The following is a 288,358-nucleotide window of genomic DNA, read 5'->3' on the forward strand; positions in this document are numbered from 1 at the left end:
AAATCCCACAGGCCAGTCTGATTATAATGCTTCCGTTGCACTCAATAACCTCACTGAAAAAATTCTGAATTCTCTTTCACAGTTTGATTCTGCCACGTACCTCCCATATTAAAATCCGAAGGAATTTGAGAAGCCTCTAATGGAGAAAGAGTGTGAGTGAGTATAAATATCCCCGGCTGTACAGTAGTCTCTCCTAATGTTTCTCCAATACTTTGATTCGTCTGTAAGTGAATTTAAAAACCAAACGGTTACTTCAGCCCAAATTCCTTTGCCTTCACTTGTTCTTCGTTATCCTTCTCTTCCTCCTAATAAGCTCAAGCAAAAAGGGGCAAAGTTGAGTAGAAAAGATCTCTTTCACACCGTTTGACCTATAGCAAAAACACATCTGGCTGGTTTCTACTTTCCAAAGTCACAAGAGAGAGTGGTAGTAAGTGAATACTGAATCTGAAATAAAAAGGAGAAGAGAGATGGTGCATGATGTCCAGTGACAGAAGCACCAGCCTCATTTGTAAAAATCAGCCAGACCAATTAACTGCTGAAACTGAAAAAAAAAAAAAAAAAAGAAAGAAAGAAAGAAAGAAATAGGAAAAAAGGAATCGTAAATGTAGAAAACTGTAAAAAATATAAGAAGTACAAAGGGCAGAGTCAGGTTAAACATAGCCCATTTGACTGAGTAAATTAAACTTTGTTCAGTATTGTTATCAAAAACAATAACCCAGGGAAATAAACTTGCTATTTTTGCTGAGGTTAATTTGTATATTAGAAAAGGAAAAGTCGTTTGGGGTTTTCCCAACTAATTATTGATATAGGTTTTTGGCACCAGTCAGAATATATGTTCAATAGAGTTTTTGACTTTTAGAAGTTCACAATCTAAAGTTAAATATAGTCACACTTCCACATATATACAATGGACTATTACTCAGCCATAAAAAAAGAATGAAATAATACCATTTGCAGCAACATGGGTGGACCTGGAGATTACCAAACTAAGTGAAGTAAGTCAGAGAAAGACAAGTATCATGATATTGCTTATATACAGAATCTAAAAAAAAACAAAAGACAAATGAACTTTTTTACAAAACAGAAACAAGACTCACAGACTTAGAGAATGAACTTATGGTTACCAGGGTGGAAGGGTGGGGGGAAGGGGTAGATTGGGAGTTTGGGATTGACGTATCACATTGCTATACTTCAAATAGATAACCAGGGACTTCCCTGGTGGTGCAGTGGTTAAGAATCCACCTGCCAATGCAGGTGACATGGATTCGAGCCCTGGTCTGGGAAGATCCCACATGCTGCGGAGCAACTAAGCCCATGCACCACAACTACAGAGCCAGCACTCTAGAGCCCATGAGCCACAACTATTGAGCGCACGTGCCACAACTACTGAAGCCCACACACTTAGAGCCCGTGCTCCACAGCAAGAGAAGCTACTGCAATGAGAAGCCCGTGCACCACAACAAAGACCCAACGCAGCCAAAATAAAGTAAATAAATTTATTTTTTTTAATTTTAAAAAATAGATAACCAACAAGGACCTACTGTAAAAAAATAATAATAAAAATATAAAATAATAAAAAAGTAAAAAAATAAACATTTGTAGCTGGAAATAAATAAATAAATATAGTCACACTTCTGACTTTACAGGATCAAAAAGACCAATTCTTCCTAGCAAACTGCCATTACAGAGAGTAGGTGACTGACATTAAAAAGCAGGGAGGGCTTCCCTGGTGGCGCAGTGGTTGAGAGTCCACCTGCCGATGCAGGGGACGCGGGTTCGTGCCCCAGTCTGGGAAGATCCTGCGTGCTGCGGAGTGGCTGGGCCCGTGAGCCATGGCCGCTGAGCCTGAACATCCGGAGCCTGTGCTCCGCAACGGGAGAGGCCACAGCAGTGAGAGGCCCGCGTACCGCCAAAAAAAAAAAAAAAAAAGCAGGGAATGTTAGGGAAGGTGGGAGGGAGGGAGACGCAAGAGGGAAGAGATATGGGAACATATGTATATGTAAAACTGATTCACTTTGTTATAAAGCAGAAACTAACACACCATTGTAAAGCAATTATACTCCAATAAAGATGTAAAAAAAAAAAAGCAGGGAATGTATTCACAAAAAATAATTACCAGTTTCATAAGCACTATGGATTGTAAGCCATAGGAAAGTCTTTTAAGGTTTTAAGAATTTATATCCCCATATTAAAAATGTATGAACTCAACACCAGTGAAGTTATACTACCTGCCATTGTGAGTCATTGCTTGTGTTTAACCTCAGGCAGGACACAGCTGGAATGTCAAGTTTCTCAATGGCTGTGTTGCTTAAGACAGATGAATCACCTAATGGCAGTTTTATTAATTCAATTATTTAGCAAACATTTTTGGAACACATACAATGTGCTAGAGACAGTCTTAGCAATGGGTTCAAAGATGAGGAAGAATATAATCACTGCCCTAAAGAGCTCATGGTCTAGTGCAGTGGTTTCCAAAACTTTTTGATCAAGCATCCCTTTCAGCTTAAAAAAATTTTTCTGAGCACATAGCTCTGATATATGTATATGTATTTATTTATTCACAGATGCTATACATATACTGATGTAGACTTTAAAATATGTCAAAATAGAAAATTTTAAAGGATGAGAAATAATTATAAATAGAAGCACTGAATATAAAATTGTATCCATTATTACCTCATTTACCAAAATATTAAATTCCAAATGGATTAAACACTCAAGCGTAAAAAATAAAATATTAAAAATCCTTTAGGGGGGCTTCCCTGGTGGTGCAGTGGTTGAGAGTCCGCCTGCCGAGGCAGGGGACGCGGGTTCGTGCCCGGGTCTGGGAGGATCCCACATGCCACGGAACGGCTGGGCCCTTGAGCCATGGCCGCTGAGCCTGCGCGTCTGGAGCCTGTGCTCCGCAACGGGAGAGGCCACAGCAGTGAGAGGCCCGCGTACCGCAAAAAAAAAAAAAAAAAAAAAATCCTTTAGGAAAATTTTGGAGACTACAGCAAAGAAGTAGGGGAGACCTTAAACGAAAGTGGGAACCAAGAAATTTTTATAAAAAAGAAGAAATGGTCATATTTGACTTGTTTTAAAAAAACATTTTTTTGGTATGGAAAAAAGATACATAAGCAATGTCAATGATAATAGATTTGGGGGTAAATTTGCAACTCGGTGGGCAGATAGTAACATTCAAAAATTGATTACAAATTGGAAGTTCCCTAGCTGTCCAGTGGTTAGGACTTGGTGCTTTCACTGCCATGGCCCAGGTTCAATCCCTGGTCGGGGAACTAAGATCCCACAAGACACTAGGCCAAAAAAAAAAAAAATTGATTACAAGTTGTCAAGAAGGGCGTAAATAACCCTATGGAAATTGGGTTAAGAATATAAATTGGTGTTTAATCAAGAGAAAATCCATATGGCCAATAAACAAGAAAAGACATTTAAATTCACTTGTAATAAGGGAATGCAAATTAATATAACAATGGGAATAATCACTTGACGCTGATCAGACTAACAAAAATCAAAATGACACAAATTTGCTGGTGGGGATACTGGGTAGGAAGAGGACTCTCAGGTAATGCTGTGAAAATGTAAATTATTACAGCGTTTTAGAACGCAATCTAGAAAAATCTATTATTAAAAATAATTCATATTTGATACAGCAGTTCATTTCTCAAGAATCTAAACCACAGAAACAAAAAGCACCGGTATATAAAGACAGTAAGGACAAAGATGTTTATTGCAGCATTGTTCATGTTGGAACAACAACAAAAAAAAACCCTGAAACAACACCAACAACATCCAACATCAAATGAATGCATATCAATAGTGGAATGTTTTAGTAAATGATGGTATAGCTAAAAAACGTGGACCATTATGAAAACTATATTAGAAAGTCATTAAGAAAAGGAAATTAGAGCTCTAGGAAGAGACACAATGTTTAGTGATAAAAGTAAGATGCTTAAAATTATATGTCGTATGATCTGATTTTTGAAAACAATAACAAATATCCTACACATGTTTATATATCTTTACATGTTATTGTGTGAGCATGGAAAATATAGAGAGAGATATAATCTAGGTTTTCATCATATATTACATGAATAAACAGCGTAGGATCTGGGGGACTAGGAGCCCACCACACCAAGAAAAGCCAAAAATAAATAAAGTAACTTTGGGAATTCCCTGGAGGTTCAGTGGTTAGGACTCTGCGCTTTCACTGCAGGGGGCCCGAGTTAGATCCCTGGTCCTAGGAAAATAGGTTCCCACAAGCCACGCGACACGGCCAAAAAATTAAAAAATAATAAGGTAACTTTACTAGGGGGTTGTAAATGTAGTTTTATATATAATGCATAAATTTGCATTAAGTAAAATCATATATGTAATAAAGTGTATCTATGTGTTAGGTTAAAAGGCAAAAGGGTATTTAGCAGTTCCAAGGAGCTATTGTACTTTTGTAAGTATGAGAGTGACAAAATGGGGGTCACCAAACAGTCTGAGGAAGATACATAGGAGGCGGGAGGCTGGTGGGGCAACCAGTGAGCCCTACTTAGTGCCTCAGTGTCTGTAGGACCTAATTCAAAAAAGCTACATGGTGCCGTATGGTTCAGACAAATCTGAGTTTGACTACTTGCTGGCTGTATGACTAGTAGTCACTTTGCTGCTGAGGACCTCACTCTCTTCTAAAAAACAGAGATCATGGCACCTGCCTTCCAAGATTGCTGTGGACATTAGTTAAAATAGTGTAAGTGAGAGCACCCAGACCAGTATCTAGAAGATGTTCCATAAATGTACATTTAGTCCCATGTCTCTCTGTAAAAAATCTGCTATCTAGAGAAGATCTGATAAAAGCTAATTTATAATGATAAAATTCAAGAGTGCTTGAATACTGGGGGGAAAAAAAAGAAATGTCACTGGTTACCTTTAGAGAATTTGAAGGAACCAACTCATTTTTCTGAAAACTGCTAAATAAAGAGAGAATCAAACCAAGCATTAAATTTGCCTTTCTTAAATGTACTACACTTCAGTGTAACAAAATTGTTGACATGAGATTATTCTGAAAACTGGTAGCTATTAAGAAATAAGCATCAACCTGCTTTCCTTTACAAACATGCCTCAAGGTAACCAATTAGCTAACAAATGAAAAGGGATGATAACACATCCCTTTGTGTTACTGTTTTGCAAACCATAATCAGATCAGGGATCTAGGCAGTGATCATCAATAGCTGTTAATGTTACACAAAGAAGCACGTGAACATTATGTAGCTTCTGATGTAAGAATACACCACCACATATGAAGTATTCTTGCCAAAAAATTGAGCCTAAATCAGATCAAGCCTTTATATCTAATCAGCAGTTTACAGAAAATAAAAGGAGACAAAGGAATTGTTAAATGTCGCCATAGGAATGCAATCAGCAGAGTCGTGAATGTGGGAAATTTCTATGGGACAAAATTCTCAGTTTCTTCACTAAAACAAAACAAGAAATAGTGGGGTGTGGGGGGCGCGTTCTATGTAGATTAAAACAGATTTCAGAGACTATCCACAAAATGTAATGCGTGGCTTTGTTTAACATTCCAATTCAAAGAAACCAACAATAAAAAAAATAAAAAATAAATGAGACAACCAGGTAAATGTACACACTGAATTGATGACATTAAGAAATAATTATTAATGTTTCAAGCCTGATAATAGTATAGATATGTTTTTCAAAAGACTCCTTCCTGGCTCTTTCACTGCCAGGGGCCCAGGTTCAACCCCTGGTCAGGGAGCTAAGATTCCGCAAGCCACATGGCGTGGCCAAAAAAAAAAAATAAAAAACAAACAAAAATAAAATAAAAAGACTCCTTATCTTTTAGGGATACACACAGAAATATTTATGTTTGAAATGACATGCCTGAGATTAGCTTCAAGAGAATCAAAGAGTTTGCTTGTATGAGGCCTTGTGGTTTATTCCCTGGCATCACCTCTAAACAAGAAACAACAAAAAGAGTCAAAGAAGCCAAGAAAGAGCATAGGTGAAACCAGTAGGAATAGGTGGCTGGTTGTTGAAGCTGTGTGATGGATATATGAGGATTCATTGTACTGTGCTTTTTACTTTTGTGTACGTTTAACATTTTCCAGAATTACAATTTTTTTTAAATAAATTTATTTATTTATTTTTGGCTGCGTTGGGTCTTCGTTTCTGTGCGTGGGCTTTCTCTAGTTGCAGTGGGCAGGGGCTACTCTTTGTTGCGGTGCATGGGCTTCTCATTGCAGTGGCTTCTCTTGTTGTGGAGCACAGGCTCTAGGTACACGGGCTTCAGTAGTTGTGGCATATGGGCTTCAGTAGTTGTGGCTTGTGGGCTCTAGAGCGCAGGCTCTGTAGTTGTGGCACACGGGCTTAGTTGCTCTGCAGCATGTGGGATCTTCCCGGACCAGGGCTCGAACCCGTGTCCCCTGCATTGGCAGGTGGATTCTTAACCATTGCCCCACCAGGGAAGTCCTTGCAGGCGGACTCTTAACCACTGCGCCACCAGAGAAGTCCCCAGAATCACAGTTTTAAAAACAAAACCATTTAAAAACATAAATAAGAGCTCTGTGGGTCAGTGTCTATCCCAAAATCTGGTTTACAGAAGGAAATATCACAATCTCTGGAACACAGTGACCTTTTGACCTATTTGGATATACATCTTTAAGGATTTACTGTACATCAGATCGCTTTGTACACTGATCTGAGAAGAATAGTTTCAAGGCTTAGAACTACCAAATTTATCCAATAGTACATGATTAAATCACAATAGCTTAACAAATTCTTCATTGGACACCGTGGTAAAACACATTCATTTATACTGAGATTTACATGACTGAAGCAGATTTAAACATTATTCTCTCTTAACAATACCTGCCTTGAAGCCAATAGCCCTGAACTATTAGGCATTAACCAGCATCTTCTGACTGTCCCCTAATGTGAGATCATGTTGGCCCACCAGTTAGCTCTGACCAGTAGTCCTGCAGCTTCATCTCTCCTAGACACATCCAGCCTCCCTTTGTCTTAAAGTGTCCCTCACATGGGTACTTCACTGTCCTACCCAGTGGTCTTTTACCAGCTAGGTTTTCCTAGATTCTAACTCAGGACCTCTTGAGGCCCATTTCAGTGTGATGTATTTTTTATAGACAGGCAATCAGAGCTGTCAAAAATCAGAGCTAGAGAAAGGGTCTCGATTTCCAAGGAAAGTATTGTGTAAGGCTTGCAGCTTATTCAACCTGTCTCACCAAATACGGCTGTCCTTAAACCTAATATGAGAAACAGACTGATGGACATATTTGGACATTTGTCTGTCCCTTACTTTACTAATATCAGGGTCACAATCATATGAACTGACTGTTTGTCCTTCGTGGTTATTATTAATTGGGCCCTTGTGATAAGGCATGCATTGCCCTTAGTATTTTATAAATGTTACACAATCAGTCTTCAGGGCTACCCTTTGAGGGTGACTATTTTCCCCACTGTCAGGAGATTGAGGTCAGGAAATTGAGACCTGCAGAGACTTACAGTTGGTAAGTGCAGAGGCGTATTTGAATATAGGTCTGTCGGACTTAGAAGCCCACAGTCTTTCTACAATAGAATTCTGCCTCACTATCAACCAAAATGAACAAGTGGGAATCTAACCTCTTGTTAAATCTCTGCGAGGAAACTGGCCCACAGCTGGCCTTGGTCACCTTTCTATTGCCTAATATACACTTAATAATGATAAATCTCTTTGCCTAAATAACAGCATTATAATCGTTTAATTTCCTGTTAGGAATCTGGAGGCATATAAAGGTCAAGGGACTTTTTCAAGCCTGTATGTTGAATAAGAGAGAACTCTGCTGTTTTTGTCTTCCCTATATAATAAATACTTCAACTAGCAGATGAAATTTCAGTTATTCTGGATTCTGCCAAGAAAGCTAAGCCATTAATTTGGGTAAAGAATTCCAGGATCAGAAACACTAAAAAGAAAAGTCTATTGTCTTCTAAAATCCCCAAATGGATTGCCCTGTAACCTTCTACATTTTAAGAATTAGCTATACAGAGCAACCACCTAAGTTTCTGGGAAGGAGCCTGGGTGTATGTATTTATTTTTTATTTTGTAATTTATTTAATTTTATTATACAACTTAACACATATTAAATATGCAAAAGTTATTGAAATACAGAAAAGAATACAGAAAAGTAAAACCATAATTCTACCACCCAGAGAGGAACACTATTGACATTTTGTTATATATATCCTTCCAAAGAGTTTTCTATGCATATTACAATATATTCATATTTGCTTTTTAAATCAATATGGAATCATATTTTATACATTTTTAATTAATCATGGCTCTCTATGGGTATAAGTATTTTTAAACAAATTCCAAAGTGAAATTTAAGAACCACTGATCTTATGGAGTCAGAAATTGTATTAGTTATCTATTGCTTCCTAACAAATTACTCCAAAACATAGCAACTTAACACAGTAATAATCATTTATTATCTCATAGTTTCTGTGCATGAAGAATCCATGTGTGGCTTAGCTGGATGTTTCTGGCTCAGGGTCTCTCTCAAAGCTGCAATCAAGGTGTCAGTGGGGCTGCAATCATTTCCAGGCTCAAGTGGGAGAGAATCTTTTTCCAAGTTCACTCATACGGCTGTTAGCAGGATTCAGTTTCTTATAGGCTGATGTACAGATGGTCAGAGGCCTCCCTCAGTTTTTTGCCATGTGGACCTCTCCATAGGACAGTTCACATCACGGTGGATGGCTTCTCAGAGTGAATGAAGGAGAGACCGGGAGAGAGCAAGCAAGATGGAAGCTACAATCTTTTTGTAACCTAATCTTGGAAGTGACGTCCCATCTTTCTTACTGTAGTCTATTCATTAGAAGGGAGTCATTAGGTCCAATCCACCCTAGAGGAGAGGAAATTACACAAGAGCATGAATACCAGGCAGAGATCTTTGGGGGCCATATTAGAGGCTGCCTATCACAGGGATATAAACAAAGAATTAAAAAACAAGGCAGCAATATATGTGCACCAGGAGAGGTTAGATTCAATGATATCCCAGGAGCAACTAGTACACCCAATATCTAGATTTTGATTTCTAAATACCATTCCAGGACTCCTTGAAGAAATGCAGAAATGGCTGACTCTAATGCTGGGGCAAGAAAAGTACAAGATCAGCCTGGAGTCTCTTGTAGTTCAAGAAAAAAGATGATGATCAAAAAGCAAAAAAGGGGCTTCCCTGGTGGCGTGGTTGGGAGTCTGCCTGCCGAGGCAGGGGGACGCGGGTTCATGCCCCGGTCCGGGAGGATCCCACATGCCGCGGAGCTGCTGGGCCCGTGAGCCGTGGCCGCTGGGCCTGCGCGTCCGGAGCCTGTGCTCCGCGACGGGGGAGGCCACGACAGTGGGAGGCCCGCGTACCACAAAAAAAAAAAAAAAAAAAAGCAAAAAAGGAAGGACTTCCCTGGCGGTCCAGTGGTTAAGACTCCGTACTCCCAATGCAGGAGCAGTTCGATTCCTGGTTGGGGAACTAAGATCCCACATAACGCACAGCACAGCAATAAATAAATAAGAAAAAATAAAATTTAAAAAAGCAAAAACGGCACATGAGCCAACCTAAGAGAGCTTCCAATGGTCAAGCTAGAACAATTTGAGCAAAAAAATAAAAATCATATATAGAATATAAAATGAAGTATAAAATAAATATACATGCATATTTATAAACAAATTATTGAATACAAATAAATAAATGGGGGGTGGGGAGAGAGTGAATCTTCTTTACAGAAGAATTCCAAATAATTTGTATAGATATTCTACTCCAGAGGGTGAAGCTTAATCTCTTACTCTCCTTCAGAGTGGGCTGGATTTAGTGACTTGCTTCCAGAGAATAGGGAAAGAGGGGAAAAATGCCACTTTACAGTGGAGAAGCTAGCAAACACTACCATGGTCCAGGTGATTGGGGTTAACATCAGCAGTAATTAAGTCATCATGTACCCCTGATATGATGTGCTGAGAAGGGCATTCCACCCATATGGTATTTTTCCCAAAATTTATAATTCTAGTCTAATCATGAGAAAAAACATCTGACAAATTCAAATTGAGGAACACTATACAAAATACCTGACCAGACTCCTCAAGACTGTCGTGGTCACATCAAGGTTATGATAAACAAGGAAAGACTGAGAAACTCTGACAGACCAGAGCAGTAGTCTAAAAAGACATGATGACTAAATGCAGTGTGGCACCTTGGATTGAATTCTGGAACAGAAAAAGGATTAGTAAAAACTGAGTTAAGTCTGGAATTTGTACCGGTGTTGGCTCCTTAGTTTTATAAATGTATTATGATAATGTAAGACGTTAGCATTAGGGGAAACTGGGTGAGGAGTACACAGGAACTTTTTGTACTCTTTGCAAACTTTTCTGTAAATCTAAAGTTATTCCAAAATAAAGTTTATTAAAAACAAAAAGTAAAGCATCCTACTTATAATTTTTTTTTTTTTTTTTTTTTTTTTGCGGTACGCGGGCCTCTCACTGTTGTGGCCTCTCCCGTTGCGGAACACAGGCTCCGGACGCGCAGGCTCCGGACGCGCAGGCTCAGCGGCCATGGCTCACGGGCCCAGCCGCTCCGCGGCATGTGGGATCTTCCCGGACCGGGACACGAACCCATGTCCCCTGCATCAGCAGGTGGACTCTCAACCAATGCGCCACCAGGGAAGACCCCTACTTATAATTTTAAAAGTGTGATGACTGGAAGATTTCCCCCTAGGTTAGCTTCTGGCTGAGCTCATTTCAAACTCTCTTTCTCTTCCACCAGCTAAATACTTCTAGTGCTAGGTGCCACGGGACACATCCATTTGTGAGATGGAATAAAGCACGGCTAGGAGTATTCCTGGAAGCCATTCCAACACCAGGAGAGTCAGCAATAACTTAGGGAAGTGGCTCAAATTCATCTCAACTCTTTTTCCCTCATCCAGATTCCCCAAATGCCCACGGCCACTCCAGGGTACCTAGGATGAAGGGAAATGTGAAGGAAAGGAAATTGGAACGGAAAAAAGCCTTAACCAATCCCTGTTGAGGAGAGCTTTAAGACATCTTCCTTTTAAAAAGAGTCGAAAGCTACATGTGATAAGGTGAACTCGGTGCTAGGGGCCCACCTTGGGTCTTGGAAAGACCTGTTGCAAGTCCTGGGGCCCGGGCAGAAGCTTCATTAGCTTAGCAGAGCTCCACCCTGGGAAGATCTCAGGAGAAACAGGTGAACTTTGTCAGAAATGCCGCCATGCTTTGCTCCGCCCCTTTAGCTCAGAAGATGCTGCTCTTTCATCCCAGCCCAAGCATTAACTCTTTCCGGATGTGCTGAGAACCCGGGGCAGGTGTAGGCAGGTCTTCCAGGCCCCTCCATGTCTCCATTATAACATTTGGTTATATAAATTAAGTTTGTTGTTAGCCTGTAGGCTCACTGAGGGCGTGGTTCAATGCTTTTTAAAATCTTTGTACCGTCTTAGTGGGCCCCAACAAGCCCTTGTTGAGTAAATGAATTAATGCTCTTGCTGAAGGAGGGAAGCCCTCGCCAGGGAGAGACTGGGGGTCCCAGGATAAGAACATCGGCGCTCCGCTGTCTGCAGACTGACCTCTGGGATCAATTACAATGGGAGGGTAAGAGATGCAGCTAATCAAGCCAATCAGCAACAGCCTCTTGAAAGGCCATACAGAAATAGGTTTCTCATTCTACCTGTGAATCTTTTATCAGCACTACACACGTTACCATGCTTAATATATTGTTAGCTATAAGTGTAATAATCATTTTCATGACAGAATGATTTGCAATCCAGAGTGTCCTAGGATATTCAGCTATTAAAAACCATGTGTCCCAGCTATTAAACAGATGCTGGAACTGAAGACTCAGTAAAGTAAAATCGTCATCCATCAGGCACTTTGTACAACCCCACACCCTCACTCTCTCTAAAGACACCGGGGATACAAAGTCTGTAAAAGGCAGCAGAAGATAAGCCGGGTGAGCACCAAGTCCCTACAGCGCGGGATGAAAAAGCTCCACACTGGTTAGCTTAACAAGGGCTTAAGATTCACAGCTTCTTTCAAGGTAATGCACACTTGCGGCTACACTCATCATGTGATTCTCCCTGCACGCCTAGAGCTTCAGGCTTACAAGGCACTTCCCAGGGCAGGGAAGTGAAAACGAAAAGCAAGGTGCACGAGCAAGCGCACGCCCCCAGCCGAGCCCCGCGCGTGCGCACACTGCGAAGGGCCGCTCCAGGCGCTTCCGGCGGTCGTCTAGCTTTCCGCTCCCGCTCTCAGTGCCCGCCTCAGGGCCGGAGGAAACCGCTGATTGGTCATCCTGGCCCGGGCTCGGGGCGGAGATCGGGTGATTGGCAGCAACGCCCCGGGTCAGCCAAGCTGGAAGCCGGAGTTGCTGCGAGGGGTGCGAGGCTGCCGCGCGGCTGAGGTAAAGTGGGGCTAGCGACTCTGGAAAGCGGTCGGCGTGGGGTCGAGGAGGCGCCCCCGGGCCAGACGGCGGTGGGAAACCCTGGTGACAGGGTAGGCGCTGAAGGAGCCGGGCTCGGGCTTGCGGGGAGGCCGGCGGGCTCCGCGGACCGGTTGGGTGTCTGCGCCGCTGCTGGAGGGAGGCGGAGAGGATCTGGGGCAGCCAGGGTGGCTGAGGACCCGGGTGGGGCGGGAGCTTAGGCGGAGCAGAGGGAATTTGGCCGACTTGCCCCGAAGGCTGGCACTCACCCACCCCGCCGCTGCGCCCCCCCGTCCCCGGGCTTCGGTCGGTCGTCCGGAGCCCGCAGTTGGCCCGCTGGCCGTCTGGAAGGCCCTTGGCTGCGGTTCCCGTGGGTGTTGCTCTTTCCCGGGACCGGCGGCCGGACTTGGCGGGCGCACCTCCCGGCCAGGCCTCGGGGATTCGGAGGGAGGAGCACGCCTACCGGGCGGCCGGGGAGATTCAACCAGCTTCCGCTGACCGGCGTTACCGTTGACTTTCCGCCGCTCAGGACTTTCCCAATGTCTTCCTGACCAGGACCAGGATTTGCATTAAGCCCCAAGGGGAAAAAACAAAAATCGACCTTTGGACATTTAAAAACACATTTTTTTATGGAAATCTGCAAACTCTACAGAGGTCGAGAGAATAGGGTAAAGAACTCGGTGTACCCATCACTCAATTTAACCAATTCAACAAGTATCATTAAATGGCCAGGCTTGCTCCCTCTCCCCGGGTTATTTTGAAGTGTATCCCAGACATATCTTTTAATCTCTTTTACATATTTCTCATGATCAGTAATCATACTTTTCCAGTCATTTGCTTTCTAGAGAGGTTGAGTAAAGTGAGGCACACTTGAAGGCGTAGACAGCGTTAATTTAGTTTGCGCTGCAAGAATGTGGGCAGTTCTCTGACGGTGCAGTTTCATTACCTGTTGCTCAGCTTTTCAAAATCACTGAAAACAAAGGTTTTCAAATAATCTAGTTTTGTCTGTAGCTTTACTGCTTTTGAGTAGCATTATGTATTGATTATTTATTAAAATCTTTTGTATTGATAATTTATATTTACCGAGGTTTTGATATGTATGAAGCACTGTGAAATTGTTTCCACCTATTCATTTAACTTTTACAACAGCTGTGTGAAGTAGGTATTATCCCATTTTACAGGTGAGGGGAAAAGAGGCTTAGAGAGGTTAAGCAATTTGCCTGCGATCACACTGATGTAAGGGGCAGGGGGCTGAAATTTAGGATGCTGACCCTGGTCACTGCAAAGTTCTTGCTCTTTTAACCACAATTGAATGTCCTAGGAATTGTGGAGTAAATTAACTGCTGTGGGAAATTCTGTTGAGCTACAAATCCATAATGGGGGGAGAAAAAAAAAACCCTGGGTATTTATGCGTACAGTAGTAAGCTAGGTATTTTTGTTTCTTGGAAACAATAAAAGGTTAATACAATTGAATTTAAAGTTATGAGCAAAGTATATAAGTATAGTTCAGTAAATAGAATTTAAAACATTTATTTTATAGAATATGTCCAGTTAAAGAGGAAGGGAAAAGGGAAAAAAAATATGTATCAATGAATAATCGCTACCTCTTTCGGCACTTAGCATATACTGGCAATGTATACTGGATACTTTAATCTGTATCCCTCATCTTTTCTATCTTATATTACTTCTTAGAGAGCATCTTCATCTTCATCCAAGTAGTTTTAGAGGAGTAAGGTCTAGAAAGAGACAGCTGGGCTTGTTCGGAGGACAGCAGAGAAGACCTGTTAAACTGGAGTTTAGGATTCCTACTGTAGGGGAGTAGTTCAAAAGTCTAGAAGTAAAGTTCGACTCACACATGGAGGAACTTGAATGCCAAGTTGAAGGAGTTTGAATTTGAGCAAAGAAGTGACATGATCAGTCTCATAAGAAGATAGTGAGCTGGCCCTGTCAAAAATGGCTTCACCTGAGATGTGAAGCAATTAGTGAATTAACCTGGTGGAAATAGAAGTTGGTAACTGGTGAATGTATGGATATAAGGAAAGGAGTGGAGAAAAAAAAAATACTCCGAAGGAGAGGAAGAGGGACTTCGCTGGAGGTCCAGTGGTTTAGACTCTGCACTCCCAATGCAGGGTACAGGGGTTCCATCCCTGGTCGGGAACTAAGTTCGTACATGCCCAGTAGTGCAGACAAATTAAAAAAAAAAGAGAGGGGAAGAGACAGCGTGGTACAGTGGTGCAGCAGGTTCTGAAGTGCTGATAAACTTCAGTTTCTACCCCTTTGTTTTCTTGGGCAGTCTTGGTGATGAGTGTTATTACTATATAGCTGCTTTTTGAAATGTTAACTACTCAGCTGTTCATCTGTTCTTTTATGTTTATTTACTGTTGATACAACTTACACAATTTAGATAAGCAACAAATAGTGATACTGTAATCTCACCATGTAATGATACAGAAGTGCATAAACATAAAGAAGAAAAGGTAGAGAATTCCCTCACCAGGCCTCAGACACAAGCAGTGTTAAGCTTTGGTATCTTTTCAAATCTTTTCTTTTGTGTACATGTGTACATAAAATATCTATTTCACCACTATTTCTATGCTTTGTTTTATTTTTTAAAAACAGAATCACATATGTGTCAGTCATTTAGATTTTTATCATGAAATCCTTTCATGTATAGCTTTTTGTTTTAGTGGCCATAAACTTAGAATAAGTATGTTGAATTTAACTATTTCCTTATTGATGGACATTTAGTTTGCCTCTAGAGTTTCTCTTTTACAACTGATACTTCAGTAACTACCCTTACTAGCTTTTAAAAACTAAACATCTTTCTTGAAACTAACACAACATTGTAAATTAACTATACTTCAATTAAAAGAAATAAAAAGTATTGTTAAAATTTGAAAAAAAGTGAACACCTTTACTTATGAAGGTATAATTTACTGAATTTTTCCATAAGGGAATTTTTTAATACACATAATATGTAGGGGACAGTAATTATTACACAACTTATCAAAATCACGTTTATAGTGAATTTTCATCAGTTTGCTTGGCCCAAGGAAGCACTTTTAGTTAGTGAAAAATATTATTGACTTCCAAGTAGTGTGAGTATTTTTTTTCTACTGATGTCCAGGACCACTTAAGATATTTGAGCAGTCTTTTCGAAAGATTGTTTTAAAATTGATGCCAGGATGCTTAATTCATTTGCATGGGAATACTTAAAATAATACTTAAAGGAAATTCCTATCTCATTCACAGGAGGGTTATATGTCAGAGATCCTCACATGAAAATGGCACATCTTTAGTTCAAAAGGAAATATAAAGCTACCTCTAACTTCTTTTATAGCATACGGAGAGAAAGTTAACTTCTAAAAATGTTACAGAAAATGTCCTTTAGAAGTTTAGTTTCATATCTATAGCCCATTAACTTGAAAGAATTTTCATCAAGTTTTAATTAGGTTATGTTCTTAGGTTTCTTATCTAAACAGCTTTTTCTTTTGTTTTTGAGAGATGTAGTACAGGTCATGAGATTTATTCATTTGTGGACTGAAAAAAGTTAAACTTATTATATGTCAGACTCTGTGCTAGGTACTGGGAATGTAGCAGTGTACTTAATTAGTATGAATAGTATAGAATATTAATTCAGAATATTGCCAGTAAATTGTACCCATAGGTTGAGTACTATGTCATTGTTTTATAGTGTGGTAAGTGTTCTGACTTAAAGTCTCAGCCCAGACTGACTTGAAGTATAGCAGTGGTCACTAGACTTGAATTTCAAGTTTAATTTCCAGAAAGGGTAGGGCTTTGACAACTTTTTTTTTTTTTTTTTGCGGTACGCGAGCGTCTCACTATTGTGACCTCTCCCGCTGTGGAGCAGAGGCTCCGGACGCGCAGGCTCAGTGGCCATGGCTCACGGGCCCAGCCGCGGCAGACCGGGGCATGAACCCGTGTCCCCTGCATCGGCAGGCGGACTCTCAACCACTGCGCCACCAGGGAAGCCCTGACAACTTTTTATTATAAGTGAGCATTAAAAAAAAAAAAAATCAAAAGTAACATTCATCTACTGTCCCCACATCCTAAAAGAAAAAGCATTTTAATACTAAAAACGTAAGAAGGACATATTCTCAAAATAAAGGACAGTAACTTTTTTTTTTAAACATTTTATTGGGGTATAATTGCTTTACCATGGTGTGTTAGTTTCTGCTTTATAACAAAGTGAATCAGTTATACATATACATATGTTCCCATATCTCTTCCCTCTTGCGTCTCCCTCCCTCCCACCCTCCCTATCCTACCCCTCCAGGCGGTCACAAAGCACCGAGCTGATCTCCCTGTGCTATATGGCTGCTTCCCAGGAGCTATCTACCTTATGTTTGGTAGTGTATATAAGTCCATGCCTCTCTCTCGCTTTGTCATAGCTCACCCTTCCCCCTCCCCATGTCCTCAAGTCCGTTCTCTAGTAGGTCTGTGTCTTCATTCCTGTCTTACCCCTAGGTTCTTCATGACATTTTTTTCCTTAAATTCCATAATATGTGTTAGCATACGGTATTTGTCTTTCTCTTTCTGACTTACTTCACTCTGTATGACAGACTCTAGGTCTATCCACCTCATTACAAATAGCTCAATTTCGTTTCTTTTTATGGCTGAGTAATATTCCATTGTATATATGTGCCACATCTTTATCCATTCATCTGATGATGGGCACTTAGATTGTTTCCATCTCTGGGCTATTGTAAATAGAGCTGCAATGAACATTTTGGTACATGGCTCTTTTTGAATTATGGTTTTCTCAGGGTATATGCCCAGTAGTGGGATTGCTGGGTCAAGGACAGTAACTTTAAATTGAATAAGTTTTTGTTTTTTACTTCATGGTCCTTATTTTTCTTTTGCATCATTGTTTGCAGCTAGAATGTAGACTGTCGTTTGGGATGAACTAATATGGCTTACCTGATCTCTTAGTTTTCTGAGAACAGGAAACCTTATTCCAATAATTTAGCCAACCAAATAACTAAGAATGTTCTGTTAATCTTTTTAGACTCCTCGGACCCCAGAATGAAATGGTCACACTCTTCTGTTACATTGTAAAGATAATTAAATGGCCATTTCCTTGAATAGTTCCACAAGACCTTATAAAAATAAGCCCCATGTACTGTTGTAGCTTTTAAAGTTTTTGGAATTTTAAGTTTAATGACAACTTTGGTATAACTGCTAACAGGTTTATTGTGAAACTCTTGCTAATAACTTTTTTATTATAAGTATCTCAAAAACATACACTGCGTTAGTTGAAACAATATTATGTTGTTTTATCTTTGATTTGATTGCTCTATACTTTAATTGGTCTACCTGCACACACATAGTCTCATAGTATTTGTGGCGGGAAAAGAAAGTCTGTTTTCACAGTTTATCTGTTTCTCCTTTACTCTTGGTTTTCTCTTCTACTGCCTTGCCAGCTACCCCACCATTCTACTTCTGCACGATATTTCTGTATGTCTGGTCTACGCTACAGTAGGCTCGACTATAAGCCTATACCGTCATCATATAATCCTAGAAGTTAAATTTTACAAACACACACACATATACATACATAAAGAACCTAGAAAACAAAGTGCAGCCTGATTCTTAGCTATCTTTTTTTTTTTTGCGGTACGCAGGCCTCTCACTGTTGTGGCCTCTCCTGTTGCGGAGCACAGGCTCCAGACGCGTAGGCTCAGAGGCCATGGCTCACGGGCCCAGCCGCTCTGCGGCATGTGGGATCCTCCCGGAGAGGGGCACGAACCCGTGTCCCCTGCATCGGCAGGCGGACTCTCAACCACTGCGCCACCAGGGATAGCTATCTTTTTTTAAAACCTGTTTTCTTGTGAAGTATAACACACACAAAGTGTAACACAGAAAGATGCACAGACATAAATATACAGCTCAGTAAATGATCACAAAGCAAATATCCATGCAGAGATCACCCAGTTTAAGAAATAGAAAATTGTCTGCGCTCCAGAGAGCCCCTTTATACTCCCTTCCAACTCTTAGCCACCCCATCCAAAGGTAACCACCATTGTAACTTCTTACACTATAGGTCTGTTTTGCCTTTTATGATTTTCTTCATGCCTTTAAGATCTATAATGATGTCCCTTTTTTCATTCCTGATACTGGCAAAGTGCCTTTTCTCTCCTCAGTAAATCTCATTAGAGGTCAATTCTTTTTATTAGTCTTTTCAAAGAACCAACTCTTGGCCTGGTTATACTTCTCTGCCTTAACAGTTCTCTGATGCTTTCAAATAGATGATTTTAAAAATATTGTCCCCTAGTTTACTTGTCCTCAGTGGGAGGAGGGTTTGTCTGAAATTACCTAGTTCACCTATAAATAGAAGTAAAATTCCTCTTAAGATGTCTGTTTGAAATTGAGACAGTATAGAAAAGGCACTGGCTTGGGACTTAGATGCCTTTCATTTAATATTCACATATTAACTGAGCAACTGTTGTATCCTATATGTTGTGCTACATGCTGGGGTCACTGTGATGAATAAGATAGAGTCTTTGCACTTAACGGTGACTGAAGTGCCGTGGAGGAGGTAAGCAGTTTAGGTACATTGTTTTAATACACTCTTTAATAATGTAATTTTAATTTTTATGTAATTTTAATTTTTAATTTTAATTTGAAATGTAATACATAATTTAATAATGTAAGAGAATACATACAGGAGGGCCCTAATCCTGGTTGATCAGGAAAACCCTCTTTATGACCAAATCATAAAGGACCTACTTTGGTATTGAGAATGGATAGAAAGGGATAGCAAAATCAGGGGAGGGGGTGGTGCAAATAGTGTAGTTAATAGATTTTTACAATAGTATAGACTTAGAAGAGCAGTAAGGGCAATGGAAATGGAATCTCATATATTTAGGAGGCAAAATAGAACTTGATTGTAGAAAATGAAAGAGAAAGAAGGAATAACTGACTAGGTGTGCCATTTTCTGAGGTAGGGAACATATAAGCAACAGATTTAGGAGGAAAGTTGAGGAGTTCAGTTTCAGATTTCTTTGGTTTAAAAGAAGATGGGAGAAACCAGAAGGTAGCATGTGATTGAATTTAACAGGGCCGAGGAAAGAGAATCCATGTAATACAGGATGGAGCTGATGTAATGAGACCTGTGGGTTGGGGGCGGGGGGGGGGGTAATAATCCTGAGCACTTAGTTGGAAGGAGGGACAAGAGAGAATGGGGGACAGACTTAGAGGGACAGAATAGGTGTGGATGCAGAGATGCTGTGTGTATGGCATGTGGTGTGGCAGGATGTTGAGGGATTTTCTGTCAGAAGACTTCTCTATTATTTAAAGTAGTAAGCTTGGTCATCTAATGAGAAATGATGGAGCAAGGGTTAGAGAGATTTGGGTAGCGTGGAGAATGCTTGAAATAGCTGCTCTGGAGAATGGAAGAGTGGGAAGAGCAGAAACTAAGATTTTCCTGAACGCTAGGCAGCAGTGAAGGCCCAGTTGAGACCAGAGGTAGTACATTTGTAGCAACATCAAAATGTGAGATATAGTCTTTTTTCTACAGCCCAATTGTAGGAAGTGTAGGCTTGTGGACTCATCAGGTTCTGGCTTGTAAAATAAACAAAACAGTAGAAAAAGGAGTTGAAAATACTAACAAAGCAGTGGTTCAAGTGATTTGGGGCTTCATGAGGTAGATGAAAGTGAAAGTGGAAAGGGATTGGTTAGGTTGACGGAAAGTGCAGGGGAGGAGACTGAAGGTCTCAGTATGGTCCAAGGAATGTCTGAGTGAAAGCTGCAAGGTGACATTTGGTTTTTGTAACTTCTATATTTTTTTTCTTTTTTTTTGGCTGCGCCAGGTCTTAGTTGTGGCATGTGGGCTTCTTAGTTGTGGCATGTGGGCTTCTTAGTTGTGGCGGCATGTGGACTCTCAGTTGCAGCATGCATACGGGATCTAGTTCCCCTACCCGGGATCGGGATCGAACCCAGGCCCCCTGCATTGGGAGCGTGGAGTCTTACCCTGTTGACCACCAGGGAAGTCCCTAGATTTTGTTTCTAAATGCAAATTAAAACATGTATTTTTGTAGCATTGTGTAAACAGTACAAACCATACAAAGAAAAATTTACTTCTACCCACTCTGGCCAGTTTTAATAGTTTGATGTATATCTTTTCATAAATGAAAAGGTTGAAGATTTTTTTTTTTTTTTACAGAAATGAAATCATACTTAGTATATTTCCCTTCCTGTAACATATATATACCATCAAGTCATTACATAGACTGTAACTCACTTTTAGTAGATGCATAAAGTTTGTAATATGCATATACAGTAATTTATTTAACAGGTGTTTTATTGGTGAACATTTAAAGTTGATCCTAGTTTTGTGAGTAGAAAAAGCACTGCAGAAAATACCTTTATACATATTCTTTATGTATAATGCTTTTATTTCTGCAAAAGAAATTCCTGAAAGTTGCATAACTTGGTCAAAGACTCTGTGTGTTTTTAAAACTTGTATTTGAAGCATAACTTACATTAAGAAAAGTATCTTGGTAAGCTTTCACAGAGTAAACACGTGCAAGTATCTGCGTATGTCAAGAAATAGAACACTGCCAGCACCCTCAGAAATCCCTCTCGGGCCTCCTGCCAGTCACGACCTCTGCCTCCAACAATTCAAAACAAGACAAAAAAGACAAAGTTTAAATTAAAAAAAAAATTCATAATCTCTGATGAGATTGCTTTCACTTTTACCTGTTTTAGATCTTTATGTAAGTAGACTCAAACAGTGCTCTGTTGGATGCATCATCTCTGTGAATATTATAATCACCTAGCACCAGCAAGAATATTTGTTTATTGGTGTACTAGTGCCAATGAGGCCAAAGTACAGAATTCCATTTAGGAAAGGACTTGGAGTAGAGAAGAAGACTCGGTTGAAGTCATAGCTGAGCGATAGGGAATGATTCAAGTGTCCTTAAGTCAACCCTCATGAGGGACAGAGGGTGGTAAAGCAGTGCTTCCTAAGGAGAGCTTTTTTTTTTTTTAAGTGAAGGTATAATTTACATACAGCAAAATTCACTCCTTTTGGCAGACATTTCTTTGAACACAGAGTCATGTAACCACCACCACAATCGAGATATAAACTACTTCCATTTTTCCAAAACCTCCCTTGTGCTTTGCTGTAGTTAATAACCCTGGTGACCACTGCTCTGTTTTGTTGTCACTTTAGTTTTGCCTTTGAGGGAGGGTTTTTCAAAGAGCTTAGAGCAGTAATTGATTGGAAAGAGCCTTGATACAAAGTAGGAGAGAATAAGCAAGCACAGGACCCTTTGAGAAGGCTTGGAAGCAGCATTCTAGAGGGACAGCCAAATTTCAGTTCAGCGAGGGAGGGGATGCTTACCTTCAAACAGGGTTCCAGAGAGCACAGTGGAGAAGTTTGGAGGAAAGGGTAACTGTAGGCGGCCACCGACTATGTGACCTCTCCTCTGTGTTTACTGTTTATCAGTAACAAGAACCATTCCCCTTATTGAAATTTCCCTTTTTTTTTGGTGACAACACCTCTCTCATTTTTCTATTACCTCTGATCATTTTTTTCCCAGTGACTCTTGTTTTCTCTGCTTGATGCACAAGTATTTCTTGAGGCTTCTATTCGGGCTTCATTTCTTACTCTGAGTATGAGTTAGCCCATTCACTCTTAGGTTGCATCTCCTTTTTCTAAGCCAGTGCTTCCTAATCTTTATCTCTGGCACAGACTCTTTGCTGGCAAGAATTTTTTTTTTTTTCTGGCAAGAATAATTTTTAAAAATAGTTTAAAAAAAAAAACGCAAAACTATCTGCTTAAAAAACGAGGGAAAGGGACTTCCCTGGCGGTCCACTGGTTAAGACTTCGCCTTCCAATGCAGGGGATGCGGTTTCCATCCCTGCTTGGGGAGCTAAGATCCCACATGCCTCAAGGCCAAAACACCAAAACATAGAACAGAAGCGGTATTGTAACAAATTCATTAAAGACTTTAAAACTGGTCCACATCAAAAGAAATCTTAAAAAAAAAAAAAAAAAGCGAGCGAAAGACACTTCTTAATGGAAGGTATCAAGATACCCCCAAAACCTGTGGAAAAGCTACTAAAATTGCTAAAATTAGAAAGACTGACAATACCAAGTATTGACCGTTGACAATACCAAGGATTATAGAACAACTAGAGCTCTTGTATATACCTGCTTGCGGGAGTGTAATTGGTACAACCACTTCAGAAAAATGTTAGTTTCTACAGATTTTTCAAAGATTTAGCTTTATCTCTATCTCTGTATAATCTGATGATCTAGCAGTTTTACTTCTGGGTATAGACTCAAGAGAAATTAGTTCTTTTTTCGTTTTTGACTGTGCCACACAGCATGTGGGATCTTAGTTCCCAGACCAGGGATGGAACCCACGCCCCCTGCAGTGGAAGCGTGGAGTCTTAACCACTGGACCGCCGGGGAAGTCCCAAGAGAAATTAGTTCTTCTTTTTAAAATTAATTAATTAATTAATTTTTGGCTGTGTTGGGTCTGCATTGCTATGCATGGACTTTCTCTAATTGTGGTGAGCGGGGGCTACTCTTCGTTGCATTGCGTGGGCTTCTCATTGTGGTGGCTTCTCTTGTTGTGGAGCACAGGCTCTAGGAGTGCGGGCTTCAGTAGTTGTGGCTTGTGGGCTCAGTAGTTGTGGTGCACGGGCTTAGTTACTCCACTTGTGGGATCTTCCTGGACCAGGGCTCGAACCTGTGTCCCCTGCATTGGCAGGTGGATTCTTAACCAGTGCACCACCAGGGAAGTCCAAGAAATTAGTTCTTATGTGTACCTTGCTATGTTATGTGCACGAATTGTTTCAGCAACTTTATTTATAGTAGCTAAAAAATGGAAACAACCCAAATGTTCATGAACAGTAATTTGGGTGATACAACACTGTAAATCAACTGTACGCCAATAAAGTAAAACAAAAAACAACCCAAAAAAGCCCCCAGTAAACTGGGCAAGTAAATTGTGGCATAGTACCACAACAAAATACTGAACATCAGTGAAAAAGAACTGTGATTCACAAATTATGTGGATAAATGTCACAGACAATGTTGAGTGACAGAAGTCAGACACAGAAGAGTACATGCAGCCTGCGAAAGTGATAGGCTGTAAAAGTTAGAGTAGTAGTTAGATAGGTGAGGCATGGATATCGACTGGGTAGAGGCCCAAGGGAGCTCTTGGGGTTCTTCAGATGTTTCACATCTTGATCTGGATGGAGGTTCCACAGGTTTATACATACATAAAAATTCATTAAGCTGGACATACTTAAAATTTGTGCACTTGCCTGTGTAAGTTATATCTCAGTTTTTTAAAAAAGTGATGGGTTTAGGGCTTCCCTGGTGGCGCAGTGGTTGAGAGTCCGCCTGCCGATGCAGGGGACACGGGTTCGTGCCCCAGTCCGGGAAGATCCCACATGCCGCGGAGCGGCTGGGCCCGTGAGCCATGGCCGCTGAGCCTGCGCGTCCGGAGCCTCTGCTCCGCAACGGGAGAGGCCACAACAGTGAGAGGCCTGTGTACCGCAAAAAAAAAAAAAAAAAAAAAAAAGTGATAGGTTTTCCAATTACATAAAACCATCCTTTTTCTCTGACCAGTTTTTTGTCAGTCATCTCCAGCTTATTTTTGGCCCTTTGCACTTTTTATTACCGTTACCTCTCAGAATATTCATTCTTACAGGCAATTATAGATGTTGGTAATATTTAAATATATGTCTCACCAAAGTTCTAGCCCCGGCCATTTCTTAGTTATCAATAAATTATATGTTCCTGTCAGCGCTTAGAACTCTTTCATTGCATACTTTGATCTGTCCTTAGGGCTGGGCTCTTTCTAGTTCATGTTTCACCCAGCATCTGGCGTATTTGTGACAACTTTATCCCCACCCCGCCCCAATTCTTTGTAATTCTTTATCAAGTTCTCCTCAAAGTGTAGACCACAAACGTTATTTCTGGTCCACAAAGGGGTAAGCCTATATCAGAATGTAAATCAAGTATATCACTAAGTACAAGGGTCTGCAACCCCTGAGCCGCGGACCGGTACTGGTCCACGGCCTGTTAGGAACCGGGCCGCACGACAGGAGGCGAGCGAGCGGAGCCTCATCTGCTTCTCCCCGTCGCTCGCATTACCGCCTGGACCATCGCCCCGCCCCGTCTGTGGAAAAACTGTCTTCCACGAAACCGGTCCCTGGTGCCAGAAAGGTTGGGGACCGCTGACTAAGTACTGCTTTTTTTTTTTTTTTTTTAAAGGCTTCCTTGACAAGGAAGCAGCACATTGATTTATAGTCTGGTGTAAACTTGTCGTGTTGGAGACCAACACTTCAGGTAAACTGGTTTATGCCACGTGAGCTCATAATTCTATCAGATATACAGTATATTGATGGGGAGGTAAAGAGGGTGAGTGGCAGGGGTTATAGTGCCAGTGAGTGTGGTTTTTTGTTATTTTTGACCTTCTGGCCTCTGAATTCCTGTTTTATGTTTCCGGAATTCCTTTATGATATTGGTGAGAACCAGAATCGGCTTGTAACTGTAGCCAGGTAGGTTCGTCCAAGCAAATGCCGCCAGTATGGACAGCAACTCAGGAGCCAGTGGGACAGGAAAGTGGGAACTGGTAGATTCTGTTCTGTCAGGGGTGGCAGTAACAGTTGCAGTGGTGTCTTCCAAGACCAGTTCTGCGGCAGTTTTGGATGTCTTTCCTGGCTGTGTAGCCTATAAGTTTCTTCTAAGATTGTTGTCTACTGGGTGTCTTTCCATAAATATATTTTCTACTTATGTCAGCCACAGTAGGTTTTTGTTGCTTCCAAGGTAGAACCCTGACTGGAAAAGAAATACTTAAAAAAATTTAAAAAATTGTACCATTAGTTTATTTAAAGGTGATCACAAGTAAATTTTTTTCTTTTTTTTTTATTTGTTTTATTTATTTTGGCTGTGTCGGGTCTTAGTTGAAAATTTTTTTCCTTAAGTAAACTTATACACACAAAGGTTTAAGATGTAGACTAAACTTACTTTGTGAGATGTGTTGTAGACAATAAAGATTCTAAATAATAATTATTTCACTTTAGTATTTACATTTTAACATTTCAGTGTGCTTTATGGACCATGTGCTACTATGTATGCCTGAAGTACTTGAAATGCAAATTTGGAGAGACTTTGCCATCTAAATGCTTGGCTGGATTAAACGCCTAATTAGGATGGTTTTTCAACAGGTTGGAAGCATGCAATCGGTGAGTGCTTGAAATTGTTTTTTAAAATCCAGACATTGAGAATTTTTTCTGAGAAAAATGAATCTTATGTATGGCCAACTTATGTAGTATTTAATTTGCTTACTATTTAAATCATGGAAGTGAATCTTTACCCAGTATCCTAAGTAAGGGATGGGTTGGTTACATCGAAAACTTAACCAATATTCATGTGACTGGTAAAAGCAATGCATTTGTTATTAGTGAGGAAAAGGCTTAAATGTATATAGAAATCATTGAATAAAATATGTTTGACTAATGCTTGACAACTCTGAATGTTGTAGAACTGTTAATATTGAATGCTCTTATAATGTGGTTTATCACACAGCTGTTTAAAAGGTAAGTCATGTCTCCTAAAATATAACAACTGTAGATACAAAGGAAAAAATTAGTGTAATATTGTTATTCTGTGCCAAAGATGTTCGGATCTTGACATTTTTAAAAGTATTTTCTACTAATACATAATTTTTTTTTCCAGTGTAAAGTTATTAGAGCAATACTTGTGCCAAGCATATTTTGTGGAATATTTGTTTCTCATTTTCACATTCAGTGTCATTGGTGACATGGAATTACATTGTATTCATTAAAGATATAGGCAGGTTACATAATTTGAATATGGGTATACTTTTTAATGCACTACTTTTACTTTTTTGTTTTTATTTTGTCTCTTTGAATCTTGCTAAGAGAAGGTTGAACGTTTTGTTGCCCCAGTCCCACAAAGTTCCATCTATTTTCTTTGGAGATAAAAAGCAAAGAACCAAATAACATTTACCCCGCCCCCCCTCCCGCTTTTTTTTAAAGATTTTTTTTTTTTTTTTTTTTTTGCGGTACGTGGGCCTCTCACTGTTGTGGCCTCTCCCGTTGTGGAGCACAGGCTCCGGACGCACAGGCTCAGCGGCCATGGCTCACGGGCCCAGCCGCTCCGTGGCATGTGGGATCCTCCTGGACCGGGGCGTGAACCCATGTCCCCTGCATCGGCAGGCGGACTCTCAACCACTGCGCCACCAGGGAAGCCCCTAAAGATTCTTTTTGATGTGGATCATTTTTAAAGTCTTTATTGAATTTGGTACAATACTGCTTCTATTTTATGTTTTGGTTTTTTGGCCGCGAGGCGTGTGGGATCTTATCTCCCCGACTGGGGATTGAACCCGCACCCCTTGCATTGGAAGAGAAAGTCTTAACCACTGGATTGCCAGAGACGTCCCTACCCTTTTTTATATTTACATAATTTTGAGTATTATCTTTCGGATAAACAATAGGAAAATGGTTTGTAAAGTTAATACTTTCATCTTTTTCAGTTACATCTTCTCATGTTTTGAACTTCACTTAATGCAGTATACCACCTTTCTCAATTGTTACTTACCATCATTTGGCTGCATAGGGTAGGTTAACATTTCAGTACTGACAGCAAAAGAATTTCTTTTCAGAAAGTTAGGAAGCTTTTGTTGCTAATGATTCCCCAAAAGTGAAACTTTACAGCTTATGATTCGTATTTATTTGCAATTTTAGTAGGAAGTGTAGTTGAGTGGAAAGATTGTAGGTCTTGGATTCAAACAAACCTGGGTATGAAATTTATCTCTGCCAGTTACTTTCTTCATCTACAAATTACAGGTAGGAAGAACTACTCCTGCACAATGAACCTGTGGATTTACACGGCAGTGTATGTAAAAGACCTATCACAGTGGCCTGTATGTAGTGTAGGTACATTCAATGACGGTTAATTTCCTACTGTTTTGCTCTGTCATCCCCCTGCCCCCGCCCCAAGTCAGGCAATGTGACCAGTGCTGATTGAGGCCAAAGTGCAGAATTTTGTTTCAGGAATAGATAACACACTTTATTTAGCTTAGTTTACTTATTTAGCTTTGTTCATTTTGAGCTGTAACATGGGTGCCTTTCATCAAAGAATGGACCAGGTAAGAGAGCATTAACTTGCTCCCAATATTATAATCACAACTGATTTCTACCAATAGATGGAAAGATCATTTTTTTATGTAACATATAATCATCACCTTTAATCAGTTAACTGAAAATCTATATAAAAATAAATTTTCTCCTAACATTAAACAATTTGACCCTTTGGAGTTATTTTCTATCTTAGTTTCTGGGATCTTTTAGCTTGCTGCTGAAGAGTAATCTGAATATAAAAAAAAACTTTTTAGTTCCATCTTTCAATGATAAATACATATTTCTCACTGCTTTGATATATAAATGAACTTGGTACTATATTTGAATGTATTCAAGAGCAGAAAATGTCTTCATTCTTTGCATATTTTATCTGCTTTAAAAAGAAAGTGCAGGTTTTGAGATCTGCGTTTTGTTTTTGCCATTAGGCCCAGCTGGTGATGATTAGCTCTTTGTATTTTACCGTACACATCAGCACCATCATAATAGCTATCACTGATCGGCTTACTATGCCCAGTCTTTTACATGTGTTTTGTGTGTTCACTAGGACAACACTTTTTTTTTTTTAACAGATGAGGAACCTGAGGTTCAGAGTGTTTAACTGACTTGTGCAAAGTTACCTGACTAATAAGTGGCAGAGCTGTAATATGAACCCAATTTTGATTCCAAAATCTTCTTTTTAGTGTACTTTGCTACCTCTTATAATAGAAGGGGAAGAAGACAGTATTTATTAAAGTCGTGTTATACTTAAATACCTTAACTCAGTTTTTTAAAAAAATTATTTATTTTACTTATTTTGGGCTGCGTTTGGTCTTCATTGCTGCGCATGGGCCTTCTCTAGTTGCAGCGAGCGGGGGCTACTCTTCGTTGTAGTGCACGGGCCTCTCGTTGCAGTGGCCTCTCGTTGCGGAGCACGGGCTCTAGGCGCGTGGACCTCAGTAGTTGTGGCATGTGGGCTCAGCAGTTGTGGCTTGCAGACTCCAGAGCTCAGGCTCAGTAGTTGTGGCGCACGGGCTTAGTTGCTCTGAGGCATGTGGGATCCTCCTGGACCAGGGCTCGAACCCGCGTCCCCTGCATTGGCAGGCGGACTCCTAACCACTGCACCACCAGGGAAGCCCCTCCCTTAACTCATTTAAGGCTCATAGGCTTATGAGGTAGATACTGTTCCCGTTTTATAGATGAGGAAAGGGAAACATAGAGGGATCAATAATTTGCCAGCTTTATACAGACAATAAATTGTAGAGCCTGCTTTTAAAACCAGGCCTATATGCTGCCGTGGTCTCTATGTTTTCTCTTCACTGCATTCCATTTGGCCTCAACATTTGTTTGAATTTAAAACTATATACAGTTGACCCTTGAATAGTGTGGGTTTCCACTGCTTGCATCCACTTAGATGCAGATTTTTTTCCGTAGTAAGTACTGTAGTACATGATACATGGTTGGTTGAATCCGCAGATGTGAAACCCTGGATACAGGAGGGCCAACTGTAAAGTTATATGTGGATTTTGTTGGGAAAGTGGGGGCAGTGTTTGGTGTCCCTAACCTGAGCATTGTTCAGGGGTCAGCTGTATTCACATTTGTCCAAACTTTCTCCTCATTCTATTATTACTATATTTATGCCCTTAAGTAAAAATGGTTTTAAACTAGAGAAAGCAAGCTATGAAACTAATGTGATTCTGGTTCATCTCAGTATTTTATGTTGAAAAGTTACAGCAAATATCTAATTTGTATTAGGAATATATTTCCAGTAATACTTAAGAATTGCAACCTTGTTTTCCTCTTCTGTTTTGGAGGAAGAATGTGAATGTGGCTAGGAGTTTAGATAAGGAAGAAGAGAACTGACGGAAGGGTTGTCTTCAGTTGGGGATTTCAAAATTGTTATAGAATTTCATCTTCCTATCTCCACCCCCTTCTCCCCAACACATACTTTTTATTTTCCTCTGGTTCCCTTGGAATTAAGAATTTATACTTTGTTGGGTCCTAGACTCCCTAAAAATTTGATTAATGGTATGGACCTTCTTCCTAGAAAAATGTTGTATATGTACATAATTTTGTGTATAATTTCAGGGATATGCGAAATTATATATCAGAATAAGAACCTTGGGTTAATATTACATAGTTTTTTTGAGAAAAATACATTTGATTAGAATTAAGTTTATATTTTTTCTTGCTAAATGGTGACTCTCAGATAGAAATATAGATTTAACTAGTCTCTAAGAAATGAATCACCACCGTATAAAGCTTGAGTGCAGTCATCATGGTGAGACAGATGACATTTTCAGATTCCAGCCTCACATTTCAGCACTTCGACAATAGCTTTTCACATTGTTAACAAAGAACAAATTGCTCTCCTGGTGTCATCCTCCTCCTTGCTGTCATCACTTACAAACTCTGTTGCCAGATGCTATGGACTGTCATTACTAGACTCAGACATGCAAACATGCATGCCCCACACAGATTCATTATTACATTATTTATCAGTACTTATAAATAAAGCAAAGCAGTTTTTTTGTTTAATAATAATAAATAGGGCTTCCCTGGTGGCGCAGTGGTTGAGAATCCGCCTGCCGATGCAGGGGACACGGGTTCGAGCCCTGGTCCGGGAGGATCCCACCTGCCGCGGAGCAACTAAGCCCGTGCGCCACAACTACTGAGCCTGCTCTCTAGAGCTCGTTAGCCACAACTACTGAAGCCCGCGCGCCTAGAGCCCGTGCTCTGCAACAAGAGAAGCCACTGCAGTGAGAAGCCTGCACACCGCAACGAAGACACAACACAGCCAAAAATAAATTAATTTAAAAAAATTACTGTTACTTAATTTTTTCTTAATGGAATTGAATGCTTGTTTTTTTTTATAAATGTATTTTACTTATTTTTGGCTACGTTGGGTCTTTGTTGCTGCGCGCGGGTTTTCTCTAGTTGGGCTGAGCGGGGGCTACTCTTCGTTGCGGTGCACGGGCTTCTCATTGCGGTGGCTTCTCTTGTTGTGGAGCACGGGCTCTAGGTATGTGGGCTTCAGTAGTTGTGGCACGCGGGCTCAGTAGTTGTGGCTCACGGGCTCTAGAGTGCAGGTTTAGTAGTTGTGGCGCACGGGCTTAGTTGCTCCGTGGCATGTGGGATCTTCCCGCACCAGGGCTCGAACCCATGACTCCTGCTTTGGCAGGAGGATTCTTAACCACTGCGTCACCAGGGAAGCCCAATTCTTATTTCTTAATGAAATCGAATTGTCTAGTAATGACAGTTTTCTCCCTGCCCTCTCTCTTAGATCTGAAAAGATATTACTGACAGTTCATCTTTAGAGGAAGCCTTTCCTTCTCCAAACAAGTGTACTGACAAGACATAGTTCAGCCACCAGTTAGGGTAGGAGATGCACTTGGGCCGTACAGCCTCCCAATGCACAGATGGTGACTTTCCATACCATCTGTTCATTATTTCTTCACAGCCATTTACAATTTCTCCCCCTCCATGAGGGCTGAATAGAAAAAATAAAGTTAAGACCTAGTTTTAGACTTCTTGGAAGTTAGCTGCTCCTTCCCCTTACTTTTTCTTCAATCCACTGAAGGTTATGGCTCCTCTTCTTTCTAAGTATCCCATTCATTAGCTTATAAAGACTCTTGCTTCATAATTTTTGGTGCTAAATGTTATGCAGTTCATAAGTAACAGAACAACATTATGTTAGTCCACTGTGTATACTTGAAAAAATAATCACATAAGGCAAGTTACTTTCCTTAACTTTGCATCAAAAGCCTAAATAGTCTACTAATTCCCTATAAATAAAAGCTGAAGCTTTGGCCACTTTCCCTTGTTGAAGGCACCTGGTATTCTTTCCTTCTGATATAAAGCAGATGGGAAGATAATAGTTGAAACTTAGCCCTGAAGCATGCATAGCAAGGAAGGCTAAAAGCTGGCAGAAATCTTAGTTTCTGACCTTGGCAAGTCCTTTTTGAACTTTTCTTCGTGAGCTTTTTTGTCCTCTTCATCTGCAGTTAAGATCTTTGCTTACTGGAGGGATGGAAGATTCACATTAGACTATGTAATTGTCACATTGTGATGTATAAATAGCATTCTCCTACATCATAGGAGAGTTTTGACTTATGGCTAAATAGAAGACACGAGAAATGATTGAGTGGTGTAGTTACTATTGCCCTATGGCTATTTTTTTAAAAGATCGATGCCAATTAACATGTATAAGGTAAAGAGTTTGCTTAAATACTGTTTTATTTTATTTTATTTTTTTACATCTTTATTGGAGCATAATTGCTTTACAACGGTGCGTTAGTTTCTGCTTTATAACAAAGTGAATCAACTGTACATATATCCCCATTTCTCTTCCCTCTTGCTTTTCTTGGCCTCCTATGTTGGGTTTGTAAGGCTGTGATTCTTCCCTTTTTCCTCTGGTCGGATGATTTTCCTCCTCTTGGTCCTCATGTGTTATTAACACTATTCATGTGATAATTCTCTGTATGATCATTGGTTTGAATGATTGCTTTCCTGAACTCCACGTAATTCTAAGCTTCACAGTAACTTTACCTCTTATATTCTTTGTTTAATATTCTTATTTCAGTATTGACGTCTTATCTTTCCACTGACCAGTTTTCCAACCTGTCCATCCATTTAATTTATATTTCTAAAGCAGGAGTTATAGTTTTTGTTGGTTATAGTAGCCAGTGTAGGTTATAGTACTTTCTGGAGCTCTCCCAGGTAAACAGTCAGTGAAACTTTGAACAATTTTTTAAATCCATTTAAAAAAATTGAAGTACAGTTAATTTACAATGTTGTGTGAGCTTCAGATGTACAGCAAAGTGATTCAGTTATACATTTATATGTATATGTCTGTTCTTTTTCAGATTCTTTTCTATTATAGGTTATTAAAAGACCTTGAATATAGTTCCCTGGGCTGTACAGTAGGTCCTTGTTATTTATCTGAAACTTTGACCATATTGATGATGAGAATTATATGAGCAGAGGCAGATGCCAGAGGTATTATATATACCCCATGATCCTCACTTTGATTCATACTGTTAACCTTAAATTGGATTTGATTGCTAAAATCTAAGAAGTCAGATTGCTTCTATGCTCGTTTTACAAGTTGTGCATGCTTTTAGAATGGTCTAAAGGTCTAGTTAGGGTTATGTGTTGGAGCCATGGCTGTTTACAGTAACATTGCTTGGTCCAACTGTTTACAGTAACATTGTTTGGTCATACTGTAATTCCATTCTTTAAATTAGAATGGGCATGGAGTGACTTTAAAAAGGGGTCAGTGTCCATTGCTCAGAATACATGCCAGCTGATTGGGTACTATTTATTTAATAGTTTTAGGATGCAATTGAATATCTCAGTTGAATGAATTAGTAAATAGTCATATCATTCTCATTCTTTTTTTTCCAAATTGCTTTTAATAGTATACCACCTCTCTTTACCTCTTCTGTCCAGGCTTTCAGGTATAGCACTCAAAACAGATGGATAGTTTTTCTCTTTAAGGAAAGAGCATATACTTGGGGAGAAGTTTCAAGGTACAATTCGTAATGCTTTAACATTCTGCCTGTGCATTTTTTGTTTGCTTTTTGCTTTGAGGTTTGTGTTTGTTTTTGCTTTAAGCATAGCATAATGTCCTCTGTGTATTATGATTTCATCTGAAAAATTCTGCTCATTAGGGTTATCACTAGCCTATTTAGTACTTTTGTATAAATTAGGAAAAGACACCTTTCCCCTGAGACAAGGCCTCACAAGTACAACTGGATTTTGGCCCCCACTCACCCTTGGCCAGGCCTTCTTGTGTAGCAAACAAAATGCAGCATCCTGCGTCGTACAAATTCAGATTCTGAACTTTGTACTGATTTGCATTTGTTTTGAAAGTCTATTGTAAGTAGCTTGTAGTTTTGAAAAACTTATAGATAAGATTCTAAAAACATAGCAGGGGAGATAAAATAGTTTCCTCTGCAGAGTAGGATGAAAACAGATGAGTTTTTACTCCTAATATAATTTTATTTTACAATTACTAGTAGTCCTTTTTTTTTCCTTCCTTTTGGCCATGCTGCACGGCTTGTGGGATCAGATCCCCAACCAGAGATTGAACCACCAGGGAACTTCCACTAGTTGTTCTTTTACATTTTTATATAATGCCTTACATTAAACTTTATTGCATTAGTAACAACCTGCTGTATATATTCTTTAATTTTTAATTGACAAGTATTAGCTCATTTCCCATAACATAGAGCTTTGTGATCCCATAATTAATGTGTCAGCATGTCATGCAATTAACTGTCCAGTGCTTTGTATTAACAGTTCTGTAAGTCTTGTAATTAAACTTTTGGTTTTTCCTACTTAGGTACTTTGGTCTGGGAAGCCATATGGTTCATCTCGAAGTATCGTAAGGAAAATTGGTACTAATTTATCTCTGATCCAGTGTCCAAGAGTTCAGTTTCAGGTACTGTACTTTATATATTTCAAATTTTATATTAATATGTGCATTGGTGATGTAAATAGGCCAGACAGCTTTAAAAGTACTTTTTGAACCTCTCCCCACTATTGATGCTGCTATCAATAAAATAAAAGAGGATAAAAACCACGGTAAAGTCTTTCTAAATTTAGTTCCTCTGTGAAGTGATTACTGAAGCTCTGTAAGACATTTATCCTTAAGAATACATACAGACTTAGAAGCATATAATACGCCCAGCAGTTGTTAATTCCCAGGTGACCTTGAGCATTGTCTTCGAGCACAAATCAGGAGTAGCTCAACTCTGCTTGGAGATAAGTTCCTATTTTCTTGATTTGGGTTTTTGTTCCTTACGGTTGTTTTAGTGTGAGACATGTTTCACATAGCTTTATTGTTTTTCAGTAATTCTCTACAGTAGTAATAAGAAAATCTTTTAGTTCAACGTTTAAGTATATAAAGTTCAGCAGATAATCTATACCAATTTTAAATAATAGATTAGCATGTGAAGTGTGGAAGGTAAGTTTAACTCATAATTCAGAAGGTCAGAAGTGCCCCTGCGAGCTTATTAGATGTCTTACTTATAAATCACTCCTCCTTGTAGAGAGTTAAAAATCTGTTTCTAAGTAAGTGGTAGAAATGACCATTTGTTCAGGTTCACTAACAAGGTAGGTCATTGCTACGCCCACTTGCGGATTGACTGGCAAGACCTTTGTGCGTCAATCTAGAGATTGACAGATTGGAACTTTGCAGAAGTAATTTTTATCAAATGATGGGCTTTTTAAAAAAAATCACAGTAGAGAAACGTATGATAGTAATTCTCTCAAGCACAATTTCTGAGAATTCAGTTCACTGAGACACCAATTGCTGATTGCTTTATTTGCCAGTTTTCTTCAAATAACTATTGTGTTAACTAAGACTTAGTAACTTTTCTTCTGATTGCTCCATTTATTCCATTAAAATTTTATCTGTCTGCTTAACCTTGTTGCAGGAGAACTTGCTTCAGCATTTGGGTTCACATAGCTAGAGATGTATGAAAGGACGTGGAGATAATCCAGCATTTTCTGGTAGCAACCCAAATCTGCCTTGACAGTCAGTGGGCCGAAGTACTAGGGCCAAGTTCATTTTCTTGGCAGGATTTTCTTTCTCAATGTTATTAGTCACTTAGAAGCATCTGAGCATAATAAGAGTTTTAGGTTTAGTACAGGAGCTGCATTTGAAAAGAGAAATTAACATAAAGGAGAGGAGTAAGGTAAGAGGAATGTTGGTGACCTACTTGAGAATGTAGTAGAAAACAGAAGACATTTGTTTATAGTGAGATTTTTTACTTCCAGACAGTTTTGCAGCATGCTGCGTCTTTTCAAATTCAGCATCAATCTTAAAGTGAGTGTTTTATCTGCTACTTATTTAGATATTTTAAATCTGCTATCATTCTTCTGTATCTTCTGTTTCTTTAATTTAATTTTTTTTACTACATCTATCAGAAATATAAAAAATGTAGAGTCTTCAAAAAATATAAGGGATGCCGTTTAAGAGTAATAAAATTGACAATTCATTTTTGCTATTTTTTTTTGGCTCATTTGGAGGTTTGATTGATATGGAATGTATTTGGACTGTCCAGGAGTCCAACATGAGTAAATACTGCTATAGAAAGTCTGGAACTGGGGAACCACCATGGGACCCAGGGAGGGAGAGAAAAGTTGAAATAGATTAAACTTGAGAATGAAGTGTTCATGGGTCAATTCAGAAGCAGGAGTTAGTAGTCAAAGCCAGTCCTTTGTTGTCCTGGGTGATTTCACTGTCTTTTGGAACTTAGTCTCATATTTTCTTTTCTTCCTCTGCTCCTGTAGACTTTCACTTCTATTCCTTTTCTTGTACCCAGCACTCAATAGGCATCACCTCAAGTTGGTCGCCCTCACAACAGTTTCACCTCCAAAATCTTAAGCCTCAGTGTGTTCCTTCTAAATCACACCATCTTTTCATTGTTGTCAGCTGACCCATATATCTGCAGACAAGGAAGACTCACATAAATGATGGGCAAGACAGGCATGTTACTTTGTGTTTTGAGGGTTAGACAAGATAATCCATGCAAAGCCCTGAATATTGTAACTGGTACATAATTAGTGCACAATAAAAGTATGCTAGTGGTGGGATTTTATTGTTATTGCCACCTTGCAGCAGAATAGCAGATTAACTTACTTGGTTGTCTAAGTGAACTCCCTGGTTTTACAGATTGGATTTTTTTTTTCTTTTGGCCGTGCCGCTTGGCATGCGAGCTCTTACTTCCCCGACCAGGGATCAAACCCGTGCCCCCTGCATTGGAAGCCTGGAGTCCTAACCACTGGACTGCCAGGGAATTCCCAAAACTTTTGCCTTTTTTTTTTAAACAAATTGGATTTCTGTGTATTTATAGGTTCACAAATCAGAACACAGATCAGCACATTTATTTACACCTTCATCCAGTTAATGGGCCCAATGAATATTGGGCTGGGAATAAAATGAGGTAATGAATGTTAAAAAAAAATCATATAAAAGCACTCAATGTTTATTTGCTCTGTTTGTTGGAATGGAGTTCAGAGGTTTTGATGTGTAGTGGTTCTCAATACTGGCTGCATAATTAAATCACCAGGAGCTTTAAAAAATAAAATATCCATGCTCAGGCCCCATCCTCCAAGGCCCCAGCCTCCTCGCAAAAACACTTACGGAATGTATAAAGAATATAAGGTGTCATCCAAGGCTTACTAAATCCGAATTTCATATATTCGATTTTTTTGTTCATTTGTTTTTTAAAACCTTTTCAGAAGCTTCTTATGTAGCGTAGAGTTTGAGGACTTCATTTACAGATTGTGTTTTAGTATTTTGCTAAAGAAAAGTTTACAGTAGTAACATAATTATCTGTTGGCAAATTATGAAAGTAATCACTAAAACACCTTTGGGGTCATTTTTATAAATTTCAAATTTTATGAGTTAAAGAAAAACATGGAACTTAAGTGTGGCTTATTGGGGTAATAAAATACTACACTTAGAAAAATCTTAGGCAAAAAAAAAGTGCTCTTGCATACCATCAGATAAGGGGAGGGTGGGCCCTGTGCTACAGTAGTTTGAATCCCTGCTCAGTAACTGGCAGAACTCTGGGAAATTTAACCTGGATTACCTTTTTTTCCTGTGGAAACCCTGCCCCAGGCTATTTTCTTAGATTGCTAGGAGTGATTGTTGGAATTGGTGGTGGAGGGAATGTTCTGTAACCAAACAAGTAATGAATAAGATTCTCACTGAAGTCCACACACTGTGACTAAAGGTGGAAGTAAAACAGCTGCCTGCCACCTGGCAGCCCATCTTTATTCAGCAAATCAACTTGAAATCCATGCATTATGTTAGGTGCTGTTGGTCAGTGGTGAAGCAAACAGACACGATCTCTACCCTTACTGGGATATGGTTCAGTGGGAGAGATATTAAGCAAGAAAATATGCTAATAAGCATAAAACTATAATTTGTACTAAGTGCAGTGAAGGAAAAATTGGTATAGCATGGGGAGACTAACAGTGGTGGTCTGGGAAGGCATCCCTGGAGGAATGACAAATAAGGATTAAAAAGAGCCAGCCCCTCAATGAGTTAGGGAGAGGGATGGATCTGAGGCAGTGTTGGCAGAGAGAACAATAAGTGCAGAGGTCCTGAGGCAAGACAGAGGTTACTGTTGAGCTAAGACAAGGCCCCTCTGTCAGGAGCTAGTGAGGTGGGAGACGTAGTGTGGTATCATGGTCTTTGATGTCTGAGCCATCTGTGGATAAGTACCTGGATTCATACTAAAATTCATTGTTAAACTTCATATTTTTCCCAGTTACTGTCTGGTAATCTGGACTATGCTAGTATGTGATGTCATACATGTGATGTCATACCATTTCTTGATATTTTTAGCTATAAAATGGCCCTTAAGGGTAACTGAATCCAGATATATATGCATTATGTTTTATAAATTTGGTAACATGGCATAGTAATTTGAAGCCCAACTCAGTAAATAACTGTTTGTGATGTTTTATTCATTCTCAGTAATTGACTTCTTACAGACTTGCTTTTCCATGGAGATACTGTTACTTACCTTCCTAGGTTATTTTGAGAGATACACACACACATTTCCTTCCCTCTTGTCTCTCTGGTCCTTTTTCTTCTCCCTATTCTCCCCTCACCTTCCTTCCCTCCCCCATTCTAGGTGTGTCATGAATAAGAAGGGTTAATAGATGCTCAGTTTTTTTTAAAGTGACCGCATTACTCAGCAATATTAGTGCCTGTCTCGGCTAGAATATTTAGTTTGGTGTTCTTTACTCAGGTATACCTCTTGGCCTATTGGTGTCACTGTATGTCACTATATTAAAATGCAGAAATTCTGCTTTTACTTTTTCTTACTATGACAGGAATTGGTAGAAAAAGAGGAATAATTAAATCTGTAATTAAAAATCTAGAAGTTATTTTACTGTGTTGCTTTTAAGAATACATGTTTTGCATTTGGCTGTAAACAAAAGGTGGTAAAATAGACTGAGTATATTTACTGTTACACCGTTTTCGGCAAGAAACTGAGAGAATCCTAGTTCCCGGTGCCAGTGTGTTTATTTTATGAAAAGTCACATGAGGACAAAGTGAGCTCTTCTAATATTTTATTCTAAGTATTTCAACTTTTGTACAAGCTTTATATTTTTCTTTTATGCGTTTTATTAAATAAATCAATTTCTTCAGTGTAGTTTTACATTATCAGAATATTTAAAATTACCTAAAATTCAGTAAAATTCTAGAAATATAATTGAATCTTGGATAATTTAAATTGTTTCAAATGTTGATTTGAATTTCTTAAGATCAGTAAAAATACAATGCTCTTACTGAATTTTGCTCTGAATGAAATGCTTTTCTTTCTGAAAGGAATTTGGATACTGATAAATCAATAAGCACTAATTTTATTTTAAATTTTATAATGCCCTTGATTTTGAAAAAAAAATTTTCTGTCGTTTTTTTTTCCCCCCCCTACTAACAATAGCTGTGGTAGGACAGGACCTTGCTGGAACCTTCAGTAAGTTGACCTTTTCTTTTTCAAACTTCCCATCCATCATCCATGCATGTCAGTAGTGGTGTCTAAATCATACCTCCAAGAATTCCATGCCCTCAGTCCCCTTGCCTACACTGACCTCACCTAAACTAGTACTTTACTAGGTGAACTGTACTTTCTGTTTCATTCTTATGCTACTGAGTGCCCATTTCGGCAACAACTGAAGTGGCCTTTTAAAAAAAGATTAGATTTTTTTCAGTTTTATTTTGTTTTTTGTATGAGTTTCCCCAGGGACTTTGTTAGGCTTCTTTTTTGGTGGCATAAATCACTGTTAAAATGTAAGTACGTGACTTAAATACTAAAACTACTTTGTTTTGTGGCGCAGGATGTCAATTAGAAATGATACAGGTATTATCAATTCTGGAATTGGTTCCTGACAGTATCATTAACATTTTCATCTCATTGAGTACATGTTATAGACATGGTATTATTTCAGTGATTAAATATAATCAATGCTCAGTAAGATTACAGACTAAGTCCATGGAATAATTTTTTTTTTAAAGTTTGTGCAAAAAGGAACATTTCATGTTTAATATGCGAAGTGTTACAGATGTAAAATTGAGAAATATTGTATGATCTTTACATTATAAAATAAAATACTTTGAAAGGCTGTCACAGAGTGGGTTTAACTTATATTTTTGAGTATTCTTAGAAAAGTATTTTGCTTCCTTTTATGAACAAAAATATCTGGGAAGAAAACAGCAATTTTTGTAGCTTTTATGGGAAGGTAAGAAGTCTTAAGGTCAAAACTAGATTTTTATTTATCTTAAATATACCTTTCTTCCTACCAACTAGTAAGTGTATTGGAACAAAATTTTATTTTCTAAACAAAGAGTTAGGTAACCAAATTGATCTTCATGAACTAGCACCTTAAGGAAGGGACCATTCAGGTTTTACCTTTATGATTTGTCACTTGTACAAAATAGCCCATTAAATACTGTATTTTCTAGGAGCTTCCACAGAGCTTGGGGGACCTTCCTGTTCCCTAATCTCCATGTAACCCACTTAGAATCTCCATTTTATAATGTTACGGGAGTATTAATATACCATTCTGTTCTTAGTAATGGATAGCAACAGAATATTGCCAGATTCGCAGGCTCTTGAGACCAGATGTGGTGCCTAGTTCGTTTATATTATTTAAGTTGTACAGGATACCAATTTACTGAAAACTATTTTTTATTGACTTATTTAGATAAATTTCTGAAACATATAAGGGAGAAGTAGAAAAATCTTCTTTTTGGTTTTTCTTTGATCATATCCCTTGACAATGTACTTGCTGAAGCTTATACTTTTTTTCTCTTCTGACCACAGTTACTCCACTGTGTGCCTTAAAACACTGGTTTTTTTTTTTTTTTTTTTTTGCGGTACGCGGGCCTCTCACTGTTGTGGCCTCTCCCATTGCGGAGCACAGGCTCTGGACGTGCAGGCTCAGCGGCCATGGCTCACGGGCCCAGCCGCTCCGCGGCATGTGGGACCTTCCCGGACCGGGGCACGAACCCGTGTCCCCTGCATCAGCAGGCGGACTCTCAACCACTGCGCTACCAGGGGAGCCCAGAACGCTGGTATTTTGAAAGCTTTTTCATCTTAATTCCGTTATTAGTTTTTTTGTTTTTGTTTTTGCCCAGTATTAAGTCCTTAAATCTCTACTCTTCTAATATACTTGTTTTCTTTCTTTCCTATACCCCCGTCCTTCCCCAAAGCCAGAATTTAAGGCATTTTAAATACTTGATATTCTTAGTATCTTGTTAAAATGTCAGTTTTCTAATACTACTCTATGAAGTTGATAATGTTAGGTAATTATGGTATCTGAATGCGTGCACATACCAGGAGCCAATATGTTTAGTTAAAATTTTATTCCTAATATTAAAGATATATTATTTAAAAATTAAAGATACATTATTTAAAAATTTTAACCATATTAGTATTATGTGTTTGTATGGTATATTTTACAGTTGAGGAACAAGTATTATTTAAGTGTAGCTTCCAAAAGCTTCATCTAGCAATGATAATAGTAAGAAGGTTCAAACAAAGCATGGGTTACTGTAGAAGCTTTCTGATAAATACATGTAAATCTCTTTGGCCTCTTAAACGTTTTTCTTCAATTAAAAAGTCTGCATTTTCTTTTTTATTTAAACCTTACTTCAACTTGTAGGAAGTATTACATTAATCTGATAACTATTATTCATTGGCCATCTGGCTCTGAGGCATTATTCTTATAACAAAACAAATTTAATTCAATTAAGTTATTTTTCCATTTTTTGAAGGTCAGTTTCAGAACTTGCACGCTTTTTCTTTGTTATATTTATTTCAGAATATTCTGTTCCTTCATCTAGGTGTTTAAGGTTAGCTAGAGAATTCTGTTCTGCTATTTGTATTTTTGGTTCTTTAATATAGTTAATACTTTAATTTAAAAATCAAGAGCTCTAATGATATTTGAAAATGTATTTTCATTATTGTAACAGTGTATCTATATAATATCCATTTAAAAATATTCCCAGATTTAGCACAAATTGGTCACTATACTTTTTACTAAATCTCTTCAGAAAAGAACTGATTTATAATGTTTAAATTCTAAAAATTTTCTTAATGTTTTAGGATGAATAGAGGTTTTTTTTTTTTTTAATGAGTCTCATTTGACCTGTAAAATAAAAATTGAATGAGTTAAATTATAATTCAGAGATTGCATGCACTATTAAACAACAGTATAACATAACTAAAGGTCTCTTTCATGGAGACCTTCAGTGGAAATGCTAGAAACTGTCCATGTGTTTGTAACACTAGAGCTGATGATTTTCCTTAGGTAAGAAAATGTTTTATTCTACCATTTTGGTGCTAGATGAAGAACTTTCCCTATTTGTAACTTACAGCTTACCAGCCCTACAACAGAATGGAGCCCCAGACAGCCAGGAGAGGATGCAGTGGTGTCTTTTGCTGATGTTGGATGGGTAGCCAAAGAAGAAGGAGAATGTTCAACAAGACGAAGGTTAGTCTGGATGGCTATCAGAGCTGAGATGCGGTATTTAGTATTTTAAGATGATACATGTACAGTATTTCCTTTTATTAGCCTAATTTGATCTCTAGTAACCCAGTTCTTTTTTTTTCTCTGAGTGGTCATCTTTTCTGTTCATTTTAAACACTCAGCTGGTATTTGTAAAGTTCTTAAGAGACCTGTAACTGTGTCCTAGTCCTTAAGAATTACAGAATTCCTTGCCCTCCGGAAGTTTACATTCTAAAATGAGAAATCAGAAAGACCTATCATAAATACGTTTAGATAAGTAAGTAATTCTAATGGTCTTATTGAGGCAGAGGAATCACCGTGGATCATATTAGGAAATTTGTATAGTCAAGATAGTTTTTTTTTTAATAGATCTTCATTGGAGTATAATTGCTTCACAATACTGTGTTATTAGTTTCTGTTGTACAGCAAAGTGAATCAGCCATATGCATACATACATCCCCATATCCCCTCCCTCTTGAGCCTCCCTCCCACCCTCCCTATCCCACCCCTCCAGGTCATCACAGAGCACCGAGCTGATCTCTCTGTGCTATGCGGCTGCTTCCCACTAGCTAACTATTTTACATTCGGTAGTATATATATGTTGATGCTACACTCACTTCACCCCAACTTCCCCTTTCCCACTCCGTGTCCTCAAGTCCATTCTCTACATCTACGTCTTTATTCCTGCCCTGCCACTAGGTTCATCAGTACCCTTTTTTTCCCTTAGATTCCATATATGTGTTAGCATACGGCATTTGTTTTTCCCTTTCTGACTTACTTCACTCTGTATGACAGACTCTAGGTCCATCCACCTCACTACAAATAACTCTGTTTCGTTTCTTTTTATGGCTGAGTAATATTCCATTGTATAAATGTGCCACATCTTCTTTATCCATTCGTCTGTCGATGGACATTTAGGTTGGTTTCATGTCCTGGCTTCAGGATGAGTTTTGATTCAAAGGAGACAGTATGCAAGAGTTACAGAAGTGCTTTCATTTATTTGATAGAGCCTGAGTAAATTATTGACTACTCTTCAATCTAATAAACACCTATTCAGCTTATTCAACTCTTCTTATTAGGCATCAAGGATACATAGATAAAATAAGACACAGTCCCAGCTTTCCAGGAATACTTGGAAATACTTGCTAGAGGAGATTACAAAACTAAATAAGAGTGATACTGGAAAGACTACTAAGTGAATACAGAAGGCCACTGTGGGATGAGAGGTTCAGCAAGGCTTCTCAGGGGGGTGGATGATAGAGCTGAGTGCTGAGGGGCAGTAGGAGCCACTGAGCTAGGAAGGCTGTATTCCAGGTAAAATGAATGTGATTAAAGGTACCAATCAGGAGGCCACATGGCATGTTCGGGAAACTCCAAATGGCTCCATGAGGCTAGAGAGTGGCAGGGAAGGGTAAGCTGTAGGAGAAGAATATGGAAAGTAGGTCGAGATTTAAAGGTCATACATGTTAGGCTAAGAAGTTTACACTTTTTCCTGAAAGCACTGTAGAGCGGTGGAAGAAATTTAAGCATCATAGTAATAATATCAAATTTGTATTTTAGTTAAATTTCCTTGTAAACAGTGTAAAGAATAGAAGGGAGCCAAGTCAGGAAATAGGCTAAATAAGAGATGATAAGAGTGTGACTAAATTAAGAAACCGACAGAAGGCATGGAGAAAAAGGACAAAATCAAGGGATACTCAGAAGAATGTTAAACTTTTTTAAGAACCTTTTTGGGTATTGGGGTTGAGAAAGGAAGAGTCTAGGATAACCCCCAGGTTTTTGGCTAGGATATGAGAATGGTGGAACAATTAATAAGAATATAGGAAAACAGATTTCTTTCTGGAGGGTGGGAGTAAGAGGTAGTCCAATGTGGAATATGCTGTGTTTGAGCTTCCTGTGGGACGTTGACATTGCTCTAGAGACAGTTTATGTAGCTAGATATTGATAAAGAATGCTTGCACTTCAACATGTGGATAGAATGGCTGGTACCCAGAGTACTCAAGGAGCATATATAAGACATGAAGAGCATTTGTATCCTGGATAAAGCTGGCATTTGGAAGTAAATCAGGAGAAAAAAAAGAAAGAGAAAGAAGGGACTCCCCTACCTGCCAGAAGTAGCTCAAGAGGCGGGAGGAGAACCATCAGAGAGTGTTGTCATGGAAGCAGAGGTAGGAGATCTTCAGGGAAGTAGAGTAAACTTCCATCAGTGTCAGATACTTAGAGGCTAGGTAAACCAAAAACCTAGCAAGTTTCCATTTTGTTTTGCATTTGAAAGATTATCATTGACTTTAGCTAGAGAGTAATTTCATTTGAGTGGTATTAGCTGAATAAAATAAGAATTAAGTAATCCAAGAGCAAAAAAGGAATTTGATTTGAATGACAAGTAGGAGTGAGGACATAGCAGTAGATGAACAGACCAGATTATTGCAGGATTAGCAGGTAAAGAGCCTTTTTTTTTTTTAAGTCTTTATTGAATTTGTTGCAATACTGCTACTGTTTTATGTTTTGGTTTTTTGGCCACAAGGCATGTGGGATCCTAGCTCCCTGACCAAGGATCGAACCCGCAACCCCTGCATTGGAAAAAAATATGGAATGCTTCACGAATTTGCGTGTCATCCTTCCGCAGGGGCCATGCTAATCTTCTCTGTATCGTTCCAATTTTAGTATATGAGCTGCCGAAGCGAGCACAGCCTTTATTTATTTTTTTTCTTTGATATGCGGGCCTCTCACTGTTGTGGCCTCTCCCGTTGCGGAGCACAGGCTCCGGACGCGCAGGCTTGGTGGCCGTGGGTCACGGACCTAGTCGCTTCGCGGCATGTGGGATCTTCCCGGACCGGGGTACAAACCCGTGTCCCCTGCATCTGCAGGCGGACTCTCAACCACTGCGCCATCAGGGAAGCCCTAGCCTTTCTTAAGATGTTTATTTTATTTTTTTGATTAAACTTCTTGAGATAATTGTAGATTCTTCACATGCAGTTACAAGAAAGAATACAGAAGCATTTCCTGTACCCTTTACCCAGTTTTCTCCAGTGGTGACATCCTGCAAAACATGGTACACTATCACACCTAGGATATTGACACTGGTTAAGTCAAGATGCAGAACATTTCCATACTACAGGAACCCCTCCTGTGGCCCTGTTATGGCCACACCCACTTCACTTCCATCTCTAACCCCTCCTTAATGGCAATCACTTATCTGTTCTCCATTTTCACAATTTTGTCATTTCAAGATAGTTATATAAATTGAATCATACAATATACAACCTTTTGGGACTGGCTTTTTTCACTAAGCATAATCTCTAGTGATTCATCCAGATTGCTGTGTGTATCAGCAGTTCCTTCCCTTTTAGTACTGAGTAGTATTCCTTGGTATGGATGGACCACATGTTTAACCATGCACCAGTTGATGGACATCTGGATTGATTCCAGTTCTTGGCTTTTATAGGTAAAGTTAATGTAAACGTGTACAGGATTTTGAGCCAGCATAGGTTTTCATTTCTCTGGAATAAATGCCCATGAGGGCAATTGTTGGTTTATATGAGTCGTAAGGTAGTTGCATGTTTAGTTTTAAAAAACTGACACACTATTTTCCAGAATGGCTGCATTATTTTACATTCCCACCAGCAGTGTATGGCTAATCCAGCTTCTCTGCTTCCTCACCAGCATTTGATGATGTTACTTTTTTCCTTTTTTTTTTTGGCCATTCTAATAGGTGTGTATTGTACACCTCATTTTAATTTGTGTTTCCTTATTGGCTAATAATGTTGAACATCGTTTCATATGTTTGCCATCTTCATATGCTTTTGAATAAAATGTCTCTTCACGTCTTTTGCCCATTTTCTAATTTGGTTTTCTTTTGCGAGTTCTTTATATATGCTAGGTATGAGTCATTTTTCAGAGGTGTGGGTTTGTAAACATTTTCTCCCAAATGTAGGGCAAATAGGACAAGTTAAATCTTATCTTTTCATCTATTTAACAGGGTCTTTCACAGAGCAAAAGTTTTATATTTTAATTCATTTGTTTTTCCCTTTTACGGATCATGCTTTTGGTGTCAGTGTAAGAACTCTGTGCCTATGTTAGATCCTTTGGATTTTTCTCCTGTTTTTGTTTTTTTCAAGTTTATAGTTTTATGTTTTACAATTAACTTTCTGATTGTTTGTCTGGTTTTGGTGTCAGAGTAATACTAGCTTCAAAAAATGAAGCTATCTATTTTCTGAAGAGATTGTATAGAACTGGTGTTAATTCTTTAAACATTTAGGAGAATTATCCAGTGAACCATCCGGACCTGTTGATTTCTTTTTGATGAGATTTATTTATTTGTCTGTCTGTCTATCTATCTATTTATACGTACAGAAAGGCATTTTATTTTAAACATAGCAGTGTGTACCTGTCAATCCCAAACTCCCAGTCTATCCCTTCCTCCCACCCTTCACCACTGATAACTGTAAGTTCATTCTCTAAGTCTGTGAGTCTGTTTCTGTTTTATAAGTTCATTTTAGATTCCGCATATAAGCGATATCATATGATATTAAGTGAAGTAAGCCAGACAGAGAAAGACAAATATCATATCTGTCTCTGTCTGAGTTACTTCACTTAGTATGATAATCTCCAGGTCCATCCATGTTGCTGCAAATGGCATTATTTTATTCTTTTTATGGTTGAGTAATATTCCATTGTGCATATGTACCACATCTTCTTTATCCATTCATCTGTCGATGGACATTTAGGTTGCTTCCATGTCTTGGCTATTGTAAACAGTGCCTGCAGTGAACACTGGGGTGCGTGTATGTTTTTCTCTGGTTATATGCCCAGGAGTGGGATTGCTGGATCTTATGGTAGCTCTATTTTTAGTTTTTTTAAGGAACCTCCATACTGTTCTCTATACTGGCTGTACCAATTTACATTTCCACCAACAGTGTAGGAGGGTTCCCTTTTCTCCACACCCTCTCCAGCATTTATTGTTTGCAGATTTTTTGATTGAGGGCCATTCTCACTGGAGTGAGGTGATATCTTACTGTAGTTTTGATTTGCCTTTCTCTAATAATTAGTGATGTTGAGCATCTTTTCATGTGCTTCTTGGCCATCTGTATGTCTTCTTTGGAGAAATGTCTTCTTAGGTCTTCTGCCCATTTTTTGATTGGGTTGGGTGTTTTTTTGTATTTTGAGCTACATGAGCTGCTTGTATACTTTGGATACTACTCCCTTTCTGGTTGCTTCGTTTGCAAATATTTTCTCCCATTGTGTGGGTTGTCTTTTTGTTTTGTTTATGGTTTTCTTTGCTGTACAAACACTTTTGAGTTCAATTAGGTTCCATTTGTTTATTTCTGTTTTTATTTCTGTTACTCTGGGAGACTGATTGAAAAAGATATTGCTGTGCAATTTATGTCAAAGGGTGTTGTGCCTATGTTTTCCTCTAAGAGTTTTATAGTGTCTGGCTTTACATTTAGGCCTTTAATCCATTTTGAGTTTATTTTTGTGTAGGGTGTGAAAGAATGTTCTAATTTCATTTTTTTACATTTAACTATCTGGTTTTCCCAGTACCATTTATTGAAGAGACTTTTCTCCGTTGTATAGTCTTGCCTCCTTTGTCATAGATTAATTGGCCATAGGTGGAATTGAGTTTTGGCGTGTTTTTAAAATTATGAGTTCAAGTTCCTTAATAGTTATGTGACTGTCTTACGAATTTCATATTGGAAGAGATGTAATAGTTTTGTATTTTTCAATTAATTGGTCCATTTCATCTAACTGGTTAGATTTATGTGTATAGAATTGTTTGTAGTATTTCCTTATTATGCTTTTGATAGCTACGTGGTCTTTAATAATATATCCCGTTTCATTCCTGATGTTAGTAATTTATGCCTTCTCTTTTTTAAATATTTGTCAATTTTATTAATCTTTTCAAAGAACAAGCTTTCTCTTTCATTGATTTTTCTTTTTTTGGTTTTCAATTTTATTGATTTCTGCTCCTATTATTTTCTTCCTTCTGCTTACTTTTGAGTTTATTTTGCTCTTTTTCTAGGTTCTTTGGGTGAGAGTTGATATTATTAATTTGAGACTTTCTCTTTATTTTGAATTTTATTTTATTTATATTTTATACAGCAGGTTCTTATTAGTTATCCATTTTATACATATTAGTGTATATATGTCAATCCCAATCTCCCAATTCATCACACCACCACCCCAGTCTGTTATTGAAGAGACTTTCCTCCATTGTATATCCTTGCCTCCTTTGTCGTAGATTAGTTGACCATAGGTGTGTGGGTTTATCTCTGGGCTTTCTATCCTGTGCCATTGATCTGTATTTCTGTTTTTGTGCCAGTACCATATTCTCTTGATTACTGTAGCTTTGTAGTATAGTCTGATGTCAGGGAGTCTGATTCCTCCAGCTCCCGTTTTTTTCCCTCAAGACCGCTTTGGCTATTCGGGGTCTTTTATGTCTCCATACACATTTTAAGGTTTTTTGTTGTAGTTCTGTAACAACATGCCATTGGTAATTTGATAGGGATTGCATTGAATCTGTAGATTGCTTTGGGTAGTATCGTCATTTTTGCAATGTTGATTCTTCCAATCCAAGAAAATGTTATATCTCTCTATCTGTATCATCTTTAATTTCTTTCATCAGTGTCTTATAGTTTTCTGCATACAGGTCTTTCGTCTCCCTAGGTAGGTTTATTCCTAGGCATTTTATTCTTTTTGTTGCAGTGGTAAATGGGAGTGTTTTCCCTTAATTTCTCTTTCAGGTTTTTCATCATTAGTGTATAGGAATGCAAGAGATTTCTGTGCATTAATTTTGTATCCTGCAACTTTACCACATTCATTCATTAGCTCTAGTAGTTTTCTGGTGGCATCGTTAGGATTCTCTATGTATAGTATCATGTCATCTGCAAACAGTGACAGTTTTACTTTTCTGATTTGGATTCCTTTTATTTCTTTTTCTTCTCTGATTGCTGTGGCTAGGACTTCCAAAACAATGTTGAATAATAGTGGTGAGAGTGGACATCCTTGTCTTATTCCTGATCTTAGAAGAAATGCTTTCAGTTTTTCACCATTGAGAATGATGTTTGCTGTTGTACATGGCCTTTATTATGTTGAGGTAGGTTCCCTCTATGCCCACTTTCTGGAGACTTTTTATCATAAATGGGTATTGAATTTTGTCAGAAGCTTTTTCTGCATTGAGATGGTCATATGGTTTTTATTCTTCAATTTGTTAATATGGTGTATCACATTGATTGATTTGCATGTATTGAAGAATCGTTGCATCCCTGGGATAAATCCCACTTGATCATGGTGTATGATCCTTTTAATGTGTTGTTGGATTCTGTTTGCTAGTATTTTGTTGAGGATTTTTGCATCTATATTCATCCGTGATATTGGTCTGTAATTTTCTTTTTTTGTAGTATCTTTGTCTGGTTTTGGTATCAGGGTGATGGTGGCCTCATAGAATGAGTTTGGGACTATTCCTTCCTCTGCAATTTTTTGGAAGAGTTTGAGAAGGATGGGTGTTAGCTCTCTAAATGTTTGAGAGAATTCACCTGTGAAGCCATCTGGTCCTGGGCTTTTGTTTGTTGGAAGATTTTTAATCACAGTTTCAATTTCATTACTTGTGATTTGTCTGTTCATATTTTCTGTTTCTTCTTGGTTCAGTCTTGGAAGGTTATACCTTTCTAAGAATTTGTCCATTTCTTCCAGGTTGTCCATTTTATTGGCATAGAGTTGCTTGTAGTAGTCTCTTAGGATGCTTTGTATTTCTGCTGTGTCTGTTGTAACTTCTCCTTTTTCATTCCTAATTTTATTGATTTGAGTCCTCTCCCTCCTTTTCTTGATGAGTCTGGCTAATGGTTTATCAATTTTGTTTATCTTCTCAAAGAACCAGCTTTTAGTTTTATTGATCTTTGCTATTGTTTTCTTTGTTTCTATTTCATTTATTTCTGCTCTCATCTTTATGATTTCTTTCCTTCTGCTAACTTTGGGTTTTGTTTGTTCTTCTTTCTCTATTTCCTTTACGTGTAAGGTTAGGTTGTTTGAGTTTTTTCTTGTTTCTTGAAGTAAGCTTGTATTGCTATAAACTTCCCTCTTAGAACTGCTTTTGCTGCGTCCCATAGGTTTTGGATTGTCGTGTTTTCATTATCATTTGTCTCTAGGTATTTTTTGATTTCTTCTTTGATTTCTTCAGTGATCTCTTGTTTTTTTAGTAACATATTGTTTACCCTCCATGTGTTTGTGTTTTTTTACATTTTTTCCCCTGTAATTGATTTCTAATCTCATAGCGTTGTGGTCAGAAAAGATGCTTGATATGATTTCAGTTTTCTTAAATTTACTGAGGCTTGATTTGTGACGCAAGATGTGATCTATCCTGGGGAATATTCCATGCGCACTTGAGGAGAAAGTGTAATCTGCTGTTTTTGGATGGAATGTCCTATAAATATCAATTAAATCTATCTGGTCTATTGTGTCATTTAAAGCTTGTGTTTGCTTATTAATTTTCTGTTTGGATCATGTGTCCATTGGTGTAAGTGAGGTGTTAAAGTCCCCCACTTTTATGGTGTTACTGTCCATTTCCTCTTTTATAGCTGTTGGCAGTTGCCTCATGTATTGAGGTGCTCCTATGTTGGGTGCATATATACTTATAATTGTTATATCTTCTTCTTGGATTGATTCCTTAATCATTACGTAGTGTCCTTCCTTGTCTCTTGTAACATTCTTTATTTTAAAGTTTATTTTATCTGATATGAGTTTTGCTACTCCAGCTTTTGATTTCCATTTGCATGGCATATCTTTTTCCATCCCCTCACTTTCTGTCTGTATCTCCGTAGGTCTGAAGTGTGTCTCTTGTAGACAGCATATATATGGGTCTTGTTTTTGTATCCATTCAGTGAGCCTGTGTCTTTTGGTTGAGCATTTAATCCAATCATGTTTAAGGTAATTATCGATATGTATGTTCCTATTACCATTTTCTTAATTGTTTTGGGTTTGTTTTTGTAGGTCCTTTTCTCTTGTGTTCCACTTAGAGAAGTTTCTTTAGCATTTGTTGTAGAGCTGGTTTGGTGGTGCTGAATTCTCTTAGCTTTTGCTTGTTTGTAAAGCTTTTGATTTCTCCCTCGAATCTGAATGAGATCCTTGCCAGGTAGAGTAATCTTGGTTGTAGGTTCTTCCTTTTCATCACTTTAAGTATATCATGCCACTCCCTTCTGGTTTGTAGTTTCTGCTGAGAAATCAGCTCTTAACCTTATGGGAGTTCCCTTGTATGTTATTTGTCGTTTTTCCCTTGCTGCTTTCAATACTTTGTCTTTATATTTTTGCCAATTTGATTACTATGTGTCTCGGTGTGTTTCTCCTTGGGTTTCTCCTGTATGGGACTCTGCGCTTCCTGGACATGGATGGCTATTTTCTTTCCCATGTTAGGGAAGTTTTCAACTATAACCTCTTCAAATATTTCTCGGGTCACTTCTCTCTCCCTTCTCCTTCTGGGACCCCTATAATGCGAATGTTGTTGCGTTTAATGTTGTCCCAGAGGTCTCTAAGGCTGTCTTCATTTCTTTTCATTCTTTTTTCTTTATTCTGTCCCACAGCAGTGAATTCCACCATTGTCTTCCAGGTCGCTTATCCGTTCTTCTGCCTCAGTTATTCTGCTGTTGATTCCTTCTAGTGTATTTTTCTTTTCAGTTATTGTATTGTTCATCTCTGTTTGTTTGTTCTTTGATTCTTCTAGGTCTTTGTTAAACATTTCTTGCATCTTCTCGATCTTTGCCTCCATTCTTTTCCCGAGGTCCTGGATCATCTTCACTATCATTATTCTGAATTCTTTTTCTGGAAGGTTGCCTATCTCCACTTCATTTAGCTGTTTTTCCGGGGTTTTATATTGTTCCCTCATCTGGTACATAGCCCTCTGCCTTTTCATCTTGTCTATCGTTCTGTGAATGTGGTTTTTGTTCCACAGGCTGCAGGATTGTAGTTCTTCTTGCTTCTGCTGTCTGCCCTCTGGAGGATGAGGCTATCTAAGAGGCTTGTGCAAGTTTTCTGTAGAGCTGGCTGTAGCTCTGGTGGGCAGAGCTCAGTAAAAGTTTAATCCGCTTGTCTGCTGATGGGGTGGGGCTGGGTTCCCTCCCTGTTGGTTGTTTGGCCTGAGGCAATTCAACACTGGAGTCTACCCGGGCTGTTTGGTGGGGCCAGTGGCAGACTCTGGGAGGGCTCAAGCCAAGGAGTACTTCCCAGAACTTCCGCTGCCAGTGTCCTTGTTCTCATGGCGAGACACAGCCACCCCCAACCTCTTCAGGAGACCCTCCAACAGTAGCAGGTAGGTCTGGTTCAGTCTCCCGTGGGGTCGCTGCTCCTTCCCCTGGGTCCTGATGCGCACACTACTTGGTGTGTGCTCCCTGAGTGGAGCCTGTTTCCCCCGGTCCTGTTGAAGTCCTGTAATCAAATCCTGCTAGCCTTCAAAGTCTGATTCTCTAGGAATTCCTTCTCCCGTTGCCGGACCCCCAGGTTGGGAAGCCTGACGTGGGGCTCAGAACCTTCACTACAGTGGGTGGACATCTGTGGTATAAGTGTTGTCCAGTTTGTGAGTCACCCACCCAGCAGTTATGGGATTTGATTTTATTGTGATTGTGCCCCACCCCCTCCCCTCTCATTGTGGCTTCTCCTTTGTCTTTGGATGTGGGGTATCTTTTCTGGTGAGTTCCAGAGTCTTCCTGTCGACAATCTTCCTGTCTATGATTGTTCAGCAGTTAGTTGTGATTCCGGTGCTCTTGGAAGGGGAGTGAGAGCGTGTCCTTCTACTCCACCTTCCTGAACCAAATCCTCTTTTTCTGATGTAAGCATTTAGTGCTGTAAATTTCCTTCTCAACATTGCTTTTAGCTGCATCCCACAAGTTTTGATATATTTATTTTAATTCAGTTCATTGTATTTTTAAATTTCCCTTGAGAAAACTTCTTTTAACTGTTGAAGTTAGAAGTTTGTTGTTTGGTTTCAAAATATTTGGAAATTTTGCTATTATTTTTTGGTTATTGAGTTCTAGTTTGATTCTTTTGTGGTCAGAGGACACAAACTGTACAGTTGATCCTTGAATAACACAGGTTTGGACTGTGCGTTCCCACTTACATGCAGATTTTTTTCTGTAGTAAGTACTATAGTCCTACACAATTTGAGGTTGGTTGAATCTGCAGGTGCAGAACTGTGGATACTGAGGAACTGTAGATATAGAGGGCGGACTATAATTTATATGCAGATTTTGGACCACGGGGAGGGTTGGAGCCCCTAACCCCTGTGTTGTTGTTGAAGGGTGTATTTCCATTTTTAAAAAAAAATTTTTTGAGGTTTTTTTTTGGTTTTTTTTTTTTTGCGGTACGCGGGCCTCACTGTTGTGGCCTCTCCCGTTGTGGAGCACAGGCTCCGGACACGCAGGCTCAGCGGCCATGGCTCACAGGCCCAGCTGCTCCACGGCATGTGGGATCTTCCCGGACCGGGGCACGAACCTGTGTCCCCTGCATCGGCAGGCGGACTCTCAACCACTGTGCCACCAGGGAAGCCTTGTTGAGGTTTTTTTAATGGCCCAAGGATATGGGCCATTTTGGTTTATGTTCTATGGGTATTAGAAAAGAATGTGTACTCTTGTTGTTAGTGGAATGTCCTATAAATGTTAAATAGAAGTTGTTGGTTGATGGTGTTGCTAAATTCTTCTGTATCATTCTTGATTTTCTATTCTAGCAGTTGTTGAAAAGGGGGTGTTGAAGTCTCCCACTGTATTTGTGGATTTGTGTATTTTTCCTTTCTTTTCTGTCAGCTCTTTTCATTTTTTGGAGGTCTTTTGTTTGGTGCATACATATTTAGGCTTGCTGTGTCTTTTATCTTTTTACTGTAATATAATGTCCCTTTCTGTCCCTGATAATTTTGTTTGCTCTTAAGTCTACTTTATTTAATATTAATGTAGTCAGAACTGTTTGGTTGTTTTTTGGTTAATGTTTGCATAATATATCTTTTTCTATTCTTTTACTTTCATCCTGCTGTTGGTATTTGCCTTATATTTTGAGATGCTTTTTTGTTGGATCCATATATATTTACAATTGTTATATCTTCTTGGATTGATCCCTTGATTATTATGTAGTGTCCTTCTTTGTCTCTTGTGACAGACTTTATGTTAAAGTCTATTTTGTCTAATAAGAGTATTTCTATTGCAGCTTTCTTTTGATTTCCATTTGCGTGGAATATCTTTTTCTGTCCCCTCACTTTTAGTCCATATGTGTCCCTAGGTCTGAAGTGCGTCTCTTGTAGACAGTATATTATACGGGGCTTGTTTTTGTATCCATTCAGCCAGTCTGTGTCTTTTGGTTGGAGCATTTAATCCATTTACATTTAAGGTAATTACTGATACATATGTTCTTATTGTCATTTTGTTAATTGTTTTGGATTTGGTTTTGTAGGTTTTTTTTCTTCACTTCTATTTTTTTGTTTTCTTGTGATTTGATGACTATCTTCAGTGTTATGTTTGGATTCCTCTTTCTTTTTTGTGTGTATATCTATTGTAGATTTTTGGTTTGTGGTTACTATGAGGGTTTGGTATAGCAAAACCTCATAGTATGTGTATACAAGACTGTTTTAAGTTCCTGCTCTCTTATTTCAAATGCATTACCAATATCCTGCATTTGTACTCTCCTCAAGATTACTAGCTTTGATATCAGATTTGTGTGTGGATGATTTCCTACCTTTATTGTATTTTTGTCTTTACTGGTGAGCTTTCCCATTCGTAATTTTCTTGTTTGTAGTTGTGGCTTTTTCTTTTCCACCTAGGGAAGTTCCTTTAGCATTTGTTGTAAAAGTGGTTTGGTGGTGCTGAATTCTGTTAGCTTTTGCTTGTCTGTAAAGCTTTTGATTTCTCTGTCGAATCTGAACAGGATCCTTGCTGGGTAGAGTATTCTTGGTTGTAGGTTTTTCCCTTTCATCACTTTAAATATATTGTGCCACTTCCTTCTGGCCTGCAGTGTTTCTGCTGAAAAATCAGCTGATAACCTTATGGGGATTCCCTTGTATGTTATTTGTTGCCTTTCCCTTGTTGCTTTTAATATTAATATTTTCTCTGTGTCTTCAATTTTTGTCAGTTTGAATAATTTGTGTCTTGGTGTGTTCCTCCTTGGGTTTATCCTGTATGGGACTCTCTGTGCTTCCTGGACTAGGGTGACTGTTTCCTGTTCCACATTAGGGAAGTTTTCAGCTTTATCTCTTCAAATATTTTCTTAGGCCGTTTCTCTCTCTCTTCTTCTGGGACCTCTATAATGTGAATGTTGGTGTGATTCATGTTGTCCCAGAGGTCTCTTAAACTGTCCTCATTTCTTTTCATTCTTTTTTCTTTATTCTGCTCTGCAGCAGTGATTTCTACCATTCTGTCTTCCAGCTCACTTATACGTTCTTCTCCCTCATTTATTCTGCTATTGATTTCTTCTAGTGTATTTGTGATTTCAGTTATTGTTCAATTGTTTGTTTGTTCTTTACATCTTCTAGCTCTTTGTTAAGCATTTCTTGTATCTTCTGAGTCTGTGCCTCCATTCTTTTTCCGAGATCTTGGATCATCTTTACTATCATTACTCTGAATTCTTTTCCAGGTAGATTGCCTATCTGCACTTACCTTAGTTGTTCTTCTGGGGTTTTATCTTGTTCCTTTGTCTGGAACATATTCCTCTGCTGTCTCATTTTGTCAGTCTTTCTGTGTTTGCAGTCTCTGTTCTGCAGGCTGCAGGATAGTAGTTCCTCTTGCGTCTGGTGTCTGCCCCCTGGTGGGTGAGGCTGGTCTAGAGGCTTGTGCAGGCTTCCTGGCTGGAAGGACTGGTGCCTGCCCACTGGTGGGTTTGTCCCTCTCGTGGGTAGGGCCATGTCAAGGGGCGTGTTTAGATGTGGCTGTGGGCTCAGAAAGACTTAGGCAGCCTGTCTGCTGATGCGTGTGGTGTGTTTTCACCCTGTTGGTCGTTTGGTGTGAGGTGTCCCAGCACTGAAGCCTACAGGCTGTTGGATGGCCCAGGACTTGGTGTCAAAATGGCAGCCTCCAGGAGAGCTCACGCTAATGAGTACTCCCTGGTACCTCTGTCACCAGTGTCCTCGTCCCCACAGTGACCTACAGCCCTCCTCACCTCCCCAGGAGACCCTCTAAGACCAGCAGGTAGGTCTGGCCCAGGCTCCTCTGAAGTCACTGCTTTTTCCTTGGTTCTAGTGCACACAAGACCTTGTGTGTGCCCTCCAAGAGTAGGAGGCCGTCTTGTCTCCTCGCCTGTCTGGGGCCCACAGCGTGGTCGCAGTCACTGTCGTGCTGTAATGTGGCCTCGTTGTTTGGCCACAGACTGGCCTGCCTTCGACGCCCATCAGGCTGGAACGAAGCCCTGCCATTATTTTTTTAAAGTACTTTTTCAGCCTTGCCGTTTTACTCCTCTCCTTCTGGGACCCTGATGCCACAATTATTAGATTTTCTGTTGTAGCCACACAGGTCACCGAGACTCTGCTCATGTTTTCCCCTAGTTGGTTCATTTTTTGTTTTCCAGATTGGATAATTTCTGTTGTTCTGTCTCTGAGTTCACTGATTCTTCCCTCTGTCTTCTCCATTCTGCTTTTGTTCCTATCCGTTGTGTTATTTCAGTTATTTTACTTTTTGGTTCTAAAAGTTTTATTTGGTTCCCCACCCCCACCCCCCTTTTTTTTTTTTTTGCTGAGACTATTATTTTCATTTGTTTCAAGAGTGCTGCTAAATGCTCATTGAAGCCTTTTTATTGTAGCTGCTTTAAAATCTGTCAGATAATTCAAACATCTCTTGTCATCTCAGAGTTGGCATCTACTGATTGTCGTTTTCCATTCAGTTTGTGTTCTTTTTGGGTCTTGGCATGAAGAGTGATTTTACTGAAATCTAGATATTTTGAGTATCTGAGACTTTGGATCTTGTTTCAGCTTTTTCTTTTAGCTGGCTTTCACTAACAGCAAGGGAGGAGTGTGTGCCATCTTGTTACTACCAGGTGCGAGCAGAGTCCAGGTTTCCCACTCGGCCTCCAGTCACCCCCAGGGCAGTGCTCCATTTTACTGCTGGGCATATTACTGCTGGGTGGTGGTGGGTGCCCCAACTCCCCATGAGGCCTCCTGGGGCACCATCCTAGCAGATAGGGGAGGCTGCTTCATTGATGCTGGATGGGGTGTAATTCTGCCCCCACACCCCACCCCAGATTGTCTCCACCGTCTTAAAGGGAGGTGAGTAAGTCCCTGCTTTCTCTGACACCATCTTGTAGGGTTTGAGGCATCTCATTACAGCCTAGAAAGGAGGGAAGTTAGCCTTGGTGGAGGTGGGGCCGCAGCATTTTCTGTGATGTTGGCTGGAGTAGAGCAGTTATTTTATATGTTATCTATTGTGGGAGGCTGCCCCTTTCTTGGTCCTTTGGCTAAGAGAGCAGGCTTTTGTTGAGACTTTTTCCCCTGCATCCATTGGCATTTCTGGGTTACCTGTTACTCCAGCGCCCAGTCTGGGATATATGAGGTAAAAGGAAACTCAAGGAACTCACTCCTAGGCTGAGGTTTTTTTTTTTTTTTTTTTCTCTTTTGGATCCCAAGGTCCAACTCAGTCTGTCTTCTCTCTGCCTGTTTTATTTTTTTTTGGACTTCTTTTTCTTGGTTTTTTTTTTAACTTTATTTTTCTGCTGTATTGTCTTTCTTTTAAAAATTAATTATTTTTTGGCTGCGTTGGGTCTTCATTGCTGTGCGTGGGCTTTCTCTAGTTGCAGCAAGCAGGGGCTACTCTTTGTTGCAGTGCACGGGCTTCTCACTGCAGTGGCTTCTCTTGTTGTGGAGCATGGGCTCTAGGCATGCAGCCTCAGTAGTTGTGGCGCACGGGCTTAGTTGCTCTGTGGCATGTGGGATCTTCCCAGACCAGGGCACGAACCCATGTCCCCTGCATTGGCAGGTGGATTCTTAATCACTGCACCAGCAGGGAAGCCCCTGCATTGGGTCTTCGTTGCTACATGCAGGCTTTCTCTAGTTGCAGCAAGTGGGGGCTACTCTTCGTTGCGGTGCATGGGCTGCTCATTGTGGTGGCTTCTCTTGTTGCAGAGCATGGGCTCTAGGTGTGTGAGCTTCAGTAGTTGTGGCACATGGGCCCTACAGCATGCAGGCTTCAGTAGTTGTGGCATGTGGGCTCGGTAGTTGTGGCTCACGGGCTCTAGAGCGCAGGCTCAGTAGTTGTGGTGCACGGGCTCAGTAGTTGTGGCATGTGGGCTTAGTTGCCCCGCAGCATGTGGGATCTTCCCAGACCAGGGATTGAACCCGTGTCCCCTGCATTGGCAGGCGGATTCTTAACCACCGCACCACCGGGTAAGTCCGAAAGTCTTCTTACATTTGTTTTATATATGATGTCCAGAGATTATAGTTGTAGTTAGGAGGAAGAATAGTGAAAAGTTCATCTGCTCCATCTTCCTAGAGAAGTCTCTAAAGGGCTTTTAACACAAATGTCATGTTTGTACTTGATATGACATTATGGGGTAGCTATTATGGGGATTGTGATTATAGAGTAATTGAGTTGGCATAATGGATTTGGATGATGGATTTTGTCTATGATGTTGAAAGTAATTGGCTAAAGGATCTTTGAAAAGGTGCCTGGAAGCATTCTAGGTAAAGATAATCTGAACCTGAACAAAGTGAGAAGGAAACAGGAGACCCAGCTGGATTTGTGCAATGCTCTGGAGGAGGAAGTCGACAGACAGGTGGGAAGTGGTCCCAGAGTTCCAAGGTTAATGACACGGCCCATGTGACTAGAGAGATTGGGCAGACTTTTTATTTTGCTGTGTGGTGCTGTATCACCTTTTGCATCAGTTGTGATTAACTGTGGATGTGTATAATAAATCTAGATGGCTGGGAAAGGTACTCTGTGTTACGTTCCTGTGGCTGATATCCTGATAAACAGGCTGACACATCTGAGTCTCACCATCTTCCTAAGGACGGGAGCTTTGAGGAAGCTCTACTTGGTCAGTTTCACATACCAGATAAAGTGTGTTTTGTACAGATTGATGAGATAGCAGATTTACCATATCATGTATTTTAATCAATAGGACAAAATAGAAGGATGAGAGCTGATGGAATTTTACTTTGTCTTGACAATTATTTAATACTAGTACTCTTACCAGGCAGTTTGAGTCTTTTTTCATCTGTCATTTTGATATTAACTGCATTTCCATGGCAATATTTTATAGCTTAAATTTGTAACTTAACTCATAACTGTAACTTAAATCTTAAAAACATAATATGAAGTAGAGTACTTTCAAGATTTACGTATTGCCATTTGAGTGTTTCCCTGCCTGTCACATTTATATTTATATGAAAGCCAAAGCTATTCAATATATTTGTTTCTTATTTCCCCCTTGAAATTTGTTGACGGCATTTCTGTAACTGTTGGTTACAATGTTATGGTATTATCTCTCTGGGAAAGTGGCATACACATGAGTCCTTAATTGGTTATTGTACAATTGATTTTTTTTTTCAAATACACTGAACTTCAGTTTTCTCATCTCTAAATTGGAAGCACCAATACCTACTTTGAGAGGAGAATTTTGAAAGATACCATGAGAAAACTTATAGCACAGTGCCATGCACAAGTAAGTCCTCATTTTGTTTTCTGTTCTGTACACGTTTTTATTTCCCTTTGAATTAACAGAATGGCCCCAGGATTGGAAAGAAATCTTCATTTTTATAAGAAGCATTGAGATCCTTTGAAAGAATCAGTATAACTGAGAGTCTTGTCTCAGATAATTAACTTGTTCTCTTTCATAATAGTAGCCTATGGAGAATGTGTAGTCTTTGGACATAGACACAGCATGACATTTGCACTATGTGTGATGAAATTAAAGAGTATAATCTATGTGGCTTCTAGCAGACATCATAGGCATTGTCATCAAGTTTTGTGTTTAAAATAAATTTATTTTATTTATTTTTGGCCGTGTTGGGTCTTCGTTGCTGCACGCGGGCTTTCTCTAGTTGCGTCAAGTGGGGGCTGCTCTTCGTTCTGGTGTGCAGGCTTCTCACTGCAGTGGCTTCTCTTGTTGTGGAGCATGGGCTCTAGGCCCACGTGTTTCAGTAGTTGTGGCTCGTGGCTCTAGAGTGCAGACTCAGTAGTTGTGGTGCACTGGCTTAGTTGCTCCACGGCATGTGAGATCTTCCCAGACCAGGGCTCAAACGCGTGTCCCCTGCATTGGCAGCTGGATTCTTAACCACTGTGCCACCAGGGAAGCCCCTGTCATCAAGTTTTTGATTGCTTTTGGAGTAGAATATTTAAAAAAAATTTTATTTTTTTAATTGATGTATAGTTGATTTACAATGTGTTAATTTCTGCCGTATAGCGAAGTGATTCAGTTATACATACATTCTTTTTTACATTCTTTTCCATTATGGTTTGTCCCAGGATATTGAATATAGTTCCCTGTGCTATACCGTAGGACCTTGTTGTTTATCCATTCTATATATACCATTTTGTATCTGCTAACCCCAAATTCCCACTCCATCCCTTCCTCACCCCCTCTCCCCCTTGGCAACCACAAGTCTGATCTCTTGTGAGTCTGTTTCTGTTTCATAGATAGTTCATTTGTGTCATATTTTAGATTCCATGTATAAGTGATGTCATATGGTATTTGTCTTTCTCTTTCTGACATCACTTAGTATGATAACCTCTAGGTCCACCCATTTTGCTGCAAATGGCATTATTTCATTCTTTTTTTATGGCTGAGTAGTATTCCATTGTATATATATACCACATCTTTTTTATCCATTCATCTGTTGATGGGCATTTAGGCTGTTTCTATGGCTTGACTATTGTGAATAGTGCTGCTATGAACATAGGGGTGCGTGTATCTTTTTGAATTAGAGTTTTCTCTGGATATATGCCCAGGAGTGGCATTGCTGGATCATGTGTCAGCTCTATTTTTAGTTTTTTAAGGAACCTCCATACTGTTTTATGTAGTGGCTGCACCAATTTACATTCCCACCAACAGTGTAGGAGAATCCCCTTTTCTCCACACCCTCTCCAGCATTTATGTATGTATGTATTTATTTATTTTTGGCCATGTTGGGTGTTAGTTGCAGCACGTGGGCTTCTCTCTAGTTGTGGTGTGCGGGCTCCAGGGAGCATGGGCTATGTAGTTTGCGGCACACAGGCTCTCCCATTGAGGCGCACAAGCTCAGTAGTTGCGGCGCGTGGGCTTAGTTGCCCTGCAGCATGTGGGATCTTAGTTCCCTGACCAGGAATCAAACCCACGTCCCCTGCATTGGAAGGCGGATTCTTTACCACTGGACCACCAGGGAAGTCCCTCCAGCATTTGTTATTTGTAGACTTTTTAATGATGGCCATTCTGACTGATGTGAGGTGGTATCTCATTGTAGTTTTGATTTGCATTTCTTTAATAATAAGGGATGTTGAACATCTTTCCATGTGCCTGTTGACCCATCTGTATGTCATCTTTGGAGAAATGTCTATTTAGGTCTTCTGCCCATTTTTCATTTGGGTTGTGTTTTTGTTGTTGAGTTTTATGAGCTGTTCGTATATTTTGGAAACTAAACCCTTGTCGGTCCCATCATTTGCACATATTTTCTCCCTGGAGTAGAACATTATTTAAGGAATATTGAAATGTTTCAAGTTTAACTCCACTTTGTTCATTCTTTATTAATATGTTAATTTCTAATTGTATCTAATTCTTAATTCTTAGTGCCCACGTACATATCAAGCTGAGTATGTATTAAATAAGAATTTACAGGTTCGTAGGATTTGAAAGTATTTGAGGTAGCCCTTTTTCTTATACCAGAATGTTTGTAATCTAATGAATTAAGATGAATGTATTTACAAAAATCTGATATAAGAATAGTGAATAAAGTGAGACTGAAGGCTTTGACTAAAGATATCAAGTGTAAAATGAAATGTGCTGTTTTTTAAGGAGTGTCAGGGAAGAACCCCAACCTCACAGAGGATGACAGTAAGTAACAAGACTCCAAAGGAAATGACTCAGCAAGCAAGCAGGCTGGCTGGCCACAGCGCCATAGGTGCAAGTGTACACCAGGAGACACAAAGGATCAGGGCAAGACGGTTTCCTACTCACAGCACAGCAAACAGCAGGTGTTATTCATTCCCATTTTAATCTTAAGTATTTAACACTAGACATTAACTAATAATGCACATCAGTACAGTACTGCATTCAAGGAAGAAATGTGATTGCCACTAAATATCACTTACAGGAAGATCCAGCTTTTTTTTTTTTTTTTGCGGTACACGGGCGTCTCACTGTTGTGGCCTCTCCCCTTGCGGAGCACAGGCTCTGGACGCGCAGGCTCAGTGGCTGTGGCTCACGGGCCCAGCTGCTCCGCGGCATGCGGGATCCTCCCAGACCGGGGCATGAACCTGCGTCCCCTGCATCGGCAGGCAGACTGTCAACCACTGCGCCACCAGGGAAGCCCAAGATCCAGCTTTTAAAATACAAAACAAGAGACTTGTGTTGAACAGAATCTAGAATAGGCGATGAATCCCACTAGTCATCTGGGTCTGCAGCCTCATGACAGTCCTGACTATTCCCCACTATAGTCCTTTCATGGATTACTTCCCTCAGAATAATTTCCCTAGTCCAGTTGTCTTTATCTAGCTATTTGCTCACTTTGAAAAATATTGTTAGCTTTCTACCCAACTTTGTGCTTTCAGGGAACTACATTACGAGTTGTCCTCCCTTCTCCGCACCCTATTGACAGTAACATGTATTTCTGTACCTTTCTAAGCTATTCTCTCAACTAAAACAGTGAGGGAGACTCAATAAAAGTCATCCGGGGAATACCACCTTTCATAGGGCACTGGGCTCATTTAAAAGAATCTCAGATTTTGTTTTCATTAACTGTGAGGTAAGGGGAAAGGACCCAAGAGGTACATTGTATTTAATTGAGGATTTTCTTTAAAATAGTCAGTGGAGCTTAAAAAGCCCTTCATGTCTGTGTATGTTGTACTTCAGAGTGGCCGCCCTTGATACTAACATTGAAAAGGTAAGCGAGCCAGACACTTCGTGTGGATGGTACTCTGAAGGGGAGCCTGCACCCTTGTGCCACAGGCACTTCAGAGCCAAATCAAACAAAAAGGGTAGAAGTCTCGCCAGCACAAGTCAGTATGCAGACCGTATTTTTTTTTAAACATCTTTATTGGAGTATAATTGCTTTACAATGGTGTGTTAGTTTCTGCTTTATAACAAAGTGAATCAGCTATACGTATACATATATCCCCATATCCCCTCCCTCTTGTGTCTCCCTCCCACCCTCCCTATCCGACCCCTCTAGGTGGTCACAAACCACCGAGCTGATCTCCCGGTGCTATGTGGCTGCTTCCCACTAGCTATCTGTTTTACGTTTGGTAGCGTACATATGTCCATGCCACTCTCTCACTTCATCCCAGCTTACCCTTCCCCCTCCCCGTATCCTCAAGTCCATTCTCTAGTAGGTCTGCGGCAGACAGTATTTTTAAGAAATGATCATACTTTGGCTGTTTGTCTTCTGCTTTTGGGACATCCATACTTGACGCCTCTTTTGTTCTTTTTGTTTTTATATTTGTTTACTTAAAATTTCTCTGAATTATACACAGATTTAGTGGAAAAGAGCATTTCTTAGTTTGGATTACTTTTGCCTCTATATTCTAGCTCTTTAATAGCCTTGTATTCCGAAGGATGGCAAAACAGATTGGTTCTGAGAACGAGTTATTTGTAGACTGCCTTATAAAACAGATGTCTGTGGGAAAAGGGTGTGTGTGTGTTTATAGTTTTAAAGGAAGGGACATGTATGAGAATTTTCATAAAACCTAAGCTTTTCCATATATAAGAATATTACAGAGCAACTCTTTTTCTTTATTTTTTTGCCTTTGGTTCTCAAGCTTCTGTAAATGTCAAATCTTTCTGTGTCTTTGAGAATGCATGATCATTTCAAGATTATTTTCCTTTTCCAGCTTCTAAAAATCCACATTTAAACTTCCACATTTCCTATAATTTGTTTGAACCCATAGCTGTCAACCCATAGCAGGGAAATGCAGAATCTATACCAAAGTTATAAAAATAGTATAGACATATAAAATATAGATGATCTGACACTGTCACTTAAATCGTTTTGCTAAAGGTCCTAAACTTTTTTCCTCTTACCCTGGCACACTGGTTTTCAAGATTAATGAGTGCTTATCCCTTAATTCTCAGTAGATGCAAAAACAAAAGGATAGAATTCATCTGGAGGAGTTATGGGGAGAGGTAGAAGCTTAATTCTTATTTTTCTTAAACAGTGTAGTTTGCTGTTAAGTATTGGTTAATTTCCTCTTACAGTGTATTTTGGCTGGAAGATATCTTAAAGAAAGGAAGCTGTTCAAACATGCCTTGTAGTTGATCTCTTAATCCAAATCGCCCTATTATCTCGTTCCAGTTCTGGGTATCGAAGTGTAAATGTTCATGGGATTAGACGATTGGCTTACTTGAGTGATAACATTTTAAAACAAACGTAAAAGCATATAATACTTCTGGATCCTGTGATCTGGGAGGGTATACTCACTACCAAAGTGACTATGAGTCCTTGAAAAAAGTTATTATAACATCATTTTTTTGTTTAGTAGCACTAAAGATTCTGGCATTCAAAATATATCTTTAGGGCTTCCCTGGTGGCGCAGTGGTTGAGAGTCTGCCTGCCGATGCAGGGGACACGGGTTCATGCCCCGGTCCGGGAAGATCCCACATGCCGCGGAGCGGCTGGGCCCGTGAGCCATGGCCGCTGATCCTGCGCCTCCGGAGCCTGTGCTCCGCAATGGGAGAGGCCACAGTGGTGAGAAGCCCGTGTACCACAAAAAAATAAAAAATAAATAAAATTTATCTTTATTTGCTGTTATAATATATAGTTTATGAAACCTCTGCACTCATACATAATATGAAAATAAACCATCATCCTTGCTTATGTTCCCAATAAAATATTCATTCTCTTAGGTAAGTTCAGATAAACAAAGCAAAATCCAACTTTCATGGAAAATGGGAGACGGTAGGGGGTAGAGGTGCATCTTTACCTCCAGGCTCTCATGCTTCTGCTCGGCTGTACTTCCATCCACTTGTCACCCTCCAGGTGCTCCACCCGGCTGCCTGTGGCAGGGCGCCTGTCCCCTGTCCTGAGAACTGTCTGCTTCTGATCCATCCCCTGCTCGAGACCCGCCGTCTCCGTTCCTACTAGTAGTCTTCCTCTTTTCTCCACTGTTGTTTCGAACAAGTGTGATACTTTAATTGTACATTTATTTGAGATTTCTATATTTTACCCAGATCTTTCCTCAGGACTAGAATTCTGTCTCTGCCAGTATCCTATCTACCAGTGGTTTCCTTAGTTCTTTCAAAACGTAATATTTTTAAAATAGTATTTTAAAACACTATTTTAAAAGTAGTGTTTTAATGTTTTATTAGACAGTTGTCAAGAATATAGTTGAGGAACCATATTAAATATTTGACATTATACTGATTAAATAACTCTATGTAAATATCCCCCCCAAAAAACTTCATTCAGTAGACTAATTTCTGTCTTCTTGTAATTTAATGTGTTTATCGTATAGAGACGTTTAACGAAATTATTTGACCTACCCTATGAAAGGTAAGTAGAAATCAAAATTCAGTGTTATATTAACAAAAAGCCATAGTGATTTAAAAAAAAATTTAATGTCTTACTAAAATTACTTTCTTTATTGCAGGTTGATTAGAGCACATGCCCTAATCTGAACTTATATAACATATAATCTTTCAAAGAACACATTAATGTATTTAATCAGAGCATTGGTATTGTTTCTTATAAAAGTTTTTACCTTTGTTTAATCGTCATGTACTTTTTTTAGACATTTCATCACCTGTTTCTTCCCCGTGTGGGGTAAGAAAGGAAATGGTAATTAAAGCTTTGCAAGCCCAATATATTTCCCTACCCCACAGATATTCTAAATTAAATAAAGTGAATGAGGTTAGTATTATTAAAGTTGGTTGCTAGCTAGGTAATAACGAGGACATTTATTCTCCAAATATTTTTGTTTAATAATTAATACTACAGGTAAAAAACAATTTGCAAGCAGCCTCTGTGTATGACAGTTTAATTAACAGGGCATAATCAAAATTAGATATGAAGAAAAACAACTGAATTCAGTGCAAAATACCGAAAGCTAAAGGTCCAAGAATTCATTCATTCAGACACTAGGTAGAATGAATTATCATAGCTCTCAAGCAAAACTAAAATAGCAGTGTTCAGTTAAAGGAAAACTGAAATACAGTATAATGTTGGTGAATGTTATAACAGTCAGTCTGAGTTTGACTACATCAAACAGAAGCCCAAAATAATGGTGATGGAAATTTTTCTCAAGTCAAAAACATCCAGAGTGGATAGTCTGAAGCTGACAGTGGCTCCACTGTGTCCTCAGGGACCAGCCAGGCTCTTTGCCATCCTTAGCTTTGGCTTTACTGTCAAGGTTAGCTTCTGTCCTTCAGCGACTCGCAAGGCTCTCAGAAGCAGGAAAAGTGGGTAGGGCTAGAGATGAAAGGACTTTCTTTCTTGTAGAGTTGAGTCATTGCCCTCTAAGCAGCCTTCTGAAGTGGCTCACCATCTTGTTAGACACAGCTCGGTCACATGACCACATGAGACTGTGAGGGAAACTGGCATATGTTAATTAACTTGATTGTGGTGATTATTTCAAAATGTATACACATTAACAAATCATCATGCAGTACTATATGTATATGTATATATGTGTGTGTGTATATATATACACACACACACACAATATTTGTCAATTATTCCACAATAAAGCTGGATGAAGAAAAAAGAAAAGGGCTTAGAGGCTGGAAAAACCTAACTGTAGAAAATAGGAGGAAATGGATAAATATATAAATTGACAGTTGAAATCTGAATTTTATTCTCAACCTACGAAGCAGTGCATATTAGAAAACCTTTCTTTACGCTCAAGTGAAAATGAGACCATCTGTATAATTACTGCATGGGTTCAATTATAATTACTTTTTCCCCCTTTTCAGTTTCTTATGCTGTAATTTGGCCCATATTGTTACAGTGTGTCTTGCAGTTCGGTGTATTCTATCACAAGTGGAAAACACGGACATCGAAATGCAGAAACCAAGACCCTGGGGAAGGGCTAATGGATTACTGATTTGATTTGATTGTCAAATATAACCAATAATTAGTTTACATTTATTGATTGATTGATTTATTGATTGATTGTATGCAGGCCTCTCACTGTTGTGGCCTCTCCCATTGCGGAGCACAGACTCCGGACGCGCAGGCTCAGCGGCCATGGCTCACGGGCCCAGCCGCTCTGCGGCATGTGGGATCCTCCCAGACCAGGGCACGAACCCATGTCCCCTGCATCGGCAGGCGGACTCTCAACCACTGTGCCACCAGGGAAGCCCTAGTTTACCTTTTTTAAAAAAATATATTTATTTGATTGCACTGGGTCTTAGTTGTGGCTCTGGGCTCCTTAGTTGTGGCATGCGAACTCTTAGTTGCAGCATGCATGTGGGATCTAGTTCCCTGACCAGGGATCGAACCCGGGCCCCCTGCATTGGGAGCGTGGAGTCTTATCCACTGCACCACCAGCCAAGTCCCAGTTTACCATTTTTAACAGCATTAAAAGTTGCATCACCTTAGTTCAAACCACCAAAACAAAACATGAATTAGCAAAAACATCGTTGGAATCTGTGATTCCTCCGGATAGTGTTGGCTTGTGCATATAACGTAGAGATAAAGATTAAGAAGAATGATGCCAACAAGAAACCTGGCGTGGTGTGTATCTACATCAGGTTGATAAGTGCTTTGTTGTTTTGAAACTTACAGCAGGGGTTTTATGTAAGGTCAGCCTGAAAAGTGGTTCTCAGATGTTATGTTCTGCTGTGTTCTGATTGACTTTGAAATGATGATTTTTTACATTCTCTAACAAAGCCTGTGTGACAGCCAACCTTCTGTCTTCCTTGCAGGACAGAGATCCGGAAAAGGCATCCCCTCCAGGATGATCTTCCTTTCTTCGAGAAGCCCCTAGGCCGGCAGTTTTCCTTACCAAACCTGTCTCCGGAAGAGCCTCCACTGCAGACCATGACACTGGCCAATGAGGAAGCACTGCAGAAGATCTGTGCCCTCGAAAGTGAGCTTGCTGCCCTCAGAGCTCAGATTGCCAAAATTGTGACCCTCCAGGAACAGCAAAACCTCAGTGCAGGTCTGCAAGTCCTACATTTGTTTTAACCAGCAAACTGGAAATTAGGAGAATGCCACTAATTTGAAAAGAAAAAGGAAATGTATATATAGAAGTATAACTGAATCACTTTGCTGTACACCTGAAACTAACACAACATTGCAAATCAGCTATATTACAATGAAATTTAAAAGAAAAAAAAAAGTAACAGCCATTGGGCTTGTTGGAAAATCAGTCCTCTGCATTGTCCAGTACAGGACCCAGTCAAGGTTAAGTAGTTTTTGTTTGTTTTGAACAATCTTAATGCCGTCAGAGAGGATGATGAGTGTATTTTGAAAACACAAAATATACATACATTGGTAACAGTTGAATTGCTACTAGTGAATGCTGTGGTAAACTTAGTTTCTGTGATAATGGCACCATTCCATCAGACAGGAGGTAATCGCAAAAAACAACCCTGACAGGGTTGAGTGCTGTTTACTGACCTACATGTCCTGAGGCAAGTACTTGGCCTTTCTACCTCCCTTTCCTGCTCTAAAATGGGGATAGTAGTTACCTGTGGTAGGGAGTAAACGTGGAGATTATATACGATACCTTCAGCACATAGTAGATATTCAGTAGTCATTTTCCTCCCTCCTGCCCAGAGTGGAAACTGAATTCAGGTCCTTTGACTCCTGGACTACTACTGTTGCTTTTATTTGTGTGGCACTGTCACTCTGGAGAAGAAACTATAGCCTTGAAATCCTAGCCCATTAACCTGTTGGTAGGTAGTGGTTGTTTTTCCAAGTGTTGTTCCCTGAGTCCTGGCGAGACTCAGCATAAGCCAACTCTAAAGGTTAAAGGATAGGACAGTTATTCTGCCTCTGAGCCACTTTGCTTGTGGTCCTAGAGTTTAATGTAACCCCACATGGAAACCTCATCCAACCTGGGTCAGGCCAAGATGGGCAGAGGGTGAGTGCACTCCCCACACCTGGTGTTACTTAAGTGAAATTTGCACGTAACTTATGAAAAACCAAAGTCCTGCCCTTTTCTGTTTAACCTAAGAATTACATTTCTCTTTTGCTTTACCTCCCTCTTCTGGCAGACTAGAAAACTACTGTAAATTGTGAGATAATTTGGGGCTTTATGTTAGACTTCTATTTACAATCCATATCCCTTGGGTAAAACTCGTGTGCATCGAGTTCCCCCTAATTAATATAGTTCACCCCCAAAACAACTCTGTAATTTCCAATTATGCAGAAAGATGAATTTTTAGGTCCTTATTTTAGAACCACTTTAACTCTTGGTTACTTCTTGTTTTGGAAATTTACTATAACTTTTTTTTTCCTCCCAGAAATTTGTTCAACAATAAATCTAAAACTTTAAACACACTTTGGTCAATGCACATTCTAGTTAATGCTCAATTAAATCTTCTATGTAAATATACTTAAAAAGAACCACGGAGTATCAAATGGTTTTTTCAAATACTTAACTCTAGTACTAAATTGTCAAACTGTATATACTGAAGATAGTTATGTGTGCAGTACAGATGCTCTGTTTCATCTAAAAGTAGCTACACACTTGGCAGCAGTCAGACTTGAACATTGGAGATCACAAAAGCGCCCTGTTAAGTTAAATGGAATGTTTCCATCTGGAGAGTTTGGGATTAAATGATACAGTGACTGAGATGCAGGCATTTAGATTCCAACCAAGTAACTGAAACTTCCTTTCTACTTATGTAACTTTGATTCTTTTTAAGGATACTGTTTTCAGATATAAAGTCCTTAACATAATGTTGCTTTTAAAATAGTTTATTTGCCTATTACCAGCAGGATCAAAATGACTTTCCCTTGTTTCTGTAGGTGACTTAGAATCTACAGCATCCGTTGCCCCAGCGCCACCCTGTGTCCCACCAGCTCCCCCTCCGCCACCTCCCCTCCCTCCGTCAGGGCTCCACAAAAGCGCATCTGCTATTGATCTGATTAGAGATCGAAGAGAGAAAAACGCCTGTGCTGGAAAGACTTCAGTCAAGAGCAGTCCAAAGAAATCTGATATGCCAAATATGCTGGAGATCCTTAAAGACATGAACAGCGTGAAACTTCGGTCAGTAAAAAGGTGAGGATATATTTGCCTTCTTTCTCACTTCCCTTGATTTTTTTGCCTAAAACCAAGTACTAGGTTTCTTTTTTTTTTTTTAATTTTTGAATTTTATTAATTTTTTTCATACAGCAGGTTCTTATCCATTTTATACACATCAGTGAATACATGTCAGTCCCAATCTCCCAATTCATCACACCAGCCCCCCCCAACGCCAGTTTCCCCCCTTAGTGTCCATACATTTGTTCTCTACATCCATGTCTCAAATTCTGCTGTGCAAACTGCTTCATCTGCACCATTTTTCTTGGTTCCACATATATGCATTAATGTATGATATTTGTTTTTCTCTTTCTGACTTCACTCTGTATGAAAGTCTCTAGATTCATCCATATCTCTACGAATGACTCAATTTCGTTCCTTTTTATGGCTGAGTAATATTCCATTCTATATATGTACCACACCTTCTTTATCCATTCGTCTGTCAGTGGGCATTTAGGTTGCTTCCACATCCTGGCTGTTGTAAATAGTGCTGCAATGAACACTGGGGTGCATGTGCCTTTTTGAATTATGGTTTTCTCTGGGTATATGCCCAGTAGTGGGATTGCTGGGTCCTATGGTAGTTGTATTTTTAGTTTTTTAAGGAACCTCCATACTGTTCTCCACAGTGGCTGTATCAATTTACATTCCCACCAACAGTGCAAGAGGGTTCCCTTTTCTCCACACCCTCTCCAGCATTTGCTGTTTGTAGATTTTCTGATGATGCCCATTCTAACAGGTGTGAGGTGATACCTCAGTGTAGTTTTGATTTGCATTTCTCTAATAATTAGTGATGTTAAGCAGCTTTTCACATGCTTCTTGGCCACCTGTATGTCTTCTTTGGAGAAATGTCTATTTAGGTCTTCTGCCCATTTTTGGATTGGGTGGTTTGTTTTTTTAATATTGAGCTGCATGAGCTGTTTATATATTTTGGAGATTAATCCTTTGTCCGTTGATTCGTTTGCAAATATTTTCTCCCATTCTTAGGGTTTACTTTTTGTCTTGTTTGTAGTTTCCTTAGGTCCCATTTGTTCATTTTTGTTTTTATTTCCATTACTCTAGGAGGAGGATCAAAGAAGATCTTGCTGTGATTTATGTCAAAGAGTGCTCTTCCTATGTTTTCCTCTAAGCGTTTTATAGTGTCCAGTCTTATATTTAGGTCTCTAATCCATTTTAGTTTATTTCTGTGTATGGTGTTAGGGAGTGTTCTAATTTCATTCTTTTACATGTAGCACCACTTATTGAAGAGACTGTCTTTTCTCCATTGTATATCCTTGCCTTCTTTGTCATAGATTAGTTGACCATAGGTGCGAGGGTTTATCTCTGGGCTTTGTATCTTGTTCCATTGATCTACATTTCAGTTTTTGTGCCAGTACCATATTGTCTTGATTACTGTAGCTTTGTAGTATAGTCTGAAGTCAGGGAGTCTGATTCCTCCAGCTCCGTTTTTTTCCCTCAAGACCACTATGGCTATTTGGGGTCTTTTGTGTCTCCATACAGATTTTAAGATTTTTTTGTTCTAGTTCTGTAAAAACATGCCATTGGTAATTTGATAAGGATTGCATTGAATCTGTAGAAGCTTTGGGTAGTATAGTCATTTTCACAGTATTCATTCTTCCAATCCAAGAACATGGTATATCTCTCCATCTTTTGGTATCATCTTTAATTTCTTTCATCAGTGTCTTATAGTTTTCTGCATACAGGTCTTTTGTCTCCCTAGGTATGTTTATTCCTAGGTATTTTATTCTTTTCGTTGCAATGGTAAACGGGAGTGTTTTTCCTTAATTTCTCTTTCAGGTTTTTCATCATTAGTGTATAGTAATGCAAGAGATTTCTGTGCATTAATTTTGTATCCTGCAGCTTTCCCAAATTCATTGATTAGCTCTGGTAGTTTTCTGGTGGCATCTTTAGGGTTCGCTATGTATAGTATCATGTCATCTGCAAACACTGACGGTTTTACTACTTCTTTTCCAATTTGTATTCCTTTTCTTTTTCTTCTCTGATTGCTGTGGCTAGGACTTCCAAAACGATGTTAAATAATAGTGGTGAGAGTTGACATCCTTGTCTTGTTCCTGATCTTAGAGGAAATGTTTTCAGTTTTTCACCATTGAGAACGATGTTTGCTGTGGGTTTGTCGTATATGGCCTTTATTATGTTGAGGTAGGTTCCCTCTTTGCCCACTTTCTGGAGAGTTTTTATCATAAATTGGTGTTGAATTTTGTCAGCAGCTTTTTCTGCATCTATTGAGATGATCATATGGTTTTTATTCTCCAATTTGTTAATATGGTGTATCACATTGATTTGCGTATACTGAAGAACCCTTGCATCCCTGGGATAAACCCCACTTGATCATGGTGTATGATCCTTTTAATGTGTTGTTGGATTCTGTTTGCTAGTATTTTGTTGAGGATTTTTGCATCTATATTCATCAGTGATATTGGTCTGTAATTTTCTTTTTTTTTTTTTTTTGCGGTACGCAGGCCTCTCACTGCTGTGGCCTCTCCCATCGTGGAGCACAGGCTCTGGACGTGCAGGCACAGAGGCCATGGCTCACAGGCCCAGCCGCTCTGCGGCACGCGGGATCCTCCCGAACGGGGGCACAAACCCGTGTCCCCCACTTCGGCCGGCGGACCCCCAACCACTGCGCCACCAGGGAAGCCCTGTAATTTTTTTTGTAGTATCTTTGTCTGGTTTTGGTATCAGGGTGATGGTGGCCTCATAGAATGAGTTTGGGAGTTCTGCAGTTTTTTGGAAGAGTTTGAGAAGGATGGGTGTTACCTCTTCTCTAAATCTTTGATAGAATTCACCTGTGAAGCCATCTGGTCCGGGACTTTTGTTTGTTCGAAGATTTTTAATCACGGTTTCAATTTCATTACTTGTGATTGGTCTGTTCATATTTTCTGTTTCTTCCTGGTTCAGTCTTGGAAGGTTATACTTTTCTAAGAATTTGTCCATTTCTTCCAGGTTGTCCATTTTATTGGCATAGAGTTGCTTGTAGTAGTCTCTTAGGATGCTTTGTGTTTCTACAGTGTCTGTTTTAACTTCTTTTTCATTTCTAATTTTATTGATTTGAGTCCTCTCCCTCATTTTCTTGATGAGTCTGGCTAATGGTCTATCAATTTTATCTTCTCAAAGAACCAGCTTTTAGTTTTATTGATCTTTGCTATTGTTTTGTTTCTATTTCATTTATTTCTGCTCTGATCTTTATGATTTCTTTCCTTCTGCTAACTTTGGGTTTTGTTTGTTCTTCTTTCTCTAGTTCCTTTAAGTGTAAGGTTAGATTGTTTGAGATTTTTCTTGTTTCTTGAGGTAGGATTGTATTGCTATAAACTTCCCTCTTGGAACTGCTTTTGCTGCATCCCATAGCTTTTGGATCATCATGTTTTTTGTCATTTGTCTCTAGGTATTTTTTGATTTCTTCTTTGATTTCTTCAGTGATCTCTTGGTTATTTAGTAGCATACTGTTTAGCCTCCATGTGTTTGTGTTTTTTACGTTTTTTCCCCCTGTAATTGATTTCTAATCTCAGAGTGTTATGCTCAGAAAAATGCTTGATACGACGTCAGTTTTCTTAAATTTACTGAGGCTTGATGTGATCTATCCTGGAGAATATTCCGTGTGCACTTGAGAAGGAAGTGTAATCTGCTGCTTTTGGATGGAACGTCCTATAAATATCAATTAAATCTATCTGGTCTGTTGTGTCATTTAAAGCTTGTGTTTCCTTATTAATTTTCTGTTTAGATGATCTGTCCATTGGTGTAAGTGAGGTGTTAAAGTCCCCTACTATTGTGTCACTGTTGATTTCCTCTTTTATAGCTGTTAGCAGTTGCCTTATGTATTGAGCTGTTCCTATGTTGGGTGCATATATACTTATAATTGTTACATCATCTTCTTGGATTGATCCTGTAATCATTATGTAGTGTCCTTCCTTGTCTCTTGTAACATTCTTTATTTTAAAAGTCTATTTTATCTGATACGAGTTTTGCTACTCCAGCTTTTGATTTCCATTTGCATGGCATATGTTTTTCCATCCCCTCACTTTCTGTCTGTATCTCTGTAGGTCTGAAGTGGGTCTCCTGTAGACAGCATATATATGGGTCTTGTTTTTGTATGCATTCGGTGAGCCTGTGTCTTTTGGTTGAGCATTTAATCCAATCATGTTTAAGGTAATTATCGATATGTATGTTCCTATTACCATTTTCTTAATTGTTTTGGGTTTGTTTTTGTAGGTCCTTTTCTTCTCTTGTGTTCCACTTATAGAAGTTTCTTTAGCATTTGTTGTAGAGCTGGTTTGGTGGTGCTGAATTCTCTTAGCTTTTGCTTGTTTGTAAAGCTTTTGATTTCTCCCTCGAATCTGAATGAGATCCTTGCCAGGTAGAGTAATCTTGGTTGTAGGGTCTTCGCTTTCATCACTTTAAGTATATCATTCCACTCCCTTCTGGCTTGTAGAGTTTCTGCTGAGAAATCAGCTATTAACCTTATGGGGGTTCCCTTGTATGTTATTTGTTGTTTTTCCCTTGCTGCTCTCAATAATTTTTCTTTATGTCTTTAATTTTTACCAGTTTGATTACTATGTGTCTCGGTGTATTTCTCCTTGGGTTTATCCTGTATCCTGACTCTGTGCTTCCTGGACTTGGGTGGCTATTTCCTTTCCCACGTTAGGGAAGTTTTTGACTATAATCTCTTTAAATATTTTCTTGGGTCATTTCTCTCTCCCTTCTCCTTCTGGGACCCCTATAATGCGAATGTTGTTGCGTTTAATGTTGTCCCTGAGGTCTCTGAGGCTGTCTTCATTTCTTTTAATTCTTTTTTCTTTATTCTGTTCCACAGCAGTGAATTCTACCATTCTGTCTTCCAGGTCACTTATCCGTTCTTCTGCCTCAGTTATTCTGCTATTGATTCCTTCTACTCTATTTTTCTTTTCAGTTATTGTATTGTTCATCTCTCTGTTTGTTCTTTAATTCTTCTAGGTGTTTGCTAAACATTTCTTGTGTCTTCTCAGTCTTTGCCTCCATTCTTTTCCCGAGGTCCTAGATCATCTTCACTATCATTATTCTGAAATCTTTTTCTGGAAGGTTGCCTATCTCCACTTCATTTAGTTGGTTTCTGGGGTTTTATCTTGTTCCTTCATCTGGTACATATCCCTCTGCCTTTTCATCTTGTCTATCTTTCTGTGAATGTGGTTTTTGTTGCACAGGCTGCAGAATTGTAGTTCTTCTTGCTTATGCTGTCTGCCCTCTGGTGGGTGAGGCTATCTAAGAGACTTGTGCAAGTTTCCTGATGGGAGGGACTGGTGATGGGTAGAGCTGGCTGTAGCTCTGGTGGGCAGAGCTCAGTAAAAGTTTAATCCGCTTGTCTGCTGATGGGTGGGGCTGGGTTCCCTCCCTGCTGGTTGTTTGGCCTGAGGTCATCCAACACTGGAGCCTACCTGGGCTCTTTGGGCTAATGGTGGACTCTGGGAGGGCTCACACCAAGGAGTACTTCCCAGAACTTCTGCTGCCAGTGTCCTTGTCCCCATGGTGAGCCACAGCCACCCCCCACCTCTGCAGGAGACCCTCCAGCACTAGCAGGTAGGTCTGCTTCTGTCTCCTATGGGGTCACTGCTCCTTCCCCTGGGTCCCGATGCACACACTACTTTGTGTGTGCCCTCCAAGAGTGGAGTCTCTGTTTCCCCCAGTCCTGTCGAAGTCCTGCAATCAAATCCCACTAGCCTTCAAAGTCTGATTCTCTAGGAATTCCTCCTCCTGTTGCCGGACCCCCGGGTTGGGAAGCCTGACGTGGGGCTCAGAACCTTCACTCCAGTGGGTGGACTGCTGTGGTATAAGTGTTCTGCAGTCTGTGAGTCACCCACCCAGCAGTTATGGGATTTGATTTTATTGTGATTGCGCCCCTCCTACCGTCTCATTGTGGCTTCTCCTTTGTCTTTGGATGTGGGCTGTCTTTTTTGGGGAGTTCCAGTGTCTTCCTGTCGATGGTTGTTCAGCAGTTAGTTGTGATTCTGGTGCTCTTGCAGGAGGGAGAGCACGTCCTTCTACTGTGCCATCTTGAACCGATCTCCCAAGTACTAGGTTTCTTGCAAACTTTGTTTTATAACATGACTACATGAGTAGCTCTAAGTTTTTAGTTTAAAAATGATAGTTAACTGTGTACGGGAGCCTAAGAGATTAGCAGAATAAACACTTGCAGGTAACTTTCCAGTTTCTCCCCCAACTGCATTTGAAGGCTTTTCATTACTGTGCAGTCATTCATCCAGTGAAGCTGTATGCATCCCTGCTATGGTAGTCACCAGGCTTTTGGAGAAGAATGGAACCCTAATTTCCCTGAAGGAGCACATAATCTCTGCTCCTGAGAGGACCTGAGGGACTGTTACTGGGCACTTTTGTGCTCTTTCATTGAGCTTTAAATCTAGGTTTTCCACTTCGCCGCATCAGTATGTGTCAGTGTCTTTGTCACGTGTATTGATGCCAGGGAAGTGCCGCCAGGCTCCCCGTGTGCTTCCCGGAGGAATCAGCGCCCCCTCGGTTCATGTTCATTTCTCTCAGGTCAGCACAAGACACGAAGCCCAAACCGGTGGATGCTGCTGACCCTGCTGCCCTCATAGCAGAGGCTCTGAGAAAGAAGTTTGCTTACCGGTATCGATGTGATAGCCAAGGTGAAGTTGAAAAAGGAATTCCAAAGTCTGAATCAGAGGGCACCTCCGAAAGAGTGTTGGTGAGTACTGGGCAGAGTTCTCTCTAAGTACAGCCTGGTAGTTCACTTCACTGCTGCACGCTGCAACACATTCAGCTGTGTGCGCCTGCAAGATTCAAAAGGACGTATGCTACAGGATTTAGTCCCTACCTACAGCTAGATTACCTATTATAGAAGAGCACAGAGAAGGAAGCAAAAGTTAACCCCTGGTTTCATTGCTTAGTGTCTCCTGTGTTAAATTTTTCATGCTGTTTTATTTAAGTATAATGAAGTGAAATTCATTACAATAAAATTTATATCTGAGGACAATAAAAATGCTGATATAGCAAGGAAAGATCATTTTCTCTTAGGGCACCTGTGAGGAAGTCTCCTGAAGAGGGAGAGACATTGGACCAGGGGCTTGCAGGCTGTGGGCATGCCGAAGGTGGGGACTGAGCAGATTCATGGAAGCTCTCGAATATATTAATTTATACATTACCTTTATTCTGGGTACTGTCATGGGGCATATGTGTTTATTCCAGAGATGTAGATATCTTAGAAATTCTAGCATCTCTGAAAGTCTTCAGACATTGAAAAGGAAACTCTGTACCTTCCTTCGTTTATTCGGAGAAGTAAAATTGGACTAAGCTAGGCTCTTGCTAAGGTAATTATAGTTTTCTAGGGCGTAATTTTGTTGTCTCTTTGCCTTTCACTCTTGATATGTCATGTTTATAACAACTTGTCAATTCATAAAGGTTTTAATATTACGTAGCTGTTTGGTTTTTCATGAAGAACATACCTTTGATCCATGATTGGGAGCGGGGCATATCATTACTGTTACATGAACCAGTGTCTTTTTTGTTTCTTTTCTAGTTTGGGCCACACATGTTGAAGTCTACAGGAAAAATGAAGGCTTTAATTGAAAATGTTTCAACTTCCTAATACTGAGCTGAGAAAGACTGTCCTACTAGTTCAGCTGTTAGTGTTGATTTCTATTAGCCGAACAGCCCTAATACACCATTTGGTAAATACCTGAATTTAGTGTCTCCTTTTAAGTCTCAGAGGATTAAGCTGTAACAAAAGCACTCTAAGTTTGTTCGCTTTTAAGAGAAGGTCCGTTCTGAAGTTTTCCATAACATATTTATATTCTAACGTGTTTTTAATGTGTAGCCAAGATGTTTAGATTTCCAGTCTGGAAAACAATTATATAGATTTCAGAATAAAGAAAGGACCTTTGTAGATGTGAGTTTTTAATTCTTAACACTAATTTATCTGTACAAATGTTTTATGTGCATGTATTCAGGACGTAAGGTTTAGCAAGGGGGTGGCGAGGGTGCTGACAGTGCCAGTTGTTTTTCTATTCAGTGATGGAGCAGGTGGAATAACCAGGTTGTTGGAATGAAATGGTTCTGAGATTGGAATTTCTTACCTTGAACAGAACTTTTTATGTTAGATTCTCTCTCACGTTTTCTTGGATTGGAGATGGAGTTTGAGTAGGAACCAGATAATGTTTGCTGCTGAAATTACATAATGCTTTCCTTTAAAGAGGGAAGTCAAGGATCATGGAAACCGTTTTCACTGTAGTGCCATCCAGTGCTGAGGAAGGAAATGTAGTTTTCAGATAGTGAGGAATCAAATGATTGAATTAAATCTCTTTTAAAGTAAAAACTAGAATATACCATCTTTTTCTTTCAGTTTAATAAATGGCATGAAGATAACTTGCTGCTAATACTTCTGGAAATGTCAGCATAGTGGAGTTAAACATTTTTAATATTGGTCCAAATAGTAGCTTTATAATGAAATATTGAATAGGAGAAAGAATTTTCTGTAAGCTGCTTATCATTGGTCAGAACGGTGTTCTGCTGAATTATATTATGTAGCATAAACCTTAGGTGCTGTTAGGAAGTAGACAGCTGCCTTTCTCCTCTACGACTTCTAAGGAATTGCTACAAGTGATCATTTTTAAATGCATGTATCTTCATGATTTTCTATATTTCTGTTAAACACACATAGTTTAATGTCAGAACCTCCTACTATGAGTAAATATTTGGATCTATTATTTAAATCTAGTGAAAAGAAAGTTGTCCTTCCTGGGGGGATTAGGAGATGTGAAGACCCTTTTAAGTTATTGAAAATACGTGCAGTGTTCTAAATAACAGCAAATATTAGTTGGAGGTGATTTTCATGGTTTGGTTATTCAGCTGAACTTTGAACTGTGGCTTATTTTACACATGTTGATACATTGTTTCTCATTGTTTCCTACGGTTTAAAAATTCTGCCTTTAAAAGGAATTCAGAAAATTCGCCTGATATAAATTTCTTAGGAGGTCAAAGTATGTATTCTATTTGTATCACTGTTGAATTTTGGGCAGTGCTCCAATTACAAGGAAGTTACTGTTTTGAAATAAACTTTTACTTTCCTTGGGCCATAATGCCTATACAAATGCTTTCATTTTTTTTTCCACAATAGGCACGATTCTTCTTTTATATTATACATGCAGCTTCTTTAGAATTATTTGCTTTCTGCATTTTTCAAGGGGAAATATATTGCCTAGAATATATCACCTCTCATTCATCTTTCTCTTAAAGGAACTCCATCATTAAGAAGAGAAAGGCAGTCACTTGGGATGAGTTTCCTCAGGGTTCTCAAGCCTATAATCCACCTCTGGGACTGGTGAAAGCTCTTTCCTCATCTTCCCCTACACCCACCTCATTCAGTTTCTGGTTCTCCCACCCAACACGATAGTTGGGTGAAAGATCTTAAAAATAGTTCAACTCTACATTTTACAGCTGAGGCTCAAAAAGTTAAATAACTGGTGTAATGTTTTCTCTTCTGTGATTCTGACTAGTCTAGGGCCTCACTCTTAGAGAATGGACCCTTGAGAATGTGGGGGGCGGGACTTAGCCTTCCAATGCAAGGGGTGTGGGTTCCATCCCCGGTCAGGGAGCTAAAATCCCACGTATCCCTCCTGGCTAAAAAGCAAAACATAAAACAGAAGCAATATTGTAACAAATGCAATTAAAAGACTAAAACTGGTCCATATCAAAGTTTAAAAAAAAAGAAAACGTGGGTGTTAGGGGCACCGACTCCCTCTCATCCCCAGTCGAAAATCCACACGTTGCCATCTCTGCCTCAACAACAAATGAATTGGTAAATGACTCACCCCGGGGTGGGCAGGAAGCTGAAACAGTGTGGAGAGGGTCAGGACTCAACCCTTAGTTTCTTTGATTCCATGTCCTGTGATCTCTGGTCAAACACTCACTTCTCCCCATATGTACCTTAAAGATCTGTAAAATGAAAATACAGGTACTATATTATTTATTGAAACACGTCCACATGTAAGTGGACCCATGCAGTTCAAACCTGTGTTGTTCAAGGGTCAACTGTGTACGTAATGAGTGTGGCAAAGAGCGCTGGACTTGGAGCTAAAACACGACCCACGTATGTGATCCTGGCCAAGTCACACCTCTTTTTAAAATGAGACTAATGCTCAGTCCAGAAAACTAGGATTAAATAATGATTCTGAACACGTTCTGTACATGGCAGCTTGCTAAGTAAGTTACTACATTATTTTACACAAGGTCACTGTAGTGCCCAGTAGACGGATTTCTCCAGTGTTCTTGGCACCTGGAAAAGGTGTCATTCTGTGCACAGGCCTGGGTGGAGCAGTAGGTCTTAGTCTTCAGTTCTGGTTGTCCTCCCAGTCGTAGGCCCTTCTGCAGAAGAATACTGTCCTCATTTTTTCTTTTTTTAAATTTTTTGACCACATTGCATGGCATGTGGGATCTTAGTTCCCCGACCAGGGATCGAAACAACAACCCTTGCATTGGAAGCCCAGAGTCTTAACCACTGGACCGCCAGGGAAGTCCGCTGTCCTCTTGCTGTATTAAGAGTTCCTATGAGTCTGTGCCTCAGTGGTGAAGGAAGAAAACATGAGGTAACAACTACTGGAAACAAACCATCCTCTGGTAACTTCTCCAAAAAACACAAGTTTTCTGTGTAGGTTAGATCTGGCAGATACAAGTTTAAACTTTCAGGCGTTAGCCCAGTAGCACCCGCTCTGGGATTGCCAGGCAGAAGGAGGCACTCGGTTTTACAACAGTATCACTGTTCTGCCTGTTACTGTCACAGTCTTTCCCATGAGCCTTTAGCCATTCCCGAGTCCTCTTCCCCCTTCTCATCCTAGACTCAGCATTCTTCTGAGCTACCCCACTGACCCTTTTTCTTAAAATTCTTATTACTTTTTCCTTGTAAACCTTGTAAGCAGGCTAGTTCTTGGTTCGTACTAGTGTGATCACTTGAGAACAGATAGGACAATAAAATAAAATAATAAAAATAGCATACCCATGGAAGGATCCAGAAATCTTGGATGTTTCCCCGAAAGCTGTTGTCGTTAGTCCACTTGGTAGGGGCTGGAAAACTTAATGTTCCTCTAGCTGGAGCTTCTCAAACTTCTCTCCCCTGGAAGATTCTCCAGCCTCTTCTAAAGGTCAGAGAGCTCCTTCTCTAAGCTGAGAGAATAACACGAGTGTAATTTAGACATTACCAGGAAGCTAAAGAAGATGATCCAAATAGCACCTCCCATTCCATCCCAAACTGCTGTGGCCGCTACAGGGCAGTCCTGTCCCTCCTAACCACTGTCTTCCCAGCTGGAAAAGCCGTAATTTGGGGAGAAAGACACTCTTCACAACAGGATTTTTACCAGAGTTGTGAACAGCTTTCTGTTCACATGGCCTAGGAGCCGTCCCTCTTCACTGGCCAGTCATGCTTGCTATCAGAGGATGAAAAAGGGTGAGAAGCAGCTGTGATCGGTGACGGTGGAGAGCACGTGACACTCTGCACGATGATCTCTCTGACGCAGCTCCGGAGCAGACTGCCTTCTGCAAGGGGAGCACCAGCCAATGCAGAGACACGTGTGACTCAGGACGCAGCCCTGACGAGCTGGTCCAAGTCCTCCCTTGGGAATCTGAATAGGAAACCTTGAGCGAGGGGCACAGTTGGTACCTGGAGCTCAAATAAGCACGCCATGAGGTACACGTGTACCCACGATACCCACGAGCAGTTTATACAAAACAGATGACGAGGACACGAACAAGGACACTGGGACTGAACCGTGTGTCAGGACGTTATTTTACCTTCACGAGGCAGACATGTTATAGGTTAGGGAGCCACGCAGAAGATGAGGTGACGCGCTAATACATGACCAAAGACCTTAACACAGTCGATCTAGCCATAAAGACAACACTTTAAAAACTTTACTGCCTTTCTAAGCAGACACTCCAAGGTAGAGAAGAGAAAGGAAGAGGAGAAGTGTGGGAAGAAGCAGACGCAGCAAGAAGCTACATCTCAGAGTGCTCAGACCCCCAGGTTCTGCTTCTGCAGCCTTCATGGGGTTTGTCTCATTATCGTGAACATGAATCCTCAAGATAAAGCTCCAGTTACCCTGCAGTGATCTGAGTGAGACTCTGTTCCCTACAATGGAAAAGTTAACCCCTATCTTGTGAGGATTCTTAGATGGAAATTCAGAAACTTTCCTGCAAATGTTCAACTAGGAACTTTGAACACATCCCTTTATGATACTTTCTTCAAAAGATAAAGCACCGGGCTTCCCTGGTGGCACAGTGGTTGAGAGTCTGCCTGCCGATGCAGGGGACACGGGTTCGTGCCCTGGTCCAGGAAGATCCCACATGCCACGGAGGGGCTGGGCCCGTGAGCCATGGCCGCTGAGCCTGCGCGTCCGGAGCCTGTGCTCCGCAATGGGAGAGGCCACAACAGTTAGAGGCCCACGTACCGCAAAAAAAAAAAAAAAAAAAAAAAAAAAAAAAACCCCCGTGGGATACCATGCAGCCTCCCGATTCTTTATAGGATGCGGCTCAACAGTAAAGAAACACTTCAAATTTATGCTCAAAAATCTCAAACAATGCATAGCTTAAACATAAATATAATATAAGATGAACTTTCTTAACAAGACTATTGATGGGACCAGTGGAAAGCTGCAATAAACCAATAGGTCACTGTGCTTCAGTTTTAAAATACAGCTAAAAAGAATCTAATACTAAAAATGGGGGTGTTTCTCTTTCCCTGACCATTCTACCAGACTTCAGGATAGGTTCAGGATGACTTAGCATAGCTGTAAAAGTAAAAAAAAAATGTTACTGTGATTGATAAAAGTTATTAGTATTTTACGAGAAGTATCACAGTGAACATCTAAGACTTATATTTTAGAATCAAACTTGAAAGCTAAATGATTTTACCAGTCACGGATGTTAGTAAGATTCAATAATGACTGGAAATGGTGTCATTTTCATCATTAACCCAACAAAATCATTCATTCTCGACAATACCCCAACACTTTACACTCATTTTGTGCAATACAGAAACCTCCCATGTTACATAACAGATGCTTTCCACACATCATCTTGTCACCCAAACATTTTGAGAACAGAGACCCCGTCTCGGTATTTAGTTTTAATACCTTTATTACATCCAGTGCAGTTCTGCACACAACAGGAACTCGGATACTGTGACCACGTGACTTCGCCATCGACAGACTAGTTTCCACATAATTGCTCATGATGGTAGACTGATAGCTAAAAAGGAAACAATTCCAAGTTAATTTTTTCAACATTTACTGACGGCACAGTTCACGCTAGCCCTATGCTAAGCACAAGAGAAAAAAAGGTGGAGGAGATGGCTGTGCACTCCTGGCAGTCCCCCGCAAGTAGCGGTCACTTCCCCTGGAGACAGTGGACAACTGGGGGCCTTCCAGAGGACACAGGTTGTCTGCAAATCCTCAGCAAACAAGGAATGGCTCAGGCTAAGTCTTGCACATATCTGGATAACTCTGTGTTTCAGATACATGCTGCTAGTATGGTGATTAATGTCACATTTATTTAAAAACATTCCTGAATGCAGATTAGCTGTCGGTCATTGTCCCAAGCGGGAGATACTGATTGGGAGGAGATTTAAACAAAATATTTATACATTAAAAAAAGTACACATGGGGCTTCCCTGGTGGCACAGTGGTTGAGAGTCCGCCTGCCGATGCAGGGGACACGGGTTCGTGCCCGGGTCCGGGAAGATCCCACATGCCGCGGAGCGGCTGGGCCCGTGAGCCATGGCCTCTGAGCCTGCGCGTCCGGATCCTGTGATCCGCAACGGGAGAGGCCACAACAGTGAGAGGCCCACGTACCGCAAAAAAAAAAAAAAAAAAAAAAAAAGTACACGTGAAAACACTGTAAACCTCCAATGTGAAAATTTTAAAGTTTTAAGAAAATCGAAAGCTTTAAGAGTCAAGAAAGATTTTTGGAAAGAAAGGCTGTTACAGGAATCTTCAAAGAATTATTTGCACCTCTAACCTGTACCTAAGGTACAAACACATTGCCCAGGTTGGACAAAGGACATAAAATACTCACTTCTTTTATGTAAAGAGGATCATTATAAACCATCACACTTACTGAGTGCAGATACTGACCAGGAACCAGATTGTTTTTGTTAAGCTAAGGCTTACCACAATTTTCTCTCCGAGGACCTTCAGCCTAGAGCAGAGGAGCTGCCCCCCCATGACTAAGGGCCGGCCCAGAGCCCCAAAGGGCTGCTGCAACGCTCAACAGTTCTTTGAAGTCTCCTGTTTTATCTTAAAAATTTGTGAATTTTGCATTCTCTTCTATAATATTGAATTACTCATTTAAACTGTGACCTTCTAAATTACTGTACTGTTTCCTCACATTTTTCTAGAAAACCGATGTTCAAAGAATATAGGTCCTGTTGAAGAAGCAGGGCTATAGCCGGTAATACCACATATATGTAACAAAACATACCTTTGCAGTGGGTTTATTTTATGTGTAGGCAGGAGATGGGAGCAACGCTCAGGTGTCTCCCCCTGAAGAATGGCAATAAGAAGACAATCCTCTGAATATCCAACAGTGAGAAACATGTAACAGGTCAGAGAAGAAGAAAGCAATCATACACTGGCAGATGGAGCCCAGGCAGGCTCAACTGATGCAAGGCTGAAGGTCTGTCTGCTGGATGTGCCAATCACGCAGGCGTGGAGAAGCAGCTCCTGGCGGAGAATCTGTAGCCTCGTTCAGGGGAGCCGTGGTCCACAAACGAGTAGCAGCAGGTACGTCCCTGCAGGATGCGTGAGGTGACTTGCTTCCCTTGCTCAGAATCCATGCTCAAGCAACCGGCTGATCGTCGTCTGGCTTCCCGAGAACGTCTGCCTAAAGGGAGAGAACGACTGATAGTTACATTTCTCACTGTAAATTGAACTATTAACGCTTTAAAAAACCATCAGTTTCTGTGAAATTGGTTAATGTGAGTTTGCTATGAGATACAGTTCTACTTTCCATGTGCTGACATGCTAGGTGTGTGAGCTGGCAAGTTTCCTTATCAGACACTGGATGCGTCAGATGTGCCAAGCTGATACTCCTCGTATAAGTGGCCAGCTGACCTTCCCCACATAGCCCTCGGACTTCTGCACCCAGCTGTCCAGTGTGGTGGCCACGAGCCACATGTGGAGACCGGGCACCTGAAACATGGCTGGTCCGAACCGAGACGTGCTGTAAGCATAAAATACACGCCAGATTTCAAAGACTCTGTAACAGAAAAGAGAATGTAAAACATCGCAATAGTTTTTTATAATGACTACATATTGAAATGATAAAATACTGTGGATGTGTTGGAATAAATATTATTAAAATTCCAGCTGTTTCTTTATCCTTTTTTTTAAACGTGACTCCTCGGAAATTGACAATCACTGACTCAGCTCACACTGTATTTCTATCCGACATCACTCTTCTATGCCAATAATGACTATGTTTGAGTTCAAAGTTTACACGTATCCCTTCTAATGAAATGGACTCGAGAGGATCCAGGAGAGGCCCAGTGGTACCTTTCTTACGCTGATACCGAAAGTAGTATTAAGTGGCCATTTTATTACTTGACTTTTAAAAGGCCAATACGAGTAGTATTTTAGTACCTGCAAGGCCTGAGCTTCCCGCCGTGGGAACAAAGGGCTGTGGAGTCAAGCGGCTGGGCTCAGAGCCGACTGCTCCCGGCTGTCAGGACTCTGTCCACTACGTCCCGGCCTCAGCGTGCTCACCCGTGAGGTGCAGGCAGCACACGAGCCCGCAGGACTCCGCCTGCGCCCAGCTCTGCCTGAACAGATGTGTGGCGAGCGAATGCCGGAGCCGACAAGCGAATTCTTTGCTTCCCTAGTAATTTAGTGTCGTGGTTTCCAACGGACTGACTGACAGGTAAATATCAAAGATGAAAATGTGAAAAGATAGGTTTTTATTCGTCAAAAGTTAACAGCAACAGGCACGTATTAAAATGAGTATGGCAAAGCCTTTTACAAATGGCTTCACACTCAAGCTTTCTCCCAAGAGAATGACTGTTGCAACAAACTTGTAAACATAATTAATAAACAGTCCTTTACAGTAACAAGGGAAATACAATTGAACTAAAAGAAAGCACCGGTTTCTCTTAAAACTAGATTACAGTTGTGCTTACTACACATAAAACATTTTAAAACAAATTACAAAAGTGGAATGTTGTAAGTTTAAAATTAGTCCTTAGATTTTGTCCTAGAAAACATCTGTTCACATCAAAAGGCCCATCAAAGGGTAACGTTTCATCAAAGGGGGAGGGACAAGAAAACAATGCACTTTTTTCAAATCAAAACAAGAAGTTTGGTCACTTAGCTTTGTGCATAGTTTAAGGCATCTGGAGCGATCTGTTACGGCTGACCTCCCTTCCCCTCCCCACGTGTGGCTGCCCATTATGTCACATTCTAAAATAATAAATAAAAGCTGACGTTCCCAATCCTTCCCACGTGGATAAATAGAACACATGCACAGTCACACATGCACGAGCGTGCCCCACACACACATCCGCACACACACAACATACCTCTCACTCCCTGCAGCGAGAGGGACTTTAGTACCCTTGCTCTGAAGGACACACTTGCCCATCCCACTTTATTTCAGATTGGCAATACCCTGAGCTGATTATGGTGTTTTAAAACATTCCACCCTTTTCTTGCATGTGCAGGTCAAGTGTACATTAGTGAAAACAACATGCAATGTCTTCACTGCGGAATCATAATACAGCTAGGACACTGGGGTTCTGCCCCTCCCGCCCCAAATTAAAAACTAAGAGTTAAAAAAAATTGCATTGCCCAACAGCACTGGAGTGAAAGCTCGGCGGCACTCTAGGATAAATGCTCAGTTTCCAGTGCACAAAGTAAAAGGATAGCGAATGGGAGGCTTTGGTGGCATCCAAAGGAGAAGAAAGGCAAACCGGGGGAAAGGGCTGCAGTTTAGGTTTGATCTTTAAAATTCTTAGTGGTTCCTTCACAATCGTGCTCCAAGGCGGATTGAGAACCAATATTTCAGAGTTGGTCTGTAAACATTGAGTCTGGCCAGAGGCGCAGAGGCTGGGCACTTCACATTTCCATTTTCTCCGAGAGAACTTAGTGGAAGGTACAGATACACACTGTTGCATCAGACGGGTTAAATTCCAAAGATTTCTGCTGAAGGCTTCGGTTCAAGTTTCATGATGCTTCGAGAAGCACGAGGGCCACCGCAAAACTTCCTGCAAAACTTTGTTATTCCCTTCGGTTCGCTCCCACTGGGCTTTGCATATTCAAGGTTTCACACGAAAGCCAAATGCATATTGCTGTGTTCGGGTCTTGTAATTAAAAAGTGGGTTCAAATGATCCAACAGAGGAAATCTTGGAAATAAATAATGCTGGCGTCATTCACTTCCCTCAGCAGCCGAGAGTAAAGTTCTCTCACCTCAAGACCCCATTCACATTTCTAACGAGCTCCAGAGGCAGTCTGCCCACTGACTTGGGGGACGGTTTAGGATAACCGGTTCTCCTGAGGTAATAACTGTGAGTTCAGCTCCTCAAATGCAGCGTCAGCGTCCTCGCTGCTGGACTGTTCTCGCTGCAGTCCCTTCCAGCTGGCTTTGTTCAGCCCCACGTGTCCGAGCATTGTCTGGGACAGCCTGGTGTTGGAGAACCGGGCCCATTCTGTGAACAGAGGCTCCACGAGATACGTCATAAAACCTGAGACAGCAAGAGAAAAGGTATTAGTGGATGTTCTGAAACTTTACAACGTCGAGGTAGTGTTTACTCTCTTAAGTCCTATTCCAATATTACCTCTTAATTTTCAAAAGATGTGTGTGCAGATTTACATATCTTCTCTGAAGAATCTATTTAGGCAACTTACTGAAACCTGAAGTAAAGGTGAACTGACAAACACAGCCCATCTCTTCTGACGACTCCTCTCAGCTGCACCAACCATATCCTTCTATTTCAGCAAACCTGCGGCAGCCCTCTCAACCCTGAGGAGCAGGGCACAGTGTGCCCAAGGCTAAGGGGGTCCCCCCGGGGCTGTGGGTGACGAGGCCGGACTGAGGCGCGGCTGCCCTACCGTCCGGGCTGGTAATCGTCACACCTGGTCATGAGCACAGTGGGCCCGCTATGAATCTCAGGATTTATAAAGCCAAAATGCATGCCACAAAGTGTGAGTCTAAAACGAACAGAGGAGATTAGTTTAGACAATTAGGAAAGTGAACATTGAAAGTGTACCAGGGGGCCTACTTTACAGACACTTCCTACAATCGATCTCCCTTAATTCAGTCAGAAAAGGAGAAGGAGTGGTCTCGGGCCTGTCTGCATCTCTGGGTTACACAGCACTCGAGCTCACATTACAGCTGACTTAAAACTACATAGTGTCTTACACAGGGTGAAAGAAGCCTCACCTTAACAATCAGATCACATCTATTAGGAGAAGCAAATAACATTGTCTTCCTAAACTTTTGATCAACGACAGGAAAATGTACATTCTAATTCTATCACTGTTTAACAGTTATAAAATTTTCTTCATCTCTAACACCTTTTCTTTTCAGCAAAAGACCACATGGACCACAGACAACACAGGTTCCATTTAGCTAACAAAAAAAATCTCACTGGAAATAAAGCACCCACTACTTTTAATTAGAAAAGTCATATACGGTCTGATGATTGAATTTTTTCAAGTGTACAGATTATGGTATCTGAAGTAGTAACGATATTGGAAATAAGGCTTTCTTCCATCTCTTTTTTTAAAAATTTATTTATTTTTGGCTGCGTTGGGTCTTCGTTGCTGCGTGCGGGCTTTCTCTAGTTGAGGTGAGCGGGGGCTACTCTTCGTTGCGGTGCACGGGCTTCTCATTGCAGTGGCTTCCCTTGTTGTGGAGCACGGGCTCTAGGTGCACGGGCTTCAGTAGTTATGGTACGCGGGCTTCAGAAGTTGTGGCTCACGGGCCCAGCCACTCCGCGACATGTGGGATCTTCCCGGACCAGGGCTCCAGGGAAGTCCTCCATTTCTTTCTTTCATCTCTTCCATCCCCTCCACACATGTTAACTGAGAACCTTCTAGATGCCAGGCACTGCTCTGGGGTGGCCACGGATAAGCAGTGGACAAACAGACAAGATGTGCTCTCCACGAGTTACATCTGGTGAGGAGAGAGAGGACACGGGAAAACGGCATCACTGCAGTCAGAGCTTCTGGCAGCCAAGCCACCCCCTCAGCCCCGGGTCAGGCTGAGCCAGCCGCCAGAGCCCTGTCTTTTCCAGGTGCCACCGTCAAGTCGTGAGCAGCCGGAGTGTTGCACCCAAATGCAGAACCTTATTACCGCAGGTTTCACGCAATCCATCTTCTTTGATTCTCCCACTGTCGCAACTGGCTGAGAGCTGCATCCTGCTTCTCACATCCAACAAATCAGCTCTCACTCTGGCTCTATGGTACCTAGGATTCTTTTAGGTCTTAAGTACCTGATAACAATGCACAGGCCGGGCCGCAGACACAGCCAGGTGGCAGGACGCTACTCGTGAGCTGCTCATCCACCCGTGAACCCCCTTAACTGTCCCAGCCCATGCGCCTCTCTCTCTTCTCCTCAGATACCACAGGGCGCTGTGTCAATGCCTCACCCTCACCTGGCATGTGACAGGACCTGGTGTTCCTACCAAAGAAGAAAACCGTGTTGATTAAACACGGCTTCTACCTGCTGACCACATGCTGGCTCCGAGTAACTGCTGCTGAGCACGGAGTTCATTCTAATCGTCCCCTGACCTACCCTAGGAAGAGGACCTCTGCAAGCCCCGTTTTACCTAGGATTTGATGTCAGAAAGACCAACACCTGTTCTCTGTATAAACTGGGCAAACTATGTGGAAAAGAACACCAGCAGTGCCTGTGTCCTAGGGTGCCGTGAGGGGTCAGCCCACGTCAACTGTCACCGCCTTCAACCTTATCCCTGCCCCCCGGGGGACCGGGTCCACAACTGCCCAACGCTGACAAGGTCAGAAACGACAAGAACGGCTTAAGGGATCTAGCTTCTTGTCCCTTTTAAAAATTGCAGTTTTTTAAACCTCCTTTGCAACCTCTCTCATGAATCACGGGAGTAATGTGCTGAGGCACGAAGTAAGCTGGAGTGAGTGCACAAGCCAACCCCTGCTCTTCGACTCGGCCCCCTCCGCCCATATTTCAGCTGCTCTTCCGCATCCGAAAGTTATGCCCTTGAGGACCAGGCCAGAGCAGACAGGCTTCTTGTCCCGTCATCCCCTCCCCTCCCACCTCCCTCTCCCGCGCTCCTGGCCAGTCCCAGCTCCCGGGGGACTCGGCGTCCCCGCGCTGTCCCCGCAGGCCTGGGCCTCACTCTCCCGCATCTCTACTGCTCCCTCTGCAGCCAGATCGTTACTACCCACGGCCTCCCCCTGAGCATCCTCTGCAACTGTTGTACAGTGTCAGAATTCTGTTTCTGAATTTCTGACCCTCCAGCACAGTCCGCTTTTCCGGGTATTAGCAACCACAGTATTGTGCTACCTTCCGAATTTCTAGAAACTCTCTCTCTCCGAAGTTTCTGGACACACTTCACTATTGTCAACCGAGTCCTGAGAGGTCCTGCTCAGTATTGGCCACCAAAATTACGCCCGTCCCTCCATATCCTTCTGAGTGACCCCCACTTGGCAATCCACCCACCACACCCCAAACCTGGCCCATCTTCCCTCGGCTCGTCTACGAAAAGCTGCACGTTCTTGAATCACAGCCCCTTCATCGTGCTTTCTCTTACCGTCACAGTCCACTCAACAAGCAGTTCTCAAGTGAGCCCGCCCTGAGGGGCAGCGCTGGCCTTGGGGACACACACCCCTCCAAAGGCCAGGTCGGCACCTGGAGCTGTGACGACAGGCATCCAGCGCCTCAAGAGGGGTGATGGCTGCCTGGAGAAGAGTGAAAGGTGGCTTCTGGGGGTGACATCTGAGGTGGACCCTCAAGGAAGAGGAGGCTATGAGGCAGAAGGGGGGCCTGGTGAGGCACAGAGTGAAGGAGCACCAGGGATTTGGGGAGCCCCAGGGAGTCCCGAGTTGCTGTAGGTAAACGAGGGGGAAGGTGTTGGAGAGAAGACGGAAGAGACAATTGGAGGCCAGCTTGCAAGGGGCCTGTGTGAGGTGCTGAAGAGTTAGCTTCAACCAGCAGGCAGCGGTGAGAGAAAAGCCTGCAGTCGTGGAAGCCGGTCTTCCCACGACCGTCAGGCCCAGCGGTCCCAGAATGACGCCAGTGAGGCTCCCACATGGGAAAATGATGCATTCTTTCCAGTTCAGAACAGAAAGTTATTGCTACCTGCTCTGCTTTTGAGGAACTAAAATCAAATGAGAGTAATTTATAAGAGCCAAAAAAAGGGAAAAACCAGAATAAAATTTCTTAAATTATTTAAAAATTAGAAATGAGCATAATTTTAATACTGATATTTCAGATGTACCTCTCTTCTTGGCAAACTTAAAATCAGTGGCATTTTAAAAACCAGTTATATCTAAGTATGCATAGTTACCAATCTGGATGTTGGCAATAGATTCGGTCTGACGATCACAAAGTGGACTCACACCCAGATGATACTTTTTCTCTATGTCTCCTAGAAATGGAAAAAAGAAAAAAAGAATTCTTAATGCGGAATATACCTATTGGTTAAATATATAATGAAAGTCTTCATCTTACCTGTAAATTCCTTAGGAATAATGTAACACAATCCTCATGAGAAGATGCCTTCTAAATTAGCTCTTTTTTAAAATTTTTTTTTGGCGGTACGCGGGCCTCTCCCTGCTGTGGCCTCTCCCGTTGCGGAGCACAGGCTCCGGACGCACAGGCTCAGCGGCCATGGCTCACGGGCCCAGCCGCTCCGCGGCATGTGGGATCTTCCCGGACCGGGGCACGAACCCATGTCCCCTGCATCGGCAGGCGGACTCTCAACCACTGCACCACCAGGGAAGCCCTAAATTAGCTCTTTTTTAAACTTTAAGTTATTCATACATAGAAAAGGCTGCCAAGCCAACATCCTATTTTAAGTGGAGACGGTGGGAAACTTTTACTAGGTGTTATCCCAAGACTGTAACTCTGTCAGCATTTTAATTTAAAACTCAGATTTCTGAAAGGAAGGTGCATGGAACGAAGATCCTTGGTTCCTGGCTTTAAATCACAAAACATGTCTTACATGGTCATATGGCCACACCCTCCACCAAGACAAGGATGGAGCAAAGGCAGGAAAATCTTTCTGTACAGAAAACCTTCTAGCCGGCTCCACGTCTAATTCATAAATGGCTACACACACATCGGATCATTTCAAAAGAGAACTGCTGATTTTCAAAACAGATGCTCAATTTGTGCATTATTGGTTATATGTACATCCACTATGAATCGTCACTAAAACTATCAGGCACCTTCTGCTAGACTCTGCAATTGTCTGAGTTATTTTATTCATATGATGCTAAAAAATGAACTGACTAGACTATCACTCAATACTGTAACTTGCCTTGATGGAAGAACTCCTCTGTTACTTTTTCACTCCACTGCTTGCTTAATTCCCAGGTCCGACATGGGTTACAAATATCTGCACATTTCAAAGCCATCTAGCAAAAGCAAAATATGAAAGTTGTCTTAAGAAGAAGGTAAAATTTCAATTTTACTAAGCTTAATATACGCTAATAGTGGGGAAAAGAACACCTCAGAAAAGAAAAAGAAAACGTTGCAACAGGAAATTTGTTATCCTTTATACTGATTTTACGATACTATTAGTTGTAACAATCATTTTTGCAGAAACACTGAAAGCCTACTAAGCAAATTATACACGCTTGGTAATTCCGGAGAGGCAGGCATAGGACTGCACTAACCAGAAAGCTACAAAGGAATCAGCCACTTCTCTCTCATTTTTTAGATATGAGAACTTATTAAAGTGAAATGCTTTCCCTCAGGATTTAACCACTCAGAAGACTACACGAGAATATTTCATTTTTATTCTAATAGTCATGTGATTTGCTCTAGAAATAGAATCTTTCCAAGCTCATTTTACCTGTAAAACCAAATGCCTATGCCTGATGTCTTCCAGATGTAAGTCGCCTTTGTCCAGATGGGCCCTAAACAAGGACAGGTACTCGTTCTGCCGGCTGATGTCCGTGGCCAGTATCAGAGCGCCTATCTGAGCCTCCATCTGTTGTCTGGAATTAGAGAAACATAAAGAGAAATACAAGTCTTTCAACTGAATAGCTACTTCTTGATTATTTTTTCCTTAAGTCTTAATACTCAGAAAGCTTTACAGGGCCCTAAGATAATTCTAACTGCCATTCAACTTTTAACCTACCAAAAAGATGGATTCAAAGAATGCATTTTAAAAACCTACTAAAATAATCAAAACTAAAACCAAGAGAGTTGGTAGGAAAATACCAATATGCAAACACTCCAAAAAGAATGCCTAAAGGTGGAATTATATGCCTAAGAAAGTCTATGTAAGATTGGCTGGGATGCAGTGAACAACTTTGGACTCTTTTTTGGTGCCTGAGATCTGAGAGGCAGGAGGAGGGTCAGATGGAGGAAGAACAGCCCATTCCCACTGACTTCTGCAAACTTTTGAAGATGTCTGACTAAAACCTGATGAAGTTCCACCAATTTAATAAAGTTTAGACTCAACTATGCTTTCAGGGCCGAATTCAAGAATTAATTATCCAAATTTCCTGGAAGGGAAAAGGTAACATGTTACTACAAATAACAAATACATTATATCATTTAAAAAACCGCCTCAAAAACAAATACCGTATGCTAATGCATGCGTATGGAATCTAAAAAAACTGTACTGATGAACCTAGTGGCAGGGCAGGAATAAAGACGCAGACATAGAGAACGGACTTCAGGACACAGCTGGGGAAAGGGAAGCTGGGACGAAGTGAGAGAGTGGCATGGACATATATACACCACCAAATGTAAAATAGCTAGCTAGTGGGAAGCAGCCGCATAGCACAGGGAGATCAGCTCGGTGCTTTGTGACCACCTAGAGGGGTGGGATAGGGAGGGTGGGAGGGAGGCTCAAGAGGGAGGGGATATGGGGACAGATGTATACATACACCTGATTCACTTTGTTATAAAACAGAAACTAACACACCATTGTAAAGCAATTATACTCCAATAAAGGTATTTAAGAAAAAACTGTTTCAAGTCAAATAAGAGAAATGTTAAAAAAATTCCTTCTGTTTCAATGGGCCATCACAAACATTATCTTTGTATAATGATCAGTAAAGAGCAGTCAATAGATTAAAAGGCTCTAAAGATGGTTTTTTGGAGACCCTAGTCCGCCATCTTCTTGGTCTGCCGACTTTCCGAATAAAGTCGTATTCCTTGCTTCAAAAAAATATAAAATAAAAAAATAAAAGGCTCACAGTATTGAACAGTAAATAAAACAAACCCTAAGCAAACATAAAAGAATGCTATTATGCAGTATTCCTTATTTTCAGTTTTTATTTGTATTAAAATATGAGAATTCAACAGGGTTAATCATCAAATGCAAAACACGACAGAAAGGGAATAATGAAGCAAACAATTTAATCTGCCTTAGTCAAGAAAAAGAGAACTTATATATACAAACACTGTGTGGTTTAAGCAGTTTTTATATTTGTACTATGACAAGAAACAATTTTACTTACCAGAAGTACTGTCATAACTCCAAACGGTATCCATGAATACAGATTTAAAAAAATAAAAAGTCCAGCTTTTTTCTCACGGACATTACCAAAAACATTTTTGTGTTTTTATGAGGTTGTTTTAAATTGTGAAAGGGAGAAAGGAAAGAGCAATGACAGTAACTTAAATCTTGATACCCACATGTATTTTTACGCCTCACCTTTTTTCTAGAAGTAGGTGGTTTACATCCACTGACATGGTTTTTCTAAGTGCACCTTCTCTTGGGGAGGCATCGTTAAAAGCTTCAGTTTGTGGACCCATGACATGAGATTTTGTTGACCACCACCATCATTATCATATTGGGCTCATTTACATGAATGCTTTTTATTAGCCTTTCAAATGGCCTGCTCAACATCAAGTGATATTTTCTAAAAAAAATGTAGTATTTTCTGTTCTTTCAATTCATTATTTTATCCTATAACTCTAGCAGTGACTCTAGGACTATGCTGTTGAGGATACAAAGCATTCTTTTCACGTCTTATCGGTTTTGAAAACTTCCTGGAACAGATTTTAATGAATCTGTTTCTTATACAGATTGTTTACTTTCTATCCAATTTACCTTTACAGCTAGAACTTATGGTTTTATTCAAAAGAGCATAAAATGGAAATATGTAATACCATTTACATAAATGAGCAGTAAACCATGACTGAGCCACTGTGTATTTCGAGTGGATTTTATAGTATCTATGAGTGATCCTTCATAAAAATTCACTGAAAAAAATTACTACTGACTGTATTTCAGAACAGGTTTAAATTATTAAAATTTTGATGTAAATTTGTAAAATAAGATAATTTACCTGAAAATTGTGGAACACCTGAATATAACAACATAATTTTAAAAACTTTATACGGTTGTTTTTGCAACTTAATTTCTACAGTTCATAACTAATTAATTTTGTCTTAATCCAACCTACCTGCTTTCTAATGGCATATGTGAGAATAAACCGGATTCTCTCAATAAACCCACTGCAGATCTCCAGTGGTGATTTTCCAGTACTGAGGTATTCTACAAAAAGAAAAGGGCATCTCTGAGTAAATGGTAAGTCTTTTTCTGAACATAAAGAATTATTTGTAAGTAATATTAATCTGATTAAAATCTGAACGTTCATGGAGAATTTATTTACTCCTTTCACGTCTTTAAACATGACACATTTTCTAGAATGCAAGAATATTAAATTTTGAGGATAAAATTGCACTAACCTTGTATAAAGTTGCCAAGTAATGGTTAGTTTTAATAAGGAAAGGTTGATTAACACCTGGATGATCCAGATCATGAGTGGCAGCTGCAATTAAGCTCAGCAAGACGTCCCAAGGAGTTACAGAATTGGCAAGCTGGAGTGCGGCAAGGAATAACTGATTACAGACATATTTGAAACACGCGCTGCGCCATTACAGTAGCTGTTCTAAGTTAGCCTCGACTGAGTGTCGGCGGTCTCCTCCCGCCATGCTTCTCGGGCCGCTCATCCAGGCCACGGAGTGCCTGCCAGCGGCGGGTCTCCTCACGACCCTGGCGGCAGGCGTGGTATAATGGTGTCCCCGCCCACGTGGAGTGCGTGGATGCAGCTCATCCTCCACTGGAAACTAGCATCATTAAGATGACAGCTAAAGTATAAACCACCTTTTTGAGAAATAAAAGTTTTCAAACAACAAACAGAGATTTGAGTATTTCTGTTAATGTAGTCAGAGACGGCCTATGAGGTTTTAAGAACATTTTTATCATGGTGAGAACACTTAAGGTGAGATCTACCCTTTTAACAGATGTTTAAGCGTACAATACTGTAAACCTATGACTGAGCGTGTGTGTTTACCAATAAATCGGTTACTGGGTTTCAATCAAGGATCCAAATCCAAGGTTACTTCTGAGGTCCCAAATGTTGAAGGAAGCTACTGAGTAATCATGGAGCAGAAGTTTACGTCAAGTTGGTAGTGAAATCCTCTCCCCATGGATGGACAGTTCAGAACAGCATACACAGTGTATTCATCTCAGGAAATGCCATCCTGTACACTAGCCATTGTAATTTTACTCTCAACAGTCATTTACTGTTCTTGATAAAATAATCACAATAAATAAGCTTATTTACCTGACTGAAGTTTTCAACGACAAAAAACACTCACCTGGAGTGTGTCACAAGCCCAGCTCCACCAGCGCCTCCCCAGCCCACCTCCGTTCTCCGCCTGCAGCCCAGCCCTCGCCCAGCCCCCGCCCACAAATGATTGGCTGCGTTCTTGCAGCACATGCCACATCCTGCCACACCAACACCGCCAGAGCGCAGCGTGCGCCCGTTTAGCTTTGCCCTGGGGCAGTGCTCTCGAAACGTGTAGGGTCCTGTGCCCTAACAGCAGAGAAGTATTCTGAGCATAGGCCACCCACATAGGTACACTTACTTACAGATTACAACACAGAGCCAACCCATACTGCACGTGATAAAACACGGATGAAAACCGAAAAGTTTTAAAATATGAGATAAAAGTATTTTTGATTCAAATTCTAGTATATTCTTTCTATGCCAGAATGGATTTTTTTTCCATCCCCTGCGCCAAGTTCATCTTGGTCTGAAAAAAACCACTGTCGGAGGGCCTGAATCCACTAAAATAGTGTAAGCTGTTTGAGGGCAGGGAATGTAAATTATTTATTTTTGTATTACCGGTAAATGGTATATAGAGAAACTCAATGAATGGGTAGAAGATGGTGAAGACAATTATTTCCTCTTTAGGAGAGGTAAAAGCATTTAAAAAAAATAAAAGATTTTAAAAGTGCTGCTTGGACTTCCCTGGTGGCACAGTGGTTACAAATCCACCTGCCGATGCAGGGGACACGGGTTCGAGCCCTGGTCCGGGAAGATCCCACATGTCGCGGAGCAACTAAGCCCCGTGCGCCACAACTACTAAGCCTATGCTCTAGAGCCCGTGAGCCACAATTACTGAGCCCACGAGCCACAACTACTGAAGCCTGCACGCCTAGAGCCCGTGCTCTGCAACGAGAAGCCACTGCAATGAGAAGCCCGCGCAACGCAACGAAGAGCAGCCCCTGCTCGCTGCAACTAGAGAAAGCCCACGCGCAGCAGCGAAGACCCAGTGTGGCCCAAAATAAATAAATAAAGAGTACTGCTTACTAATCAAGATGAGCAGAAGGCGCACTCCATGGAGCACCCTGCATATAAAGCCACATCCCCTCCTGACATAAGAATGCAGGTGTGGCTGTGGATATATTATGAACATGCGATTTGTTAAGCAATATTCAGAAGTGTTATATTCTTACGATAACTTTGGCAGAAGAACAGACGAGGACCAGCCTGGGAGAAGGCAATAATCCAGAATTGTTAAAAATTAATGTATGATTTACACATGACCTCAAACAGTCTCAGGCAGATTAAAGAGTTAACTATTAAAAATAGAAACATGAGAAGCAGCAGTTGAGCTGTTAAAGTTCTGTGAAGGAAAAGTAAGTTCTAAGTTTGAAAACAAATCACACATGCAAAAAAAATTTTGAATAAAAATGCAACATTTCTGCTTGTTACAAAAATCTTTCATCAGAAAAAAAACTTTATGAGTTTCCTAACAAAGACAAGGAAGTCAATGACATTAATGCAATTTTTAAAACTAGATTTTTTTAAAAAAGACAAATGTCATCCCCATTTCTGACTGTTGCTATTAGGTGCCGTTAGGCTCAACTGGAACAAAATTATAATCTATATTCTGAGGTTCAGCTTTGAGGACATAAAAAATAAATACTAAAGTTAGAGCTGATACAAGTACACACCAAAGGAACTTTCAATAATTTCTTGGTTTTCAAATATTTTTGTCTTTGTTTTTTTTTTTTTTTTTGACTTAGAAGAGCCAGGAATTAGCTCTTACGTATAAATCATAAGATATAAAAACCGAAAGCAGGACTTCCCTGGTGGCGCAGTGGTTAAGAATCCACCTGCCAATGTGGATTCCCCCGTGCAGGGGACACGGGTTTGAGCCCTGGTCCGGGAAGACCCCACATGCCGTGGAGCAACTAAGCCCGTGCGTCACAACTACTGAGACTGCGCTCTAGAGCCCGTGTGCCACAACTATTGAGCCCACATGCCACAACTACTAAAGCCCACGTGCCTAGAGCCCGTGCTCCGCGACAAGAGAAGCCACTTTAACGAGAGGCCCGTGCACCACAAGGAAGAGTAGCCCCTGCTCGCCGCAACTAGAGAAAGCCTGCGCGCAGCAACGAAGACCCAACGCAGCCAAAAATAAACAACAATAAAAAAAACCCAATAACAGCACCAATCCATAAAATAAAAGCTGGTGTTTAAACAAACGAATGGAAGCAGGTTTCCCACTGAACACTGTATATATGGCTTTCTCTTCACGGTCCCCTCTGCACCTGGATTCTTCTCCGTGGCCGTCTCCTTCTCAAACACTGCCTCTCGGTTTACATGGTTCCCGACCGTCTGTCTGAAGTTGTGAGCTCTCGCCAGCCACCCAGTCACTCCCCAGCGCATCACCCTAGTAAATGACTTCACAGCAGCACTTACCACAGTAGAGGTCAAAGTTCTGTTTATCTGTTTAAAGACCGCCCCCCTGCCCCCCACTGGGAGGGCAACTTTTTGAAGGCCAGGGACCTTTCCTGTCTTGTTTACCACTGGATTCTTAGCGCCAGGAAAACGGACAGAACAAATGAATGAACACACTCGACAATGCGATGCCATGTAAAGGACCGGGAAGTAAAAGAGGTACAGTCACCTCTGAGTGACTCCACTTCTACTTTCTTATCTCTATGATAAGGGAGGAGGAAACTGCTGTATTTTAAATCTTAGTGATTTTATCGGTATCCTTAACTGAAGCTTTGACTGAAGAGTTCACTGAGTATGTTAAGAAAAGTGTTTAAAGTAAGAATGATCAGAGCTACATAGGCAAAAAGTGTTTAAAACTAGTGCTACCAGAGCTGCATGGGTAAGACAGTGTCTGCACCACGTTCGCCCTGCACTCTCTGCCCCTCTGGTCCTGCTGGGTGCCGGCGCTCCCCAGCCCTGGCTTCGGGCTGGGCGTGGCCAGCCAGCGGGTGAGGCCTTCACAGCCCCATGGACTAGGTTTATCTCCTCTGTGTCCCATGGGGCACTTAGCTCCATCATTCCACTTCCCTGGCTGTATGGTGATTACTTACCAATTTCTCCCACAAGACTGTTCAACAGAGACACTATAGGCTTGGCCCAATGTTTGTTTTAAACTTTAATTAAAAAATTGGGGTGCATGGGCGTATTCATTTATCAAAACTACACACATAAAATGTATGCATTTTACTACTGCATATAAATGATGCCACAATACAGTTAATTTTTTTTTGAGTCATAATATACTTTAAAAATTGGGGTACTTTCACATACTCCACATCTCTTGAAAAATCAGGAGACTGGCAACCACATGGCTATATTCTCAGAGCATCAACTAGCACCAACTGGCTCAGTCAGCCTCCTTCCCTCCCAACATCCGGCTGAACTAAGATCCCTGGGGAGGCGAGTTTAGAGGCAGGGCTAAGGGTGGCAGATGTAACTTTACAGCCTCCAGGAACAGGAAACGCCCATGGGCAAACACGGCTTCCATTACCATCTACAGCTGGTCCCCAGCTCTGATTTCTCTGCTCTGCTTCAGACTCCTCTCCAACTCTCTACTAGACACCTGCATTCGGATATGGCGCGAAGACACTTAACCGCACGTGCCCACAATGGAGCTCATCATCTCTGCCAGCCCTCCCTCCCTTCCTACATTCTCTCCCTCACAGCGACTCCCACCTGCTACTCAGCTGCCGGGGACAGTCTCCACCGACTCCTCTCCCTATTTCACCCCCCTAGATGCATCAAGACACCACATCCTCCATGTTCTGATTCCCAAGAGATCTCACCAAGCGTCTGGCTCTCTCCTGCCCCAAGGCTATCGAAACAGCTCCTGATGGGCAGCGTGCATGATTCTGGTCTTGTCTGAGTTATTCTCCCCCCACAGCCAGGATAGCTTTGTAAAGTCTCCTGCTTCCCTTCCGGAGCTTCCTATTCATCACGGGATCTGACGAGTGTCATCCCTGCCCTCGTGGAGCTCAGCGTAAACGCCAGGTGACCTGACATGTGTGGCCGGGCCGTACAGCCTGACCCTCACTTGGGCTTCTCCAGCCTCATTCTCGACAATCACCCCAGCTCTCTAGCTGTCAACTTACAAATACAGCCACGCCTGGAAACCTGATCCAGCCACATCTCATTCTTGTGAAGGAACCTTCTGATTTTAAGTCTGATGAAAACATTAACTTAAGGAAAAGTATCTGAAATTAAATCAAGGGCATTTTCTCAGGACTTTCACTGACTGTAAATGCCAACACCTTACCTTAGGTTCTTTTAGGTAACAGTGCATGGCCTGAGTAACATCTGCAGCGTGGACTGCATTGTGGTAAGGGTTTTGACTGTGGTAATCTTCTTGGATCATAACTGCGTCAAAGAAAAAAAAAAGACCTCAGATTTAACTGCGAACAGGAGGCATGTACAAATACAAAAATTGCAACAATTATGCATTCTCCACTTACCCTTCTCATGTGGCTATCAGCTAACTGTTCTGATTCGGGGAGATGATAATCACTTATCATAACTCACATGTATACCCAAGGCATCAACACCACTTTGACTCTTGTTCAAAACTCTTTAAATGACATGAAGGTATTCATGTCAAAATTATAAAATTTTTTTTTCCTTTTCTTCTCTTTTAAAATGTCAATCTATCATTGTGGCCCACTCCTCTGACTTTTTTTTAATTTAAAAAGAGTTTCTTAGTTTAATAAAAACTGTACAATTCATTCAACAAATACTCATCGTAGTAGATACTGTTCTAGGAACTAGGAATTCATCAGAGGACAAAAATCATTATGAGGCTAAAATAATACAGATATTGGGGAATGTGAACACGATCCTTGGGATACTCCATCAGTGAGGTGAGTTTCAGATCTGCAATTAGTTTTTCAGTAGTAGGGAAGGATGATGTGTTAATCCTGCCTTCTCTGCTCAGTGTCTGTATTATGCTACCATGAAAAAGTAGACTAGGATGAGAGGGTAGAGCCGTCCCCACTGCCACCAAACCCGCACTGTGGCCCTCACAGCCCATCACTCAATCCAGTGATCTCCAGGTATGGTGAGCCAACCCCAAGGTGGTGAGCTACGACTCACTGGTGAGAGGCAAAGAGCATTAGAATTCTGTATGTACTTTGATCCCATCCTTTAAAATAGTTTTCTAAATACTCGTGTTAATATCTATTTATGTGTTTTATAACAGATATTAGCAGAGTATTGCAGGCATACAATTTGTAAATGAATATGCATTAGAAGTTTCTCAACGTCTTAGGTAACAAATTTATCTTAGTTTTGCTAATTAAGAGGAAAGAAAATATTATCACCTTCGTTACAAAAACAAGAATCCTCATGCTAATTTTCTTCTAACGTTTTCCTTTATTCGGTGAAAGACTCTAATTTTTTCCCTAGCAGAGTGCTCTTAAATATCACTCTGCACATGAAAACATATTCAAAATAATCTTTGACGTTTACTGTCAGGAGGTTTCTGGGATCAGAAAAAGAGGAGACCCAAGTGCAATGGACCTGGATCTTTTAAGGTTTTAGCCTTCAAAAAGTTAGGAAAGGACAGAAACTGTGTCATCGTTGCGAGAAAGCCGGGGCTGACGTGGGAGACTGACAGCAAAGCTGACCCAGCCCCCAGCGGCACTGGGCCTTCGCGGCTTCCCCACCCAGAGGTATGCCCCCCCCCCCACCTGACGGGCTCTGGCCACCGGGATGCGGCGGACAGCAAGGCGAGCCAGTGTCCGGGCTGGGCTCGGGGGTCTGGATGTGCCACTGCTCTCTGAACAAGCTTGGCTTGTTGGAAAATAATCTTTTTCCTTTTTTGTTTTTAAAGTGGCTCTATTATGGTGCCAAACTCCTCTGCCTCCTTTTAATTTAACAGGAGATCATGTAGAGCTGAGCCGGGTCGGGCCCGGTGTCCCAGCTGAGGCCCACGACGCCGCAGTGCAGCTCACTGGGTGTCAAGGGCGGGGGCACGAACAAACTCAGCCAGACCAGAAGCAGCGCTCCACAGCCCTGCAGACTCAGGGCTAAATCAATGTGTGTTTTCTTTAAGCCACGAACTTTGGGGTGATTAGTTTCAGAGCAACAGCTGATATAATTGAGAGACAAGTTAAACAAGTACCAGTACAAATCTTATTACTGTTAAATGGGTTAGAATCACTTACCTAAAAATCTACGAAGTTTCATCATATCTAAATGGAAGTACTCAATTAATCCATGAAGACTAAATAAATGAAAGGTTAAACTTACTAGACTATTTCCTAAAAAGGAAGAAGAGGAGATATTAGCAGGAATACAAGCTTATGTAACTGCACTGTACTTCCAAATATAGGTTTGAATACAAAACATAAAGAGTACTAAGTCCTACTTTTTGTCTATCTAAAATTTACAACTTATTTTAATTTTACCAGTTTAGAACTTTAAATATCACATGTTCTTTCTATTCTAAGAAAAAAGGATTTTTTGGTTTTATTTTTCTAAAACCAAACAACTGGAAGATAAACATTTTTGAATAGATAAGTTTTCTTTTTAAGACACCAAAATAATTAGAATTGATAGAAAACTTTGAAAATTGTCCACACTGAGTAAGTTTAATTCAATTTCCCAAAGCACCTAAAACATGTGCACTCACCTCCTCATAACCATCCCTCCACCACACTGCTCTGAATGGGGGTGTCCCAGAGCAGAGCGCCTTGGCTGCATATGCTATGTTATTTAACAATTAAACAGACTGTAGGTTTTAAAGGTGTGTGAGCTTATAAGTTACTGCCAGCATTCAGACAATAACAATAACATAAACATGATTCTGGTATTCTCGAAAAAAATCTATGATTCTTACAAACATGTATAAAAGACCCAACTAGTCCCACAATGAAAATTTGTAGTAATAATATTTATGAAAAATTACAAAGAACTATCAGGCTAAACTAATTATCCAAAACTGCCTGAACAACTGTTCAGAAGCCCACAGATGAGGAAAAAAGTCAACGAACTGGAACAAGGTTTGCATAAGCAACAGTGGGAAGGATGTGGCAACCAAGAGAGAGTCTTCCTAAAAACCATCCGACACATCACCTTCACACAGGAAGAAAAAACCATTTCAGATCTTTTCCCTTTAAGGAGTTAAATGTAAACATGCACTCAAATCCTAGTAACACTCTACTGGTAAAAACATGAGCCCATGGGGTCTAGAATCACTTGTGAAGAAGTGAGCTATGTTTCTGTCATAACCACGGTAACAACCAACTTTTCTTAGGGCATATATAGAGATATTTCAGAATGTATATTCAAAAAACAATCTGGTTTTAAAAAATGGGCAGAGAATCTGAATAGATATTTTTCCAAAGAAGACATACAAATGGCCAACAGGTGCAAGAAAAGCTGGTCAGCATCACTAATCCTCAGGGAAATGCAAATTAAAACCACAATGAGATATCAACTCACACCTGTCAGAATGGCTATTACCAAAAAGACAAGAGATAACAAGCGTTAGCTAGGATGTGAGGAAAAGGGAACCCTTGGTGCACTGTTGGTGGGACTGTAAACTGGTGCAGCCACTATGGAGAACCATGGAGGTTTCTCAAGAAATTTAAAGTAGAACTACCTTATGATCCAGCAATCCCACGTGCTGGTATATATCTGAAGGAGATGGAATCACTATCTCAAAGAGACACCTGCACCCCCATCTTCACTGAAGCATTATTTACAACAGCCAAGACATGGAATCAACCTAAGGGCCTATCGATGGACAAACAGATAAAGAAATCGTGGTGTATATGCAGTGGAATATTACCCAGCCATAAGAAAGACGGAAATCTTGCCATAGGTGACAACATAGATGGAGTTTGAGGGAACTGTGCTAAGTGAAGTAAGTCAGACAGAGAAAGATAAATGCTGTATAATCTCACTTATATGTGGAATCTAAAACAAAAACAACAAAATCTCGAGCTCACAGATACAGAGAACAGACCGGCGGTTGGTTGTCAGAGGTGGGGCAAGGGGACAAAATGGGTGCATTGGGTATTTGAATGCTGCCGAGAGAAGGTCTTAAAAATTCTCATCATAATGAATAAAACCGTGACTATGTACGCTGACGGATGTTAACTAGACCCCCTGTGGCAATTACTTTGCAGTACATACAAAGGGCAGATCATACATTGCATGTTTGACGCTAACGTAATGTTCTATGTCAATTATGCCTCAATTTAAAAAAAAGAATGTATATTCATTCTGTGTATTTAGGTAATCGCAGGATTCTCCCCAAATTGTTTCCCAAACCTAATGAAATACATTACCAATTTCTAGGATCTAGAATAAGTTTTAAGAAAGCTGCAATCAAATGGTAAGATACCCTCGTCTGGAATCCAGGCGAATGGCAGTAAGAAACGCATGTTAACGTCCTCCACCAAGAAGCCTGGGGGAGTGTGACAAGAGCCAATCTAACGAAGCGTACCGCCCATATCAAAATGAAAAACTGTATGCAACGTTTTTTCTCACTTTCAGTTTATAAGATACCAACTGACTTAATACCAGTAAATAAGAACACAAGTCAACGAAACATTTCAAAGCAAGTGATGATGCTTAGCTGATACGTTAAACAAGAAACAGGCATAGAAGCAGTTATTTTATGTGAGAATGGAAACACCTTCTTGGAAAAGAAAACTGTACTTATAGAAAAGTTACCCTTTATATAAAGATATATGAAAGGACGGACCTGCCTAAGGTGTTACGGCTCTCAACAGGTTTTAGGATGTGATTCTCTTCAATACTTGGGAGCTGGCAGGACTGGGCTACGGCTATAACACAGGCCTGGCAACGAGGGTCCTCATGCGCCAGGTGACTTTTGGGGGAGACAAGCCCTATCTTGCTATCTGATGTAACCTAACTCATTCCTGCAAAGGCAGCATCAAATATATCCTACCAGATAGAAACCACTTCCCACTTTGCAGTGGACAAGCTGGGAATCAGAGTTTTGTTTCTTCCCTGCCTTCCTCACAGTATCATGTGGGAAATCACCAGAGGAAGAAACACAGAACACACCAGATCGACAGCAAGAAGGGAAAACTATATACTTGGATACTATGTACGTATATCATCCAGAATTCGTTTCAGGCTAAGCAGCTTTGAAAGGAAAGCAGATCCAATTAAATAATGCAAGTTAAAGGACTTTTCTCCTGCCCACTTGTTTCCCGATAATATCCCTTCACGTACAGAATTCCTGTAACTTTTGGGTGACTGTAGTGAACTGAACATAGATATCACCATCTGTAAAGGCACAGGTGGGTGGCTAACCGTGGGTGGTTTCTACTAACCCCTAACAACTGCAAGAAGAAACCATTCGGCCACCTTCTCCACAAAAAAGGAGTGAGATGATTGAAGGGAAGCCAAGGGCTAAGTTAACGGAGGTAGACTAGTGGCCATGACTTCTGCCCATGCTGCACCGTCACCCTCATTCCACTTCTATCGCCACGCCCCCTGACTAGCAGGTATGTTCTTTTTAAAAATAAAATCTAGAGAAAAACAATCAACTATTTCAGTGGGTGACAAGTGTCTCAGGAGACTAAGAATAGGCTATGAGCTCTTAGTGTTTATGTGAGGCTAGACCTTGAAGGTGTTAAGGGCGGCACTGTCTTATCTATGTTTACCTTGAGATAATGACTAAAGCAATATTTGTGTTGCATTAGGAAAGGGGAGTTTCCCAGATCTAGAAGAAGCTGAGGCACCTATATTTTCAAAAAGGGGATGGCTGCAAGGAAGGACAGCTGATAGTAAGAGCCTCCGATAGGCCCTAAATGATATTAGAGCCTTTTCTGTGTGGACAGGCCCAAGTGGGGGCAGGGAGAGGAACAGACACTAGTCACCAGAGGGCAAAAGAGAGGTGAGTAGGAACAGAAAAGGGGGAAAAACAAAAGGCAGGGAAGCGGGAGGGAGGCTCCACCACTGAGGAGAACTTCACTGTCTTTACACCTGTGCCTGGGTCGCTCCAGTTTATTTTCGGTCAGCAGTCCACAGACAACCTGAAGGTGATCACAAAGGTATCCTCACTATGCCTGGCCATATAGCTCAGAGCGAATGACGTAGTGATACTAAAAAGCTAGACCCATGCTGTTCTCAAGATGCATACAGTTCTATTTGCTTGTCCATTTCCCATATTTGGCTTTCTTAGGAAAGGAGCTTTATTCCAAAGTAAAATAAGAAAAAAAAAGTGATTTCAAAGTATAGCAGTGAATCACATATTTATTTCATTCTCAACCAACAGAACTGACTTCCTCTCAGTGAACTTTCCACTCTGCTTCATTTAAAACATATTAAGGCAAAAGGGGCAAAGTCTAGTTGGACAACAGGTACCACCTTTTTTTTTTTTTTTTTTTTGGCGGTACGTGGGCCTCTCACTGCTGTGGCCTCTCCCGTTGTGGAGCACAGGCTCCGGACGCGCAGGCTCAGCGGCCATGGCTCATGGGTCCAGCCGCTTTCACGGCATGTGGGATCTTCCCGGACCGGGGCACGAACCCGTGTCCCCTGCATCGGCAGGCGGACTCTCAACCACTGTGCCACCAGGGAAGCCCACGTTTTTTTTTTTTAATGCCAAAAATTTCACACTAAATAAAGAATGATTCTCAAAGGGAATTCTGTTCCCATTCCCAAACAGAATAAAGAAAAATGAACCCTTCCCGCAAAGCAAAACGAAACTTAGAAAGAGGTAAACAGATCAGAATCACCTGTCTTGGGGCTTCCCTGGTGGCGCAGTGGTTGAGAGTCTGCCTGCTAATGCAGGGGACACGGGTTCGAGCCCTGGTCTGGGAGGATCCCACATGCTGAGGAGCAACTAGGCCTGTGAGCCACAACTACTGAGCCTGCGCTCCGCAACAAGAGAGGCCGCGATAGTGAGAGGTCTGTGCACTGTGATGAAGAGTGGCCCCCGCTTGCCACAACTAGAGAAAGCCCTTGCACAGAAACGAAGACGAACCACAGCAAAAATAAATTAATTAATAAACTCCTACCCCCAACATCTAAAAAAAAGAATCACCTGTCTTTTTCAAAGTACTCATACTTTCCATAGATTCTGATACGCCCCCTCAAGAAGCCATGAGCTCTTCCCACCCCACCCGACCCCGCCATGGAGAAGCAGTGCCAGGAGGAACCACTGCTGCTGATCATTAACACACCATCTCTCAAGTGAGCAGAGAAAGGAAAGCCTAGGAGCCAGAGCTAGAAGAAAAGCCATCTCTCAAAAGGTCATTCATCTACCACATATCTGGGGCTATCAAAACTGGAATACAAGATCAGAGCATGTCACTGTGACTACAGTACAAAAGAAACCAAAAAAAAAAAAAAAAGAACGATGAGATAGTGATGTTCGCCTTGGGTTATTAACAACAGTAGCATTAATAAGGGACGCCCAAGTGATGATGACAGTGGTTAATTTTGATTACTACTAAGAGTAATAATCAAAAAATAAAATTTTAGATTGATTCTCTAGGCTTACAAGTCAGTCACTAAAGAAGCAACACAACAATGCTCCCTCTGCCAGCAGAGGGCTCCTAACCTAAGTAAATGAAAGCAGCAGCTCACCAGCGGCTGTACCGTCAGTGCAGCAATCTCAAGAATACATTAACTTGAGTAAGTCAAATTCTTCACTTACCATTTGTTAGTCTATCAAATAGAAAGATATCAAAATTCCAATTTCCAACTTTTTCCAGCATACACTGAAATGAAAACCAAACATTCCTACTGTAATTTAATTTCAGTAACATTCTCTATCTTTTGTAGACAGTCCACAGGGAAGTTAATGAAAATGGGAAGTGGTTGATTTACTTTAAGGAATGTTAAGTATCATTCTCCCTTTAATCATGACCTTTCCAAATGGCTCCAAAACATGTCCAGAGGGATAAACTCCATTTGAAAAAACAATTATTATTTTGTCTTCCAGTTAATAAATGTATAGGTAAGGTTAGTGTTCCCTTCAACTTATTCCTATACTCCCATGAACGGTCAAGAATTCTAATATAACTTAACATCACAGAAGTGTGGTTCATACACTGCATGGTCTAGAAACCAGATTTTTAAAATCGAATAAAAGTAAATTATAATAGCCGAACACTTGCTATATCCCAGGCACTGTTAAAAGTGCTTTACTCACTCTTACTCTTCATGCCGACACTATCAAGCAGGCATTGTTTTCAATCCTCATTTATAGATGGGGAAAGAGGCAAAAAGTTCTAACTTGCTCAGCAAGAAAGTAACAGAGCTGGGATCTGACGTCAGGTGGTCTGATTCTGGAACCCAGGCACCAGACGCTTACACTGTACTACACTCAAATTATTTGTTATTCGTTTTCTGAAAATACACTCCCAATTTATGGGTATTTATTTATATTCTTTAAATATCCTTATAAAAGAGTCAATAGCACTTAACATTAATTTTTAGGTTGATGGTTATTTCAGCCAAGTAAATAAATCCCACAACCCTAAAACTCAAATAGATATTTTTACACCATGTATTTGTAACCTGAAAATTTTGTGGACTTTATTTTCAAGAAAAAAATTTTATTTTGTATCCAAAACTTCACTGTCATATACATTTATGACCTAATAGACATAAGCAACATTAAGGTACTACTGGTTGAGATTATAATACTAACAGCCAATGATACACATAATATTCTCATTCTAAAAAGCAAAACTTGTGAACATTTTAAAATTTAAGGAAAGCATCAGTACTTTTTCACTGACTTGTTTTATCAAACTGGGAGGCAAATTTTTTCACTTTAGTATAACCGTAGAGTGGGTACCCCGACCCTATCTACACAAACTGACAACATCTGGCCTGTAAGTATTAAGTCAAAGAATACTTTTACAAATATTAGAAACATAAGATTATTAAAAAATCCTCATTTGGTCAAAAACAACCTTAACTAACTTCCACCTTCATTAACATACTTCTTTTAAACTATATAAAGAAAACAATGCACACAATCACCAGGTTTAATTTTTAAAAAAATCTAAATCTTCCAAAAATCTCACTGATAACAAGAGATTATGAAAAATCATTTGACTGAAAGTCATGAGTCTTCCTGTGCTGGGTTTACTTCGAACCAGCTGGGGGAGCTCAACCAAGTTCCTTATACTATTTAGGCCATAGTGTTCTGTTTTTTTTTTTTAAGGCCATACTGTTCTTAGCTACAAAATACAGAAATTAGATCAGACAATCCATAATATTCTTCCCAGCGTTAAGTGTGATCTTATAGCTTAACTTTCTATTGATCTACTTGCTGTTATAATAAGTTGAAAACATTTTCATTATTTTAGTTACTTCAGAAATGTTCCTTGCTCTGTAATACCTAACTATAGGATGAACAGCTAGCTGCTCTAAAGGGAAAACCTGAAAAATGGGTTCAACTGATTTCACATACAAAAAAAGCCTCTATAAATCAGTACCATATGGGAAAAACAAGGCTTCGTTAAACTTATCTAAAAATTAATGTTTTCTTGAAAAAGCTATACACACCTTGGCTTGTCCATTATAATCATCATCTAAAATGTTTAGAGAATTCGAAACGCTGGTACCACGGAAAAAGCGTGACGATCTAAGATACCGCTGGAAACTTAGTAACCTTCTGATATTCCTTGCAGACACAGAAACTTCGATTTCAGATTGAGCTGAAATAAAAGGAGTAAAAGGTGAGTAGAGCGACTCAAAACTGTGCATACCCTATCTTTGTTGTACCCCTTCTAGTGACATACAAATATGTCTTAAAATTAATCAGCTTCCATGCCATATTTCTAGAAGAGAAGAGGTACTTTATTTGTACTTTCAATTAAAGAGCTGAGAATGAAGGGCAAATTGCCAATTTTATCAGCATTTAGAAAGCTAATGAGGAGTGTGGTTAGATTAATAATCAGTTTTTTTTTTAACTTCCTAAGAATTATTACCTTTCACGCCATCGCTTCAATACACTATACAAACACTATGAAGCAGAAAGACAAAATCTAGTTTCAAACTATCCTTCATACTGAGAAGCCAGGTCCCAAGTTATATATGAGACTTTGAGAATTAATTATTCAACTCAAACATCTCAAATCCTAATGAGGTATCATTTCAAATCTTTCCTTAAGAGAAGTTTATTCAGAGGAAAAGGAGATGGAATGGAGAATAAAGCAGCTTATACCCTGTAAGAGTTCTAAAGGATAGGGATAAAAATCCTGCAAGATGAAAAAGTCTAGAAAAAAAAATGTGGTTCCACATTGGATATGGATACGTTTTCCTTCCATGAGTCTACCAGTCATGTGTCCCTGCAGTGTTAGAATGAACCAAAGTTTCTGGGGCACCAGACAAAATAAAAGACATTGGTTACAAGCTGTCTTGTAGAGCATGAATGTTATCTTTAAATTCTAGAATCTAACTAAGTTAAGTGAAATGTTCATAATACGAAACATCAAAGTGGAAGACTAAGGATCAACAGACCATCATCTCTCATCTTACCTTCCATTAACATCCCACTGGTGGAATGACAGGTAATCAAACACATTCTCTCTTCTGTGTCCAGTCACTAACTGTTCTATTAACCTCTATCACCCAGTGTTTTCTCATCTATAAAATAATGGCAATAATATCTAGTTCAAAGGGTGCTGGATTAAATGAGATAATATACACACGAGTCAGTTATATAATAGGTATTAAACAAATGATGGCAATGTAGAGGATAATAAAATTGATGTTGATGCCACTGCTTGGAGGTATGCATCTAGGTAATTATCCTAAGTTCCACATCTGTTTATGTTGCTCTAAATAAAAATATTCACTGATCCCTCATCATTTTAAAACGATCTCCATCTTCTTGGCCTGGAAGAAAAGGCTTTATGCTCCAGGTTCTGGCTCTCTCCAGACTCAACTCAGATGACACCTTCCCTGGGAAGCACACCTGGACACCTATATACACATTCCCCATCTCGGAGAGATGGGAGGCACCTCCTCTGGGTTCTCAAGGCTACCCGTGCAGACACCTATCACACTACTTTTGAGGCTGTTATTACAACTGCTTATTTATCTGTCTCCTTCAACAAATGATGATCTCCAATACAGGCACGGATTATTTTTTTTCATCTTTGTATTCCAAAGCCTAATAATAGTGCCATGTAGGTATGTATAAAACATACTGAGTAAATGAATAAATGCATACTGTTTTTGAAATACCTGATGAGTTTTGAGGTTCCCATATACTGACATAAGCCAGAAATAAGATAACGCACAGTTACGTGGGTTTTTTCTCATTTTTCATCCCAGTGGATCTAAAATAGAGTATCTAGAACAACTGTGGAGTTAAATTTTTATCTTTATCAATGTAACTTACATTAAAAGGACTAGAAACAAAATGGTAACATTATTAATATCAAGCAATTATGTTTGAACTAGAATTAGTATGTTTGAGGAAATGAGGTTAGTTTAATAAGTTCAGTGAAAGTAATGTTCCATGTGCTTTAAAAAAAGCTATCTAGGGCTTCCCTGGTGGCGCAGTGGTTGGGAGTCCGCCTGCCAATGCAGGGGGCATGGGTTCAAGCCCTGGTCTGGGAGGATGCCACATGCCGTGGAGCAACTGAGCCCATGCCGCACAACTACTGAGCCTGTGCTCTGGAGCCCGCAAGCCGCAACTACTGAGCCCGTGTGCCTGGAGCCCGTGCTCTACAGTGGGAGAGGCCACCGCAATGAGAGGCCCGCGCACCGCAACAAACAGTGGCTCCCGCTCGCTGCAGCTGGAGAAAGCCCACATGCAGCGGCGAAGACCCAGCGCAGCCAAAAATAAATAAATAAAATGAATTTTAAAAAAAAGAAGAGGTATCTCATCTAGCCCTCAACAATGTTAAAAAAACAAGTATTATTATCTTCCACTTTATACATGAGCACACTGAATCTACAAGAGATTATATATAAGATCATACAGCCAATATAGGGTTTATATATTATATATAATATATATAAGATCATACAGCCAATGTAGGGTTTATATATTATATATAATATATATAAGATCATACAGCCAATGTAGGGTTTATATATTATATATAATATATATAAGATCATACAGCCAATGTAGGGTTTATATATTATATATAATATATATAAGATCATACAGCCAATGTAGGGTTTATATATTATATATAATATATATAAGATCATACAGCCAATGTAGGGTTTATATATTATATATAATATATATAAGATCATACAGCCAATGTAGGGTTTATATATTATATATAATATATATAAGATCATACAGCCAATGTAGGGTTTATATATTATATATAATATATATAAGATCATACAGCCAATGTAGGGTTTATATATTATATATAATATATATAAGATCATACAGCCAATGTAGGGTTTATATATTATATATAATATATATAAGATCATACAGCCAATATAGGGTTTATATATTATATATAATATATATAAGATCATACAGCCAATGTAGGGTGACAACTAGATTTTTTTTTTTAAATAAATTTATTTATTTATTTATTTTGGCTGTGTTGGCTCTTCGTTGCTGCGTGCGGGCTTTCTCTAGTTGCGGCGAGCAGGGGCTACTCTTCGCTGCGGTGTGCAGGCTTCTCTTTGCAGTGGCTTCTCTTGCTGCGGAGCACGGGCTCTAAGCATGCAGGCTTCAGTAGCTGTGGCACTTGGGCTCAGTAGCTGTGGCTCAAGGGCTGTAGAGCGCAGGCTCAGTAGTTGTGGCACACAGGCTTAGCTGCTCCGTGGCATGTGGGATCTTCCAGGACCAGGGAATCAAACCCGTGTCTCCTGCACTGGCAGGTGGATTCTTAACCACTGCACCACCAGGGAAGTCCCTGACAACTAGATTTTAAAACACAGATCTACTGACAAAGCCTGTGTGTCCACAGTATTACGCACAAGTTTCTTATTACATCTCTACAGTATGGTTTATTGACTGTTTATGATAAAATTCTGTGTATACCATTATTCAAAATTGTCCTTATTTAGATGAAAGTATGTACAGAAAGAAACACAGAGGGAAAAAAGCTAATGTACAGAAATAGAAGTATTCAATTAAATACATATTAATTTTATGTATTTGGTTGTGCTGGGTCTTAGTTGTGGGCTCTTAGTTGTGGCAATGCAAACTCTTAGTTGCGGCATGCATGTGGGGTCTAGTTACCTGACCAGGGATCGAACCCAGGCCCCCTGCATTGGGAGTGCAGAGTCTTAACCACTGCACCACCAGGGAAGTCCCAGAAATACAAGAATTTAATATGACCCTTCTAGTCTTATTCCTAGAAAAGACTGGACCTGGAAGGGCCAGAGTGGAATGACACGAACACATGGGGAGCAGATGAGAACTAATTAATACGAGTACTGCCATCTCTGCATTTACAAGGCACTTTACTGTTTTACAAAAAGCACATTCACATCTGCCATCCCATTTAATAATCACAACAGTCCTGTGAAGATGGCAAAGATTATCATCCCCATTTTACAAATATAACCTTAGAAACCAAAGTAGAAATGCAATACAATTAACGCATTAGAGCCAAGGCATTTAGAAAGCTTCTAAAAAATGTTGCAGAAGACACGTATTCTATTCATTATGGAAAAGCAACCTGAAAGAGTTCAAGGTCATAAGCATGACTTCATAAGCATTCCCTTCAATTTAGTATCTTAAATCACACACAAAAGGTAACAATTTTATCACTGGCAATTCCTTTGCATCCTGTGTGTGGACACTGACAGTAGGATCACTGCTCCCAAATTGTATGTCCAAACTAATCCACCCTTGAAGTAAACTGGAGAATCTCTTTGGGAGGATAATTACATAAGGTCCAAAAAATTAATAAGCCTCGTTTGAAGGGGCTCAATCCACTGTGCTAAGTCCCTACCTCAACATGGCAGGATTCACACTGTCAATGGTTAAGACAGGTGGCACTGTCTGGGAGTCAGGGCTCTACCCACGAGATCACGGCTGTACCTGCCCCTGCCTTATTCCTATCTTCTAGGTGACTTCTCACAAGTCACAACTTCTCAATGTCTCATTTTCCTTGACTGAAAAAAACTAACCATAATTCGTCTTTTTTCCTGTTTCACAGAGCCCTGAAGTTGGGACTCATTATCAAGAGTTCTGTTTTGACCACATTAAGTTGAGCATGAATATTAGATATTAACTGAAGGGGAAAAGCTCACTCATCATAGGAACCCAATGCCTTCCAGCAAGACTAATCCCACAAATAACCTATACAACAGGATAAGAAACAGACCTTCACTTAGTGATAGAACCAGCCTTAACAATTACTGATTATTTCACATACAATCTAAGAAAGGACAGAGAACCTGTCCAAATGAAATGGCAAATCATCCAGTGAAAAGAATTTTCTTCACCTAAGGGGCCTGAGGAGCCTATACCTAAGAAGATTACATTCCAGAAAGAACTGAAAATCCCATAAGACTTTGCAGAGATGGTAATTAAAACTACCTCAAAGCTTTGCCTGAGACTTAGTATAGGACCCAAATGGGGGGAGGGGTGGGACCCAAATGGGGGGAGGGGTGGTATCTGATTTTTTTTCATTAATCTAATTTTTAATATGTACTGCACTCACGTTTCAAAAATGAAAATCAAGGAGGGAAAGGAGGAGGGAGGGAGAAAAGAGCACAGTGAAAAACCTCACCCCTACCCAGTTTCTGATCCAACCAAATGCCAAACTCTCCCCTAAAATGATCACCTTTTAAAAGTTTTGCGGGTATCCTTTCTCAATTTTTGGATCAAATATATGGAAACATCATTATACACTATGTTTCTACTTCTTTTACGTAAATGGCAGCATACCATATAACCTGTTCTGTACTTTGTTTTTTAATTTATCTTAGAGCTCTTTCCCTATCAGTACACAGAGACCTTCCTCATTCTGAGGCTACAAAGTATTCCATCATATGGATGGACCATAATCTATTTAACCAATCCTCTACTGAAGGGCACTGCTACAACTTCACAATTTGCAAAAATACCTTCATTTTATTAAATATGCTTATATTTCCACTACTTGTTTTCCACTACTTGTCAGCTTTAGATATCATTCTTTAATGTTTTATTATTACAAACAGGAAATAACACTATACAGGAAATCACTCTATATCCCATCTTCTTTGCCTTTTCCTCTTCCAGTGTTTGTTAGTTGTTAGAGTGCTTTTTTCCCCCTTTCACTCCAATCCCCATTTGCATTTTAAGTTCAGCTCTAGCATTAAACATATTCAATATTCAGGTGCTTATACCATGGTTGCCCCAGTTATCTTTCTTTGCCTTTGGGTTTCAATTATTTGACTATAATGCATCTCTGTGTGGATCTCTTTGAGTTTATCCTGCTTGGAGTTCACCGAGCTTCTTGGATGTGTATATCCATGTCTTCAGATATGGGAAGTTTTCCACCATTCAAATCATTTTTCTGCCCCTTTCTCTCTTCTTTCTCCTGCTGGGTCTCCTATGAGTCATATGTTGGTACACGTGATGATCCCTCCACTGGTTTCTTGCGCTCTCATCATTTTTCTTCATTCTTTTTTTCTTTCTGCTTCTCAGTCTGGATTATTTCAATGTTCTTATCTTCAAGTTTGCCAATCCTTTCTTCTGCCTGCTCAAATCTGCTGCTGAATCCCTCTAGTGAATTTCTCATTTCAGTTATCATACTTGTCAGCTCTGGAACTTGTTGGGTTCTTTTTTATAATTTCTATTTATTGAGATTCTGATTTTGTTCATACAACGTTTTCCTGATTTCCTTTAGTTCTTTCCCCATGGTTTGCTTTAGCTCATTGAGCATTTAAGACAGTTGATTTAACATCTTTGATTAGCAATTCCAATGTGTGGGCTTCCTCAGGATGGTTTTTGTGAAGTTCATTTTTTCATCTGTATGGACCATACTTTCCATTTTCTTTGTATGTTTTATAGTTTTTAATTGAGAACTGGACATTGTGAGTATTATGCTGCGGCAACTGGAAATCTAATCTCTCACTCTTCCAGGGCTATTTATTTCTGCTTGTTGTGGGCAGAAGCCATCTGTTTTGTGACTATTTTGTGACCAGACTATTTTTGTCTTTGCATATCTATCTGACTTTGTTTATTCTTTGTTGTGTGTGGTCACTGAAATTCCTGCTACAGTATCTCTGCAGTCAGCCAAAGACCCAACACAGATTTCCCTTATATGTCTGGCTCCAAAGGCTGGGGGGTGGGGAGAGAAGTACCGATACTTTAAATCTTCTGGTAGATGCTTCTGGGCAAAGCCTCTGCAGCTGAAAGGGCTGAAACCAAGGCAAACGTCTGTGCCTAACCCTCAGGATCTGCCAGACTGACGTCAAGAAGCAACCCCAAATTTCTGGAGGACTAGGTCCCCACTGCCCACCTGGCTTCAGCAAGTCACTAAAGAAACACGGGCCACTCTCCCCACAGGTCGAGAGGCTGAGGAGCGGGGGATGATCACTGGTTTGTGCACACTGCTTAACTGCCGAAGAACAGCAGTCCCTCCCTCATCAAGCACCCCCCTGGCTGTTGTAAGTGTCCAGTCAGGGTCCAGAGTCCTGAAATAGTTAATTCTGCCATTTTTTTTTCCAGTTTAGTGGTTGTTTTGATGGAGGAACCAACCCCTAGAGCTTCCTACCCTGTTATTTTTATTTTTATTTTTTTTGCGGTACGCGGACCTCTCGCTGCTGCGGCCTCTCCCGTTGCGGAGCACAGGCTCCGGACACGCAGGTTCAGCGGCCATGGCCCATGGACCCAGCCGCTCTGCGGCATGTGGGATCTTCCCGGACTGGGGCACGAACCCGTGTCCCCTGCATCGGCAGGCGGACTCTCAACCACTGTGCCACCAGGGAAGCCCCCCTACCCTGTTATTTTTGAGCCACACTGTCCCTTTCCTTTAAAAGCTGTTTTGCCTGGTCCCTTCTGGGAATAGCTGCCCTAAGCCTTCTCTTCCGCTCAACCTGGGTTTGAGAATGGGGACAAGGTGCATGGAAAGGCTTAGCAGTCCAGAAACAACACCTATCAACAGCCTGGTGCGCTAGGTATTTTTCTATGAATTATTTCCTATATATGCATAAACATACAGGTTCTCTTTTATCCCAGACAGTTCACAGCATTTTTTTAACTTAAGAATCCACGAACACCTTTTCAAGTCAGTAAATGGCACTTACATGAGCCATCACTTTTACTAGCCACATATTATCCCACAGTATGAAACTATCATAATTTACTAAATCTTTCTGCTCTTAGGCTGCTCCTAACTTTCATTTTTCTTACCAACAACTCTGTAGTGAACATTCTTATAACTGAGTCTTCGCACACGTCCTGATTCCCTTACAACAAACCCTCAGAAGTAGAACAAGCACATAGGAGCACATTTCAATGGCTTCTAAAACACACTATCAAACTGGAGGATAGGTTTTCTAAAAGAAAATTGGAGAGGTTTCCAGAACTCTCCTAGAATAGCTTCCAAAATATGATCTAAGAAAAGGGAATCAGTAACTATGAATCAAGGATGAAGCATGATGAGATCATGTTAAGATGGAAAATTTTAGTTTCAGGTTTGCTTCACCCCACCCCCAGCCTTCCTCCACACACAGATACACACTGATTCCCTACAATGATTAAAAATAAAATTCCTATACTGAAACAAGCAAGTAGAGGCCACTATTGAGAAGGTATCAAGTTGAATAAGTAGTATCATTTAGGAACAGATAAAAAGAGGATACATGGGGAACTGGGAACAAGAAAGAGTGATTCTGAGAACTTAACTAGTACTTTCATTCAGACAGTTAAATGGCTAAAAGGCTCACCCCCTGACCATATTACATAAAATCTGACCCTATTAACCAATATTCTCAAGAACTCATTTTGTGACATGAGACACACCAGTATTTATTTCACAGCATAAAAGACAACAGATTAAAGTTGTCTTTATTCAAGCCCAGTTTCCACCAGGCTAGGACTATTTAAGTCTCGGGCTTGTTCTAGTTTACATGGTTACCTACGTTCCAATCCAGCTTAGAAAGCCGACAGGGCTCAGTGACTTAATCAAGTTACTATTAAGAACTGTTGGCGCTGCTGGTTCTTGTCTAAAATATCACATTACCTCACTCTGTGATCACGAACAAACTAATCAACCCACCAAAACTAAATGAGCATCGTTACTTAATGAACATGGGAATTACTTCCAGTCATCCACTCCTGGCTTCTCTGAGCCAGTACTGAAATGTGGGATAGCAGCAAATTTAGAAGCCATGTTTTTCTCTTGCTTTTCTCCTTCATATCAGAAAGTGGACAGAAAAAAGAAATAGAGGTAATAGGTTAAGGAAACAAAAGGGCTGGAAAATCAACACGTCTTGAGCAGTATCACTCTCAGCTCTCCTACAGACCCTCTTCTCTGTCTGTCATCCAAACGGCATGGCAAAGATGTCACCGATATTATTAGACAAAAGAGGTTTTTAACAGAAAAGCCTGTGGATCTTGAGACTTGACCACTACTTGCTTTAACTGTCCACAAGAGGGAGTCCTGCAGTCACTATACCTGCTACCTTAAAACCGTGACAATCATTTAGACGCATTAGCATGAATTACCCTTGGAGACTGTCATAAATTGTTTTTTTAAATTCAGTGCTGTAAGGTGTTAACTCTAGTCTAGGGCAAGGTCATATTGAATGATAACTGAATAAAAAATATTAAGACATTCTTCATTCTAATCTCCTCTTTAATTTTCCTTAAAAAACGGAAGCCATATCAGAAAGCCTACTGTTAATACTGAATAAACACATTTAGCTACATCTAAATTCAAGTTTTCTTGGAAGAATTTTTACATTTAGCATGCATGGATAAATGGAGAAAAAACAGCTAGGTGTTCAGAGCAATGGTCTTTAGTAGAGTAGCTTGTTCTGATACGGAGAAGCAGTACAGCAGGGCAAATAAAGACATCAGCCTTGGAGTTACATATCTGATTTTGAATCCCAGCCCTGCCCCTTTTACTAGTTTTGTGATATTAGGAAAGCTATTTAAGTTATTGAACTGATTGTCAGTTTCCTCACTGTAAAACAGGCCTTACAGAACTGTTGTAAAAATCAAAAGAGATAATACAGCAATATGTCTTTTTGGGCAAAGAATAAACACTAACATTAATGGCTATAGTTGTTACAGGTATCAATTCTTTTAAAACAATACGTATAACTGACATATAACATTGGTTTCATGTTTAAATATGTTTAAGCACATGACTTCATACTATTTATTTTAACAAAGCCAGATTTATTCTTCATGACAGCATAACTTCCTTCTGAAGACCACTGTACACTTTTACATACTGTAGAATTAAATGCACACATTTAAAGATTTCAAAATATGCATACGTCATTACTTTAAAATAAATATATAGACATTCCAAGCTTCACTACAAACCAAAGAAATAAAGGAGCTACTCATAATCTAAAATTAGATCAATGTTAACATGAGAATAAACTAATATTCTATAAACCCTTTTTAAAAGATTACTCTTATTGTTATGGATTAGGCATTTCTTTTCTCCTTCATATTAGAAAGTGGACAGAAAAAAGAAATATAGGTAATAGGTTAAGGAAACAAAAGGGCTGGAAAATCAACACGTCTTGAGCAGTATCACTCCCAACTCTCCTACAGAGACGGGATACGTGACATGTTGGGTCCCTCTTACGCTCAAACGTAGGACTTGAACACAGCTCCTTATTTGTTACATTCCTAATTCCCTTATTAGTGAGCTGAGAAAAAAAGAAGGAAAAGAAAGCACACAAGCCTTACTGTATAACGTACAAAATAAAGCTTAAAGTTAAATCTCCAATTTCTCCAATTCTCCAAAGGTCAGGCAGAATTAAACTATCATTAAATTTTATTAAGGTTAAGGTCCAAGCCATATCGGTTCCCTAATTTATGCTATGAAGTTAGAGAAGGTATCTAGGAGATATTCTTTCAATTTGAGACAAAAAAGAAACAAAAATCAGTGGTTTTTCAAATGCAGGCACTTCACAATCTCCTGGAAAACTAGATACATTTAAAAAAATGCATACAGGGGGGCAGAATGCTCGGTTTCCTAATTCGATTCAGCACAGCAGTACTCATCTCTACAGGCACTGCTTGGCAAGGGGACTGTTATAGGAAGGAGGCAGGAACACGCATGATGAACAGACAGGGGAAAAGGACATGAGATTGTTTCCTGTGACTATGAACTATTACAGAAGTGTTGCTGAAACAACCAGGTATGACTTCAAGATAAATGAATGACTGGGAACAAACTAAAATTTAATAGAAACTCCAGACAGATATGACCTTAGTCTATAATACCAGAACTATAAGTAGAGGCTGGCACACTCACATCTGAATGAGAGACTAAATGACAGATCATGGACAGCCACCTTAGCAAATCAAACAAATAATGGCTAAAAACAAAAAAAAAATACGCTTGTAAATAGGAAAGTGATGACCAGGCAGTACAGTATGAAAGATAATAAGAAAAACAATGTAACGCAGAAAAAGTCATGGCTGAGGGAAACGCCACGCAACAACTTCTATTCTTAAAGGGAAGAAGCAGTAAAAGCTTCGGAATATAAGAGGACCTGAGTTTGTGTGGGAGTTTACTATACATTAAAGACTAAGATGAACTAAGACAATAAAGTCAGTATGACATAAGCTTTTAAGCTCAAGATAAACGCAGAAACAGATGTTCTTCCTGATCATGTCACTAAGTATGAAACAAGTATCCAAGTCTAACACAGCCCTGTTAGGAAGATAAGAAACAACACAAAACCAAACGCACCTGAGGGTCTAAGGCAGCACTTAATAATTTTGTCTGCTTTCAGAGTGGGTCATTATAATAAAGACAACATGAGACACTTGATTCAACAGAAGGGCAGTAGCCAGCCTGAATTCAGTTTACAGCTAATACAGATCATACTTAGAGAAATACAAATGGGACCGTATTAAGTCCAACTGGTAGAAGATATGCAGTTTTAGTCAATTTGATGCAACAGGAATATATTCAATCTCTACAATGAGCCAGAGGCTGCCAGAAACCAGGAACAAAAAGATGAGTAAGGCTAAAAGCCTTTTCGGCTACAATGTAAATATCCTGAAAGGTTCCCTAGTATGGGGTGGAATAAAGTGCTAAAATGAATAAAAAGGCTCAAGATAATGGGCAAAACACATTTACATAGAATGGAACATTACCACGTGTCGGGAGTAAAAGAAAACGGAAAACTGCGTTTGTGTGGACATGAAAAAACATTCTCCTGGTATTACATCTTGTCCAACGTTGGCAGAGAGACCATGGCTTCCAGTCTGGATGACGTCAATGAGCTTTGGTGAATTCCATGAAAATTTCAAGCTGGCAGCTTCCCTTACTACTTAATAACCACGCCAGAACCTTGCAAAGGAAGGTATCAGTGCACATGTGGAGCAGAATTATAATAATGCTTTTATGTTTAAAGATATTAGAATTTGTTACTATATAAGCTAAAAAGAATGTGTAACTAAAAGAATAATTTACTAAATTTAGGGGCATCAAATGTACAGCAAACAAGAGATGAATTCTGACACCAAGTCAATATGGAATCCATTTCATTAAGCCCAACTAATTTAAAAGTCAAAATATCATATTTCAAGAGACCAGGTGTACGGCCAATTGGACATAGAAAAATATCTGTAGGAAAATTTGGGGCTCGTAATCCACCCTACGGAAAGCTGGTTACTGAAGCCAACATACTCGAAAGGAGGAAACTCACAGGAGGGAGGTTCCTGGTTCTCTCTCCACAGAGAGCGGAGTGAAAGCAGAACTTGAGAAAGCCCGCGGAAGGGGAGCTGTCACGCTAAGGAGAGACGGTCGGGAGCCACGGGGCCGCGTCAGGGAGACCCAGCTCTGGGGCACTTTTCAGTCCACACCACCCAGCCAGCAGCCTAACATCTCTGCCACTCTCTAATCAATCAGCTCCTCTCTCCCCAGCTTTCTTCTCTACCCCCCATTACCTCTTTCTCCCAATTTGGTAGTGTATATATTGCTCATCATTATCAGGTGCCTCAATCCTCGAATTTTCACAACATAAGGTCAGGAGACTAAATAGGTTAAAATTAGTTGAATGCGGGACATCAAGAATCAGTTTATTAAATGCTGGAGGACCAGAAATCTGGACCTCAGTGGGAGTAGTTCCTAGATAGGGCAGGTCTGGAAAGGTTAGGGATCTTCTAAAAATGGGATGAAAGCTGAAGTTTTTCAGTAGGTATCAAAGAAGTATTAACGTTAACACTGAAGTTTAAATATTTGTCAGAAACTAATCATCTGCCTATTAAGAAAGTGGACCAATCCTTAAAAAAAAAAAAGTTATATAAAATGATCACATGCTTAGAAGAGCTAGCTGCATTATCTGCTAGTAATCCGATAGCCCTAAACACCATTACAAGATTCCATGTACAGCTCTGGGGGACAGACAAGGGACAAGGAGGTTAAGTAAGAAGCACCAATCTTAGTTTTTTGTTATCTAAACAAATAATTAGTGATTAGCATACTGTGAATACTCATGGACTGTCATGACACCTTTTAAGTAGTATAACCAGAAACTGCTTTCTATTCAATAAGCAATTTCACATCTCCTTTTGGGCTGAATAAAAATTTCTGACTTAACATGAGCATCTGAAAATTTCAGCAGTATCTTTAATGAGCTAAGATCTTCCAAATTTCTTAATAAACACAACCCATCGTATAATTCCCACTGATATGCATGTTCTATCTAAATTGCAAAATGGAACACTCCCCAGAGAAGAAAATATTAGTTTGAAAAAACAATGTTCCGAGGAATGTTTCTGATCATCCTAAAATAATGTCAACAATGACTTCCTTACATGAAAAATCCCTTTCTCAAACTCAAACTATGTAAATATGTATGATATATATTATCTTTTGTACCATAACATAGGTAATAAGAACACAAACAAAGGTAAAAGAATGCTTCATAGGGCTTCCCTGGTGGCGCAGTGGTTGGGAGTCCGCCTGCCGATGCAGGGGACACGGGTTCGTGCTCCGGTCCGGGAAGATCCCACATGCCGCAGAGCGGCTGGGCCCGTGAGCCATGGCCGCTGAGCCTGCGCGTCTGAAGCCTGTGCTCCGCAACGGGAGAGGCCGCAACAGGGAGAGGCCCGTGAACCGCAAAAAAAAAAAAAAAAAAAGAATGCTTCATAACATCTCTTCAGTGAGAGATGATATCTGGGAAAATTTGTTTTCTTGCCCCATAGAACCAAGATAATAACACCTGATAAATTCACAAAGTAGTTAGCATGAACAGTCCACTTAAAGCAGCAGAGACCAAAAAACAAACGAACAAACAAAAACCCCCAAACAACAAAACCTAGTTAAGAATGAAAGCTTCTGTGTGACGACTTAAAAATTAGAGTAGAATTTCTTGATTAAAGCAGAATCTGTGACGAATTGCCAGGCTAACCCTGGCTGCAGACTTACACCAGGTCTTCTGCAAACACTTCCTGGCAACGAGGACTCATGATCTTCCAAATCCCCCCACCCTCTGTAACCATGAATACAGGTTAGTTTCAAAACGTCTTCCCAAAGTTTGAATTCTCCCATTTCTTTATAAACAACCACAGACCTGGTCCAATACCAGTTAACAAATCTGCACTCCGACTATAAACCCATGATTTTTAATAAATGCATAATTTAATTACCATACTTTAAAAACTTTTTGTTTAGAGATCATTTTGAAATACAAATAAAAAATGCAAAAAGCTGCAAAACTAAATAGTACAGGGAATACCCTTTATCACTACCCTTTACTCAGATTTGCCATTGTTAACATTTTATCCACCTGCTTTACCATTTGTACTGTGTGTGTGTGTGTGTGTGTGTGTGTGTGTACGTGTGTACGTGTGTACGTGTGTGTGGTGTGTACCTGATTCTTTTTCTGAACATCTGAGGGTAGGTTATAAACATTCTGGTCTTTTACCCTCAAATACTTCAGTGAATAACACCACAACCTAATACATGTTCCTATTATAAATAAGGCCAATGTGAATGTCTTCACACATACATTGACATTTGTGTAAGATTATTCCCTTTGCATATATGTCTCGTGCTGAAATCAAAGAGAAAAAAAATGTTTACGACTCTTGATGCATCGTGACGAACTGCCTTCTAAAAAGTTTGTCATAACACAAACTTCTATCACTAGCACCTTAGCTGATCGTTTGCTTAACTTTCTAAATTTGATAGGAATTTGTTTAGTAGTGAAGTTGAACACTGTTTCTGTATTTTATGTACTCATGTGTTCAGCTAATTTTCTTCTTTTGCCTCTTTATACCCTTTTAGAAAGACTCACAGTCAGAACTTGCTGCATGATAATGCCCATGGCAAATCCTATTGTGAAGATCCAATTCTAGGCCTCACGAGAACGAGAATAAGGATTTATGACAAAAGATAATCCAAACCACAAAAACTCAGGGCAGAAAAAACCGCAATATTTACATAATAAAATTATTATTGAGGTCTCACTTGCTAACTTTGGAGCCTGTAATTGTTCTCTAACTGGATAAACAGCTAGAGGAGAATGCACCTTGGGATGGTAAACCCAAACACTGTTTATAATAAACCGTATATATAAAAGGATCTTTCAAAAAAAGCTCAATATTGCAGTGTAGATGTCTAATTTCTAGGCAAATTTAATAAAGACAATTATGTTCAACGTGGAGAAAATCTCAATCCAGAAACAAGTTAAAACTATTCCAGCACCTAAACACACATCAGCAGCACCTCACAAATAGAACGCATGGAAGAAACACAAAATTACAGACAAGCAGTAGTTATAATGTACTAATGGTATAATATATGTTTCTAACCTGTTGATATGCATTTTCTCCTGTATTTTAAACTCTCTCTTTAAAAAGACCCTGCCCTGGGAGGACAGATTACAAGACAGAATCCTAAAAGTAAGGACAACGGTTAAGAGACCACCAGAATAACCCCAGACTGTGGTAACAGAGGTCCGAATCAAGCAGGATAGGAGATAAGGAGGACAGAAAGGAGAGGAGAATGACAGCTATTTTCGGTTACTAAATACATGGGACTGAATGCAGACTGGCTGTAAGCAATGAAAGAACTGAGAGAGACAAGAATTTTACAACAGGGAAAGTTAACAGTGAGTTTAAGGTAAAACCGAAGAGATGCACAGAAGGCGTGGGGTGAGGAGCCGTACACAGAGAGAATTCTAGCTTCAATGAATTTAAAACACCTATCCAGAATTTTGTATTCAGAACATTCTAGAAACTATTTTAACTTCAGCATGCAAATATTTATGTCACTGTGAAAAATAAAATCCTATTTTTAATTGTATACAAAGGAGAGGGCACATTACTGAAGCCCTACTGCTCGGGCCCTCGAGGGATTACGCCCACCCCGCAGCGCTGGCCAGGTCCGCGGGACACGGCTGAAGGCGGCACTCGGCAGGCTTCAGCCACACAGCTCGGGCATGCGCTCACCCCCTGATTAGATCACATTTCACAAAATACGCTCGATGAAAATTTTTTCTTTTCAGAATTCTGAGCTGTGTGATAAACAGAACCTACGACACGAGTAGGAAAGAATGACTCATTTTTCTCTATTTAAAAAACCCCTCCAAATTACGTTATCATTTTGGCGTAGAGAGATACTCTTGTTTTATAATAACTACAGGGTCAGTTCCACAGTGACAATTTCCAGCTACAGCCTAGAGTCTTAGAACATCTGTCACGATGGGGTCGTGAAGAGAAGAATCTGCATACCTAGAAGCCGAGTGGCCTCTGCTGTCCTGAGACACCAGACCACAGAGGCTCCACATTAGGATGCAAGTGCAGATCCCCAAGCCCGAGACTGCTGCACACTGCTTTCAACCATTTCTTGCCACTAGGTTTCATTTTGCACCCAATCTGAGCACCTTTATCTCTTAGAAGGAATATTTTATCCGTTTACCTTTACTGCCATCATTGATACCTTTGCTTGTACTTTTCTCATTTTGTCCTTAAGATTTTACACCATTTGCTCCTGGTTTCATAATGATTTAGAAGACAAACATCCTATTTGAATTCCATGAGAGAGTACCTCCAACGATTTGGTCATTTCCAACTTCCCTCCCCCACAGAAGTGTCCCATTATGTCTCCTATTTAAGACTTCCAGCATCTTATAACAATTATAATTTTCAAATCCTCTCTTTCACTAAAATGCAGTAGAAGACAAGGGGTAACCTAGAGACTCCCAATGCAACTGTGCTTTTCTTTAGGTCAATATTGAGACTTAACCATTTTACTGATATCCTTACTCAGAGCCAATCTTTGTATATTACAATATTTACAAACAATTTTATTTAAACTTTTCAGTGAGTAATATGTTCACATGAATCAAAATTCAAAAGGGTGTAAAACAAACAGCTTCTTTCTCACGTCCTCAGGCCGCCCAGTTTCCCTCCTGGAGGCAACCCATGTTACTAAGGTCTAATGCGTTGTTACAGAAAAAAACGACATATTGGAATCACTCTCGCTTCCTTCCCCAGACAAACCCACTAATCCTGGAGTATTATTCTTTTATGCTGTTGGTATTCCTTTTGCTAATATTTTTTCCAAAGATTTTTTTATAGACATTTACACTTAGAGTATTACATTTGCCTCTTGAAAGTTATATTTGCTCTATAAAAATAGCTCTGAATGACTTCTTTTTGTGTAATCTGAAAGAATTTAAAGTGCTGTGAAACTAATTATCAGTCTCTTAAAGACACTGAATAATTTGCCTGTAAAATCTCTGGACCTCATGCTTTTAGGGGTAACTCTTGTGTAGCTTTCTCCAACATGTTGACCCCAGAACTCTTCCACACTCTTAAAATTATTCACTGCCCCAAAGAGCTTTAGTTTATGTGCGTTGTATCTACGGATATTTTCCGTAATAGAAATTAAACCAAAAATTCAAAATACTTATTTATCATTTCATTCAGAAACAACATAATAGGACTTCTGGTTTCTGGATCTGCATATAAGGAGCTTAGAAGTTGCCATTCTGTCCTAACAACATATAAAAAGCTGAACAGACTGCAAAATCAACAACTGTTCTAGGATCCACTGAAGACGTGAGGACACAGGGCAACTCACTGCCCCAAGACTGGAGAGACAGGCAAAGAGAGACAACTTACTGGCACAGAGACTCACAAATGGAAACCTCCTTGGGAACCGGTGCCGGGGCAGAGAAACCTGAACTATAATCGATGAACTTCTGGAGGCTTTTCTGAGAGTTAAAAACTCCAGGGAAATCCAGTCATGGGGTGGGAGGGGGGAGCAGAATTTTGTGAGATTTACCTCCAGGAGCTTGACCAGGTTAATCCCACAGTAAATGTCTGCCAGAACTCACACAAGAAGAAGGTGCCAACCTGAAAAGGCCCATCTCTATTAAAGAAATTGAATCAATAATCAGCAACCTTCCAAAACAGGAAACATCAGGCCTAGAGGGGTTCACTGGTGAGTTCTTTAAGGAAGAAATTATACCAATCCTCTAAAATCTCTTTCAGAGGCTAGAAGCACAGGTAACACGTCCTAGCTCACTCTAACCAGACATTATAAAAAAAGAAAACTACAGACCATTCTCTCTCATGCATATAAATGCAGAAATTCTCAATAAAATATCGGCAAACCAAATCCAAAAGAGTCTCCTTCCTCCGAAGAAGATTAACACTTACTTCTAAGCAGGTGGCTTAGAGGCACTAAAATCACAGACCACCTTAATCTAATCATTATTTGCGAGAGTTGAAAGCTGGGATTTTTTTCTAATATAAAGCACTTTGGGTCTCTGACTGAAGCATAGAGAGTTTACCAGGACAATTCCCCAACCTTGGTGAACTACAAACACCTGTTTTTGTTTTTCTGGCCTCAAGTGTCCAACAAAAGCTCTGCTCAGCTTCTCACTCACTTTTCCCAGCATCAGCAGATGCCACTAAGGGGAAAAGTAGCCTGAAATGCCTGCCTCGTCCTTGCCTCAACAGCACTCTGATACACTCAAATACACGTCTTTTCTACTGTGTCTAGTTTTTCTAATTTTTTCAATTGTATTGTTAATCCAAATAATTTATCCAACATTACCAAAAGAGGGACGCCTCCAAAAACAGATTTAACATGGTTACTATTTAAGAGTTTTAGAAGTCCTGTTTTTTCCCTTTTTCTCCCATTATGCGCCGGAACCAAACAATATTTGTTTTCGAAATACGCATTCTACCAAACATCTTTCAGGGGTACATGTGTTTTTAAATAAATCCAAGGGATATATACCTTGTTAACTATGAGATACCTTTATATAATGTCACCTGCACAAAAACATTTTATCTAGAGTCGTGAAGACAGAACATTTAGAATAAAACAACTTTTTGAACATATAGTTTTTAAAAAGAAAAAAATGTACCAAAGTAATTTCACATTTAAATAAGAAAGAAGAAAAACCATACCAGCTTTCATATTTTGATACTTTCCAATTCTCCTTGCCTCTAAACATTTACAAGTATTATTTAGAAATAAAGTGTCATTTATCATGACCCAGTATTTTAAAAACATTTTAAACATAATATGTTTTTCCTTGGATTCGCTTTCCCTTGGAAAATTACATAATTTTATGAAGATCTTTTACTGGAAGTCTGAGAGAAATACTGTATCTGCTAACACTTACCGTGAAAAATACGAAAATCAATATATGGATGAGAACCTCTCCTTTCTGATTCAAATCCTGCTCGACTTCTTACGCGTACATCTCCTGGACAGAATCAGGAATAAAACATAGGTTTAGAAGGCTGCCGTTCAGGAAGCTCCCACGTGCAATAAAGGTCTATGTGGGATCAAACCCATAACTCAGGCTACTAATGATATAAATGGAATAAGTAGTTAAGAGCTGATTTATTTGAAAGGGTTTACAAATTTCTGGCACTGAGTTATAAGGCTAGATGAGGTTTTTTTTTAAACTACCCCTCTAATAATTATAATCTCTATTTTAGAGTCACCTTCTGAAAGATGATCCATGTATATGATAATCCAACCTCATATCTTATTACTCACATGGAGTTAAAAAAAATCCTCAGCACAAAACTTTAAAAAGCCACAATGAGAAGCAAATATTTATTAAGCATCTACTCTGTGCCTAACACTATACTATAAGGGATATAAAGAAATAGAAAATATATTACCTATTCTCAAGCAGCTTGTAATTTTTTACATGTACAGAAAATTAAAATGTTAAAGATTTTGCCTGAAATGTTTAATTTGGTCAATCTTCTTTTTCCTCATTGACAGTGGGTATAGTCAAGGTCTTTAGTTGGGTCTTAAACTTTGTTGTTTATAAGCTCAGTATTGTTTCTTCCTATATTCATATGACTTTTGGATCTACTTCTCCATACAGCAACATAACCACTGCAATCTTCTGCCAGGTGCTCTTTTTCTGCCTTGCAGACATTATTTCATTTAATTCTCTAACCAAATCTGAGAGATAGGAATCTTAACCCCCATTTTCAGATGCAGAAACTGAGATTTTTAGATGTTTAAGAGCATGCATATGCCACAAAGCTAGTGTAAAGGTGTGCCAGGGTTTAAACCTAGCTCTGCGGGCTCCAAAGGCAGCACCTTTCCCACTACACTTCCACAGACTCCGAGTTTATAACCTTTAAGTCTCCAGTCCCTATTCCTGTGCCCTCGCAATTCCGCTTGCCTGGAAGGCTCTCCTGCTTATTCTTTGTTTCAAGGTGCCTGTCATCCACCATGAGTCCATCCCGCAACGATTAATCCCTTCTCTCATGTGGCGATGCCTTCACTCTCTATTGGATGTTTACTGAGCACTCACTACATGTCAGGTAACACAGCAGTGAGCAGAATATATAAAGTCCCTGTCTTCGTGAAGCGCACCCTTTCATGGAGTGACACAAATAATAAAACAAACAAATAATTTCATTCTATGGAAGATGGTAAAAAGCACCACGCAGAAAACTAAAGCAAGGAAAGAACAGGGAGGAGGAGTCGGGGAGGAGTGATTCATGGCTGTGGTCAGAGACCTCAGCGAACGGGAGGCATCTGAGCAGAGGCCTGGAGGCAGCAAAGCAGTGAGCCACACGGCCACCTGGATGAAGATGGGTCCAGACGTAGGGAGAGCAAGTATGAATACCCTGAGACGGGAGCATGCTTGTCACGTTCAAGGTCAAGCAAAAAGGCCCGCATGGCTGGAGTGAGGTGAATGAGGGGAACTGGTAGGAGGTGTGGTCAGAGAAACAGTAGGGCCACATCACACTGGACCTTCAACGGGCCATTGTAATAGCTTTGGCTGTTACTCCAAGACAGAAAACTATCGGAAGATTCAGAACAGAGGGGTGAGATGGACTTAGGTCTGAAAAGGTTCACTCTGGCTGCATAGACTAGAATCAAGTAGAGACGCACAGGCAGACGCAGGGAGACACTCAAGGAGTGAGTGCATTCAACGAGGCAACAGCTATGGCCTGCGGGGAGGGGGATATGGGGAGATGCTGGTCAAGGGGGTGAAAAGTTTCAGTTACGCAGGGAAGTTCTGGAGATCTAATGTACAACTATGTGACGACAGCTACCGATCAAAAACCGGGTAACTGTGGTTCAGTTAGGGATGGTAACAGCATTGTGGTGGGGAAATCCTGGATACACTTTGAAGGTATCAGCCAAGAGGATGTGGTGATGAAGTAAACACAGAGGAAATAAGAAATAAGAGTCAAGAATGACGCCAAGGTTCCTGACCTGACAACCAGAAGAATGGAGTTCCATTTTCTGAGACGGTGAAAGAATGCAAAATCACAGACCTGGGGAACACAAATCTTTTAACACATATGTCAAATGTGAGGTACCCATAACCATGTGGAGATGCTCTACAGAGTGAAGAAGACAGGAGTCTAAAACTCTGTTTTAAGGAGAGTAGAATCCTGACATGTCTACAGAGAGAGATGGAGACAGTAAAGAAGGAAAGGCTCAACATTCCTGGGGGGAAATATGTGCTAGAGTGGAATGGGACTAGGCAGGTAAGATACACAAGGTAACTTAAAGCGAGAAAAAGGGAAGAGCAAAAACAGGACACTGGAGAACACACAGGCCTAAGACTATGAAAAGGAGTTAATGAAAGAGGCACAAACAAACAAACAAAAAACCCCAAACCAAATCACCACCCCAGAAGCAGGTGAAGAAGAAGGATGACTAAATATCATAGAAATTGAGCGAGGAATTCTGAGTATAAGGAGAGCAGTCATGAAGAAAAGACAGTAAGAAAAGATGAGTAAAGGTGCCTACTGGAATCTTTATAGTATGTTTTTAATAGTATGAATTAAAGTACAAGGGATCAAGGAGTGCGTGGATGAAGAGAAAAATCTGGCAAAGAGAGGGAAAGAGAGAAACTACACACATATATGTATGTGTGTATATATATATATATATATCAATTATACATGTATATATACACACATCAAATTCATTTTACCCTCTGGACTTGAGTAATACATTAAAGATTTAAGAACTCAGACTAGGAGAAGACAAATGGCCTTCTCACCTGCCAACTGAGAACAAACACATCCAGTGACAAGACTATGCGATCAGGTAATTCACGGTCTCGTCTTTGTTCGTGTTACCGTTTAGTATTCAGCAACTGTACAAATCTAAGACTCTTTTTATGAAGAATAATCAGGATGCAACTTAAAATTGTATACTAATCACAGAGTCCCAGTTATTAAGCCAGAGATTTCTCAATTACCCAAACTCTAAGATGCCCCTCTTTATTCACATCATATTAATTTTGGCTTCTAGACTCAACTTCAAAGTAATAGGCCATTTCTGCTGCAAACAGTGATGAAAAGCTACCTAATGAAAGATATCTCGATCTTGAATTCACAGCAGATAACAAAATTAACTGATATTGGTGCAAAATAAATAATTCTTACCTAGCATACGAATGTACAACGCAGTCTGATCAGAGCTGTCATAGGAGATAGCTCCACGCCTCTAGAAAAAAAAAAAAAACACACATTTTAATGCATGATAATTTAAAATGTGATATAAAATTCAATTCAACAAACATGTATTTATTATTTTTTGTGACGCACTGTGCAAGAGAAGTTGGGATATACAAAATGAAATTAAATACAGCATTTGCTCTTGAAATCTCTAGTTGTGAGGAAGACAAATAATTATAATACAATATGATTAAGCATTGTTGGAGAAGTGGATACAGAGTGAGGAACACAGTAGGTGGAAATTTAATGTCAGAGTACATCATACAAGCCCACTTGAAGAGAGAGCCTCTGCAGAGGTAGTCGGAATTGATGGAGAGACACAGTTCAACTACTTCACTATTCCCTTCACTTAAACATGAATGAATAAGCAAACAAGAATCATCAGACATTTGAAGAAACTCTTTAGCTAGAAATAAATGGAACAAAATGAAAAACCAAATGGCCCAGAAGCTACAAGAAATAAGAGAATTTAAAAAATGTAATTAGTGTACTCAGAGAAATCTGAGTAAAACAAAAAATGGGGTGCACTGAAAGAGAACAGATTTAAAAATATATTTTGAGCTTAAAAATAAACAGGTATAAAAAGTATCTTGCAACATTACTCATAATGGCCCCCAACTGGAAACAATCCAAATGTCTACCAACTAATGTGGTATAGCCGTACAATATTATTCAGTATTCAATATCTAGTGTTGTTATCCAGACATAAAAAGGACTGAAGTACTGATACATGTTACAACATGGTTGAATCCTGAGAACAGTATATGGAGTGAAAGGAGCCAGTCACAAAGGACCACAAAGCATATGTTTCCAATTATATGAAATATCCAAACAGGCAAATCCACAGAGTCAGAAAGCAGACTGGTGGTTGCCTAGAGTTGGGAGAGTTGGTGGGAACTGGAGAGTGAATGCTAATGGGCTTTCTACCTGCAGGGTTTCTACCTGCAATGATGAAAGTGTTCTCAAATTAACTGTGGTGATGACTGCACAACTCTGTGACTATACCAAAAAGCACTGAAATTAAAAAAAAAACAACCCACTTTAAATGGGTGAATCGTATGGTACATGAACTATACCTCAATAAAGCCATTTATAAAAAATAACGAGTATTGCAAATATTTTAAATATAATTACCGAAAAAAACCAAAAGCAAGAAACCAAAAAACACCTCTGTAAGACCTGAAACACCCTCAGCAAGTTCTGCCAACTCCACCTTCACACCCATCTCCCTTCCTCGATCTCCACTTCTTCGTTCTGTCTCAGGCAATAGCATCTCTCACCTGGCCTCCTGCAATGTTCTGCCCTGCTGACTGGTTTTCCTGCTGCATCTCTTGGCCCCCAGTCCATTCACGCAGAAGCAAGAGTGAACATTCCAGCTACTGCTCAGAAGTCCTCCAATGGCCCCCACTAGACTTGGAATAAACTCCAAACACCTAACTCTCCATGATCTGCCTACCCCTCAGTCCTCTTGTCCTACCGCCCTCTTTCTACCACTAAGAGCCAGCCACCCTGGCCGCCTTGCCCTCCCTCAACCACGCCACACGCACAGCCTTGATACCTGCTGTTCTGTCCAGGATCACTGCATCATCGTTCCCTTCTTACCTCTCAGGTTCCAGACAAAATGTCATCTCTTCAGAGAGGCAGTCCCAGACTACCAAACCTGAAGCCACCAGAGAGTCACCCTCCCCAGAGTCCCTACGTTCATGCTCTGTACAGCACACCTAGCTGACCTACTCTTGTTAGCTTGTTCTAAAACAAAAGCTCCACAAGAGCAAGAACCATGTCTGACTTATTCACCACTGTGTCCTTGTCCCCAGATATAGAATAAATCCCAACATTTAGAATAGTGCCCAGCACATTCTAATGTAATCAATAATATTAGCTGAATAAACAGGCAAGCAAATTCTTAAAAAACAGTAATAAATAGAACTAGTGTCATGAGCTATTATAAAGTAGTGACACTTTAGAGACACTACAGAGAATCTGGAATCAAATCCAAGAATACACAGAAATTTTGTATATGCTAAATAAAGGATCTAAAATCTGTGGAGAGGAAATTCCCTGGCGGCCCAGTGGTTAGGACTCAGCACTTTCACTGCCGAGGGCTGGGGTTCAATTCCTGGTCAGGGAACTAAGGTCCAACAAGCTGTGTGTACACGGCCAAAAAAAAAAAAAAAAAAAAAAAAATCAAGTTAATGATTTGATTTAAAATGCTAGATTAAGTGGCTGTTATCTGGAAAAACATAAGGCTGTATTATTACCTTCCTACTCCAAAATAAATTACACATGGAACAGAAATTTTAATGTAAAACAACAGCATGAAAATATTAGAAGAAAACGTAACTGTATTAAAAAAAATCTCAAATAACAACAAGGACCTACTGCATAGCACAGGGAACTATATTCAATATCTTATAATAACCTATAATGGAAAAGGATCTGAAAAAGAATATATATATATATGTATAACTGAATCACTTTGCTGTACACCTGAAACTAACACAACATTGTAAATCAACTATACGTCAATAAAGTTTTTTAAATTTAAATAACGACTCAAAAAGAAATCTTAACTAGGAAAGGCCTTTCTAACTGTTCTATAAAATCCAGAAATCATGAAAAACAAATCAATTTGGCCACATAAAAGTTAAATTATGTATGGCAAAATATACCATAAACATAGGCAAAAGACAAACTCCAAATGAAGAAAAATGAGTTCAACAGATACGACAAAGGGCTAATTTTTCCCTGCTACACCTAAAAATGAAGGGAGAAAAAAGAAGTGTCTTACAAATCAATTACAAAATGAATAATAGTGTAGAAAACCAGGTAGGACATAAACACACTACTCACAGAAAGAGAAATAATAAACTAATAAACACAAGAAAAAATGCCTGACTTCATTAACAAAATACATATTAAAGAAATGAGATGGTATTTTTACATACTAATGATCTTCTTTCCTCACAAACCCCTGGCATGAAATTTACAACTCTTCAACATATACCTAGAAATCTCAAGGAAAAATAATCATGTTTTTTTTACTGTTATTATAAAGAAAAGTTACTGTATTTAAAGCCCTCATTTGGATTTAGTATGCAAAATAGCTCCCCAAATCATTTGTTATTATCTCCTCCGTGCTTATCATTTAAAAGAAAAACATCAATTAAACTGCTATGACTTAATGTATCCTTAAACAAACAAACAAAAAACCCCACCAGTTCAGGAAATATAAAAGGAACACAAGTCACAAGCAAAAATAAAATTCTAAATTTTCAACACTGGCTGCCTCCAGGGAAGCTGAAGGACAGATACAAGGGTAGGAAGAGGACTTTTCAACGAATATCGTTTGAATTTTGTAGCACGTGTAGTTATTATATATTCACAAAATACATCGAACTAAAATTTAAAGCTACAGTAAGAATGTACTACAAAGAAATCTACAAAGAAATGGATGATCTCAAAACCCAAGGGACTAAATCATACAGAACACACTCCTGGCAGCATCATGCTTAATAAAGTTAGTGTCTTCCAGCAACAGAAGACCCTGAGCCTCCTGCAGTGTTTCATGGTAAATGACTTATTCTGGAGCAAACAGCCACTGTAATCACTTGGTATTAAAAGGCACGACTCACACCTGCTGTTCCCATCTCTACCCCAAGATATTTATCTTATTAGATTTCAAGACTCCCCTTAATACCACCATATTAGAGGAAAACCCAGTAGTCTGGAGAGCACATATGTGGAGATAAATATTTCTATCGGCCAAATCATATTCATGAAACCACAGATATAATTATGTAATAGTTTGTCATGGTCAGGACCTATCAACCCACTATTATCCAATCAAATTGGGTAAATAGCTTGTTAAAACACATTTTAACCTGTTATCTCTAACAGTTCTCTTCAGGAGAAGGGTTGCCTTTTTTTTTTTTTTTTTTTTTTTTTTTTTTTTAATGAGGGGAAGGGTATTTACTAAAAGAGCCACTAATTAGAAAGGTAAAGTCTCATTTATCACTTTAAGGATTGAGAAAGACTAACATCAGCTGTTAAAATAGTATAAGTAAGAAGCTGGGTAATGAACATAATCTAGATTAACTATGACACTAAATTTATTTTAAGGTAATCACTTTAGACTTAGTTATAGAGGCACTAACTTAGGGTCTGTATTAGTTAACCATTACAAAAACTTGGCAAAAAGGTAGAATTTAATTTTAATATATTTTAACAAATTACTTTGGGATGTGCAAAATATTCAAGTTATTTTATTCATTACTAATTTAAGGAAGCCTGGTCCACAAATACTTAGCTTAAATGCTATCCTAACCTGCAAGACACAAGTCTCATGAAACAAATCCAAATGAGATAACAGAAAAATTTTTTAAGAATGGACTTAAAAAAAAGGTGGATCCAACAATGAGTACATTCTGAGTGATAATTTACTCATGTGTTGCCTCACAGACCAAGATTTAAGTAAATATTATTAAACTGTAAACAGTCTAGGTAAAATAATCTAAAGTAACTCTTTTTGGATAAATATACTATAAATTATAACATTAAAATTTTGATTTCCATGTTAGAATGTTACTTTAAAAAATAATTATATGTGCTTTATACACCAAGACTGCAGCACAGACTTAACATATATCTTTGTAAAAACAAGACTATCATTTTTAAAGCCATATACTAGTAAAATTGTTTTTAATAAAGACAGTAAAACAAATTTAATCAAATTCCCGTGTCACAGTGTCAGTCATAAAACACTCGGGGCTGTCATCCACATTCCCACCTCACCTCACCAGTGAATGGAAACAACTGAGAAGCTTCTACTCGTGACTTTTCTAATTTAGCCATCCTGGGAACAGCTCCTAAAGCAAACTAGTGTCAGTCAAACCACGGGTGAGGCCCAGCTAATCAGAAACTGACAGCCGCAGCACAAACAAGTTAAACTCTAAGGTTCCAAAGGATCCGCCACCACACAGACAGGCGTTCTGAGTGCCCTGGTAAGACACTCAAGCTTGCATCGGGGTGAATCGCGGCTCTTCCGCAAAAGATCTGACAAGGTAAATGACAAAAGGCGTAAAAGTTGTTCCTGATATTGGTTAATACATAACTTTTAAAGACAGACATGTTTTTTTGGTTTGTTTTGGCGCAGCTTATGAGATCTTAGTTCCCCAACTAGGGATTAAACCCGCGCCCTCGGCTGTGGAAGCGCCGAGTCCTAACCACTGGACCGCCAGGGAATTCCCAAGACAGACATGTTTTAAAACTGAGCAAAGATATCTTAAGTGCTATGGTTTTTATCTTGTTTGGATTTTCCAGTAAAATAATCTATTGTGCAAAGGCGTGTGTATTTCCCTTAGATGGTGAAGTAATGATGTATTAACTCCTTGCTGAGCTCCTACTCTGCCAGAAAATGCTCCAGGCGCTTTCATACAAAACCTTGCTTACCCGCACAAGACCTCTGTGAGGCAGGTCTTATACGCCGGGTGTTGGAGATTAGTAAACAGGTCACGGGGCTTAAACACAACAGCACTAAATACATTTTTGGGTAACGTTACAAAAACGGTAACACGCTACAAAAGATGAAGCCCAAAGTTCTGAAAGCAGTTTTCTCTGATGCAGTAAAGTGAGCTTTTTCAGACCGTATTCATCTTACGTATGCTAGGAAAGCGTTCACACCTGAGTGCCTATCCAAGTACGAATCCATCCATTGAACACTATCCTTCCCAGTCCTCTTCCCTATGCAAACAATATATTAAAAAAAAAAAAAAAATCACACTCTTAAAACTAGCATTCTTTTTGTTTAAAAACTTAATTTAAAATTTTTGGTGGTTATAACAAAAGTAAAAAAATCTCTGAAAACATCCACAATTCAACTAATGCATTATTAACATTAACTTGACCTTCATTCAGTAACTTGGCAAGCTAATCCTTTAAAAACAATTAGTAAATTGGTGTGAGTGAAACAAAATTAATTCTTAACTTACAAAACACAAGATTTAAAAAATCTGAGTGCACTGTTTTTAAGAGATTTCTTCAATCGTATTCACTAAGAAAACAGGACTGCTTCAAGAAAAAGACAATTATGCTTAAAACAATATGCTTAAATGTGAAAAACATTACATTATCCGGGATTCAAACCTCGCTTGAAGAAGAAATATAAAAGAAGCTTTTGTGTTGCTTATTAGCAAACAATGATGGCCTTATACATTTTAAGTTACTATTCACACTTTTCAATTTCTTAATAAAGGAAGACAAAAGCTGCCTGGTGGATGAAAGACCATCATTTTTATACAAGTATAGAAAAATAATTTCAAATAGTATAATCTTAAGTATTTCCTACTTTGGACTCTCATTCGGATGGCAAATGGCTAGCATTCTAGCAAGCATGTCTTTCTTTTTTTTTTTTAAATCACAGCATAATTTTAATAGGGAATAATGAAGACAACTTAATACGGAATGCTAGATTCAGCTGATGAAATACTATAGCAAGCATTTCTTAAGCCCGATATTTGGAATCCAAATTTAAAAACAACAGATATATAATAATCTTACTCTTTTCAACATATTAAATAAAGTAAGGCATATATTTCCGCAGCAGGAAGACCTTAAGTGAGAACATGAGAGACAGTGGTATTTAGTTTTTAAAAAGTTTTTAATTGTTTAGAAATCCTCAATAATTATACTTTCAATTTATAAGCAACAGTAAATTTGCTATCTCCAGAAGAGAATGTTTAAAATACGTACACCAAATGTCTAAACTGTTTAATTCCATAATCTTAAAAGTTGAACTTCTTTAAGTGTAAAAACTTCTTTAAAGGAATGATCCTGAGGAAAGCTACCTCGATACCAAGGAATGATACCATAAAAAGCCCTTCAGGAGGAATAGGTGGGAGAAGAATAAAAATCACATGCAGTAATCTCAAGCTTCTCAGCTGACAGGTAAAACGTGTAGCTCTTTTAATCAGAGAAATAACACTGAAGCAAAAGGAGAAGAAATTGGACTAGCAAGTTCACTCCTACCCATATATGAACTAATGATTAATGTCACAATCCTAAAAATAAAGATGGCCTACCTTAGAGGCGATCCACTTGATAAGAACCAAGGCCAGACACCAGATCAATGTAATTCCCATTGGATCAATGAAAAGCCCCCTGCATAGCCTCCCTCCTCTCCCAGAGGGCAATGAGCAAGGAAGATTTGTTAGGATCTGACAATAACCAGCTGTCCCGAGGCAGAAGAGAGGGGACACTGCCTGCCTTGAACCTCACGCAGCTGCCTTCAAACAAGGGTCACCTGACTCTCTGAGAAAATGCTGCCAGCCGGCCTTCCTACCAGCGCGTGGTTAATGCCACAGCCCAGGGCTGGGGAAGGAGAGTCAGTAAAGCTGGAAGAGGGGAGGAAACACCTTCGTGAGCGCTGACCTAACAGTCTCACAAAATGTAGGCAAACGAGGTCTCCAGCTGGCCCCAAGCACATCCCCGACCTTAACACCAGGAATGCTTTCAAATAACTTGCAAAAAATGTTTGGCAGTACTAAAAATTTCCTCATTTCCTCCACGTAGACCAGTGTCACAGGTATAACGTCCTGGCATTTAAAAATATTAATGCATTTTACTCTATTTTTTCAACTTTAAATACTGAATTGGTCAACTCTATTTCCTTTAGAGCTAGGATTACTTTATGAATGCTAGGGGCTTTCATAGATAATGTTGTGCTATTTAACATTATAATTCACTCATTATGGATTTATTGACAAAGGCCAGTCTATCTGCATTTTTCAAGCAATTAAAAGTACACTATTTCTAAGCCCGACTTGCAGTCTAGCTTACATGATAATATTTGTGTTACACGTCTCATTCTTCTTTCAGCTGTGAGTGAGCTCGGTGAAAGCAAAGTGGGTCTCTATTCTAATCTTCATGATCTCTCACAGCAGCCAGCAGAGAAAAAGCCTTTCATGAAACTTTCATGCGAGTATTCATTAAGCTGCAACTAGGTACCAGGCCCTTTGCTGGACGCCAGGGGTATAATCTTTGAGTGAAAACGGAAAGGGCTCCTGCCCTCCCGAAACTTACAGTTTAGTCAGTCTACGTTAATCGAAGTCTGCAAATAAATACAAAACTGCAACGGAAACAAGTACGACGGAGCTGCGACGGGAACCGCCAACAAAGCCCCGGGTCTGACCTGGTTAGGAGGTCAGGGGCTTCTTCCCAGAGGCCCTGAAATGTCCCTGAGCTGAACTGCAAGGGCGAGAACACGAAGAGGATGGGAAGAATGATCCTCACAGACATGACAACGCACAACAAAGACAAGCAGAAGATTCGGGAAGAAGAGCAGAGGAGGCTGCAGTGCAGGCTGTGGGACCCCACAGTGGAGGCCCCGAGAAGGGGCTTCGTCTGCATCCTAAAAGCCAACCCCACCCTGCTGGAGACTTCAGCAGGTTTTGGTCAAGGGCAGCTCATTGGGGTAGGGGTTGGGGGGCGGTCAGGAGGCCACAGCGGAGGCCCAGGAGAGGCGCTCACGGACTGTGCTGGGGGGAGACGTGGACGGGCTGGGAAACACTCCGGATGCGACAGGACTACGTCATGGGCTGCAGTTCGTGGTGAGACAAAGGCATCTGCCTAGTGGCGGTACCCACATGACGGTTCTAAAATATTTGAAAACAGCCCAAATAGTTCAAATACCAATGCTGTTTTCATTATCCAATCCTCAGTAGGAAGAGTTTATTTTTTTAAAAAAAGTTAATTCTCCACCTGTCAAAATGAGGCATAAACTCAAATTACAGATGCACATCACAATTTTTCTGAATTGAAGCTATACATAACATATGGCCACACATTTCCCACTACACCTTATACATTATATATACACACACACACACACACACACACACACACACACCTCTTCTTTCTACTGAACTAACAAGCTGTAATGCTAATCCTTGCACAAACGGAGATAACTTTTTTAGTCTGTCATGAAACTAGGTGTGGCATGAGATTGTCAGGGTCTTGGATTACTCTCTGGGCAGTAAGGTTCCAGCCGGCAAACTCAAAGGATGCCCAGGAACAGGTCAGAGCAGCCAAATGTAATCAGCTCCACCCTCAGGAGAACCGCTGGTGGTCATCATTCATTATCGGCTGCACTAGCCTGGGCTGCACTCTCCAAATTAGCCTACCACCTTGATGCCCAGCCCAGAAATACTTCCTATCCTCACAGCTCCCAGCCAGTCAGCTGCTCGAAAAGTTGAGTTCTACGAAGCAAACAAGATCCTATTATTTTTGGTACGTTTTGATAAATGCCCTTTTGGTTAACGGTGGTGAGGTCAAGAATCTCAACTTGCTTTTCGTCTAAAAGTGGAGGACTGGGACTTCCCTGGTGGTCCAGTGGTTAAGACTTCGTGCTTCCATGGCAGGAGGCGCGGGTTCGACCCCTGGTCGGGGAACTAGATCCCACATGCGGCAGGGCGGAGCCAAAAAGAAGTAAATAAATACAAGTGAAGGATTGAACAAGGGAAGAGGGAAAGAATCAGAACTGAGACACACAGGGAAAAAAGAAAGGCAGTCCTAAAAATTCTCTCATTTAAATGAACTTCTGTTGAGATTATCCCACCATCTCAAAACTCCACTGGGAGTCAAGAGCCTGGGTTTATTTCCCAGCTGTACTGCCAAGAGCTGAGTGAACCTGGGTGAATCACCACCTGTAAGGGCCTTGCTTTCCTCCCTTCACAGGAGTTAAATAACATCTGTAAAAGAATACCTCACTCATAGCAGGCTCTCAATAACATTTAGCCAAGTCCAAATTAAATAATTAAGACCTAACAATGATCATGACCTAACCACTCCAGCTCCACCCCAACTCTGGGCTTAACTGAAATCACATGGCTCATGAGGGCAACGTGTGCTGTGCTTGCCCAGTGCCCTGGGAACCTCTCCTGAGGCCTGGTACGGCTAAGGTCATTTTTCACACCAGTGAATATAGGCTGGCTCCCTAAAATGGTTCCCCAGCATCCTCCTTCTTAAATACCTACTGTATGTCTGACACTAAAATGCAGAGATAATCAAGACACAGTCCTTCCAGATCAGAAATTTCCTATTTGAATAGAAACAGCTACTAAGTTTATGCCTAAAATCATAGCTCCTTCATTGCTGATGACAGATTTACATCACTCAAATCTCACAAAAAACTCAGGCAATACAAGTTTTTCTTAAAACAGTGCACTCACCTTTCTTAATGGCACGGACCTAATGGCTTTAAAACTTTTTCCTATTCTGAGATATGAAGTATTTATCACTAATTTATCTTGATAAAGTATAAGACTTCTCTTAATAAAAAATTTTCAATAAGACGAAATAGAAACAAAAGCTGTCATCAAGTTGTATTAACACTCCTTTACAATATTATGTCTATTTCTTAGAAAATTATCTTAAAATTAATCTTTCTAAATATAAAATAATTTATTATCCCATAAAGAAATAGTTGCCTCTTTTACAATAATAACAAATGTATTCTTTTACGTTATCTTTTCTCACCTGTCTCAAAGCCTTAGTGAAACATGACAGAGCAACAAAAAAAATCACTTGATTATACTAGAAAAATTAGTGCATAGGAGACAGCTAAGCTTTATGAAAACAGAATTTAAAACTATAAGAAAAAGGTATAAAACTCTTTACCTTGCTGGGGCTTATAAAAGTAATATCTGAACAGTCAGGGTATTAAAAGCAAATCTCACTATTTTAGGAGTATGATCAATAGAAGGAAAAGGTACAGCTTTGATCACTGTGTCTTAAGAGAAGTAATCCAAGTACAAATTTTATCCCTGGGGCTCTCTGCCACTCACAGGACACCTGTCAATCTTGGCAATAGCCTTTAGCTATCCATATAGAGACTCAGCATGTCCTTCTCTTGACCAAATTAGGCTAACCTCAACTGCATTGACATCAGTGTCTATAATTTTGGAATCCTGTTGACAAGAAGAGCCTATCCCAGAGTTCTTTATACAAATGTAATGTCTGTTGGAAATTATAACCAAATTTATAATAGAAAAATGTGAATACTATAGTCTAAACCTTCCAACTGTGCTTTTATCATTTTGAATTCCAACCAATTTTAATACCAAATAGTAAATCCGGGCGGGTTTTTTATTTCTATTACTAAAAACCACATATCGGAACTTATTATTTTTCAAATGTTATGAATTTCAAGAGATATGAAACTGACCAAAAAAATTAATCCTTGATAAGTAACAAAAATTATTTTAAAACTATGGTAACATGGGAATTTTACCACTTAATTAAGACCTTTGTGTCATACTGATTTAGAGTTCTGAATTAAGTTTTCTGTTGGACAGTAATTAACGGCAATGAACATGTGATTAGTCTTGGTATGAAGTATTCAATAATAAAAACACCCTGACCTTTTACAAACATTCAAGTCTTCTGGTCCAGAAAACTACATTTTATGATATTAAAAGAACTCAGAGATTTGCTTATTGAATGACTGTTCACAGTATCTCACACCAGTCAGAATGGCCATCATCAAAAAATCTAGAACAATAAATGCTGGAGCCGGTATGGAGAAAAGGGAACACTCTTGCACTGCTGGTGGGAATGTGAATTGGTACAGTCACTATGGAGAACAGTATGGAGGTTCCTTAAAAAACTACAAACAGAACTACCATATGACCCAGCAATCCCACTACTGGGCATATACCCTGAGAAAACCGTAATTCAGAAAGAGTCATGTACCAAAATGTTCATTGCAGCTCTTTTTACAATAGCCCGGAGATGGAAACAACCTAAGTGTCCATCATTGGATGAATGGATAAAGAAGATGTGGCACATATATACAATGGAATATTACTCAGCCATAAAAAGAAATGAAATTGAGCTATTTTTAATGAGGTGGATAGACCTAGAGTCTGTCATACAGAGTGAAGTAAGTCAGAAAGAGAAAAACAAATACCGTATGCTAACACATATATATAGAATTTAAGAAAAAGAAAATGTCATGAAGAACCTAGGGGTGAGACAGGAATAAAGACACAGACCTACTAGAGAATGGACTTGAGGATATGGGGAGGGGGAAGGGTAAGCTGTGACAAAGTGAGAGAGTGGCATGGACATATATACACTACCAAATGTAAAATAGATAGCTAGTGGGAAGCAGCCGCATAGCACAGGGAGATCAGCTCGGTGCTGTGTGACCACCTAGAGGGGTGGGATAGGGAGGGTGGGAGGGAGGGAGACGCAAGAGGGAAGAGATATGGGAACATATGTATATGTACAACTGATTCACTTTGTTATAAAGCAGAAACTAACACACCATTGTAAAGCAATTATACTCCAATAAAGATGTAAAAAAAAAAAAAAAATTATGGGAATTTGCTCCTCGCCATGTCTTTTCACAAGACTTTCAGGATCAAGTGATTCCCAGCCAAGAAACGAAAGCAGAATCGTACCATTCCCCAATGGATTCGAATGAAAACTGGTAATAAGATCAGGTACAACTCCAAGAGAAGACATTGGAGCAGAACCAAGCTGGGTCTATAAGGAGCCTTGCGTATGAAGTGGCACACATATTTATGCTGTGTCAAGGTCACTTCCATCTTACCATATCACTGAGAACATCACTACTATCTGAACAGCTGGATGTGTTTTATTGGGAAAATGATTTTTCTGTTTGTGCTTCTGCACTAGTGCTTTGGCTCAGTACTAAATATGTGAGACCTTTTGTCGGAAAAAAAAAAATTATGGAAAAGTAGAAATGGTCACAATTTCCAGAAGGAAAAAAAAAAAATCAGTGGTGTAGATTTGACAACTGTAGAGTTTGGACTTAGGCTGCTAGTATATAAGAGCAGCGGAATGTCACAGACCCCGGACACTTTAATTTCAGCAAGGCTGCACACAGAGTCTCTGGAGGCATCCTTGAGAACAAAAGAGAGCAATGTTAGGCTGACTCCTAGCTGACTGAACAAACATAACCAGAGTTCAAGTACCGGATGTCAAGCTGGTGGAAGAATTCTAGAGGTCGCTGACAGAACTCTACATTTGACTTTGTCTTGTTCCACAGTTTATTTATTGGGATGCAGATCGGACTAATGCATATCATATCTGCATATAAAACACAAAGTATAAACCACCGTGCTTAATTACAAAATAAAGAGAGAATGAAGTATGAATTTTAAAATAAAATAAACTGCATGCATATGGAACAATGGAAATGGAGTTTACAAGTTTCCTTAAAAAAAAAAAAAAGAAGGCCAGAATGTTTAAACTGTAAATTAATAAGAGACAGTAAGTAAAGGCAATCTTAGGAAGCACTGAGAGTCAGATAAGTATCCAAATCCAGGCTCCTCCACTGTTCTCAGTACAGGCCACATGGATAAGACTGAATTCAGTTCTCAGTATTACGTTGGAAGATGCATACATACATAACATCTTTAAATGCAGATAAGGATAATATATAAACTGCTATAAGATAAAATAAGCCAAGGAGTTCAGCTTTATTCTGTGAAATTATGAAAGGTGGAAGTAGACCAATGGGCACAAGTTTGTGGAAAACAGAATTTGATTCAATATTACTTTCTAAGAACTTTCTACAGTTAGAACCATGGAAGTTGAAAGCTGCCGCCTCAAACTAGCCTCTGTCAAGGCGGTTGTGGAGCAGGCTAGAAAAAATGACCTTCAAGGTCTCTGCCAGTTCTAAGATCCCACAATACTATACCCGACTCGATTTCATAATCAAAGAAGCCTTTCTAAGAAAGCTGCCACCACACCCCACAGACCCAGCCACACTGATTTCCTCAGAGTTACTAACATCTAAGTGGTTACTGGTATTTATCTCAAAAGGTAATTTTTAAATGAGAACTATTTGTAGGTAAGGAAAAAAACTTCACACTAAAAATACTACTACGAACTGACCACTACTTGTGGGTAAATATATATCAAAATATTTATAACATAAATACTAAAGAAGAAAAATACTAATCTCTCAGAGATTGGTCAAATTTAAAAAGGAAACGCCAACTGTCAACAATTGTTTCCCTCTCCAAACCAATGAGAGTAGAAGCCCCAAAAATTTCTGAAGTATACTTGAGGCACACCGAATAGTACTGTTTCATCTCCACATATAGTACTGCAAGGGAAAGGAGACGCACAAAGAGATTTTGAGATCTCCACTGTGCTGGGCATGAAGGATATAACACAAATGGACACAGTCCTTGCCTTCACACAGCTCAGATTTTTGTGGGGACTACAAACAATCGTAACAAATAACCACGATTACAAGCAAATGTAAGATGCTCTGAGTGCCAAGTATGACACTTAACCCAGGATTCAGTCGTAGCTAGGAAGACCACTGGGGAAAAGTGACACATAATCTGACTCTTAAATGATTTCATAAGAGTTTGTCACACAAGAGGTGGGGGAAAGAATTCCAAGCACAGAAAAAGCAGTATTTGCAAAAACCCGAGGTAAGCAAAATCACGGCTTGTTTATAAAAATATAAACAAGGTTCAATAAATGATAGGACAACTAGTAGTGGACTAGAACTCCCATCATGAACAACTAGAGAACTAGGCTATCTATGAGAAACACTGCTTTCAGATGTTAGACAAGTAGGATAGGACTTTGATCCCTGAGAGAAGGGGGAAGAAAACAAATAAGGTGAGACCTGTAATTGCCTAGGTTTCTTGAAAGCAGTTACCAAACCCCAAGGCAGAGCAGAGTAACCCTGCAGAGCAAGAAGTCTCACAAAGTTGAGGACTCAGAGACTGGAGTTCAGGGAGGGTACAATACTTGGATTTTGCAGGGCTGAGTACCAGACAGGAAGAGCCGTGAAGATAACGGGCTCCAGAAGCCTGAAAATGGGTCTCCTTGAGTCTCTGGCTAAATACTAAGCTAGCCATGTGTAGAATGAGATACCATGAGGCTGGGAAAAGAACTACAGGGGAGCTGGGAAACATCTGGTCCCCACCAACCACAGTGAAGAGCTCTCACACAATACCTGGGACATTCCATAGCGACCCAAGAAACGCCAGAGCGCAGGAGAAGGGCAAATGTAGCCCATCAATGCAGAACGTTCTACTGGACAGCATTGTTCTGGACCCCCACTAATGATGCTTAAAATATGCCTAAAAGGATCAGGCTGATCCACAACTAACTAAATCGCTTATCAGATCAAAACTCAACACTCTTTTAAAGATGACAAGTGAAAAATAACGAATTAGGAGAATAAACAAGAAAATGTGACCCCAAACGGGGTGATGGTGGGGAGTCAATAAAAACCCAGAAATGAACAAGATGATGGAGTTGGTAAATTAAGGACTTTTACAATGCTACTGTAAATATATCCAAAGATTTTAAAGAAAACATGCACACTGAAAAAAGAAACTGAAACTTAAAAAAAAGGATCACTTATAGCTAAAAAACATAACATCTAAATTAAAAATTTGCAGTTGGGCTTAACGGCAGACTAAATGCTATAGAAGAGATCAACAGAAATTACCTAAACATTTTCCAGATTTGATGACAACTATTAATCCAGATATCAAAGAAGCTCAGTGAACCCCAAATAGGAGAAACACAAAGAAAGCCACACCAAGATACATCACAATAAAATTACTAAAAAAAAACAACTGATACCAAAACCAAAGACATTACAAAATCACTCATAAACATAGACACACAGATGTATAAGAAAATATTAATAAATCAAATCCAACAATATATAAAAAGGAAATGCATTATGACTAAGTGGAGATTATCCCAAGAATCCAAAATTGGTTTTCTGTTCAAAAAAAGCAATAAATGTAATTCAACATATTAGAATTAAAAAAGAATCATATAATCATTTCAACTGATAAAGAAAAGGCACTGAACAAAATTCAACTCATTTATGCTAAACACTCTTACTAAACTAGGCATAAAAGGAAACTCCCTCATCTGATAAAGGACATCTATTAAAAAACCTACAGCCATCATCATACTTAAAAATTAAATGCTTTTGCCCTAAGATCACAAAAGAAACCAAGGATGTCTGCTTTACATCTTTAATATGGTATTTAAAGTCAGAGCCACTGCATTAAGGCAAGAAAAAGAAACATACAGCATACAAATTGGAAAGAAAGCAGAAAAACTTTTATTTGCAGACAATATTATCATCTATATAGAAAATCATAAAAACCCTACAAAAGAATTTCTGGAACTAATAAAAAGTTAGCAATGTCACAGGACACAAATTTGATATATAAAAATCAACTGCATTTCTCTATACTCGTAAAAAATGATTGAAAAATGAAATGAAAAAAATACTACTTCCAATAGCATCCACAAACATCAATACTTAAAGACAAATTTAATAGAATATGAGCAAGATCTGTACAATGAAAATTATAAAACATTTTTAGGAGAAATTAAAGACCTAAATAAATGGAGAAATATATCATGTTGTTACAAGACTGAATTGTGTTTTCCCCAAAAGATTTGTCAAGGTCATAACGCCCAGTACCTATGAATGTGACTTTACTTGGTTCCTTGCAGATGTAATCAAGTTTAAGATAACAGTATACTGGGTTAGAGTGGGCTTGAAATCCAGTATAACTCATGTCCTTATAAAAAGAGAGAAATCTGGACACAGACACACAACCACACAAAGGCAGAGACTGGAGTAATGCATCTACAAGCCAAGGAATAACAAGGATGGCCGGCAACCACAAGGAGCTAGAAGAGACAAGGAAGGATTCCTCCCCAAGAGCCTTCAGAGAGAACATGGCCCTGCTGACACCTTAACTTCTGACTTCTAACTTCTAGAACCACGAAAAGAAATTTCTGTACTACAAGCCATCCAGTTTGTAATACTTTGTTTTGGCAGCCCTAAGAAACTAATACACATGTTTACGGATTGGAAGGCTCAATATCGTTTCCAATTTTTCTCAAGTTAATCTATAAATCCAACAGAATCCCAATTAAAATTCCAGCTTTTTTTTTTTTAAGAAACTGACAAGCGAATTCTAAGATCTATATGGAAACACTGAAGATCTAGAATAGCCAAAAATGTTTTGGAAAGAAAAGAGAAGACTGGAGGACTTGTACTACCTGATTTCAAGACTTAATTTAAAGCTACAGACAATGTGGTTTTTACATAAAGGCAGACGCAGAGCATCAGAGCTCAACAGAGAGTTCAAAAACAGACCCACACTTATGTGGTCAATCGATATTTGACAAAGGTGCCCAAGTAATTCAAGGGAAAATGTAATCTTTTCAACAAATGGCACTGGAAAAACTATATAAACTTATGAAAAAAAAATCTCAACGTGCAATCTCATGCTATACAAAAAATTAACACAGATCATTATATCTAAAAATAAAGGCTAAAACAATAAAATTTCTAAGAAAAAGTATGAGAATATATTCATGATTTGGGGTTAAGTAAAGATTTCTAGATACAAAAACACTAGTCATAAAAATGTTAATTATGCTTAATTATAATTAAAAACTTCTCTTCAAAGACAGTGTTAAGATATGAAAATGCAAACCACAGACTCAGATATTTGCAATATAAATATCTGACCAAGGATTTGATCCAGAATGTATTATACATATATTAATGACAACTCATATCTTAATCACAACTAATTCAATTTAAAATATAGGCTAAAAACTTGAACAGTCACAAAAGAAGATATACGAAGATATATGCATAGCTAATATACCCACGAAAAGATGCTCAACATGTTTAATCACTGGAGAAATGAAAATTAAATGAAAATTAAATTTAATGAAAATTAAAACCACAAGATACCACTACACACCCAACAAGAACAGCTAAAATTAAAAAGACTGGCAATATCTAGTGTTGGGCTGTGGAGCAATTAGAACTCTGCAAATGAAACATATGTCCCCAAAATGACCTGAACATGAATTTCATAGCTTCATTCATACAGGCATCCCTCAGAGATATTAAATGTTCAGTTCCAGACCACTGCAATAAAGCAAATGTTACAAAAAAGCAAGTCCCATGAATTTTTTGGTTTCCCAGTGCATATAAAATTATGTTTACACTATACTGTGGTCTATTCAGTGTGTAATAGCATTATGTCCAAAAAACCAATGTACATACTTTAATTTAAAAATACTTTATTGCTAAAAAAAAAATGATAACCATCATTTGACAATGCAGGGTTGCCACAAATCTTCAGTTTGTAAAAAATACAATACCTGCAAAGTGCAATAAAATGAGGTGTGCCACTAGTCAAAGCTAGTAACAACACATGCATCCAACAACTAATTAACGGATAAATAAACTGTGGTATATCCATACAATGGAATACTGCTCAGCAATAAAATGAAACTACTGATATGTGCAATGACATGGATAAACCTCAAAAAACACTGTGCTAGGGCTTCCCTGGTGGCGCAGTGGTTGAGAGTCCGCCTGCCGATGCAGGGGACACGGGTTCGTGCCCCGGTCCGGGAAGATCCCACATGCCACGGAGCGGCTCCACCCGTGAGCCATGGTTGCTGAGCCTGTGCATCTGGAGCCTGTGCTCCGCAACGGGAGAGGCCACAACAGTGAGAGGCCTGCGTACCGCAAAAAACAAACAAACAAAAAAAACAACACTGTGCTAAGTGAAAAAAAAATCAGGAAAAAAAGACTACATTTTGTATGATTCCATTTATATGAAGTTCGAGAACAAGCAAAACGAATCAGTAGTGGTGGTCTGGGGTAGGAGCCCAAGGGAGCTTCTGGGGGTGAGGGAAGAGCACAGTATCTTGATTGGGAGAGCAGCTGCATAGGTGTACCCATTTGTTAAAACTCATCACATTGTATAAATTATACCTCCATAAAGTTTAATTTCAAAAAGAGGAGCAAAATCTATTCCCTCCCACCCACAAAGGAAGTTTAGTACAGGTTACAGTGTAAAGTGAAGGTGGGAGTGGTAAGGGATTGAGACTAGAGAATAAGGACTGTCAACAATACTGACAGTCTGAATTGTGTACAAAGGACAAAAGGAACCCACTGAAAGGTTTTATTTAGGAGAGTGATGCATAAATTATATTTTGGAAAACATACTTTGGGTGCCAGTGGATGGAATGGATTAATACAGTGGAAGACTTCCATCTTCAGGAGCTCTGTAAGAAGGCTACTGCCTTAATCCAGAATAAGACGATGGCTGAGATTAGGGGAGCGGTCACAGGAACAGAGAAAGGTGACAGGATTCAGGAGACTAATGTGCCCTGTTTCAGGAGAGGGCTCAGTGCCCCAAGGACAACTAAGTGGAAATGTCCATCCAGGAGTCTGGCTTGTGGTGAGCTGAGGAAGGGATTTGGGAGTAATCCCCTCCCAAGCACTGAAGACCATGTGGCAAGATGACTCAAGGAGAGAAGATAAGACGGTTAAAACCAAAATCTTCAGGCTTACAAACAGGAAAGGACTGGGAGGGCAAAAGACCAAAACTCGCCAATGGTAACTATTCAAACTAAACAGCCCATCCCCACGCGTTTATTTTCTCTCACACATAAATATAAATAACATTCCCTCTTACACCTCTGTAACATTAAAGCCAATAAGAAACAGCTTTAACTGTAATACAAAAAGCAAGTGACAAGAAGGCCAACGCTCAACAAATTTCAAACTGCATCCCCTGTAGGGCTTGTAAATAGTTTCTTCCAGACCTAGGCCAGAGAAGGAACTTTTGGTTCAGCCCCTTCCTCCAATCTAGGCTCCCTTAGTTCCTTTACAAAATGAAAGCAAGATATAGCAGATAATATTAAAAATTCTGCCATCCAGTTCTGTAACAGACACTGATTTGGAAGAAGCAGCCAAGAATAAATTATAGCTAATCATCAAGACAAAACCTGTGTTCCTATTCCTATCGTTATTTACCTGGTGGCTGTAATGATTCGGTTTAAGTCTCTGAGATCACAAGAGTCATTTGATCATAGGATCATTACCAACAGCAGACTAGTTTAGAGAATGGACCCTACCACTGAAAACAACTGAAAATGCTGGAAAATACCTACTGAAATGAATCCATGAGCTGGTAATAAAATAAGGAACACTCAGGCAAAAACTAAGTAAAGGCAGGTATGCATGAAGGCGGGCAGAGTACTGAAGCTGGCTCTCACTGCAACGTCAAAGTAAAGTGGGTGAACCTGAACTCTGCGTTTTCCACAACCTCCTGAGTATATCGAACAAAAGAAGCCCAAAGCCCAGGGTCTGGACAAAGTACAGAGCACCTCCCAGTAACTATTGCTAATGGAATACAATGAGCAATAATAATAACATTCTGTGCTCATTTAAAAAAATAGCTTGAATCAAATCATGTGCAATTTGACATCCATCAGCTAGGAGAACATGATACAAATTTACGCAGGCTAGCGAAAAGACTGTCCTCTTTTGAATTTGCCACCATTTCGATGAACTTAATTGCAAAGGCAATTAAGACTGATGCTACCTTAAGGAGCTGGAACTGGAACAATGTATAAAAAGCAACTTGGTAAAAGGTTCAGAAAAAAGAACTATGTTCTCTTAAATTAACACCATTGGTTTACATTTAATAAAATGAGAACACCAAGGCTTCTGTACTTCGCATATGTAATTATAATATTTTGTTTAAAATAGAATAGGCAAAGAATTAAAAGGGCAAAAATAACTTTTAACTTACATTGAGTACATGGTACTTCTTTGTTCAAAAGAAATGCCTTTATAATCAACACTCTACAAAGAAATTTAAAACTTAATTTATATCATCTAACATCAACAAATTCTCTCATTACAAAGAAATTTTCTTCATAGACACAAAAAGCACAATAAAAGGGAGAAAAAGTAGAGGGAATTAGTAGAAGTATGAGGAAAGAAAGAAGGAAAGGAGGGAAGGAAGGAAGGAAGAAAGAAAGAAAGAAGCAAAGAAGGAAAGAAGGAAAGAAAGGAGGGAGGGAGGGAGGGAGGGAGGGAGGGAGGAAGGAGGGAAAGAAGGAAAAAAGACAGAAAGAAAGAAGATACAGTAAAAATAAAATAAAGTATAATAAAATTATTGAATTAAAAAATTCTTATTTAGGAAAAAAAAAAAAAAAAAGCACAATAGAGGTTTCCAGAGGCTGGGAAAGAAGGGACTAGCAATTACTGTTCAATGGGTACACAGTTTCTGTGCGGCCAATGAGAAAGCTGGGCAAATGGACAGAAATGATGGTTTGTACATCTAAAAATGGTTAAAATAATAAATTTTACGTTAGGCGTATTTTAGTACAATTTAAAAAGTACAGAGGAAAAATATTTTCATCTAATTTTCCTCAAAGTCTGGAATTCTCTTAAGTTTGAAATTCATGCCAACAACTATCTTCTCATAATTGAACCAGGAGAGCAGAGACTTTGGATCACGTACGTGATCATGGGTTCAAATCTGAGGTCTACCCTTCCTATCATGGAGTCTTGATACAAAAGTTACATTCTAAAAGCCTTGGCTTCCTCCAGCTGGATAATGGGAAAGTAGACAGCTAAGGTATGCTTAAAGATAATCCAGGAACGTCACCGAGGTGTTCTTACCCAATTCTCCAACACAGTCCCAGGGAAGGGTCATTAACTAAAACTTATAAGCCTTTAAAAATCATTTAACACCCTCTAACCAGTGCTTTAATATATTCATGCACATCAAAGACTCAAATCAAATTCTATAAAATGGCTTTCCCCTCTCTACAGAGCAGACAATCAACCTAGCTCCTACTTAAATTACCAGGTTCTCTAAGTTACAATGTAAGACAGCCATGAAATTAAGAAAAAAAAAAAACTCATTAACTTACTCATTGGTTTTGCTCATGGTAAAAGCTTGACCATAATGCTCCCCTTATCAAATTTTTGTCAGTCATTACCCAATGGTAATAGTCTATTTTCAGTCAGTGGCATCAAAAACAGGCAGGCACGTAACAATCATAAATTTGCCCAAGTAATTCAGGGTCTAAGTCACAATTCTACCCCTTTAGGAGATCAGACATGGCGGGCATAGGCGGTGGTTAACCTCCTAAGTGTCCAATAGTCCGTGCACCCCACACGATACGGGTTACTCTTCTGACATCCTGCACTGTGTGTAATTTTATACCATTATTATCTGCATATAATGCTGTTTTTTTTTCTTTTTTTCTTTTTTTTTTTTTTGCGGTACGCAGGCCTCTCACTGTTGTGGCCTCTCCGGTTGCGCAGCACAGGCTCCGGACGCGCAGGCTCAGCGGCCATGGCTCACGGGCCCAGCCGCTCTGTGGCATGTGGGATCTTCCCAGACCGGGGCACAAACCCGCATCCCCTGCATCTGCAGGCGGACCCTCAACCACTGCGCCACCAGGGAAGCCCTATAATGCTGTTTCGACATCTTAAAAACCTTTCTGACTGGGGAGACTTGCCCCTCCATGGGATAGCCAACTCTTAAAGATAGCCAGAAGCATGTCTTTGATTATGCAAACCAGCCAATCCAGAGCCGGACCTCCATCAGACCCTTGCATCTCAAAACAACTAATCATCCCAGGGTCAGGTACCAGGCAACTAGGGACCACTCCTGTAGCCCAAAGCCTGCAAAATGATTCAAAGTAACCAATTCTGAACGATTCACTCTGCCCCGCCTTGCCTTTCTCTAGGAAACCTGCATAAAGGCCATGGCCTAACTTTCCCTTCACTCCTGTCTTCTGTCTTCTGACCACCCTGGAGTTCTCCCACGTGGCCCTGTGTGGCGTACCAGGGCTCCTGTCTCTAGGACCCGTGAGCATAATACACCTTGTTTCTTCGTGAGCTTTTCCCATGTCTCCTCTGTGGCTGACTAATGTGACTGACCATCTCATAAAAGAATACAAAACATATGCACTGATCGAGAAAATACAAAATGATCTAACACTGAGAGTTCAGTAGTTATGTGTAAATGAATTTTATTTAATCACAGGTATATCTACTTATATTTGAAAAGTAATAATATATATATATGTATGAGTCTGTTTTTTTAAGTTTACTATTGCAAATACATGTGGATTCATGAATCCCTTGCCCAAATCCGAGATTCTTCTGGGATTTGCCATTATCAATTAGGCCAGGTGTGCGTGTATGCATGCCCTTCCCCCTTCCTCCTCATCCTCACCCAAATACACACACTTCTGAAAGAGATGTGCCCCCTTCAGCACACCATCACATCGCTTAAAAAAAAAAAAAACCCTGATAAAACTGAGGGGGAAAAGCTGATATGCGAAAAACTGATATGATAAGAAAAACCTATATGATCAAGGTTAAAAGGGGTGACACTCCAAAGAGCACAAAATCTTTAACCCTCTCATCAAACTGCATACACAGCACCTTATCATACATCCTCCCCTATACCCTATTAGCAGCATTTTTTTTATTAACAAGAAGATACAGAAAACCAGTTAATATTTGCCTTTTATGGCACAAATTTAACCTTATTATCTCATTTTCACCCTTTATGTACCCCAATTCCAACCAAATAATTTGCTCACAAAATTTCCTGATCACAGCCTGGACATGACAACTGCCACACCTATACCCAACTCATTTCCTTTATCTGGAATAAATTCCCTTCCACTTGGGAAAGCCACATCGGTTTTAACACCTCCAACATGTAGTTGTATAAAGAGAAAAATAAACAGTCATTTGGGCCATCCAAATGGCTTATTTCAAGATTTACTGAGGAAGCATTAAAAAAAAAAAAAAAACTGAAATATGTAATTTGATACAGCTGAAGGATTTATTGTGTGAACAATTAAGAGCCAGTTACATAAAGTACAGGCAATTTACAACTGATGAATAAGATATATTTAAAGAGTTTCTTGTTTTGAACCTGGAATACAAACTGGTACTATGCAGCTGCATTCCTAATTTCAGGTAATGTTTCAAGTAAAATTGATTTAAAAATTATGACTCCTGTTCACTGAAAAGTTTCTGAAGTGTTGAGGAGAAAACAATTTTCAAAATTAGACAAGTAAACATTTAATTGAAAGGCAGTTATGAACCTCTCTCCCTATATACAAATTTAGTTACTTGTATTATTATACTTTACAACTTACATGAGTCTTTCTTACATTACTGTTTGAGTATAAATTGATATAAGCTTTCTAGAAGGTAGTTTGGCAATGTTTATCAAAAGGCTTTAATCTACACCTAATATTTTAACTAGTCATACCACTTCTAGGAAATAATCTTAAGGAAATTACCGTAATGGACTGACTGGTTGATTACTAAAGTGAAATATGGACTACCTACAATCATTTAAAGTGAATGCTATAAAACATAAATGTTCTGTCTTCAAAAAGATTTAATTCTTGGATACTTTTAACTATTTCAAATTTGTAGTAAAAACAATGCACATATTCCATATGTAAATACAGAGAGAAAGCAGATGACTAGTTGCAGGGGCTGGGAGGGAGGAGTGAGGAATGACTGTGGGTAGAGTTTCTTTTTTAGGTGATGAAAATGTTCTGAAATTAGATCGTAGTGAAGGTGTACAATATTGCAAAACTTTGTGAATACACTAAAAAGCACACTGTACATTTTAAAAGGGTGAATTTTATGGTATGTGAGTCATTTCTCAAAAAATGCACATATTCAAACATTTAAATGTTAACTCTTTGGGGACTCCTACCAAAATATTAATTTATGCTCCCAGAGTAACATCTTTTCACATATATCTTAAATTAGGCCATCCTCTGGCGTCTCTGTATATGGATATGACTGTTTCATACACGTGTTACTGATTAGAAAAGTTTGGGCTCTGAATTAACCTCTTTTTCCATTTGTGCCTGTGCGTGGCTCCTTGTGTAAAACTGTGCTCCACCAAAGGAACCAGGCTCCATAAGCAAATGCCAGGCACAGCTCAGATGCATCTGTTCAGCATATATTTTCATTAAAACGAAGCAGCTTTATACTGACAGATGAACGTGTAAGAACACACTGGGGTTGTATATTATTATTTTAATGCTTAGTACAACTTTGGCTTACTTTTCTGACTTTACATTTATGACAAACAAGATGGACAAAATTTTAGATATTATTGCTGACAATACATTGAGACTAACATTTCCAACTATTTTTCCTTCAAAATTCTGGATCATTAATTTAAAAATATTCTGAAACTGCAAGGAAATCTCTAAATAAAATGCTGTTAAGATTTTTAAAACAGCTTTCTTGAGATACAGTTCACAAATAATACAATTCCCCCATTTAAATACACAGTACAATGGTTTTCAGTGTAGCCGCACATATGTGCAACCATCACCACTGTTAATATTTTTCTCTTCCCACAGGAAGCCCCATACTTATGAGCAGTCAGTCCTCATTCTCCCTCCCCCAGCCCACAGCAACGACCTATCTTGTTTCTATCCTTACAGCAATCCAATGGAATCACACCCAATGTGACCTTTTGTGTCTGGCTTATTTTGTGTCTCGGCATGTTTTCGAGGTTCACCCAAGTTGTAGCATGTATCAGAAATTTATTCCTTTTTATTGTTTAATAATATTCCATTATGGACATAACACTTTTCGTCTGTTTATCAGTTGATGAACATTCAGGGTATTTCTACCATTTGGTTATTTAATAATGCTGTTACTGATATAAACATTCATGTACAAATTTCTGTGGGGCCCGGTTTTCCTTTCTCTTAGGTATATACCTAGAAGTGAGACTGCTGGGTCATGTGGTAACTCTACGTTTAGCATCTTGAGGAACTGTCAAACTGCTATCCCAAGAGGCCGTGCCATTTCACATTCCCACCAGCAGTGCACGAGGGTTCTGATTCCTCCACACCCTTGCTAAGACTTATTATCTTGATTTTTTAATTCTAGTCATCTCCCATTGTGGTTCTGATTTGCATTTCCCTGATGGAAAAGATGTTGGAGCATCTTTCATGTGTTTTTTTGGCCATTTGTATATCTTCTTTGGAGAAATGACTATTCAGACCCTTGGTCCATTTTTTAATTGCATTATCTTTTCTTTTTTTAATTTATTTATGTCTGTGTTGGGTCTTCATTGCTGCACGCGGGCCTTCTCTAGTTGCAGCAAGCAGGGGCCACCCCTCGCCGTGGCGCGTGGGCCTCTCATTGTGGTGGCCCCCCCTGCTGCGGAGCACGGGCTCCAGTAGTTGTGGCACGTGTACTCAGTAGCTGTGGCTTGCAGGCTCTAGAGCACAGGCTCAGCAGTTGTGGCGCACAGGCCCAGTTGCTCCGTGGCATGTGGGATCCTCCCGGACCATGGCTCGAACCTGTGTCCCCTGCACTGGCAGGCAGACTCCCAACCACTATGCCACCAGGGAAGTCCCTCGAGTTCCTTTTCTATCCTAGAAATGACTCCCTTATTAGGTATATGATTTTCTCCCACTATGTGGGTTGTCTTTGCACTTTCTTGATAGTGTACTGTGAAGTACAATAATTTTTAACTTTGATGAAATCTAATGTACCTATTTTTTTCTTTTGTTGCTCATGCATTTTTCAGATCAAAGAATCCTTTCCAAATCCAAAGTCATAAACATTCACCCTATGTTTTCTTCTAAGCTTTATAGTTTTGGTTCCTAAAATGAGATCTTTGATCCATTTTAACTTATAAGGATCAGCTTCATCCTTTTGCATGCGGCTAGCTATCCAGTTGTTCTACCACAGTTTACTGAAAAGGTACTCTTTCCGCATTGAATGGTTTTGGCACTTTTCTCAAAACTCAGTTGATCAAAGACACATGGATTTCTATCTCAACTCTCAATTCATTCCATTGATCTATATGTCTATAAGTATGAAAGGTAAGTACTGCAAGCTTAAGTGCCAGTACCACACTGTCCTGACTGCTGTTCCTTTGTAGTAGTAAGTTTTGAAATCAGGAAGTGTGAGTCCTATATTGTTCTCTCTTTTTGAAAGATTGTTTATTGTTATCCTGGTTCTCTTGCAATTCCATATAAATTTTCAAGTCAGCTTATCAATTTCTATAGAGAAATAAGCTGAGATTCTGGGCTAAAACTATAGATCAACTTGAGGAGTACTGCCACCTTATCAGTATTTCATCTTTTGATCCATGAACATAGGGTATTTTCCCATTTATTTGGATTTTTGATTTCTTTAAATGTTTTATAGTTTTCAGAGGATGTTTTGCACTTCTTTTGTTAAATTTATTCTTAAGTATTTCATTCTTTTTTTTTTAAATTGAAGTATCGTTGGCTTACAATATTATATTAGTTTCAGGTGTACAACAGAGTAATTTGGTATTTTTATACATTACACATCAAAGTTATTAAAATATTAACTATATTCTTTGTGCTATACATTATATCCTGTGACTTATTTATTTTATACCTGGTACTTTGTACCTCTTAATCCCCTTTACCTATTTTGCTTATCGCCCCACCCAATTCATTGGTTCTCTTTATCTGTTAGTCTGTTTCATATTTGTTAATTTGTTTTGTTTTTTAGACTCCCATATATAAGTGAAAACATACAGTATCTATCTTTGTTTGTATGGCTTATTTCACTTAGCATAATACCCTCTAGGTTCATCCATGCTGTCACAAATGGCAAGATTTCATTCCTTTTCAGCACTGAGTAATATTCCACTGTGCAGCACATACACACAACATATATATATGTATCTATGTATAAAAATAAACACCATGTTTTCTTTATCCATTCATCTGTTGATGGACACTTAGGTTGTTTCCATATCTTGGCTATTGTAAATAATGCTGCAATGAATATTTCTGTGCATATATCTTTTCAAATTATTGTTTTTGTTTTCTTTGGATAAATACCTGGAAGTAGAATTGCTGGATCATATGGTAGTTCTATTTTTTTTTTTTTTTTTTTTTTTTAGTATTTATTTATTTATTTGGCTGCTCTGGGTCTTAGTTGCACACGTGGGATCTTCAGTTGCAACATGCAGGCTCTTAGTTGTGGCATGCAAGCTCTTAGTTGCTGCATGCGGGATCTAGTTCCCCGACCAGGGATCGAACCCGGGCCCCTGGCATTGGGAGTGTGGAGTCTTGACCACTGGACCACCGGAGAAGCCCCTGGTAGTTCTATTTTTAACTTTTTGGGGAACCCCCACACTGTTCTCCATAGCGGCTGCACCAATTTACATTCCCACAGACCCTTAAATAAATCGCTTAAGAGTTTCCTTTTCTCCACATCCTCACTAACCCTTGCTATTTCTTGTCTTTCTGATGAAAGCCATTCTGACAGGCAGGAGGTGATATCTCACTGTGGTTTTGATTTGCATTTCCCTCATGATTAGTGATGTTGAGCATCTTTTTCATGTGCCTGTTGGCCATCTGTACCTCTCCTTCGGAAAAATGCCTATTTGCGTCCTCTTTCCATTTGTCAGCCAGATTGTTTGTATCAAAAAAACAAGACCTAAGAATAAATTTATCCAATGGGGTAAAAGACCTGTGCTCTGAAGCTATAAGACATTGATGAAAGAAACTGAAGACAACACAAATAAATGGAAAGATATACCATGCTTGTGGACTGGAAGAACTAACGTTGTTAAAATACCCATACTACCCAAAGCAATCTACAAAGTCAATGCAATCCCTATAAAAATACTAATGGCCTCTTTCACAGAACTAGAACAAATAATCCTAAAATTGGTGTGGAACCACAAAAGACCCCAAATAGCCAAAGCAATCTTGAGAGAAAAGAACAAAGCTGGAGGTACTATGCTCCCTGACTTCAAACTACACTACAAAGCTACAGTAATCAAAACAGTATGGTATCAGCACAAACACAGACACACAGATCAATGCAACAGAATAGAGATCCCCCAAATAAACCCATGCACGTGTGTTCAATTAATCCACGATAAAGGAGGCAAGAATATACAATGGGGAAAAGATAGCATCTTCAACAAATGATAGTGGGAAAACTGAACATCTGCATGCAAAAGGATAAAACTGGACCATTTTTTTTACACCATATACAAAAATAAACTCAAAATGGGTTAAAGACTTAAATGTAAGACCTAAAACCATAAAACTGCTAGAAGAAAACAGACAAGTATGTGATGTGACATTGGTCTTAGCAATATTTTTTTGGATCTGTGTCCTCAGGCAAAGGCAACAAAGGCAAACATAAACAAATGGGACCACATCAACCTAAAAAGCTTTTGCACAGGAAAGGAAACCATCAACAAAACGGAAAGGCAACCTACTGAATGGGAGAAGGTATTTGCAAATGATATGTCCCATAAGGGTAATATCCAAAATATATAAAGAACTCATACAACTCAATATTAAAAAAACAAACAACCTCAGGATTTTTTTTTAATGTTACTGTAAATGGAATTGTTTTAATTTCATTTTCAGTTGTTCTAGAGTATAGAAACAACTGATTTCTATATATTAACCTTGTATCTTGCAACCTTGCTGAACTAATTTACTAGTTCTAATAATTCCTTAGTATTTTCTAAAAAGAGGATCATGTCATCTGTGAATAGTTTTTCTTCTTCCTTTCTGATCTGGATGCCTTTTCTTCTTCTTGCCTAATTGACCCGGCTAGAACCTCTAGCACAATGTTGAATAGAAGTAGCATGACTGGACATCCTGCCTTGTTCCAGATCTTATGGGGAAAGTTTCACCATCAAGTATGATGTTAGCTATGGGTTTTCATAAATACCCTTTATCAGGTTGAGGAAGTTCACTTCTATTCCTAGTTCTCTGGGTGTATTATTATTGATACGGTTATTACGTTAATTGAATTTTGAACATCAAACCACCCTGCATTCCTGAGATAATCCCACTTGGTCAGGCTGTATAATTCTTTATATATGTTGCTGGATTCAGTTTGTATTTTGTTTAGGATTTCTGTGTCCACATTCATACGATATATTGGTCTGTGGTCTCCTTTTCCTGAGATGTCTTTGTTGGGTTTTGGTATCAGGGTAATGCTGGCCTCACAGAATGAGTTGAGAAGAATACTGTTAATATTTGCAATTTTTCTCGATGAATGAAAAATTTTATCACACAGTCAAAATAAAATAGAAAAATAAATACCGAAGCTGATAATATGATTGGAAGGGCCATCCACAATCCTGTGCAGACAACACTGTTGGTTGTATGTTCAATATCCACCCCTCCTTCCCTCCTTCCTAAAGCAACATTTTGTTCAGGTGTCTGGGCAGCCATGTGCTTCAGGGAAGTGCGGGCAGCCTCAGCCCTGAAGAGTGGGCCCTGACTGGTCCAAACCAGTCATAATGGGTCCATCTCTCTTGCCAGAGACTGAGTTAGACATGGCCACGTAAAACAGGTGTGACGCAAAGTCTGCGGCGGGGTGCCTCATGGGATGGGTTTCTTTAAACTTAAAATGAGACAAAAGGGAAGATAGCCCATTTCTTCCTCTGGAAGCTGTTATGTCTGAATACATGGAACTACTAAAGCCACTGTGCAGCCATGGCATGAGCACAACTCCAACATACTGAAGCTAGCAGAACAGAAAGACAGAAAGGACCTGGGTCAGTAATGGTCATACTGAGCTGCTGAATTAACCAAATCTGGAGCCACTCTTTTTTTTTTTTTCATTTTCTAGACATGGTTTATTTTAATAAAAATACAGCTGAACATTTATCACAGATTACATGAAACTATACACAATGACATTCTCTCTGCATAGTAATCAACACTGATGTGTGTAACTTGAATTTTTAGATGGATTATTTATAATCCTTTAAAGTGTAATTTATTTAAGGGTTTAAGCAAATCATAGGATAAAGGATCTTTCTAATAAATGAGTAACATTAAAAAGATGATATATTTGGATAAATCTTTGGAAAATCAGAACTGATTTTGCCAGATGTACTTGTATTGCATAATAACCCACCCCCACAAATGCCAAACTTGACTTAATTGCTGAGGATTAAGAAGATCCTCTAATTGGCAAGAGCTTTTTCTGATGTCAACATTTTTTTGTCCATTCGATACATACTAAAAGGAACTAAGAATCTAGAGTAGTTCCTTTAGCAGCCCTGAGTTCTATAACCACAATGGAGTTCCTGTTTGAACTTAAGAGACTGTTACGAACTTTTCCCATTCTACTTGAAGGGAAAATGAAGAACTTAGTTGCTTCTCTGACTCTCAGCGACATAACTATGCTTTGGGCTACAGTGTTAATAATGTCTAGGATGAAATTAAGGTAGCAAAAATGGGAGTTATCTAAGAAATAACCAGAAAATGCTTTAGAATAGAGAAATGAACCATGAGAGGAACGTTTCTAGGAGCTGTCTGATGGTATAGGAGGGACTGCAACATGAAGGCCATTCACCGCTGTGACTGTATATTGTCATTGTTTTTGTTTTTTTGTCCACTTCCTTCTGTTGGTGGAAATAACTGATTCCAATATGCTGCTGCCACCAAAAGATGACCATTAGAGGAAGAGCAAGACTCCTTCACAAGCGTAACAAAGGAGCAAACTATTTCTTAAGGCAGCAATGCCAGCCTGACTTTATTCTACCTGAAGACTATTTCCCTCTTGAAAAGCCTCTTACATGAGCATCTGCGAAGTCGTATGTGACTGTACTGGCTCAGCAATTATTCATCCAGATAGAGGGTACTTTAGGGGTTGGAGGTGGAAGGAAAAACAAAACAACTTTTCCCTCCAAGTGTAAACACAAAGCTTTAGCCGATCTTGGGAGCGTTATGATCACAGGTTTCGGCTTTCCTCCAAGTTCCTTTTTGGAAATTCTGGTTGGAGCTGAGTAAGGCCCCTCGGCTCACGCCATTCACAGCCTGGGGCGGAAGCTGTGTGGGTGCCTCTGTGCTCACAGGAGGCAAGGGAGCTGCTGGTGGCGGAGGCGCAGGTGGAGGAGGTGGGGGTAACGCGGACATCCCTGGTGTGGAGGGTGGAGTCGGCGATGACGGGGATGTGAGAGGTGAGCTGGCCCCAGATCCTGCTGAATTACTGGAGTTGCTGTATTTTGCTGAATGCTCTTCACTATTTTCAACAGCAGATCGTTTTGACTTCTTCCAAGCTAAGATCTTCCTCTTTTTTCTTTCTTCTTCGGATCCATGGTGAGACTGAGCTCTCGTCAGTCTTCGATGCTGGTGGATCTGTTTCTGTTCTTCAATTAGCCTCTTTTCTATACATTCTTTGGCAATTCTCAATGCCTCTTTTAACTTTGTGGGGATCTTAAACTGTGGCTTTTTGGAAGTAGTTAGCAGAACATCACTGAATAATGGCATCTGTAAGAGCAGGGAGACGGTGGGCATGCCATTTTTACAGGCTTCACAAGACAGCATAGACTCCAACATGGCCACCACAGCCACAGACGGTGCAGGAGGGAAGGAGTGTACAGGCACTGAGTCTGGCGGTCGTCCGTAAGTCATTTCATACAGTAAGTGGCCAAAGCAGTGAACGTCCACACCCTCCAATGTGTTGATTTTCCTGAATTGTGAGAAATAAGATCAGTAGAAGGAAGGAAGGCCCAACAAGGAATTCTCAAGGTCCAGCAGCTGGCAAGCGTCCCCTTCCAGCATCACGTTGGAAGCATGAAGATGCCCATAAGGGAATCCCTTGTCGTGGAGAAACTTTAGTACCTCTAATATTTGCCACCCATATGTTTTTATTTGCTGAAGTTCAAGGCCTTGAATCTTCTTAGGGCTGCAGTACTTCCTTAGGAATGGCTCTTTTGGTTTTGCCTTGTAGATCAGGTCCTTCAAAGTTCCTTTTTCATTAAACATTCTAATTAGCAATGCTGAGGATTCGTTAGCTGTGGCAAAGGTAACACGATAGATGTAAGGGTGCAAACAAGACGGCAGAAGTTTGATTAGACACTGAAAATCTTTATCTGACAGATACTTGTCAGGACCAAGGCCAGCCCAGCTTAACACTAGCCGTTCCTTTGGCTGATTTTTAATCTTCACCAAGAAATGTTTCTTCCTTATCCTCCAACCTATGTCTTTCAATGGTTCCACCACCTCCCACTTTGGTTCTGATCGGAAGAACACGGAAACCTGTTGTAAGGCAATCTCAGTATAGCTTGCAGAATAGTTGTTTGGATCTAAAAACTTCTTAACCAGCTCACAATTAAACAAGATATGATTTGTGGTGATAGCGTTGAGAGAGCGCTGAAGACCTTTCTGCCTCTCAGCTATGAACTCATGATCCATGTTACCAATCAATTTTGGGGGAGGAAGAGGTAGACTTAGGCCTGCAATCTGCAAGCTGCTGTTCCACAAATCAAAGTCGCTGTATCTCCTAACCATCTGCCAGCTATTTTCTACAGAAACTCCTCTTTGTACCCGAATGATATATTCCGTGTGGGACTGCAGGCTCTGGCTCGCCTCGATGGCTGCTGTCAGCGGCACCGTGTCGTCCAGCAGGACCTTGCCGGCTGGCGGCTTCTCCATGAAGGCCATCCCGGAACGCCCGTCCACCACCACCTCAGGACCAGGGGCAGGAACCAGAGGTGCCGACTCCCGTCGCCCACCGGGATCCGCCGCCGCCCTGGAGCCACTCTTGAGTCTTCTTGGTAAGTCTTTTGTTTGCAGAAACTGGAATTCGTTTTTTTGCTACCTGCAACTAACAACACTCTATCTGTATAACGAGTGGTGAGCTGGAGTCGGCGCACACTGGCTCAAGACAGCCAGTTCTGCACTTGTCCCAACATCTCGTTCATTGATTTTACATCGAGAGCTTCATATCAACCATGCTAAGAGTAAGGACACTACAGAAACTGGCAAACACCACAACTCAGAGATCCAGTCGTTATAAACACTTCCCAGCACGCCACTGGATACAACCCAATTTCAAATTTTCTGTTCATTAAACCAACCTTTTTACTCCCATAATGAAGCTATAAATTAGCATTTACCAATGGAATACTGCATATATTTGGGTTTCTAATAAGGTTTTATTTAGAAAAAAAAAAACCTCAAGTATCTGAAATACTGCTATAAAATACTCCATATGAAAAATTACTGATAATGTAAATTTAAAAAGATTATAAAACATTATGCACAGTAAGAGACAGAAAGAGAGAATATATTTAGATAGACAGATACTAGGATTGTTGAGCTCGACACCAATATGTTCACACTGTCATCTCTGGGTGGTAGAATTACAGATGATTCTTATATTTTTTGCATGACTATTTTTTTCCCTAAATTTTCCATCATGAACATGTATTACCTTAGTAATAAAGAAAAACACAATTTATGCTTTTAAAAGGAAGAAATTTAGTGTTTTTTGTTCATGAACACAAGAAGACACTATTTTTATTTCATTTGTATCCAGGTAGAGCCTATATAATTCTCTGCAGGTAGGAAGATAGTTCCAGTTTTTAAATCGGATGATTCTGTGCTACTACCTATAGTACAAAGTTATAACCTTGTTCTCTGACACTACCCCCAAGAAGATGTTGCAGACAGAAAATGAATTATAATATGCATTATAAGAAGAGTGCTGAATTCACATAATCATTTTGAAAATAAAATCTAAGCCAAAATCTCTCCCATTTTGAAATACGTACGTGATATGACCCGTGAAACTGCATTAACTCTATTCTTAAAGATAATGAAGTAAAGGAGCATTGGCCATGAGTCAAAAGATTTGGTTTCTAGGTCTAGAGGTCAACCTTATTAGCCTTATGCCTCTGGCAAGAAGCAACCTCTCTGAAGCTAAACCTTCACATTTGTTAAATGGGGCTAATACCTACCCATTTCTCTTCACAGTATGAGACAAAGTAGATGAAAGAACTATTAAGTGAAAGATGGTATTATGTGCCACCACTTCATTACAGACACATCATAAGTCTTGTAACAATTGTATTCTGTTCCACTCTGATACAAAAGACATCCTTATAACTAGCAATGTATGATGCTAGTTTCCCTGGTAACCAGTTAACTTCCTCACTGCTTTAAAAATCTTTGTATTAAAAAAAAATTTTCTTTTCTTTGCTGCCTTACTGTTTTTGACTTGCCTCAAAAAATACAAGAATGATACCAATAGAGTACTATTACTGCAACATGATACTGGATGGGGAGAGAAAGCTATAGATAATTTTCTGTAAGGGATATTGCTACAAAAGTCCTATAACAAAATACTAGCAAGTAGAACCATTAAAAGAATAATATACCTTAACCAAGTAAGAACCATTCTAAGAATATAACAGTAAGTTAATTTTAGATAATTTAGGATAATTTACCAAATTAGTAGATCAAAGGTGAAAAACTTTAAGCATCTCAAATGCCCCAAAATGCATTTGAATAAAATAAACAACCATTCCCAAATAAATACTCCCAACGAAGTAAAGATAAAAGGGCAAATATCATTATTTGCAAGTGATTATGAAATAAACAAGAAAAGGTACTGAAAAGCTACTAGAAAACTCACTATGCAGCTGACGACAAAATTAACATACAAAAATCAATAGTTTGTCTATTTACAAACAGAAACCATAATGAGAGAAAAGATTCCATTTACAATTGCAACCAAAGAGAAGTAAACCTGAGTATAAACAACAAAAATGATAATGGACTCTGGTTTTCATCTCTATTGAGGGATCTCAAAAAAGACTAGAATAGAAAGATTCAGTATTAGGATGAGAGCAGCTGTATCAGTCAGGCTCCTGGCAGGAAAACTGATGACACACTTCAAGGAGTAACTGAGGAGAAATTCATGAAAGAACTATTTACTAAGGACTGGGCAGGGTGAAGCTCCCAGAGGGTAGCAACAGCAGCAGGAAGCTGTTACCACCGTTACTTCCAGACCCTAGGGAGGACTCTGACTATGGGCAAGGAAACATCAGGCAGAAGGTGAGCCTTCGGGAGACAAACGGTGCTAAGAGGGTGACAGGCTGGGAAATACACCCTAACCTCTCTTCCCTCCCACCCTCCCATCTCCTACCAGTCCTGCCAAGTCCAACAAGAAGCCAGTGGCAAGACAGCCCTGATGAGGCCATCCATAAAGGTCAGCCCCCTGAAGCGCAGAGCAAGAGGGAGGGAGTGAATACACTGAAAGCGCGGAAAGTACATCCAGCGCAGCAGCTGGTCTCTTCTGACTGTTTACTCTCTGCCAGGCGCTGCTCTAACCACTTTATCTGCATTAATTCTAATAATGCCAGTTTGCCCAAACAACAAATTCCAACAATCCCAGTAAAAACACCCACAGGATATTTTACGGGTAGTGAGAGGGGAGTTTTTGACTAATGATAAATTCTTCTAGGATAATAACCATGCATGCATAATCAGGTAAGAGAGAAAAGAGGGGAGAATAGTCCTATTACATATTTTAAAATATTATTAAGCTGTAATTAAAACAGTTTAATCCTGGCACATGAATACGCTCACTGAAACACAATAGAGCCCAGCGATAGACCAAACAGACACAACAACTTCACACACGATAAAGGCGGCATTTCAAATACATGGGGGAAAAGGTGTGTAAGTTGATAAACAATTTAGGGGAAACTGGATAGTAAGGAGAGGAAAAAAGCTGGATTTCTGCCTTACTCCTTACACCACAATAAATTCCACAGATGGAGCAAAGATCAAAACATGAAAAACAAACTGTGGGGGCTTCCCTGGTGGTGCAGTGGTTGAGAGTCCGCCTGCCGATGCAGGGGATGCGGGTTCGTGTCCCGGTCCGGGAAGATCCCACATGCCACGGAGCGGCTAGGTCCGTGAGCCATGGCCGCTGAGCCTGCGCGTCCGGAGCCTGTGCTCCGCAATGGGAGAGGCCACAACAGTGAGAGGCCCGCGTACCGCAAAAAAACAAAAAACAAAAAACTGTGTTAATAGAATTATCGAAAGAATAATGTAAAAGACTGTAGGAGAATACATGAAAGACCTATTATCTTGAGGCACAGCAGATAATACTCTATGACATAGAACCAGAAGCCTTAAAAGGGGAAAAATTATACATTTCACTAAATAAAACTACCACACACAAAAAATTACCATAAAAAGTAAAAAGAAATTCGATAAAATGTTAGTAATATTATAAAACGAATTTATTTCCCTAATGGTGGAAAATCACTCTTATGATACAAGAAGATATTTTACATATTATTTTAAAATATAAATGCCATTCAAATAAAAATATGCATAGTATCACTTATAACTAAAGAGAAGCGAAACAGACCTAATGAGACACCTTTTTATTTTAACCCATCACGCTATCAAGGACAAAAACATTGATGATACCTCACTGCCAGTGAGGGTGTGGAGATGACAGAAGAAAGAAACAGCTGGAATTCTGCATTATTCAAACTCTCTAACCATCTAACTCAGGGACCAGAGGATGATCAGTTTTCAGATGGACCCTTCACTGTCCAGGCTGTCCCGACTCTGGCCATCCAAATCTCAGGAACTAAAAAGAGTTCAGTAACACCTCATCTTTCACTATTTGAACTCATTGTACAAACTCTCACTATGCTAACTTAAGAAAAGATCTGGGCAACAAGGAATACACTGTGAAGTATACACAGTTTTGCAGTGAGAATGTCAATTGATGCAACCCTTTTGGAGCTAGCAAAATTGTAAATGCATGTAGCTTTCGACCCAAGTTATTCCCCTCACAGAAATGTATACCATGGACATACGTTGGAATGTAAAGATATGTGCACAGGACATTCACTGCAGCACTGTTTATAAGAGGCACAAAAAAATACTGTTAGCCTAAATATCTTTTTTTTTTTTGGGTGCACCAACGTGGCCTGCGGGATCTTAGTTCCCCCACCAGGGACTGAACCCAGGCCCCTGCAGTGAAAGCACTGAGTCCTAACCACTGGACTGCCAGGGAATTCGCTAGCCTAAATATCTTAATTGACAGGGACCTAAGTTAAAGTACATCCATGCACTGCAATTCATGAGTTCCTAGTCTTCTGGAGATGACTGATACTGGGGAAAGGCCACTTAGTGAACTCTCTCAAGCTAAGCACCAAAATGTAATTATAAAATTGAAAATAATAACTGATTTTCAAGATTTTGACTTGAAAAATAACAAATATAAAAACAAGTTTAAGTTATAGTTAACAAGATGTAAGTTATAATTTTAACTATGCACAAATTCTAAGAATAAAAAACAGAATCGTGTTGACTTTACCTTTTAGTGTAAGCTTTTCAACAAAATTGTATGATAACATAATATAATACAACCTTCATGTTTTTTTCTCAATCACAATGATCATCTTTTCAAAAGTACTGAATGGCTTCATCCATTTTTCCTAAGGGTCTCTCTCTAATCATTTGCATCAAAAGTCACTGCAATCGAATCAGGCTCCCTTAAAAAACAGCTAGCATGTTATTATGACCCAGTAATCCCACTACTGGGCACATACCCTGAGAAAACAGTAATTCAAAAAGAGTCATGTACCACAATGTTCATTGCAGCTCTATTTACAATAGCCAGGACATGGAAGCAACCTAAGTGTCCATCGACAGATGAAGGGATAAAGATGTGGCACATATATACAATGGAATATTACTCAGCCATAAAAAGAAACGAAATTGAGTTATTTGTAGTAAGGTGGATGGACCTAGAGTCTGTCATACAGAGTGAAGTAAGTCAGAAAGAGAAAAACAAATACCATATGCTAACACATATATATGGAATCTAAAAAAAAAAAAGAAAATAAGGTTCTGAAGAACCTAGGGGCAGGACAGGAATAAAGACGCAGACGTAGAGAATGGACTTGAGGACACGTGGAGGGGGAGGGGGAAGGGTAAGCTGGGACAAAGTGAGAGAGTGGCATGGACTTATATACCCTACCAAATGTAAAACAGATAGCTAGTGGGAAGCAGCCACACAGCACAGGGAGATCAGCTCAGTGCTCTGTGTCCACCTAGAGGAGTGGGATAGGGAGGGTAGGAGCGAGATGCAAGAGGGAGGAGATATGGGGATACATGTATATGTATAGCTGATTCACTTTGTTATAAAGCAGAAACCAACACACCATTGTAAAGCAATCATACTCCAATAAAGATGTTAAAAAAATAAAAATAAAGACATCCAGTATGTTATCATCTTAGATCTTCAGCTGGCAGTCTGTCAATAGCGTTGAATTTTTTAATGTCACACCCATGAATTTTATGAAAACCTGCATACTTTTTGCAAGATAAGCAATTTCATTTTGCAGCTGATTTTATTGTATCTGACCAATAAAAATATTAATAATGCATCAGGAACAATACTTAAGTGGGAACAAATTTTAAAAGTGGTACTTTATTACTAAATTTTTTTCTTCCAATAACCAATCTAGTAACATACATACTAGGCAGTCTCTAAGAGAATGACATACCTACTATACTGATACAAAGATGCTCAAGATTTGTGTATTTACGGAACAACGTTTATTATGATCCCATGTGTTTAAAAAAGATTTTCCTATGTATACTTGTAATACATATCAAGGTGTTTATGTGACCAAATTTGCAAAAAAACCTTCAAGAAACTATAAACACTACTTACCTCTGGGGAACTGGGAAGGAAAGGTTTCCTTAACTGCATTCTATACCCTTCTGAATTTTTTAATTTTACCACAAGGAGGTATTACTTTTACAATAATGATGGTGGTGATGATGATGCTGTAACTAAGCTTTAAATCAAGTCCCTAGTAATGATAGAGAAAATCTGTGATTCCAGCTCCCAGGAGTTTAAACTAAGTCCTAACTTAGAAATCTCAAATGCTAGTTAATGAAAAGCCTTTCAAAAGACATTCTTATGCAATACTTGATTACCCTAATAGTTTTTTTCCAAATGTATTACTTCAGAGAGCAAACTTTTTATTCCATTATCCTTTAAACAGGAATGAGTTTTAATGGAACGAAGTTTAATGTAACAATGAATCAAAAAATTCACTGATAATGTTTTAGATCCCACATTGCAACTAACTTCTCAGAAACTACCATTTCTTGAGTTCTGGTTCATATCAAAGAAAACTATCCGCAATTACAAGGACAGGCTACGACAGTACCCCTCTCTTTTCCAACGAGCGGGGCCAGCTTTTCTTCATGTACTTCAGCCAAAGCAACAAGTTCCAAGCAGACTGTCTGCTATTAAGCCCAAACTAATGAGATTTGCAAAGTGTAAATCAATGCCACTCTCCTCATTAACTTTCTTTGCTTTGGAAAATATAGATTTTTTTCCATTAAAAAACATTATGTTAACATGCAATTGGTATTACAGTTATTTTTAAATGAACAGTATTTGAATTCTTCTATTTTATTTTCTAATACAAAAACATATCAATAGACGAAACCCCTATAAACAAAAGCTCTTTGGAGTCTTCAACAAGTTTTTAGAGTGGAAAGGGGTCCTGAAACCAAAACTTTTGAGATCGTACAGACCAAAAGGCAAACAGCTGGGAACAATTTGTGTACAACTGGGATGAATGAATTATAACATGGTGGAGGTGGGGGGGTGGGATGAAATGTTACAGGTACTTAATTTGTTTTTAGATACAATTCAATGCCTTTTTAAAAAGTTAAGAAATGGGAAAAAATGTATTTCAAGTTTTCATATTAACCTACATATTTAGATTTCCAGTGTCTTCATTTCATCCTGTGGAGCTGAGTTACCATCTGGTGTCATTTCCTGACAACCTTAAGAACTTCTCATATTTCTTGTAAGGCAGGTCTGCTTGCCACAAATTCTCTCAGTCTCTGCACAGGAATGTATTTCACCCTCGTTTCTGAATGATAGCTTTGCTAAATATAGAATTATTCACAGACAGCTTTTTCTCTTTCAGCGCTTCAGGTGTGCTGTCCCACTGCCCCGAGTGTTTCTGACGAGAAGGCAGCCACTGATGATCCTCTGTATGCAATGAGTGCTTTTCCTCTTGCTGATCTCAAGGTTTTCTCTTGTCTTTCAACAAGATTGTCTATGTTGTGTCTAGGCACAGGTCTCATATTTATCCTACTAAGATTCACTGAGCTTCTGGATGTGAAGTTTAAAGGTTTTCATCAAATTTGGAAAGCTTCCCACAAGGCTATTTCCCGCACCTTTCTCTCTCCTTCTGAGACTCCCATTACGCCTATGTTGTATGCTTGACCCTGAGGCTCTGTTCATTTTCCTCCAATCATTTTTCTGTTTTTCAGATTGAATCATATCTACTGGTCTGTCTTTAAATTCATTGATTCTTTTTATTAGCATCTCAAAACTGCTGTTGAGACCCTCTAGTGAATTTTTCATTTCAAGTATTGTAGTCTTCAAGTCTAGAATTTCCATTTTAACTTTTTTTTTTTTTTTTTTTTTTGGTCGTACGCAGGCCTCTCACTGCTGTGGCCTCTCCCGTTGCGGAGCACAGGCTCCAGACGCGCAGGCTCAGCGGCCATGGCTCACGGGCCTAGCCGCTCCGCGGCATGTGGGATCTTCCCGGACCGGGGCACAAACCCGTGTCCCCTGCATCGGCAGGTGGACTCTCAACCACTGCGCCACCAGGGAAGCCCAGAGACACTTTTTTTGACCACTCCTTTTTCCTGTGCACTAGTCACACTTTTTTCCTGTTTCCTTCCGTGGCTTGTAATTTTGTTGTTAAACCTATGGATTGTATATAATACAGCAACTCTGAATTCTGATTCTTTTCCCCCTAATAGGTATTGTTGCTGTCTTACTTTAGTTTCTGTCTGGTATCACGTCTGGGCTAAATATGTGAACTCTGTCTCCCTGTGATATGCCACCACTGATGTCTCTGCTCAGTCTTGGTTTAAATGTATCTTTATTTTTAAGCCTGACTTCCTGAGGGGTTGCAGCTTTGCATAATTTCACGGTCAACTTGTGACTGGACAGAGGTTATGCTCAAACACCTTTAGCCAGTGAGGCTCCCACCTCTGCTGATGGGTATGTGCGTGGGTAGGGGAGCTCCTGGGAAATTCAGTCTGTTTTCCAGTTTGCCCCAGGTTTATCTTTCCTCAGGCCCTTTCACATCTCCCAGGTGCATGCACAGAACTCCAGGGTCAGTCTAAAGTATATGAATACCGTGGGCCTGCTCAGATCTTCTCTGTGCTTATGCTCAGCCTCATCCAGGAATACGTGTGCCCCAAACAGTACTGCAGTCTGCTATATAAGCGGAGCCACTGGCCCTCCCATGCACCTCTGAAATCCACATCCACAGAAAATGCCACTGAGCAACAACACCCGCCACTCCAAAGAGCTGAGCCCTCTTCAAGGTGAGGTCTTCACAGCCTGCTTCTTGCTGGCAGAACCTCATGCCAACCGAGCTGGGAGAGAGTAGGGTGGAATGTGCGTAGCCCCAGCCAAGAATGCCAGAGATTCCCATTTTTCTTACTCCAAGTTCGACAGCATTACACTTTTCAAAGCTTTATGCAATTGGCCTTTGGTCAGTCTCCAGAGTAATGAAATGGCTGCTTTACAAAAGTAATGTAGAAATAAATATTCTATTCAAATGTTCGTACTCTTTGGACCAGTAATCCCAGTTCTATAAAAACCACCCTAGGGAAGCCCACAATGTGGAGAAAGCTGTGCACAGCACGTTCCTACTGTGTTATTTCTCCCTTCCAGCCTCCTGTGCGGCTAAGTGGAGCCACGTAGTTCTCACCAATGCGACAAGAGTAGAAGAGATACCACAGCTTCCTGCCCACCTCCTCGATGTAAACTGCCCTGACATTCCTCTCTTCCCCATCCCCACAGACTGGCAGCAACTCACAGACAACCATGACAAATGAAATCCCTGTATTACTTCAAGGAATGGAATCACTTCACCAGCCTGTATCTATTTTCAGGCTACTGTATGACAACTAAATAAAAAGGTATCTTATTACTGAGTAACATTACAAATCCACATTTTAAAAAGTAACATATTCTAAAAAGCTACAAAATTAAATGTACCCGTTCATCACAACTACCTTAAAATACATATAAAAACATGGCAACTGCATAAAAATAATAATGCTATAATGGCAGGATTATGGGTGATTATTCCTTTCAAACTTTCAATAATATTAAGTTAGTCTGATAATTTAAAAAGTTGAAATTGTTGAATTAAATCTGCTTTGAGACATTTTCCATTCTGTTTTAAGACTGTCTTAAAAATGGTTTCAAAACAGATTTAAAGGATTTTTTAAAAAATAAATTTTCCCTATTTTTTATTTATTTTTAATTTTTCAGCCGTGACAAATGTGGGATCTTAGTTCCCTGATCAGGGATCCAACCCGTGCCCCGTGCACTGAAAGCGTGGAGTAGTAACCACTGGACTGCCAGGGAAGCCCCAGATTTAAAGGATTTTTATCCTATCCACTTTCATAGTGGTATAAAGCATGGATCCTCTGGCCAATGTTCACATCCAAGGTACCTGGTCTGCAATCCTGCCATTGTGTTCTTTTTTTAACAATGCAGAATTATTTACCCATGTTCCTCTAGGGTACTAGCTAACAGCCTTACCCAAACAAGACTGGCTTCACATAACTAAACTATTTCTACTTTGTAAAAAACAAACAAAACACACACAAAAACAACAAAAAAACCCCTTTTGCTTCATCTTTCACATTTGTATTTCTTAGAAGAAACAAAGTCTAGTCTCCATGCGTGCAAGGGGATATACAGAACCTGAACCAACAAGAAGCTTTATGCCTTTTCTCACCAGCAACTTCCCTCAACCTAAAAAAATCTTTCTGGAGAAGGACAAGAGCTGGCCCCACTATGAAAAGCATAGCTTTTAAGACTGAAGTCCCTACACCCCAGAACTAAGAAACTGAAACAGCCAAGCCCAAAGAAAGCAAAACAGAGCTGCTAAAAACTCTGTCGTCCTCTCATTTTTCTAACTACAGTAGTCAGCAGTCCCCTCTTAGTTCAGGTTCCGCACTCCACGGCTTCAGTTACCCCCGGTTAACCGCAGTTCGAAAAATATTAAATGGAAAATTCCAGAAATAAACAATACACAAGTTTTAAAATGTGCACCCCTCTGAACAGCATGATGAAATCTCGAACTGTCCCACCTGGGACATGAACCATCCCTTTGTCCAGCGTATCCTGCCCATTAGTTACTTAGTAGCCATCTCAGTTATCAGAACAACACCGTATCTCAATGCTTGTATTCAAGTAACCCTTATCTTACTTAATAATTATTCACTTAATAAAGCTTCCAAGTGCAAAAGTAGTGATGCTGGTGACTCATATGCCAAAGAGAGGCCGTACAGTGCTTCCTTTAAGTGAAGAGGTGAAAGTTCTTGACTTAAGAAAAAAAAAATTGTATGTGGGGTTGCTAAGACCTGTGGTAAGAACAACTCTTCTATCTGCGAGATTGTGAAGGAAAAAGAAATTTGTGCTAGTTTTGCTGTCACACCTCAAACTGCAAAAGTTATGGCCACAGTGCATTTTAAGTGCTTAGTTAAGATGGAAAAGGCATTAGATTTGTACACTAAGATTTTGAGAGAGATACATCCACTTAACTTTTACTACAGTGTATTATTATAATTGTTCTATTATAATTGTTCTACATAATTGTTCTGTAATTGTTCTATTTTATTATTGTTGTTAATCTCTTACTGTGCCTAATATTTTTTTAAATTTATTTATTTATGGCTGTGTTGGGTCTTCGTTTCTGTGCGAGGGCTTTCTCTAGTTGTGGCAAGCGGGGGCCACTCTTCATCATGGTGCGCGGGCCTCTCACTATCGCAGCCTCTCTTGTTGCGGAGCACAGGCTCCAGACGCGCAGGCTCAGTAGCTGTGGCTCACAGGCCTAGTTGCTCTGCGGCATGTGGGATCCTCCCAGACCAGGGCTCGAACCCGTGTCCCCTGCGTTAGCAGGCAGATTCTCAACCACTGTGCCACCAGGGAAGCCCACTGTGCCTAATTTTTAAGTTAAACTTTATCACACGTGTGTACAGGAAAAAACAGAGTATGTACAGGGTTTGGTACCATCCAGAGTTTCAGGCATCTCCTGTGGGTCTTGGGACATATTCCCCGCAGACAAGTGGGGGGACTACTATATACAATCTCTCTAAAAATGCAGCTAACTTATACTGGTATCTTGGTATTTCCAAGCCTAATAAGTAAACAAGGTTTGAATAAGGGAAATGTACAGAACCCCATAAAATGTAACAACAAATGTGTCTAATTATAGAAAAAAGAGGTGGCCTTGACACCCTCTAACAAGATGTACTATAAAATATCATTATTTCTAGAGCCACGCTGTCCAGTGAATCAGCAGCCACTGTGGCTACGGAGTGCTTGAAATGGTGCTGGTCAGAACCGAGATGTGTGCTCCAAAAATACATAAAATTTACCACTAACATCTTTTTTGTATTGATTACATGTTAAATTAACAATATTTAGGATAGAGTTGGTTAAATAACATACATTAAAACTAATTTCACCTGTTTCATTTTACTGTTTTAAATGTGGCTACAGGAAAGTTTTAAACGACATACATGGCTCACACTGTATTTCTATTGGGCATCACTGGTGTTATACCTGAACCAACCAGTCTAGTTTCTAACAAGAAAAATTTTATAACCATTTTCTTTTGGCTAAGCGTTCTCTAGCTACACACTTATATGCTAAAGAATAAAGAAGGTGGGCTTCCCTGGTGGTGCAGTGGTTGGGAATCCGCCTGCCAATGCAGGGTACAGGGGTTCGGGCCCTGGTCTGGGAAGATCGCACATGCCGCGGAGCGACTGGGCCCGTGCGCCACAACTACTGAAGCCCGTGCACCTGGAGCCTGTGCTCCGCAACAAGAGAAGCCACCGCAATGAGAAGCCCGCGCACCGGAATGAAGAGTAGCCCCCGCTCGTCGCAACTAGAGGAAGCCCACGCGCAGCAACGAAGACCCAACGCAGCCAAAAACAAATAAATAAATAAATTTATTTAAAAAAAAAAATAAAGAGGGTGTGTTGACCTGGGGCTACATCCCACAGTGTACTGAAGAAAAGGGCTACCTATAGTCATCACCTGGTTACTCAACAACAAGGGTCTATAATCCATTAAGACAACCAAAGCCCCCCAGGAGAAATCCAGATACTTTTTTTTTTGGTAATTTATTTTATTTATTTATTTATTGGCTGTGTTGGGTCTTTGTTGCTACGCACTGGCTTTCTCTAATTGCAGCGAGCGGGGGCTACTCTTTGTTGTGGTGCGCGGGCTTCTCATTTCCATGGCTTCTCTTGTTGTGGAGCACGGGATCTAGGCATGTGGGCTTCAGTAGTTGTAGCATGGGGGCTCAGTAGTTGTGGCTCGCGGGCTCTACAGCACAGGTTCAGTAGTTGTGGCACAAAGGCTTAGCTGCTCCGTGGCATGTGGGATCTTCCCAGACCAGGGCTCGAACCCGTGTCCCCTGCATTAACAGGCGGACTCTTAACCACTGCACCATGAGGGAAGCCATAGAGACCTTTTATAAAGTCCTCAAGGTTGAAAGCCTATCCCTGATCCTGACCATGTCATTTACTAGCTTTATATGAGGGGATCTGAATACTACTACCACTTTGAGGCCTTCCAGAAATCCTTCAGTCGTCAAAGAATTAAGAGCGGCCACCTTGAGATGGCATAAGACCCTTTAAGACAGAAATGACTGTTGCCGCAGCAGCGTATGAGGTGGCATCGTGGGAAGGGGGAAATAGGAGGGAGTGTGGGGAGAGCAGGAAGCTGGACTCTGTAGGATGGGTCACTGACAGGACTTTATAAAGGTTTGACGCACTCTTTTCATTTGCTAAATATCTACTTTGTATGAAGCACTGGGCTGAACAGAGCTAAATAAACAGTGACCACTCTTAAGGAGCTCATAGTTTAACCAAACTGAAATCAGGACAGATAGGTACACAAGGTGGCTCTTCTAAGAGTTAACCCTCGGCTGGAACCTTAAGGATGGAAATCAGAGTTGGTTAATAACATTAAATAAATTAGGGCTTCCCTGGTGGCACAGTGGTTGAGAGTCCACCTGCCGATGCAGGGGACACGGGTTCGTGCCCCGGTCCGGGAGGATCCCACATGCCGTGGGGCGGCTGGGCCCGTGAGCCATGACCGCTGAGCCTGCGTGTCCGGAGCCTGTGTTCCGCAATGGGAGAGGCTACAACAGTGAGAGGTCCGCGTACCGCAAAAAAAAAAAAAAAATCTGTTTGCCTAGCAAATTTCTATAATCCAAATACCATGGACCTCATGAAATTGTCTTTAAGGAAAAAATTTTAAAAATTAAATAAATCAGTAGACAAAGAGCTGCGGCTAAGTGCACTCAGGAGGCAAGGCAGGTTATGGTTAAACAGGAACGCGAGTATTCTAGAGGTATGATGGACGGACTCCAAGAACGCTTTGAAATGTTGTGTATGTTCCTGCATGACCTGTGTGTGTGTGTGTGTGTGTGTGTGTGTGTGTGTGTGTGCATGCACACACGTGCGTGTGAGAAATACATTACAATCAACAGATTCTCTGATAGTAGTCTCCAAACTTGGAATGCATTTATTTATGAATTAGATACATATAATTTTATGTACTCCATGTAACATAAATAAAATTAGGAACTGAAACAATAAGGTTAAAAATAAACATTCTAAAATTTTATTTTTACATCCTCAATGGCTTTTCTGGCGCAGCCCTCTTGAATCCTGCTCTAAGAGACTTAACCAACCAAACAAAAAAACGACAAAAAGGAAATTAAAAAACACCACTGATGTGGAAATAAATGTGGAAAGCCTTGAAAAAGTTATTAAAACTACACCTCAAATGGAAATGAACTGAGGCCAACCACAAAAAATTCTTGAAGTCACTTCTGGAAAGTTTTTCTCTGAAAATGATTTTGGAGTATTTTCACTGTGATGAAAGAAAAATGAAAATGTTGGTTCTACACACTGCAGGTAATCTATGTTTTTGCTTTTATCTTCAAATTGTCCTCTTTTATGTTAATGTTATAAGCCATTAAAAAATCCTCTTAAATGTTTGTAAGACATAAATTCTCTCTAAAATTTTAGAGATTTTAGAAAAGCCATGTAAAATGGGTCCTACGTTCCATTTTTCTTAGTACAAAATTTGAGTTACTATCACAAAATTAAAAATGTTTGCAGGAGGGGGATAGGTTACATGCCAATTGCTTTAGTGGTGAGAATGCTTAGAAAGTACATTCAGAAGTTCTCAAGTCATTCATTTTCAATATATTTTCCAAGTATAAAATTTTTCCTCCAATTTCACATTCTTGGTTCTATTCTGGAAAAGTACTTATGTAACCTTCCTTTTACAATATATTTAAAATACAAAGAGATAATTACCTATAATTTGTTATTGACAATTAATCCATACAACTTATTAAAATGAAAAAGATCTTTATCAAATTAGTACGCTGAAGACAAAAAGTTTGTGTGGAAGAATTTAAAATGCTGAAAACTTTTATTAACAAAAATTCCCTCTGATGACTACATCATTAAAGAGATAAGACTTACTAGATAAAGGCTTAGCAGTACAGGTAGAACATCATTTTATTAAAAATAAGTCAAGGGACTTCCCTGGTGGTCCACAGAGGTTAGGAATCTGCCTGCCAATGCAGGGGACATGGGTTCGAGCCCTGGTCCAGGAGAATCCCACATACCGCAGAGCAGCTAAGCCAAAACTACTGAGCCTGCGCTCTAGAGCCCGCAAGCCACAACTACTGAGCCTACATGCCACAACTACTGAAGGCCGTGCGCCTAGAGCCCGTGCTCCGCAACAGGAGAAGCCACCGCAATGAGAAGCCCACGCGCCGCAACAAAGAGTAGCCCCTGCTCACCACAACTAGAGAAAGCCTGTGCACAGCAATGAAGACCCAATGCAGCCAAAAATAAATAAATAAAATTTAAAAAAATAAAAATAAGTCAAAAAGGTGGAAGTTTGCCACAAATATGACAACATTTTCATTATCAATGTAAAATTTAAAAACTGATTTAAAATATACTAAGCTGCCAATAGAAAAATAGGCAATGGATATAGACAATTCCAGGATAGTTAGTAGGTAACTAATAAACATATATTCCAAGTTTAATATCAAGAAAAATCCAAGAAGTGGAAACCAAAAATATTGAAAAGGTATGAAAAGGCACTCGTGTGCTGCTCACGGAAATGTAAATTGGGGTCACCTTTCTGGAAAAAAATTTGGCAATATGCTTTGATCTAATAATTACATTAGGAAATTATTTCAAAATTCAGAGAAAGATTTATGTAGGAAAATGACATAACATTATTTTATTTCTGCACAGAAAAATATTGGATAAAAATGTTCTAAAATGTTAACAGCAGCTGTCTCTGGGTGGTAGACTACTGATGATGTTTACTTTCTTCTTTATAACAAGCAAATTAACTTTAGTCGAAAAAAAATTAAAGTTACTTTTTAGAATTCCTTTCAACAAATATCGCGGAGCTCTTTTTATAGAAACAAATAATAAGTGTTTGCTATTTCTAGTCCAAATGGACAAGGCTCCTATTTTAATTCTGGATTTTTACCTCCCACTCACCAAAACCCTCATAGGAGAACAACCAGAAAGGCGCTCTAGTCAGGGAGAGATCTAAGTTCAAATCCTAGCAACACCATTCACGGCTGTGTTACTTTGGGCAACTTTTCTAAAACTCAATGCATCCTTAAATAAGATTACACAATTTTAGAAATTAAGATAGCTCCAATACCACAGAGGGCAGCTCAGAAAGGATATGAAGATGAAGGTGCAATTTTCGGGGGGAGGGAATAGGCTGGGACTATAAAATGAAATTATAAGAATACAGTTTGGGATTCATCCCAAAGAGAGTCATGCTGACATATGATCTGACATAAGCGTGAGACTAAAAGAGTAAGTTTTTCTTCTTTCTTCTGTACTTAACACTTCCTATGTGTTGTACACTAGGGACACAGCAGTGAACAGTATAAGCAGCGAACAGTATAAACAAGATCCCTGCTTCCAGACCACACATTCTATGGTGGCAGGGATGCAGGCTGGAAGCGAGGCAGAAATAGACAAATCCAGTTAGTGGTATGTGCTGTAAATAAAACAAGGTAATAGATAGATGGGGGAGGGGGGCTTTTAAATAGGGTGGTCAGGGAAGGCTCCTCTGCAAAGAGGGAGCCGAGACTTGAAGGAAGAGGAGCCACGGAAGATCCTGGGTCTGAGGGCAGAGCAGGTGCAAAGTCCAAGATGGGAACAAACCTGACAGTGTTCACAGACAGCAAGAAGACCACTGTATAAAGAGATGCGACTGAAGTTAGGAGGGATCAGATTTTATGGGGCTGTATGATGAAAAGGAGTTTGGATTTTATTTTCATTGTGATAAGAACCCATTGATGTTTTCAGTAGAGAAGCATGATCTGGTTGCATTTTTTTTTTTCTTTTTTTGCGGTACGCGGGCCTCTCACTGTTGCGGCCTCTCCCGTTGCGGAGCACAGGCTCCGGACGCGCAGGCTCAGCGGCCATGGCTCACGGGCCCAGCCGCTCCGCGGCATGTGGGATCCTCCCGGACCGGGGCACGAACCTGCGTCCCCTGCATCGGCAGGCGGACTCCCAACCACTGCGCCACCAGGGAAGCCCGATCTGGTTGCATTTTAAAAATTACTTCGGGGAGTTCCCTGATGGTCTAGTGGTTAGGATTCGGCACTTTCACTGCAGAGGCCCAGGTTCAATCCCTGGTCAGGGAACTGAGATCCCGCAAGCCATGCAGTGCAGGCAAAATAAGAAAATAAAAATAAAAATTACTTCGACTGATCTGTGGTGAGAGAATTCTAGTAACAGCATGCTACATACCTTGAACTAGGTAGGAGTGATAGCACTAGCGGTGGCAGAATCAAGCAGAATTCCCACAGAGGTTGATTTCAGCTCTTTCGTTCAAACCCACCATAAAGGTCTCTTGTAAAACCGTCCCTGGTTCTCCCAGCTCCACTGTGCCACCACTGAACTCCACACACAATCCTAGTCCAGTACTGCAGTCACGTACTTACATGGCTGTCCTTCCTGATGGACACACTCTAGGAATGGAGGCAGGAAGCACGTCTCACTTATCTCTGATATACCTAGCCAAGTGCCTGGCACGTAAAGAGTGCTCCGTAAACATCTGCTGACTGCAAGAGCGAACAAACACATTTAAAATATTCAAACCCATTTGTATTAGTTTCCTAGGGCTGCTGTAACAAAGTACCACCAGCTGGGTGGCTTAAAACAACAGATTATTCTCTCTCAGTTCTGGAGGCCAGAAGTCCAAAATCAAGGTGTCGGCAGGGCTGTGCTGCCTCGGAATGAAGGTGTTAGGGAAGAATCCTTCCTTGCATCTCAGTAGTTTCTGGTGTATCCCTGCAATCTTTGGAGTTCCTGGCTTGTAGCTGCATCGCTCCAATCTCTGCTCCCTCTTCAAATGGCCTTCTTTCTTGTGTGTATGTCAGAGGCTCTGTGTGTCCTCTCCTCTGCTTAGACAGACTTCAGTCACTGGACTTAGGGCTTGCCCTAACCCATATGACCTCATCTTGATTGCATTTGCAAAGATCCTCATTCCAAATAAGGTCACATTCTGAGGTTCCAAGTAGACATGAATTTTTGGTGGACACTATTCAACCCATTCATTACACCTTTCAACACCAAAATGGACTGCCTTATAAAGTGGTAATCTTCTCATTCCAAAAATGTTCAAGCAAAAACTGAGCAGCCAAAATCACGATGTTCAACAGAAGAGACTTCTGGATTGCCCGGTGTGTCCTTTAACCTCCTTGGTTTCAGTTTACTTATCTGGATGTTGAGGGGGCTGACTTCCACAGACTCTTCTAACATTGATGTTCTATGATTCCAGGTCATAAATATTATAGCAGAAAGCTTACCTTCTCAGCTCTGAAATAGGCATAATATTTTTTGTAAACTATCTGCCTCCAAACTCACTTCATTTTTCCATTAAAAATGCAGTGCAGGGCTTCCCTGGTGGCGCAGTGGTTGAGAGTCCGCCTGCCGGTGCAGGGGACACGGGTTCATGCCCCGGTCCGGGAAGATCCCACATGCCGCGGAGCGGCTGGGCCCGTGAGCCATGGCCGCTGAGCCTGCACGTCCGGAGCCTGTGCTCCGCAACGGGAGAGGCCACAACAATGAGAAGCCCACATACTGCCAAAAAAAAAAAAAAAAAAGCAGTGCATTCCTCCATACATCATTCCCCCACTATAATTCCATTTTAATAAACCACTCTGAATACCTACGATGTGCCAGTGAATAACTCGTTTCTGACCATCCTATAATAAATTATTTTCTAACTAGACCTAAGTTTCTTCATAACTTTATTTCTACTTAAATGATATTCCACCTGACAGCGTGTTACTTTTTAATGTTGTTTTTTTAAAAAAACTGATTTCTCTGATTACAAAAAAAAAAAAAAATACAACAAACCACAAAAGTACAAAAATAGTAAAAGTTACCAGAAACCCCAGTACCCAAAGATAGCCACTGTTAACATTTTGCTGAGCGACCTTCCAGACTTGTATGCATTCATATACTGGTGTATACAATATCCTCCATGTTTTTATTGACAAATGCAGATATTACATAGAAAGTTAAATCAACAGGCTAATATATACATGCCACTTTTCAGCTAAAATTTTCCCCATTCAAACTGTTACGTATACCTTTCCAAGACAAATATGGATCTGTGGCATCATTTTACTGGATATAGACTTTTACGCTGAATTAAAACACCATATTTTAACAATATCCAATGATGAGCACTGAAATAACCTAAACACCCATCAATATCAATACTGCAAATTGTTGCCAAAAATCTATGCACATGTATCTTAGCAAATTGTTCTAACTGTCCCTTTGGATAAATTACAGGACTGCAGAAAGGGTAATATTCACATTTAAAATTTTGATTTGTAAAGACCTGCTGTATTCCCAAAAGATTGAACCAAATGATGCTCCCAGCTCCATTTATAAGAATACCTATTTTCGGGACTTCCCTGGGTGGCACAGTGGCTGGGAATCTGCCTGCCAATGCAGAAGACACGGGTTCTAGCCCAGGTTCGAGAAGATCCCACATGCCGCTGAGCAACTAAGCCATGAGCCACAAATACTGAGCCTGCGCTCTAGAGCCCGTGAGCCACAACTACTGAGCCCAAGTGCCACAACTACTGAAGCCCACGTGCCTAGAGCCTGTGCTCCGCAACAAGAAAAGCCACTGCAAGGAGAAGCCCAGGCACCACAACGAAAAGTAGCCCCCGCTCACCGCAACTAGAGAAAGCCAGTGTGCAGCAAGGAAGACACAATGCAGCCAAAATTAAATAAATTAATTAATTAAAACAAACAAACAAAAAAGACCGTTTTCTCACACCCTGCTAAGATTGGGTTTTGCCAGTCTTTGCCAGTAAGAAAATGTTTCCCCACCCCCCAAATTTTTAAAATTTATTTTATTTTGCATTTATTACTAGCAAAGCTGAACCTGTTTTCCTACATTTGTATTTCTTCCTGGAACTGAGTGAGTCTTCTGCTAACCTTCTGCTGAGTAGTCTTAATTTTTTTCCTATAAATATTATTACATTGCCCTGTTAAAAGTAAAGAATCCTTCAAGGACTAAGGCCACTCACCACTCCTTTTCAACATCATATTGGAAATCCTTGCTAATGCAATAAGACAATAAAAGGAAATAAAAGGTATATCGATTAGAAAGGAAGACATAAAACTCTCTTTGTTCACAGATCGCATGATCATTTATGTAGAAAAATCGGAAAAAAACAGACAAAAAACCTCCTGGAACTAATGAGTTATTACAGCTAGGTTGCTGGATACAAGGGTAATATACAAAGTCAATCGCTTTCCTATATACCAGCAATGAACAACTGCAATTTAAAATTAAAAACACAATTCCATTTACATTAGCACCCCACAAAATGAAATATTTAGGTATAAATGTGTACAAGATATATAGGAGGAAAACTACAAAACTTGGATGAACCAAATCTAACAACTAAATAAATGGAGAGACATTCCACGTTCATGGATAGGAAGACTCAATATTGTCAAAATGTCAGTTCTTCACAACATGATCTACAGATTCAATGGAATCCCAATCAAAAATCCCAGCAAGTTATCTTTTTTTTGGGGGGGTGGGGGGGCTGCGCCATGAGGCATGTGGGATCTTAGTTCCCCAACCAGGAATCAAACCCAGGCCCTCAGCAGTGAGAACACAGAGTCCTAACCACTGGACTGCCAGGAAATTCCCCCAGCAAGTTATCTTGGGGGATATCAACAAACTGCTCCTAAAGTTTATATGGAGAGGCAAAAATCTGAGAATAGCCAACTCAATATTGAAGAAGAAGACCAAAGTCAGAGGGCTAACACTACCCGACTTCCAGACTTACTATGAAGCTACAATAATCTAGAGAGTGTGGTACTGATGAAAGAACAGACAAATAGATCAATGGAACAGAATGGAGAGCCCAGAAATAGAGCCACAGAAGTACAGTTAATTGATCTTTGACAACAGAACAAAGATAGTCTGGAGCAAAGATAGTCTCTTTAACAAATGGTGCTGGAACAACAGGACATCCTCATGCGAAAATGAATCTAGATACAGACTTTACACTCTTCACAAAAATTAACCCAAAACGTAGATAACTAATAAGAACCTACTGTATAGCTCAGGGAACTCTATTTGATGCTCTGTGGTGACCTAAATGGGAAGGAAACTCAAAAAAGAGGAGATATGTGTACACGTATAGCTGATTCACTTTGGTGTACAGGTGAAACTAACACAACACTGAAAAACAACTATACTCCAATAAATTTTTAAAAATTAACCCAAAACGAATCATAGACCTGAATATAAAATACGAAACTATAGAACTCTTAGAAGAAAACACAGGAAAAAATCTAGATGACCTTGGGTATGGTGATGACTTTTTAGATACAGCACCAAAGACACAGTCCACCAAAAAAAAAAAAAAAATTGAAACTGATAAGCTGAAACTTCTGCTCTACAAAAGACAATGTCAAGAGAATGAGAAGACAAGACATGCACTGGGAGAAAATATTTGCAAAGGAGACATCTAATAAAGGCCTATTATCCAAAATACATAAAGAACTCTTAAAATTCAACAATAAGAAAACAACTCAATTAAAAATGGGCCAAAGACCTTTAAGAGACACTTCACTGAAGAAGGTATACAGATAGCAAAAAGCATGTGAAAAGATGTCATCAGGGAAATGCAAATTAAAACAATGAGCTATCACTACACACTTATTAGAATGGCTAAAATCCAGACCACTGAGAATACTAAATGTTGGTGATGATGTGGAACAACAGGAATTTTCATTCACTGCTGGTGGGAACGCAAAGAGGTACAGCCACTTTGAAGATAGTTTGGTGTTTTCTTACAAAACTAAATATACTTTTACCCATATGATCCTACAATCACACTCCTTTGGTATTTACCCAAAGGAGTTGAAAACTTATGTCCACACAAAAATCCAGCAGATGTTTGTAGCAGCATTATTCACGGTGCCAAAACCTGGAAGCCAGTTAAGATGTCCTTCAGTAGATGAAGGATAAATAAACTGTGATACATCCAGACAATGAAATAGTATTCAGTGCTAAAAAGAAATGAGTTACCAAGCCATGAAAAAACAAGGAGGAACCTTAAATGCACATTCCGAAGTGAAAGATGCCATCCTGAAGGCAGAGGACTGTATGAATCCAATTATGTGACATTCTGGAGAAGGGAAAACTAGAGAGAGAGTAAAAACGTTCAGTGGTTGTTGGGAACTGAGGGGTAGGGATAATTAGGTGGAGCACAGAGGATTTTTAGGGTAGTGAAAATTCTCTGTATGACACTATACTGATGGATACATTTCATTATACATTTGTCCAAGCTCACAGACTGTATAACACCAAGAGTGAACCCTAATATATATACATAGTATGGAATTTGCATGATTATATCAATTTAGGTTCATCAATTGTAACAAGTGTACCACTTTGTTGGGGGGGAAGTTGATCATGGCGGAGGCTAAGCATGTGTAGGGACAGGAGATACATGGAAAATCTCTTGACATTCCTCTTAATTTTACTGTGAAACTAAAACTGCTCTTAAAAAAAAGTTCGCTTTTCACAATAACTTCATTGTTTTTCTTAAAATATACGTGCACTATGAAGAATTCAAGCAAAAAGTAAAATGAAGTAAAAAAAAAAAAATTCTACCACTCACCCTTTCATACATAGTAAACACATAAAAGGTTTAGAGAGTGAGCTCTTTGTATATCAAGAATATGCTTTTATTTGCTAAAATTCTTTTATTCCCTAAAGTGGAAAAAAAAGTTTTATTCTTAAGTTAATTTTTAAAATACAGGTGAAATATGTGTTCCTTTTTAAAAGGTTATTCCTGCTGAGTTATACATAAATCACATTTTAACAAATATCTTCCTAACAGGCCCAATATACTTTCAGTAATGGTTTTGCTTTATCTGACTATATTTTAAGCAGAAGTAACTCAGACATTTTAAAAATTGAGTGTGTTTGTCCTTTAACTTGTTCAAATAATCACTGGTCTATCAGCAAATGCTACTCAAAGGAATAATGTTCAGTAAAGAAAGACTGCTACTTATGGAAATCCTATAAATCAATCCTTTTATAAGGAAGTAGGGGTATAGTGAGAAAAGCAACAGATTAAAAGTTGGAAGAACTAAGTTTACAGCTTTAATTTTTCCACTTTCTAATTGTGTGATCTTGGAGAAATCCTGACCTTTCTGAGTCTCGACAACCAAATCTTCAAACTGTTGAAGATAAATTACTTATAAGGTCTCTTTCAAGCAGTAATATTCTGATTCCATTCCTAAAGAAGGCCTAAAATGATTAAGTATGGAGATCCAGGATTATGAGCAAACAAAATCAGGAAAAAAAAAAAGCACCTGATGCGTAAGGTATTATTTCTGTATGCCTATGGAGAACAGTAAAATACAGCAACAAGGTAATAAGGTGAAATACAGTAAACAGTGGTCTACAAACTGGGTCATGCATACATACCCTGAGGAGCACCTGGGCATGGAAAGTTTCAAGGGAATTGATTTCTAGGTCTTCAACTTCCATATGTACAATTTTCTAAAACTATTCTACTGACACGTCAGTTTTCATTTACCTCCTCTCCCCTTTCACCTCTCCTCTTCTGCCCTACATAAATCTCTACAAGTCCTGAAACTTACTGTGGAGCTGGGGCCTAACAACAGCTGAGGAGCCAAAAGGAGAGTTTCAAATATTAATGCTGAAAAAGGTAATTGCTCTCCAGACTGGGTATCAAATTTTTTTCAAATCAAATGGTCACCAGCTCCTATTTCCATGAAAATGGAAGGAGAACCAAATCCATTTGCTACTCGAGAAAGCCTTAAAAGTATTTTTGATTGTGGATCACTTTGCTGTCAACTCAAAAGAATGGGTGATACTGCTAAAATAAAGCACTTTTTATTACCATCTACTAAATTTGTGGACAAGATTTCTCAATACTTTAAAGTAAAAAAGGAAGAGAATCGGTGCAGAACCTCATCTTTTCTAATAATACTTATAAATGGATAAAATAGATTTCTAAATGATTTAAAATAAACAAAATGCATTTCCAATGAAATTTTTACTATTTAATACTTATTAAATTTAATAACTCACATGTTGTTTTGATTGTCTACTGGTTATCATTGTATTGGTAACTCAATCCAAAATATATCTGACACAGCCTTACAGACACAGGAAATTTCAAATGTTTTAAATTATAACTGTTTTTGCATAGAACTCAGAAGAACTGGGTGACGCTGCTTAAGTACTTTCTATTTCCATCTACTAAATTAATGAATGAATTTACTTTTGTTGTAGAAAAGTATGACACTGTGATTGATAAAACGCTTTCAAATATAAAAGAATACATTAGGATAAGAATATGTAGAGACTGTCAAACAGAAATGAGTTCAAAGAGAAAAATAAGGAATGTAAAGATTCTGTTAAAATTAAGAGCTTGCTCACATTTTATTAAAACAGATGATGGGCATATCAAATTTTAAAAATTCCCCTGGATGTATTTAAAACTGTGATTTAAATAATACATCAAAATCTACATCATTTACAAATACACTTGGAAGAAAAATTCTAGATATGTAAGAAGGTATCCAGTTTTTTGTGGGTTTTCTCCCCTAGTTTTTCAAAGGGATATGTGAGCAAAAAATGTTTGAAAACCCTTGTAGTAGAAGTCAAAATATGTCATTAGTCTTAACCTTCGTCCTAAGATACTGCCTACTGGACATCCCAACTGGAGGGCTCCCAGACACTTGAACTCAACATATTTAAAAAGTAAACTTATAATGTACTCCACCACCCTCCCCCAATCCTCCACACACATACACAAAAGAGGAAAAGAAAAAAAAATAAAACCTGCCTCTTCTTCCTTTTGTATTTTTATTACTAGCTTCATGATCTACCTGGTCTCCTAAATTTAAAAGGTGAAGTTTTTTGTTTGTTTGTTTTTAACCTCTCAAATCAAATCAGTTCCGAGGACCTAACTCCTGACCTCCTATCTCTATTCCTTCCACCACTGCCACTGTTCAAGATCTCTTCACGCGCTATCATCAAACAGCTCTCCTTTAAAACAATAACTATACTTAAATTTACTTCCCAACATCTCCCATGGAGAGTGAAGCTACTTTATCATTATCAGAGCTATACAAAAATACCTGTCATGTATACAGCTGAGTTACGCCAAGAATTATAGAATCATGAGGTCAGACAGAACCAGAAAAGTCAAACCCCTTGACAAGAACCTCATCCAAGTATCTTTCGGGAATTTTTAATCTTATGAGGCAGTGTACTCTCTGGACATCTCTGTCAGAGATCTGGGCCCAAATACAACTTGTTTGACTTTTTCTAGGATTATTGTAGTTAAAACGGAGATTCATGTTAAAAGAAGAACACGTAAAATTACACAAAATTTTAAACAAAAAGTTAAAAATTCCTTATAATTTCAGCATCCACAGATGGCTTCTGTTAGCATTTTGGGATATATATTGGCTTTTTTTTCCTTCTGCAATCATGCACAGTATGTGAATATGTATATATTTTGTGATTTATTTTTAAACAAAATCGGGATAAATCTGTAAATACCCTGAGGATTTTTTTTGTTTGTTTGCTAGCTTAATGTTGTAAGCAATTCTTCATGCAATTAAATATTCTTCAAATTCTTCCAAGTATTTTAGTGGGCACACAATACAGAAATAGTAGAAAATACTAAAATTTATTTAGCCATTTGTGAACTATTTACACTATACATACTTTAAATTCTTCAATGCATTTTAGTGGTCACACAATATAAAAATAAATACCATATACTCACAATAAGAAATACTATAGTAAACCATTTATAAATTATTTGTTTTCAATTTTTCAGTGAGAAATACATGATGAATATCCTTGAAGATCATTAATCTTCATCTACATTTCTAGTTATCTGCTCAGGACAGATACCCAAAAGTAAATTATCAGGCAAAAGTATTAATTATTTTATTCAATTGCCAAATTACTTTTCAGAAAACGTAAAACAATTAGACTCCTACCAGCATTACGTGAGTATAATCTTCAAGCTATACACTTATTTTTTTTAAATTTGCCAATCTGAAAGCAAAAATCAGTATCATTCTTTTAACCTGCATTTCTTTTATTACTAGTGTGCTTAAACACAAGATCTCCCTTTCTATTTCTATTGTTTCTACCTATTGGTACTTATCTACCCTCTGAGGTAACATCCTTTTTCCACGCAGTAAGAGGAAGTAGAAGAGAATGCATGGGCTTTAGGGTCAGAATGACCCAGAGTTTAATCCATTTCCAGTACCTAGTTGTGTGGCCTTGGACAAGTGACAACTTTAAGCTTGGATCTCTTCCTGTGTATTAGCAACTGACCTCACAAAGTAGGAAAAGGGTATAGCAGTCAAGAACATACAACCAATCAAAACCTAAATTAATCCTCTTCTCCTCCCTCTCATTCACACAGCAATCCTTCAAATACTGGGAGACAGCAATGCTCCACCATCTCTCACCAAGCATTCCCCACCTCCATTCCCACCCCCGCTGGCCCAAAACCTGAGTCTTTTTTCTCCAGACTAAATGTCTCCAATTTCTTCAGTCACCTGTCAAACGATACAGTTTTCAAATCACCTCATGACCCTGGTCACTATCTTCAGAGTCTGAGTTAGCTTAATCATCTCCTCCTAGAACATGGCATCTAGAATAAAATATTCCAGATATGGTTTGAAAAGACCAGAGCGAAGGTTATCATTTCAAATAATCGTCTCAAATCATCAAATTTGTTTTCTTTATCAAGATCCATGAACCAACAAAATCTATAATCCGTAAACCTAAAAGTCTAACTATATTCCACTCACCTTCTCCAATGAGGGAGACCAGTTTGAAAGTAAGAGTGTGGAACATGACAGGCTCTTCTCCAAGACCTTGCCTGATGCCTCAGACAAGCGATTTAACTTGCCCGTAAGCTCAGTTTACTTACTTCTTGGTAAAAGTGGGATTTAATGTCTCCAAGCTCAGTTTACTCACTCCTTGGTGAAAATGAGAGTACTGCCAATTATCTCATAAAGCAATCTTTTGTAAAGATTAAAAACATCAATTACAGTATCTGGCATGTAGAAGGTCCTCAATAAATGGAAACCAATAATTATAATTAATATTGAAGCAAGACTACTGCATCTTTATGAAGCACTGTTTACCAAGTACTTTACATGGTCCTGAGCTAGAGTTTGGTCTACTCAAAACTTCGAGAAACAGAGTAGGTTTTGCCGAAAGTTAGTTATCTGATTAATAATTTTTCTTCCCCAAATTATGCCCTGCCTTTGCCCTCTCCTCCCTCTAGCCATCATCTTCAGAAAACGAAGAGCCATCCCTACCAGCAGGTGGAGGCATGGAGCAATAATCCAAAATTCCTACTCAAAATTATAAGCAAGAGATTCTCTGATGACAGCCACAGGATCAGCGGCATAGATCCCTTCAGAAGGCTTCCTGCCAGCAGCCAAAATGAAGCCCCACAAGCTTAGAAGGCTCATCTACAAATATAGCTTTTATTCCTTTCCCCACATACTGACCGCATGAACACTTACACCTGAATGCAACCATGCAAAAAGTATCATTTACTTGTGAATAACCTTTTGAAAGGCATATTTGGCAACAATGTAAAAATTAACGGTCTACCTTATTTTCAGGCAAGAACAGGCCATTTAAATATGGAAGAGAATATACACTTAATTTTCTCTCAATTCAAAATAATCATAAGATATGAGCAATCTGTAGCCAGAAAAAAATATTTTGAGTTGTTTTTAAATTAGAAGATTAAAGATTAATTGTTGAAGTTTTCTGGAGTGGCCAAAGGGAATGTAAGAATGTCCAAAAAACTTCCACTAAAGATACTGAGTCAAGAGACTTCTAACAAAATTAGAAAGATTTTATAGCCACACAACAAATGTGATACACACAGTCTTTAGTACAGAAAAAGAAAAAAATTAAATTCATTAAGAAGATCTGCATGCAATGAGGGTTCTTTATCATCTAAATTTCCTAGGTGTTTTTATGACTATTAATGATCCCAGACAAAAACTGAGTTAAGCTAAACTCTGTCGTTTCTCTTTCTTCAGCTCTCTTCTTCCAAGCCTGTCTCTATATCCATCCCCAGAAAAGAAGTCAATTCTTTAAAACTGCTGTAATCCTTTCTGAAAAAAGAAAAAAGGAATAAAGAGAGGAAGGGAGGGAAGGAGGGAAGAGGAAAGGAAGAGTTGAAATTTACACTGAAGTGTTAGCAGAAGTCTTATCAAACTGCCTCGAACAGAATGGACAGTACATCCCTCTCCCTCTTTCCACCCAAAGTGGGCGCCCTAATCTTCCTAACTCCTGCAAAGAGCTTAATATTTTACCTCTCACAGGACATTTGTGTTTAAAAAAATTTTTTTGAGTAGACAGTATGTACAACTGACAGAACTCTAGGCATTGCAACAAAGCACCAAAATCTGGACATAGGTCTAAAACCTCTCAATTCACATCCCACAGACTACACGTATTCCTGATGACAACTTATAAACCAGTAATTTGAACACCCTACTCCACAATCAAATCTGCAGTCCAAATACACTATAAATTTACATTAATATTATGTTTGAGCATGTTTTTTGAAATATAGTATAAATACATATTTGTTCTGAAGTATAAGCCAAAATACGGTAGTACTGAATTTAAATCAAAATACGAAGTATTTCTGAAAATAGAAAAATGAAACCAAGGTCCCAACCAAAGGAGTGTCTTGGGAGTGGGCAGGGAGGAAGGTGTCAGGAACAGAATCACTCCCCTGTTCACCACTGTTCACACAACCCCTGTACTGGCTTCTGAACGCAGGCTTGTGAAAAGGCAACAACTATGCTAACAATATTTGAAATGATGCAATTTACAAACTGATATTAGATATATAAGAGCCTCCATAAATAAGCACAGGATATGCAAATGAAATGTCACAGAAGAGGTAATGCAAATGTACAAAAAACAGTCGAGAAACTGTACACCCTTACTGCAAGTGAAAACAAACTCGGTGTACCACAGCACATCTACTGAAGCAGTAAAACGTTTATATAAATGTTTATAAAATATTTATAAAATGGTTATTTAACATATAAGTATTACAATTTAATACTATGTGATTGGAGATGAAAGAGATATGCTCATTCATCTTTGCACTGTAAAAGAAAAGAGAATTCTAGAAAGCCAGAAAGTATTCCTTCCTACCTGTCGACCCAATCTAGTGCTTCCACTCTAAGGACTTTATCAAATTTGCATGAAGGTATTAAATGAAGTTTTGCAGCCAACAGCAACAACCTGAAAGTAGCTCTCATGTTCCGCATCCGGAGAACGTGCTACGGACAGATCAACATGACATCACTACTAACCATCATTAAGCACACTACACACCTGCTCTGCCAATACAGTAGCCACTAGCCATATGGAGCTATTTAAACAAAACTGTATTTAAAATTCAATCCCTCAGTCAAAACTAGTCATATTTCAAGGGCTCACCTAGCTATATGGCTAGTGACTATTATCTTAGGTACTGCAGAGAACATTTCCATCATCGCAAAAACTTCTTTTGATGGTGCTTTTTGATCTACATAGCTACCTGCGCCTCCCCTCTCCTCCTCCCCTACATGCACCCATTTACTGAGAAACATCTTCTTAACCTTCAGGCCTTAGCCTAAGGCTCAACTACCACGTGAGGCTTCTCCTGATTTACCCAGGAAATTTAGGTATACCTTCTTGTAGTCTCATTAGAGCTTGATAACCCCAGTACAAAAATTATGTCATATATAAGCATACCATTTTCCCCACCACAATCCTGTAAAAGCTTTTTCAAGGAGAAACCAACCAACTTTTATCCAAGGGGCTCTGAACTGTTCTGGCACATACAGGACCTCGATAATTTGTTATATTCTTAGAACGTTACCAAAGACACCAGAGATGTGGACTGTGAATACAGGTGAAAAATGTTTATGAATAAGGAAGGCAATGCTTCAAAGAAAAACTTGGTTAGGTTGGCAGGCTCACAAGTGATTTTTTTTTTAAACTACTAATTCTTTACATTTTCTCAGCACCTAACACAAGGAGCCTTGTTCACAGAGGTGTTCAGTAAATATTTGTGGAATAGTTTCTGGATTAAAAAAAAAAAGACACCAAGAATGAACCCTGTGGTAAACTATGGACTCTGGGTGATACTGATGTGTTAGGGAGGTTCATGTACTGCTCATGTAGGAGATACTGATGATGGGGAAGCTACGCATGTTCCGGGTGAGAGAAATCTCTGCATGTTCCACTCAATAGTGCTGTGAATCTAAATCTGCTCTAAAAAATCAAATCTATTTAAAAAAAAAGATACAGATGCTAAATTAGAAATCAAATTTAGATTATTATGGTATTAAAAGCATATGTTTACATGTTAGATCCCCAAATTTTGTTCAATAATAATACGTATCATAGATTTATGTTAAATTTTAAAAATTAAACCTCAGCTTTCTAACCCAAATAAGATTTGTTTCCATTGTATAGAAAATCTGACTGAAATCATCCCAGGTGCGGTGTTTTGGCATGCTATCAATACACTAGCTCAACTTCCATGCTTAATAAGCACCTACCTATGCAAAGCACTGTGGCCACAGTGGTGAACAAGATAATTTCTGCTCTCACAATATTTTTTTCCAAATAAGAAACGTATTTTGCAAGATAAATGTTTTTATACTCAACTATCAACAACAGATATCCCCAAAATGGTGAAAACAATCAACAACCATCTTCTATTATCCTTATTTTTCCAATAATTAAAAAAATTGTATTAACCATTTGAGAAAGTAGTACATGACCTGATTTAAAACAAAAAGTTAATGCTTCATTTACCTGGCATCCTTGGGAGACTAGGTGCTCCACATAAATGAATCTTCCAGATAACTCGGGCTTGTCCATTTAAACATCAACACTTAAAATGTTTGGCATGGAGGTTTTTTTTTTTTTAAAACAGCACAAATCTTTCAACTTTTAAAAACAGACTCCATTAAATGTTATTTTGACTAATGTCAAAAACATAACTGTGTTGTATAACACTCAAGATGCCAAACTTTATGTCCTTTTTACAAGTTTTTGGCTTTGAAGAGCGTTTCTTCTGACCCCGAGCTTTGGGTGCGTCAGCTGTCAACTTTTGCTGCTATCAGTATGAACCTGACTCTAGCAGCCTCCCATCCCCCTTCAAATTTGCTGCTACTTGGAAAACAAGTTCGTCAGAATTTTGCCTAAAACACACTGGCTTTGAGAGGATCTCCAAATCTACTTTGGTCGCTCAGAGTGTTCGCTTACTTCCTGAATCTGTTAAAGTCTGGAGAGCCAAGTCTTGGATAAAAGAGTTACCGCTTTACCTGGATGAAAGTCCTTTCGTTGATGTCCTATTTTCAACTGATGCTCAGTCAGAGATAAAACTTAAAACTTCATTAGCCATTCACTCATTCAACCAATATTACTAAGTCCCTACTAAGAACTGGGCTCCCATATTACAATGAAAATGGAAAAGACTGCTAGTTGAGAACATATTTTAAAATACAAGTACTCTAATATAAATAACTGTTCTACTAGTGCCTAAGGAAAAAAAAAAAGAAAAAGAAAAACAGATTTCTTAAAGTCTTTTAAATGAAACTACAAAACCACCCAAACTTTTTATAATTCCTTTAACTTAAGACTTAGAAACTGAAGATTCAAGAGTAAAGAAAGCTTTTGATTTAACCAAATATTTACTTTATACAGCTCTGAATAAGATTCCAAGATTTTCTATCTCTTTTTCAGTCTATTACAAATTCCCATCTGGCCCTAAAGAAATCACTATGACATATGTTTTAGTATTAAATGATAATCAAAGTCTTGATAATGATAAATATACCCATTCAGCATCATGGTAAGTTTACTGTCATTTTAATACTGTGCACCGCTAATTTGAAAAAAGTGTTAGTTCAGGAAAACTTCTGTCCAAGTTTTCAGAAGTTCCTATACACTTCACTTTGGGGTACAAAAAATTTCTTTTAAGTTTTAATAGTAAGTATGGTGTGGCTATACAATATTTGCTTTATCTGCCAATCATATTTTTAAAATTCCATTACCCATTTAAATCTAAGGCTAGGAAATGAGTCAAGAAGGAATGGAGCTTAAAGTTGGTCTCTGTGGATTAATTAAGACATCAGGTAAACTCCCTGGCATCAGCCTTACTTGTTTTAACTCCCTTGGAATCTCCCATCTCATTCATTTTCTCCTTGGGGAGCACAAGTAACTTTATTCACATTTTATAATTTTACAAATGAGTACTGATTGCCTTGATTATTTAGACTGAACCGGAAATGGGTATTAGTCATGTGCTGCTGATATAAGAAATGAAAAAGTTACTACCATTAAAAACCTTTTTAATGCATTAGTATCTCTTCAGTATTAAATGTGGAACCTGAAAATGCTTTAAGCAGTACTGTAAAGGCAGATCACGGACCTAACTTTAAAAGTAATTATGTAGCATTATTTTTAGATGTCACTTAATATTATAGTAATCTTTACAAGTTGACTCTGACCTCATTAGCATACCACCCTGTCCTGCTAAAGAAGTCTGATTTTAAATAAAAACAATTCACAGAGAAACCCAAATATAGGCTACTGCTCTGTCTCTACAAACAATTTAGGCAAAGAAGCAAATGGCAAATATTTACTGGACACACCTACTGTAAGTAAATCTCTATCGGGTGCTATCCACATTACCAGTAAAACCCAAAAGAAATACAGACCGGGCTCAAGATATTTACAATATAATAGGAGAAAAACATATACCCCCATAAAAGACGCTAATATTAATCAACAGGAAAAATAAATATACGTGATCTAAAAAGTGATCGTGAACATGTGACGTTCTGGCAGCAGAAATGGAGGGCACTCACTCAGTTCAAATGTAAACAAAACAAAATTCTTTTAACCTCCCTATTTTAAATCCGGCAATCAAAATCAGCCAGAAGTAGAAGCTGGCCAACAGCATCACCACAGAAAAAAACAAAACACGAAATTCTCAGGAGCAACCGGTATTGGCCCATTCAAAACAAAGTCTTCCTGGGAGTGCTCCAACAGTAGTTTTTCTCTTAAAACCTCCTTATCAAATTAAAAACAAAACTGGTTCCTGGCTATCAACTTTACGAAAACCGAAGCTTCGAGGAAGCACTCTGGAGACCGATACCACTTAGGGTCCATTCACATCATCGAAGGAGTCGGGGAGAAGAGCAACCGGGAATCGGCCTATTGTTCGGAGGGCCGCAGGACCGTCCGAGCACCGCAGGGCGCGCGGGAGCTGCGGGAGGCGAGGCGCGCACCCAGCACAGGTGTGTGGGCGTGAGGGTGGCCAGGTGTGCCCAGGGCCACCGCCGACGAAGAGAGTCCCAACTTCCAGACCGAGACGTCGAGAAAGGGAGGAAAACGAAGTCATTCCTGAGTCTTAAGCCGCTGAGCACGGAGGGGGGCGGGCCTGGGAAGGGTCTGCAGGGCTCCCAGAGCCCACCCGGGTCCAGGCTTGAGCAGGCCGGGGGGCTGAAGCCCCGAGGGTCAAGGAAAAGGCTCCCGAATCGAGGGGCCAGACTAGGAATCCCCGAACAATGGGCAGTAGTGGATCTGGGGTGAACGGCGAGGACTGGGGAGTAGGGGTCGCGGAGGTGAAGCCAGGTGGGAGGGGGGTAACAACAGAGAGGCCCCCAGGCGTGGGCCCCCAGTGGCTGCGGCGGCGGCGGCGCTTACCTGTGATAGCTGCCGGGGATTGGGGCAGCCGAAGAGCGCGGAGCTGGAGCTGAAGCTGATGGCCCCTCGGCGGCTGAGGACGTGCTGGGGGACCGGCCTGTCCAGGGGCAGCACCGGCAGCTGGTAACATACTTCCATTGAATACGCCCGCCCTGCCCCCGCGCGGCGCCCGCCCTGCCGCGGCCGCCGGCCCCTGCGCTGGGAAGGGGCCGCGGCTCGGGGGCGCCGGGCCGAGGCGGGGGCAGGGCGGGCGGGCGTCGACCCCTGGCGGGGAAGCCGCGCTCACGCCTCCCCCACCCCAACACTCCACCCGGGTTGCCGGCGGTAAGGCGCTGCGGCGGCCGCAGCGACGGTTACGAAGAGCAGCGCGCTCCCGGCTCCGGGGTGCAAGCGGGGGCAGCACGAGCCAAGTCGGCGGGGGAACCCCGGCGCCGCCAGGCTCTTCGGCCGAGAGGAGAGGGTCCGGGGCCAGCGGCGCAGGAGCGGAGCAAGGACAGAGCAAAGCGGTGCAAGAAAAGACTACTGGAGCCAGCGGCGAGACTCAGGGCGCGCGGGGCTCGGGTGCAGCCACCAGCTCCGGCCGCCGCCGCCGCGGTCCTGCCCCTCCCCTCCCCTCCCCCGGAGCCTGACTTCACTCCGCCGCCAGCGCGAGCCCGGCGTAATTCACACTTTGCAGCCGCGGACCCTGGGCCAACCACCGCCGCCGCCACCGTGACGTCACGACGCTGCGCCGCAGGCCCCGCGCCGCCGCAGCGTCCAGGGAGACCGGCTAGCAGCGGAGGGGTTGAGCCGCCCTCCTCCTGTGCCGCACCTTGGAGCTCAGTCATAATCCTCTCCCGCTTCACGCTGCCCTCCTCCCCCACCAATCCTCGTCTTGCAGGCCCCCCAGCCAAGGCGCGTGCGCACGAGGCCCCACCGTCTGGGGACATTCCCCTTATCGCTAAACTCTGGCGTTCGGGCGCGCTGAGGGTGTGGGGTGGGCTCAGCCTACACTAGAGGCGCGGTTCCGGCTTTTCGGCTCCAAAAACCCAAAGCACGCGGCCCACTCGCTGCGCTCAGCCGCGACCGCGGGGTCACCGCCGTGTTTCCCTCCTCGAATTCCCATTCTTGGGCTTCGCTCGGGACCGCTGCGGCAGTGACGTCAGCGGGCCGCGCGGACACCGTCCTCCCCGCTACGTCACTGCCAGTCCCCCGGCGGGGTCGGGCTGGGCGCTCCCCTGGCAGGTGCGGCCCCGGGGCCGTCCCAGGCGGAGGGGCCAAGAGCGGAGCCGAGAGCGCGGGCGTGGGGAGGGGGCGAGGGGTGGGGGAGGGAACACCGAGACTGAGAAAGAAGTGAGAGTATGCACTGGAAAATATGAGAAGGGGAGGATGAAAATGAGAAGCCAGAGCGGGAAAGGAGACTGCATGCCCTTTTACCAAAAGTGTTTTCGTTTCTTGGCTTTGATTTGTAGAAGGCAGGAGAAAATAACTCTTGACATGGTTTGTAAACTGCAGGTTCATTTTGTTACATTTCCTCCCAAACCATCAAAGCTTTTCAGCTGCAACCCTTTGTTTCAAGTACATTCCAGCCTCTGGGGCATCAGCCTGAACAAGCTTTCCCCTGCTGGCAAAACTGATTTGGCTCTGCTTTCAGGTCACCCAAGCTTCCACTTCTGTGCTATGACCAGCCACTGGCAAGGTGGCAGGTCTCTGAAAGTACTGCATAGCCAGTACCGATGAGATCAGGTAACATGTGCTGTTGATCCCATAAATCAACAGACGTCTACAAGACCTTTTATCGTCTTTCCATGACATCTGTTTCTTTTATATCACTTAAAACTTTCTACCTTCTCGTGGGCATTTTTCTACTTGTCTGCTTTCTACTATTAAAAGGATATCACTTCCAATGTGGTTTCATGGATTTTTGTCTTCACTAGATGGTAAGCTTCCCTTCAGTGCAACTGTTACCAACCGGGGTTCTTGTACTCATTACTAAGAGGCCAGACGGGAAGCTCAAGCAAGGCTTTATTGGGCCTCTTGCTACTGCAGGAGGGAGTGAAAACAAATAACAGGTTCCCTTGCTAACTGGGCGGGCGGGGGGAGGGGGGGAGGTCCTGAGCTGGTCCCTTAGATGGGGTGAGGGAGGGGAGGATCCTGGGGTCGTGCTGGGGGGTGGCTTAGGTAGTCTACCCACCCCTTTGATGGTGTTGTGTGGAGGGATCCTGCACAGTACCATGCTTTTGCTCCGGACACCTCAGAAGTGTCAGGTGGGTTTTTGGTCTTTTTGTATCTTGTTGTTCATAATTTGCCCCAGCTGTGTATGCATGCATTTATTTTTAGTCCCTTATTGTTTCTTTGTATCCTCTTGCTTGAGGAGCTGTTGGTCCAGGTGTAAATACTGCAGCAGAGGGTCTCAGGTCCCAGCCTGTCTCCCAACAGCTGACCCAAGTCATCTCTGAAACCCTAATTACTCCCACGACGTCTAGCAGATGTGAGCATCCTCTGTATACTTGTGATTAAGCTGAGTTCTCCCTCGTATTTACATCTGACAAAAAACCCATGAGGTAATAGTTTCTAAATTGAAAGGAGGCTCAGGGAAACATGACTTGCCTTAGATCTTCCACAGATAAATGGCAGAACTTACCTCAAATAATGTCTGAATTCTGTGTTCTTCTAAACACCCAGAAAGCAGTATCGGTGTGATATCAGACAGTATATGCCAAGTAACTCTGTCATATTTAATAACATCTAAGAGACTTGATGAAATCATTTAACAAGACTCAGCTCTCCCTCAGCAGAGAGGGGAGCTAACATTTACTATGCACCCACTGTGAACTGTGATAGGTATTCTATATAGTGTTTAACTTAGCCCTGTGCAACAGCTGCAAAAGTAAAAACTTGATCCCAACTCTACAGATGGGGAATCAGGTTTCGAAGCCATAAATCATTTGTGCCACTGAACTCTGTTCTGTATGATTTCAGAGCCATGCATTTCCACCACACCGGGTGGTTGCTCAAGACCAGAACTTCAGCTGTTTTCAGTGTTCTTTACTGTATTGGAGAGTGTACTAGGGTTCTTCAGAAAAGCAGAACCTATAAAGTATATACAGAGCCAGGGAGAGAGAGCGAGACAGAGGGAGAGCAAGATTGATTTGCCACACATGTTCCTCCTCCAGAGGTCAGAGAAGCTGGAGGAGCTGCCCCCTTGCCAGTGAGGAGAGCTAGTGGATCATGTGCAAAATCACAGTGGTGCCTGGGACCCTGCAGGGACCTTTCAAGTGTAATGGCTGGTGCTTCACTTCCACTTTTTAATTCTTTTGCAAATTTCTATTGTGGCCAACCATAACCAAAACTATAAAAGGAAGAGAATTCTGGGAAATGTAGTTCCAACTTAGCTAAGCTGTCAGAACATAACCACCCCAGTCCAACACTTGCCAACTTGACATCCATACACACTCTTTTAATCGTATTTAATTTTCAAATGAAGACGATAGCAAAATCATGCCTCTGTCCATATGATGCAACTCTCTTTCATATAACCCAAAACAGCTCCCTCCTTCCCCAAGAGGATGGAGTCTTTGAGTGATGTTAATTCCTCTTCTTGACGAGTCACAGTATATACCTTGGCTATTCTGTAACTTATATACTAAGATATAAGTTTACCTACTATTAACACATCATAGGGGAATGAGAGAGGAGTAAAAGAAAATAATTGGTTAATAAATACACAGATGTAATAAAGATAAAATAAATAAATACACAGATAAATTCATATCAAAATTAGGAAAAATGCTCAGAACTGTTATAGTCCTTGTAGCTGCAACTGAAAACATGATCATAATTACTATTTGTAACTATTTTCTTGCTCCCATTACCTGTCTCATATCCCGTTTGCCTTCAGCAAGCATCTCAGCTGAAAATGATATGGGTCACTCCACTTGCCTTGTGGAGTGACCCAAACCTTCATTCCTAAAGGCTCTGGGCCAGCAGAGGTTCTACTGCTATCAGTAAAAGTATTCTTGGTTGTAGTTCTCCACTGTCATAACACGGAGCATTGGAATACTAAGTAGTAAAAGGCACCCCCAAGGACTCTCCTGCATTCCAGCCATATTCCTCCCTTTTCCCATTGTGTAGCAGCAGCTCAAAATCTGCTTAGTAGCCAGGGTCAATCATCCCAGGCAGTAGAGTAACCCCTTTCTTTGCATGTTGGTTAAGTAGCACAAGGCTCCCCAAATGGCCAAGTGGCAGTCTCAACTTCCAGTTTAATTGAACTCTTGCTGTGTACCCTGGTGGAGACATTCTTCTTTGAGAACGAAGACCTCTTTGGGCTCTGGACCAGGAGAGCCCAAAGTTGCAGGAATGGGAAGCAAAATTTTGCACTAGGGGTAAAAGTAAGAGCATCTACTGCCAGTCCCACTCCTTGATTCCTGGATCATGGATATACGTTTAGATTTAGAACATACGCCAAAACCCGGAGAATATTATCCTCGCTACATGAGGTATTGCCACCCAGTTGGTACGACGGATTATTGAGTCTTCAAAAGGCCATTCCAATGAACCTTAAAACATGCTAAGTGAAAGAAGCCAGATACAAAATGCTAAATATTGTATGACTCCATTTATATAAAATATCCAGAACAGGCAAAACCATAGAGACATAAATCTAATTAGTGCTCGCCAGGGGCTGGGGAGAGGGAGGAATGGGGAGGCTGCTTAATGGGCATGGGGTTTCCTTTTGGAGAACTGAAAAGGTTCTGGAGCTAGATAGAGGTGATGGTTGCACAGCATTGTGAATGTCCTTAATGCCATTGAATTGTACATTTTTAAATGGTTAAAATTGTAATTTTGTCACAATGAAGAGAAAGGCCATTTGACCATCCTATTAAGCCAGCTACTTCAGGGTAATAGGCAACATAATAAGACCAGTAAATTCTATGAGCAGGAACGCATTGCTTTATTTGCTATAAAATGAGTTTCTTGGTTAAAAGTAACACTGGGTGGAATAGTGTGATGGTGTAAGTCCATGCATGGTGGTTTTGATAGAAGCATTGCAACCGGGGAAGGAAACTCATTTCCAGAATAAGTATGTATTCTGGGAGAAAAAAAGGGCTGCTTCTTCATAATGGAAGAGGCTTAATGCAATGTACCTGATGGCTAAGTGATACCTCCAGGAAATGGAAGCTTAGTCTTACACTCTGCTGTAGGCAACTTGAGCACTTAAGCAATAGCTGTAGCCAGATTGGCCTTGTTGAGTGGAAATCAATCCTGCTAAAGCCACATCTAACCCTCATCCTGCCACCATGGCCATGTTGTTCATGAGCCTGTTGGGCAAGGCCAGGGGTTGATGGAGGAAAAGGCTGACTGACACACACAGAATGTATCATCTCATCCACCTGATTATTATGATCATACTCTAATGAGATTCCTCTTAGGAATCACATGAGACACAAATATATTCACACCCTGCTCATTCAGTCTATCCACATATACACCTTTCCCAGACCTCCTTATCACCAGTTGTCTAATTACGTTCCTTCCAAGTTCCAGACCATACAGCCAAATGGTCAGACACTGCCCATTAGTATGATCTGCAGATCTAGCTATCCCTCTTCAGAAAAAATGAACAACCAGGCGTACTGCTCCAAGTTCTCCCACTGGGACTATTTCTCTTCACTACCTTCAGGACTACCCCCGAAGAGTGGTCATAGTGCTGGAGCTATCCACTTTCTGCACCACAGAATACAGAACTATCTGTAAGACAGTCCCAAATAAAATCTTTTTCTTCTATCACTCAACAGTAGATAGGGGGCTCCCCATGATACCTTAGATGAAAGTTGAGAGGGAGGAGACATTGTAGTAGTAATAGGAATGATGGGCATCTGGGCCACTAGATTATAAAATTGACCTGCACCTCAGAAGACCTGCTTGAGCCTGATCTCAGGTATACCACTTCCACTTGATGGAGTGCTGCTAGGCACGACCAACTTTATGGTTTGGTGTATCAGAATACATTTAGTACACTTTGGGTTGCTCAGGTCACAAGGTAATTTGATAGTTCGTGATCAAGCATTTTGCTTCTACTAGGGCCCAGCGGAAGCAAGAATAATTTCTCAAAAGGGGAACAGTTATGTAGAGAAGGTGACATAGCTTTGTACTGATTCAATTATAGAGGATCACCAAAGGCTTTATATGGTATCCCTAACCTATCACAGCAGCATATCTGCTGGGTCATATGGCCTAAGTGACAGAGAAGCTTATATGGCAGTATGGATTCCTTACATACTCTTCTCTTGCTCTGAGCTCCACCCAGCCTTTCATTTTTTTTATTGTCGTAAATATAAATAACATAATTTTTACCATTTTAATCACTTTTAAGTGTAGAAGTCAGTAGCATTAACTACATTCACATTGTGCAGCATAACCACCACCAGAACTTTTCATCATCCCAATATGAAACTGTACTCATTAAACAATAATTCACCATTTCCTCCTGCCCAGCCCCTGGTAACCAGTATTGTACTTTCCATCTCTATGAATTTCACTACTTTAGGTACCTTATATAAGTGGAGTCATACAGTATTTATCTGATTGTATCCACCTTATTTCTCTTAGCACAGTGTCTTCAAGGTTCATCCATGTTGTAGCATATAACAGAATTACATTCTTTTTTCAGACTGAATAATATTCATATATATTCATATATAATATTCATATATCTATATGTAATTTATCCATCTGTCAATGGACATTTGGGTTGTTTCCACCTTTTGGCTACTCTGAATATTACTACTATGAACATGGGCGTATAAATATGTTTGAGTCCCTGCTTTCTATTTTATTTTACTTTATTTTTAAATTTTATTTATTTATTTTTGGCTGCGTTGGGTCTTCGTTGCTGCGCGCAGGCTTTCTCTAGTTGCCGCCAGCGGGGGCTACTCTTTGTTGCGGTGCCTGGGCTTCTCATTGTGGTGGCTTCTCTTGTGGCGGAGCACAGGCTCTAGGCACACGGGCTTCAGTAGTTGTGGCTCCCGGACTCTAGAGCACATGCTCAGTAGTTGTGGCACATGGGCTTAGTTGCTCTGTGGCATGTGGGATCTTCCTCAACCAGGGCTTGAACCTGTGTTCTCTGCATTGGCAGGCGGATTCTTAACCACTGAGCCACCAGGGAAGCCCCCTGCTTTCACTTTTAAAACATATATCCAGAAGTGGAGTTGCTGGATAATATGGTAATTCTATATTTAAAATTTTGGGGGAACTTCCATACTGTTTTCCACATCAGCTGTACCATTTTACATCCCCACCAGGGATACACAATTGTTCCAATTTCTCCACATCCTTTCCGACACTTGGAATTTGTTTTTTGATAATAGCCATCCTAGTGGATGTGAAGTGGTATCTCATAGTTTTGGTTGGCATTTCCCTAATGATTAGTGATGTTGAGCATTTTTTCATGTGCTATTTGATCATTTGCATATCTTCTTTGGAGGAAAGTATATTCAAATCCTTTCTTCATTTTTGAATTGAGTTATTTGTAGTTGTTTTAGTAGTTCTTTATATGTTCCAGATATTAATTCCTTAACGATATGTAATTTGCAATTATTTTCTTCCATTCTTTGGGTGATCTTTTTATTCTCCTGATAGTGTACTTTGATGCTCAAAAGTTTTGAATTTTGATAGAGCCTAATTTATCTATTTTTTCTTTTAATGCTTGTGCTTTTGGTGTCATAGCCAAAAACCATTGCAAATCCAAAGTCATGAAGCTTTCCTCTATGTTTTCTTCCAAGAGTTTTACAATTTATGTTTAGGTCTTTAATCCATTTGGAGTTAATTTTTGTATATGGTGTATGGTAAGAGTCCAATCACATTCTTTTGTATGTGGATATCTAGTTTACCCAGCACCATTTGTTAAAAAAGACTGCCCTTTCCCCATTGAATGGTCTCAAGATTCTAATATCCTTTGTGATTTATTTTTTGACCATTGACATTTAAGGATGTGTCAATTTCCACATATTTCTGAATTTTCCGGGTTTTTTGCTGTTGATTTCTGACTTCATTTCACAAGGGCTGGAGAAGATTCTTTTGTATAATATCAATCCTTTTACATTTATTAAGATTTGTTTTGTAGTCTAGCATTTGATCTATCCTTGAGAATGTTTCATGTGCACTTGAGAAAAATGTATGTTCTACTGCTGTTTGGTGGAGTGTTCTGTGTGTTATGTATGTCTGTTAGGTCCAATTCATCTATATTGTTGTTAAAGCCATCTATTTCCATATTAATCTTCTATCTAGTTGTCTATCCATTATTGAAAATGGGGTATTCCAATGTTCATGCAGCGTTATTTACAAGAGCCAAGACACGGAAGCAACCTAAATGTCCTTTGACAGATGAATGGATAAAGATGTGGTATATATATATATACAATGGACTACTACTCGGCCATAAAAAATAATGAAGTAATGCCATTTGCAGCAACATGGACGGACCTAGAGATTATCATACTAAATTAAGCCAGAAAGAGAAAGGTAAATACCATATGATATCACTTATATGTAGAATCTTAAATATGATACAAATGAACTTATCTATGAAACACAAACAGACTCACAGACATAGAAAACAAACTCATGGCTAGGGGGAAAGGGGGTGGGGGAGGGATAAATTAGGAGTTTGGGATTAGCAGATACAAACTACTATATATAAAATAGATAAACAACAAGGTCCTGTACAGTACAGGGACATATATTCAATATCCTATAATAAACCGTAATAGAAAAGAATATTTAAAAAGATATGTATATATCTGAATCACTTTGCTGAACATCAGAAACTAACACAATATTGTAAATCAAGTATACTTCAATTAAAAATTTCTTAAAAAAGAAAAGAAAATGGGGTATTGAAGTCTCCTTGTATTACTGTGGAACTGTCTATTTCCCCCTTCAGTTCTGTTAATTTTACTTCATCTAACTTGGATCTCTGATGTCTGATGGATATATGTTTGTAATTGTTATATCCTCTTGGTGAATTGTCTCTTTAATAGTGATATCATGTTCTTTGTCTCATAACAGTTTTTGTCCTAAAGACTATTTTGTCTACCATCACCAAAAAATCTACAAATAAGAAATGCTGGAGAGGGTGTGGAGAAAAGGGAATCCTCCTACACTGTTGGTGGGAATGTAAATTGCTGCAGCCACTATGGAGAACAGTATTAATTTTCTTAAAAAAAAAAAACAAAAAATAGAACTACTGTATGATCCAGCAATCCCACTCCTGGGATTATATATCTGGGCATATATCTAGAAAAGATGAAAACTCTAGTTCAAAAAGATACATGCACCCCAATGTTCATAGCATCACTATTTACAGTAGCCCAAGATGTGGCAGCAACCTAAATGTGCATTGACAGATGAATGGATAAGGAAGATGTGGTATACACAAACAATGGAATACTGCTCAGCCATAAAAAAAGAATGAAATAATGCCATTTGCAGCAACATGAATGGACCCAGAGATTATCACATTGAGTGAAGTAAATCAGACAAAGACAAATATTAAATGATATTTATATGTGGAATCTAAAAAATGATACAAAGTAACTTATTTACAAAATAGAAATAGACTCACAGACACAGAAAACAAACTTGTGGTTGCCAAAGGGGAAAGGAGGGGGCAGGGATAAATTAGGAATTTGGGATTAACAGATATACACTATTAAATATAAAACATTGGGTTGGCCAAAAAGTTCGTTCGGGTTTTTCTGTAACATGAAAAACCCGAACAAAATTTTTGGCCAACCCAATAGATAAACAACAAGGACCTACTGTACAGCACAAGGAACTATAGTCAATATCTTGTAATAAGCTACAATGGAAAAGAATCTGAAAATGAATCACTTTGCTGTACACGTGAAATGCTGTAAATCAACTGTACTTCAATAAAAAAACGATTTTGTCTGATATTGATATAGCCACCCAGCTCTCTTTTATTATTTGCATAGAATATCTTCTCCTATCCTTTCACTTTCAACCTGTGCGTTCTCTTAGAGCTAAAGTGATTGTCTTGTAGATATCATATAGTTGGATCATGTTTTTTAAAGTCTATTCTGCAAATCTATACCTTTTGTTTGGGAATTTCAATCCACTTACATTTATAGTAATTATTGATAGGAAAGAACTTACTTTGTCATGTTATTTGTTTTCCCTATGTCTTATGGTTCTTTGGACCCCCATTTCCTCTAAAACTGCCTTCCTTTGTGTTTAATTGATTTCTACATAGTGGCATGTTTGGATTCCATTCTCATTAGATATTTTCTTTGTGGTTACAAGGGGGATTACATATATCATCCTAAAATTGTAACAATTAATTTTGAATTGATACCAACTTAACTGCCATCACTATAAAAACTCCACTCTTGTACAGCTCTCCTCCCACTTTATGTTATTGATGTCACAAGTTTTAGCTTTATGTATTGTGTACCAGTTAACATATATTAATACTTATTTTTTTAGGTATTTGTTTTCAAAATCCTGTCAAAAATGGGAAGTGTAGTTACAAACCAAAATTACAATAATACTGTTTTTTATATTTGTCCATGTATTTACCTTTACTGGAGATCTTTATATCTTCATATGGCTTCAAGTTATTGTCTAGTGTCCTTTCACTTCAATTTGAAGGACTGCTTTTAGCGTTTCTTATAGGACAAGTCTAGTGGAATGAACTCCCTCGGCTTTCACTTATCTTGGAAGGTTTTAATTCCTCTCTAAATTTTGAAGGACGATTTTGCCAAATGTAGAATTTTGGGTTGGCAGTTTTTTTTTTTCTTTCTTTCAGCACCTTAAACATCATCTTACTGCCTTCTGGACTTCAAGCCTTCTTTTGAGAAATTGGTGGATAATCTTAATGAAGATCTCTTGTATTAATATATCAGGAATCACTTTTCTCTTGTTGCTTTCAAAATTTTCTCTTTGTCTTTGTCTTTCAATGGTTTGACTATAATGTGTCTCAGTGTGGGTCTCCTTTATCCTAGTGGAGTCCATTGATCTTGGATTTGTAGATTCAGGTTTCCACAAACTTGAAAAGTTTTCTGCCATTATTTCTTCAAGTAACCTCTCTGCCTCTTTCTCTCTCTTCTACTTCAAGGACTCCTGTAATACAGGTATTGGTTCACTTGATTCCCTTAGTTCCATAATTCCCTTAGACTCTGTTCACTTTTCTTCAACCTTTTTTCTTTCTGCTTCTGAGACTTGATGACTTCAAATATCCTATCTTGAAGTTCGCTGATTCTTTCTTCTCCCTGCTCAAGTCTGCTATGGAACACTTCTGGTTATTTTTTTCAATTCAGTTACTGCATTTTTCAATTTCAGAATTTCTATCGGTTTCATTTTATAATTTCTACCTCTTCATGGATCTTTTCATTTTGTTCATATATCATTTTCCTGATTTCCTTTAGTTGTTTGTCTGTGTTGTCCCTCAGCAACTTGCATGTATTTAAAAACAGTTGTTTTAAAGTCTTTGTTTGTTAAGTATGATGCCTGTGTTTTTTTCAGGGCTGGTTTCTGCCACTTCATTTTCTTCCTTTGAGTGGGTCATGTTTTCCTCTTTCTTTTTATGTCTTGTGACATTTAATTGTTGATCACTGGACATTTAAAAAATAGCCACCTATCTCAGACTTTGTAGACTGGTCCTGTGCCAGGGAAACGTGTCACTAATTACCTGACCCTCGGTTCTAAGCTTTGGGATCAGTCCAAGGAGAAATCATAAGGTCTTTACTGCGCGTGCATCTTGCTTGGGGCTGTGTTTGACGTTTTTGATTTCCCTGTGTTTACAGCTGCTTTTAATCGTCTTAATATCCCAAAGTGTCTCTTTTTGGGGCCTCTACCCATAATCTCTTACTCCAAGTATCTGTGGGCCAGTCTCCCTTTAATTTTCCTGAGCAGCATTTACTGCTTCTTCCTGCTTGAAATCCAAGTTAGACAAAGCAGAGACCAGTCCTTCAGGCAGCCCCAGGTAGGTTAAAATGTTAAAAATAATATATGCTCTGCTCTCTCTGGCTTATAGTTTTCTTTCTTTTTTTTTTTTTTTTAACGTTGTTTGGCTTTGGGTTTAAGGTAATGTTGGTCTCATAAAATGAGCTGGGAAATAAACCTTTTACTCTTCTATTTTCTGAAAGATTTTGCATACAAGTGGTATCATTTTTTTACATAAATATCTGATAGGATTCACCAGTGAAACTATCTGGACCTGGATTTTTCTTTATGGAGGATTTAAAATTATTAATTCAATTTCTCTACTTAATAATGCTTATAAAGTAAGCTCCGTATATTCCCTCCAAATAGTCCCCAAGGTACATCCCCCAAATGTTAGAAGTGGTCGGATTATGGTTTTTCCTTTTCTTTTAAAATGTTTTCTTGATCAAGTCTATTTGCCAAGTTTTCTAAGATAAACATGTCATTTTGTAACAAAAATTAATTTGTTAAAAATATAAACTATGAATAAAAATAAAATGTTTAAAATGCAATGATGAATGTTTAATGAAATAAAAGACAATTGAAGGAAATTTTCACCTGCGGGTTGGTTGCTCTAGACTATTTAGTAGCTCAACACTAATTGACAAGCACCTTTCTTGGTGGTACACTAATGAATAATCAGTCAGAGGACATCTGGCTAAACACAGCAGATTACAAACATGCATCCATCATTGTTCCCTCCCCAAACCCTAACTAAATGACACTGAAGGAAGAAAATAAGGCATAAACCCAGAAAGACAAAGAGAAAAGAAGGGGAAATGAAAACTGACAAGTTTGTCTTCTAGAAATAGAAAGGGAATGGACAAGTTGTACATGTCTCGGCAGAACAGAAAGCTAAAACCTAAGCTTACAAATGGGGAGGTCTATATCCAGCCAATTCCTGCTGCAAAGACCCAGAATAATTGCAGAAATTAGAGGCCCTAGCTGTTTTGGAAGGCAAGGATGTAAGTGGGCTGAAAAAGAGACAGGTCAATTGAAGTTCTTTAAAACAAGTGGTTAGAAGCCCAGATCTCCTCCACAACCTCGTGCTCTCCTTCACCTCAGCAGAAGATTGGATAGATTGAACCAAACAGGCTCTGGACATGGGTTCACCAGGCAGAACTGAGAGTGGGGTTAGAGTACCATATGGAAAGCAGTGGAATAAATGAGAATCTGTCTACTTGTTGACAGCCAAGTTAATATCCTTGAGGCAAGGGGTTGGAAGATTTCTCTTTTAGAAAGTGAACCTATCGAAGGCAAAAGTTTTACAGGTTCTATCAGTTTGGATTCTTCCAACCAAATAAGTGGGTCCACACATAAATCTAAGGTAAGTCCTACCCATATACATGGAGTTACAAATAGCATTATCAGTGTCTCATTCTTAAATGTGAAAGAACAATCAAGCATTACCAGAATTTGAATAAATATCATAAAATGAGAGACAATAGAAAAAAACAGAAAAACAAACAAGAAGAAACAGAAACAATAGAGAGAATCCTCCCTCCAAAAAAAAAACCCCAATAATATCTATTAATAGATAATATCTAAAATTGGGATGTGAGTTAAGAATATGGAGCTAAATATTGTTAAGAGCAATTTAAAACAGTGAACATTCTTGCCTCAGCAGAGCAGGAACTGGTAGAATACTGAGATGGAACAAGACGCTCCTAGGTTTATTATAATATAGTAGAACTATTGAACTCTAAAAACTATGTATTATTTTTCTCATTAAAAAATTAAAATAGGGCTTCCCTGGTGACCCAGTGGTTAAGAATCTGCCTGCCGATGCAGGGGACACGGGTTTGAGCCCTGGTCCGGGAAGATCCCACATGCCGCTAAGCAACTAAGCCCGTGAGCCACAACTACCGAGCCCACGTGCCACAACTTCTAAAGCCCACATGCCTAGAGCCCGTGCTCTGCAACAAGAGAAGCCACTGCAATGAGAAGCCTGTGCTCTGCAAGGAAGAGTAGCCCCTGCTCACCTCAACTAGAGAAAGCCCGTGTGCAGCAACAAAGACCCAATGCAGCCAAATATAAATAAATAAATAAATAAATTTATTTTTAAAAAATTAAAATAATTATAGTGAGTTCAACTGTGTTCCCCAAAAGATATGTTTAAGTCCTAACTTCTGGTACTTATGACCTTATTTGGAAATAGGGTCTTTGCAGATGTAATCAAGTTAAGATAAGGTCATATGGGATTAGGGTGGGCCTGACACCCGACAACTGGTGTCCTTATAAGAAGAGGGGGATTTGGAGGCCCACATAAACACAGGGAAGAAAGCCATGTGAAGACAGAGACTGAGATTGGAGTGTTAAGTCTACAAGCCAAGGAACATCAAGGACTGCCAGCGACCAAGAGAAGCTAAGGAAAGGAATGAAACAAATTCTCTTCTAGAGCCTTCAGAGGGAGCATGGCGTTGCCAACATCTTGCTTTTGGACTTCAAGCCTCCAGAACTATGAGAGAATATGTCTCTGCTTTTCTAAGTCACCCAGTTTATGGTAATTCGTTACGGCAGCCTAAGGAAACTAATACAATCGTGTTACTCAACTTCTGTGTATCTGAATTGGAGCAGGAGAAGTTTGACAGAGGGTCAATTCTTCTAAGTACATTTCCACACTTGAGGTTAAAAAAAAACTAATCAAGTTAGCTGGGTTTTTTTTGTTTGTTTTTTTAGGGCACAGTATAAAACCCATCTGTTCAATTAAGGGACGTGGGAGAACTGGCAAATGTGAAGCACGAATTTTGGTCTCTAGTTATAAATATTTAAGTGTACGCCTGCCTGAGATTTACTTTCTGTTTTTTAAAATACCCTTCTCTCCTGCTATCTCTGGAGAAGAATAGTTATAAAGGATAGGGCCCTCTTCCTTCACACCCTGCACAATAATAATATAAAATGTTGAACAGAGTGAACATTATTCAAAACAGCAAACTCTTTTTTTTAATTAAAAAAAATACTTTTTTAAAATTTTTGGCTGCATTGGCTCTTCATGGCTGTCCATGGGCTTTTCTCTAGTTGCAGTGAGCAGGGGCTACTGTTCGTTGCGGTGCGCGGGCTTCTCACTGTGGTGGCTTCTCTTGTTGTGGGGCATAGGATCTAGGTGTGCAGGCTTCAATAGTTGCGGCACGCGGGCTCAGTAGGTGTGGCTCTAGCGTGCAAGCTCAGTAGTTGTGGTGCATGGGCTTAGTTGCTCTGCAGCATGTGGGATCATCCCAGACCAGGGCTCGAACCTGTGTCCCCTGCATTGGCAGGCGGATTCTTAACCACTGTGCCACCAGGGAAGTCCCCAAAACAGCAAACTCTTTTAAAGTGGACCTGAAAATTGCTTACTTAAACATTTTATCCAACTAATAAGTATCTCTGAACTTGTTAACTGTCATTTTTGTATGAAATAGTAACAGATTTAAAGAAACCACTGGTGTTATTTACATTTCCTACACTTTTAATTCCAGTGTCTTGTCTTAGGGTCCAATATCTTCTTAAAAATAATGAGATATTGAAGATCTTAAAGCAGTTGGTTACAGGGTGTTATGGGTTGAATTATGTCAGTTCCTCCCCACCTCTTCACACCCCCCCAAAAAAAGATACATTGAGATCCTAACCCGCAGTATCTCAGAATGTGACCTTATTTGGAAATAAGGTCATTAGAGATATAGTTAGTTAAATTAAGATGAGGTCATAGTGAATTAGGATGGGCCCATAATCCATTATGACGGGTGTTTTCATAAGAAGACAGCCATGTGAAGGTGGAGGCAGAGACTGGACAGAGGCATCTACAAGCCAAGGATCACTGGCTGTCACCAGAGACTAGCAGGGAGACATGGAACAGAGTCTCCCTCAGAGCACTGAGAAGGAGTCAACCCTGCAGACACCTTGATTTTGAACTTCTGGTCTCCAGCACTGTGAGAGAATAAATTTCTCTTGTTTTAAGCCACCCAGATTATACAGCATAACATAAAATTTACCATTAGCCACCCAGTTTGTGAAACTTTGAACGGCAGTCCTAGGAAACAAATATTCAGGGCTGGGACTTCCCTGGTGGTCCAGTGGTTAAGAATCCGCCTTCCAGTGCAGGGGACACAGGTTCAATCCCTGGTGGGGGAAACTAAGATCCCACATGCTGCGGGACAACTATGCCCGTGTGCTCTACGGCCCGCGTGCTGCAGCTACTGGGCCTGCATGCCACAACTAGAGAGAAGCCCACACGTTGCAACAAAGAGCCCGTGTGCTGCAACTAAGACCTGATGCAGCCAAATAAATAAATAAATAAATAAAGCAAGATGTCCAAAAAAAAAATATTCAGGGCTTTTATCAAAATTATAATACCTGGGGTGAGGGAAAGAGTCCTTTAAAATTTTTTCAATTCCAGTTTTTTCATTCATTTGTTTATTCATTAAATAGTCGTTGAGTGACTACTATGCGTTAAGCCCTCCTCTAGTCACTAGAGATAAAATAAGACTGAGAAAGGTCCCTGTCTGAATGAAGTGAGAACTCTAATGGAGAAGAGTGGTAAACAAATAAACACATAGCATCACGTAACAAGCGAGTTTTAGGTGCTGTGAAGAAATATAAAACAGGGAAGTGTACTAGAAAGTGCTATTTAGAAGTTTATGGAAGGTATCATTGAGAAGATGACATCTGAGTCCTGAATGAAGTAAGGAAGTAAACTAGGCAAGGATCAGTGGGTATAGAAGAACTTTCTTGATAGAGGGAAACGGTACAAACGCCCAGCACATGAGTAAGGCCGATGTCGAGGGAATACAGTGATTGAGAAGCAGGGAAGGGAGATGAGACCAAATCAATGTAGGCTCTGATAGGCCTGGTTAAGGATTTGGATATTATTCTAAGCGTGACGGGAAGCCACTGGAATGTTTTATTGTTTTGTTTTGTTTAATCAGAGAAGTGACAGTCTCTGATTTATATGTTTTAAAGGTCTCTCTGGGTGCTCTGTAGACAATGGTTTCTTGATAAAAAGTGGAAGCAAGGAGATCAGTTGAATAGCTTTTAAACAGCCTGAAAGAGAGATGGTGGTTATTTACAGATAACCATCTGAGCCAACAAACATTATCCCCTTTTCAAGCTAAAAATCACAGAATCATGGGGTTCTTCCACATCCACCGAACTTCGTTTTTTTTGGCCACGCCATGCAGCTTGTGGGATCTTAGTTCCCCGACGAGGAATTGAACCTGGGCCCTTGGCAATGAAAGTGCAGAGTCCTAACCACTGGACCACCGGAAAGTCCACCCATGAACTTCTTTAGAGCAGATGCTAGCCAGAGTTTCTGAATAAACCAGTTAACATCCATTTAGAATATCTTATTCACAGCTCAAAAACAAAATAACTGTAAAATTGAAGGATAAAAATGAAATTGCTATTGAAAAATCTCAGCATTAATTTTTTTTAGGTAAACAACTTATATAATTAAAAATTTACAAGGTATAGCAAAATATTATGTATATATTAGCAGTATCGAATCAATTTTTAAATGCAACCAAAATAATTCTTCTACTTATAGTATTTAGAAATCTCACATTGTCTAAGAATTAGTATAACTTCACAATTCTCAGAGTGAAAGGAGTCAGTATTCAAAATTCAGTTAAGTTTAAAGTAAAATTTGTTCATTTGGAAATAAGTGAATATAATTAGTAATAATGGTCATTAACTCTAGGAAATGAAATGATCCAAGGTCAAAGCTTTAAAAAAATTTTCCCAGGACAAACAACTCAGTTTAAAAATGGGCAACAGGACTTCCCTGGTGGCACAGTGGTTAAGAATCCGCCTGCCATTGCCGGGGACAAGGACTCGAGCCCTGGTCCGGGAAGATCCCACATGCCACGGAGCAACTAAGCCCGTGGGCCACAACTACTGAGCCTGCGCTCTAGAGCCCGCGAGCCACAACTACTGAGCCCACGTGCCACAACTACTGAAGTCCGCGCGCCTAGAGCCCGTGCTCCGCAACAAGAGAAGCCACCGCAGTGAGAAGCCCGCGTACTGCAACGAAGAGTGGCCCCCTCTTGCCACAACTAGAGGAAGCCTGCGCGCAGCAACCAAGACCCAACACAGCCAAAAATAAATAAATTAAATAAATGAATAAAAATACCTCTGGAATCACAAGAAACAAGTTGCTTTTACTTTAGACAAAGTTCAGTCTCATGAAAGAGATAACTGGAATAAATGTTTTCCTTAATCAGTGTAGAGTTTCAGGGGCTTCCCTGGTGGCGCAGTGGTTGAGAGTCCGCCTGCCCATGCAGGGGACGTGGGTTCGTGCCCCGGTCCGGGTGGGGGTCCCGCGTGCCACGGAGCGCCTGGGCCCGTGAGCTGTGGCCGCTGGGCCTGCGCGTCCGGGGCCTGTGCTCCGCGGCGGGAGGGGCCGCAGCGGTGAGGGGCCGCAGCGGTGAGGGGCCCGCGTACCGCAAGAGAAAGAAAAAAACCCCCCCAAAAACATGCCAATTGTTCTGGAAAACAAGTGGCCAGAGATGGCAGTGAGGGGAGAGAATGCTCTGGCTTCTGCACAACGCACGTGACTTGGAGTCTTTGGAGTTACTGGTATCCTCACAGCCCTCACTCTAGCATGTCTAAACTTCTGCTGCCACAAGTGCCCTGCCCTTTTGTCTACACTCTTTGCTCACGCTATTCTCTCTGAATTGAGGACCCGTTCCTTCCCACCCAGGTTCTCCAACTTCGAATCCCACATATCATCTGATGCAGTTTAAATATCCATCTTCAATGAAGCCTTTCCTGAATTCTCAGCTGGAAGCAATCTCTCTCTTAGGAGGTCCTGTAAGACCATCTGTACTTCTCTCTCTTTTTTTTTTTTGAAAGGATTCTATTTATTCTTTTTTTTTTTTTACATCTTTATTGGGGTATGATTGCTTTACAATGGTGTGTTAGTTTCTGCTTTATAACAAAGTGAATCAGTTATACATATACATATGTTCCCATATCTCTTCCCTCTTGCGTCTCCCTCCCTCCCCCCCTCCCTATCCCACCCCTCCAGGCGGTCACAAAGCACCGAGCCGATCTCCCTGTGCTATGCGGCTGCTTCCCACTAGCTATCCACCTTACGTTTGTTAGTGTATATATGTCCAAGCCTCTCTCTCGTGTACTTCTCTTAAGGCACTCCCATTTCTGTGTGGTATGATTTTATTTACTGTGTACATAAATGATCTCTCTGGACGTCTAAATATAGATGTTCTCCAAAGATCTCTCCTGGACCCTATTCTCTTGTCAGTCTACACTGCTGACAAGAGTGTGGATTCACACACCCAGATACACATAGCCCTCCACCACGGCCATCTCGCCACTGCTCCAACTCTCTCTCTCCTCTATGAATGTGACTCCCAAATCTCCATTCCCATCTTCAGTCCTCTGGTTCTCTCAAGTTTCAGCCCCTTATTTCTGACTGCCTGTGAGATTTCTGCACCAAGCTGCCTCTTTAAACCTTAAACTCACTAACTCTACGGTGGAAATGATCATCTTCCCTGCCCAAATTTCTTTCTCTGTTCTCCTTATGCTAATGACACCACTGCCTTTGGGTGCAAACGACCCAAATGCACCTGTCCAAACCTCTCATGAAGTCCTGCTCGCTTTTATGTGACAAAGGGTATTAAGTCACGGAGAAAACACTAGGATCGAAGTCGGCAGTTCTGAAACCCACCGTGGTCAGTAACTGATCATGTAGTTTCAGAAGAGTTTTTCATGTGTCTAGCCCTCAGTTTCCTCATCTGTAAAATAAGTTTGGAGAGATGATCTCTTTAAGTTCCCCTCCAGCTTTAAGAATTCCCCGAAATCTATAATCAAAATCCAGAGTATGTCCAGCGTCTCTTAGCAAAAACTGTGAGTTCTGGAAATATTCATGATGAGTTTTTCCTTCCATCTTTTTCTTGCTCTTGCCCAAGTATAGCTGCCTCTGCTATGTTATTCCAATCAGATCTTTTGCTTTCCCAGCAAAATCCTGGTTCTTCTCTCTGGAATTCCCTTCCTCACTTACAGCGGTCATCTGCTCAAAAACTATTATCAGAGGACAGTCTCTGCAAGGCTGGATAGGTCAAGTTTGATTATTACATAATGAAGTTACCCATTTACTGCAGTCATTTCTATGTACTCGGTACTTTGTTAAGTGCTTCGTAAATACTATCTCATTTATTTCTCACAACCACCCAATGAAGTAGGTATTTTTACTCACATTTTACAGATGAGAAAACAAGCCTCAAAGAGGGTTAGTGAACTGCCCAAGACCACACAGGGCATTCTCTAACATTTTAAAAATTAGACATAAAACACTCTTAACAATACTGGTTGTCCTTCTAAGCTACGCTGCTTAGAAACACATGTCTGGCTACCACATTGTGACCTTGCAGTGTCCAGCTCTGACCCGAAGATATCCATAAGACCTACATTGCAAGCCAAACTGGTTTCCTTTTTGCTTCAAGGAGAGAGTTGTGGTATTGCTGATAACAGTCATTAAGATTATTGTGGCAGATCAGTCTGTTTTCATCAGATTGCCTTTAGGTCTAAATTCGAGTAAAGCAGTGAAGATTGGTGTACTTTAGACACTGTCTTTCCAAATGAAACCTTCTAGAAATGGCACAGCAAAATTCTCAAGAATAATCTCCTCTCAACCCTTGGGATTCCATTCCAACTGCTGATTTTCCAGATCCATGTTTTGGTGGACTTCAACATAAAGTTTCTTTCAAAGAGGGTTTGGTTTTGTTTTGGTTTGGTGGGAAAGGTTATTATTTCTGTCTCTACTTCCAGAATGTACTTTGTTTTGATTTTGTGAGTTTTACTTTCCTGATTTCATTTACATTTTAGCCAGTTAAGTATTTTTGGCAGAAATGCCATTAAAAAATTATTATGCATTGAAGATGGTATTTGAATCATTTGGGCTTATTGCTTTTGAAATAGAATTCAGTGTCATAAAATTAATTATTTTAGTAGAAAATGAAGAGCCATTGAAATTGTCCATTCTATTAATCAGCCTTAAAAAAGTTATTATCCCAAGGAAAAGCAAATTCTCACTCATCAAAAGTTGGGATATTTCGAGTTACAACAAGATACAGTTGGCCCTCCATATCTGGAATCCCTGGATGAGAAGCCAGCAGATATGAGGGCTGACTATAATACAGCCATTTGATATAAGGGACTTGAGCATCTGAGGATTTTGGCATCAGGCGGGTCCTGGAACTAAACCCTTGCGGATACTGAGGGTCGACTATAATTCTATGAAAGAGAATCTGTTGACTCTTATGAGCAGAGTTACTGCTTTTTCAGCATCATGCCAGAAGCAACTTCTTTCCTATAAGGGGTGATCAGCCTTCAATTTTTCTGTCATCAACTTCTCATTATTTCTCCCTTTTAGACAATTTCCTTTTCCTTACCCTGTAGATGATTTATTTCCTCATCTAATTTTCTCTATTTTTTTCTTTTCCTGAGGCCCTTTCCTACAGACCCTCCCCCAAGTTTTCTTCCATATCTTCTATCAATTTTAAAAAGCTTACAGTTTTCTTACTAGTTTATATCAACTCAAAAATTAGAGCATGTAGAATAATGATAGAGATCTTAGGACTATTTAGCTTTCTTTTTGTTACTTATTAAAGTAAAAGAGAAAGGAAATAGATGGCTTAGACTGGAATACTGAGTATCAAAGGCTGCTAAGAGAAATTTCAGTCTATTATTTATGTGATATTTTTCTTACATGGAACTCAAAACTCTTTTGTGTATTTGTCCTTATATATGGTTTTGCAGAGAAGTTCTGGCCTGGCATCCTACCTTAGAAGATCTTTGGGAGATCTAGTCTCTACAAGAGTAATTACTATGGAAAACAGTATGCAGGTTCCTCAAAAAATTAAAAGTAGAACTACCATATGACCCAGCAATTCCATTTCTGGGTGTTTATCCAAAGAAAGTAAAAACACTAATTCAAAAAGATATCTGCACCCCCATGTTCACTGCAATATTACTTACAATAGCCAAGACATGGAAACAACATAAGTGTCTACCAACATATAAATGGATAAAGAAGATGTGGGGTGTGTGTGTGTGTGTGTGTGTGTGTGCGCGCGCACACGTGTGTGTATGCACACAATGGAATATTACTCAGCCATAAAAAGAAGGAAATCTTCCCATTTGTGACAACACGGATGGACGTAGAGGGCATTATGCTAAGTGAAAATGTCAGATAAAGACAAACACCATATGATCTCACTTATATGTGAAATCTGAAAAAAAAAAGGGGGGGATCATAGATCATAGATAAAGAGAACAGACTGGTGGTTGGCAGAGGCAGGGGGTGGAAGGCAGATGAACTAGGTGAACAGGTTGAAAGGTACACATTTCCAGTTATAAAATAAATAAGTCATGGGAATGTAACGTACAGCATGGTGACTACAGTATTACAGTTAATAATACTGTACTGCATATTTGACAGTAGCTAAGAGAGTAGACTTTTTTTGCGGGGGGGAGCCACATTGCACCACATGCAGGATCTTAGTTCCCCAACCAGGGATCGAACCCATGCCCCCTGCAGTGGAAGGGCAGAGTCCTAACCATTGGACCGCCAGGGAACTCCCAGGAGTAGACCTTGAAAGTTCTTATCACAAGAAAAAAATGTAACTATTTAAGGTGACCAGTGTTAAACAGACTCATTGTGATCATTTTGCAATGTATACAAATACTGAATGACTATGTTGTACACCTGAAACTAATACAATATTATATGTCAATTATATCTCAATTAAAAAAAAAGAATCCATACAGGATAAAGTCAGATCTGACAAGTCCCAGCTTTAATGAAAATTTCTCCCTGTCACAGACTTTAACTGCTAACAAAGCCATAGCATGAATCCAATTTTCTGGTCCCTCAGGAAAACAGATAGAGAAGAGATACTTGGGAAAACCATGATAAATAGGTCGGTAGGTAGACAGACAGATAGATAGATAGATACAAAGATAGAAAGGAAGGAAGGAAGGAAGACAGTGGGACAGAAAAAGGAGAGAAGATGGAAAGAATAAGAAAAAGGAAACTCAAAAGCACTGCTGCTCTAAGTATATCATCTTAACAAGAGATAAAATCATCAGAAGTGTTCCAGAAACAGACAAGACTTGAAAGGCAAGCTATACACCCAACTCTGAATCTTTTGTGATGTCAAGGTTCTCTAATTCATTAAATATGTTTTAAACACAGATATCATTACCCTGTCTCAAGTCTTAACTCTTCATTATAACAATTAAGCATTTAGAGGAATGCTGTTTTTAAATTCAGAATTAGACAAATGCTTTATTAAGGTGGTATGATGCCATTTTTACTTCAGTGCTGTCCTCTCTTTTCTAACCATTAAAGAATGAAACTGATAATTTATTATTTTACCAAAGTCTCACAAAATCCTTGAATTTGTAGATGACTCTCTAAAACTTGGAATTAAGGTCCACATGGCTTCTGTCATAGCTAGCTGTCACTAGGAGTGGGGCAAGCTTTCTCTTTCAGAGCTAAGAAATAAAAAGAAACCTCTGGAGCAGGTTGGGGGAGAGGACTCAGCTGTTTATTGTCTAGCCCTTTGTCTTGAGAGGTGTTAAGCTTATAAAATGATTTCTGTTACTGCTTCCCTCGCAGTGGGGTATGGAAATAAATTCCCAGATTTAGGCTTCCCTTTGAGAGCACAGCTACTGCCTTGTTGGCTTCCAGACGCACCAGGTTGAGAGGTCGCAGGCAGCAAAGCCAGACTACATGATTCTCTTCTTTTAAACCAAACGATGCACCCATGGTTCAAATCATTATTATAGAGATGCTGAGAGAACAATGAGATTAAAAACTTTTTTGAAAAAAAAAATTACTCTCTTACCCCTGACGCTCCAATTCTTTTCATTTTTGCATGTTTCCTTCAAGTCCTGTTGATAGGTAAATATATATGTGTGTGGTTGCAATTTCAGATCCTCTTTCTTAAAATAATGGCATTATTCAAAAGCTCATTTTTCAAAAGTCATTGTTGCCGTTTACCTCCTTGGGTGACATTTAACTAAGCCTGGGTTCATAAACATCAAATGAGAAGGGCCAGAGAGGAAAGCGTTGTTGTTACATAATCTTAGCACTGATTACTCAAATCTCTAGCATGTTATCTGACCTGCCCAGTTTGGCCTAAATTTCATTTTCTGCTCATATTTTAAAGTACCCCACCCCCAATATTTCAGTCAATTTTTGGGGAAAATAAACAGATATAATATCTGACATTTTAAGGAACTATATAATTTTTTTTTAAATACAACCAAGAATTTTGTAGCTTATTTACAATAGACTGACAAAGCGTTGCCATGGAAGATGTGACATCACCAGGACAATGAACATGAGAAAATTGTCGAGAGTGTCACAATGACAAAGGAGAAATAAAAGGAAAGGAAAGCTTTAACTTGTCAGGAGGTCGAATCTCCTAGGAAATGAAAATATTAGGTACAGTTGAAGTCCCATGATTTTTCTAATTTAGTGTTCTAAGGATCATTAAAGCTGTAATATTTATCTAGAGAGATTGCTGCAAAAGAAGTGTTGGTTTTCCTAGCTTAATGGTCTGTTATGAATTCAGATTTTACATATACTTAATCATACTTGTGAAAATTCTGTCATATTCCTATTCAAATAGAAATGGAAAAATTAATTGAGAAGAACCTAAAGAAAATACATTAGAGAATAACATTTCGGTGATTTTTCTATGGTATTTTCAAAGCACATTTAAAATCATCTCACTGCTTCTTTTCTGTTTTCTCAAGTGGGAAAATTATAACATCTTAAATACTGAAAGGCTTAAAGAGCCTATAAGATTTATAGAGCATTAAAAGAATAGTTTTCAAATTCACACGTTTGGCATTCATCCTCCCCTGAGAATAAATTTTCATCCTTTTTTCATATGATATCATAGATTGATGACAAACGCTGTAAGAAATCATCTAATCACTCCTGCTTTCAGGTACAAATAGGTCTTGATCTAATCTGGAAGGGAAGTTTTTTGTAGGGAGCTAAAACGCTTTTCTCAACACTGCTGGTTTTCCTTCCGGTTGTGCCGACCTGCTGGGATGGCCTCGGGTTCTGCATCTAGATTTCTTTTAGGGCGCCTGGTAAAATCTGCCCCAGGCATTAACTCTGGAGATAGCCCCGTTCCTCTTTGATGTTCCCCATTTCCCCTAGTGGGGCCTCTTTTCTTCCAGGCCATACCTGGTGCCCTGCCTGGCTCACACCCGTGAGGACAGCCATGGGCTAGCGGTCTAGGCAGGCTGGCTGGGCGGGCACTCAGAGGATTCTCCCTGATTGAGCCTGGGCTTCATTTCCATGGTATTTGGTCCTTATTCTCTCAACTAGGTAATTTCCCTTCATCGTCCCTAGAAAATTCTACTGAAAATTCCTGAAGTCTCAGAGAAATATGGCTTCAGTTAGTTGTCAAGTTTATTCGCTATAATAGGAAGTGAACTTCTTTCTTCTGGAGAAGCAGACTAACTTCTTTTAAATCATGATTTATTTCTGTGTAGAGATGTATGTGCTTCTCCATGTGTGGCTCGCCGGGTGAGCATTCCAGAAGTGAGATAAGATGGGATCAGGAGGACTTCCCTGGTGGCACAGTGGTTAAGAATCCACCTGCCAATGCAGGGGACATGGGTTCAAGTCCTGGTCTGGGAAGATCCCACATGCTGCGGAGCAACTAAGCCCGTGCGCCACAACTACTGAGCCTGTGCTCTAGAGCCCGCGAGTCACAACTACTGAGCCCGCACACCTAGAGCCCATGCTCCGCAACAAGAGAAGCCACGGCAATGAGAAGCCCACGCACCACAACGAAGAGTGGCCCCCACTCACCGCAACTAGAGAAAGCCCGCGTGCAGCAATGAAGACCCAACACAGCCAAAAATAAATAAATGTATTAAAAAAAGATGGGATCAGGAGCAGATGGATTAAAGTAGGGGATGCTGAAGCTTCAGGTCCTCTTTTTACACCAGTCTTTCCAAGGCTTTGGGAAAGGCCTAAGCAATGTGTTCACGTGCCATATGTTTTGGCAAAATTTGTAAAATGAAGATATTTAAGCCACCCTCAGTTGACAGTACTCTCTCGCCCCTTTGACTTGCCCCCTGTAGTGTCTGTCCTTGTGTTAGGTGTGCTGGAGTGGCTGTGGACATTACAGGATCCTGGTAAGTGGAAGTTAAGTTGGTGATACTGTTAAGTTTAGGTCTCATAGGGTATCTTTATGTGGTTTGCAGTCATTTCTGTGGTAAGTTAAGTTATAGCTAGGTGTCCTGGTGAAGGAATAGCTTCCAGGAAAACTTGTAACTCCCATTATGCTGAGCTACCTGGCGCCATGACATAAAGGGGCAGAGCCGCGTTCATACACCATGAATGGGTCCTATCACACCTCTTACCAGGATTGTGTAGGCAAGTGGTGGAGAAACGTGTTTGAAATGTCCTAAGCTAGTGTGTGGGAAATTCTTCCAATCATCAGATGTATAAAACTGAGTAGAGGATTCAGTTTGCATAGAAGCCTAGGCATAACCATGGCTTTCCAGTTGGAATATATATGATGATGTACAATTATCAACACACCATATATGTCTTTCTTTTATGATGAGAATTGTGTGAAATAGAATTGATCAAAATTCTTTTGATTTTAGGGTACAAACTTGCAGCAGTACTAAAAACAGCAAGTATGTCTGTGTATGAGGTTGTGATGATTTATGCATCCCAAGTCTCAATATGTAAAACAAATTTTGGTCAACTAGACCACAAGAAAGACTGAATTACTTTTCTATTCTCTTTATAGAAGATGATATTACAAAACAGCTGTTGTATAAAGAAGCTACCGAAGTGCATTAAACCAAAAAAATGTATAAGAAAAGTAATATAATGGTATGTCAGGAAGTTAATTAATAAAAATATCATGTAATTTTCCTGGAGTTTTTATTATTAATGGTTATTTGTCAGCATTAGAATGTTTTTAACTTATTGTAATTTGTATTATCATTCTAATTTTTAACCTCATTTTGCATTCATAATTTTGTATTCTTTGTTTTTTTTTAAACAGTTAACTTAATTTTTTAAAATATTTATTTATTTATTTGGCTGCGCCTGGTCTTAGTTGTGGCACGTGTGATCTTTAGATGCGGCACACGTGATCTTTAGATGCAGCATGCAGGATCTAGTTCCCTGACCAGGGATCAAACCTGGGCCCCCTGCATTCGGAGTGTGGAGTCTTAACTGCTGGACCACCAGGGAAGCCCCATAATTTTGTATTCTTCTATTTAAAGAAGGGCCCCCAATTATGTAAGCTTGCATCTGTACAAAACCTGAATCTGCCTCTGAATGAAATGAGATGATCTAAGTCAAGCTGATCCCTGGCATCTGACACAATGAGCTAATCAAATAAGAAATGAAGTTAGTAAGAAAAATAGTAAAAATAAAAATAGTCAAGGTGCTATAAGCTAGGTAAGGAGCAAGACGTATCTTTTTTTAAAAATAAAAACATATTTTCTCTTGGTGGATATGATGGTCATAGGTTTAGATGAGATTACATAAGGGAAAGTATGTGACTTGCTTCTATATTTAAATTTTTACTGTATTTTTTGAGCTTCACTTCTCTCCTATTCCAAAATATACTATTAGTTGCTTAGCACTGGAGGAATATTAATGTTAAACATTTTTTTAAAAACTTAGTTTTGAGGGTGTTTTTGTCACCAGAATTTTTTATGAATTCTTCCATTTATATTAGAGGAATTTTCTCTAAACAACACAAGCCCAAAACATATATGGAAGGTACTCAGTGGATTACTGAATTGAATTGTCTTTCCTACCTACTTAAGCAGGGTTCTGTCCAGGGGAGCCTACTTTTCATTTCAAGTGTATGTACAAATTCAGCTCCTTAGAAAGTGTAACTAAGTGTCAGTGACATGTCAAGCTACAGGTTATTACAGTGTCTTCGAACCAGTTTTCTTGGTGCTGCCTCTATAAATTCTTGTTAGGATGATTAGTTAGTTCTTGCTCTTCATTCCAAAGGTCTGAATTTCCGGGGCAAGCAAAGGCACATTGTTGGCGGTAGATTCTTGTGTCTGGAATTTTCATTCCTTGTTATCTTTTTGAGATCTGGGAGTTTCTGATCCTATCTATCCCAGACATGTACCCAAAGCCCTCAAAAGTGCTATTCACTCTTGGTTTCCAATTGACCGACCTTCATAATGAAGGGTAATGGTATTCCAGGAAAAGCACAAAGAAACTGTCTTCTACTTCTGCTGCTGCTTGAATTTTTATCTTTTCATTCTGGAGTTAGATCCTTTTTTCTGGAGTATTTATTATCAGGTTTTAATTCTCCAGTATAAATCTTACAGGCAGTATGTAGTTGATTAATGATAATAACTGGATTGAGACTCTTTTAAGATCCTGCTCTGTCTGCTTTTCTCTCTCTTTTGCTTGAGCTCTGCTAAAAGAACTACTAGACAGTTTTGCTCAAACTGTGATGGAGCACAACAAAGCATTTAGAAAATCCAATTATGGGAAACAGATTGCATCTGTCATGTTTTCCACACATCCTAATGCAACATGGATGTATAAAAAATATTACATCAGGGACTTCCCTGGTGGTGCAGTGGATGGGACTCTGCGCTCCCAATGCAGGGAGTCCAGGTTTGATCCGGGGTCGGGGAACTAGATCCCACATGCATGCCACAACTAAGAGTCTGCAAGCCACAACTAAGACCCGGTGCAACCAAATAAATAAATAAATATTAAAAAAAAAAAAAGAAACAGTTACCAAGGTCACTGGCCTCTGGGCCAAGACTTCAGGAAAAAAAAATATTTTATCAAAAAAGTTTTGAGAAGATATACAGAAGTTGCATTAAGCTTCATTTTAAAAAAAAATTCACAAATTTTATCCACTTGAGGAACTACCTTTAATCTACATGTTGGTTTTATTGCCATTAAGTATTTGCAATTAGTTAAATCTATCGTGTTCTTTGTGTTGGAAGAATGACTCAATAGAGGTTTGTGAACTGCTAAGCCAGTATGAATGGCTTTCTGTAGACTGTTATACCAGGTCAGAAAAATCAGTCCCAGAAGCATGGCAGCAAATCTGCCAACGGCACAACTTGGTGCTTATCAAGTCAAAAGTCTTTTCTGTTTATTAAACTGTTCAAGGATTGTGAGGAGAATATGAACCATTACACCTCTACTGCATTTTACTCACAAAAAAACAAATTTCTTCCAGGCAAATACTCCATAATCTAAAAATACTGATAGTGTAACACTTTTATTCAAACATTCCAGCAAATCATTAGCCGTTGTGTAACACTTGCCACAGAATACTCAGATTCTATTTGGCCAAGTTTGACCCTGCCAGTATTTTAAGTAAGTTTTTATATATGTCTATTATTAAATGTTTTATCTAATAACTAGATTATGTAACTTATATACACATATAGGTAATCCTTATACACAAAAAAGATTTTAACCCAAACCCCCAAAGGATTAACTACAGAACTGGAAATCAGAAGACACCGATTTTCTCATTTTGTTTTCTTATAGTTTTGTTTTAATTATTAAAGCAAAACATATAGGTAAAATGCTCATTTTAACAACAGATGAACATAAAGAAAAAAGTTAACAGTCTTTCCCCGCTTCCTTTCCTAAATCGCTACCTTCTAGTAACTAAAACTAACAATTAGTTAGGTATCTTCTCATACCTTTCTCTAAGACAACACAGCTCTATAGATCAGATTTTGCCCATGACTAGCTGGGAAACAAAGCACAAGACTCAAGACTTGCTTCCTCTTGCTAAAAATAAGAATGATTCAAAACCACAATGAGATACTACTTTAAACTCATTAGGATAGTTAAAACAAAAAATACAGGCAGTAACAAGTGTTGGCAAGAATGAAGAGAAATTGGAAACCTAGCATACTGCTGATGGGAATGTAATATGGTGCAGCCACTTTGAAAAATGGTCTAGCAGTTCCTAAAAATATTAAACATAAAGTTAATATATTTAATACATTTTAGATATAGTGTTTAATATATTCTTTATATATATGTATGTATATCATATAGCATATAATGTGTTAGAATATGACCTAGCAATTCTACAACTAGGTATACATACAAGAGAAATGAAAACATGTCCACACCAAAATAAATGTTCTTAGCAGCATTGGTAATTATTGCCAAGAAGTAGAAACAACCTAACTATCGATCAACTGGACAAACAGAATGTGGCATCTCCACACAACAGAGTATTATTCAACCATAAAAAGAAACAAGATACTGACACGAGCTATAACATGGACGAACCCTGAAAACATATTGTATGATTCCATGCATGTCCGGAAATGTCTGGAATAGGCATATCAGAGACAGAAAGTAGATTAATGGTTGTCAGGGGCTAGGTTGTCAGGCTTCTTTTAACCCACAAAAATGTTTTATGATTAGATTCTTGTAATGGTTGCGCAACTCTGTGAATATACTAAGAACCACTGAACTATAAACTTTAAATGGGTAAATTTTATGTTATATGAAGTATATCTCAATAAAGCTATAAAAAAGAAAAATAAGACTGTTTAACTTAGTTGCTCTACAACATCTCTTTAGATAACAGAATTTCTATCTCTTACACAATGTGAAGACACTTCCATGTTGTTTCTTACTTTGTTGACAGATTCATTTCAATATCAAGTTCTTCACCTGTTCATTGGAATCACTACATTTCCTCCATTCTCTTAAAATAGTTCTTCATATTTATGCTAAAGTTTAATATTTATTCTATGACATAAATAAACTTGACATGAGCTTTTATTTAGGACAACATAGAATCCAAAATATCTTGGTAAAGAGGTAAATAAAAGTGAGTTGTCATAACTAGTGTCCTTCTGGCTTCGTATACCCAGTAGGGTCTGTTGTTCGTCCTAATAATTGATCAGAGAGTCAAGAGGGCAAAATATTGGACCAATCCTGTATGTATGGGATATCAAATTTTAGTTTCTAATATTTTTAGTACAATTATCATATTTTGTAGCCTCAAAACAAAATATGCAAATAAACTTAATTTAGCTGTCATTCTGGCCAAGTCAAATGTCCAACAAAGGAACCATCCCTGTACAGACCTTCAGTGACTGGTCTCGGATATCTCAGAAGGCAGGGGCTTCTGGGCTGCAGCCTGTCGCAGTGGGGGAGGGGACCAGAGACTACGTTTGCAAAAGACTGAGGAAGCTCCAAGTGACCATTTATGTCCACACACATTACAGGAAGATGTATGACGATTAGGGTGGGTCAGGGGGAGCGGGTAAAGCCTGTCCCCACCCTTTTCTTGGTGCTGGTACTGGCTTAGCATTTTCTCAGTACTAGCAATAATTTTCTCCTTGCCTGTACTTCCAAGGTAGAAAAGTCCTCTATCCAGACTCAGAGAAGGCAAACCTGAGCATGACCCTAACTCCTAGACCGTAGCCAACTAGACCAGCGTTGGGCCTTTTATTTAAAATAAACTTATAGGGCTTCCCTGGTGGCGCAGTGGTTGAGAGTTCGCCTGCCAATGCAGGGGACACGGGGTCGTGCCCCGGTCTGGGAAGATCCCACGTGCCGCGGAGCGGCTGGGCGCGTGAGCCATGGCCGCTGAGCCTGCGCGTCCGGAGCCTGTGCTCCGCAACGGGAGAGGCCACACCAGTGAGAGGCCCACGTACCACAAAAAATAATAATAATAATAATAATAAACTTATAACACTCTCTCTTCTTAGAACTCTCACTTCTTGGAACTGAAGTCAGTGAGGTCATATATTTGACTAAAGTCAGATACAACTTAAAGTAAGGGAGACAGAAAATAGGTTCAGAAAAGTAAGTTGAGGTCGGGTTGTAGAAGGCACAGCGTGCCAGATTAAGGAGTCTGAATTGCGTCTTAGAGGTGAAAGGGAGAAATGAAAGGTTTTGAATAGGAGATTGGCAAAAGTAAAGAAATGGTGCACGGGAGAAGCTGATGCAAGGCGGACTCTGAAGGTAAGTCTCTGCAGATGACTGCCATGGCCCTGTTAAAGGGTCTGGACTAGAACGCCAGAGGAAGGGGTGAAGAAGGGGGAAGAGGTTTCTGAAGCATCGAGGGGTAAGAGTCAGTGGAAGTTTGTGGCGGATCAGATATGGGAGTAGAGAGATGAAGACAAGGAATTAGCAAGCATGAGGGTGATGTTAAATCTCAGAACGGTGAGGCTGCCCATGCCATAACATAAACAGGAAGTGCGGAGGGGGAGGCATTTTGGGTCTAGATAAATGGTTTAATCAGCAATTGTCAGGGCCAGACATGTGAAATGAAAAGTCCAGCAGGTCACCGAAGCCAGGGAACTGGAGCTGAGGAGTGGTCCTAGTTACACCTTGGGTCTTCATAGTGTGACAGCTGACGCCGTGAAGCTGGACAAGATTTCTGAGGGAGGGCTTGCGGGGGACAGGAGCAGAGGGCTGACAGCTGGTCCTCGGGGACCCACCACTGTCCTCGGACAGGAGGAGTCCAGGAAGCAGCTGCCTGGGAAAAAGGGGGTATGCCAGAATCTCACTGCATCTCTGAACACCAGGAAGAAAGGGGTTTTGAGGAAGAGAGCGGGGAGTAAACTATTTCAAAAGCTGCTAAGAGAATGGGGATGGAATTCAGTGAGAAGTTGAGCTTAAGTACATAGTTGCAATGGAATCCTCGGGCCGGAATTCATATAATAAGGGAGTAAAAGGAGAGTAGTGGAGAGAAAATAGAAGCAGAAAGTAGGGTCACTCCTTATAAGAATTTAGCAATGAAGAAAGTAGAAAAATAGTAAATTATCTGGGAGGAGTGGAAGGGGTTAAAAGAAGCGTTGCCTTGTTCCACTTTCTCTCCACTAGAGAAGAGACCTGCATGTATGAAGATGGCCAGGAGAGAGCAAAAACAGTTAAAACTACTTAAAAAGAAAAAAATGAGAGAGAAAGGTCTACATATTTCAACGTTTTTCAGTTTCTGTTAGAGCTGTTTCTTCAAATCAGTCTCACAGGGAAAACTAATATGTAAAATAAAAGCTGAGCTGCTCTGTTGAAGTTTACTGTGTGTGTGTGTGTGTGTGTGTGTGTGTGTGTGTGTGTGTTGGCTGGGAGGTATTGCCTTGGGGTTCACTTTCTTCCATGAAAATCAATGACATGCCTCATTTGGCCTCCACATCAATGGGGAAGGCATTTCTATTGTTCCTAGTTTACACTTGAGGAAAATGATTTAGAGTGGTGTAGTGACTTATTTAAAGTCACACACCCAGTATGGGGCAGAGTCAGGATTAGAACCCAGATCTTACAGCCCCAAATCCCTGTTCTTTCTGAGACACCACTCAAAATGCCTTGTTCTTTCTGCTACAGCACACTATCTTCCCTGTCTAAAGGAGGTCCTTTGAAGAACCAGGAGAAACAAAAAGAAAATAAAGTTCTGGGGAAAATATGTGGTAAATAATAAGTAAGTAAAGTCAGCAAAGTCGGCTCATTTGTCTCATCAGAGGCCCTAAAAGGTAGTGCATTTTAGGAGGGAGTTGCCGTCACATGGCATCTTCTTTTTTTTTTTTTGGCTGCGTTGGGTTTTCGTTTCTGCACACGGGCTTTCTCTAGTTGTGGCAAGAGGGGGCTACTCTTCGTCATGGTGCATGGGCTTCTCATTGTGGTGGCTTCTCTTGTTGCAGAGCACGGGCTCTAGGCACGCAGGCTTCGGTAGTTGTGGCATGTGGGCTCAGTAGTTGTGGCTCTCGGGCTCTAGAGCGCAGGCTCAGTAGTTGTGGCGCATGGGTTTAGTTGCCCCATGGCATGTGGGATCTTCCCGAACCAGGGCTCAAACCCGTGTCCCCTGCATTGGCAGGTGGATTCTTAACCACTGCACCACCAGGAAAGTCCCCCCGTGGCATCTTTTAAAAAATGATTCCTTATTGAAAAACATGATTTTTCTTCTTTTCAGAAGAGACAGGCATTCCTGATGGAAATGTAAAATGTTGCAGCCTATGTGGAAAACAGTGTGGTGATTCCTCAAAAAATTAGAAATAGAATTACTATATGACCCAGAAATCCCATTCTGGGCATATACCCATGAGAATTGAAAGCTGGGACTTAAAAAGATATTTGTACATCAGCGCTCATAGCTACATTATACACAATAGCCAAAAGGTAGAAACAACTCCAAAGTTCATCAATACGTGAATGGAATACACAAAGTGTGGCAAATACAGACAGACAATTGGGATGTTGTTCAGCTTTAAAAAGAAATAAAATTGTGATACGTGCTACAACATGGATGAACCTTAAAGACTTTATGCTAAGTGAAATAAGCCAGACACAAAAGGATAAATATAGTATGCCTCCACTTGTGTGAGGAGCCCCAAAGAGTCAAAATTATGGAGTCAGAAAGTAAAATAGTGGTTATCGGGGCTAAGACAGGGAGCATGGGAATTATTATTTAATGAGGACAGAGTTTCTGTTTGGGATGATGAAAAAGTTCTGGAGATAAATAGTGGTGAATGGTTGCACAACAATGTGAATGTACTTAACGCCAGTGAATTTATACTTAAAAATGATCGAAATGCGGGGCTTCCCTGGTGGCGCAGTGGTTGGGAGTCTGCCTGCCGATGCCGGGGGACGAGGGTTCGTGCCCCGGTCTGGGAGGATCCCACATGCCGTGGAGCAGCTGCACCCGTGGGCCATGGCCGCAAATGATTGAAATGGTAAATTTTAGGTTACATATATTTTACCACAATAAAAACAAAAGAAGAATTTTATCCTTTGTTGCCTTCTCTGCCATATTTAGAGTAATTTCTTGGCTTCCATAATCACTGTTTTAGTTGAAAAGCAAGACAAACTTTGTTTTTCCTTGCCACGGGCATGCTTTTGCTCATCTTTAGTTTTTCTTAGCATGCCTGAGAGACCCTCAAATGAGTGATCATCAAACCTCTATATTAAAAATGATTCTTATTAGATTTTTCTATCTCACCTAAATTTTCTAGGCATATGTTTCTTATTTCTGGATCAAGAAAAGTAAATGAAATCAAACAATAAGAAGCCCTAAATTTTTTTCCAGGAAGCATGGAAGCCTACTAAGACACATCCCAATATTAGCTAACTTATTCTGATATGGACAGCAGTTTGATGATATTAGTAAACTAGGAAGATCATCTAGACCCTTGATACTGAAACTGTGATCTGCGGACCAGCTGGGACAGCATCACCTGGGAGCTTGTTAGAAATGCCTAATCTTGGGTATCATCCTAGACCTACCAAATCAGAATCTGCATTTTAGCAGATCCCCAAGTGTTTCCTATGCATATTTGATGTCTGTGAAGCACTAGTCTACCCTGCTTTCTTAAATGCAACACAGAAATTTTTTTCTTCTTGGAGAAAGAGAGCTAGAAGTACGGCACAGACATTTACTGCAGATTTGCTATGTAATAGGCACTATAGTATGAGCATCACCAATGCTATATCATTTAATACCTACAATAACAACAGAGGTATAATCTATTGCTCCCAATTAGCAGATGAAAAAACTGAGGCTCAATCTTCCCATTGTCATCCAGCTAGGAAGTGCCAGGACTGGCATTTGACTTCAGGTGTTTCCAAGGCCAAAGCTTTTTCTATTACACCAAGCTATCTTTTAAGCATATGAAAGAAGGCATTCTAAAACCTTCTAGAATAAAATATTACTTAAGACTTTCACTAAGGAAAACATGGCATGAGTCAGAATCATAAAACTATAAACACTGAGCATTTATTTTTATCATTGCAAAGTCCTTTCCTTTGTTAATCCTCACAATAACCAGGTGAGGCAAAAATTATCTTCATTCTGTCAACAAAAAAGCTGAAGCTCAGAGCGGCTAAAGGTTTGCCCACAGTCATAAAGCCATGAGTCAGAACTGGAATCAAGGTGAGGAAGCTTGACTGTTAACCGCCAATACCCTGACTCTCTGAAGTCATTTAGATACTTAGAGAGCCAAGGTAACTCTGCTACAGCTGTTAGCTGCTGTAGTTTGTGGCCAGCTCGATTGATATGGGGCATTCAACTCTCCTTAATGTGACTAAATGAAACCACGTGGAACCCACCCAGGCCTCACTGCCTGGCCTTGCCCCGCACTATCCACCGGTATGTATTCATTTATGAGGTCCTATGATCAGATTCTCAGAAGATGGCAGTCTTCAGAGCTCAGCGTGATGTGAGCCCGAGTCTCCCTGCCGATTCTCGCTCTTCTTACGTGACTTGTCTCTGGGATCTGGATGCCCAGCAACCCCGGTGTTCTCTCATCACTGCCTAGAATAGGCTGCACCCCTTCCAAACTCAGGCCTGTTGCACAGCTATTTCCTTGGCTTCTGATGCTCACAGGTCTCTTTGCTAACGTTGATTCATGCATTCTTCAGGTCTCAACCTTCCTTTCACTTCCTCAGGGAAACTCTCCCCAGCGCCCTCGTCTAGGTCTGGCTCCCCTGTTGGAGACTCTCCATCATGGTACTTATCACAAATGTAATTTGTTACTTATTTGGTTAGTAATTTCTTCAAGGTATAACTTCCTCCACTAAACTGTGAGTTCTGAGAAGGCAAGAACCATGTTTATATTTTATACTATTCTCTCCGGGCACAAATACCTAACACATAATTAATTTTCAATAACTATTTGTTGAATTAATCAGTGCATATCAATAATGTCTGTGAAAACATTTTTGTACACTGTAAAGTTTTATACACGTGGTATTGCTAGAATCATTTGTACTCTACTTAGAATTTGTCTTATATTTTAGTGTGATTGATGATAAATAATAAATGTATACATGTTAAATTAACTGTAATACATTTTCTTTTATTTTAATAGCTGAGACTAACTTTGGTCAATCTTGTGGTTTTATATGACATGCATAGGAAGGACAAAAGTTAACGAGACAAAGGCAGGCAGATTTTCAGTCAACCGTGACAGGAGAATCCTACCTAGATGAGCAGGGTCTCAATTCCACACTTGACCTCTTGCCCTTAAGAGGAGGAGTCAATTCTAAGAGATTCACATTCAAACTAGAGCAGGTGCGGCAATCTTTCTGGTACTACTTGTGTTTGCAGACAAATGTGTTTGGTGTTTTGTTTTTTTGTTTGTTTTTTGGGGTCAGGAAACATAGATCATGTTACACAAGATGCTTCCAACTTCTGCCATAATTTCCAAGATATTAAAATAAATTTCAGTGCCCAACTTTAACTCTTCAAAGTTTGGCATTCTGTACTTTTCTGCTCTTTTTAAATGACTTCTGTTCTTATTCCTAATTGTCCTGTTTTATATTGTATTAAGAAGTCCAGAGTCATTTTGGGCAGTAGGCATGATAAAAGCCTAAAATATAGGGCTTACCTGGTGGCGCAGTGGTTGAGAGTCTGCCTGCCGATGCAGGGGACACGGGTTCGTGCCCCGGTCCGGGAGGATCCCACGTGCCACGGAGTGGCTGGGCCCGTGAGCTATGGCCGCTAAGCCTGCGCATCCGGAGCCTGTGCTCTGCAACGGGAGAGGCCACAACAGTGAGAGGCCCGCGTACCGCAAAAAAAAAACAAACAAAAAAAAAACCCTAAAAAAAAAAAAATATATATATGATAAAAACCTAAAAAATATATATATATATATTTATATGGCCTGAGCTATCAGCAGTTCAAGAAGTAATGGCATTTTAAAGGAGGAGCTGGCAAAAATAAAGCTATTATCTTTACTACAGTAATGGAATTCAGACACTGTGGCATTTGGACTGGAGAAATATATTGTGCACTAAGCTTTCTTCAGTGTTCCTCAAATTAAAATCATGTATAACTCCCCTTTTGACTAAGATGAAGTTATCTTTCACAGGATCTCTAAGGCTAGCCACTATTTTTTAGTTCATGGTATAAATTCAATAATGTGTAAGAAAGCACTTTGTAAACGTTATTTAGTAAAGGTTCTACCCAAGTGTAATTCTACAGTTATAATTATTCTTACTCTTATTACATAAAAAATCATTTAAAATGTTAAATGTATTGAATATTGAATCTGGGCATTTTGAGCATCTTAAATAGTGTGCACTGGCTTCTTTCATTTTAAGAAACTAATTTTTTGCTAGCAAGCTAATGACAGCTAACATTTATTAAGAATTTATTGTATGCCAAGCACTGTGTTAAGTACCTTAAGCAAATGATCTCATATAATCCTTACGATCCTAAGAATAGAGCCATTATTATTTTCGCCCTCATTTTAAGATGAGAGGAGAGGTGAGGTAACTTACTTAAAGTCAAGTTTGAAGTTTGTTAGCTATAAACCAGGGTGATGTTCACAGCTTTTAACAGTAGTTACGGCAGGGACACCTGACAATCAGAATGGATACTGACTGTAACCCTGCAGGGTCTAGAAGGTCAATAAATTCCGTTTAGTTCTTGGATGACTGGCCAGTCCAGAGGTGGGATCAATAGCCTGGGAATTTAGCTGAATATCAGCTCTGCACATAAAACAAGACATTTGTGTGGTGAGTAAATGGAGTATTAGACTGAGGACTCAATCCAGCAGATACCTGACTCTGTGCCAGACACTCAGCAAGCCCCTCAGGGTGGAACAGGAATGAGGAAGAGGTGATCTGTTATTTTAAGTAGCTTGGAATTGGAAGACCTGAGACTTGGTCTTAGATCTGATTTTGGGAGCTGGGTGACCTTGAGAAAATCACTAGCTTCTTGGAGCTTCTTGGAAAATGGATTAATTTTCTAATCAGTACCACTCAGGGTAAGCAGAGGGTGATTGATTTTTGTGGAGCCTTAGATCATTAGTGACCACTTCTTAAAGGTCTGCAACTTCCTTCACATACACGTCATGTTACATTTGGCTGATGCTATTTTCTTTTTTGGTGGCGCTGTGATAGTCTGGGTTTGAACCTCTGTAAGGCAGTAAAATTGATTCAAACTGTTAAATAATTTAGACCAACTAAACCCTGTACACAAATATGCAATTACGTAAATTGCTGTTATTGATGTTGGAAGGTAACCGTTTACCCAATGAAAGCTAAAGGTGTTCTCTAATTAAAGTCTTTTAAGTTCATGCTGATATTTGTACAGTTTAGATGCCATAATTATGTTCGAATGAATTCTTGGAGCTTCAGGGAACACGTGACTATAGAAAATAATAATCTTGCTATAATTATTTTCAGTGTTATTTAATGATGTAATGGCTTATGCAATGTTAATGTTCAGATGCAACGGGTTGTTAATGATGTGATTACTGAGAACAGCTAAATATGTTATCATTTAAAAAATCTGTGACTGACAATCTAATTTTTGTTGCATTATGCTAAAGCAATACTTTCTTCACATGCTGGATGATAAATGTCATGCGTTACTTTCATACATGGTTCATCTATATAAATATGCTGGGATAGGACTTTCCAAGGTTCACACTTAGTGTGTACTGAGAATGCACAGACTCTGGTATTTATCCATCCTCATAGAAACACATATTTCTGAATGTTGTCAGCAACCGACATTCTGGTAAGTGAAGCAACACAAACTAGGGAGATGGGTAAAAAGAAGCAAAAGATTGACGTGATATTTCATCTTATGAGACCAATTCCTTTCCTACCTGTAGCACTGAGAAAGCATGCTACTTCTCATATTGGTTTTATTACTCTAAGGCCTGAGTGAACTATATTCAGTGAACGCTTCCATGAAACAAGTACACCTGCTTCAACTACTGAACAAGACTGCATTGTCCAAATCACCAAGGCACCGGTTAGCTGGAGCTGGACATTTGTATGTTCAGAGTTAAGAGACTAAAGAAGTCCTCATATCATTGTGTATGAATACACCCATGGAGGGGCCATTCAGTTTTGCTTGTCACAGGACAATTGATGGCATAGTACTGCATGTGGCAAAGTTGGAGAGTGTCAGGTGGACCTGGGTTCAGATCATGGCTCTGAAACTTAGCTGTGACTGTGGTCAAGACACTTATTCTCTCCGACTCTCAGTTTCTTTAGACCAGGGTTTCTCATCATTGGTTCTACTGACATTTTGATAATTCTTTATTGTGGGGGAATGTTCTGGGCATTGTAGAATGTTTGGCATCTCTACTCACTAGTTGACAGTAGAAGTTCCCCCCAGTCATGACAATCAAAAATGTCTCCAGACATTGCACATCACCCCTGGCTGGAAATCACTGCTTCAGATGTTAAATTATGAATTATAGAGCCCACTTCATAGGTATGGTAGGCAGAATAAGAGCCTCTGAAGATGTCCCTAGCCTAATGCTTGGAACCTATGATGATGTTACCTTACATGGTAAAGGGGGATTAAGGTTGCAGATGGAACTTCGGTTGCCAGTCAGGTGACCTTAAAATAGGGAGATTATTCTGGATTATCTGGGTGGACCCAATATAATCACAAGTGTCCTTATAAGTGAAAGGGTGAAGCAGAAGAGGTCAGAGTTGATATGATGTGAGAAGGACTTGGATTACCTTTACTAGCTTTGAAGATGGGTAGAGATACACAAGCCAAGGAATGTGGGTAGCTTGTAGACGCTTGAAAATGCAAGAAAACAGATCCTACCGAGAATGTACAGGAAGGAACATAGCCCTGCCAATGCCTTAACTTTATTCCAGTGAGACCCATGTCACATTTCTGACCTACAAAACTGGAAGATAATAAATTTTTGTCCTTGTAAGCCATCGAGGTTATGGCAACTTGTTGCAGCAGCAAACAAAAACTAATACTATAGGACCATTGTGAAAATTACGAGATAATGCATATATGTTACTGTTGCCTGACAAAAGTGCTCAATCAATGTCAGTGACGTTTTTATTATTTTGGGAAAAGTTTAGTTCATAATTCATTCATCTGCAAGTTTTAATGATGTCCTAGGCCTTTTTTTGAATTTTATTTTATTTTTTTATACAGCAGGTTCTTATTACTCATCTATTTTATACATATTAGTGTATATATGTCAATCCCAATCTTCCAATTCATTATCCTAGGCCTTTTAGAAGTAGCCATGGATTTCATGCAACATGCAATCTGAGCATGGCACTTGTGCGACTGTAGCAAGAAATCCCTCATACTACTGCTTGTGTGTTTCAACCTACAATTCTATGCTCTTTGTTCCCAGCTCTCTGAGTCTTTGACTCCCTTCTCTAAAGCCTTTCTTCCTGTGGCCACTACTCTAGACATGTGCCTTTGGCTTTGGTCCTTGGAGCTCTCTCTTAAGTGTGGTATCTTTTCTTGTCTTCTGATTCCCTGCATACCAGCTGTGATAAGCCATGTAAGACTTTGTCCTAAACCCAATGTAATTACACAAATTGTTCTAGCCCACCAGCCAGCCTCTTTCCTGGAGTGGGTACAGGACAACTGAATACCTTTGTTTTATGTATTTTGATGCTCTGTTGTTTGGTGCTGTTACATTTAGAATCATTATGTCTTCCTGGTAGATTGATTCCTTTGTCATTATAAAATGTCTCTCTTTGTCTCTAGCCATTTTCTTTTCTCCAAAGTCTACTTGATATTAATACAGCCACTACTACTTTAAAAAAAAATAATGCTTACATGATATAAGCATCTTTCTCCATCCTTTTATCTCCAACCTACTTATGAAATTGTATTTGAGGTGAGTTTCTTGTAGACAGCCTACTGTCAGATCATGTTTTTTAATCCACTCTGCCAATCTGTCCTTAAAGTGATAATAGTCAGGCCATTTACATTTAAAGTAATTATTTATATGTTAGGGTTTAAGTCTACCATTTTACAATTTCTTTTTTATCTGTTTCCTGTTTCTCATTCCACTGTTTCTATTTTTACCCCCCTGTGGGTTACTTGAATATTTCTCAGATTCCATCTTGATTTATTTACCGTTTGTTTTATTTTGTTTTGTTTTAGTGTATCACTTTATATAGTTTTCTTAGTGGTTGCTCTAGGTATTACATATACACATGTAATTTCTCACAATCTACTGGTATCGATGTTTTCCCAATTTGAGTGAAGTATAGAAAACTTACTTCTATTGAAGCTTCCTCTCCACTTTTAAAATATGGTTGTCCTAAGTGTTACAATAAAATAAGCACCACATTAGACAGTGTTATGCTTTCTACTTTCACCATCAAAATGATTTAAGAGAAACATGAGGCATAAGGATTACAATGAATAGATTGAGAGTCCAGAAATAAACCCTGACACTTATGGTTAATTGATTTTCAACAACGGTACCCATTGTTTTCAATGGGGGAAATATAGTCTTTTCAACAAATGGTGCTGGGACAACTGGATATCCACATGCAAAAGAATGAAATGGGACCCTTACCTTGCACCATATACAAAAACAAATATTTCTCCAAAGAAGATACACAAGTGGCCAACAAGCAAAGGGAAAGATGCTCAACATCATTAATCATCAGAGAAATGCAAATCAAAACCACAATGAGATCCCAAGTAGGATGGCTATAATCAAAAAGTCAGATGATAACAAGAGTTTTCAAGAATGTGAAGAAATTAGAACCCTCTACATTGCTTGTGGGAATGTAAAATAGTCCACAGTCGGACTAAAACTTCGATCCACGGTTAGTTAAATCCACCGATGTGAAACCTGGTTATCCAAAGGGCTGACTGTATTTTGAAAACATTATTGTCCATGAAAGAAGCCATTCACAAAAGGACATGTATCATATTATCTAACTGACATGAAATGCCTGGAATAGGCAAATCCATAGAGACAGAAAGTATCAATAGATTAGTGGTTGCCAGCAGCTGAGAGGTGGGAGGTTGGGGATAGAGAGTTAATGGGTAAGGGGTGATGAAAATAATCTGGATTTAGATAGTGATGATGATTATACAACTTTGTGAATATACTAAAAATCACTGAATTATATCCTTTAATAAAGTGCATTTTTTACAAAAGAAATGTATGAGGATAGTCTATTATATTTACCCCTATCTTTATCCCTTCTGATGTTCTTTCATTTCTCTCTGAAGTTCCAAGACTTCTTGTGCTATCATTCCTTTGCTGTTTACAGAAACTTCCTACGGCTATTCTTTAAGGGTAGGGGTTTTTTTAGCAAAGAAATTCTTTAGTTTTCCTTTGTCTGAGAATGTCTTAATTTCCCTTTCATTTCAGAAGGATATTTTTGACAGATATAAAATTCATGGCTTACAGGCCTTTTCTATCAGGCCTGGAAAAATGTGCCACTTTTTTCTGACCTCCACGGTTTCAGATGCAAAATCTGCTGCCATTCGCATTGGTGTACCCCTGTAAATATTGCATCATTTCTCTCTGGCTGCTTTCGAGATTTTTTCCTGTTGTTTTTAGTTTTCAGAAGATTAATTATGATTTACTTCATGTCAGTGTATTTGGTTTTATCCTACTTGGGGTTTTCTTAGCTTCATGAATCTGTAGGTTTATATTTCCCCAAAAATTTTTGGAGAAATTTTCAGCCCTTTTTTTTTCAAATATTATTTTAGTCTCACTCTCTCTTTTCTCTCATTCTGGGATTTCAATGAGTCAAATGTTAGCTCTTTTGTTATTGTACCATAGGTTCCTGATACTGTTGTTGTTGTTTTCAGTTTGTTTTCTCTCTGTTTTTTTCAGATAGGATAAATTTTATTAATCTGTTTTCAAGGTACTAATTCCATTATCTGTCATCACTCTACTATTGAACCCATCCACTGAGCTTTTTATTTCTGAATTGTATTTTTCAGTTCAAAATTTTTGGTTTTTTATAACTTTTTTTTGCTAGATTTTCTATATTTTCATGTGTTTCAGGAGAATTTGTAACCACGTTTTTTTTTGTTTTTTTTTTTGCGGTACGCGGGCCTCTCACTGTTGTGGCCTCTCCCGTTGCGGAGCACAGGCTCCGGACGCGCAGGCTCAGCGGCCATGGCTCATGGGCCCAGCCGCTCCACGGCATGTGGGATCTTCCCGGACTGGGGCACGAACCCGTGTCCCCTGCATCGGCAGGCGGACTCTCAACCACTGAGCCACCAGGGAAGCCCTGTAACTACTTTTTGAAGTATTTTTGCAATGGCTGCTTTAAAATCCTTGTCAGATGAGTCTAACAGGGCTAGAATGGATAAACAAATGCAGTAAACAGTACTGCATAAAGAGTGTTGGCATCTTTTTGTTTTTTCTTATGTAAGTTATAATTTTCATGGTTATTTATAAAATAAGCAATTTTCAATTCTATCCTATCCTGAACATTTGGGATATTATATTAAGAGTCCAGATTCTCTTTAATCTTCTTTTAAAGCAGCAGCCTCCCTTTGAGGTGTATCGTGGGACAGGTGAGTTTGCTTGCTCAGCTTAACAAGCCCTACTCACACCTTTTTTGATGAAAATGGGGCATCGGCTGGCACCACCTTGTTGCCTCCAAGTTGGGGAAAGAGTGTCAGCTCAGCTTTCCACTGGCTTCTACAGCACACCAACACCATGAAGGTTAGAAGTAACAACATCTGACACAAGTTTCAGTGCACGCTCCTGGGCTCCAGCTCATGTTTGTGGGTTCTAGCTTGTATCTGCTTTCCCCAGACTTATGTCAATCTTCCCTTCCAATTTGCCCGCATCAATCTTCAGCATCAGAAGCAGAGGCAACAGCCTTACAGAGATTTATTACGCAGCTTCACAGTTACATAAGGTCTGCTGTAGCCGATCCTCTTTTGTATATATTCATATCTCCTAGCAGTTCTGCCTCTCTGATTGAACTTTGACCGACACACCAAAGCCAATATTTCTTCAACAGTTTACTGATCTCCCCATACTGAACTTCCATAATTTTAAGCGATAGCTGGGGATGGTGACATCCTGATTTTTTAAATAAATGTTGTGTTTTAGAATAGTTTTAGATGTACAGAAAAATTGGGAAGATAGTGCAGAGAGTTCCCATATTCCCCACACCTTAGTTTTACCCTATTATTGAATCACAGCTTTATTGATATACTATATAATTCACATACCATACCACTCACCCATTTACAGTTTATAGTTCAATGGCTTTTAGTATATTCAGAGTTGTGCTTCCATCATCACAATCAATTTTAGAACATTTTCATCCCCTCTTTCCCCCAAACCTCTACCTATTAGCAAACACTTCCTGTTTCCCTCCCGCCTCCCCAGCCCTAGGCAATCACTAATCTACTTCATGTTTCTATGGATTTGCCTCTTCTGGACATGTCACATACTTGGAATCATACAATATGTTGTCCTTTGGATTGGCTTCTTTCACTAAGCATTATGTTTTCTGGGTTCATCCACCTTGTACCTACTACTAATATTTCACTTATTTTGATTGCTGAATAATATTCCATTGTATGGACATGCAGGAGTTTTAAAAATCTATTCACTAACTGATGGACATTTTTGGCTATTTGAATAATGCTGCTCTAAACATCTGAGTACTAGTTCTGTGTGAACATAAGTTTTCTTTCTTTTCTTTTTTTTTGTTTTGGCTGTGTTGCCACATGGCTTGTGGGATCTTAGTTCCCCATCTAGGGATCGAACCCTGGCCCCCTGCAGTGGAAGCGCAGAGTCCTAACCACTGGACTGCCAGGGAATTCCCATGAACATAAGTTTTCATTTCACTTGGGTACATATCTGAGAGTGGGGTTGCTAGGTTTACGTTTAGCACTTTGAGAAACTATCAGGCTGTTTTCCAAAGTGGCTACACCATTTTACATTTCCAACAGCAATGTACAAGGGTTCCAATTTCTCCACATCTTTGCCAACACCTATTATTAGCTGTCTTTTTCTTTTTATTATTATAGCCATCCTTTTTGATTATAGGGTGTGAAGTAGTAGCTCACTGTGGTTTGAATTTGCATTTCCCTGATGACTAATGATGCTGAGCACCTCTTCTCGTGCTTTGTTTGCCATGTAACTATTTTCTTTGGAGTGATGTCCATTCAGACCCTTTGCCCATTTTTATTTTTTTATTTTTATTTTATTTTATTTTATTTTTGTTTGTTTGTTTGCGGTACACGGGCCTCTCACTGTTGTGGCCTCTCCCATTGCAGAGCACAGGCTCTGGACGTGCAGGCTCAGCAGCCATGGCTCAAGGGCCCAGCCACTCCATGGCATGTGTGATCCTCCCGGACCGGGGCACGAACCGGTGTCCCCTGCATCGGCAGGTGGACTCTCAACCACTGCGCCACCAGGGAAGCCCTTTTGCCCATTTTTAATTGAGATATTTGTCTTTATATTACTGAATTGTAAGCGTTCTTAATATATTCCAGGCACAAGTGCTTCATTAGGTATATGATTTGCAAAAATGTTCTCTCAGTTTGTGGGCTGTCTTTACACTTCCTTGATGGTGTCTTTTGAGGCACAAAAATTTTAATGTGGAGGATGTCCAATTTATCTACTTTTTCTTTTGTTACTTGTGCTGGTAACATCATCTTTTAACTGAAATCGTGAACATTAACCTATTTCGCAACACCCTCACTGGCAGTAGAGTCATTTGAAAACAAAACAAAACTTGTAATTTTGACAAAATTAGTATCTCAGTAAAACTGTAGCTTAAACTCTCATCAGATGAACTGGTGCATGTGCGCAAGGCACCACAAATGCCCGATACAGTCTACAACTTGCACCACTGAGATATGCTCTACTGATAACTGGCTCTTCGAGATGAGGGCTGGATATAATCTGTAAAATAAACCAGACTTAAAGTGGGAAGCCCAGTGAAATGACCCATAATCTCCATTCCTACAGCTGTTGCCAAGATCATAACTAATGTTCCTCATCTCCCTTCTCCACAATTCATTTTATATTTTCGTCGTCCTTGGTGTAGATATAAGAAATACGAAACAACTCTTTAAAATGTGAAGACGCTTTCTGGTTCTGGACTTACATTCTTTTTCCCAGAGTTTTGCTATCCTTTCCCCGTCAAAGTAAACCTTCTAGAAATTGACCCATACTATGCAGTTTTATGAAGAATACATTACTCAGTGAAAGACAGTAAAAGCCCAAATAAAATCAGCTTCATTTTCTCTATTCTGATGCTATTTCCCCATAATAATCTCCTAGGGAAGCAGTATCTGATTTTATAACGTTCCATTGCCAATTATCTTAATGATTCTATATACCAGCGATTTATCAGGATCCATAACTGACAGTAGCAATTATTCATAATTGTAACTTTTTATAACCACATTTACATTTACATCACCTCTCTATCCATTTTCAGTGAGAAAAAAAGGACAAATTACAAAGAATTAGCTTTTCTTTTGATTCTCCCCTTTAAGTACAAGAACAGGTAAAAGATATTTTAACATCTTGAAAGAACTAGTTTTTTTATCTTTTACACTTAGACTCTATGCAGCTAAGCAGTTATAGAGTATTTGGGGCCTATGATATCAAAATGAAGACCCTTCATTCTATGCGTCTATTATAGCATTTCTCACACTGAAGTGCAATTAAGTTTTTCCACAATCATGTCTCTCATTGTGAGTTCCTTAAGAAATAAGTCATTCAAAATGTCTTCATAGGATGCTGTATGTATTACATAAGTTATAATGATCACAACCAACGATCATTTTGCAAGAGATAACTAGTTGGTGGCAAGTAAGCAAAGCAATTCTAGGTAAAAGGACAAATCTGAAAACCAGAGCTGATCAACTTCAATTTCTATACATCAATAATCTCTTCTCTACAAAAGAGCTGCATGTTAACAAGCATGTCTCAGATAGGAACTTCCCTAAAGGAATGATGAAACGTGAAGTTAAAGTGTGTACCGAATTTGATTCTGGACCTGGGAGACAGCTGACTTCAATGACAGCCTCCTCTGTGAGCTGTATGGCCGGCCATGAGAAAGGGTCTGATGTGGGCTCAGAGCAGTAAGTAAAGAACCCTGCTTCACTGAAGGTCAGAACCTGCCTTAAAAATGCTCACAGTGGAAGTCTCGGGCCTGAACAGAGAAGAACCTGTAGGACATCAGAGGGTGAGAAGAAAGTGGGATCCCTGGCTTGCTCCTTGCCGGGGGCTAGGAGTGGCTGTGTTCTCTGGCAACCCTCTTCAAACAGCACTTTCTCTGGATTCTGGCAACCCCACCGTTCACGCCTAGAGGTGGTAAGAGCTCCCTGCAATTGCTAGCACCAGGGTTCTTCCCCATCTTCTGTTGGTTTCCCTAAACCCTGCTCACACCTCTATACACAGACGAAATATTCTCTTTAATTCCTTAGTTGAGTCGTGCTGCTTCCTGCTGGGACCTGAGGGATATGCCCGTGCTGCTGTGCAAGTCTCCTCACAGTCCCTGGGGGGATGGAGAGTACAGGTTTATTTACAGTTCATCTGTGCTCTGAGGGTGTAGACTTTTGAAGTCCCAGCCTTACGGAGAAGGAACACTTGGCCTGAGAGTTCTTTTCTTCTTTTATCAGCTCACTAATGCTTTTAAAAAGATGATGTTTTACCTTTTATCCAGGACTCTCAATTGTTTTCAGCATGTAGCCACCATATTACCAGAAATGGAGGTCCTCTGTTATTTTTTTTTTTTTGTGGCAGATGAGAATTTTAATCTTTCTCACACCCTTTTCCTCTCCACTCTCCATCCTCTTGATTTTGTACAACACAGGGGCTTTCAGTTTAGCTTAGCTTTGTTTTTGTTTTGCTCATCCTATATTCAATGTTTTCCTGCTTTGACTATGAAAATATTCAATGCTGAATCAGAAAAATGTACTATGATTACCTTTCCTTTTCTATTTTTCCAGTTGATAATCAACTTTCCTTAACTTTCCTAGTTTTTCTTTTAATCTATGACTAACCTTTCTGTGCCACACTTATCCTAAACATCTTGACTGATAATTTGATTGGGTATAAAATCCAGGGATACAAATCATTTACCAAAAGATTTTTAAATGCATTGATCCATTGTCTTCTAATTTTAATGTTGCTACGGAAAAGTTTGATGCCATTCTGATTCCCAGTCTTTTGTATGTCTGTGTTTTTTCATCTCTCTGGAAGGTTTTAGGATCTTCTTTTTTTCCCCCCACAATTCAATATAGTGAAGTTGATACGGGTATTTTCTTAAAATCTATTTTACTAGGCATTTAGCCACTAATATCTGGAAATTCTTATCCTTCAGTTTTGGACAATTTTCTCAAACTATTTGGTAACTTTCCCCACTTGGTTTTCTTTTCCTCCTGGAACGCTTATTAGTTTGATGTGGTACCAGTCTTCTAGGACTGGTACTCTAATATTCTTACGTTTTATGTTCAAGCTTTGTCTGCTTGTTTTACTTTTGGTGAGATTTGTTTAACTTTTCCTTCTAACACTTCTATCAAATTAAAAAAAATTTTGATGATACTTTTATTTTCAAGAGCTTATTCTGGGAACTCTCTGGTGGTCCAGTGGTTGGGACTCTGTGCTTTCACTGCTGAGGCCCGGGTTCAGTCCCTGGTCAGGGAACTAGGATCCTGCAGGCTGTGCAGCACGGCCAAGAAAACCCCAAACAAAACAAAACAAAACAAAAGAAGAGTTCTTATTCTCTGTTCCTTTTATATAACATATTTTTCTTGTTTAAATATGAAACATCTTCCCTTATCTCTCTGGGGATATTAATTACAGGTTATGATTTCTTTTGGTCTCTATCTTTTGTGTCAGAGGCTATGCTCAAAGAACTGGTGACACACCAGAAAAGTAGATTAGAAACTCTCTGTAGGGAGTGGCTTGCAGACTGATAAGCGTCATTGTCAGTCAGTAGTTCTCTATACCACCCGCCCCACCACCTAGGGACATTTGACAGCAGTGTCCCCTCTACTCCTGCTCCCCCAGCAAAGAATTATCTGGTCCAAAATGTCAGTAGTGCTTAATTAAGAAACCCTGGTGTGGGGGTATGGCCAGCATGCTTTCTCATTGTGGACCCCCTATGTCAATAGCTAAAGGACTTTCCTCTGGTGCGTGTGGTCAGTTTCTCCATGGAAGAATCTTCCAGTCCCCTACCAGAAGGTAAAAACCTGGATGCTCACGTTTAGAATGGGCAAAGGGAGGGTGCTGGCAGGGCTCTTGAGCGTTAATATGCAGACTTTTGCTTAAAATCCTGGTTTTACTCTTGTTCGCTTGACCAATCTCTTTGTTAGTATCCTCTCTAGTACAAATTTCTCCAGAGGGATGGTCACCAGGCTGAGAGAGGTAGGAATGAAGATGTGACAACTCAATTTTTCCTTTTACAGACTTCTCAATGATCTTCTTCTTAACATCCTCACCTTTCAGGGTGCTGGTGTCTCTGCTTTCTGAGCCATACTGGGATCCTGTGAATCAAACTGGCTTGCTTCTGGCCAGTATCACCTCCGCAGGCACTTAGATTTGACCTCCCTGTGTTCTGCTAAGTCATTTATCATTCTTCCATCTGATTTCCCTCCTAGTATAATGTGGTTTGGGGTTACAGATGTTTCCTAGATTCAGAGATAAAATTTAAGTTTCTGTTTCCTATTCTCCATGTGAGCAGAAGGCACTGGAAATGTCTTTAAGAAGGAAGTAATCAGGACTTTATGCCAAACTGCAGAAAACTCTTATTCTCTCCATCTTTAGTTGCTTCAAGTTCACAATTAAGCATAGTGTCTTCCTTTGCAATACGACGATAGAAGCTCTTTGAGCCTCTCTCTTCTGAGCCCTCATGCCTCCATCACAGATGTACTATAGCTATTCTTTTTTATGCAAAGAGGACAAAAGTAATGAATAAATACTTTGGAGGCCCAGAGGAGAAATGAATACTTTGGTAGAACGCAGGAGGATTTGAGAGAGGGGAGTCTTTGGTTGAAATTTAAAGGCCGTTGAGCACCTGGCTGTCGAAGAAGGGAAACAGATGGAGGGAGCAAGGTGGACAGAATTCTAGACAGAGCAAACTACAAGTAAAAAAAGTGGGGCAATGTGCAAGAATTGATTCATCTAGTGAATTCTAGTGAATTCATCTAATCTGCACTCGCGTTAATCCTGTGAGGAAGATACAGTGATTATTAACATGCTCCTCACTACACATATGAGGAAACTGAGGCATAGAGAGGGTTAGCAACTTGCCCAAGGTCCCTCAGCTAGGAAGCAACAGAGAGGGGACAGGAGGCCCAGGCTGTGCAGCCCCACAGAGCATGATTTTTTTTTTTTTCTTTTTTGCCGTACGCGGGCCTCTCACCGCTGTGGCCTCTCCTGTTGCAGAGCACAGGCTCCGGACGCGCAGGCTCAGCGGCCATGGCTCACGGGCCCAGCCGCCCCGCGGCATGTGGGATGTTCCTGGACCGGGGCACAAACCCGCGTCCCCTGCATCGGCAGGCCGACTCTCAACCACTGCGCCACCAGGGAAGCCCGAGCATGATCTTTATGACCACACTAGACTGCCCCTTTGTGAGAAGTGTCACTACCGAGGTTGGTGAGAGCTGGGAGACAGAACTCGTGAGGAAGTTGGAAGCCAGTTTGTTAAAGGGTCTTGTATGACAGGCTGAGGGGTTTAGAATTCATCATATTTATCATGTTTCTACAAGTCACTAGCCTGGGGATCCTAAGCAAGGCCAAACTAAGAATTTATCTCTAAGTCCTCTTGATCAATAGCTCCCATCCAAATGAAAAGTTCTCAATGCTTCTTTTTTCTGGGATGTTTCTTAAGTCCTAGGGCTGCGAGTTGCCTCCAGAGCAGTTGGGTTGGCCTAAACCATTTTTCAAATCTTACTGCTGTTCCAACTATTCCCCCACCCTGAGCTAGTATGGCCTCTCCCAGTCAGCGGCACTACTGATGCTCTCTGGTCAATTGACCTTTTGCAAATGGGTTCCTGATCACACATACCTTTGCTGACTGTCTCTGGAAGGATCAGAAAATGGAGCAAAAATCTAGAGAGACATTTACAGAAGGAGTGTTTATATGCTGATGAAATATTCCTTGGAATGTGGGGCAATTTCTCATTTTGTTACCAGAGACTAACATGCAATGGGATCATTAAATAATTAATGGTCATGGATATATTTACATAAATATGTTATAGTTATAATGAATTATATATTAAAGTCTCTTTGCACAAAACTGCAATACAGTCTTACATTGGTAGAAGATTTTGAGCCTACATGCTATTGAGCACTTGATAAGAAAAATCAACAAATACGATTGAGTACCTCCTAAGTGTATGGGAGATACGAAGAAGGGTCAGGTATAGTCCAAGACTTCAAGCAATATATAATCTAACCGTGTGCCATTTGGAATGATTTTATATATATTTTTGTTTGTTTCTTATTCTTCTTTCCATGTCTCAATGATAAATTACTGAAGTAAAAAGGTCCTGCTAGATATCGGCCCTTTTATCAGACATTCATACGTCTTACAAAACTTAGCACTGTGCTAGTGTCATACCAGGAGCTTAGTCATCATGGCTTCCTTTCTCATTTGCAACTTCTATATGCTTTAATGGTCTCTGCAATAAGGTAGATTCTTTATTCACATCAACAGTGGAAGACCTAAACATTTCTTAGTAGTATCATTTATTTCTGGATATATATTATATTCAACTAGTTAATTCTTTCCAAGTTCATGTAAATGTAAATAATATAAAAGCTATACTTTAAATTTTCTTCTGATTATAAAAGTAATACAGTACAGAAAATGGTAGAAAAAATAAAAATCACCCATAATTCCCCCACTCAGAGATAAGATTGTTAATACTGCAAAATATTTCCTCTCCAGATTTTTATATTTATCCTGAGGAAAGCACCAGAAATGATAAGGGTCTTTTCATCTTTTATGCATATGGATGCCTATTATAACATTAGTTATCATATTTAAAATTAAAAACAACATAATTGTTCAAAAGAGAGTAATTATTTTGGGGAAGTGTTCATAAGAATTGGTATTAATTTTGCATTGGTAGAATTCAGCAGTGAAGTCAGGGCCTGGGTTCTTCTTTCTGAGTAGTTTTGATTCAATCTTTTACTTGTTAAAGGCCTGTTCAGATTGTCTATTACTTCTTGAGCTAGTCTTAGTAGTTTGTGTTTTTCTAGAAAGTTTTTCATTTCATCTTACAGTATCTGATGTTCAATTGTTCACAGTATTTCTTTATAATCCATTTTATTTTTCTATGGTTAGTAGTAATGTCCTCTCTTTCATTTCTGATTCTAGTAATTTGAGTCTCTACTTATTTCTTGGTCTATCTTGCTAAAGATTTGTCAATTTTGCAGACATTTTCAAAGAACCAGCTTTGTGTTTCATTGAATTTTCTCTACTGATTTCTATTCTCTATTTCATTAATTTTTGCTCTAATTTTTATTACTGCATTCCATTTGTTTGCTTTAAGTTTAGTTTGTTCTTTATCCAGTGTCTTAAGGTAGAAGGTTAGATTATTGACTTGAGATCTTCCTTCTTCTTGAATATAGGAATTTATAGTTGTAAAGTTCCCTCTAAGCACTGTTTAGCTGCATCCCTTAAGTTATGGTATGCTGTATCTTCATTTTCATTCATCTCAGTGCATCTTCTTATTTCCCTGCTGAGTTTTCTTTGACCCATTGATATATCTTCTTCTACTCTTTCACTTTCCATCTATTTGTATCTTTGAATCTAAAGTGTGCTGTAGGCAGCAAAAAGTTGGATCTGGTTTTTTAAATCCAGTTTCATAATCTCTGACTTTTGGGTTGGATTATTTAATCCAGTCACATTTAATGTTATGACTGACATGGCTGAATTTATGCCTGCCATTTCACTTTTTGTTTCCTATATGTCTCAAGTCTCTTTTGCTCCTATATTTTTCCTTTACTGCTTTCTTTTGCATTAAGTGAATATTTTCTAGTGCAATATTTTAATTCCTTTAATTATTTTTTTCATGATTTTTGGGGTTATTTTCTTAGTGGTTGCTCTAGGGCTTATCATATGCATCTTATCAGAATCTATTACAGATTGACACTAACTATTCCAGTGAGATATAGAAATGTCACTCCTATTTAACTCTAGTCCTTCTTCCCTACTTTTGTGCTATTGTTATTATTTTACATATTATACCTATATATTTTATAAATTCAATAATATAGTTCTAAATATTATTTTATATAATTTTAAATCTTTTAAAAAAGGTGGAAGTAGACATCCACATGCAAAAAAAAAAAAAGAATCTAAACACAGACTTTATAACTTTCCTAAAAAGTAACTCAAAATGGATCATAGACCCAACTGTAAAATGCAAAACTATAAAGCTCCCAGAAGATAACATAGAGGAGAAAACCTAGATAATTTGGCGTATAGTGATGCCTTTCTTAGAAAGAATACCAGGGACTTCCCTGGTGGTCCATTGGTTAAGACTCCACACTCCCAATGCAGGGGGCCCAGGTTCAATCCCTGGTCAGGGAACTAGATCCCACATGCTGCAACTAAAAGATCCTGCATGCTGCAACTAAAAGATCCCACATGCTGCAACTAAAGATCCTGTACGTGGCAAAGAAGATCCTGCGAGCTGCAACTAAGACCCGGCATAGCCAAATAAATAAATAAATATTAAAAAAAAGAAAGAAAGAATACCAAAGGCACAATCCATGAAAGAAATAATTGATAAGCTAGACTTCATTAACATTAAAAACTCCTGCTCTGTGAAAGATGATGTTAAGAGAATGAGAAGACAAGCCACAGAATGGGAGAACATATTTGCAAAGGATACATCTGATAAAGGACTATTATCCAAAATATAAAAATAACTCTTAAAACTCAACAATAAGAAAACAAATAACCCAATTGAAAAATGGACAAAAGACCTTAACAGACACCTTATCAAAGAAGATATAAGGATGGCAAATAAACATATGAAAAGATGCCTCACATTGCAGGTCATCAGGGAAATGCAAATTAAAACAACAATGATATATCACTACACAACTATTACAATGGTCAAAATCTAGAACACTGACAAGGTCAAATGCTGGTGAGGATGTGGAACAACAGGAACACTCATACATCACTCATGGGAATGCTATACCCATCACTCATGGGAATGCTGTACCCATCACTCATGGGAATGCTATACCCATCACTCATGGGAATGCTGTACCCATCACTCATGGGAATGCTGTACCCATCACTCATGGGTACAGCCACTTTGGAAGACAGTCTGGCAGTTTCTCATAAAACTAAACATATTCTTACCATATAATATAGCAATGGTGCTCTTTGGTATTTACCCAAAGGAATTGAAAACACAGGCAGAACATTCTTGGACATAAATCACAGCAAGATTCTTTTTGAACCAGCTCCTACAGTAATAAAATAAAAATAAAAATAAATCAATCGGACCTAATTACACTTAAAAGCTTTTGCACAGCAAAGGAAACCATAAACAAGATGAAAAGACAACCCTCAGAATGGGAGAAAATATTTGCAAATGAAGCAACTGACAAAGGATTAATCTCCAAAATATAAAAGCAGCTCATGTAGCTCAATATCAGAAACACAAACAACCCAATCCAAAAATGGGTGAAGACCTAAATAGACATTTCTCCGAAGAAGACATACAGATGGCCAACAAACACATGAAAGGATGCTCAACATCACTAATCATTAGAGAAATGCAAATAAAAACCACAATGAGGTATCACCTCACACTGGTCAGAATGGCCATCATCAAAAAATCTACAAACAAATGCTGGAGAAGGTGTGGAGAAAAGAGAACCCTCTTGCACTGTTGGTGGGAATGTAAACTGATACAGTATGGAGGTCCCTTAAAAAAACATATGACCCAGCCATCCCACTACTGGGCATATACCCTGAGAAAACCATAATTCAAAAAGATACATGTACCCCAATGTTCATTGCAGCACTATTTACAATAGCCAGGACATGGAAGCAACCTAAGTGTCCATCAACAGTTGAATGGATAAAGAAGTTGTGGTACATATATGCAATGGAATATTACTCAGCCATAAAAAGGAACACAGTCGGGTCATTTGTAGTGATGTGGATGGACCTAGAGTCTGTCATACAGAGTGAAGTAAGTCAGAAAGAGAAAAACAAATAAAGTATATTAACACATATATGTGGAATCTAGAAAAATGGTACTGATGAACCTATTTTCAGGGCAGGAATAGAGACGCAGATGTAGAGAACGGACTTGTGGACGCAGGGTGGTAAGGAGAGGGTGGGACTAATTGAGAGAGTAGCATTGACATATATACACTACCATGTGTAAAATAGGTAGCTAGTGGGAAGCTGCTGCATAGCACAGGGAGACAAGCTCGGTGCTCTGTGACCACCTAGAGGGGTGGGATTGGGGGGTGGGGTGGGAGGGAGGCTCAAGAGGGAGGGGCTATATGTATATGTATAGCTGATTCACTTTGTTGTACAGCAGAAACTAACACAACATTGTAAAGCAATTATACTCCAATTAAAAATAAATAAATAAAATGAGATGCCATTTAAAAAAAAGAAAACTTATACCACACCAAAACCTGCACATGGATTTTTTTAGCAGCTTTATTCATAATTGCCAAAACTTGGAACCAAAATGTCCTTCAGTAGGTTAATGGATAATTAACTTTGGTACATCCAGGCAATGGAATATTATTTAGTGCTAAAAAGAAATGAGTTATCAAGCCATGAAAAGACATGGAGGAGGAATCTTAAGGGCATATCCCTAGTGAAAGAAGCCAATCTGAAAGGCTGCATACTGTATGGCTGTAACTATAAGACATTCCAGAAAATGAAAAACTAGGAAGACAGTAAAAAGATCGGTGGTTTCCAGGGTTGGGTGGATGAAAGTGGAGAGACAAATAGGCAGAGCATAGAGGATTTTTAGGGCAGTGAAACTGGTCTGTATGATATCATAATGATGGACATATGTCATTGTACATTTGTCCAAACTCACAGAATGTGCAACACCAAGAATAAACCTTAAGGTAAACTGTGATCTTTGGGTGATTATGATGTGTCAGTATGGGTTCATCCTTGGTAAAAAAATGTGCCATTCCTGTTAGTAATGTTGCTGTTAAACAACAACAGGACAACGAAAACCTTCCCGCAGAATATCTTCCTTGTAAATTCCACTTTCTCTTCATTGACAAGAACTGTTTTCATGACCACTGTCATCTTCAAAAGAGTTTGAAAGAAATATCTTAGCTCTGGAGTCTCTGTAGTTGAAAAAAACAAGGGGGAAGACTAAGTGGCATCTGGGTCATCAGTCCATTATGTGACACACCCCAAGTTCATGTAGCTAATAAATGGTGCAGGACAACTCTCTTAGCCTAACAATCCACCTGCAGGTGTTCAAAGATTAGAATATACAAGTGATTAGTATAACATTTTGCAGTTTTATGACTTTAGATTTGTATCCACAGAGCCAGACAGAGGACTGAGAGAATTCATGATCCATGACATTAAGATGACATTAAGAGGGCTGGAAAGCTGTTGTCTGAGAAAGATCTAAAAAGAATGCAGATTCAATCATGCAATAAAAGGATTAGTTTAATTCAGCTAGGGTTAACAAGGGGAGGGTGGCAGGTGGTTTGTAGAATTCCATCTACCAAACTCAACATGTAATAAATAAAAAATAATACAAATACAAATTAAAAATAATAAAGCTGAAAGAAGAAAGGTAAAACAAAGTTAGGGAGCAAGTATTAGAATCCTGTCTTATACAGCTTCTGTTTGCAAACATGTATCCTCAGGGCTGTGTCCTGCCTGGACTCTCACCTGATAAGTAGCTGTCTCAGGGTCTAATGGTCAGCATAGTCACCTCAACTTGCCCAGGATGTTACAACTTCACTTCTGTCCAGCTAAGTGTCCTTCCAACCACATGGAGTTTTAGAATTAAATTTAAATATAATAAATTGAACCAACCCACAAATAATACTTTTGTGTAAGGTACAGGAATAAGTAATCATTGGGGTAATCTATATTTGTTGTTTAAAGTGTAATGCTGAAGGAATCTGACACATCACCCATGTGCTTTCACCTTTACCTGCATTATTGATTTCAGACTTGTAATTTTAACTTAATAGGCATAATAATTTGGCTAATTTTATGAATAGTTCTTAAATTTTTAGGATAATTTGAGATTCACTAAATTAGCATTAAATTAGCTCATGAATTGTTTTGCTTGTAACGATTATTTAGTTTACCTTAATATCTTAAAAGAGAACAGTAAATATGTGAAATTTGCAAATGTAGTTGAAATATTTAAGGAAGTGATGAAATAACTTGGGGAATTTGTAAATGGGAATGATTATTAAAAGGAATTTAGCTTGTTTAGTTTGATTTAATCAAATATTAATAAAAGAATGAGTAAAAATGATTCATATTTTATCAGAATTATAAATAGAAGAATATGACTTGTAAATTACACTTAAAATGTAAGGGAATTAGGTTTTAAATTTTGTAATGTTAATAACTAAATATTAATTTAAAATTAAAGTAGCTGTAAATAGTCCTTTCTCTGCACAAAGGCCCCTCTTGGACTTCAAAGGCTACTTGTTGACACATTTTCATTCTGGATGAATAGAGGCTTTATGTAGCAATTCAGTGGTTACGCAGCCCAGAGCACTTGTCTACACAAGGACAATAAGCTGGTTAATGCCAAATATGAAGGGAGCAGCAGCTTCCAAGAACTCGTGGTGCACTCTGGTTATCAGAAGGGATCTTGCTCTAAGATCCCAGCCACTCTAGTCCCCTCATGACATTCTACTTAAAACCATTTTTTCTAACGATAAAGAGAAACATGGCCTTGAATTTGGGCAAACCTGTCCCATTCAGCAGGTTTGATTACTCTGACAATGGAGCTGAATTTACACTGCTCAGAGGATACCTGAACACATGGCTTTGGGCCCATGGTCTCTTGGTGAGAGGCTCCAAGACCCTCCAGAAAAGGGAGCATTTGATATTTTCTGTAGAACAAGTGAGTTTAGGTTGTATCAATATCCTTCCTTGTTCAATAGAACTTCAATTTATTTATCTTGGCTACGTCAAAATTGCTGAAGTATCATTCAATTCACTGTCCTCTGTGGAGTACTTTCCTTTTTACGTATCTAAATTGATTATCAGTAGAATAAAGTCCTGTTTCGTCAGGAGGAAGGGCGGGCTTACTTGGTTGTTCTTTATGGCATCTCCCTTATGTGGAGCTGCAGGAGAAGGCATTCACCAACGGGTTTTCGTGAGTTTGACGTTTGTTGGTAGACGTGCCCCTTGAAGTAGGCAACAGTGTCTCTGTCTTTGATAATGAGTCACCTATTCCTTGGTGACAATCTGCTTCCCAAGTAGTCAAGAACCCTCTAATGCACTCCTTCCTAAAATCTCCATTACTTCAGCAAAGCTTCCTTTGTCAAGTGGCTTTATTTTAATTTTAAAACATTTACCCGACACTTTCAAGAGTAATCTCAGTTCCAAAGCCCTATTGTGTGAGAGGACAGAAGAATTCACAACAAAACTGCTTCCCTGATGGCAAGGCAGACACACTGGGAACAGGTCGCTCAGCCCTTTGGCTTCCAGAGGTGATGTCTCACCACACAGCGTCCTCAGGGCAGCAGGGATTTGGGATGGGTCTCCAGCCACATCTTGGGCGCAGGCCTCCGTGCCACGGTCTGTGCCTCCTGCAGGCCTTCCACGTGGCCACAGATCCCATCTGTCCTGGGCCCTTACCTGTGCCCTCTCTCAGCTCTGTTAACATCCTTGCCTTCCGAGTCTGGCGTCTGGCCTGGGCTGTCTCTGCTTTCTCCAGCTGGGGCACCAGACCCCAGTGTGGAAGAGAGTGTGGCTGGGCCCCCGCCCCCATCGGGAACACAATGCTCCTTACTTTCACGTGCTACAAACCACCTGGAGAAATGTACATTCTGACCTATCTTCCTCCTCCCTTTCTTTCTCTCCCTTTCTCCCTCCCTCCTTCCCTTCCCCTCCTGCTCTGTTTCTTTTTACCATTCTCCCTTCCTCCCTCCCTCTCTCATTCCCCCTCACTTTTTGTCTCTTCCTTTCTTTCTACTTTCTTTTCCCCTTCCTTCCTTTCGTTCCTCTTGTTACTAAGAATCCTCTGCCTAATTAAGGCTATGTGATTTCTGTCTCTTCTATAAACTCGAGTGATACTTCAGAACATCTCCTTCTACACCCATCCCAGGATTCAGGGGAAAAGATGTGTGGTGGTGGTAGTGCTGTGCTGAAACGCATTTTGTTATGCAAACGGCAGCCTTTTTAAAACGTCCTTCAATTCAGAAATGGCTGCCTAGATTCACTGTGGATACTTGTTTATAGCGTGTCAAATAAGACTGAAGATAATTTTCTTTATATCACTTGTCTTTACATCACTTGTTTTTACTTCCTTTGGAAAAACAAGGCTCAGTTTTGTTTTTTTTTTAATTCACTCTATAGAAAAAAATAATGTTCCTACTAAATTCTGGTGACATTACTGTTGTTGGTTCTCGGAATCCCCATCAGTAGCTGTCACTGATGATAAAACTTATGTTCAAAATAGCTTGCCCATTATGCAGGGATGGGGAAAAATTGTTTTCCATAATTAATTTTAAAAAATCCCGAATAAAGAGGATATGGTTTTTTTTTTTCTTTTTTCTTTATTTTTGCTGTACGCGGGCCTCTCACTGCTGTGGCCTCTCCCGTTGCGGAGCACAGGCTCCGGATGCGCAGGCTCAGCAGCCATGGCTCACATGCCCAGCCGCTCCGTGGCATGTGGGATCTTCCCGGACCGGGGCACGAACCCGTGTCCCCTGCATCGGCAGGCGGACTCTCAACCACTGCGCCACCAGGGAAGCCCGAGGATATAAGTTTTGTTAAAAAACAGAATTGAACCGAGAAAGTCTGAAGATCTAATTGGCCTTATTCAATGATTCATGAATCAGGCAGCACCCCATATAGCAAATACAGGCGTACCTCAAAGTATTTCGTGTTTGGTTCCAGACCACCACAACAAAGCGAATATCGCAATAAAGCAAATCATGACTTTTTGTTTCCCAGGGCATATAAAAGTTTTCTATACTTTACTGTAGTCTATTAAGTATACAATAGCATTATATCTAAAGAACAATGTCCATAGCTTAATTAAAAAATACCTTATTGCTAAAAAATGCTAACCATCATCTGAGCATTCAGTGAATTGCAATCCTTTTGCAAAAGTAACATTAAAGATCACTGATCACCATAACAAATACAGTAATAATGAAAAAGTTGGAAGTAATTTGAGAATTACCAAAATGTGACACAGAGACAAGAAGTGAGGAAATGCTGTTGGAAAAATGGCGCCGACAGACTTGCTCAACGCAAGGTTGCCGCAAACCTTCAACCTGTAAAAAAATGCAGTATCTGCGAAGTGGAAGTGCACTAGATCAAGGTATGCCTGTCGAGAGACGCTCAGAGAGGTTGTGCAAAATGGAAGCTTTTTATGGGCAGAAGGAGGGTGGGGCAAGACGGTATTAGCAAAAGAAAAGAAAGGGTTGTTTCAGGCCTGGCCTCCTTCTTTGGGAGGAAAGGAACAGCAGGGGTCTTTATCCTGCCGATTACCCCAGCAGTGTGGACCAGGAAATTTCAGATTGTCATTTCTGGGAGGGATTCAAACTGCAATTAAGTCTCAGTTTGGTATCGTTGGGGGCAAATGACTCCATTTTGGGCCTTCTGCTGTTCTTTCTTTTTTCCTTTTTTAAAAAACAGTTTCTAGTCCTTAATTTTGGAACTGAGGACACTGCAGTCACTATTTTGTACGGCATGTGCTCTGTAAATTATACTGGCTTGTGTATTCGTTCCTACTTTTTTTTTTTTTTAACTCTTGTAGCAGCAGCTGGTCTCATACACTTACCAAAGACACTGGGTTTCCTCCCTGTGTTGTCATGTCAGATGTGGTCAATGAGATCCTGTTTCTGCAGGAACAAGTACGGCTTCCTGCATGCTGCAGAAGCAGAAGCTGCCTCTGAGAATTAATAAATTCCATACAGAAGAGTATTCTATAAATTATCATTATAAATTAACTTTACAAGAGAGGACGCCCTAATGACAGCTAAACATTGTTGATACCACTCTATGTGCACTTCCAGTTTCCCAATCTTTGCCAAAAGACCTTGAGCAGATCAAGAAGATGCTGATAATGTTGCTGGGCCTGGCACCCCATTATACCCTTCAGGTACTGTTTAGCTGAAAGGAGCACCTTAAATCTGTGAGGCTGACTCCTGTTAATTTCAAAGATGGGCAGGATGCTTGCTTGGGTTTGGGTGGTCAGTAGAGGCAGTGGGATGGGCCTGGACCGTTAGAGGAACTCATATTCAGTAAAGTGAAACAGTAGGGCAAAACTGCACACTGCACTTTGTTACCCTCCCTCCTTAAAAAAGGACCCATTTATCATGCTGCCAGTTTCTAGTTCTGCCAACATTACTTCTGTCACTTCCCTGGCATCTAAAAATCATTTAAATACGAATATGGCGCTAGCACTACTAAGCATTTACTATGAGCCAAAGGCAGTTATTTAATTCTTTCAACAGCTCCTTGAAGAAATTATTATCTCCACCTTGCAGACAAGGAAACTAAGACTCGAAGAAGTTAAGAAACGTGCTAAAAGTCCAGGAGAACGCCAAGGGGTGGACGTGGATGTGATCTGCCCTGAGTTCAGGCAATGAGGAGGTGCACTGGCTGCCGAGATTTAAATATAATAACAAAACTGACGAAAAGTCAGGCTCTCTTTTTTTTTGGCATTTAAAAGCTTTGTGGTAAAATGTACGTCACATAAATTTACCATCTTGCCTATTTTTAAGTGTACAGCTCAGTGGCACTAAGTCTATTTATAGTGTTGTGCCGCCATCACCAGCATCCATCCCCAGAACTCTTTTCATCTTGCAAAACTGAAAATTTGAACGAATTCAACAATAACTCCTCATTCCCCCCTCCTTCCAGTCCCTGGTAACCACCGGTCTACTTTTTGTCTCAATAGCTTTGACAACTCCAAGTACCACATACAAGTGGGATCACAGGGTCCTTTTGTGACTGGCTCATTTCACTTAGCAGAATGTCTTCAAGGTTTATCCACGTTGTAGCATATGTCAGAATTTCCTCCCTTTTTAAAAGGCTGAATGATATCCCATTGTATATATATACCGTATTTTGTTTATCTATTCATCCATCAGTGTACTCGTGGGCTGCTTCCACTTTTTGGCCATTATGAATACTTTCCTATGAACGTGTGTGTGTGTGTGTGTGTGTGTGTGTGTGTGTGTGTGTCTGCATGCATGTGTGCACGTGCATGTGTGTGTTTAAATCATTATATACCAGCAATTCTAGATAATGCCAGGGATAAAATACTCCTTCCAGAAAAAAATCTTTTGCTGGCCACATTTTAAGCAATTGTTGTGGGTATTACGGAATTTTAATAATAGAGTATATGCCTCAAAACTAGCACTTTTTTTTTAAACTAGCACACTTTAAAACTTACTTTTCCTTTAATAAACACTGGATTCTACATGGAAGTGATCTGAGAACAAGAGTTATAGAGTCTTCCTCTATCTATTTAGAGAAATTAGTGATGGGTTGAAATTGTTTGAGCTTTGCTTTGAGTGCAATTCATATCTTGAACCCCTGTGGAACCACCTATTCCTGTGTTTAAATACTAAATTTAAAATAAACAATGATAGCACATGATTGTAAATACAAAGAACAGAACTTGAGTCACTTTAATGCTGTCATTCTATGCGAACAGTTTGGACATTTTGTTTTTCTTTAAAATTTAAAGTAATAAAACAACTGCCAACTCTGAGGTATAATCTGTTCACTTATTAAATATTTGGCTGAATTTGGATATCGTTAGCTTCGAAATGTACTTTTAAAAAACTGTTAATTGTTTTAAAACTAAAGAATTCATCAAGAAAATAATGACCATTTACCAATTATCACATAAATATTACTGAAAAAGCTTTGTTGTACAGCAGAGAGGATGTTAAAAATAACGGCTTACTCAGGTTGTCAAATATTCTAGGTACATCAAAGTCACAAGCTTATACGTAGCAGGGCAAGTGTTCAAATCCAGATTTGTCTGATTCTAAGCTTTTTACCCCTACTCTAGGCTATTATTAGTAAGCATGCCCATTTTCTAAAGATAGTCTACTATCTAGCAGTACCGTGTAATGGTTAAAACACCTCCCACAGAGCAAGTACACTGTCATGGTGAACATGGCACTCTCCCTCTCCTCTCAGTGGAAAGGAAAAACTGTAATAGGTGGAGTGCTTTTTAAAAACTGACTGGCATTTTGGTTTTTATATTGCTTTTGTTTTGAGTGTGGAGCAATGCGAATCAAGATCTTTTTCTATTTCTGCCTAGATGGAGAGCCCTGCATTGTGCTTGTAAAGCCCAGTTACCTTTTTCCCATCCTACCCTATGTGGTTGTAAGGGTGGCCCTGAGTTTGCCAGCGAACCAGTACCCAACTGGTTGGCACACACACCTTACCTGCTTCTAGTGGACTGAGGAAGAAAATTCTGGTTTGACTCAGGGCAGAGGAAAGAGACTTAAGTGGAAAAGACAGGAATGCTTAGCTGTGTGTGTGTGTGTGTGTGTGTGTGTGTGTGTGTGTGTGTGTGTGAGTGTGTGTGTGAGAGTGTGTGTGCATGCACACACACGCAGCGCATGGGGCAGAGGGGCAGTAGAGGTTTCCCTAGATGTAAATAAAAGTAAGGAGTTTGGAAAAAAAAAAAAAGTAAGGAGTTTGAGGATTGCTCTCTATGGTGGGGTGTATAAGGTGGGGTGAACTCTGCCTTAGTGGGGAGTCCATCCAGACTGGCCAATCCATGCTGAGGCTCTGAGTGGCTAGGAGGGTCCTCCTGCCACCAGTGGAGAGCATTGCTGGGGTGAGGGGTGGTCCCTGAGTCCACCAGACAGCCGGCACCCCGCCGGTCAACTGCAGCATCATACGGCTGGAGAACCAGTTTTCTGGTATTGCATGAATTCAGAAACCTTGGCTGACTTCACGGGGGTGTGGGACAGGGGGGAAGCTCAGAGCCTGACTTTTCCTGATTCAAGAGGATGAGAATGAGAAGCGCGTTTAGTTGATTTTAGTAAGAATGGAATGTGACATTTCTTGCACCTGAGTGGTGAAGAGTAAAAGTCCTTGCTACACAAATAAACAAGCAAGGGCAACGCAGAGGGAAGAGCAATGCTGGGTGAAGCAGAGTGCACAGGGAGCACATGGGAGGGACAGCGAAAGCCTCCTGGGAAGAGAGGTCCAAGCCAAGAACGGGCAGCATGAACTGGGAGAAGGGGTACTGGACGCACCAGAGGAAAGTGCTCCAGGCAGAGGGAATAAAGGCACAAAGGCCAGATGGGAGAAACAGCAGGAGTCCCTGAACAGGTCGGGTGGCTGGAGAAGTTATAGGGGGGAGGGTTGGCACCAGGTGAGATAAGCTGGGTACAGATCAGGAAGACCCCACTCTGGGAAACTGGGGATTTATCCTGAAGGCAACGGGGAAAACAATTGCTGTGTTTTATGCAGAGGCATGAGGGGATGAGATGTAGGCTTTGGGAAGATCACCCTGGTGGCCAAGGGGAAAACAGATTGTCGCAGGGCAAGGCCAGTCAAAGGAAGGTAAGTCAGGAGGCCATATCTGATGTTCTGTGAAGCCTCAACAGAAATCTATGAAACCCTTGAGGCACCCCAAATATGCATTTTTCACGAATCCCATGATAAATTCATTCTCCCTAGGCACCTCAGATTTTACATGTTTCCTAGGGCTGCTGTAACGAAGTATCACAAAGGGTGATGTAAGACAAAAGAAATTTATTCTCTCACAGTTCTGGAAGCCGGAAGTCTAAGATTAAGATGTTGGCAGAGGGCTTCCCTGGTGGCACAGTGCTTAAGAATCCGCCTGCCAATGCAGGGGACATGGGTTTGAGCCCAGGTCTGGGAAGACCCCACATGCCGTGGAGCAACTAAGCCCGTGCACCACTACTGAGTCTGCGTTCTAGAGCCCGTGAGCCACAACAACTGAGCCCATGTGCCACAACTACTGAAGCCCGCACGCCTAGAGCCCGTGCTCTGCAACAAGAGACGCCACCGCAATGAGAAGCCCGCGCACTGCAACAAAGAGTAGCCCCCGCTCGCCACAGCTAGAGAAAGCCGGCGCGCACCAACCAAGACCCAACGCAGCCAAAAATAAATAAATAAATTAATTAATTAAAAACAAAAGATGTTGGCGGAGCCATGTTCTCTCCAGGGCTCTGGGGGAGAATGTGGTCCATGCCCAGCTTCCAGTATTGCCTGCAATCCTCGGCATTCCTTGGCTTGTAGATACATCACTCCAGTCTCTACCTCTGTCATCACTTGGCTCTCTCCCGTGTGTCTCTGTGTCTTCATACTGTCTTCCCCCTGTATGCCTGTCTGTTCCCCCCTTCTTATTAGGACATCAGTTAGATTGGATTCAGAGCACACCCTACTCCAATATGATCTCATCTTAACTAATTGTATCTGTAAAGATGCTTTTTCCAGATAAGGTCATATTCTGAGATTCTGGGAAAGACATGAATTTCGAAGGGACACTCTTCCAATACAGGTTTCGTGTGAGCACATCAAAGCTGATCACTGCTGGCTCTCTGAACCCAGAGGCTCCGGGCTGCTGCCTCGATAGTTACTTTCCTTTACAGAGTTAACCTCAATGCAAAGAGGGACTAGCGTATTCCAGAAATACGTTTCCTTTGATAGTCATGCATAGATTATTGTACAGATTCACTTGGCTTTTTCAAACCTGGAAAGGCTGTTATTCAAGTTCCAGGGAGTAGAAAGACTGTAGAAAGCATCAGCCCTGCTTAAGTATATTTTCCATTGAGACAACATATATTTTCAACTCAACATAACCTGACTCCATGAAAACAGAAGCCAAATAAATTGTTCTTTAAGGCATAATGCTATGCAAACATCCATGCTGATTTTTTTAAACACTAAAGGGAAAGTCTGAGTAATTGTTTTAGGGGCAATCATTTTATTTTAATTTTGAGGCTAACATCTGTGTATAATTTGGAAACTTATCAAAAAATTGAGAGAGAAAGCTTGTATTTTGTCACCACAAGTTAGTTTTAGCTATTTACCAAAATGATAAAACCAGGACATTAAGAAACTGGGTTAAATTCTTATTATATCATATTGCATATGTATTTAGTACAAACTAGTGACACAGTATGATTGTCAGAACTACGCCTCTCTTTCTGCAGAAGGAATACATCTCTAATATATTGTAAGATGAGTACTTTAACATTTTCCTTGCTTTCAGTCTGGAGTAGAGCACTTAAGCTTTACTGTTTCTCTGTAAATTCAGACCATGTAGTCCACAATGATCAAAACGACTTTAAAGACTACACATAGACAATAAAATTCAAGGAGCTTAGGTCTGTTTTTCTGGTCTGTGGAGAGAGCTCCTTTTGGGTCCTGAATCCATCATGAAACATATTGCTTATTTCATCTAATGAGAAGTTATATTTTATCAGACTGCCCTTAAAGCTCTTTTCTAATTTGTTCATAAAAGTTTTGAACTGGAAGGGCAAGAACAACGGCCCTACACACTTCCTTCAGGTTTACATCACCCTTTGGTAATAAGCACCGTCAGCCACGGGCAAGTCCACTTCACTGTACCATCACCAGGCCTAACCTAGTTTTCCCAAATGCCTAATGGTGTGGGATGGGAGACGGCCAGGTGTCTTGCTAAACCCACTAACGTTATGCCTACTTACCTCTTTCTTTATCTGACTTGTTAGTAACTAGGTGTCGGGGTAACTATGCCAAAAAAGCAATGAGGTTAATCATAGCTGATTTGTTAGTGAACCCGTTGTATAGCTCTCAGTGGTCACATCTTTCTTTATTAGGAAAAAAAATATTTTACAGTTTTTGAATCTTGCCCAGGATTAACATTACCAATACACAGTTTCCAGATATAATAATAACCCCAATCATTGCTGTTTTATTGAGTGGCTACTCTGTGCCAGGCATGGTATTAAGTGCTTTCTTTACATTATTTCATTACATTTCTATTACAAGCCTAGGAGGTAGATTTTACTCCCAGATGGAGAATGAGGGCCAGGGCTATTTAATTGCTTTTCCAGATCCACACGGCTTGTATGAGACAGCCAGTATCAACCACACACCTGTCTAATTTGTAAGCCCACGCTCATAACTACAGCTCTGATCACCTGATGATATCCTGTGCAAATCAATAATGCACTTCCCAAATGTTTGTGTTATCTGCTAAGCGTCTCCCTTCTCTAGAAACCATGTCTTATTTCTCTCTTTTTACCCCCAGTGTTTAGCACAGTACTTGTTACCTAAGAAGGTTCTCAATAAAGTTTTGTTAAGTAAACGCATTAAAAAACGTCTTCCTGGGGCTTCCCTGGTGGCGCAGTGGTTGAGAGTCCACCTGCCGATGCAGGGGACACAGGTTCGTGCCCCGGTCCGGGAAGATCCCACATGCCGCGGAGCGGCTGGGCCCATGAGCCATGGACGCTGAGCCTGTGCGTCCGGAGCCTGTGCTCCGCAACGGGAGAGGCCACAACAGTGAGAGGCCCGCGTACCGCAAAAAAAAAAAAAACAGTCTTCCTATGTCTGAAAATTAGGAGGCCTTTTGCCTTATCCAACACCTATCTTCTTGCCTAGGAATTATAGATAGTGGCACAATGATCTCTGTGTTTCTGGCAGTCAGGGGTTCTCATAATATCCTCTCTATCCAAGGCTTAAAGAGAGCCTTTGTCTTAGTTTTTATAATATAATGATCATCACCTGTGCAGAGAACACCACGCAAAATGGAAAACGGCCCTTTTCTTTCAGGGCCATTAACTTTTCACCGACTGCCAGATGTGAACTTATGCCTCCTATATTCTTTGTCTCTAAACACAAATTACTTCTCTTATTGCCTTTAATCTTATTCTTTATTAAATGGATGGCCATCTTTAAATCCATAATATATTGGGGTCATGCCCTTAAAACTTTGAACACTGAACACTTCTAGGCCTAAAGACTCATTCTTTTAGTTATTCATGAAATCACATTTAAAATATAATTTTAATATTGTCAGAATACTGGGAGAAGAATAAGTTAATAAATGTTCCCTAATACTTTAAGAATTTTGAATTATGCGTATATACATAGCAATCTCAAAAACGGAGAAAAAAGCAAAAATGATGGTTTTATTCTTTAAAATAGACATATACTCTATTTTGGCTTTTACTAATATCTACCAATTTCTTCCTCCTTGCCTATTCTCTCCCTCCCTCACACACACACACACACACACAGGAATACATGCTCAGCCAGTATGCTTTGATAGCTCTCTCTTGCCAGCCAGGAATACTGTGTTTGGGGTCAGTACTTTGGAATGGGCTTGACATTCAACTTAATGTGGTCCCTAACTTATTAGTCCCCAGGGAGGGAACTGGTTGGCAGAAACCAACACCTTCCCTACTCAAGGGTTGAATGCATCAAACAGATGAACTTAGCAAATGCCAGAAACAATGCTGAACTCAGGAGAGCCATTTGCTGAGATACCCAGATAGGAAGGAATAAAGCTGGAGCTTCTCCAAGTCATAGCGGAACCAGATAAAGGTCACATGTGGGGTGGGAGTGGAGGGAGAAATGGATAAAGGAGATCAACTGTATGGTGATGATAGGAAACTAAATTTTTCGTGGTGAGCACACTGTAGTGTAGACAGAAGTAGAAATGTAATGTTGTACACATGAAACTTAAAAAAAAAAAGCCAGATGTGAATCTGGGTTAAAGAGAATACCATGGCAAACAAATGGAAAGAGAGGTCTGTCCACCGATCTCATCAGGAAGGTTTGTCCACTTTTTATCTCCCTTTGTCCATGCTGTATATCTCATAAAGTGGTAGAAATTCATTGCCTCCTTTAAGTGCTGTTTATACAGCTATTCAATTCATTTAGTTAATTCACTCATTAACCACCATTATTAGGAACATTACTAGATGTTAAGGATGCAAAAATGAGTTAAGTCAATATATTTTCAGAGTAGCAAGCGAACCAATCATGCCCATCAGTACACCTGTTCTCTATCATAACATAAAACAAAGCAATTAGAAAGCTTTAGCTCTAAATCAATATTACAGGTAACAGGAAAAGGGATACATCATTATGTGGTATGCACGCTTATCAAAGTGCTTATAAATGTAGCATTAAGTATTTTAAACATATGATGTGTATATCTCAAGCCTTACCAAGATATGATTACAAAATAAAGCCACCTGTATGTCCCAGACCTTACCATGATGTACTATTTGATACATCTAAAGTCACACTTCCAATAATAAATTATTATGCATTGAGTGCTCAGTTGTGAAATTACTGCTTTTCAGTGTCTCATCTACTTTTCCTCTTGCTCCCCTTCTATATTCACACATACACACACATGCACACATTCACTTTATTACTACTATTAAGGTTTTTTTTGTTTTTTTTTTTGCGGTACGTGGGCCTCTCACTGTTGTGGTCTCTCCCGTTGCGGAGCACAGGCTCCGGACGCGCAGGCTCAGCGGCCACGGCTCACGGGCCCAGCCGCTCCACGGCATGTGGGATCTTCCCGGACCGGGGCACGAACCCGCGTCTCCTGCATCAGCAGGCGGACTCTCAACCACTGTGCCACCAGGGAAGCCCCAGGCTAGAGCTTTTTAACAAAACTTCATTCAATGCTTGAGGGTAACACAAGCATAACACAGAGAATAATGTCAAACTGCTACTGAAAATTTACTACTCTTAGCGTCCACAAAACATGACCTCAGAGTCGTTAAATAAAGTAACTCCTGCCTCCAAATGGAAGGCTTGACTCACTCTGCCACAAATGCTCCCATAATGTCCCTTCTAGGGAGTCCAGACCCAGCAATGCACCTGGGCCTAGAGAGAGAAAAACACTGTCCTCAATGCCCTCACTTCCTGATTTAGGAGGATTGTCTTCCCAGGATGAGTAATACTGAGGAGAATCATCCCCTTACAGGGCACCACACTTTTAAGTATTAGGCTCACCTACCTCAGCAGGTCCCACCCTCCCAGACCACATTTATTAATATTAGGCTGCCTAGTTTATGTAACACCACATGTGGGCCACCAAGAATCCAGCCTGGAAGCATTACCACAAGCCAAATACAATTCCTTTACAGCCTTTCCTCCAGCATGTGGTGAAGAGTAGAATGGTCCTTCACACACCCCTACTACAGCCGGGTTTTCATTCCTGATCTCCCGTAAACAAATGCTTGGGCAAGCATCCATCAGCACATCACCCAAGAACAACCAGCAATTTTCAGACATAAGAAATTCTAAATCTAGATTGAGAAAAAAATTATAACTCTGCAGGAGCATAACTGAGCTTAAGATACACCCAATTTACGTTACTAAATAGACTGTTCAAAGCATTTGCATTTGGGTTACTTCATCGCATTTTGTCCTTTAGGAAAAACAGTGAGTACTTACTTGCCCTCATATCTACAAAATTAAAAGGCCCAATGAAGTTATGTTTAAAAAAACTGATTTAGCAGTTTGGCCCCAAAGGTAAATTCTAGTTTCTACCCAAGAGATTGAAACTGCTTATAATTTCAAGACTGGAAGGTTTTCTAGCCTCAACTATTTTTACTATTTTAAGGCAGATTTTCAGCTTCTTGAAATATGCCCTACCTTTCCAGCTCTGTTACCCAAAGTCCTCTCTCAGCATCTTGTGTTCCTGCCAAAAAAAAAAGCACTTTGCTGATCTCTGATTCTACCCCTTACACTTCCAGACTCTTGCCTTTGTGGGCCTCCTATCTTTCATACTTTCCCCATCATCCCAATCTCTCAAAATTGCACTTAGACTTCAGAGACCTCCTCTAAAGCCATCTCCTGATCTTCCCAACTGGATGTGACTGGTCTGTCCTCTTAAAATCCCACAGCACAGCATTTGCACCTTCTTCTTTCTTACAGCCATTATGTTCTACCTTATGTTGCAGTTACTGGGTTCATGCCTTACCTGTTCCACTTGGCTTTCTCGAGGCTGGTGACAGAGCCCTGCTCACCTTGGCATCTCTCCCATCATCTCTCATGGTACTTTGTAAATACTAGGCATTCGAAATATATATAGAGTTGAATTGAACTAAAACCTAGTGAATACACTATCTCACAGGAAATTGATAGCTCTGACCTAAATTACATCACAGGGCAAATCTGAAAATATTAGTTCAAGAATGAAAGATGAAATGTTTCAATCTGTTGTTAATTTGCCAACCACGACTTTGGCTAAACGCTAACAAAGACAGGCGTTGCACAAAAAGCCCCCTTTCGGTCAAAACTAATGGAGATATGATGACACAGAGGAGAACAACTGGATATCAATGATTCCTGGGTTGTACGGCTTGAGATTTATGAGAAAATCTCATACAATCTCTGAATGAGAAATAAACTGCTTCTGCTCTCTCTACTATTTTGTTGGTTATACTAAAAGGAAAATAAAAAGTAGAAAACAAGAATGTAATATTCTGTGATTTATGTCATAGAGTGTTCTGCCTATGTTTTCCTCTAATAGTTTGATAGTTTCTGGCCTTATATTTAGGTCTTTAATCCATTTTGAGCTTATTTTTGTGTATGGTGTTAGGGAGTGTTCTAATTTCATTCTTTTACATGTACCTGTCCAGTTTTCCCAGCACCATTTATTGAAGAGGCTGTCCTTTTTCCACTGTACATTCCTGCCACCTTTATCAAAGATAAGGTGTCCATATGTGCCTGGGTTTATCTCTGGGCTTTCTATCCTGTTCCATTGATCTATCTTTCTGTTTTTGTGCCAGTACCATACTGTCTTGATAACTGTAGCTTTGTAGTATAGTCTGAAGTCAGGGAGCCTGATTCCTCCAGTTCCTTTTTTTGTTCTCAAGATTGCTTTGGCTATTCGGGGTCTTTTGTGTTTCCATACAAATTGCGAAATTTTTTGTTCTAGTTCTGTGAAAAATGCCAGTGGTAGTTTGATAGGGATTGCATTGAATCTATAGATTGCTTTGGGTAGTAGAGTCATTTTCACAATGTTGATTCTTCCAATCCAAGAACATGGTATATGTCTCCATCTATTTGTATCATCTTTAATTTCTTTCATCAGTGTCTTATAGTTTTCTGCATACAGGTCTTTTGTCTCCTTAGGTAGGTTTATTCCTAGATATTTTATTCTTTTTGTTGCAATGGTAAATGGGAGTGTTTTCTTGATTTCACTTTCAGATTTTTCATCATTAGTATATAGGAATGCCAGAGATTTCTGTGCATTAATTTTGTATCCTGCTACTTTACCAAATTCATTGATTAGCTCTAGTAGTTTTCTGGTAGCATCTTTAGGATTCTCTATGTATAGGATCATGTCATCTGCAAACAGTGACAGCTTTACTTCTTCTTTTCCGATTTGGATTCCTTTTATTTCCTTCTCTTCTCTGATTGCTGTGGCTAAAACTTCCAAAACTATGTTGAATAAGAGGGGTGAGAGTGGGCACTGCTGGTGGGAATGTGAATTGGTTCAGCCACTATGGAGAACAGTATGGAGGTTCCTTAAAAAACTACAAATAGAACTACCATATGACCCAGCAATCCCACTACTGGGCATATACCCTGAGAAAACCGAAATTCAAAAAGAGTCATGTACCAAAATGTTCATCGCAGCTCTATTTACAATAGCCCGGAGATGGAAACAACCTAAGTGCCCATCATCGGATGAATGGATAAAGAAGATGTGGCACATATATACAATGGAATATTACTCAGCCATAAAAAGAAACGAAATTGAGCTATTTGTAATGAGGTGGATAGACCTAGAGTCTGTCATACACAGTGAAGTGGGTCAGAAGGAAAAGGACAAATACAGTATGCTGACACATATATATGGAATTTAAGAAAAAAAAATGTCATGAAGAGCCTAGGGGTAGGGCAGGAATAAAGACGCAGACCTCCTAGAGAACGGACTTGAGGTTATGGGGAGGGGGAAGGGTGAGCTGTGGCGGGGCGGGAGAGAGTCATGGACATATACACACTAACAAACGTAGTAAGGTAGATAGCTGGTGGGAAGCAGCCGCATGGCACAGGGATATTGGCTCGGTGCTCTGTGACAGCCTGGAGGGGTGGGATGGGGAGGGTGGGGGGGGGGGAGACGCAGGAGGGAAGAGATGTGGGAACATATGTATATGTATAGCTGATTCACTTTGTTATGGGGCAGAAACTAACACACCATTGTAAAGTAATTATACCCTAATAAAGATGTTAAAAAAATAAAAAAATAAAAAAATAAAAAAAAAAAAAGAATGTAATATTCAAAAAGACACATGCACCCCAATGTTCATTGCAGCACTATTTACAATAGGAAGGACATGGAAGCAACCTAAATGTCCATCAACAGAGGAATGGATAAAGAAGATGTGGCACACATATACAATGGAATATTATTCAGCCATAAAAAGGAACGAAATTGGGTCATTTGTAGAGACACGGATGGACCTAGAGACTGTCACACAGAGTGTAGTAAGTCAGAAAGAGAAAAACAAATATTGTATATTAACATATATATGTGGAATCTGAAAAAAATTGGTATAGACGATCTTATTTACAAAACAGAAATAGAGACATAGACATAGAGAACAAACGCATGGATACCAAGGGGGAAAGGAGAGGGGATGGGATGAATTGGGAGATTGGGACTGACATATATACACTATTGATACTATGTATACAATAGATAACTAATGAGAACCTACTGTATAGCACATGGAACTCTACTTAATGCTCTGTGGTGACCTAAATGAGAAGGAAATCCAAAAAAGAGGGGATATATGTATATGTATAGCTGATTCACTTTGCTGTACAGTATAAACTAATGCAATATTGTAAAGCAACTATACTCCAATTAAAAAAAAGAAAGAATGATGCTCTCAGTGCAGACGCATTTGGAAAAAAAAAGAATGTAACAGACTAAACAAAGATCTTTAGTGACACATTTCTGGTGATATTTTGGTCATTGCAACACGGTTACCAAATATAGTCGCTGAAGGCTTATTATAATGGACTGCTGATCAGCTACCTTGATCACAAGGTAATGAGATGGAAAAAATATTATATAACAAGTGTACACGGGTTCTTCTTGGGCAAGGCTCACCTTTCTTATGAATACAGCATCTGGAAGCCTGTATTCATAAGAAATAGTACTTCCCTGCAGGGTATAGGAGCTCTGAAGTCTTCTGAGGAAAGAAGAGAGTAAAAAAAGAGAGATTTATTTGCAATTGTGGTGAGGCAGAGGGAGAAAGGAGAGAAAGGAAAAGAAGGGAAATGAACATGAGCAAATGCCATGTTTGCTGGAATACTGTGAACTAAGCAAGGTGCCTCTTCTCAGTGACCTCATGCACATGCAGGATAGTTTACAAAACCACAGAAGCTTGAGGCAACTGTACTTCTTATGAAAACCAGTAAAGGGGCCAAATTCTGCACCATGGTTTTTGTGGGAAATAAAATAGAGACAGTAAGTTCTGGTGCCGGGGCCTGAGTCAGAGGAGATCTGGAGGCCTTAAGTTGGTGAGAGTCCCCAGAAATCCCGGGGACTTCCCCACCCCCTGAAAATTAGAGGTTTTGAAAAAATTTCCCCCAGAGCACAGAAAGAGAGAGGCTCTTAGATAAAATCAGCATTACAGCAACTTTAGTGGTCACAGGCTTATCATCTAATATTCTAGGGGTATTAACCCATGACTTATTTACATAAACACTACCTCCATTTATAAGAAAGGCAAATAATGCTTGAGGCAGTATAATATAGCATTTATGAGCACAGACTCTGGAGCCAAATGCCTGGGTCTGATTCTTGGTTCCACTTTTTTTTGTGTGTGTGTGTGGTACGCGGGCCTCTCAGTGTTGTGGCCTCTCCTGTTGCGGAGCACAGGCTCCGGACGCACAGGCTCAGCGGCCATGGCTCACAGGTCCAGCCGCTCTGCGGCATGTGGGATCTTCCCGGATCGGGGCACGAACCCGTGTCCCCTGCATCGGCAGGCGAACTCTCAACCACTGCGCCACCAGGGAAGCCCCTTGGTTCCACTTTTTACTAGCTATGTGATCCTGGGCATCCTCTGTGCTTCAGCTTCTTCATTTGAAAAATGGGGGAAATAAAAATACACATCTGTGAGCAAAGGGTTTAACAAAACCTATTATCCCTCTGTGAGACTTAAACATTGGTTGACTATCCAGCTCTGTTCTTGCAGTAATCTGGGAAAAGTAGAAATGTCAACCATGTTATTAGACATCGTTGTTTATGGTAAAAATGAACCCTGAGTGGCAAATTGCATCTGGACTGGGAGGAATTAGAAAAAATCTATAAATGCCCAATGGGCATTTATGGGGATGCCATGCTTTGGGCTTCCCTGAGTACGGTGACCCTTAAAACTAGGCTTGTATCTTTCAGGATCCTTGTAGTTATGCCTATAAAAATCCTACAGGAAATATTAACATATGATCCAGGAATCACGCTCCTTGGTATTTGCCCAAATAAGCTGAAAACTTAGGTCCACACAAAAACCTATACACAAATGTTTACAGGAGCTTTTATTCGTAATTGCCAGAACTTGGAAGCAACCAAGATGGCCTTCAATAGATGAATGGGTAGACAAACTGTGGTACATCCATATAATGAAATATTATTCAGCAATAAAAAGAAATGAGCTATCAGGGACTTCCCTGGTGGCACAGTGGTTAAGAATCCGCCTGCTAATTCAGGGGACACAGGTTCGAGCCCTGGTCTGGGAAGATCCCACATGCCACGGAGCAACTAAGCCCGTGTGCCACAACTACTGAGCCTGTGCTCTAGAGCCCTCGAGCCACAACTACTGAGCCCACGTGCCACAACTACTGAAACCCACGCGCCTAGAGCCCGTGCTCCGCAACAAGAGAAGCCACTGCAGTGAGAAGCCCGCACACTGCAATGAAGAGTAGCCCCTGCTCGCTGCAACTAGAGAAAGCCCGTGTGCAGCACAAAAGACCCAATGCAGCCAAAAATAAATAAATAAAGAAACAAACTAATTAATTAATTATTTTTTTTAAAAAGAAATGAGCTATCAAACCAGGAAAAGACATCGAGGGATGTTAAAAACATATTGCTAAATGAAAGACCAAAAAGGCATTACACTACGAAAAAGGCAAAAACTATGGAGAGAGTAGAAAGATCAGTGGTTGCCAGGGGTCTGAGGAAAGAAGAGGATGAAGAGGTAGAATACATGGGGGTTTTAAGACAGTAAAACTATTCTGTATGATGCTATCGTGGTGGATATGTGACATTACACATTTGTCAAAACCCACAGAATGTACACCAAGAGTGAACCCTAATAATATACTAGGATGTTAGTTAATAACAATATATCTTCATTCATTCATCAAGTGTAACAAATGTATCACACTAATAAAAGATGTTAATAATAAGGGAAACTGTGTATCGAGGGCTGAAGGAGTATATGGGAACTCTCTGTACTTTCCTCTCAATTTTTCTGAAACCTAAAACTGCTCTAAAATATAATGTCTATTAATTAAAAGAGGGGGGAACCCTACAGGAGGTATTGGCTCTGGTGAAGAATGAGGCTTCTAAGCCAGGCAGATCCTACACTTATCCCATGTGGGTCCTATTTCCTGACCCCAGGCTGTTGCACCGTTTCAAGAATTGCCACTGAAGAGAAATGTCTGAAGTGCCCTGCTGGTGAGCTTTGGTTCCTCTCCTATACCCTGAATAGGCTGGTGGTCCGTCGTCACTTGGTGAGCCTGAGAGTTTGGCTGACCCTAAGAAGATCTCTTGGCGGGCTATGCACTATCTCATAGAATTGTTGTGAGAATTAAATGAGCTAACATCAGCAAAATACTCAGAACAGGGCTTGAGACATGTAAATGCTATAGAATTGTTAGTTATAATTGTTATAGGGATGAGTGGCTACAGTTTAACATTTTAATAATTATATCCCCTGAAATCATGAGTGACATGCCATCTGCAATGTCAGATCAATATATAGTGTATATATGGATGTATCCATAGACATAGATATATCCACAGATACAGATATAACATGTTCTCATTATATAATGCCTTGTGTGTAACTTGGTGTTTGTTTTGTATTCTTTTATGAAATGGTCAGTCAGGTGCAGCCAGAAGAGAAGACACAGGAAAGACTCAGGAAAACCAAAACAAACAAACAACAAAAAAAAACAAAGCTTATTAAACTCACAGGTTCTAGAGACAGGAGGCACAGACCACGTGGGCCACATGAGAAAATATGGGAATGTTTCAGAGATTACAGCATGGAACCCATGTCAAGACTACATCTTTAAAAAGTCCTGTCCTCAGCACAGCTAGGTTCCCCTAAAAATGAAATAACTGATCCCTGACCTGTTCTGTAGAATTTATCTGCCTGAAATCTATGCTTTCGTTGCTATTGTATCCCAAGGACCTAACATAATGCCTAGCACATATTAACATTCATTTATCCACACTTGTGGAGGGCCTACAATGTGCCAAGCTAGGCTAGTAGCAGTTAAAAAAATCCTAATTCAAAGTATGAACCCTGTACCGAATACATCCTATGTGCCACCTCAGATTCCCCTGGCCTCACCCAGCTCTTGGGCCCTCTGCCCCTTGCTTCTCCTCAGCTGTTTTTGCAGCAATTAGCTCCCTGCCTGATCTGCTCAGTTCCAGGTTGTTCTACTGCCTGAGGCCAATGCCCAGAGTCGTTGGTACCTCCCACTACTTCCTCACATGCACTCGGATGAAACACCATGTCACAGGTTACATAAGGCTGGCTTCCCCTACTGAACAGGACAGGCAACATCACAGGGGTTTGGGGGAGTTAACTCCATGGGCACACACTTTGATCGGTGGTGATGGCAGATCCATTTCTTCTCTGTCCCTCCCCACAATGGACTGTTCCACGGTATGGTGTTCCAGTACAGTGTAAAGGAAATGGCCCCTTTATAGCAGAGGTCCTCTGTGTCTCTTCATGAAGGAGTGACACCATCCTGTTTGCTTCTAGCCTCATTTCCTTTCTCCCTCATTTTTGCAGCCTTGACATTGCACCTCCCCATGAAGCATTAGCAATTAAGTGTTGCTCTAGGCTCTGTTTTCTAGTGAAACTGGGCTGAACCTTGCCCTTAATAATCCCAGTTACCAACCCTTCTGCTCACTGTACTTGGGTCCTCTCCTGGCCCCTTTCATTCAATTCACATTCCAATTTCACTCAGCTCAGCACCATGACTCTCCTGGTTAAATCTTGACTTTGGCTCTATGTACTCACACCCAACTTAGTTTATCCCAGTCCCCTTGGTGTCTTGCGTTTGCTCTTCTGGCCTCCATTCCTCATTCTTACCATATTATTTTAACAATATTTTAGTTTTTATTTTATTTTTTTGGCTGCACCGCACGGCTTGTGAGATCTTAGTTCCTCAACCAGGGATTGAACCCGGGCCCTCAGCAGTGGAAACATGGAGTCCTAACCACTGGACCGCCAGGGAATTCCTAATATTTTTATTTTTATTTGGGAAATTTCTCTTACCCTTAGTGCAGGTGGTCCAGGTGGAGCTAAACTTCTTTCCCACACTGCCCACGTCTTGGCCAACCAGTGTATTCCCCTAGTCATTGCGATTAGTTTGGAGATAGGCATATGACTAAATCAGTACAAACAGAGCCAGTCCTGAGATCTTTGTTGGAATTACTGAGAAAAGAAGCTCTTTCTCCTCTTAGAAAGAGACAGGAAGAGAGCCTGGACACGATTCGTTCTGAGAATGAAGCCAGACCTGAGGGAGAAAGAAAGAGGCTGGCTTTTGGTGGGGAGGTTTGAACTACTGAATTCATTCATGCCTGAAGTGTTTTGCCCTGAAACCTTTCCGCTTTTTAAGTGAATAAATTGTATTTTTGCCTTCCTGTTCCTGCAACCGAAGGCAGACAAACAAATAGAGTTCTCTTTCTCTATAAATCCTAGCCTCTTGGACATTTATATAAAAACCTGGGGTACCCAAAGTGATACAAGAGCAGGGCTCCCTAGAACCTTGTGATCTCTATAACTTCCCACTGCCGTGTTGTGGGATGAGCTTAGATGAGTCACCGCGTAGAGGCACGGATTGAGTTACCGGTCCTGAGGGCAGACACTCCCCACCTCTACACCTGGTACTCAAGTAGCTATTCTACGGCACACTCCGTCCTGGCACATCTTGCCTCTTCCCTTTCCCTCCTGACCCGTGTTTCTGTCTGAGTGCTTTGCCAGCAATCTGATGCAACTCCTTAAATTCTTAAAACTGCAGGGGAATTTTATGGCCGTTCAGGCACATAGTTCTCAAGCAGAGCAGAGCAGGTGGAATTTCTGGCACCCTACCAAACTGGAGGGACAAAAGTGGGTCTGTTGCAGCAGGATGTAGAGGCAACTCTAGGAGGAACTTCCCAGCCTGACCGTCCTGTGCCTTCCAAGGTCGGCTCCTGTTTATTAGTTCTACTTGACTCACGTTCCCGTCTTTCCTAACTCTTGGTTATTCCCACCTCTCCTCTTAATATGGTTTTACTTCTACACTTTGGCACACGCTCTTACCTTGCCCCGGGTAATGCTTCTTCAGCATCCCTTGATGCTTTGGACTGTCTTCCTTCAAGCTGTCCCTGTAAGAAGGCCAGTCTTATAAATTCTGTTCCAATCTGATGCATGGGACGCAGACACTGGTGAAGTCTAATTACTGTGAAATAGAGCTACTTAGTTTACTCTGACTCAAGCTCATGGTGTACCAGTGTGTCCTCGACCAGCACCAAAGGACAACTTAGGAATTCTTCCCCTCCCTCCCTTGCCAGGGTTCCAGTCGACCTCTAGAGTTTATGCATTCCTGCTCTGTTCTCAGCAGGCTGTCCTCATGCTGTGATCAGATGTGTATTGGGCAAGATCTAATGCACACGTAGGGGATTTCTTGTTTACATGATGAGTGAATGGCTGATGGATGAGATCGTGAAGCACAGACTGAAAAATATTCCCACTCATGTAATGGGGCAATTTTCTCTGATATGTTAACCCATTTAGTGCAGCACACTTTCTGGATATCTTCTTGGTGTCCCTTACAGAAGCCATACCTCCAGTCTATTGGACAGAAACACCCTGGCCAACCAAGTGAATTTTCACATAACTATGATGGTAGGATTAGGTCTAAGATACATGGAACAAACAGTAACAGTGAAACATATTGAGTGTCTTCTATATGCAAGGCCCAAGCGAGGTGCTAGTGGTTCAGACAGTAAAACACTGAATTAAAGCATTATTACAAATTGTGAAATGTGCTTTGAACGAAAAGAGCAAGAGGCAGAGACAGAATAACAGGGGAGGGTGACCACTCAGGGAAGGCCTGTCTGAGGAGGTAATGTGAGGTAGGACAAAAGAAATGAGGAGACAGTAATCATGCAAGCAGTTGAAGGAAGGGAGGGTGTCCCAGCCAGAAAGAACAGCATATGCAAACTCCCTGAGGTAGGAAAGAAACAGAAAGAAAATCAGGGTTGCTGAAGGACAGTGAGCAAGGGGCAGAATAGTACAAGATGAGAAGTGAGGTACGGTCAGTGGCAGGACGGAAGGCCGTAGAGAGCTTGCATATAATTCTATGTGAAAAATAAAGCCACTGAAATGGGAGAATAACATGAAATAATTGAAATTCCAGGTCATCCTTGCTTCAAAGTGCATGAAGAATGGGTTGTAGGATGCAGAAGCGAAAGCAAGCGGGGGAACCAGTGAGGAGGCTGCCGCCGAGCGCAGGGGCCTTCGGGAGGAACCGAGGCCTTCTCCATCTATTGGTGGTTGAATCAACACGACTTCCTGTTGGATTCTATCTGAGAAGTGAGACAAAGAGGAAGCGAGTATGACTTCGATTTCTTGCTTGAAAGACCGGCCCATGATGGTGCCATTAACTAAGATGGGGAAATCTGAGGGGAAAATGCAGTCGTGAGAGTGAGTGGAAATCCATTCAGGTTTTGGAATTAAGTTTCATCTGTGTGTGAGACAGACAGAAGGAGGAGTCCAGTGGGAAGCCAGAATACACACCTGGAACCTGGAAGGGGAGGTCTGATCTGGAGGCAGGGATTTGGGGGGTCATTAGCATACAGATGGCATTTAAAGCCATGGGATACACAGAGATCTGTTGCATTTCTATACACTAACAATGGAAGATCAGAAAGAGAAATTAAAGAAACAATCTCATTTACCATTGCATCAAAAAAAAATACCTAGGAATAAACCTACCTAAGGAGGCAAAAAATCTGTACTCCAAAAACTATAAGACACTGATGAAAGGAATCAAAGATGACACAAACAGATGGAAAGATACACCATGTTCTTGGATTGGAAGAATCAATATTGTCAAAATGACTATACTACCCAAGGCAATCTATAGATTCAGTACAATCCCTATCAAATTCCCAATGGCATTTTTCACAGAACTAGAACAAAAAAAATCTTAAAATTTGTATGGAGACACAAAAAACCCTGAATAGCCAAAGCCATCTCCAGGAAAAAACAAAACAAAACAAAAATTTTAAAAAAATGGAGCTGGAGGAATCAGGCTCCCTGACTTCAGACAATACTACAAAGCCACAGTCATCAAAACAGTATGGTACTGGCACAAAAACAGAAATATAGATCAATGGAACAGGACAGAAACCCCAGAGATAAACCCACACACTTATGGTCAATTAATCTACAACAAAGGAGGCAGGAATATACAATGGAGAAAAGACAGTCTCTTCAATAAGTGGTGCTGGGAAAACTGGACAGCTATAGGTTAAAAAATGAAATCAGAACTTTCTTTAATACCATAGACAAAAATAAACTCAAAATGGATTAAAGACTTAAATGTAGACTGGATACTATAAAACTCTTAGAGTAAAGCATAGGGAGAACACTCTTTGACATAAATTGCAGCAATATCTTTTTCAATCCTTCTCCCAGAGTAATGGAAATAAAAACAAAAATAAACAAATGGGACCTAATTAAACTCAAAAGCTTTTGCACAGCAAAGGAAACCATAAACAAAATGAAAAGACAACACACAAAATGGGAGAAAATATTTGCAAATGATGTGACCGACAAGGGATTAATCACCAAAATTTACAAACAGCTCATGCAGCTCAATATCAAAAAAACAAACAACCAAGTCAAACACTGAGCAGAAGACCTAAACAGACATTTTTCCAAAGAAGACATACAGATGACCAAGAGGCACATGAAAAGATGCTCAACATCACTAAATATTAGAGAAATGCAAATCAAATCTATGAGATATCACCTCACACCAGCCAGAATGGCCATCATCAAAAATTCTACAAACAATAAATGCTGGAGAGTGTGTGGAGAAAAGGGAACCCTCCTACACTGTTGGTGGGAATGTAAATTGGTGCAGCTACCATGGAGAATAGTATGGAGGTTCTTTAAGAAACTAAAAATAGAGCTACCATATGATCCAGCAATCCCACTCCTGGGCATATATCCAGAGAAAAACATAAATGCACCCCAATGTTCACTGCAGCACTGTTTACAATAGCCAAGACATGGAAGCAACCTAAATGCCCATCGACAGATGAATGGATAAAAAAAGATACGATACATATATACAATGGAACATTACTTAGCCATTAAAAAGAATGAAATAATGCCATTTGCAGCAACATGGATAGACCTGGAGATTATCTGACTAAGTGAAGTAAGTCAGAGAGAAAGACAAATATCATATGATATTGCTTATATGTGGAATCGAAAAAAATGATACAAATGAACTTATTTACAAAACAGAAACAGAGTCACTGACTTAGAGAATGAACTTATGGTTGGTTACCAGAGGGGAAGGGTCGGGGGGAGGGGTAGATTGGGAGTTTGGGATTGACATGTACACACTGCTGTATTTAAAAGAGATAACCAACAAGGACCTACTGTATAGCACTGGGAACTCTGCTCAGTATTCTGTAATAACCTAAATGGGAAAAGAATTTGAAAAAGAATAGGAACATGTATATGTATAACCACTTTGCTGTACACCTGAAACTAATACAACATTGTTAATCAACTGTACTCCAATACATATATATATATATAAAAAAGCCATGGGAATAGATGAGGTCCTCAGGAGAGTGTGTGGTAGGAAAATAGGAGGGAGAGGTTCCTTGGCCCCAGTCCCTCCCCTCAAGTCTTCTCCACAATTCCTAGTCCTTCCTTCTTTAGCCCCCATAAGCAAAAGATACGGTGCCCTTCTTCCCTCTCACTAAGGAGCCTAATGGCCTCTGAACAAGTGAGCCAGTTCTGGTCATCCTCTCAGAAAGCCCAGGCCTTAAGCCTGTCCCAACACTTCTGTCTTCTACTCTTTCAGATAAGTCTCCTCTCCCAACTCCTAAGATAGACAAATGGTCTTCATGCTCAGAAAAGAAAGGAAGGAAGGAAGAAACCTCAAACAACACTACCATCACCACCCAGCCAAGCAACTAAACCAACTAACAAACTGCAGCATGAGCTCTCAGAAAGGAGGTTACCCCACTGGCCAAGTCTTGAGGGACTGTCTGCTGTACCTCTGTTAGCCTTGGGGTGAATCATGCTACCAGATTGCTCGGCTTTGCCCTGGCCGTCAGCTTGTCAGTGTGTAGCACGGGTCGCATGCAAGGCTGAAGCGAGATAACTCGACTGGCTCTGGGCCAACCATGACCACTCAGGATGAGCATATGTTCCGCTGAAAGTGGGTCATGAAGCCAACATGCACCTGTAAAGACATCACATCTCTTTCTGTGTGGTGTGTGAGCTCCAAACACTCCACTGTGTAATTATCTGTTCTTTATATGTGAAATGGTCAGGATCTTCTCTTACCTCTCTGTGAATACTCCCTACTCCTGGCAGATTCACCCTCTTACCCTTTCCCACCAATAGTTCCCAGACTGAGCCAGGAACGAATTCCTGTACCAGAAAGAAGCAAACAGGAAGTGTCCTGGTTGTAGCTGTAGATTACCCACAACACTGAGGTTTCCTCTCGGTGTTTTGCACCTCTACTTTGTTCATTCTGCCCTGCCCCTTTCCTTCCGGTGCAGCGTCAGGCCGCTTTCCTGGCCTTTCTCTGCAGTGCGTAAGGCCGCTTGTTTCTTACCTTCCGAACTGGTTCTTACCCCACTACTTCCCCTGACCAGGCATCACTGTGCTGCTCAGACTGGTGGTCTGATGCACAGCTTTGCCCGATGCTTCATCTGTGTGTGCATCCAGGCCCCTGGCGCCTCATCAAGTTGCAAGGCTGCCGTGCAGCCCAGATCCGCGGCCTCTGCATGTTCTTTGCTCTGCCAGCTGCAGCTTCCTGCCTGTCTTTCTGCTAAGCGAGCACCCCTACAGTGCCTCTGCTGACATGTCATGCACGCGTGCACACTGCTTTTTGTTTCATGACTGCTCTAAATACGTGCATGCTGGTGCTTGCATCGTTATTTATGTATTTCACGACATTTTGTCTCAGCAGTATCTGCTCCATCTCCGATTGCTTCCCACCAAGAGGGTCTGCCTCCTGCAGCTTTGCCCGGGTGGTCAGCATTGATGTGTATCGCTACACCTAAGCAGGGTTGACACTGATTCTTAGAAGTGTTTCTTATTCCCGTCCTAGGAACACTGCTTCATGTTAGCTGATCATTGAGAGCTTCTTGGGGAATGTGCATTCAGCCCCCACGTGCAAAGAGTAAGGCAATGGTGGGAATTAGAAACTGATGGGTTCCAGCCTTCATTGATTTTTTTTTTTTTGCGGTATGCGGGCCCCTCACTGTTGTGGCCTCTCCCGCTGCGGAGCACAGGCTCCGGACGCGCAGGCTCAGCGGCCACGGCTCACGGGCCCAGCCGCTCCGCAGCATGTGGGATCTTCCCGTACCGGGGCATGAACCTGTGTCCCCTGCATCGGCAGGCGGACTCTCAACCACTGCGCCACCAGGGAAGCCGCTTCACTGATATTTAATATTAAGTCTGTCTCGTAAGTGGCATTAATGAACTTGCCTAAGGGAAGGAGGTGTGATTGTCCTTAGTGCTGGAGACTGTGTGTCCCCTGAGTGCATTTGGTTTGATAATATTTCCATTCCCGTAAAAAAGTTAGCATGCACATGTGATTTGTTTTGGACAAAGAAATATGAGAAGTTATATGTGTTATTCTAGGTGGAAACTTTAAGAACTAGTTTGCACGTTGGCACATTTCCTTTTTTTCTGCTGACTTACCATCTAATTATCAGCACCGTCTAATAGAAATATAATGCAAGCCATATATGTAAATTTAAATTTTTTAGTAGTCACGTTAAAAAAGTAAAAAGTGCAATTTCCCTGGTGGTCCAGTGGTAAACAATCTGCTTTACAATGCAGGGGACTTGGGTTTGATCCCTGGTCAGGGAACTAAGATCCCACATGCGCGGGGCAACTAAGCCTGTGCGCCGCAACTACTGAGCTCACGTGTCTCAACTAGAGAGCCCACGTGCTGCAAACTACAGAGCCCATGTGCCCTGGAGCCCACATGCCACAACTAAAGAAGAGAAAACCTGCACGCCACAACTAGAGAGAAGCCCGTGCACCACAATGAAGAGGCTGCGCACTGCAACGAAAGATCTCATGTGCCACAACTAAGACCCGATGCAACCTAAAATAAATAAAATAAATAAGTAATAAATAAATCTTAAAAAAAATGGTAAGAAGAAAAAACTAAAATTAATTTTAATGACATAGTTCATTTAACCCAATATATCAGAAATATCATTTCCATAGGTAATCAATATTAAAAATTATTCATGAGAATTTTACATTTCTTTTCCATATTAAGTCTTTGAAATGTGGTGTGTATTTTACACTTACATCTCATTTCAGACTAGCCACATTTCAAGACTCAGCCAGAGATGGCTAGTGACTACCATGTTGGATAGACTAGGCCGTGGCCTGTTAGGATGTATCTATATATCCCACTAAGTCTTAAATTTAACCACCAAAAAACCATGAGCCAGAACTTTAAACGTCTGTGACTTTCGAGACTTAAAAAGATCCTTGGGTTCCCATCTTTGGGTGGGTAGGAGGCTAGACCCTAAGGAAGGCATATTCTCCAATGTTCACTCCAGATGTGGTCAAGGAGGATATTAGAACACAGGGTCAAAGTACATTCTCTGAGGCTTCCCTGGTGGCACAGTGGTTGAGAGTCCGCCTGCCGATGCAGGGGACACGGGTTCGTGCCCCGGTCCGGGAGGATCCCACATGCCGCGGAGCGGCTGGGCCCGTGAGCCATGGCCGCTGAGCCTGCGCATCCAGAGCCTGTGCTCTGCAACAGGAGAGGCCACAACAGTGAGAGGCCTGTGTACCGCAAAAAAAAAAAAAAAAAGTACATTCTCTGCTCCTGAGTTGATCCCTACTACACTTACGCAGTGGGATTTCAGAGTTCAAAATGACTGCTGAATGTATATCATACTTTCCCAAATTTTAGTGGAGAGAGACTATTAGGGCATGAAGAGAAAATACTAGAGCAACTGAGGGATGGTAGAAATACTGAAAACAAAGGGAATGAGAAATTATGGATAAACAAGTAGATTCTCTTTGGGATTATTTAAGGAATAAATTTGGAATTACATTTAAGTACACTGGCTACGGGGCTGATTCCAGAATATAACCCCTTACAGGTGTTGCTCTCTATGTGGCCATGACACCACATGAATTACCGTGAAACAAATCAAACCTGGTGTCAGTCATCATTAGGAACTGCCGTATCCATCCTCCAGACACCAGCCAGGTTGATCACTATAAATGTAAATGGGACTGTTCTATTCCCCCCTGAACGGCTCCAAAGGCTTCCCACTCCCTCCAAGCTGAAATTTAAGCTCGTTTAACATGGTAGCCAAGGCTCTTCATTACGAAGCTCCCATTTTCTTCCGCAGCCTCATTTCTTGTCACTCACTTCCTTTTGTTTTACACTTCAGGAACACCCAAA

General features: G+C 40.0%; 2 protein-coding genes, 1 long non-coding RNA gene, 2 other non-coding genes and 2 pseudogenes across 12 annotated transcripts; 3 read left to right on the top strand and 4 right to left on the bottom strand.

Moving 5' to 3' along the window:
- Positions 1 to 12,313: 12,313 nt before the first annotated feature.
- Positions 12,314 to 79,554, top strand: MTFR1 (mitochondrial fission regulator 1). Of its 3 annotated transcripts, none has more exons than XM_019925263.3 (8): positions 12,314 to 12,452; positions 25,564 to 25,703; positions 33,946 to 34,044; positions 42,010 to 42,125; positions 68,133 to 68,368; positions 70,186 to 70,438; positions 76,997 to 77,165; positions 77,997 to 79,554. In XM_019925263.3, exons 2-8 carry the CDS (start codon positions 25,641 to 25,643, stop codon positions 78,063 to 78,065), a joined length of 1,005 nt encoding a protein of 334 aa, XP_019780822.1. In that variant the 5' UTR covers positions 12,314 to 12,452; positions 25,564 to 25,640; the 3' UTR covers positions 78,066 to 79,554. The 3 variants fall into 3 exon arrangements, with proteins under 3 accessions (XP_019780822.1, XP_073650553.1, XP_073650554.1); XM_073794452.1 differs by lacking the exon at positions 12,314 to 12,452 and adding an exon at positions 12,527 to 12,544; XM_073794453.1 differs by lacking the exons at positions 12,314 to 12,452; positions 25,564 to 25,703 and adding an exon at positions 27,330 to 27,415.
- LOC117308758 (U6 spliceosomal RNA) lies at positions 44,722 to 44,828 on the bottom strand. The gene has a single exon (XR_004522939.1). It is a non-coding gene; the product is annotated as a U6 spliceosomal RNA (small nuclear RNA).
- A 6,840-nt stretch (positions 79,555 to 86,394) lies between the features above and the next one.
- PDE7A (phosphodiesterase 7A) lies at positions 86,395 to 200,724 on the bottom strand. 6 transcript variants are annotated; one of them, XR_012327197.1, is made up of 14 exons: positions 200,545 to 200,724; positions 133,248 to 133,308; positions 129,986 to 130,069; positions 110,762 to 110,913; positions 108,897 to 108,960; positions 103,420 to 103,515; positions 101,517 to 101,617; positions 96,372 to 96,503; positions 96,086 to 96,177; positions 93,514 to 93,658; positions 92,977 to 93,073; positions 92,002 to 92,082; positions 88,291 to 89,630; positions 88,072 to 88,197 (listed from the first exon to the last, which is right to left on the bottom strand). XR_012327197.1 is itself a non-coding variant. In XM_019925254.3 (13 exons), the coding sequence occupies exons 1-13, from the start codon at positions 200,680 to 200,682 to the stop codon at positions 87,989 to 87,991; spliced, it is 1,452 nt and encodes a 483-aa protein (XP_019780813.1). In that variant the 5' UTR covers positions 200,683 to 200,724; the 3' UTR covers positions 86,395 to 87,988. The 6 variants fall into 6 exon arrangements, 5 of the variants coding, with proteins under 5 accessions (XP_019780813.1, XP_073650552.1, XP_019780816.1 ...); XM_019925254.3 differs by lacking the exon at positions 88,291 to 89,630 and having other exon boundaries at positions 86,395 to 88,197; XM_073794451.1 differs by lacking the exons at positions 88,291 to 89,630; positions 200,545 to 200,724 and adding an exon at positions 183,969 to 184,742 and having other exon boundaries at positions 86,395 to 88,197.
- On the top strand, positions 145,716 to 145,871 carry LOC109548307 (large ribosomal subunit protein eL39-like; annotated as a pseudogene).
- Positions 163,841 to 167,028, bottom strand: LOC101337740 (PX domain-containing protein kinase-like protein pseudogene; annotated as a pseudogene).
- On the top strand, positions 183,791 to 183,862 carry TRNAE-UUC (transfer RNA glutamic acid (anticodon UUC)). The gene has a single exon. It is a non-coding gene; the product is annotated as a tRNA-Glu (tRNA).
- Positions 200,725 to 259,467: 58,743 nt separating the features above from the next.
- LOC141275684 (uncharacterized) lies at positions 259,468 to 285,434 on the bottom strand. The gene is made up of 3 exons (XR_012327199.1): positions 284,958 to 285,434; positions 280,969 to 281,033; positions 259,468 to 262,313 (listed from the first exon to the last, which is right to left on the bottom strand). It is a non-coding gene; the product is annotated as an uncharacterized lncRNA (long non-coding RNA).
- Positions 285,435 to 288,358: the final 2,924 nt, after the last annotated feature.

The sequence above is a fragment of the Tursiops truncatus genome, chromosome 17, assembly GCF_011762595.2.
Source record: "Tursiops truncatus isolate mTurTru1 chromosome 17, mTurTru1.mat.Y, whole genome shotgun sequence".
Classification (NCBI taxonomy): Eukaryota; Metazoa; Chordata; class Mammalia; order Artiodactyla; family Delphinidae; genus Tursiops; species Tursiops truncatus.

Bases quoted from the DNA above. Each gene is read 5' to 3' on its own strand.
- PDE7A (XM_019925254.3), bottom strand. From the start codon at position 200,682: ATGGAAGTATGTTACCAGCTGCCGGTGCTGCCCCTGGACAGGCCGGTC. The intron at 103,516-108,896 runs GTAAGTGAAGAA...CTTCCTTTTTAG, and splicing joins ATTTGATAGACTAACAAATG to GAAATAGTCTAGTAAGTTTA. The intron at 96,504-101,516 runs GTAAGGTGTTGG...GCCGCACTCCAG, and splicing joins GTTACCTAAAAGAACCTAAG to CTTGCCAATTCTGTAACTCC.
- MTFR1 (XM_019925263.3), top strand. From the start codon at position 25,641: ATGCTTGGCTGGATTAAACGCCTAATTAGGATGGTTTTTCAACAGGTT. The intron at 25,704-33,945 runs GTGAGTGCTTGA...TTTCCTACTTAG, and splicing joins AGGTTGGAAGCATGCAATCG to GTACTTTGGTCTGGGAAGCC. The intron at 34,045-42,009 runs GTACTGTACTTT...TGTAACTTACAG, and splicing joins GTCCAAGAGTTCAGTTTCAG to CTTACCAGCCCTACAACAGA.